This window comes from Mchenga conophoros, linkage group LG8, assembly GCF_057382185.1.
Source record: "Mchenga conophoros isolate Kocher_MC1m ecotype Shallow Benthic linkage group LG8, M_conophoros_male_GT1.1, whole genome shotgun sequence".
NCBI lineage: Eukaryota > Metazoa > Chordata > Actinopteri > Cichliformes > Cichlidae > Mchenga > Mchenga conophoros.
Window position 1 is genome coordinate 14,821,397 of NC_140533.1, and position 265,970 is coordinate 15,087,366.

A 265,970-nucleotide genomic window follows, 5' to 3' on the forward strand; every position below is an offset into this window, starting at 1 on the left:
ATTCAAAATATGTAGTATGTAACATATATGCTGTGCTTCAATGCTGATGCTGTTTTATTATGTTTTGTGTATTGGTCAAATCTTTGAGCCCTTTTAATGTATGACACTTATGTATGTGTTGTATGTGAAAGGCCATATTTGCTGGTTTTTCGTATCTTTTTGAAATATGAATGACTTTTGTATTTTGTTTTATTAAGAACCTGAGGGCCTGAAGTGGAGGTGTCTGGGTGCCTTTGGTGGGGGCATTTGCGCTGTGTTTTTTTATGCAACCCCGGTTTAACCTGCAGATTAGTGTGAAGGTGTGTAGAGAAGAGATATACGTGAATTGGCAATTTTTTGATACTCTTTTCATCTAGGAGCCCATTTGCCCACTGGTGAGCTGATATGCTGTTGATTAATTTTGTGCAAGTGGATTGATGCCTCTTTTGTTTCGTGTTTCTTTAATAATTGTCAAAAAAACAGCTTCTTGAGTATTTGTCTCTGTGTAAAGAATAATGGACCATGATGCTTTCTTGGTGAATTGTAAAGTTCTCGACAAAATATATAATATAATATATCCATCCATCCATTCGCTTCCGCTTATCCTTTTCAGGGTTGCGGGGGGCGCTGGAGCCTATCCCAGCTGTCATAGGGCGAGAGGCGGGGTACACCCTGGACAGGTCGCCAGTCTGTCACAGGGCCGACAGACAACCATTCGCACTCACATTCACACCTAGTGACAATTTGGATTATCCAATTAACCTATCCCCACAAGCTGCATGTCTTTGGACGGTGGGAGGAAGCCGGAGTACCTGGAGGGAACCCACGCAAACACGGGGAGAACATGCAAACTCCACACAGAAAGACCCCGGCCTGATGGTGGAATTGAACTCAGGACCTTCTTGCTGTGCGGCAACAGTGCTAACCACCGTGCTGCCTTATATAATATAATATAATATAATATAATATAATATAATATAATATAATATAATAACCTGGTGAAGTTGAAGTCCACTTTTAGGTCATCAACACATTTGTTGTCAGTGCCGCAGTTGATCTCAAACCCTAACTATGGAACACAGCATGATGTGAAAAGTATGTATATTACACATTATTTACATAATAAATGAAACATCGGTGAATCCAACGAATAATCTGTTTGTTCTGTCATCTAACTTTACTTTTACATTTTTGTTAATCTGAACAAATTGAATATTCTTGATACACTTTTGGAAAACAGCAAAGTCCTTTTCACACCCAAGAATTCTTCGGTAGAAGAGGTGTTAGTCAATTTTATGGCAACAAAAAGTTAATTCAGAAAAATAAGGTCAAAACTAATGCTGTGTTCTTCAGTTCATGTCCAGCTAGTACATTTTTAAAGGTATTTACAGGATAAATTATTGTTGTTTGAGCCTGCTGAGCAAGGCTTGGTCTGAGATTTGTGTTGGAAGGAAAACCGTCAAATGTGAATTTGAGCTCATTGGAAAGTTGATTGAGAGCATCGTCTGGGCAGGCCTGCAAAAAGACAGCAGTGTTAGATTTAGGTTCCGTGTTGGAAGACTCTTAAAAGCAAAATGGAAAACAAAATCTGCTGTTCACCAAATTGAACCTGATTTTTGGTTATATTAGTTTTTCTCTGATGTTGTTTTACCTCAATAAAGAAGTTTACAGTTGAACAGTTTGGTGTACTTAAGTCAACAATGACCGATCGAGGCTCCTCTCGTTGTTTCCCACTGATGTAAGCTCGGTTGTTTGGAGGTTTGCGAGTAGCATCGAGTGTAAAAGTATAATTAATTCTAGCTTGAGCTGGAATAAATCAGAGTTTAAAATGTTACAAATGTACATATACTAAAAAATGAAAATGGATGGGCAGTGCCATTTTGATTTTGAAAAAGTTAGGAGAATAAAGAACCTCGATCAACTGTAGACACTCTGCTCATGGTAAAGCAGACTGTAGCTGTGTTCTGCAGTGGTTTTGAGCAGCTTACATTCTGAGTAGGGATTTGGTTTGGGCTGAATGACACCTCGACTTCAACCATTACAATAGGTCTTGATCTGGAAAAAAGGAAAAGCACATATGAACAACATTTGGTTTTTCAATTAGTACAGCAGCTTTCTGGGTAATGTAGTCATTTCCATTTCTGCTTGGAAATTATTTTTTAGAACAACAAGGCTACTGTTATAAATTACGCATTTTATTTTGAGACTTCAGTCTCAACCAACCACATTTATTCCACCTTTAGTCACCAGAGCACCTCTCATTATGCAACCCAATATGATGGCAAAACGTGTAATAGACACCAGACCACCATTTTTATTTCACGCTTCTGCAAAACATGAAGTGGACACGCATGCAGTTGCATTTCTGCATGCAAAAGTTGTATTACCAGCACAGGGAGATAACATATGTAAAGACAAATCAATAGTGAACACAAAACGTATAAAGAACATTTCAAGGTCCTTAATTGCCAAAAACGTTTAAGCTAGGTGTCTAATATGTATAAACATGTAAATGTGTTAATAATGTCCGCTAAAACGCTTTCCTGTGATAATGTTCACGTCGGATTGAAATAAAATCGCTCCCTCTGCTGTTACGGCAGCTTACTGCAACTTCGCATGCATGTCATGTTTTGCCATTTTCCTGGGTTCCATCATGTCGCAACGAAAAATTTTTTTATCTCATGATCAGAAAGGCTTTTGACATGATAAACTTTAAGTCATATAACGTGACTTCTGGGAGAAAAAAATAGATGCCTGTTTTATCCTGCATATGTATTCCATTAAAGATTAAAAATTACTTTTCATGAATCACTTTATCATTGATGATGATTTATGATTCATTATTATATTATATAAAACCAATGCACAGGTCTTCAAATTGACCTAATCGTTTGACAGTTGGCGCATTCATTTGGCATTGACAAAGTTGGTAGACATACCACAGACAATAATAACACATGACTGGAGTATCTATCTGGACTGTGACTTACCTCAGTAAGACAACCGTGCCCTTTGAACCCACCGCTAAGTCAGGTAGTTTATCACCACTCTGATCAAAAGACGACTGACTGATTGTCACTCCAAAGAACTTCAGTCCTGACTGGACCTCAGAGCCAGTAATTCTCTGTGTACGTGAAATATTTTAATTAATCAAACTTTATTGTATAGATATGGGCCTTAAATGATAACTGTGTTAATATATCCTCGTGAGTTCTTTGATGCTGTGTACCTGTGAGTAAGTAGGACTGATTCGTCCTCCTTCACTGTGGAATATGTAGATGCTGCCTTCACCATTATTCTCCAAAGGTGCTCCAACTGCCAAATCCCTGAATCCATCTGAGTTTAGATCAGGCAGCACAGCAAGAGAAGAGCCGAACCTTCCTTTGACAGCTAAATGTCCTCTTAGTACTAACGGATCATCAAAATTACACTCTACAAACTAAAAGCAGGAGAGTGAATATTATATGGTTATTAAGAAAGTTGAAAAATAAACTGATTCATTTAATTGAAGTGGATAAAACTTTGATTTACCAAACCAGTTAGTCTGCAAACATAAACTCTTCCCTCTCTATCAGGCTCCATGTACATTGGGGCTGATATGAAGATTAGATCAGTGATATCATCATTATTTATGTCCATGGTACACACCTCTGCCCCGAAATATTCACCAGTCTGATACTGTGTAAGAAACACATTATTGATGAAAATAGTCACATAAAGCCAAATGACAACAATTTGTATTTAAGAAAGTATTTACTACCAGTTAATAATCCCATTCGGTTTGGTCTTGCTGTAAATACATACCTGTGATGCCAACGGCTCAATCTTTTGGTTTTCAAAGCTTTCTCTATTAACAGCGACCACAGCTCCTCTGTGTTTATATCTTGGAGCACCAACAATTGTCAGGGAACCACTTTGGGTTTTAGCAGTTGCCATGGAGTAACCTAGAATTTAGGTAGGCAAAAAGAGAAGATAGATATAAAATCTGATATACGTATTTGTGTGAAAGAATTACAGCAGAGCTGTGTATATACATGATTACATGTGTATGAGTTAGATTGTTAAAGCTGTAATATTCTTACCAAGATAACTGTCAGACTCCAAAGACACATCCTCATATGTTTTCAGCTTCTGGCCTCCTGTTGTGTATTGCACGTAGCCTCCCTTCCACTGGTTTGCACCAACAATAGACATCTGAATTCCCTACAGTGCAGACAGGAAATACATTTTATATACAATTTATTTTACCTTTAAAATCTGGACTCTTGTTTTTATAAAAAGTGTTTGAATCTCTCTTTCTATGACTAGACTGTCTGGTGAGTTTCAGGTAGTTTTAATTACCTCGGGCACAATAACTGCACTGAATCCCTCTTGAGACATTTCCATTTTCAGTGAGACTCCACCGGTTTGAGATCCTGTAAAAATATAAAATATAAAAAGGTTTATTGATAGACACAACACAACGCATTACACTAGTAATTTAGTGTAATGATATCTGTTTATTATAAAGGTGCCTCAATAGTTATTTTTCATTTCACCAATACTTCGTGAAATCGACCTTTAGCCTCAAGCAATGATACAATAATGCAATGTAACATTTACAGAAATTGTATCAAAGCTTGCTAAATGTTAAATATATAATTTACCTTCAATGGAAAAAATTTTGTCCTGCAAACTCTGCTGGATTATTTCAAGTGTGTTGAAGTCCTGCACTTGAAACACGTGATTGTCTGAGGGAGACGATGCAATGGTGCGTAGTTCTTTTTCTGCTTCAGGCTTAATAAATGCATTCCCCACCTAGGGTTGTTTAAAACATGTGTTTACATTTAATGCAAAATTATTTACTGATTTTATTAAAACTTTAATACAGTTTAATACAAAGATTAATACGGTCTGTTTAATACAGACATTAATACAATATCCATTATTAATTTAGCTTTTTTATTTATTGAAATTTATTGAAATTAGATACCACTCATAACTCATAACAGCCATTGCCTCAAGGCGCTTTATATAGTAAGGAAGACCCTACAATAATACATACAGAGAAAAAACCAACAATCATATGACCCCTGATGAGCAAGCACTTTGGGAAGGAAAAACTCCCTTTTAACAGGAAGAAACCTCCAGCAGAACCAGGTTCAAAGAGGGATGGTTATCTGCCATGCAGATGCAGAGAGGTCTATTAACACATAGTGAGTGAGAAAGGTGACTGAAAAAGAAATAATCAATGCATCATGGGAATCCCCAGCAGCCTACGTCTATTGCAGCATAACTAAGGGAGGATTCAGGGTCACCTGATCCAGCCCTAACTTTATGCTTTAGCAAAAAGGAAAGTTTTAAGCCTAATCTTGAAAGTAGGGATAGTGTCTGTCTCTCGAATCCAAACTGGAAGCTGGTTCCACAAAAGAAGGGCCTAAAAACTGAAGGCTCTCCCTCCCATTCCACTTCTCCCAATCTAGGAAGAACAAGTAAGCCTGCAGTGCGAGAGCAAAGTTCTCCAATGGGGTGATATGGTACTATAAGGTCATTAAGATAAGATGGAGCCTGATTATTTAAGACCTTGTTTGTGAGGAGCAGGATTTGGAATTCAACAGGAAGCCAGTGAAGAAACCCAATAGAGGAGAAATTAACATTAACAATAGTGTAAAAACAGTGTGATGATACGGCCCAGATTTCCATGGTTTCTGTGTAGGTGGCTCATTACTTTGCTCCATATACTGTAGGAACATGTGACTGTAGTCTAATAAATAACCAAAACACATTATTAGTATAAATTTTAAACATTATGCAGGTTTAAATAATGGAGGTACTTACCCCAATAGCAAATCGAACAATGTTTTGATTCCCTGCTTCCTGTGCTGCATTTCCCAGGTCATACCGGTCATTAGATTCTCCATCAGTAATTACTATCAAGACTTTCTTCACATCTGGTCTGGAACCTCTTTGTGGTGTGAAAACATTGTTTCTGTCAAATTAAAAAATAAACAAATCTAATTTCAACATAAAACATGTTTTTACAGTGCACATTTTGATCATAGAGTAAATTGCATGAATGATTATTACTTTGCATGCATCCATTTGTTTTGTATTATCGCTCATGGACATTTTAGTATTTTGCAAATCTAGTTAATGCAAGTTCTTCTTTTAAAACTCTTGCATCAGTCAATACAGAAATTATCTGCACAGGAAGTCTGTCCAGATGATTTAACTGTAGTGCTTCAGTAATATCATTGCAACCCTTACACAACATGTCTGATGCCTCCAGCTGTATGAGTAGATCCCCCCAGCTGTGTGATTCCATCGATTTCAGTCTTTAGTGATCCAGATGAGGAAAATTTCTTGAAATAAAAATGAACCCGAGGTAACGAGGAAAACTGGGAAACAGAAAACTGAAGAAAGGGAGAAACAATATTAAAAAATATAGAATAGCCTTTTTTTATGGAGATAAATGAAAAGCGGGTGAAACTATTTGTGTCTGTAATACGATATAACTGAAAGGTAGTACAGTGTCTTACCTGTGCATCAACTGACAGAAATGCCTGGATTAGATCTTCCACAAACGTCGTCATTGTTTGAAAATCAGAGACAGATACGCTGCCTGAACCATCCAACAGAAAAGCAATGTCTACTTGTGTCGGGCACACTATCAAATAAATGAATTGAAATTGATTATTTTAGGTGAATTTTAACATTTTAGCAAATCGACTATGAATACCCACATATTTAGACAATTAGTATTTTATAAGAAGAAAGAAAAGAAGAAATTAAGATTAAGATATTAAATTAGTTTAAATGAGTCTTAAAACTGCTTACAGAAGCCTAATTTAGTTATTAAGCTAATTTAGTTATTTGTAGCCTTGATTTTTGCATTCAGTTCTAATTACTTGTATTTTCTTCCTGTATTACAGTCATAGAAACAGCATTGTGTTCAAACTTACAACACTAAAAGAAAGACCCTCTGTACTGTATGTTCTTGTTACGGTTGGAATTTGTGTTACTGTGAGCGACAGTAGCCTCATGTTTACGTTGTTCTTATGTAACAGGAATACATCGTGATGTAACACACAGCAACACAAATTATTTTCTCCAGGAAAACCATAATACATTACTTATTTGCATACGGAGCTTTAAAGAAGTCGTAGGTAGCTTTAGAGGGAAGTAAACTTCTCGGTCTCCTTTTAATTTTTTCCCCCAAAGATCTTGTGTGTCTGTACTAGTCTTCTTGCATTTTGTCATGCATTGCATAACCCAAACAACCAGGCTTAGTTTCATTTTTGTAATGAATTTGAAATCAAAGGGTGTTTTTGTATTTGTTTTTCAAATAACACTTTCATTTTACATGCAGATATGGTTATTTCATTCTGAATAACCCATATGGAAAAGATATATATAAACCTTATAAAGTTTGTATCTGTCTTGTGTGAAACTTGTATGAAAAGCATATAAGAGTGAAAACAGATATAAGATCCCTTGAAAAATTATATAATGAAACTTGTATGTTTTGGATACTTACTAAAACAATGTATGAAAGTAATGAGAAAGTGGCCACTTTCATGAGTAAATCATGTAAGCCTTATATGATTTACTCATGAAAGTGGCCACTTTCATGAGTAAATCATATATAAGTTTTTACTATTTCTTTTTCATATGGGAATTGAAGAGACCATCTCAAAAAAATTCTGATCATTAGAATTAAATACATTTTTATGCTGTAGATTTAATCTTGGCTAGCTCAAATTTTACCATCATTTGTTTCAGTGTTGATGGATTCAGGTCAAATTAGTCTAGAAAAGCTCTTTGGATAAAACTATAATACAATGAATCCAAACAGACAATCTGAAATAAGGCTTAGACGGGAAAACTGTAAACAAACAAAAAAATAATCAACAAATCATACAACTTATACTTATATTCATCTATGAGTAATCACATCTCACACAAACATAATTTTCTATTTACTGTTTCTGATTAACCCTTAATTGCTGGAATATATAAGAGAAGTCTTGAGACAGTTTCAGTTGATTTGAGATTATACAAGCACAAATATAAATGATTGTAAGACTATGTTCAAGTAAAAATGCAAGAGATTTTTATTAAGGAGGCACCGGGACTATAATTATTAAGGACACATTTTCACAAACTCCATTTATTGTTACCGTCTGGAGAAGAAGGTACAGGTGGTCCAAATGTATTAGATCGGTCCATGTGAAAACACACACCGTTGTACATGGTGATACTTTTGCAGTCCCTTGGAATTGTTGGACCACACACCTGAGAGGAGACAAAGTCAAGTTCCCATAAAGTCCCATAAACATCGGTTCAATCCTTATAAAATCAACCTTAAGACAACAATTCTGATGGCTAAAGATCCAAACGGGACACAAAAAAAACAGAAAAAAAAAAAGTCCCATAAACATCGGTTCAATCCTTATAAAATCAACCAAAACTGAAAAAAAAAAACATCTTGCACGATCCAGCAGAATATGTAGATTTTAAAAAATAACTTCAGTCTATTTAAAGCCATTCAAATGTGTCCCTTAATGCTATTAAAAAAATCCATGTTAGAGGCCACCAAAGTATCTGGGGTGTGTAAAAAAAAATTTGTGCATATATGTTTTTAAATAACATTTTTCCTCAAACCTTTTTAAGTTTTCAGGCCTATAAACACATTTAGTTTTTAATGCAGCTTAAATATGTAAAACTTGAAATAAAAAGAAACACATATTCAAATTAAGGAGACAAAGTTTTGCATTGACTTCTACTTCATTGAATATGCTGAAGTTATTGTAAACCCTGATTCTGTGAAGGACAGGTGGGAGGCACACTGGTTTTTCATGGGATGACCTTCATGCAACAATAACAAGACATATAAGGATAGAGGATGTTGCTCCTCAGTGCTTTTAACAAAGTTCTCATAGTGTCTGCAGTTCAGTAACTCACCACAGTGTTTTGTGTTGCGGGATCACTTTTCATTGTCAGACCAAGAGACATGTTTACTGCAAAATCGGGTGCTGTATTGAAAGTGTATTGAAAATTTAAATACTAATAAAAGGCAATTGAAAGGAAAAAAACAAGACTTAAATCGATGACTGCAAAGAACCATGACTGAAACACTTCCCCATTTGATATGACAAGTGTTAGACATCGAAACTTCTCTCCACTGTGAACCAGGATGTATAACAGGCAGCTTTAATATCAATGCAAATAGGATTCAGTTTCACTATTGCTTCATTTTAAAGTTTTAAATAATTACAAAAGAAACATTGTAACAATAACATTATTAATAACATTGACTTCTTTGCTTATTTTACTTCATCAAGTTTCAGTGTTACTAACTAAGATATTTACTTATTGTGATTTGAGTTAAAAAAGTTTCTGTGCTAGCGTCTGTGGGGAATTTCTTTGATGTCAACATGGTTTCTGTCAGAGTTTCATCACATTTGGTTACCTACCATCAATTTGGATATTTTGGCAGTTTGGGGAAGATGTGGTGCAGCTATATACTTTTCCTCTTCCATTTTGTGAATACTGTTCAAGGGGAGCACTGACGAGCAAACTGAGGAAATAAATTCAGACAATGATGAAGTCTAGAGTGCAAACTGTGGTTAAATAAACCCCATATGTTTCCTGTTAAGAAGTATTATATCCTTGTTAGTTTATTACCCTGGGCCTTAACAGAAATGATTGTTAAACCTGCAGTTATAGATCGACATAACAATGTATGATGTGACTTACTTTGATTGTCTTTGAACCACCTGGTACCCAAAACCAGCAGCAGAGTTATTCAGGGCCTTCCATGCCACGGGATCAATAGTGAAACAAAGTGCAGCATTTAACACTGAGAATAAAGAAGAAGGAAGAACATCTGTAGTTTTATTTAAAGCCACTGTAAAGGATGATAACCTGGTTATATTATCTCTAATTCTAATCACATATGAGGAACTCCATACAGTGTATGTGTTAGTTTGATTCCACCTCTTGAATCCAGTCACAGCTTTCCACAGTTAACACTAGAGAGCATCAAAGTCAGATACTAGATTTGAACATACTGGCAGGTAATCATTCACTTGAAAAACATACTTAAGATTTTACTATGGAATTAGTTTTGTGTCTTTGATTCTTATATCTTACTCCATCTGTCAAAAGCAAAATACTGACACTTAAAACTTTCAAGAAAAGATGCTGTTGCTATGCTACAGTATGAAAAACTATTAATATACTGTACACATTTGCTTATTTTGCAGTACTAAAAATTGAATTGTGTAGAAAATTTTACTGGTGTGCATATTCCTCTTTCCTCCTGAACTGTTTGTCAGATTCATCAATACATGCCACACCCATTCTATGATCCATGCTATGATTACTGTCCAGTAAAAATCGTGTATTGTTGCGATCCTACAGCTGTCCGGTTGTTTATTTTTGCCACACAAATAAAGCCTTCCTTTTATGGACATGCTAAGAGTAGTCAAAACGTCACATAGTGCTAACACTTTTTTGTTTCCTGCTTCATGTCACAGCATTCAACAATGACAGTGTCATGATTTCAAAGTTTTGCGAAACCTATTTTGAAATACATTTCGTAACAGTGGTACGCCCTCAAGTAGGGCTGCCACGATTAGTCGACTAGTCACGATTACGTCGACTATCAAAATCGTCGACGACTGATTTAATAGTCGACGCGTCGTTTGAAGCTTTGTAAGATCCCAAAAGACGCAGGAATGAGTAGCAGGATTTAAGAGTGTAATAACGGACTGAAACAGAAGATGGCAGCACTGCATGTACAACGATGCCAGCTGCCGTTAAACCCCGAAGAAGAAGCTGTGTCCCAGAATTCATAGCGCGGCCCTGCTCAGTTTCCAACAATGGCGGCAGCTAGTTAGTTTTAATGTTACTCTTATTATTCTTTCTGGGTCACAAAATACACATTTAACATATTTTTAGGCGAGAATGTAGCTGTGGAAACCTCAAATATCTGCTCAGTTTATCAAGACACCGCATATTTTCAAAAGCGCTCCGACGTTTTCGGAGACGTCTGTTACCCACTAGCTCGATAGCTAGCCGGGGGCAAGGTCACTAGAGCTGTGAGAACACCGGACTCCCGGCAAATCGTTTTCAAACCCACCGCCGTCTTTCGCTACTCAGGTTAAACATGATATATGAGTCACTTAGATAACTTAAAAATGTTATTGTTTGGCTTTTTTAGTATTTTATTTGTTCCTGAGTAAATCGGTTTGGCTGAGATTAAAGTTATAGTTTTTACACAGCTGAATAAACGTCAAGCAGACAGCTGATTATCAGAAGTGTGAGATGCTCCAGAATTTACTCCGGTGTCCTGTTATATTTTAGATAGCAAGGAGTTTATTAAACTTCACCGAAACAATCTGCAAATTTCATTAAAATTTAATAAACTATCATCTTTTCTTTATTTTTAGTTAGCACATACCTTAAACACTTAAAGCTGTAAGCTAATGCTAGTTATATAAGAGCAGATGCTGCTGGTGCAATAAGCTGTACGTTTTACGTCCAATGGATCTGATTAGTCGACTAATCGCAAAAATAATCGGTGACTAGTCGACTATCAAAATAATCGTTTGTGGCAGCCCTACCCTCAAGTTCTGCTTTTCCTTATTGTAACATGTTTTGATATTTTCAACATCAGTTAAAGAAAAAATGTACTTCTCCACTTGTTTGCTTTTTTTCATATGTGCATTTATATATTTCAGGTGTATTTTTATCTGAATATATACTATCAGAATCAGAATCAGAATCAGAATACTTTATTGATCCCTGGGGGAAATTATTTTTTGTTACAGTGCTCCATTTTAAACCAACATTAAGACAAGACAGACAATACGCTAACTAAGAATAGTACAATATATACATATATATACATACATACATACATAAGTCACTTATAAATAAATATTTGGAAAAGAAACATGTGTAGTTGTAGCAGCAAACAGTGTGTTAAGTGGATGCATTGTACAGGGAGATGGCCACAGGCAGGAATGATTTCCTGTGTCGTTCAGTGGTGCTTTTCGGTAATCTCAGTCTCTCACTGAACGAGCTCCTGTGACTGACCAACATGTCATGGAGTGGGTGGGAGGTGTTATCCAACATTGTCTTTATCTTGGACAGCATCCGCCTCTCCGACACCACCTTGAGGGAGTCCAGCTCCATCCCCACAACATTGCTGGCCTTACGGATCAGTTTATTAAGTCTGTTGGCATCTGCGACCCTCAGCCTGCTCCCCCAGCATGCAACAGTATAGAGGATCGCACTGGCCACAACAGACTCATAGAAAATCCTCAGCATTTTCTGGCAGATGTTGAAGGACCTCAGTCGCCTCAAAAAATAGAGACAACTCTGGCCCTTCCTGTAAAGTGCTGTGGTGTTTTTAGCCCAGTCCAGTTTATTGTCAATGTGTACTCCAAGGTATTTATAGTCCTCCACAATGTCAACACTGACCCCCTGGATTGAAACAGGGGTCAAGTGTTTCCTGGTCTTCCTGAAGTCCACGATCAGTTCCTTGGTCTTTGCCACGTTGAGCTGCAGATGATTCTGCTCACACCACGTGACCAGAATCATCTGCAGCTCAACGTGGCAAAGACCAAGGAACTGATCGTGGACTTCAGGTTCAATTAAAAAATAAAATAAAATAAAATAAAACAAGCATTAAAAAATAAAAATAAAGAATTTAAAAAATAACCACCTGTAGCAAAGGTGAGTGCAGGGTCATAAATACGTTGGATGGATGAAGTATGACGTCACAGTGGTGTAAAATGTCCTGTTTTTTGTAGCCCTGCACAAGGTAGTAAGGCAGATATGATAAATTTATTATCTCTGTATCTTAAATCCAGTTTTACCATTTTCTAATGGTTTATAATCAAGCGTTTAGTTTGTTTCAGTAAAACTATTTATGAAAGACTTTTTCAATCAGTGAATTTCAACAACAAAAAAAACAATGCTATTTACAGCTAGAAGCTAACTGAGCTAATCACACATTTAATTTGTGTTAGCAGAGGCTAAAATGTAAATACAGTAATGACCATCACTAAAGTATTTCTGGATATTATTTCACTAAATGATTTATAGTCCATGTTAGTTTTGGATACTACAGTTTTTCTTATTAAGAATGTTGCTGTGTTGTATGTATTTCCTTTCTAACCTTCCTTTCATATCAAACATCCTTGAAAGAGTAGTTGTCAAACAGCTAACAGATCATCTGCAGAGGAATGGCTTATTTGAAGAGTTTCAGTCAGGTTTCAGAGCTCATCACAGCACAGAAACAGCTTTAGTGAAGGTTACAGATGATCTTCTTATAGCCTCTGACAGTGGACTCATCTCTCAAAACTAGTTCATGCATTTATTACTTCTAGGCTGGACTACTGTAATTCATTATTATCAGGAAGTCCCTAAAAAGCTTTCAGTTAATCCAAAATGCTGCAGCAAGAGTCCTGACAGGGACTAGAAAGAGAGAGCATATTTCTCCTGTTTTGGCATCCCTTCATTGGCTTCCTGTTAAATCCAAAATTGGATTCAAAATCCTGCTCCTCACATATGTAGCGCCCCTGGCTGTGTACTCCACTATAGCCGGGTACGCCCTGAGTTCTAGTTATCTTAAACTTACTTAGTTGCCCTCAGTGCAAGTTCCCCTGATTTACACACGTATAACACACAGATACACTTTTACCTTACTTTGAACTATAGATAAGAAACAGTACTAGACACAAAATCTTATGTTTAAACCAAGCAGGTTTACTGAATGAATTGGTAAACACCCAATAAATCAATAAAGTAAAAAGTCTCTTGCAATGACAAAATATAACAATAATAACAGTTACACAGTTCTTTACTGTAATGGGCCCCACACACACACACACTCTCACACCACCCAGTTTCCCAAGTCCCCTCGGTGCAGGCCTGGATCGATGCTAGGGTGCGTAGGAACCAACGGTCCTAAAAGAAAACAAAATGGTGCTCCTACCTGGAAACCTTAGTCTTTTGTCCACAATACCCTCACGGCACACCGAGAGGTCCGTCCCTTAGGTCGCCGAGCTGCACGCTTACTCCTTTTAAGCAGCAAACCTGATCAGCCCGCCTTGGCAGTCAGTAGCCTCCCACTCCGTGCAGGTCAGGTGACGTCCAGCAAAGTCCACCTTTATGGCTAACTCCGATTAGCCAAGTTAGCACGCCGCTAACTAGGGATATTTCGAGGCAACAGTGCAAACCAGTCCGGGCTGCACCACCTCACAGTCACGCTCTGTTACTCAGCTGTGGGCGTGGGATGATTTATCCTCACTGTCCATTGGAAAAAAGTCTCTGTAGACGCTAGCCGCATCTCGAGCACGCTTTTCTCTCTCCTCTCGTGGCTGCCTCCGCTCTCTCCCTCTCTCCTTCCGCTCGCTCCCTCTCAAAGTAAAAGCACCTCAACACACTTTCTTATTACTACTACAACACAGTAAAATGAACAAGAGAACTATTCAGATATATCCAACTGGAAATAAAACTTAGTCCCATAAAATATACCTGGGCTACATCCTCCCCCTTCTAATCGTCTGGATGTCCTCATCAGACATCTCCCAAGGCGACTGACAACAAATAAAACTCCACACTTCTTGAATGTATAACAGACACTCTTAGAACTTCACTTTTTTTTTTTTCATTTACGCATTCCCCAACTTTATCACAACCCCTCTGTGAACAATAGTAATAGGTTGGTCACTAGCCTTCCCTGGTTCATCGTAGGACAGTCTCAACACTGGCTTTATTCTTCTCTTCCCAGTCGTCCCTGACCTAAGGCATTTGCTGACCTCTTTCCCAATACTCCGTCTTCCCCTAGATCTCTTTGAGAGAGGTCTTTCCTTCTCCTCTTCTGACTCTGTATCGGTGTTCTTTACATCACCAATGTCATCTGCTTCCTCCTGAGACTCTTCGGCATTGCCCTCAGATAGAAACATAGCTTGAGCGTCATCCTCCGATGCCAATGGAGAATTGTCACTAAATGACTCCTCCCTCAACACTTTCTCCACACAGTCTCTGTACCACGCATGTGGCCTCTCGTATTCTACATCTGACGATCCAGTCGACTCCCCAGTGTCTTGACTCACGTCTCTGCTTTCTACCCTCTCTTTTCCTTTTCCCATCCTGCGAGTCTGTGGTCTCGCTGGCACTTCATCTCTGGCCATGCCTTCTGGCAGTCTCACTTCTGTCCCAATCGGTAACAAATGATCTCTGTGTAGGGTTCTCACACTACCTTGACCCGTTTGTGGCTTCACCCTATACACCGGTAGGTTGGGCAGTTTTCCCACAATCACATGTGTTACAGCGTTCCATTTGCTTTCCAACTTATGTTTCCCCTTCAACCCCAGATTCTTAAGGAGTACCCTGTCTCCCACTTCCAAGGCTTGGAAACTGACTCGTCGATCAAAAGCTCTTTTGTTTCTCTTGTGTACCTTATCAACAGCTTCATTGGCTAACTGATAAGCTCTCTGCAACTCCTGTTTCAAATTCGTCACATACTGTGAATGAGTCTTCTCCTCCGCTCCATCAGGAGATGCTCCAAAACAAACATCCACGGGAAGCCTAGCCTCCCTCCCAAACATCAAAAAATAGGGAGAATACCCTGTGGCATCGCTCTTTGTGCTATTATAGGCATGAACTAGCGACCCTACATGTTGACTCCAAGTTCGCTTCTTCTCATCCTCTAGTGTCGCTAACATTGACAACAAGGTTCGATTGAATCTCTCGGGTTGCGGATCCCCCTGGGGGTGATAGGGAGTTGTCCGAGACTTCCGTATACCCAATGACCGCAAGAGCTCACTGGTTAATCGGCTCTCGAAGTCTCGTCCTTGGTCAGAATGTATCCTGGCAGGCAATCCATAGTGCACAAAATATTTGTCCACCAACACTTTGGCAACCGTGGTGGCTTTTTGGTTTTTGGTGGGGAAAGCCTGTGCGTACTGGGTAAAATGGTCAGTTACCACTAAGACATTACCTATCCCCTTGGAGTCTGGCTCCATAGACAGAAAATTAATTGCAAACCAAGTCCATGGGACCCTTGCTGCTCATCTGGTGCAAAAAGGCTTCTCTCTTGTAGGGTGTTTTATGGGTGACACATACCCCACAGTTTTTGACATACTGCTCCACGTCATTTGCCATTTTTGGCCAATAAAACCGATCTCTCAGAAGGTCAGTGGCTCTTTCTATTCCTAAATGTCCCATGTCATCATGAGTAGACCGCAATACCTGTTCTCTGTATTGAGAAGGTAACACAAGCTGGTACAGCTCATCCCCGGACTGCTTTCGGGTTGTCCTGTAAAGTAACCCATCTCTCATGACAAGTTTGCTGGCCTCCCGCCTCATTAACACAAACTCTGGGTCAGAATGGATACCTTTTGGCCAAGTACCAGTGTTCAGCACATCGATCACTCTGCCTAGGGCATCGTCTGTTCTTTGAGCTTGTCGCAACTCTGGCCTTGACACCCGCCCTACTGCTGACAGACTTAACTGAGTAGCATACACAGCTGGAACACACTCGGGAGGTGCCCCCAACTGATCGATGTATCTCGCATTGGTCTCAGTTGCATCATCCAGGCATATTTTCTTACAAATAGACTTTACGCCACTTTGAGAGACCTGATCCCATTCTGTCTCCTTCAAGTCATCAACCATGTTTCTTGATAACAAATCAGCATCTATATTAGTCTTGCCAGACCGATACTGAAGATTAAAGTCATAACTAGCTAGAGCCGCGAGCCATCGGTGCCCTGTTGCATTTAGCTTTGCAGTGGTAAGGACATACGTCAGCGGATTGTTATCAGTGCGCACAGTAAACTTTGCGCCATACAAATAGTCATGGAATTTGTCCACGACGGCCCATTTCAAAGCCAGGAACTCTAACTGGTGCACTGGATACCGCTGTTCGGGGCAGCTCAATTTCCGGCTGGCAAAAGCCACGGGCCGCAGCCCCTGGGGGTGCTCTTGGTACAACACGGCCCCAAGACCTTTCAGACTGGCATCCACATGAAGGGTGTATGGCTTGTTTACATCGGCAAAGGCTAGCACAGGGGCAGTGGTCAGACACTGAATGATGTGGTGAAAAGCATCAACACACGACTGATCCCATCTACTCCCAAAGGGCTCTGATTCCTTCAAGTAGGTCTTTCCTTGTCCTGCCTGGCCTTTCTTACTGCGCTGCGTAGGGGCATAGCCTTTAGAGTTCAGTGAGTGGCCTTACAATGGAAGCATAGTTAGCTATGAAACGGCGATAGTAGCCGCAGAACCCCAGGAAAGATCGCAGGGATTTCAAATCTGTGGGCACCGGCCATTTAGTAACTGCTTCTACTTTACTCAGATCGGGGGCAACACCCTCTGCAGACACAATGTGTCCCACATACTTCACTTTCGGCTGACAGAACTGGCACTTATCCAATGAGAGTTTTAATCCCACTTCTTCCAGTCTGTCTAGCACCTTCAAAAGTCGCTCCTCATGTTCCTCCAGCGACCTGCCAAAGACTATTAAGTCATCGAGGTACACTAGTACCTGAAGGAGGTTCATGTCCCCTACTGCCTTCTCCATCAATCTCTGGAAAGTGGCGGGTGCCCCTGTGATACCTTGGGGCATTCTCTCAAACTGATAGAAACCCAACGGACAAATGAACGCGGTCTTTTCTTTGTCCTCCTCCGCCATGGGTATCTGGTAATAGCCACTGCGAAGGTCCAGGACAGAGAACCACTTACTCCCTGACAAACAATCAAGTGCATCGTCGATGCGGGGAGTGGTGTACTGATCAGGAATGGTTCGGCGGTTTAGTGTTCGATAGTCAATGCACATCCTGATGCTGCCATTTTTCTTTCTGGCAATGACAATGGGAGAGGCATAAGGACTGCGAGATTCCTTGATAATGCCAGCTTGCAATAGGTCTTGTATGTGTCTACGCACATCGTCAATGTCAGCTGGTGCAAGACGCCGTGACCGTTCGCGGAATGGTCTGGAGTCTGACATCCGAATGTGATGCTCTACCCCCTTTGCCAGACCAACATCCCACTCACTGAGGGAAAACACATTAGCCCTCTTGGACAACTTCTGTCGGAGCCGCTCTTTCCATTCATTTGGCAAAGGTGAGTCGCCAAAATTTATGAGAAGGGGATCTAGCTCTCTCTGATCTTTCCCCTTTTTTGAACAGACTTCAACTGCTGCAGTTACAGTATCAACCGTACACAACTGACCCATAACGGTCCCTTCTGGGAGAACGATATCCCGGGAAGACTGATTCTGCACTGCCACAACAAAATGGTCTACCTCCAACGCAGAGCTAGGCAACACCATGGGCTGCAGCAGCACGCCAGCTGGCAACGGAATGGTTGGGGATGCTTCCACCATTAATATGCCTTTGCTGAGTGGTTCTTCTAGCTCCACCCGGCATATAGCATGACAGCTTTGACCGGCCGGGAGTGACAGGGAGCTGGGCCCAACCCACTTCACCCAGCCTACTCCACCCTCATCCTCTACAGGGATCTCCACAGGGGCTGGTGGGGTTAAAACTCCAACTGTTTGGCTTACAGTCTGCACGCTACTCACGCCTACGGTGTCCTGGCACAAGGTGGCCAATCTCTGGAAAAGGGAGGCATTGGTGCCTATGATCATGGGGGTCTGGTCCGGACCTCTGGAGTTGGGACAGACCAAAGCTAAGACCGAAATGGTCTCGTGACCTCCTTTGACTTGCTCAGGAAATTCCACATCCACAATGACATAGCCGAGATAAGGGTAACTAGAATCACTCAAACCCCAGATGGCCAGACCTGAAACTGGGTAAATTGGGACACCTGACAAGTGCTCCTTATACCAGCTCTCAAAAATGATGGTTACTCTTGACCCACTGTCTAACAAAGCATTGCATGGTTCACCATTCACTCTGACTTGCTTTACATTAGATGGACCTATCAAACCTTTAGGGATCCCTCTGTCCTCTAGCATGACTACTTCACTCTTCTTAACTGAACACACAGTATCACCTGCATCAGGGGGTTTGGGATATGATTCCCGTCGTTTGGGCTTTTTCCGTGACTGAATGAACCTCTGGATAACCTTGGCCTGGTTTGCGGCATTTCCACACTTACTAGCAAAATGCCCATTTTCTCCGCAGCGGTAACAAAAGTTGCTTTCTTTATCACTGGTGCTACCTGTCCGTGCAGAGTTCAGATCAGACCTGGACGGCTCCACTCTCAAAACTGGAGAGGACACAACAGACCTTTGCTCTCTGGCGTCCAGCTTCTGCTGCAACCTTTTAACCCGTTTTCTCAGTGCAACCACTTCGCCATCTGCTGAACCCTCTACACCGTCAGTCTTGCTTGTTGGAAGAGGCTCTGCAACTTCTCTTGGTGCGGGGCATGACTGGTTTACCACGGATGAGACCATAGACTTCAGTTCTCGAATCTCAGTTTTCAGATTCTGAATTTCAATCTGTCTGTTATCCTGTTCTGATTGTGCTTGGACTTTGTGTGCTACCAGATGCAATTTAGCCCGGGAGGCTTCATACTCCTCCTCACTTCTGATCTCACTTAAGAGCTCTACAAAACTGGGTGGGGTTTCTTTCCTGTCTCTCAGCTTGAGTTGCACTAACATCATGTCGGAGTACACGGCACCCCTAAGGAGCTGTTCTACTCGGGCCCTATCAACACGGTGGGCTTCAATTCCACCACAACTCACTACCCTGCTCAGCGACTGCTCTAATCGCCTCAGAAAGTCGGATAGTTTTTCCTGCGGTTGCTGTTGTAGTAACCGAAAAGCAAAGTACAAATCCTCACCCGTCTCAGCACTGCCAAAAGCTTTTGTAACAGCTTCTAGACATTGTTCTGGGCTAATATCAGGATCAGCTGTCCTCACAGCTTTCACCACCGCTAGTGCTGGACCTTTAAGACTCTCAATGATTCTGCGCCTCTTTTCTTTAGCAGAACTGTCACTCTCCTCCACCATTAGGTGTGCTTGTTCAAGCCACTGTTCGAATGTCTCTTCTCCAACCGGTGTTGGTATTGTGCCTGAGAACATTCTGAGTCTACGATAACTACTGCCTTCACTGGAGGGTCTCTCCATCTTTGCCAACAAATCGCCCACAGCACGGATTATCGACTCTGCAGAGTTACCATTCTCCTGTGCCTCTGCCCCGCGTTTCGATTTACTCTGGGAAAAATCCTCACGAGGCGAAGCTTCAGCTGTCACTATGATGGGCCACGGCTCACCAGCCCCCGTAGGGTACACTTCAGGTGGGATTCTTGTGGCATCTACTTTCTCTTTGGTTTCACACAGGACAGTTAGCCTATCAAGCGCTTTGTTGTATCTCCGGCCTCTGACCCGCACTCGACCCAAAGCTTTAACACTCTCCAGAGTGTGCTCTATTTGGTCTATCTCCACTCCTTCGGGAGTAAGCACCATCAGTGTGTGAGCCTCATCTAAGGTCTCTCCACGACTCCATTCCTGAAGCTCCTCGAACAACTCAGAGTGCATAGCTTGAACATCCATGACCAAACAATATCAAAGTTACTGCTTTTATCTCAAAATACACGTGCTTGGGAACTTCAGACTTAAACAACAAAATATCCCAGCGGTGCCTCCATTTTATGTAGCGCCCCTGGCTGTGTACTCCACTATAGCCGGGTACGCCCTGAGTTCTAGTTATCTTAAACTTACTTAGTTGCCCTCAGTGCAAGTTCCCCTGATTTACACACGTATAACACACAGATACACTTTTACCTTACTTTGAACTATAGATAAGAAACAGTACTAGACACAAAATCTTATGTTTAAACCAAGCAGGTTTACTGAATGAATTGGTAAACACCCAATAAATCAATAAAGTAAAAAGTCTCTTGCAATGACAAAATATAACAATAATAACAGTTACACAGTTCTTTACTGTAATGGGCCCCACACACACACACACTCTCACACCACCCAGTTTCCCAAGTCCCCTCGGTGCAGGCCTGGATCGATGCTAGGGTGCGTAGGAACCAACGGTCCTAAAAGAAAACAAAATGGTGCTCCTACCTGGAAACCTTAGTCTTTTGTCCACAATACCCTCACGGCACACCGAGAGGTCCGTCCCTTAGGTCGCCGAGCTGCACGCTTACTCCTTTTAAGCAGCAAACCTGATCAGCCCGCCTTGGCAGTCAGTAGCCTCCCACTCCGTGCAGGTCAGGTGACGTCCAGCAAAGTCCACCTTTATGGCTAACTCCGATTAGCCAAGTTAGCACGCCGCTAACTAGGGATATTTCGAGGCAACAGTGCAAACCAGTCCGGGCTGCACCACCTCACAGTCACGCTCTGTTACTCAGCTGTGGGCGTGGGATGATTTATCCTCACTGTCCATTGGAAAAAAGTCTCTGTAGACGCTAGCCGCATCTCGAGCACGCTTTTCTCTCTCCTCTCGTGGCTGCCTCCGCTCTCTCCCTCTCTCCTTCCGCTCGCTCCCTCTCAAAGTAAAAGCACCTCAACACACTTTCTTATTACTACTACAACACAGTAAAATGAACAAGAGAACTATTCAGATATATCCAACTGGAAATAAAACTTAGCCCCATAAAATATACCTGGGCTACAAGGTCTTAAATAATCAGGCCCCATCTTATCTTAATGACCTTGTAGTACCATATCACCCTATTAGAGCACTTCGCTCTTGCTCTGCAGGCCTACTTGTTGTTCCTAGAGTATTTAAAAATAGAATGGGAGGGAGAGCCTTCAGTTTTCAGGCCCCTCTTCTGTGGAACCAGCTTCCAGTTTGGATTCAGGAGACAGATACTATCTCTACTTTTAAGATTAGGCTTAAAAGTTTCCTCTTTGCTAAAGCATATTAGGGCTGGACCAGGTGACCCTGTATCCTCCCTTAGTTATGCTGCGATAAACGTAGGCTGCTGGGGATTCCCATGATGCACTCAGTTTTTCCTTTCCAGTCACCTTTCTCACTCACTATGTGTTAATAGACCTCTCTGCATCTGCACGGCACATAGCCGTCCCATATTTGCACACATTTATTATTACTACAGATGGACCGATCCGATTTTACGTATCGGTATCGGTCCGATACTGACCTAAATTACTGGATCGGATATCAGAGAGAAATACAAAATGTAATCCGATCCGAAGTATCACAAAATCACCTCACAAAACGCGCTACTTGGCGTAACCCAGCTCGGCGCATTGGAGCGGTATAGAGTAGAGATGGACCGATCCGATATTACGTATCGGTATCGGTCCGATACTGACCTAAATTACTGGATCGGATATCGGAGAAAAATAAAAAATGTAATCCGATCCATTAAATATCACGAAAGCACCTCACAAAACTTGCAACACGCCGTAACTCACCTCAGAACGTTAGCAGTCGGAGCAGTATGCATCACGTGATAGAGCGGCTGTGGCATGCGGGACCTGTCGGTGGTCTGGATAGCATGTGGAGCTTCGCTAGCAACCCGGCATTTCATCTCCGACAAAGTTATCCCCGAGAGAAGTAAAGCAAGTGTGTAAGTCCATCTCTGAATGTTTGTAAAGCATTCCTGCCTTAAGCTTAACAAGCGATATATGGAGCGACTGCCTCTCCTGCTGCTACTTCAATCACGAAACTGCTTAACGATCAGCTGATCGGCTTTTCTGTCGCGAGTCCGTGTCTCTAGTTTGCTTTTGGCCCACTTTGCACCAGAAAGAGGAAACCAGCGGCTGAACAACAGCAGCACGTTTAAGCTTGATCAGCTGTTGTTAGAATGTATTTAATATTACTTTCTACTCCAGGATCTTTTTCTACGTAGCTTACGGCTGTAACTGTGCAGGGGCGGATCTAGCAAAGTTTAGCCAGGGGGGCCGATAGGGCATGAACAGGGAAAAGGGGGCACAAAGACATACTTTTCTTTCTTATTCTCATTTAAAATGTCGAGCTTTTAAATAATTATCTGACACCCAAAGTTTTAATTTTATGTAAAATGAATAGAAGTCAATTACTGTATATAGTGACTATTAAGTCTAATATATATACCCTAGTAAGCTATAGTACTTTTTCCTTTGGGAAGGTACCATCTGTGCAGTCTGCAATTTTGTTGAAGAAAGATGTTGAATCTATTTAATATTTCTTGAAAAATAATTGATTTCTGTGCATTTTTTTTCACACTGCATCAAATTAAGGTTGATTACGTCGATTAAGCATCATGAGGTGGAGCGTGAGGGGTGGTTCCCTATTTTTTATTTTTTTATTTTTGTTGCTGGGAGTTGGAACCCTATTAGTTAGGTTGCTTAATATTTACGCTAAGTACTCTTTAAAATACCAGAATAGGGAGGATGGTGTAGGTTTAAGTTTATTAGATTGATCAGTATTGCTGAACTATGAAATATTTTTTTTGTATACAGGTATAACAGAATAGCTTTAGTGTAGTTGTTGTTTTAAACTTGAGTATGAACTTGCAGACTTGCAAAATGCAGCAAGATATTTTAAAAAACAGTTTTTTTGATTAAAAAACGCTATATCAGATTCATATCGGTATCGGCAGATATCCAAATTTATGATATCGGTATCGGTATCGGACATAAAAAAGTGGTATCGTGCCATCTCTAGTATAGAGCAGCTGAAGTCTGCCAGACCTGTCCATTTCATCTTGGCGAAAACTATCCCAGAGAAGTAAAGCAAGTGTGTAAGTTCATCCCTGAATGTTTTCCTAGTATTTCCACGTTAAGCTTAACAACTGATATATTGAGCCACAGCTGGACTGGCCATCGGAGTTCCATATTGAGCTGAAAAGGAAGCGATTTGTCCCGTACATCAGCTAGAATTAAAAAATAGACACAAAGCTGGAGTTATTCTGTCTTTGCTGCGCAGTTGCATCTACTTCTCTCATTCACTCCCCCGCCCTCTCCTGTTATTATTTTATTATTTCAAACGTGAAACTGATTAATGATCAGCTGATCGGCTTTTCTGCCGAAAGTCCCGTCTTTCTTGTTTGTTTATCGCTCACTTTGCCCCAGAAAGAGGAAACCAGCGGCTAAACAACAGCAGCACGTTTAAGTGTGATCAGCTGTTCTTAAGAGTTTATTTAATAATACTTTCTAGTATCAGCTGGTGTTTGCTGGAGCCACAGCTGTAAAAGCTGCTGGTCATTATGTCGGTTTGGTTATCTGGTGAGAGGGAAACATGAAGATGAAACCAGGAGATGTCCTTACTGAATCATCGGTGCTGAACAGGTGATGTAGAAACAGGTTCACCTTTTAGGTGATATAAATGAGTTAAAGGGAAGTTAAGAACTGTTTCTGAGAGACAAATAACACCAGGATCCTTTTCTACATAGCTGACGGCTGGTAACTGTGCAGGGGCGGGTCTAGCAAAGTTTTGTCAGGGGCCAGGTTGGGCATTAACAGGGAGAGGGGGGCACAAAGAAATATTTTCGTTTGTGTTTTGTCATTTAAAAACTTTGAATAAATAATTGTCTGAATCTTACAACAAAAGTGGTCATCTGATTAAATGTATAGAAATCCATTACTGTATATAGTAACTAATAAGTCTAATACAGGGAGTGCAGAATTATTAGGCAAATGAGTATTTTGTCCACATCATCCTCTTCATGCATGTTGTCTTACTCCAAACTGTATAGGCTCAAAAGCCTACTACCAGTTAAGCATATTAGGTGATGTGCACCTCTGTAATGAGAAGGGGTGTGGTCTAATGACATCAACACCCTATATCAGGTGTGCATAATTACTAGGCAACTTCCTTTCCTTTGGCAAAATGGGTCAAAAGAAGGACTTGACAGGCTCAGAAAAGTCAAAAATAGTGAGATATCTTGCAGAGGGATGCAGCAGTCTCAAAATTGCAAAGCTTCTGAAGCGTGATCATCGAACAATCAAGCGTTTCATTCAAAATAGTCAACAGGGTCGCAAGAATCGTGTGGAAAAACCAAGGCGCAAAATAACTGCCCATGAACTGAGAAAAGTCAAGCGTGCAGCTGCCAAGATGCCACTTGCCACCAGTTTGGCCATATTTCAGAGCTGCAACATCACTGGAGTGCCCAAAAGCACAAGGTGTGCAATACTCAGAGACATGGCCAAGGTAAGAAAGGCTGAAAGACGACCACCACTGAACAAGACACACAAGCTGAAACGTCAAGACTGGGCCAAGAAATATCTCAAGACTGATTTTTCTAAGGTTTTATGGACTGATGAAATGAGAGTGAGTCTTGATGGGCCAGATGGATGGGCCCGTGGCTGGATTGGTAAAGGGCAGAGAGCTCCAGTCCGACTCAGACGCCAGCAAGGTGGAGGTGGAGTACTGGTTTGGGCTGGTATCATCAAAGATGAGCTTGTGGAGCCTTTTCGGGTTGAGGATGGAGTCAAGCTCAACTCCCAGTCCTACTGCCAGTTTCTGGAAGACACCTTCTTCAAGCAGTGGTACAGGAAGAAGTCTGCATCCTTCAAGAAAAACATGATTTTCATGCAGGACAATGCTCCATCACACGCATCCAAGTACTCCACAGCGTGGCTGGCAAGAAAGGGTATAAAAGAAGAAAAACTAATGACATGGCCACCTTGTTCACCTGATCTGAACCCCATTGAGAACCTGTGGTCCATCATCAAATGTGAGATTTACAAGGAGGGAAAACAGTACACCTCTCTGAACAGTGTCTGGGAGGCTGTGGTTGCTGCTGCACGCAATGTTGATGGTGAACAGATCAAAACACTGACAGAATCCATGGATGGCAGGCTTTTGAGTGTCCTTGCAAAGAAAGGTGGCTATATTGGTCGCTGATTTGTTTTTGTTTTGTTTTTGAATGTCAGAAATGTATATTTGTGAATGTGGAGATGTTATATTGGTTTCACTGGTAAAAATAAATAATTGAAATGGGTATATATTTGTTTTTTGTTAAGTTGCCTAATAATTATGCACAGTAATAGTCACCTGCACACACAGATATCCCCCTAAAATAGCTAAAACTAAAAACAAACTAAAAACTACTTCCAAAAACATTCAGCTTTGATATTTATGAGTTTTTTGGGTTCATTGAGAATATGGTTGTTGTTCAATAATAAAATTATTCCTCAGAAATACAACTTGCCTAATCATTCTGCACTCCCTGTATACACTCTAGTAAGGTGCAGTCTGCAATTCTGTTGAAGAAAGATCTTGAATCTATTTAATTATTGTAGAAAAATAATTGATTTCTGTGCATTTGTTTTACACTTGCATTAAATTAAAGTTTACATCAATTAAGAGCGGGGGGTGGTTCCCTAATATTTTTGTTGGCAACCCTATTAGTTAGGTGGGTAAGTAGTTAGGTGGGTAAGTACTCTTTAAAATACCAGAATAGGGAGGATGGTGTAGGTTTAAAGTTATTAGATTGATCAGTGTTGCTGAACTTCAAAATGTTTTGGGTGGAGTGTATTTTTTGCATACAGGTATAACAGAATAGCTTCAGTCTCTTGTTTTTTAAAACTTGAGTGTGAACTTATACAAAATGCAGCAAGATATTTATAAAAAACAGTTTTATTGATTACAAAATACGCTATATTGGATTCACATCGGTATCGGCAGATATCCAAATTTATGATATTGGAATCGGTATCGGACATTAAAAAGTGGTATCGTGCCATCTCTAATTATTACAGAGTGAAAAATCCGAAGGCACAAAATTTGTCTTACCTGATGAGAACAGTGTAGCATGAATTATCCAGTCCATTGTGTTAGTCCCATGAAAAATAATTCAAGCGTTTGTTTGTTTTTTTGGGGGGGTTTTTATGAGTTGAGTGTTCTGCTGAAAGTATCACAACAGTTGTTGAAACCAAAATGCAGAAATCATAGGGTGTGATAACAAAGGTAAGGCAACCATTTAAAGCAATTCTTTGGCAGGAGGAGTCACAATGATGACAGCACTGTCAGTAGTAAGATAAGATAAGATAGATAAGATAAGATAAGATAAGAAGAACTTTATTTATCCCGAGGGAAATTCTTTTGTCATACACATGTTCAATGCAGCAAGAGAGACAGAGGAACAGAGTAATAAGATATACAATATGCACAATAGAATACAAGTATACAATAATATATAGTAGAATAGTGCAAAATATAATACTTTGCACTATTCTACTATATAGTAGACATTTATATATAATATAAATGTCTACTATATATAATGTAGTAGACAAAGGTGGCAAAAGTACCAACGTTCCTTGCTTAAATAGAAGTACAGATACTAGTGTTAAAAATAGTCCAGACTTAAATAAAAGTGGAAAAAGTACTGGCTCTGAAGTGCACTCAAAGTAAAAAAGTAAAAGTAGCTCCTTGAAGAACATTTCTACCACCTCTTTTTATTGAAATATTGCTAACCGAAACTTCTACTGCATTAATGTGATGGAACATAAATTTTATTTAAGTCTAAACTTTAATTCTAATAAAGGAATTATATTTCACAATAATTTCAGTTGAGAGGGTCAGTAGATTTTCTCAGTGTCCCAGCTGTGATCAGGCTGTGACCTGAATTCAACAAGACGTCAGCAGATGTTTTACAAGTTGTCCTGGTTGATTTTCGTCCTCTACACTAACACCGTTTATGCTGTCTTTATATTCTACACTATCGGCCCGAGTCTTGCTTTAATCATGTGTTGTGCATCTTGTAGCATGGGGTAACGAGAAGCGATTAACACCTCACGACCAGCTCCCGATCATCAACTGTATGGTCGCAAGAAAATCAAGCCTGTTTGAAGTCCTGTTGCCCCTCATGAGGGTATCAATGCAACCTCTCAGACTGCGCACGCACAAACACAGAATGGAAGTGAAACAGATGGAGTAGCACGGCAGTGCAGCGTGTGATCTGGACACAAGTGATGGAGGCACAACTTGTAGAACATTAGCAAGCTCATCCGAGCCTTTTCGATATGGCCTCACAAAATTATCACGGCCGCACCAACCGTGAAAAGAGATGGACATTGCTGCTCAATTGCAGCTGCCTGGTCAATGTTTTTCATTAGCAATTTAGCAAAGTTGATGGTGGTGTGTGTGTCTGTGTGAGTGAAAGACAGAGAAGGAGAGCGAGAGACAGATTTTGTGTTATAAGCTTCATATTATCACTTCATGTTATAGACGCAGTGCGAGCACTCAGGTCGCATCAGAGCATTGGGCTGTATAGTGTGAGACCCTGCATCATGACCAACAAACTTCTAACCCCTGCAATTCAATCGTATAGTTTGAGCAGGAGCTGACCAACGCGACTGAAAAAATCGAACAATGTATGCCCAGCTGACTTTTCATTTTTTTCTGTTTAGGGTCAAATTGGTTTGATGTGTCAAGGTCCACAGTGACATGAAATAATAACTCTCCTCAAATGCATCAAACCTAAAGTAACGAGCCCCTTTTGACGTAAGGAGTAGAAAGCACAGATATTTGTTTAAAAATGTCGGGAGTAAAAGTCAAAAGTTGTCAAAAGTTGTCAAAAGTTCCGGTTAATACTTGTACAGCTGCTGTTATTGTGTATATATTTATTTATATTTCTTCATACATTCTTATATAGTTCTATATTGTGTATTTTGTTGTACAGTTATTTTATTTTCAACTTTAATTTATATATTTTATCTTATTCTTTCCCAGTTAAATTTACCCTTCATTCTAATTTGTGTTGTACAGTTATTTCATTTTTAACCTTAATTTATATTTTATTCCTTCCTAGTTAAATTTGCCCTTTTTAATTTTTCATATTTATTTCCTATCTTATTCATAGCCTTTTCCTGTTTTTTTGTTTTCTTTAGGTCACGAGCAGTTGTCCAAGCATTTCACTACATATCGTACTGTGTATGACTGTGTACGTGACAAATAAAATTAGAATTTTGAATTTGAGAAAAATAAATACTCAAGTAGAAATACCTGTAAATTCTACTTAAGTACAGAAATAAATTGTCTGTACTTCATTATTTCCCACCTCTAGTAGTAGATAATATGATGCATGTTTTAAAATGTGATTAATTTAATACTGCCTAAATTTCAAAATTTTCTAAATACTCAAGAATTTGGAAAATTGTAATTTCATTCTTTAGGATGATATTCCAGGCTCTGATGCTTTAAGAATAAAGATATATAATACAAGACTTGATCTGTGTTTTGTAATACAAGTTGAGAAAGAGCACAGAGGTTGAAGAGGCCACTACCCTCTTCCACATTTAAACGTTTCTTCCTTCTTTTTTCTAGTCTTGTAAGATGCATCAGTCTAACCTTGCTGCTAAGACTTGTGATGGCCAGGTCAAATATTTTTAGCATATTGTTTCTCAATGTAAGATTGCAATTGCTGAACCACACCTTTCTTTGAGTACAGCTAGTTTGATATTGTAGCAAACATGTTTTTTAATACATGTGCATAAAATGTTTTGATATTAGGTTAAAATGTTACATTTAAGCAAAAAGCAGCACAATCTCATTTTTGACATTTATTTTGTTACTGACACAGATGGTGTGGATATTTAAAGCTGTGCTCATTTTTCCTTAAACCCAGCTGCTATATAATATCTCCACCTGAAAACCCACTCCAGACTTTAGAGGGCATTTGAACAATAATAAGTTTGTTTATCAACTGAAAATATTGGCAAATTCATTGAAGATGCATCATTTTAACCTGGCTGCTAAGACTTTTGAGGGCCAGGTCAAATGTGCAGGTCAAATATTTTTAGCATATTGTTTCTCAATGTAAGATTGCAATTGCTGAACCACACCTTTCTTTGAGTACAGCTAGTTTGATATTCTAGCAAACAATTTCTTTAAAAATACATGTGCATGAAATGTTTTGATATTAGGTTAAAATGTTACATTTAAGCAAAAAGCAGCAGAATCTCATTTTTGGCATTTATTTTGTTACTGACACAGATGGTTTAGAATTTAAAGCTGTAAAGTCTTTTACTTCTATTGTCACGGTCCTGGGCCTGTGGCCCAGTGTTTTGATTCTATATTATTGTTTATTGGGTCCTGTTTTGCTTTTCTAGATTTCTTGTCCTTCTGGGTTGTGATTTCTAGCTCTTAGGTTTAGTTCTACCCTCATGTTCCTCCTGTTTCCTCTGTACTGTGTTAGTATTGTCTCTGAATCCTGCCTGCTGTTTTTCCAGCAATAAAGCTGTGCTTTTCAAGTTTATCCCACGTGTCCCCGTGAGTTTGCGTTTGGGTCCAATCCCTGCCTGCCACACAGCCGAAACATGAGGGTAGAACGCGACCATTACACGGACCCAGAAAACCGCTCCCAGCTGCGTGAGCGTCAGGATGCTGCCTTTGCCCAGCTGGAGGAGGAGCTCCGCTGGAGGCCGTGGCGCACTCCTGACTATGGGCGGATTTTCCGAGGAAATCGGCTGGCTTTCGGAGGTCCCCGAAGTTGCCAAAAGCCTCCGCCTGTTGCCCCGCTCGCACCCAAGCCTCGGCCGCTTCAGGTGGGAGTGCTCAGTTTTTCTTCTGATGCTCATGCGCCAGCCTCTGCATTGCCGTCCTGCACGTCAGAGGCTCAGCTGTACACCCCGTCAGATTCCTCACCTCAGAGGAAGCGACGCTCACGCCGCCGTCACTTTTCACCTGCTGAGCAACTCCCGGTGGTGAGTCATAATGACTGCCTTTCACACATTCCACCTGAAGCCACAACTGAGAAGAACGATAAACTCACCTCTGATCCATGGGGAACTTCCCTTATGGATGATGACAATGACTGGGAAAATTATTTTCATTCAGCTCCCTGGGAGGGGGGATTAATTAAGGACAAGTGAAACTCTTCAAACCCTTTAAACACTACTAAAACAAAGACTGTAAAGCGTGGTGGAAAAAGTGCAAAATTCATTTTTGATAAGTTTGTTTTTGCTGACCCAGTACATTTTAACCCTGAGCCTGCCCATTCTAAGACTGTTTTTTCTGGGCCCAATCCTTTGCCTACTTGTGTTCCTGCTCCCAGGGCAGCTCGGGCCCAGCATACCCCTGCACCCGTATCAGTTCCTCGGGTGTGAGAGTCTGGGGCCCAGTTGGTCCCTGCTCTGGTTTCCAGGCCGACTGAGGCTCTGTCAGTCTCTGCACCCCCTACCAGCGCCTCGGGTGAGAACGGCAGCTGCCCAGCCGTTGCCGGTGCCTGTCCTGGCTTCCAGGGTGAGGGGGGCTGTGAACCAGTCCACCCCTGCACCCATGCCGGTCCCCAGGGTGAGGTCAGCCAGGATACAGCCCGTCTCCGCACCCATACCTACTCCTGGGGTGGGAACGGCTAGTGTCCGGCAGGTGCGTGCACCCGTTCTTGTTTCTGCTGAAGGCTCAGGCAAGCCCGCCCAGCAGTCCTCCCTGTGTTCCAGAGGCTCAGGAGAGTTAAGTCCACAACCATTATCACCACCATCACTACTGCATGCATTTCAGTCTATAGCTCAGTCATTGGCTGTATCCCAATTGAGGGTCTGCAGCCTTAAAGTACGCAGCCTTAACGGTCCACAAGGGCCGCGTACTCAAAGACCGCTAAGGCCGGAAATGCGAGGCTTGTGAAATGGGACAGTCTAGCCTCCGTCGCGCTGCCCAAGTTGCCTAGCAACCATGATACTAACAGCTGGAAACGTTTCATACAGCTTTGTTTGACAGAAATGAAGGAGAAAATCTTTTGTTCATTTGTTTGTTTGTTTCTACATGAGCTTTGATCATTCTCTGTAAGATTAAGCTCAGCTATTGAACGGCGTATATTTTAAAGTAAAGGCTTTAAAACCAAGTTAGTACAAACGTCACTAATGTCACATAACTTTGCCGACATGTGGCCAACAGTAATGTTTTAATGTTCTTCGTTATTAAACATTTGCACATAAGTGACATAATATTCAGTACTTACTTAAAGTTTACTCTTCGGGCGCCCCTCATATGCCGTTTTTTTTGGCAAAATTATCCACACAAACCGCCGCGCTATGCATTCTGGGATATGTTGGGCCACGAAGTCTACACCGCCACATCCTTAAAATTCAGGGAAATGAAGGACGCATTTGAGGGCCGCATTTCGAGCAGCCTTCGAATTGGGACAGCCTTCGTCGCGTCGCTGTGACGTAATCGGCCTTAAAATGGGGCCTTTAAGGCTGCAGACCCTGAATTGGGATACAGCCATTAGCTCTGTTAGCAGCCCAGTCCATAGTTCAATTTCCTGTGTTACTGTTAGCTCACCCCTTAGCCCACTGTGCAGCTCAGCCATCTCCCCAGTGTTCAGCTTAGTCATTTGTTCCACCACCTGCCTTCTGTTCAGCCATTGGTCTCTGTCCCTACTGGTCATGCCACGTCAGCTGGGGGGCCCGAGGAGCCCGTCCAGCCACCACCTGGGGCTGCCACGCCGTGGCCTGCAGCACCTACGCCGTCGCCTGGTTCAGCTTCAGCTTCGCCGTCGCCTGGTCCAGCTTCAGCGTCGCCTGGTCCAGCTTCAGCTTCTGCACCAGCCTCAGCTTCTGTATCAGCCTCGCCTGGTCCTGCAGCTGCCACGCTGCCGACCAAGCCACATTCTGCACTTTCCGGGCCACCAGCTGGACGTTATCGCCGTCGAGGTCGGCCCCCAGAACTGTTTCCCCGTTGCCGTCTGCACGGTCGGCCCCAGAACTGTTTCCCCGTTGCCGCCCGCACGGTCGGCCCCCTGAGTTATTGGTGAACTGTACGCCAGTGATTTTTTTGTTTTTTTTGTTCCGTTGAATTTATCCCCCGTGTCCCCGTGAGTTTGCGCTTGGGTCCAATCCCTGCCTGCCACACAGCGGAAACATGACATCTATAGCATTGTTTTGTAAAATGATGGTCCTTTTGCCAATACATAAATTATGCAAGAATATGCTGATGTTATCTTCTTATTAAAAGTGAGATAATAAGTCAAATAAGAAGGAAAAAAGGAAGCATAGTTGCGTTTACATGCTGCACAGGATAGACACTGATGATTAGTTAAAAATTCACATCACAAAGCTGACAACACATATTTTATTGTTGATCAGATTAGAGAGTAAAATTCTTCACCAAAGAAAAAGTCACCCTGAAAAGACACTTCCAACCATAATCCATCACAGGACTTTCACAGACTAAATTTAATCTCATCTAATTCATTTGAGAATGCAGACTTTGTGTCTCCTTTGTCCTCGGGTGTCTAAAGTTTAAGGCATTGATTGACAGTTGTATTTTTCTGCTCGGATGATTTAATTTCAGCAGTTTTCTGCTTCTGAAGGTAGTGGAAGGACACAGCTAGGAGCCTCTATATTAGATAATAGTAAATGAGCAAGCAAAGGAGTAATTTCAAACACAGCAAGCTATCTTTTGTTGACTCAATCAAATGTGGTAGTATGGACATTGCTACACACACTGGGCCTTAAATTTTTCATATAGAGTAAATGTACAACTACAAATATGATTTTCTTATTCTGCTGTGAGTGCACTTGCATCATTCCCTGGACCATCTTCTGTACTGTCGTTCATCATCTGTTTGTATTTGCTCTTGAAAAACCCAGCCTAGAAGTGCAAGGAAAAAACATTAAAAGGCAGATATTGTGTATTGCAGTTGCAAACAAAATGAATGAAAATAACTATATGAGTGACTATAAAAACCTTTAACCTTTGTTTAACTGGTCATGATCTCTAAAAATCTTAAAGCTATGTAATGAATTGAAAAAGTGTAAGAAGAGTCTTTCACCTTATACAGGCCAGCAGTGAGTAAAGCCAGAATAGCCAACCCTCCCAAGCATCCTCCAATGATCGCTTTAGTGAAATCTGGCTTAGGGTAAACTTCTACCTCTGCTACAATCTGAGAGATGACGAGACACAATGTGGATGACATTTAAGCTCTTGTACATCTCAAACAAGAGAAAGTAATGCTAAGTCACCTTGCGAACAGGAGGATTGTTGTAAGACCCTGTTGAAAAGTAGATGTATTGTTCTTTGTCATACTCCACAGTGGCTGTACTGGTCAAGAGGAATTTAGCAGATTGAAGTCCAATCTATGGAAAAAAAAAAATAGACTAGGATGAGGCTGAATTAAAAATATTGTTCAATTTAAGGGAGAAATTGTTATCATATTCAAGTACATAAGACCACCTATAATCCAAATATGTATAAATCATTTATAAAAAAAAACTACCCTTTAATTACCTGCTCTATCCATCCTGAACTGAGGTTGGCAGAGATTTCGTATGTCCTACTCTGCAGTCTTCCCATGAAGGTGTTGCACTTGAACACTCTGCACATGGCTACAGAGCAGTCCTGCAGGTGATTTAAAAAAAATTGAATGAAACAAATCTGTGATTCAGTACAAGGTTATGTTTTGAATCTGCACCATGGTTCAGTTTTAACAGGTAGCAAAAGTGCAGAGGCATACTTACCACCACTTTATTCTTTTGTATCTTTGGAACAGAATCTGTGACATTTGGTGCTTCATCATTTCCTCTCTGACAGTCTGCAATCTGAAATACACTTACATTAATTTCAGGGTGATTGATCCTAATTTTAGCAAATTCACCCATCACACAGCTAATTGTGACCCATTTTTGTATCTTTTCTATTACCTGTAGGCTGCTCAAATTCACCCAAATCTCTTTTTCATCAAGCTTCACTGGAACCTTGATCACCACAGTGAAATTAAGCGCTCTGATATAATTTGTTACCTAAAACATGGGGAGAAAAGACAAAGGCAGTCAAGCATTATAATGGTTAGGTCTAATTCACACAATAATATTTATTATATTTTATTATATTTTACCGTGACTGATTGTCGAACCGGTTTCTGCAAATTATTTATCCCAAAAGTAAAATTGCTGTAGCTGAGGGTGCTAGAAAGATTTAAACATTTAAACATTATATAAATAATGTGTAAGACAAAAGAATGTTGGCTTGCAAATAATTTCCTTTGTTACAAATACAAACACACGTACTTTTCAAATGTCATGGAAATGCTGTATTTCACAGCAATCTCTTTCATTTCGTAGCTTTCACTCGTAGTAGTGTTCTCTTGATTTCCACTGAAAGAGAGAAGTGAAATGGTTGTACTGTATCTGTGGGGTTATTAAACAAGGAGTACCTAAATGACCAAATGAACAGTACCTGGTGGCATTTGCAGTGACAAAGATCTTTCTCGCAAGTCGACTGTTGGTGTCAATCCCATAGGAGACAATGAAGAAAGCCTTAATTGAAATAAAGGAGAGAAATCTTGATTCCCTCACATCTTTTTACTAAACTGTGCAGAAGTGAGAAGAGAAAATTGCATCAAAAAAAACAAACCTCAGTTTTGCTCTTGAAAATTGGCTTGTCAATAGTACAGTCTGTCCTTCCTCGGGATAAACCATCTTCACTGTCCAAGGATTTGCACTCAATTCTTCCCTTTATTAGTAAATAAAATGACTTCTGGATGCACTGGGAGAGCAGCAGATCAGTGATGAACTGATAAAGACTTGATCCTGATGCCTTACCTGCTGAATGGTGAACTTCCTGTAGGAGAGTCCAGCTGGGTACGTGAGAATAACGCGACTGTTGTAGGAGTTTTCTCCTCTGTTCTCCACTGTGACTGTGACATTCAAAAGCTCATCAATGCCCACTTTAACCTCTGAGGATCTGACAGAGGACGAGAATAAAGGAAGAGGAAAACAGATTGCACTGTGTTGGTGAGCTTTCCATAAGCTAAATATAGCATGTATTTGTGTTGAATTCTAACATACTATGTTAGAATTCAAAATATGTAGTATGTAACATATATGCTGTGCTTCAATGCTGATGCTGTTTTATTATGTTTTGTGTATTGGTCAAATCTTTGAGCCCTTTTAATGTATGACACTTATGTATGTGTTGTATGTGAAAGGCCATATTTGCTGGTTTTTCGTATCTTTTTGAAATATGAATGACTTTTGTATTTTGTTTTATTAAGAACCTGAGGGCCTGAAGTGGAGGTGTCTGGGTGCCTTTGGTGGGGGCATTTGCGCTGTGTTTTTTTATGCAACCCCGGTTTAACCTGCAGATTAGTGTGAAGGTGTGTAGAGAAGAGATATACGTGAATTGGCAATTTTTTGATACTCTTTTCATCTAGGAGCCCATTTGCCCACTGGTGAGCTGATATGCTGTTGATTAATTTTGTGCAAGTGGATTGATGCCTCTTTTGTTTCGTGTTTCTTTAATAATTGTCAAAAAAACAGCTTCTTGAGTATTTGTCTCTGTGTAAAGAATAATGGACCATGATGCTTTCTTGGTGAATTGTAAAGTTCTCGACAAAATATATAATATAATATATCCATCCATCCATTCGCTTCCGCTTATCCTTTTCAGGGTTGCGGGGGGCGCTGGAGCCTATCCCAGCTGTCATAGGGCGAGAGGCGGGGTACACCCTGGACAGGTCGCCAGTCTGTCACAGGGCCGACAGACAACCATTCGCACTCACATTCACACCTAGTGACAATTTGGATTATCCAATTAACCTATCCCCACAAGCTGCATGTCTTTGGACGGTGGGAGGAAGCCGGAGTACCTGGAGGGAACCCACGCAAACACGGGGAGAACATGCAAACTCCACACAGAAAGACCCCGGCCTGATGGTGGAATTGAACTCAGGACCTTCTTGCTGTGCGGCAACAGTGCTAACCACCGTGCTGCCTTATATAATATAATATAATATAATATAATATAATATAATATAATATAATATAATATAATATAATATAATATAATAACCTGGTGAAGTTGAAGTCCACTTTTAGGTCATCAACACATTTGTTGTCAGTGCCGCAGTTGATCTCAAACCCTAACTATGGAACACAGCATGATGTGAAAAGTATGTATATTACACATTATTTACATAATAAATGAAACATCGGTGAATCCAACGAATAATCTGTTTGTTCTGTCATCTAACTTTACTTTTACATTTTTGTTAATCTGAACAAATTGAATATTCTTGATACGCTTTTGGAAAACAGCAAAGTCCTTTTCACACCCAAGAATTCTTCGGTAGAAGAGGTGTTAGTCAATTTTATGGCAACAAAAAGTTAATTCAGAAAAATAAGGTCAAAACTAATGCTGTGTTCTTCAGTTCATGTCCAGCTAGTACATTTTTAAAGGTATTTACAGGATAAATTATTGTTGTTTGAGCCTGCTGAGCAAGGCTTGGTCTGAGATTTGTGTTGGAAGGAAAACCGTCAAATGTGAATTTGAGCTCATTGGAAAGTTGATTGAGAGCATCGTCTGGGCAGGCCTGCAAAAAGACAGCAGTGTTAGATTTAGGTTCCGTGTTGGAAGACTCTTAAAAGCAAAATGGAAAACAAAATCTGCTGTTCACCAAATTGAACCTGATTTTTGGTTATATTAGTTTTTCTCTGATGTTGTTTTACCTCAATAAAGAAGTTTACAGTTGAACAGTTTGGTGTACTTAAGTCAACAATGACCGATCGAGGCTCCTCTCGTTGTTTCCCACTGATGTAAGCTCGGTTGTTTGGAGGTTTGCGAGTAGCATCGAGTGTAAAAGTATAATTAATTCTAGCTTGAGCTGGAATAAATCAGAGTTTAAAATGTTACAAATGTACATACACTAAAAAATGAAAATGGATGGGCAGTGCCATTTTGATTTTGAAAAAGTTAGGAGAATAAAGAACCTCGATCAACTGTAGACACTCTGCTCATGGTAAAGCAGACTGTAGCTGTGTTCTGCAGTGGTTTTGAGCAGCTTACATTCTGAGTAGGGATTTGGTTTGGGCTGAATGACACCTCGACTTCAACCATTACAATAGGTCTTGATCTGGAAAAAAGGAAAAGCACATATGAACAACATTTGGTTTTTCAATTAGTACAGCAGCTTTCTGGGTAATGTAGTCATTTCCATTTCTGCTTGGAAATTATTTTTTAGAACAACAAGGCTACTGTTATAAATTACGCATTTTATTTTGAGACTTCAGTCTCAACCAACCACATTTATTCCACCTTTAGTCACCAGAGCACCTCTCATTATGCAACCCAATATGATGGCAAAACGTGTAATAGACACCAGACCACCATTTTTATTTCACGCTTCTGCAAAACATGAAGTGGACACGCATGCAGTTGCATTTCTGCATGCAAAAGTTGTATTACCAGCACAGGGAGATAACATATGTAAAGACAAATCAATAGTGAACACAAAACATATAAAGAACATTTCAAGGTCCTTAATTGCCAAAAACGTTTAAGCTAGGTGTCTAATATGTATAAACATGTAAATGTGTTAATAATGTCTGCTAAAACGCTTTCCTGTGATAATGTTCACGTCGGATTGAAATAAAATCGCTCCCTCTGCTGTTACGGCAGCTTACTGCAAGTTCGCATGCATGTCATGTTTTGCCATTTTCCTGGGTTCCATCATGTCGCAACGAAAAATTTTTTTATCTCATGATCAGAAAGGCTTTTGACATGATAAACTTTAAGTCATATAACGTGACTTCTGGGAGAAAAAAATAGATGCCTGTTTTATCCTGCATATGTATTCCATTAAAGATTAAAAATTACTTTTCATGAATCACTTTATCATTGATGATGATTTATGATTCATTATTATATTATATAAAACCAATGCACAGGTCTTCAAATTGACCTAATCGTTTGACAGTTGGCGCATTCATTTGACATTGACAAAGTTGGTAGACATACCACAGACAATAATAACACATGACTGGAGTATCTATCTGGACTGTGACTTACCTCAGTAAGACAACCGTGCCCTTTGAACCCACCGCTAAGTCAGGTAGTTTATCACCACTCTGATCAAAAGACGACTGACTGATTGTCACTCCAAAGAACTTCAGTCCTGACTGGACCTCAGAGCCAGTAATTCTCTGTGTACGTGAAATATTTTAATTAATCAAACTTTATTGTATAGATATGGGCCTTAAATGATAACTGTGTTAATATATCCTCGTGAGTTCTTTGATGCTGTGTACCTGTGAGTAAGTAGGACTGATTCGTCCTCCTTCACTGTGGAATATGTAGATGCTGCCTTCACCATTATTCTCCAAAGGTGCTCCAACTGCCAAATCCCTGAATCCATCTGAGTTTAGATCAGGCAGCACAGCAAGAGAAGAGCCGAACCTTCCTTTGACAGCTAAATGTCCTCTTAGTACTAACGGATCATCAAAATTACACTCTACAAACTAAAAGCAGGAGAGTGAATATTATATGGTTATTAAGAAAGTTGAAAAATAAACTGATTCATTTAATTGCAGTACATAAAATTGTGATTTACCAAACCAGTTAGTCTGCAAACATAAACTCTTCCCTCTCTATCAGGCTCCGTGTACATTGGGGCTGATATGAAGATCAGATCAGTGATGTCATCATTATTTGTGTCCATGGTACACACCTCTGCCCCGAAATATGCACCAGTCTGATACTGTGTAAGGAACAAATTCGTAATGAAAGGATTCATGTTTAGGGGAAAAAAACAACAGCTTTTATTTAAGAAAATAATTCATATATAGTTTACAATTCCATTCAGATCTGTCTTGCTGTAAATTCATACCTGTGATGAAAAGGGCTCGATCTTTTGGTTTTCAAAGCTTTGTCTGTTAACAGCGACCACAACTCCTCTGTGTTTGTATCTTGGAGCACCAACAATTGTTAGTGAGCCACTTCGGGTTTTAGCAGTTGCCATGGAGTAACCTAGAGGTTAGGTATTCAAAGAGAGGAAGATTCCTTATTCCTTCTTTTAAAATGTGTTCATTTTGCAAACACATTAGTGTGTTTGGGTGAAAGAATTACAGCAGAGCTGTGTAATACATGATTACATGTGTATGAGTTAGATTGTTAAAGCTGTAATATTCTTACCAAGATAACTGTCAGGCTCCAAAGACACGTCCTCATATGTTTTCAGCTTCTGGCCTCCTGTTGTGTATTGCACGTAGCCTCCCTTCCACTGGTTTGCACCAACAATAGACATCTGAATTCCCTACAGTGCAGACAGGAAATACATTTTATATACAATTTATTTTTCATTTCAAACCTGGAGTATGTTTAACTAGATAACTGTCTGCTTGCTTTTGGGTTATTATAAATGTGTGAATCTCTCTTTCTATGACTAGACTGTCTGGTGAGTTTCAGGTAGTTTTAATTACCTCGGGCACATAAACTGCACTGAATCCCTCTTGAGACATTTCCATTGTCAGTGACTCTCCACTGCTTTGAGATCCTGTAACAGAAAAATAAATGAGAAGGTAAAAGACACACTACAACAAATTTCACTTTAAAAGAAGTTGTTGTTTTTTTAATTATTCTAAGTTAAGTAGTAGCTCCAAATAATTTTTTTTCTCTTGATTACAAAAGCGAGATTGAAATGAGATTGATTGTTAAAAACTAAATGAAAAGTAATACCATGTATGTCATTTTAATTGTAAAAAAGCTATTACAATACATTTATCTTTGTACCTTCAATGGAGAAGATTTTGTCCTGCAGACTCTGTCTTATTAATTCAAGTGCGTTGAAGTTCTGCACTTGAAACACGTATTTGACTGAGGGAGAAGATGCAATGGTGTCCAGTTCTTGTTTTGCTGCACTGTTAGTAAATGCACTCCCCACCTGGTGTTATAAAATATATGTTTGAGTTGTTATACTATGCAGCAGGATTTGCTCAGTACAGATTATGGTCCATAACTTTACGGACTTTCACCCAGTTTATAGACAGTTATTGTGCACTCACTGAATATGACCCACATTCATGATAACAGTTACGTAATTCTGCAAAATATTTTTTCACATAAATTTGATTATGAACAGTTTATGTTCCCATCAAAAATTCTGCCTTTTCATTAATTTAAGAAATTCTATTTTAAGTTTATGTGGTCAGTGAAATGGGCTTTGATTTCACTACGTTAGTCTTAGCCTTCAGGTGTTTTTTGCATCCCATTGTCACAGATATAAATAAACAAACAACTACCAGTGTAGGCCTTCTTTACAAACATTTATGAAAGAATGGGTTGTTCTAAAGAGCTCACTGAATTTGAGTGTGGTACTGTCAATTTGTGAAATTTCTTGCCTCCTGTGTACTCCATCATCTACTGTTATAGTTGTGTATATAGTGTTATATTTTGTGAGTTTTGTCTGATAGTTGACTGAAACACATCGTGAGTAATAAAAATAATAATAATAATAATAATAATGGAAGTACTTACCCCAATAGCAAATCGAATAATGTTTTTACTCTCTGCCAGCTGTGCTGCACCTCCCAGATCATAACGATCTTGGGATTGTCCATCAGTAATTACTATCAAGACCTTCTTCACATTTGGTCTAGAACCTGGTGTGAAAACATAGTTCCTGCCAAGTGAAAAAAAAAATCTATTTTTAACACAAAACAACTTTTCAAAGTGCATCTTATGGTCATGACTAAATTGCATGTGTTATTATTGTCTCGATATGCATCATTTTCTGTATTATCTTTTAGTATTGCAGATATTTTTGCACTTTGCAAATCCAGCTAATGCAAGTATTTGAATTTAGCCTTGGTTATGCTCATCTCATCAAATCTGTGGGAAATAATTCTTCAAAACCCAAGTCTGTCTTTTTACAGGCTTTCATCAAACACACAGTACTTAGTGTGGTGAGATGCACCAGAAGAAAATAATCTGGACAGTAAGTCTAGGCAATAAGTTCACTGTAGTGCTTTAGTAATATTATTGCATCACTGACACAACATGTCTGATGGCCTTAGCTGTGTAAGTCCATGCCCTCAGCTGACTAATTCCATCTATGTCATTCCATGGTCCAGATGAGGTAAATTTCTTAAAATAAAAATGAATTTGAGGGTCCGTGGAGAACTGGGAAACAGAAAACTGCAAAAAAAGAAAAGAAAAAGAAATTGTCATGCTTTATGAAAATAAATAGAAATAAAGATAAAACAATTTTATGTGCCATGATTTAAATTACAGAGGGACTGCAGGGCCTTACCTGTGCATCATTTGAGAGAAATGACTGAATTAGCGTTTTCACAAATGTCTTCATTGTTTGAAAGTCTGTAGTAGATATGCTCCCTGAACCATCCAACAGAAAAGCAATGTCTACTTGCGGCGGGCATGCTATCAAAGAGATTAATTTCAAAATGAATTTAATTTCAAAGGGTTAAAGTTAACAGTACCACACAGTACCACATGCTGAAATAAACTTCTCGTTAATGGCCCTTTGAGTTCATTTACATAGTAAATACTAAATGTAATCTGATTTGACAGACAAAACATTAAGAATAAAAGATTAAATTAGTTTGATCTAAAACTAATTTTAGAGGTTCATGTAAAAAGAATCTACCTCTGGCCACAATCAGCACACTAAAAAAGAGACTGTGTCCTAACTAGGATAGGGGTTTGTGTCAGTGCGTGGGATTTTAGCCTAAGGTTAAAACTTACTTACCAATAGAAGTAAATTGACAACTTAAAACAATTTTATTGTTTTTTTGTTTTTTTTTTAAGGTGACAACTTCCTATTGGTTATTTTGTGGTATGGCAGTTTTGGATGCATCTATCCATCCAAGCTTAGATCTTGAGGTTTGGTCTCATCTGTAATCTTAGACCACCAAATCATACAAGTCATACACAAAACCTGGCATCAATCCCTTTTTTTATTTACTCCACTTCTGTTTTGACTAAACCTTATTTTTTGCTGACATGTATAAACAGAAGTCTCAATATAGTTTGATCTGAGATTTAGAGATTGTACAAGCACCAAAATAAGTCATTAGAACTCTACGTTCAAGTATAAAATCCAAAAGCTCTTTTTTTAATTAGTGAGGCCCCAGGACTCTAAGCATTATGGGTATATCATCACAAATTTTATTTACTGTTACCTTGAAGAGAAGAAGGTATGGGTAGTCCAAATATATTAGAACGGTCCATGTGGAAGCACACACCGTTGTACATGGTGATACTTTTGCAGTCCTTTGGGATGGTTGGACCACACACCTGAGAGGAGACAGTGTCAATTTTCCATTAATACAGTAGGCTGATTACTTCCCTGTCCTTCATACAATGATTACTTTGATATAACATCAAACATACCTGAAATTAATCTGAAATTTTCTTTTTTTTACAACTTTAACATATTTAAAGAAGCCACACTAAATTCTACCATGAAACATTTCCAAGCTAGAAGTCCTTAAAGTATTGGGGTTGGTTCAAAATTTAAGCAATTTATAATTCTTACATGTTTTTAAATAACCTTTTTCAACATTTTTCAGTCTTCCAAACTCCTTGTTTATGTATGTGATATATCTGCATTAACATTTCAGGACTGAAAAAATACATTTAGTTTTTCACAGAGCTTGAATATGTTAAACAAGTGAACTAAAATAAGCAGACCCAGTCCTATACACCTGTCCTATGTCTTAAGTGTTTCTAAGTGTTTTTCAGTAAACAAGGTAAAATTTTGAATGGCTTCATTAAATATGCTAAACGTATTGTACCCAAAACATCAGCTGATTTTATGAGGTGTTGGTGGAAGGCACACTAAGGCTATGTTCACACTGCAGGCGAAAGCGCATTGACCCTATGCGACCCATATCCGATCATGGTATGACAGTGTGAACGGCACAAATCCAATATTTTCAAATCCGATCTGGGTCACTTTCGTATGTGGTACTGAATCTGATAAATATCCAATGTTTTAGAAAGCGACTCTTGTTTGAATGGTCAAGTCGCATTAAATCCATCTTTTACATCACTGACACAAGACAGACGCCAATTATCAGCTCCGGAGAAGACATCGCAAACGCTTCCTGGCCATCCAGCAGTGAAACCTGTGTCAGTGTTGGGAAGACAACGTTGGAGAAACGTGAACATGTTATTTATAACTGTATAATCTGCAGATTCTGACAGAAATCTGCAACTATCCTTTGAAGCAAACAGCAATAAGGATAATTATTAGGTTATTTACATATTTACATTTACATTATGTAAATAACAAAATAACTTAAAGCAAAAATTGGGAAACGTAAAGTCCGAAGTCTTTATATTAACCCTCTCGAGGCAGGCGTTGCCGATTTACAACAGTTAAAAACTAACAACCTGATTACCCCACATACATATTTTATGAGTTTTTTTACTCAGAAGTACCACTGCAGGACTTGGTTGTGCATTAGCAACAAAAAACTTAATTTGAGCCTGAGAGGGTTAAGGGCCATCAGTCAAACAATATTGTTTGCTCTGGGTCTAAACAGAGCACGTTGTGTGTGACGTTTTCTTTTGCGCATGTGCGCCGCTTTGAGGGTTCACACTAGAGCGCGTTTGCTGTCGCATTTTATTTGTAGTGTGAACAAGCAGACAAAAAAATCGGAATTGAGCATTAAGACCTGCAGTGTGAACGTAGCCTAAGTTGTCATGGAATGGCCTTCATGCATTTTCTAATTATAACTGTCATGGTCCAGAGTCTGTGGACTCCATGTTTATGTTTAAGTTTATTATTATTATTCTGTGGTTTTGTTTATTTTGGGTTGTTTTTTATGATTATCCCTAGTGTTTTGTGTCCTTTGTGCTCTCCTGTTCCATGTTTCACGTTCCTATGTTCTGTCTCCCCAGTCTGTGTTAAGTTTGCATGTGTAGAGTTCAGTCAGTGTGTTTCCTGTTTTATTTTGAAGGTCTGTGTCTCTTGTCAGTGTTTCTAGTTTCGCTTCCCCTTGTCTCGTTATGTCCAATTAATCCCAGCCGTGTCTCCCATTCCCTGATTGCCCTGTGTGTATTTAAACCCTGTGTTTTCTTGTGTGCGCGTTGCTGGCTCATCTGTGTATTTCCCTGAGTCTCCCTACACCTCTGTTTCTGGTTTGTTTCAGTTAGTTTTCCCAGTTTAGGTTTTGCTTAGCTTCCATGCTCACCTTCGCCGTATCTATTTGTATCACCCTGTATCACTCTTGGGTCCTAATTCTCCACCTCCACATGTCTGCCACAGTGGACGTGACAATAACAAGAGATTTTGACAATGTACTGGTAATGTCTGCAGTTCACCAACTCACCACAGTGTTTTGTGTTGTGGGATCACTTTTCATTGTCAGACCAAGCGACATGTTGACTGCAAAATCTGGTGCTGTATTAAAAACAAGCAATATTTTTTTAAATACTCATAAAAGGCAATTGAAAGGAAGAAAATAAGACTTAAATCAATGACTCCAAAGCAGCATGACTGAAATACTTCCCATTGGAACTTCTCTCAACTGCAAACCAGGATGTAAACCAGGCCGCTTTAATATCATATAATTTAGTTTCACTTAAAGAATTATCTTAACATTAACATTCCTAATGCCATTGACTTTTTTCTTTGCTTATTTTAGCAAGATATTTCTAGTTTTAAAGGCTCAGTGTTACAAACTAAGATATTTACTTTGAAAAATCTAATTATAATTTGATTTACACATGTTTCTGTGCAGCTCACGATAAAACACATGCCGTTAGAGTTCCATCACATCTTGTCAATACATTCAATAATGAATGATTACTTACCTTCAAACGGGATATTTTGGCAGTTTCGGGGAGAGGCGGTGCAGCTATAAATTTTCCCCCTTCGATTTTGTGAATATTGTTCTACTGGGGCACTGACGAGCACACTAAAGAAATAAATCCAGTCAATGAAGTAAGTCCAGACAGAGAATTGTAGGTAAATAACAATAATCTCTATGAACAGTTCCAGTCTGGTTTTTGTCCTTGCAATAGCAGAGAAACAGCCATTATAAAAATAATCAACGATCTGCTTATGGCAGCTGACTCCTGTTTACTCTTCATTCCTGGCTCAAAAATCCATCAATAAGCTTCAACGTGTCCAGAACTCTGCTGCCCGTATTAACACTAGGATTCCCTCTATTCACCACATCACCCCTGTCCTGAAGCAGCTTCATTGGCTTCTGGTCAAACATCGCATCAATTTTAAAATACTTCTGTATACATTCAAGACTATTCATCTTCTCTCCCCTCCAAATCTCTCTGATTTGGTTCAGATCACCATTCCATCTCGGTGCCTCAGATCCTCTTCTCTCTCTCTCTCTGTTCCTTCCCAGTGTCTGCCTTACCACTACATATTTCAAATACAATGAGGGTTTCTACAGACAAAAACATGGCTGTGCCATGGGCTCCCCGGTGTCACCCACTGTAGCCAACCTTTACATGGAGGAATTGGAAAGAAAGGCTCTTGGATCTTTTAAAAAGGAGATTACCCAGCCACTGGTACAGAAATGTAGACGACACCTGGGTCAAAATCAAAACACAAGTAGTGGAATCCTTCACTGCTCACATCAACGCTGTGGATAAATAGATCAAGTTCACCAGGGAAGACACAAAGGACAACTGTTTGCATTTCCTGGACTGTGCCGTGCACATTGAAGAGAATGGAAACCTCAACATCGAAGTTTACCAGAAGCCCACACACACGGACCAGTACCTCCTCTTTGACTCCCACCACCCTCTAGAACACAACCTTGGAGTATTTAGGACCCTACACCACCGGGCAGAACATGTTCCCTCTAAGCCTGAAGGGAAAAAGAAGGAACGCACACATGTAAAGGAAGCTCTTAAAACATGCGGTTATCCTGTTTGGGCTTTCATCAAGTCAGCAAAGATGCACAGAAAAGAAGATCAGACACCAGCGAGGGAGAATAAGAAAGACAGACGCAACAACATTGTCATTCCCTATATACCCGGTGTATCAGAAAAACTCAGGAGAGTTTTCTCCAAGCACGACATCGCAATTTACTTCAGACCCAGCAACACACAGAAACTGGTTCATCCCCAAGACAAAACTCCTAAACACAAACTCAACAATGTAGTGTATTCTGTACAGTGTAATGAGGAATGCTCAGACCTCTACATTGGAGAGAACACACAGCCACTTCATAAACGCATGGCACAACATAGGAGAGCCACCTCCACGGGACAAAACTCAGCAGCCCATCTGCATTTAAAGGACAAAGGTCACTCTTTTGAGGATGCCATTTTACACATTTTGGACAGAGAACGCCCACTCACATCCTGGGCCATCTGACCTCAGGAAATCACATGATAGGGTGGGGCTAGGTTTCACAATGAGCTCACCTGAAATCTTGGCTGATTGTGACCTACACCCATTTTCACACCTTGGTTCATGTGATTAGGTAGAGGATCATTAGGTGGTCCATTGTCCCTCTCGGGGGATACTCCCACAGGGCTTAAAATTCAGGACTCTCCACCATTTGACCCAAGACCGGCAGAAGCTTCTCGGATGAGAGGTGAAACGTCTTCAAGCACCTTAAAGAAGTCTAGACGCTTTTCTTTCCAAGCTCCTTAGACTACGATGACCTGGATGACTGAGAACCTTCACTGACATATTCCCACTCTCTTGTCACTATGGAGGGCAGGCCCTTCAGTTGCTATGCTCCTTAACTTTGGAATTCCCTACTTCCTGATATGAGAAATATCATCTCATTTTCTCTTTTTAAGTCTAGACTCAAAACTCACCTGTTCAAAATAGCTTATTCCACATAACCTTTCCACCCTGCTAACTTTTAATCTGTTCGTTCTATTATGTTTCTCATTATTGTGTATATTCCCTGCTTTTACTACTTTGCTCTTCACAGTGTCCTTGAGTGTTCTGAAAGGCACTTTTGAAATAAAATGTATTATTATTATTATTAAATACACTGTATGTTTTCTGTTAAGAAGTATTGTTTAATTATTACTGTAAGGCATAACAGAGAGGCCAGTTCAAAAAATGCGAAATCTGTAAAATAATCTTAACCACGCAGGTGCAGACCCACATCCAACATAAAAATGCATGTCCTGACTTACTCTGATTGTCTTTGAATCACCTGGTAGCCAAAACCAGCAGCAGAGTTACTCAGGGTCTTCCAAGCCACGGGATCAATATTGAAACAAAGTGCAGCATTTAACACTGAGAAATGTTTTTTTTTTTTAAAAAGCAGAAGAAAAAAAGAAAAAGAAAGAATGACATCAATAATCTTACTTAAGGTCATCTAATAATGTAATTATAGCCTTTCTCAATGTAATCACATTTAGGAAATTATACGCAGTCTGTTTTATTTTCATACTATGTCTAGACTACCACTATAGCAGAGATGTCAAAGTCACTTCACACTAGGACCACATACAGCTCATAGTACAACTACACACTCCCTGAGATAGCTAAATATAAGAATAAAGAGTGCAATTTAAAGAGTATGTCTCAGTTTGTATATATGATAAAGAAATTTTGCTGGAGTTAATGAAGAACATCTTGTCAGCATGACCCTTTGGGCTTAAATTTTAGATAATCAATGTGTAAAACAATAAAGTTATATTAGATCATTGCAGACTGTCCTGTAATTATACAAGAGAACCTTTTATTAATTCACATAAATAATCCTTTCTTTGTTTTCTTTCACTGGACCCATTGTAATAAAAAAAATAGAGATTTAGAGAAGATACTGAAAAAACAGGAACTTTTCTGTCATTTCATTGTTCATCTATTACTTATTTACTTTGGTGTGGTACAATTCTCTATCTTTATCAGGAGGAAATGCTGTAAAACCTATGAAAATATATTTTAAAGTCTTATTAAATTTATGCCCTTTTTCACTTGATCCAAAGCCATCCAGTGGGTCTTATTGGAGTCTTTGCCAGGCATATTTTAGCCCTCTGGCCTTATGTTTGACACCCCTGCACTACAGTGAATCTGTCATTACCACTACAGTGCGCTAAAGCCAGATATTTTACAAAGCTAAAAAACATATTGAAGATTAAAATTTAAACCAGATTCTATCTTTTCTTCTTATATCTTCCTCCATTTAAAAAATACAGACATTTAAAGCTTTAAAGGATGAAAATCAATGCTTAACTCTACAATTAGTTTCAGGATATTCCACAGTATAAAAATAGACAACCTTTTTGTATGCATGTGCTTACTTACAGTGCTAAAAAATAACAGAATGGAGAATGCTGCTTGCGTGCACATTCTCCAGTCCTCCCTAACAGTCAGACTCATCAATACCTACCACACCCACATGCAAGTAAAGGAAATGAAGTCTCTGAGGGAAGTAAGTTTGATGTCACAAATGTACATCCCCAAAGAAGAAAATCTAAATCAGTAGCGTGCACTTTAGATAATAAAAACAGTATAGAGGCACGGAAATTGTATTGTTATATGGTTGCCATAAAGTGAAACTCTGATATTGTTGCAATACTACATAGCCCTTGTTCTATATAAGGCTAGACCTGAATTTTTGTGCCAATTATTTTTATGAAACAACTTACATTTATCACATTTCCTTTTTTGGGTCATGCTATGAACAATCAATATATTTTTCTGTTCAATAATGAAATCTTAATTTGATAGTTTTGCAAAAACCAAATGTATTTAGACATAGATATTTTATAATACTGACACCCTCTCAAGTTCCTCTTATCACCACTGTCTCTTTAGATTACTGTAATCTTTTGTAATTAAAGATTTTCAGTACATGGAGAGAATAAGTTGGAAGGAAGAATATGGTGTGTCGTGGTCGTAAAAAGTTTACAGTTTTGTGTCGCCCTGCATAAAACAAGGAGGAATATATAATGACTGCATAAACTACTAAATCATTTGGGTTCATAAATCCAGTTCTACAGGTTTTGTGGGGTTAATAATTAAGAATGTATTACTTCGTGAAATTTTCACACTGCATTTCTACGACAGACAACATCAAAACATTTTAGTTATAAATTTATTTTTAGAGTCAGAAGTTGACTGAACTCATGACACATTTCAGCAGGTAGTTTAATTCACAGAGGATAAAGTGCAAATAAGGAAAGGGCCATCACAAAAATATGTCAAGGTCATATGGTTTCACTTTATATTTTACCGTCAATTTATTTGTGGGTTTTTAATACTAAAAGAAATATTTTATAAATAGAAAAATGTGGCTGTGTATACTTACAGTCATTTTTCCACAGGTTGTACTCATTCATAATTAAAGAACTAAAGACAAAATCAGAAGGCACAAACTTGTCTTACCAGATGAAAATAGTGTAACACAAATTATCCAATCCATTGTGTTGCTTCCACGAAAAAACCCCAGTCTGTTTGTTTTTTTAATTTGACTGATACAGTAGGTGAGGAATTACTTCTGCTCTGTGTCACAGGAGTGGTTTAATCCAAAATACAACAGTCATAGGATGACTGATGAAAGGTAAGGCAGGTAACGTTTTCATGGGAGGAGCTACAGTATTGACAGCACTGTCTGTTTTATAAGACACGCTGCTGTGGTGGTGTTTAATTTTGATCCATTTGTTCAAGTATTTTTTTCTAAGCGAAAAAATGTAAATCAATATAAACTGTTAATGATTAAATAAACTGAATCGCGTTTAGAAGATAAAATGCCTGTGTTCATGAGAAGCTTAGTATCACACTGGAGGGGAAACTGTGGGACAGCAGGTTGAATGAAACACATGCTTTTTGTGAAAGGAGGGAAAATGTTAGGATTGAAAATGTTTGATTTCTTTTTGATTTCTTTTACTACAATACATGATTATAATCATTTTCATACACACATTGCAAATGTGCTCATGAGATTTGTCACTCAGTCTTCTGACGGTCATAAGCTTCGTTCGGCGTGACTGTCCGGACTGATATATTGTAGGAAATGACTTAAATTGCAGAGGGGTAACTGCAAACACGCTTACACACAGATAATAATTAGACTAATTTTCCAGGTCAGAGGGTCCCGGATATGATATTCTAAACCAATTTTGAATCACTAGAAGAACAGTGGATAATAACATTAGATTATCTAGGCTAGGCAGAGAAGTGTTTGGTTTTTCCGTCTTTTACAGAGCTAGGAGCAGACACCAGATGAGGTCACGAAGATATCCTTCGCAGCAGACACCAAGACTGCCAAGACAGCAATTGGGGTCAAGGGTCATGCCGTTTGGGCTCCTGCTAGTCACCTCGAGAGGATCCCAGAACCACAGCAATAACCACGAAGTGGTTGGCGGAAATCCAGAGGCAGACCAAGGAGGGTCTGACCAAGAAAGGGGGACACTGCTGTGACCCCAAAAGAAACATGGATCCCGGCCAAGGGGCAAAATAAATCCCCTGATCTATGCAATGAACCGAAGGGTAGTCTAACCCCTAACGTTGAAGAAAGAAGAGGAAAAGAGTGCAGAGAATCGCCCGTCCCGGAAGGTAGCTGAAAGTAATGGGAGATCTGAGAATTAGCTTTAGTAATGGTCTGTGATTTGTGATTTTTATGTTATGACAGTTGCCCAAGCACAGCAATCATCCCATATATGGTCCACCCATTAAAGGGGGACAGAGGGCCAAAGAGGGAAAAGAAGCATAGAGAACTGACACCTAGTGGGTAAAAATGGGGTGTGTGTAATGTCTGGAGAGATGTGCTGCACTTTCATTCCCAACAACACAACCCCAGATGGTTCTGTAACTAGAGCCCAGGGAAGACTCAGAACATCATTTAAGAAAATTAATAAATGCATGAATATTTGGAATTGATAATCCATTGGATGACGTCTGTCCTTGGGCAATGGAAGGGGTGTATTAGTACCATTAGGGTTTCCTTATTCGTTTTTACAGCTAGTTGGGTAATTTGTGGTGGTGTGCCTTCTATCTGAGGATTATTGGTAAGGTTGGTTAACAGAGCTGTTGGAGATCTGAAAACAACATGATGATGCTTGATGACTTTAGTAGTGTTGATCTGATCTGATCAGATCAAAGGAGGAACTGTTGGGATTAAATAATTTGCAGTGCCTCAATAATGCTATGCTTTTTTTATTAGTAAGTGTTATAAAGTTATATAGTGGAGTATTAACTGGACACAGCCCTGAAAAATAATGGCATGAGACCATGTGTCCTTGGGGAGTAGAAAGCTGCAGACTCTCGCTCATACTTGCCTGGGAAAATGTAGATAAGAGAGCACCATTTCTAGTGGAAAGTTACTGAGACACAGTTGTTTAGACTAGAATGAGAGAGCTTCTGTAATAAAACTGTCAGGGGCACATCACCATTTTGAGATCCGCAGCAACGTGTAATGCAGGACGCATCTCCCTTCTAGAAGTAATAAAGTATTAAATGGTCTACTGAGCAGTGTTTTGTCTTCCATCGGATGCCTCTGAGGAATCAAAAGAACTCAGTGAAGTGTTGATATTTACAAAGCTCTTGTAAAAAGATTGGTTATTGCATTATTTTATACAATCATATGAAATAACTGGATTCACAAATAAAATAGAAAAATAAAACTTTAATTTCTGTTCGCAGACTTGAAGCCACATATTTTGCTGAGACATTGGCTTTACTCAGTTACTGACTTTTGTTTTCAGATGGATCTACTTTAAATTAAAAAATGGGGATTGCTGTTTCACGTTATCTTCTAGTTTAAGATCTAAACCAGGGCTGCCCAATCCCAGTCCTCAAGAGCTACTATCCTGCAGCTTTTAGATGCATCCCTACTCCAACACAGCTGAATCAAATGGTTTGATTACCTCTTCAGCATGCCATCATGTTTGGCAAAGGCCTGATAACAAGCCATTCATTTGATTCGGGTGTGTGGGAACAAGGATGCATCTAAAAGCTGCAGGATGGTAGCTCTCGAGGACCGGGATTGGGCACCCCTGATCTAAACAAACTCCATCTAAAAATAATTCATTTATGCGCCTTGCCTTAGAGTATTTGTTGCTGCATTTAGTTAATTCTAGTTGGGGTTTGTTTGGTAGTCTTTGTCTCTTGTTCATTGTATTTACTTTCACTTCCCTTGTCTAATTTTGTAGTATTAGTTACAGCTGAATTCCCCAAATATTTCCTCTTTCATCACTTCTAGTATTTATCTTGGTTTCCCCTTGTCTCATTCACTTGCTTTACTCCTGGTTTGTTTGTTTTTTTTGCTTTGTCTCCATTTGGGATTCAAAAGCAATAAAACCTTGCCTTTTATTTGCTGCCATTTCCTCCAACACTTTAGCACAGAGGGTATAAGCACTGTCAGCAGATGTGGAGAGACAGCTGGATTTGGACATGAACAGGTGCTCCTTGTATTCAGTTGAGTGGGATGAGTCTGTGGACTGAGGTTTTGACGTTACTGTCACTGAAAACCACCACCAAGGGAGTTGACATTTACAATGCAGTGAAGTGGTACTCTTTGGAAAAAAAGAAAAAAATCAACTTGGGATTTATTGAACATTGCAAAGCGAACCCAGACTTTCCTAAAGTACTGAAACAGATAAACATTTAAATGCCTTCATTGACGTGAACCTCAGTGGAAACATTTCTGCATAAAGCTCTCAGGTTGAATCTATGCAGTGCCACTGACAGAAACTGTGCAACTCATTAACATTAATAAAAGATGGTGGATTTATGAGCTCAGAAATCTGCACTGTTTGTTGTTAATTTGTTTTGATAAATTGTGGATTTAGAGAAGTTCAAGTCCTCCAAATATTTTGGATCACATGCTGTTGAAATTTATTTGATTATTTGAGTTTTACACATTTTCTGAAGTGTTGCTCAGGAGTACAATACAGCATAACTATGCTGTTTATTTTTTGTGCATGTTCTCCATATGTTCATGTTCATTTCCACCATTTTGAAGTACAATGAGTACAACATTCAGATATTTGTGAATGGCAGTTCTTACACACAATATGTGCTCTTGGTTAACATGTTTTTAGATAGATAGATAGATAGATAGATAGATAGATAGATAGATAGATAGATAGATAGATAGATAGATAGATAGATAGATAGATAGATATAGAAAATGAGCATTCACTTGCTTTTAGAAATTGGCTATATAAATAAATTTAGCTAAGTATGAGTAGCTCTCTAATGCTTTTTTGTGTAAAAGTAACTCACAGAACAAAAAAGGTTGGAGACCCCTGCTCTGTTAATTAACAATATAAATCCGTAATGTTGTGTTGATGGTTCTGAAAGATAAACTTGTAATGTTTAGAGTCCTAAGCTTTTAATCACAAAAAGAGAGAGAATATATAACTAGTTATGGATTCAACAATATGTTGTTTTTCTACACTGGATGATTAGTTATGTATGAAAAATGAAATGAATTTTATTCACATACTACATATAATGAATGATAATGATGAAGCAAAAACTTTATCTTTTATAAATATTACACATTTTACAATTTATTGAACAACGGCATTCACATTGTTATTGGCACTTTGCACATCTACAGCAGTTAAGCAGAGGTGGAAAGAGTACTAAAATATTTTACTCAAGTAAAAGTACTATTACTTTGTTGAAATTTTACTCAAGTACAAGTGAAATTACCTGTCTAAAAATTTACTCAAGTAAAATTAAAAAGTAGCTCATTTAAAATGTACTCAGAGTAAAAGTTACATAGTTACTTTTTTGTCAGCAGGAGGACAGCCTCTTCTGAGTAGTGCAAAAAAGACAATGGGATAAATCTCAAAGTAGTTGTTTTTTAATTAAAAGAAAAACTTTACAAATTAAAGTGCAGTGGCAGTTAAAGTGCAAGTCTATACATCAAAATGGATAATGGTCACCAAACCAACCAAACTGTCAAAACCATATAATTCTTTTACATGAGAATGTGTCCTAAACTGTCAAATAAGAGAACAAGTACTGAATTGAGCTGTACGGCAGCTGCTATAAAAATGTGTTTTAAGTTTTTTAAACATAGCCCTGCTCTGTTAATTTTGAGGAGCATTTCAATTCAATTCAATAAAACATTATTGATCCTGAAGGTTGACCCCGAAGGAAATTGGGTTAAGGCTGCCGACCTTTGCCAGCGCCATCTTACCCTTCTGACCATACATACATTACACAAACATCACATGGGGAAGACAGGTCAGAGAGGTATAACAATGGAAAATGCACCACATGAGGAAAGATAAGGAGAAAAAAATAACTCTCCCCAGACTGAGCTCCAACAGGGAGATCAGTTTGAGAACAGAAAAAAACACCTCTGCACATAGCACATGTTATTCTTTTGCCTGCAGTGTGAACATATGTGGGTTAAGTAAGAAGTAGCCGCTTCTGTCTTCTGTCTAATTTAACTATTTTTTTTAAATAAATTATTATTATTAACAAACAGGAAAAATGTAAGTAAACACATTTTCTTTTGACAATTTACCAATCCAGTAAAAAAAAAATGTAAGTTGCGTGGACAACAACGTGCCCAATAACAGCTTATGTCTTAACTTAATGTGATTAACTTGAGCACAGCCTTTTTGCTAAAATAAATGTACAAGTTTCATTTAACGTACCTCTACATGCTTGCGCAGGTTTGATGTGGAATTTTTAAAAGCTGCTAACTCGGTCTCTCTGGGCAAACACAGCTTACACTGCATAATAAAGCTGTTGCCTTTCTTGCACTTGAAGCCGAAATGGTCCCTTAAATACGGCCAGGGGTTCACATCCGTTTCTTCGAGTTCAGGGTCAGCAGAATTCAACGGGGTTTCTTTTTTCGCTGGATCCGTACCACCGATATCAGACTCCATCTTTATCGTGACCCAACGCCAATTTGTTCTACTACCCATCATTACCTGCAGTATTTCTGAAGCGCAATGTTGGGGTTTTTTTGTTTGTTTGTTCTTTTAATTTACTCAGTAAGAGGTGTGATTGAAAATGTAGCAAAGTACAATACTTTCTAAAAAATATACTTAAGTAAAAGTAAAATTACCGACTTGAAAAATGACTTTAAAAAGTACAAATACACAAAAAATACTACTCAGTTACAGTAACGCAAGTAAATGTAATTCGTTACTTTCCACCTTTGCTTTTAAGCATATAAAATATATTAAATTTCATTCATTATACATTACAGGGTGACATGAAAAGTTTTTTGCTGTATAATAATGTCTACAAACATACAGTTTGTAAAAATATAAATACAGAGATATTTCATGGTGGGCAATTATTATTATCCTTTAAAAAAAATAGTACAGTCACTCTAAAAACTTTCATACCATAATTCTTTACAGGACTGTTTCAGAATCACTCTACATCTACTCAGGTACTTCACTATATTCAACCTCAACCATTTTATTTGAGTATCCTTTTTCCACATTGTGCATTAAATTTAACTTGAAAGCAAATGACTGTATAGCAGACACTTACTACTATAAGTGTCTGTTATACAGGATAGTATTTCACAACCCTTCATAGTGTGGCCTCTAAAAACACTGTCTTCAGGTGGTCTTCAGGTGCTTGTGTTAAATATAAGTACAGTTTAATTTGAACAATTTTATTTACTTTTTGGGTCCAGAAAAAGAGAATAAACAATTTCAGATTTACTTTTCAGATCTCTTCAGTTCATTTCATATTCCCATTGCGAAAGTCCCACATAGCAGACAGGTCTGGCCCGGATCTGGTGTCAAGCCGGCACTGCTGGCTGACCTCTGGAATGGTAAGTGGTGTCATCCAGATATGGGCCAGCCCTGGCGTAGATGGCACTGTTTATGTGATAGCATGCCACATCTGGCCCGATTGTGGTTTGGTTTATGTGGCCCAGGCTCATAGAAAACAGGTCTGGCCCAGATCCGGCATCAAGCTGGCACTTCTGACTGACTGGTGTCATGGCAGGGTATATGTCAACCAGATGTGGGCCAGGTCTGGCAATGATGGCACTATTTATGTTCCTATTTTCCTATTTTAGTTAGAAGACCCAAATGCTATGTTGCAACACTATACTGCTATGGTAGCCAACTTTATCCAAAACCTAGTGAGGGTTTACTCATGTTTACCACTGGGTGGCTGTATCTCAGGTGGTAGAGCAGGTGACTAACTGATCAGAAGGTTAGTGGTTTGATCCCTGGCTCCTCCAGTCTGCTTGTCAAGAGTTTTAATGTGTATAATGTGGTTAGGAAGCATTCAGTTTGGAGAAAGTGTGTGATTGGCTGAATGTGGCATGTCGTATAGAGCACTTTGAGTAATCTCTGATAGTAGAAAAGCACTATATAAGAATCAGTCCATTCGCTGTCCGAACAGAGTTTCGTCATGTTACTTTTGCACTATTATGTTCTGGCACATGTTGTTATTACATGGCTTGATTAAGGTACACATTAGGCTGACATCTGGGGCCAGAGCTGAAATTGTTCTGGGCCAGCACTGCCCTTGTGTTGGCCCATGTGTGGGCCACCTCTGGCAAACCAGATCTGGGCCACCAAAGGGCCGTCATTCTTTGCGGTATGTGGGCCATTTGTAAGCACACTGTGTGGGCCAGATCCGGGCCATACCGATTTTGCTATGTCAGGTCCTGCCCACCAGGTAGGAAGTTCTATTGTAAGGAAATGGGCGAGCAGGGGAGGGATTTCAGACCTTCTTTGAAGATTAGATAGAGATCTACAAATATGAACCTTTGTTTTTATCCTGGACCATCTTCCGGTTCTTCAGTATTTACCTTGCTATATTTACTCTTGAAAAATCCAGCCTAGAAGTGCAAGGAAAAACATAAAATTCAAGTAACTGTGCATAAAAATTATGTTAATGAAAAGAAAATTTAATTATTTGTCCACGTTCTCTAATAGCTTTTCTTATGAAAAAATTAATTGAAAAAGTGTGATCATCATCTCACCTTATACAGGACAACTGTGAGTAAAATCAGAAAAATCAACCCTCCCAGACATCCTCCAATGATCTCTTTGATAAAATCTGGCTCAGGGTACACTTCTACCTCTGCCTCAATCTGAAAGATGAAGTGACAGTTTGTAAATAAAATGGAAACTGTTATTATTATTATTATTATTATTATTATTATATCAAGATAACATTATATACTATATATATTACAAGTGCTCACCTTGTGAACAGGAGAATTGTAGTCAGACCCTGTTGAAAAGTAGACGTACTTGCTTTGGTCGTACTTCAGACTGACTTGGCTGGTCAAGAGGAATTTAGCAGATTGAAGTCCAATCTAAGAAAAAATCAAGAGGGATGAGCTGAATTTGAAAATGAAAATATATATATATTGGAAAATATATATATATGAGTTAGTAGTACCAAGTAAGGAAGAAGTGTGACGTGAAAAAAAAAACCCTAATGTAGCACTTAACATAAACGTCCCATCAGTTACCTGCTCTATCCACTGTGAAGTGAGGTTTCCAGAGATTTCATACGTCCTCTTCTCCTGCCTTTCCATAGATGCCAGGCACTCAAACACTCTACACATGGCCACAGAGCAGTCCTGTGGATCATTTAAAGAAGACTAAATGCAACAAAAGTTGATCCATTGTAATGTTAAATCTACAATGTTTAGACTAATACTTACCACTACTTTATTTTTTTGGATCTGAAGAACAAAGTCTTTAACATGTGGTTCTTCATAACTTCCTTTCTTACAGTCTGCAATCTATAATACATTTGATTTATGGTCCCAATGTTACCACATGCATGTATTACACTGCTAAGCATGAGCCATTTTTGTAGTCAATACCTAAAACAACATACAATACTGTGTACAAGCCTTGAGCCACCATCATTTCTCTATGTTTTGCAGGGAAAATGGAAAATAGTTGCAACAATTTACTGAAAAATGCAAACATACATCGATATATAGTAAATAAGACACAGTGTGTAGACTTTGGCTTGAAAGTCAATATTGGTATGACCTCCTCCTTTAATATTCAACACAGCAAAACCTTTAGAAAGCCTAAAGAACTATTATTCAAGACCACTTACATTTATCTTTGATAGCAAAATATAAAGAAATGAAGGGTGACTTAAGACTTTTGCACACTACTGCATATATATTACCTGTAGGTTGTTCGGATGCACCCAAATGTCTTTTCCCCCAAGCTTCACTGGAACCTTGATCCACACAGTGAAATTATGAAGTGCTCTGATATCATTTGTTAGCTAAACAAGAAAAGAAAACAAGAGCTAAGCATAATAGTTGGATCTAAATCATAGAATTACCTTTACAAAATACAGATATATACACATGTCATGTTCTACCGTGATTGATTGCTGGACTGGTTTCTGCAAATCATTCTTCCCAAATGTGAAATTGTTATAGCTGGGGGAGCTAAACAGACATATTTTAAAGATTGATTAAATACCATGTATTAGAATAGTTGTCACTTTCTATTTTTTTGTTTCCTTTTCTGTTACAAAGAGAACAACACATACCCTTTAATTGTCATAAAAATGCTGTATTTTACATCAATCAATTTCTTTTTGTAGAGTTCACTTGTAGGTGCATGCTCCTGATTTCCACTGAAAGAGAGAGGTGAACATATTTATACTGTATCTGTGGGTCTACTGCTTAAATGAAAAGTACATGTACCAGAGAAACAGTACCTGGTGGCATTTGCAGTGACAAATATCTTCCTCTCAAATTGACTATTGGTGTCAATCCCATAGCAGACAATGAAGGAAGCCTTAATGGAATGAGAGAGATGAGTGACTTCTCTTTGTCCTTAAGTTGTGCAAAAGTCAGAAAAAACAAATTGATAAAAGATTTTTTGTACAAATAAAATTAAAAAACAAACCTTAGTTTGGCTCTTGAAAATGGGCTTGTCAATAGTACAGTCTGTCCTTCCTCGTGATAAACCATCTTCACTGTCCAAGGAGTTGCACTCAATTCTTCCCTTTTATTAGGAAAAAAAGATTCTAGATGCTTTGGAAGAGCAGCAGATCAGTCATGAACTGATACAGACTTGATCCTGATGCCTTACCTGCTGACTCGTGAACTTCCTGTAGGAGAGTCCAGCTGGGTACGTGAGAATAACACGGCTGTTGTAGGAGTTTTCTCCTCTGTTCTCTACTGTGACTGTGACATTCAAAAGCTCATCAATGCCCACTTTAACCTCTGAGGATCTGTGGAGTATGAAGCCAGATGAGAATAAAAGGAGAGGAAAACAAGACGACAGCTGAGCTAAAAGCACAAAATGCTAAATTTATGGTAGTTTTCAATTGAATGTTAAAATGGTAACAACTTACAGATCCTAAGGGATGTAGTATATTAACTTATTGCATTAACATGTTAGCATCTACTGATTAGCCATCCACTCACTTTCTACTGCTATCACAGCTAACATTGGGCAAGGGCCAGCAGTATACCCTGGACAGATTGCCAGTCTGACACAGGGTAGGACAATGCTTAAAACTCGGCATTAGGAGGCAATATGGTGTTTATCAAATTGTACAATATTTCAGCTTATGACCTAGTAAAATTGGAAATAAAATATATAAAACGGGTTCAAATAGAGAAAAGTTAATTTTTATCTACATTGGGAGGTCTCTTAGCAGATAATCTCTGCCATCATGAGTAATTCTCTGATCAATTGTATTTCATTATATTGCAGTCTTTTAAATAGCTATGCTTTATTGTGCACCACAACATGATGAAATAGCATAAAAACTCAACCTGACATTTGTACAGTCATCCCACTAACAGGGGAAAGACAGACTGCACTGAGTATTGGTTATTTAATCGTCGTAGCAAGCAGAAAAATGATTTTACACATGGAGTCTCCAGGCAAATAGACATGCAAGAGTATTAGGGCCACATTACAAAAAATATATATTATTCATTATTAAAAAATTAAGTCTAAATTTCGAGAAACAGTTGAAATACTATTTGGGGAAAAAACAGTTTAAATGTGCAGATAACAGTTGTTGCTACAGATGCTATACCCTCTACAAGATGCCTTGAGTAGATGAATTAGTGAACCATCGATATCTTTACATCTGTCCATTACCTGCCTTTTCATTTTTTACTAATCCACTCTTCCTCTTGGTTCAAGGACTTTTGGACTTCTTTGTGCCTCTTTGTTTCATCGTTTGTTTCTTGTTCTTAGTTTCCTATTCATTTAGTCTGTTTCCTTTTGTGTTCTGTTTGGCATAGTGTTGCTTCTGTATGTCCTCCCCAATTAGGTGAGTGATGTCTTCATGTTGTGTATCTGCCGGTTTCTCTAGTGATGTCTATGCATGTCTGTTTGTTTGCTCTCTCGCCCTCTTTCCTCCCTCGCTTTCTCTCTCCTCCCTACAGTAGCCATGGCAGTTTGTCTTGAAACAACAATTGTAATCTCCACATTTCGAATTTTCTCAAAATAATAAATAACATTTTTTCTTCTGTGTCCCTCATACGCCATCGTAAACAGATTTATTATTTGTGTTAGTGTTTTTCTCTTCTTTTTATTTTTGTTTCTTTATTTCTCTTTCCAGCTTTGTTGTGACTTATTAATCATAAGGAAGGAGAATTTTGACAGAGTGGCTATAAATTTTATTCAAATGCTTCAGTAGAATAGTGTTTTTATGCTTCATGTACAAGCAATTAAAAGTAGCACATTTCCAGGCACACAAGTTGTCAAATTCTGGGGTTTTTTGTGAATTTGAGTTTAATCATAAATATGTCTGAGTTAGATTTTCAGCGGATGTTTTAATACTTATATTTTTCATTTTGGATTATTTTTTTGGTTTTATTTTGGTGTCCAGTCTTGGTTTTATTATTCTTGGAATGCTTTTAAGTTTTGTGACATAATTGTCTTTTGGGTTTTGGCTCTAGGTATTTTGCCTCCCCAGTGTTTCCCTGAGTGTGATTTTTTTCTTCTTTCTGTATTTCCCATTCCCTTGTGTTTTGGGATTTGGTCTTTTCTTAGGAATGTGTTATAATTTTTAACTTAGCTATTAGCATTAAATTAGGCTTTTTGTTGATCGTGTCTGCTTCCTGTGTTCTACATGCTGGGTCCTTTCAAATCCATGAGCCACACGGTCGCCTGACTGTGACACAAGTAAAGCTTAACTTTAGTAACTGGGCCTCACCTGGTGAAGTTGAAATCCACCTTCAGGTTATCATTGCAATTCTTGTCAGTGCCACAGTTGATCTCAAAATTTAACTGTGGAAGAAAGCATGGTGTATTTACATTATACATTTCACTCATTATAATTTCATTTTATTGTAATTATACCTCTGTACACCACTAAAGTCAGTGTTAAATCAAACAATGTGTGACTGAAGTGCAGATATTTAGCTTTAATTCAAAGGGTTGAACAAATGTCTGCATTAATGGTTCAGAAATAACAGATCATTTTTGTACAGTTTCAGAGGCTGAAGAGTAAATGTAATACCTATGGACCTTACTATGTATTACTATGTATTCCACAGCAACAATGAATGTATTTTCTTTTATAAGTTAGGTGAGTAGTGTTAGCTGGTTATGTCACCAAGCTAAGCAACTGCATGCTTATTGCTGTGAAATGGACTAACATTAACCAAAACTTTCTGTACTGAAGATAAAATTCTTTCTAACGATATTCTTGGTCCACTTTGTGGAGATACAGAAATTCTTTTATTGCTGCCATATAATCTGCATCATTATAATTGCATTAATAACATTCTTTACAGCATTATTTCATGTAATAATATTTCTCACAGTATTGATACTGCATTACAGCTGTTTATTGAAGATGTCCATTTGAGGATCCTTCCATTATGTTAACTTTTATTACAAGTACGGTTAGAAGTATTTTATACACATTGCATATCTGTGCTTATTTTGAGTTGATGTTCGGTTCATTAAGGGTCTTAAGCTTCACTGGCGTGACTGTCCAGGTGATACATGCTGAGGGAAACTAGAACATAGAAGGATGATTGCATGCATGCTTACAATACATATAACACATATAATCTAGGAATGTGCCAGGCCTGAGGCCTTAACTCATTTGGTGTCTTAATATATTTTATTCTACTTGGTAACAGACGATCAGAGTCAATAATTAGCCTCAGAGACCCTGAGGGCTTGAAGTTTATTACCTTGTATGGAAGGTGTTATAGAAAAGAGAAGTTCTATGTCTGCTTATAGCTATTAAAGATGTACGATAAACTGTGACTAATGTCTGGAACCTATTTTAATCTGTCATTGACGCCATGGGGGGGCGTGTACCCCACTGGTTTATAAGTATCCACAAGATGTATTTTGGTCAGAAGACATATGTTGATGTTTTCTCCGGACTGTTAATAAACTCATCGTTTGATTGCACTTTTCTGGGGCCTCCATGGTTTGTGACACTGCTCTACATTGATTGATTTCGCGACAACTTGTTCCTCTGTAGGTGCAAGGACTCTAGTTAGAAAGGCTTGAATATTTTTAATTCAGTGTTTTCAGTTAGTGTTTGTCACTACTCTTTGAAGACCTGACAAATGCACAGGTTCTTCTCAATGCCAGACTTACATAAAAAGTAAAGGCAAAAGTATTAACTGTACACTTATAGTGCACATTGCTTACGGGATAATTAGTTGCTGTTGGAGCATGCGGGGAAAGACTTGGTGTGAGATTTTCCTCAGAAGGCAAACCATAAAAACTGAATTTAATCTCATTAGAAAGAGGACTGAGAGCATCTTCTGGACAGGCCTGCAAGAAGAGAGCAATGTCAGTGTTGCAGGACTACAAGACTAAAATTAAAATATTTTCTTTACTGACTTAAACATCTGTTGGTTCATTTGATAATTGTGATGTTATTAATAGAATTTACCTCAATAAAAAATGTTACATTTAAACACGTTTTCCCCAAGGTGACATTAATTGATCCAGACTGCTCTTGTTCTTTCACACTGAAGTGAGCTCGTTTTTTTGAAGGTTTGCGAGTGGTATCCAATGTTAACATATAATCAATCCTTGCTTGAGCTGGAATAGATCAGAGTTTGACTTAAATGTTACAAATGCACATGCATACATAAAGTAAACTGATGAATGGTTTAGTGATTTAGAAACAGATAAGAATAATAAACCTGCATGTAGCTCTTTCGTAGACACTCTGCTCATGGTAAAGCAGACTGTAACTTTGTTCTCCAATGGTTTTGAGCAGTCTACATTCTGAGTAGAGATTTGGTCTGGGCTGAATGACACCTCAGACTTTACCTCTACAATGGGTCTTGATCTGGAAATGGACATAATAGGGAAAGGAGATGATGAACTAGACATGTGAATGACTATTACCTTTGTAATTACTACTAAGCTGACAGCTAATCTTCATTGTAGATGTTCTGATCAAGACTTCACAACTGTGTGCACTTTTCTTTGATTTACTCGCACTGCACATTTTATAAACCACTATGTCTACTTATTTCTATCAATATCTCTGCTACTAAAAGTTTGGGGTCAGTGAGAGATGTTAATTTTCTAAGTAAAGAACATTTTCTCTTATTATATGGCATCAACCAGATATGTTTTAAATGAAATTTAATGATTTAAGGAAGCATTCATTATAAATCTGTAATGCTTTCTAAAGAAGTATCTACAATCACCACCAAGTTTGTTACTGACACCTTGGTAGTACTTGGATGGACCCTCCTTTGCTTTAATTCTTAGTTGCATAAATTCAATAAGGTGTTGTAGACCTGTTCAACCACATCCCAAAGGTGCTATTGGACTGAGATCTGCTGACTGTGGATACCATTGTTGTTAGAGACCAGACTCATCAGAGTGTTTTTCCAATCTTCTGTTGTCCATTTTTGGTGAGTCCTATGCCCTTATGCATACCTTGGGAGTAACAAGTGGTTATGTGAGCTACTGCTGATTTTCTGTCTGTTCAATTTAGCTCGGCTAAACTCTATGTGTAGCTGCATGTGTGCATCACCCTTTTTTCTTTGCAAAAAAATGCATTTTTTCCTGTATGTTCCTGTACATTTTGAAGTAAACTGTGTTCTGCAAACAGAATTTCTAATTACATTAATGTGCCTTTTTTATAATTAGAAAATTTTACATTTACACTAAGTTTTTAGCAGTATTCTATTCATTACAATTGAACCTTCACAAAAAGTACCAGTGACAACAGTAACACATGGCTGGACTATCTTTGACTTACCTCAGCAAGACAACTTTACCCTTTGAACCCACCGCTAAGTCAAGCAGTCCATCACCACTCTGGTCAAAAGACGACTGACTGATTGTCACTCCAAAGAACTTCAGTCCTGACTGGACCTCAGAGCCAGTAATTCTCTGTGTGAATGAACATATTTTAAATAATAAAGCTGCAGGTTGTATAGATGCACTTTTACATCACAGATAAGTTTAATAATCATTGTGAGTACTTTGATGCTGTGTACCTGTGAGTAAGTAGGACTGATTCTTTCGCCTCCTTCACTGTGGAAAATGTAGATGCTGCCTTCACCATTATTCTCCAAAGGTGCTCCAACTGCCAAATCCCTGAATCCATCTGAGTTTAGATCAGGCAGCACAGCAAGAGAAGAGCCGAACCTTCCTTTGACAGCTGCATGTCCTCTTAGTACTAATGGATCATCAAAATTACACTCCACAAACTGAAAGCAGGAGAGTGAATATTATATGATCATTAGGGAAGTTGACAAATAAAATAATTAATTTAATTGAAGTGGATAAAACTTTGATTTACCAAACCAGTTAGTCTGCAAACATAAACTCTTCCCTCTCTATCAGGCTCCATGTACATTGGGGCTGATATGAAGATTAGCTCAGTGATGTCATCATTATTTATGTCCATGGTACACACCTCTGCCCCGAAATATGCACCAGTCTGATACTGTGTAAGCAAAAAAATATACATTTTTATTTGAAAAAATAATTTATATATAATTTAGATGAGATGAGATAGCCTTTATTTGTCAGTTGCAGGTCTTTTGCCCACAACCGAGATGACAGACCTTGCCGATCGTACATACAATACACAAACATCACATTGGGGAGACAGGTCAGGCTAGGTAGCGAGGAAAAAGAAACATCGAAATGTGTAACACAAAAGGATAATACAGGAATGCACAGGTATCAACACACCATAACACAATAAACACAGACAAGCAACATGGGAAAGTGTTCCAGTGTGTACATCTGATCTGGGACCGCTGCAATCTTTTGACTGCGCCTCCAGCTGACCCGATGTCCACATCAGAGGGGAGGTAAGCGTTGGAGGTGGTGTTGGATAGGGAGGGTGATGTGTCAGTGAGTGCTTATCAGTATCAGTATATGTATGTGTGTGCATGTCCATAGTTCAGCTGAGACAGTTTCCTTCGCCCTGCCAGGCTAAGTAAACAGTCTTCCAGCCAACCCAGGTGGCCTTGCATGGAATGGGAAGGAACAGACTCAACACAGTCGTTATCAGGGAGTTTTTGTTCGGCTCCAGCATTGAGCCCACAGCTGGCGCCGAAGGGGTAGCCGCATTATGATGGTAATTTTTCTTTTTACAAGGTCATTCAGATCTGTCTTGCTGTAAATTCATACCTGTGATGCCAACGGCTCAATCGTTTGGTTTTCAAAGTTGTCTCTGTTAACAGAGACCACAACTCCTCTGTGTTTATATCTTGGAGCACCAAGAACTGTCAGAGAACCACTTTGGGTTCTAGCAATTGCCATGGAGTAACCTAGAATTTGGTAATCAAAAAAGGAAAGACAACTTATTTCTCCTTTTAAATTTTTTTCATGTGCAAACTGATCCACTTGTTTGTGTAAAAGAATTACAGCAGAGCTGTGTATATACATGATCACATGCGTTTGAGTTAGACTGTTAAAGCTGTAATATTCTTACCAAGATAGCTGTCAGGCTCAAAAGACACATCCTCATATGTTTTCACCTTCTGGCCTCCTGTTGTGTATTGCACGTAGCCTCCCCTCCACTGGTTTGCACCAACAATAGACATCTGAATTCCCTACAGTGTACACAGAAAATACATTTAATATACAATAATTTTTTTTATTTAAAATCTGGACTGTGTTCAATTATCTGGTTGCCTTCAAGTTACAAAAGGTGGCACATGTGAATCTCTCTTTCTCATCAGACTAGACTGTCTGATGAGTTTCATGTAGTTTTAATTACCTCAGGTGCATAAACTGTACTAAATCCCTCTTGAGACATTTCCATTTTCAGTGACTCTCCACTGCTTTCTGTGACAGAAAAAGAAACAAGACAAAATTTTAATTATTCTTAAAGTAAAGAATTCAAATGACTTTTTGTTGTTTATTATAAATGTGCTGAGTATTTATTGCTCTTTTCATAAAGCAACAAGCTGTTTAACTTAAAATGAGACAAAATTTGTAACATGCAATAAAAAGAATACAATGTGACAGGAATTTTAACAAAGCTTTAATGTTGAATGTATATTTGTACCTTCAATGGGAAAAATTTTGTCCTGTAGATTCTGTCTTATTTCTTCAAGTGCGCTGAATTCCTTCACTTCAAACACATGTTTTTCTGAGGGAGATGATGCAATGCTGTGCAGTTCTTGTTTTGCCTCAGGTTTATCAAATGCATCCCCGACCTGGAGATTGGAAAAACTATGATTAAGTTTTCATACTATTCAAGATCATTTGCTGACTTTGGTAAAATACAGTCCTTAAATCTCACCTGATTTAAAATGAAATCTACACACAGATATTATACTCTCTAACACTGAAAAGAACTCAAATCAACAATAACAGTTATTTCTTGTTGACTGAATGGCAAAACTAATTCACAGCATGTCTGACAAGTGACAGCATCATCAATCAATACGAAACTCAATATTCTACAAGTTTAAATAACTGAAGTGCTTACCCCAATAACAAATCGAGCAATCGATTTATTTTTTGCTTGCTCTACTGCACCTTCCAGGTTCTCACGGTCATTAGATGCTCCGTCAGTAATTACAATCAAGACCTTCTTCACGTTTGGTCTGGAGCCTTGCTGTGGGCTGAAAACTTGTTCCCTATCAAATATAAAAAAAAGAATAAAATGTAATTTCAACACAAAGTATTTTTAAAAGTGCACCTTGTGGTCATACATATTTCAGTGACATTCATATTTTTCATAATTTTTCCAAAATACAGATATTTTTGTACTTTGCAGATGCAGCATTAGATCTGCAAGTATTTCAAATTGGCCTTGGTTTGTGCCATCTTGTCCACTTTGTAGAACATAATACTGAACATGCACAGTAGTTACTGTGGTCAGATTCACTGAAAAATGCAATGCTTCAGTAATATCTTTGCATCACTTACACAACTTCTTTGATGGCCTTAGCCGTGAAAGTCTTTCCCATGTGTTGCTGAATTCTATTGATTTTATCTTCCATTTCAGTTAAGTTAAATTTTTGAAAGTTAAAATGAATCTGTGGTGCACTAGAGAACTGGGAAACAGAAAACTGAAAGAAAGAAAAAATATGTGAAACATGTGTTAGATTATATTTTATGGTGTTAAATGCAAACAAAGATGTAATCTATGTCATGATTTGCTGTTATTTAAGTAGCAGAGGGACAACAGTGTCTCACCTGTGTGTCACTTGAGAGAAATGATACAATTAGATCTCTCACAAACTTCTTCATTGTTCGAAAATCAGGATCAGATACGCTGCCTGAACCATCCAACAGAAAGGCAAGGTCGGCTTGTGTTTCACAGTCTGTCAAAGAAATGGATTCAAAATTAGATTTAGTTTTATGGGGTGATTTTTATATTTTTTCACTCATATAAAAAGCAAAGCAAAAGAATTTTGCACCTCGGTAAAGGCATTATGAATAACACAAAGACAATCTATGTAGTATGCATTTGCTAGTTAATCACTAAAGTACGTATGTTTGTCTATTTAGTGGCATAGCTCAGTCGCTGTTGTCTATGTTAGTTTAACAAGAGAGACAAGAAGATTAAGGGATTAAATGAGTTTGGTCCAAAAATGCTTATCAGGGTTTTACAAAAGTTAATGTATAGGATCTCCAACCACAATTATTCTTAGTCTTATTGTTTACATTTATTTTTATTTCTTTAAGAAAATACAGAAAAGCTTAAATTATTTGAAATCCCAGAAGGTTGATTGTGCTCATGTGGATACAGTGTTTACAGTGGGTTTCATCACTCATCCAAGTGTCTTTCTCAGTCTCAGGTGACTACAGGATTTTCCAACCTTCTAAACATCCAGATGAACAGAATCGACTCTGTCACTTAGAAGCAAGACAAAACATCTCAGTTTCTTACACAAACGTCTTGTGAGTTAAAAATGTTTGTATAACATGACTCAAAACAATTAGTACAGACTACTAGACCTGTTCAATCAAGAAATAACTTACAGTAAGTAGAACCTGCATGACAAACTGAAGCATGCTAAAGATCTCAAAAAGCATCATGCCACGATCTAGAGAAACTCAAGAAGAGATGTGAAATATATCTTTGACATTTGTAAGTCATTTCTAAGTTTTCTGGACTCAAGCAAACCATGGTGAGAGCCATTATCTACAAATGGAAAAACTAAGAACAACTAAGAACAGGTGAACCTTCTCAGGAGTGGCCAGCCTACCAAAATTACTCCAAGAGCACATCGGCAATTCATCAAGAAGGTCACAGCCATACCCAGACCAGCATCTAAAGAACTGCAGGCCTCACTTGTCCCAGTTAAGGTCAGAGTTCACGATTCAACAATAGAAAAGAGACTGGGTAAAAATGGCATACAAATAGAGAGTTTGAGGAGAAAAATCACCAAAAAAGCACAAAGACTCGTCTCACATTTGCCAAAAAATATCTTGGAGATTCTGGGGAAATATTCTGTAGACTGAAACAAAACCTGAACTTTTTTAATTGTTTGAGTCCAGTTAAATCTGGAGAAAAACCAACACAGCATTTCATTAAAAAAGCATCACACCAACAATCAAACATGGTGATTGCAGTGTGTCTACGGCTGATTTTGCTGCTTCCTAATGATTTGGCGTAATTGATGGATCTATGAATTATGTTCTCGACCAGAAAATCCAAAATGATCATGTCAAAAGCTCAAGCACATTTGCGTCATGCAACAGAAGAATGATCTAAAACATGAATCATCTAAAACATGATCTAAAACAACCAGCAAGTTGAACTCAAGTTGAGAGAATAAAGGTTTTGAAGTTGCCTAGTCAAAGTCTGGACCTAACGCAGATTAACATGACATTAAAAAGGGCATTCACAGTCTAAAACCCACCGGCGGGCTGAATTAAAACACTTCTCAAAAAAAAAGTGTGCTGTGGAGGTATAGTAAAGACAAAACAGAAGCCCTAACTTTCCACTCCGATTTTATTCATCACAACACATTAACTGAACACGTCGCGCCACACAACTCGACAAAACCTGTCCTCCCTACTTGGGTGTGAGTGGAGCCCTCTAGTGGGCCGCCACAGGGCCAAAATTTCTCCACAGCCACGTGACACACTCATTGACATTTTTTCCTTAATAAATGGAATCATCATTTAAAATCTTTTTTTTCTCAAAAACATTATTCATTGTAGGTACATTTTCACAAACTCTGTTTACTATTACCGTCAAGAGAAGATGGTATCGGTGGTCCAAATGAATTAGAACTGTCAATCTGAAAGCACACACCGTTGTACATGGTGATACTTTTGCAGTGCTTTGGGATGGATGGACAACACACCTAAAAACAGACAAAGACAAGTTCTGATTAGGCTGATTATTTCCTGTCCCTGTTTCCTTTATTCCATATAAAAATCAATCAGATCTGAAAAAAATAAATTCCCACATAAATCTTCAGTATCAGCTAATGTTTTTGTTTTTTTAAAAGAATTTCTGATTCTGCTCTCTTTCAGGAACATGCGTGTGAATATGTGACGGGTTAAACCTGTGGGAACTCTGGAGGTGTGGTACTCAATCCAGGCTACAGAGCTCACTCAAAATACAAACCTCACTTCTATTCCTTTGTCATCTTTCTACATTCAGAGAGACCTGCTTTTCCTCTTTATCTACACCACACTGAACATTATCTGTACCAGTAAATCGTAGAAGGTCTGGGTCTTATGTAGCACTTTTCTTATACAACCTCACTCATTCACACCCACTCAAACAAATGATTTTTTTCTATCCTTTTCCCATGTAAGTGCTTTCTATCTGACATTTACATGCATGTATACTCTGACAGATGCATCAGAGTGCAGCTTGGGGTTAGTATCTTGCCCGAGTATGTGTGGCATGCATTCTGGTGCAGATGGGACCACAGTCACCCAGTAACATTAAGCTAATATGTAAGATGTGTTGTTGTTGTTTTTAAATTAGCTGATTCTGTGGAGAACCACTGGGAGGTTCAGTGATTTTTCACAATGCAATTTTTAACACAAGACATTTTACATACATAAGACAGTTGAGTTGGATCATCAGTGATTTTAAAAAGTACTTAACATAAGGTCTGGAGCTAGCAACTCACCACAGTGTTTTCTCCAGAGGGATCACTTGCCATTGACATACCAAGGGACACATTAGCTGTCAAATCTGGGGCTGTATTTAAAGAATGCAATATTTGTTAAAACACAAAAAACTCCTTGATAATGGAAGAAAAAGTGAAGCCGAAGACTACAAAGCACCTCAATTAATACACTTCCCTTTTTACATGATCAATTTACACGGCACATTTACAACAGAAAGGAATGCAACACAGAATTCACTTTCACTATAACTTCATTTCATAGCTGTAAAAATTTAAAAAGTAAGTTGATCTCAGTTTTGAAGGCTCAATACAAAGATATCAAACCAGGTTTCTGTGCCAGGGTCTGAGCAGAATTTTTGCAAAGGTAAAATAGTTGCTGTTGAGGTTTTAAGACATTTACAAATTAATGGTTACCTACCTTCTAGTTTTATATCTTGACATTTTGGAGGAGAAGTGGTGCAGCTATATATTCCCCCATTCTCGTGTTCAAGTGGGGCACTGACGATCAAACTGTGGAGATAAATCCAGACCACAATGTAAGTCTAGAGAGCAAACTGTGGTTAAATACACTACATATCTTTTCTGTTAAGAAATATTGCATGTTTGTTCATTTATTACTAACCTATTATGATGTTTGCTAGAAGAAAATTAGTAATAAATAGCAATATTCTTAAAAAGCAAATAGTCCAATTGCAAGGATAGATTTAACAAACATGTATGTGTGTGTACGTGTGATACACACACTTTATCAATGTGTCTTGTAAATGGCCTGTATTTATATAGCACTTTACTAGTCCCTAAGGACCCCAAAGCGCTTTACATATCCAGTCATCCACCCATTCACGCACACATTCACACACTGGTGATGGCAAGCTACATTGTAGCCACAGCCACCCTGGGGCGCACTGACAGAGGCGAGGCTGCCGGACACTAGCGCCACCGGGCCCTCTGACCACCACCAGTAGGCAACGGGTGAAGTGTCTTGCCCAAGGACACAACGACCGAGACTGTCCAAGCCGGGGCTCGAACCGGCAACCTTCCGATTACAAGGCGAACTCCCAACTCTTGAGCCACGATCGCCCTTGTGACTTACTCTGATTTTCTTTGAATCACCTTGTACCCAAAACCAGGAGCAGAGCTACTCAGGGTCTTCCAAGCCCCAGGATCAATATTGAAAGAAAGTGCAGGATTTAACACTGAGAATTAAAGAAGCAAAAAAAAAAACATTTGTTTTACTATAAACAACTTTAATCTATTACTTATATAGTAATAGAGGTACTCTAATGTGATTATAGCACCTCTGTTGAATACCACATACAGAAAATTGTATAGAGTCTGTGTTTCTCTTTATTTTTGTTGGAGTGTAGCAGTTTGAACTGAGGTCTGCCTCAGTGGGTGATCTTTTATTACAACTAGAGAGCAGATAAGCTAGATATTTTTAAATTCTAAGAACTCAGAGCAATTATTGTCTTGTAAAACACACCCAAGACTTCAATTTGGAGTCAATTTTATGTCTTAAATTCCATATATACAGTCAAAAGTTTGGACACATCTTATTTAATAGTTTTTCTTTATTTTTAGTACTTTCAACATTGTAAAGACATACTAAAGACATCAAATATATAAATGATATATTGAATTATATAGCAAAGAAAAAAATATAAATAACTCTAAATATGTATTATATTTTACATTCCTGAAAGCAGCCACCCTTTGCTTTGCTGACAGCGCTGCAAACCCTTGGCCTTCCCTTAATGAGCTTCATAATGTGGTCAGCTGAAATGGTTTTCACTTCACAGCTGTGCCTTGTCAGGTTTCATTTGGGTAAATTCTTGCCTGCTTGATGAGATTGGGACCATCAGTCAGTGTGTTGTGCAGGAGTCAGGTTGATACACAGCTGACAGTCGTATTTGACAACTGCTAGAATTTATATTATGGCAACAACCAATCAGCTAAGTAAAGAGAATTGACAGTCCATCATTACTTCAAGAACTGAAGACAGTTGGACTGCTGAGTCTTGTCCTGTGGAGGTGGTCACAAGCGCATGGCACAACATAGAAGAGCCACCTCCACAGGACAAGACTCAGCAGTCCATCTGCATCTTAAGGATAAAGGACACTCTTTCCAGGATGCCAATGTTCACATTTTGGACAGAGAGGACAGATGGTTTGAAAGAGGAGTGAAAGAAGCCACCTATGTCCACTGTGAGCGACCATCTTTGAACAGAGGCGGGGGTTTACGACACCAACTCTCTGCCATCTATAATCCAGTTTTGAGTTCCCTCCCCAGACGCCTTAACGCCCACTCACATCCTGGGCCATCTGACCTCAGGAATTCACATGATAAGGTGGGGCCAGGTTTCACAATGAGCTCACCCGAAACCCTGGCTGATTGGGACCCACACCCAGTTTCACACCTTGGCTCAGGCGATTAGAGGATCATCAGGGGGTCCTTTTGTCCCTCTGTGGGGGGTTACTCCCACTAGGTTTATATCTGGGACTCCCCACCATTTGACGTTAGAACTGAAGAAGCTTCTCGGATGAGAGGTGAAACGTCTTCAAGCAACTTAAAGAAGTCCAGACGCTTTTCTTTGCAAGCTCCTTTGACTACAATGACATGGATGACTGAGAACCTTCACAGACATGTTCAGAGGAGTGTGAGAATCAGGCCTTTATGGTCAAATATCTGCTAAGAAACCACGACTAAGGAAAAGAAACAAGGAGAAGAGATTTTTTGAGCCAAGAAAGACTAGGATTGGACATTGGACCAGTGGAAAGCTGTGCTTTGGTCTGATGAGTCCAAATTTGAGAACTTTGGTTCCACCTGCTGAGTCTTTGGTGAGTGTAAACGGATGGTCTCTACATGCATGGCTTCCACTGTGAAACAGGGGGTGTGATGGTATGGGAGAGGCTTTGCTGGTGACACTGTTGGGGATTCATTCAAAATTTAAGGCACACTAAACCAGCATGGCTACCAAAGCATTCTGTAGCGACATGCCATCCTATTCAGTTTGCATTTAGTTGGACCATCATTTGTTTGTAAACAGGACAATGACCCCAAACACACCTCCAGCTTTGTAAGGGCTATTTGACCAAGAAAGAGATTGATGGAGTGCCGTGCCAGATGGCCTGTCCTCCACAGTCACCTGACCTAAACCCAGTTGAGATGGTTTGGAATGAGATGGACCGCAGAGTGAAGGCAAAAGGGCCAACAAGTGTGCAGCATCTCTGGGAACTCCTCCAAGAATGTTGGAAAACCATTTCAGGTGACGACCTCATGAAGCTCATCAAGAGAATGCCAAGAGTGTGCAAAGCAGTAATCAAAGTAAAGGGTGGCGATTTTTGAAGAATCTAAACTATAAAACATGTTTTTGATTCCATATGTGCTCATTTATAATTTTGATGCCTTCAATGAGAATCTAATGTAAATAGTGATGAATATAAAGAAGAAACATTAAATGGTTTCATAACCCCCTGAAAAGTAAATTTATTAAAACATTTTATTACAATGCCATGTCCTCAAGTTTTTTTCTTGTCAACACAGTGTTAGTTAAATTATTCATCACAGGATCAAAAAGTACAATGTGACACTGGAAACAGGCCTCAAATATGTGATGATTGCATTAGCATAGAATTATTTGTGATTTAGCATTTACATATTTATTATGGATTAATAATCAAGAATTAAATTTTGCAAAATTATTTATGAAAGGGTTTTTTCACTCAGTGCATGCTAGAGGTGAAATGCAATAAAAATATTGTACTCATTAAGCTATTTTTACTCTCTGAAACTAACTGGGCTGATCACACGTCTCAGTAAGTTTGATTCACAGAGAAAAAAAAAAGGAAATGAGCACAACAGACATACTGCTCCATAATATTTTACTTAAAATGAAGGCATAACTAGACAATGAAAGATAAAAGGCACAAACTGCCTTACCTGACAAGAATATTGTAGCACTAATTAGCCAGTTCATTGTGTTACTCCCATGGAAAATCATTTTAACTGTGATATTTGGTTTTATTTTTAATTTTCACTGCTGAGCAAGGTGCCACTTCTGCTGAAAGCATGTAAGAAGGAGCCAAAAAGCAGAAATAATCAGGTGACTGATCAAAGCCGAGGCATCTTTAGAGGAACTCGATGAAGGAGGAGTTTCAATAGCGGCAGCGCTGTGTTATATAAGAGAGATTATGGTGGTGGGTGGCCAACTAATTTAGTTTAAGCTCTAATTTTCTTAAACAATAGTATAACAGTAAAGTTTATTGACATGTGGACAACCAGATGAAATTATTTTAAATATAATTAAAATGTTAACATTTAAATAAAACCATCTGCCTCATTAGCAGGTCTAAGATAAATTTTTTGCTGAAAATTTGAGGTCAGTCCAATCAAATTCTTTTTGTTTATCACATTAAATTGTAAATAAGAAAAGGGAATGATGAGCATCTAACATTATGACTATTACTTTCCCTGTAGTTGACTAGCAAGTTGAATTTGCTTCTTCAGATTTCTACTTAACACATCTATTCCTGTTGCATTGTTCAGCCCACAAGCCCTCCTGTCAGGAAGTTGGCCTCTTTTACGGTAAGTGTGTGCCACTAAAAAAGTGTAGCGTGCACTACAAAACCCAAAGTCTGAAACTGTGAGAACATCCGAGTTGCAAAATTTTATGTCTTTTCATGTCTGTTTTGTGCTTTCCCATGAGCTGAGTGAGAGACACAGAAACAGATGCAAAGTGCAATGTGCCCCGAAAATATGAACCTGCAACCTTTCCCTAGCTTGGCGGTTGACCTCTTCCTGCAGAGCACAGACGATCAAGAAAGGTCGAGAAAAGGTCAAGGATCAGTGTGCTGTGTTGCTGAGTCTGGTTTGGATTTCTAAGGGCAGGTTGGTAATGTTGCAACATGCTCAACCCTCTCTCACTCTCACTCTGTTTCTGTGTGTCTGTGTGCACGCAGACACACACATTTAGTGCATTCTACATATACCCCCAAATTTATCTTCCTTCACATACTATTTCAAATGACCTCCAGATATTAGATGTTCTTCTTTGGTGAGGCAGCATATTTTACAATAACTGCAGCTAAATAAAATGTTTAATATAAGACAGAATGTAAAGGATGTGCTTGGAAGATGCATAATTTCGTTTAAGGAGAGTGTAAGAAACACTTACATAGTAGGCCATTCTTCCCTGCACATTTCTGGATAATATCGTCTACTCAACCCCTTCTATGTGGACTTCACCTAAACCCTAACTGCCTGTTATTCCATCGCATTTTGTGCCGTTCACTGAAACACTCTTTGCCCTTTGAGTGGCTGCTTGCTAGCACGTTACTCCAGCCCCAGTCCTGCTGAATGTCACAAGCCATCTCTGGTTGCATCCTGTTCTTTTTATAGTTGGGCAGCTGAAATGTGAGGGGTCACAATGGGAGGATAAATACAAGGGCCAGCAGGCTTGCAGGGGTGTCGCAGACGAAGGCCGGATCTTCTCCCTTCTTCTCTCTTCTCTCAGCTCTCCTCGCAACCTCAAAGGTAAAAGATTGAATTCATGCCCATTTGAAGTGGATTTGTTGGTTAGCTATTGAATGTTATGTTATAAAGCCTTGGCATAATGAGAGGCTTATGACCTGTATACCAGAGATAAAATAAAAACAGTGTTATGCATCTTCTTGTAGCTTTCACAACTGTGTGGTTAACATGACTCGAACTATATCAGTGTAACCCGCAGGTTCATGTCTGTTGGTTAAATGCAAGTGTGCGTCTTTTTTTTTTTTTGTTACTTCAACGTCAATGAACCAGATGCTAGACAGATGAAAATATCTCATCACTTTCTATAGTATAACAACATTAAATAATGATTGTGATGAACTGTGAGAACGATTCTCCCTTGATATTAAACAAAGCTGATCATTTTTGGTAAACTTCAGTCACCTACCTTTATCTGATGCAAAGTTTCCATTGAATCGTTGGTCAGTGGTGACTCAATAGTCTGACTAATTTCTTGCTTTACTAGATAAATTCATCTAGACTGCCTTCTGCAATGTGGCATGCCTCATCAACAGCCGGGTGGAACGCTGCACATTTTCTTTTATGCAGCCCATTCATGCTACATGAGCTACAGTGCACTCACTGCCTCATGCAAGCAGTATACTGGGTACACTGGGTATATTTAGTCTAACGTATTGATAGTGGCAACAGGGTGACAGTTGGAGGAGGTATGCGATAGAGGCCAGTCAAGAGGAATGGTGAGGGAAGGGGGGCTGTGGAGGGGAATGGAAAGGTCAGGGATAAGAGGCTAGAAAATGGAATAGGTCACGGACGTGCACACGATTTTTTAAGGGTGGTCAGATGCATGGAGGGTGGGGCATGTGATGGTGGTGGAGGGGGATTTGTGGTAGTTCTCTGACACTGGATCCTCTGTGAGGCTACATATTGTGCCTGGGGAATAGTGTGAAACCAGCGCACAAGCTGCTGCAGCAGTTAAAGCTTAAACAGCTGCTGTCGCATGTAGGACACAAGCTGGTCTGGGTTGTTTTAGCAAAAGATAGTCTGACAGGAAAACATAAAACCATGAGCCAGACGTTTTTGGGTTTTTTTACCACTTCCTTCACACAATCAACCCGATGTTCTGTGCTCCTTTCATCTAGCAGTTTCCCACACATATACCCTGAAACTGTTACACTCAAAAGCAGATTTGCAGTGCAGTATAACCTTTCGCCTTGGCGCACTGTAAAAATGTATAACCCCTGTGTCATGTTCATTATTAATTTCTCAAATTTTTGTCTTCCCTCTATTTATATCAAGAGTCAGGATGCCTCACGCATACCCTTTCCTCACTCCTGAGCAAAAGAAGGAGCTCAATGATATTGCTCTGAAGATTGTGGCTCCAGGCAAAGGAATCCTTGCCGCAGATGAGTCAACTGGTAAGAAAATGAACCTATATACTAACAATCAGTTCTTTGGGACAGTCAACTCAACAGTTGCCAAAAACTATGGCTTAAAGGATTGCAGTTAGGCTACAGTTGAAACTGGTTTCACTGTGTGTGTTTTCTCAGACCTGAACTGAAACATTTCTGCAAACGTGCAGACAGACTGTGGCTTCCAACACCTAATAATATACTATGTTTTTATAGTCAATCTGATTTTATCTGTTTCTATAACCTCCAGGCAGTGTGGCCAAGCGCTTCCAGAGCATCAATGCTGAGAACACTGAGGAGAACAGGAGGCTGTACCGCCAGCTCCTCTTCACTGCTGACGACCGCATCACTCCCTGTATTGGTGGCGTTATCCTCTTCCACGAGACCATGTACCAGAAGGCCGACAATGGCAAGCCTTTCCCTCAATACCTCAAAGAAAGAGGCATGGTGGTGGGTATCAAGGTCGACAAAGGTGTTGTCCCCCTGGCAGGAACCAATGGCGAGACAACCACCCAAGGTGAGCACAGAAAAGATCCAGACATCATCCGTATTACATAATTATCTTTTAATATCTTTATCTAACGTATTGTGTATGTTTGTCCTTCCTAACAGGTCTCGATGGGCTTTATGAGCGTTGCGCCCAGTACAAGAAGGATGGTGCTGACTTCGCCAAGTGGCGTTGTGTTCTGAAGATCACCCCCACCACGCCCTCAAGACTGGCTATCATAGAGAATGCCAATGTCCTGGCTCGCTATGCCAGCATCTGCCAGATGGTAAGACACAACAGACAGATAACCCAGTTTAACTGAATTTTACAAGATCTATTATTGGGTCTATTTAAAGAAAAAAACATTAAAATATTTTTGCTGTTTTTGCTTGTGCATTTGATATGATCATGCCACACGCATACTTCCTGCATGGGTAAAAACACACAATGAGGAAACCTCATAATGTGCCAACAAGCTCAAAAAACTTTTCTCCAAATTAATGCTATGTCATAGTATTATCAAGGCAGCATAACATTAAATTTTTAAAGTCTTCACTTTTGGATTTCAGGTCTTGTCTTCTTAATATGAGCTCCTATTTTACCCTGTCTTTGTGTCCTTGCCTTTCCTAGCACGGTATTGTCCCCATTGTTGAGCCTGAGATTCTTCCTGATGGTGACCATGACCTGAAGCGTTGTCAGTACGTCACTGAGAAGGTCCTGGCTGCCGTCTACAAGGCCCTGTCCGACCACCACGTCTACCTGGAGGGTACCCTGCTCAAACCCAACATGGTTACCGCTGGACACTCTTGCTCTCACAAGTACACCAACCAGGAGATTGCCATGGCAACTGTTACTGCCCTGCGCCGCACCGTTCCCCCTGCAGTTCCTGGTAAGAAAGTACATCACACGCTTGCTGATATGCACACTTTTACACTTTTTTAGACATAATCTTTTATGACTAATCTGCATTAGATCTGCAATCTGGGTTGCTAAACTCTACCTGCTTTGCAGGTATTACCTTCCTGTCTGGTGGTCAGAGTGAGGAGGAGGCCTCTGTCAACCTGAACGCCATGAACCAGTGCCCCCTGCGCAAGCCCTGGGCACTCACCTTCTCATATGGCCGTGCACTGCAGGCCTCTGCCCTGAAAGCCTGGGGTGGGAAGAAGGAGAATGGAAAGGCATGCCAAGAAGAGTTTGTAAAGAGAGCTCTGGTATGTCTGAATATGAACTGTGTAACTAAAATATAAAGCTATATGAAAGAGTTGTATTATTATTATTAACATCAAACTCATGCTCTAGAGTCCTCTTGTGCATTAAATAATATCATATTTTCTATCTTACAGGCTAACAGCCAGGCCAGTGTGGGCAAATATGTTTCCTCTGGAACCAGCACTGCTGGTGGAGAGTCACTGTTTGTGGCTAATCATGCTTATTAAGCATAACCACCCTTTTTCCACCCCTACCCCTCCATTATTACATCATCACGGAAAAGGACACGTCCCTTAAGGCACCACCTATGAAATTCACACTCTACTATTAAACGCTACAACAGAAACAGCAGCACTTTTACATCTCAGTAGGAAGCAAAAGAGAAAGAAAGAAAAAAGCTTTGAGTGGTTGCTGCAGCTAGAAGACTAAAACACGTTCTTCCTCCATTCCCTTGGCTTTTATTTTTAAACACCTTTTTTCAGGTGAAGATTCCCACACTGTTTTTACACAACTTGTACTATTTTCCTTGGTCTGCTTCCAGTAAGTTCAGTATATGATTTATACTGTTACCATGGAATAAAGTATTTACCGTAGCGTGATGCTTTCCTTCCTTTTTCTGGTTTTACTTTGTGTTTTACTTCTCACTGCTCAACATTTAAGTTCCCATTAAACGAACACTGTCAGTTGCCATAATAATTGCACTTCAAGCAGAAGTAGCCTTACGCGGTTTACTGATCTAGCTTTATTTTTATTAGCAAATGAAGTTTGCTGATGGGACTGTAAGGTAGCAAATTACCAAACAGAAGTAAAATATGTCCTTGTTACTGTTATTCTAAAACCTCTGTTCTAACTGTTTCGGATCCCCAGAGGATTGATTCTTTGTTACAAGTTGAACTGTTTGCACATAAAAAGTAGAAACATTAAGAAAAACAGTCAACGCAGAAACCTTCCCCTTATAGTCAGGGAATTCAGTAGTACTTTGAAAAAGTACATAATAACCAACTTCAACTGCAGGAGATGGAATAAATCCTAAATAACAAATAAATAAAATAATACATTTTATACTGGGGCTTTGGAGGCCCAATTTAATCCTCAGCTGTCTTCTGACTGGCTGCCCCTCATATATAAAAGGCTTGAACAGGAGTTTGTCTTTGTAGGTTTTCACTAATCCAGGTCATGATAGTCCAAGGAGCTTTGATAGAAACCTACTGGACTCCTTTGGGTCCATGAAGAGGTTTCACCTCTCATCAAAGAATCTTTTTCAGTTCTGAAACCAAATGGTGGAGAGTCCCAGCTATTTAAACATTAATGGGGGTTGTCATAGAGCAGCTGCTCAAATAAGTTCTATCATTAATTAATGTTTGAATTTTAAACATGATCAAATTGTCTGTATTATCTGGCTATGTACTTTTGTATTAGAAATTCTTCAGTAATTTTAAAACAACTGATCATCTGCAGAGCAATGGTTTATTTGAAGATTTTCAGTCAGGTTTCAGAGCTCGTCACAGTAAAGAAGCAGCTTTAGTGCAGGTTACAAACATCTTGGAGTTGTTGATCCCAAATGTTCCAGCACGAGTACTGACGGGGACTACAAAGAGACATCATCTTTCTCCTATACTGGCTTCCCTTCATTGGCTCCCTGTTAAATCCTGAATTGAATTTAAAATCCTGCTCCTCACATCTTATCTTCATGACCTTTAAAAGTAGAATGGGAGGCAGAGCCTTCAGACCCCCTCTCTGCTTTTAAGATTAGGCTTAAAACATTCCTTTTTGATAAAAGCACATACTTATGGTTGGATAAGGTGATCCTGAATCCTCCCTTAGTTATGCTGCAACAGGCTGCTGCGGGATTCCCATGAGTGTTTCTTCTTCAGTCACCTTTTTCAATCACTATGTTTTATACACCTCTCTAAATTTAATTATAAGTTATTATTAAACTCTGGCTCTCTTCCACAGCATGTCTTTGTCCTGTCCTCCTCTCATCTCCCTACCCGTCACCCCTCACTCAGCCTGGTTCTCCTGGAGGTTTATTCCTGATAAAGGAAGTTTTTTTATTCCCACTGTCGCCAAGGCGCTGGCTCATAGGGAGTCAGTATGATTGTTGGGGTTTACTATGTTTTCTTTGTAGTATTGCAGGGTCTTTACCTTACAACATAAAGTGCCACGAGGCAATTGTTGTTGTGATTTGGCACTATGAGTATCTGATGAGTATCTAATAATGTAACAGGACATACATCAAACATAACAGGAGATAAGCCACTTTAACGATCCTTGATACATCCAGGTTTATTTAAGAAGCCTGAGTTTAAAATATTGTTTTCTTGATCTAAAATTTCCATTTTCTCTGATTAGATTGGAGCATGGCGTAACAGGAAGAGCTACATGTCAAATTTAAAGGTGTCAGCCGTTCTCTTGGACAAAGAAAATGTCATTGGGTGCATCAGTTGCAGTTTCAGATCAAGCCTTTGACCATAAAGTACGGTTTCAAAGAGCATAACTGGTGACAGCTCACAAGCCCGAGACAGAAGTCATCGCGACCACATCCATCAGTGTATCAATGCAGAACCTCTCTTAAAAATTGCTTCCCCAAATGTTCCCACCCACAATTTCCCTGTCTCCTCAAATACTCAGATCACTAAAATAAAACTCATATTTCAGAGTTCTGGGAAGGTTTAAAATGACATGAGCAGCCTCTGAATTAAAAATCTATAACAGGAAGAAAAAAAGCCAAAACCAAAAATCTAGTAGATGTTGTACGTTACGTCCAAACATACACAACTGAGCATATTTATATATTCATATATCTTCTGCATATCTCTTCCAGTCTTGTACATAATGTTCAGTAACACCAGCAAATCAGAATTAGAACCTTTAATTTTAGCTTGTTTCCATATCCAAGGTACTCTAGTTTGGCTGAAAACACAAATTGATTTATAAAGTGATTAACAAAAGAAAAAATATTGATGTAGTGAGTGTAGTGAAAGAAAAGAAAGGCTGATCCACCCAAGCTACAGTGCAGTTATGTTATAGTTGACTATAATGTTTTTTAAAATCAAAATACTTTAAAAACCAATTACCAATTTATGTAAGTATTTTTTAACATTATATAATAGAAAAACACTTTGTTGTACTAAATATACATCGATTAGTGTGCCATTACATCTAACAAATTCATGCATCGTCATAAACTTTATTCATTCAGTCAAAAATACATATGAGTGGGTGCTAGTTTATGCACTGTACCTTTAAAGACAAAAAGAGCAGAAGAGGAGATATTTTTAGTGTTAAACTAAAATGCAGTCTAGCAACATTTTTACTGAGAAGATAAAAAGTCCAAGCTCAGGTGCAAACGTGGCTGAATTTCCAGAGTTAGTGCTGCCAGTGGAGTTGTTGCTGCGACACACAAAGCTGCTGTCTGTGTCGGTGCCACTAGAAGTAAAGCTCACAAAGCCCACATTGGCCCCTGCTACTTGATTTGTGATCCAAGTCTGGAATTCAGACACTCGAGCGTAGACCTCAGGGAAACCTGCCTGAGCACAAGGTACTCCAAAACTGGTAATACCAGCCTGGATCCACTTGGAACCCTGTTTGCACTGCAAGGGTCCACCTGAGTCTCCCTGAAAAGAGTAGGATAAAACACAAACATTAAGAAGGGGACTGAAACAGCATATTCTCAAAACTAAAAAAGTTTATATTTACATTATAGGGCTGAAATTGCAAAAAATAAATAAATAAATAAACGGGTTTTTCTGTAAGGGAGAATACATATTACAACAATGTGCTTTTGTTTTAACCTGGCATGCTCCTTTGTTCTGTTGCCCCGCACAAATCATTTGCTGAGTGATGTTCGCATCTTTTGCTGGGATATAATTGCAGCTGCACTGTTTGTTTCCAATAACAGGAATCTGAACTTCTTGGAGGGGTGCATTAGCTGGCAAAGTCTCTGTGAAAGGCAAAACATGAAATGAGTCCACTCTCGTCCAGTCTTACGAATTCAAAAGTATTTTCAATGGATATGTGCAAACGATAACACGAATGATGATGTGATTATTCAATATCTAAACCCCCACAAAAAACTGACATTCCCGTCAGCAACAAACAGTTTGTGCATCTGTCTGGCAGTTCAGGCACCAAAAAGTATTATGCGAATATGTGAACTGCGCACCTTGCAGGGTGAAAAACTTTAATAGCAACAACTTTTAAAGGAAGTAACAAAGAACGCGTTGTGTGTGACGTCTTCTTTTGCGCATGCGGGCCACTTTGAGGGCCATTTCAGGGGAAGTGGAAACACATGGAGAAACAGCTGACTGTAATAGACATAATGACACCACGGGGGAAGTCGAACAAAACACATTGAACATGAAAAATCCTGGCTTTTCAAAATAAAACAGGAAACATTGAGAGACATTACAAAACAAGCTTGACAATAAGAAACACACTGGGTCACAGACCCAGCCCCTGACAGTTGACATGCAAATACGAATTTAAGTGGCAAAGCGAGACTAGAAAAAACCTGATATGATGCTTCCACCTCCACCAGCTACACAGATTAAATAAAAATCTCACCATTCTCTCTGAGTTTGCCCCAGCCAGTGGACCAGCAGGATGTGGAGTTGTAGAACTGACTGGAGCTACTTGCCAGGCAGATAGGTCTGATGTAGTCAGTGAAGTTGACAGGGCTGCTGAGCTTCATCAAGGCAATGTCGTTGTTCAAGTAAGAATTGTTGTAGTTAGGGTGGACAAAGACCTGCGACACACTCTGTTTCACCTCATGAGTGTTAGGCCCAGCCTGAGTCTCTCTCCCAAAGTAGAGCGTCCATGCACTCAGTGAGTTTCTGTATTAAATGAATAATAATGAAATCAGTCCATGGATTTAGAATATTTTCTCAAACCTGTCATGACCTATTTTGTTGGCAATTGGTTTTTATTGTATTTAACCACTAGTGCAAACATACATCCATTATCTCATCCAATTCAGAGTCACATGAGCCTAATCCAGCTGTCATGGGGTAAAAGGCAGGGAACGCTGTGGGCAGGACAACCATTCACATGTACGGCCAAATTATAATGACCAATTAATCTAACTTCATGCATGTTTTTGAGCTGAGAGTAGACCCAGGTGCCACACAGACGGAGGCAGATGAGGCAGACTCCACACAGAAAGGCTTGAACCTGATTTGAACCCTTGACCTTCTCGGTGAATGGTGACAGCGGCAACACCGCAACTCCATGCTGCCCGATAGAAACGTGTGCGAATTTACAAAAAAAAAAAAAAAACAAGGTGTGACGACAGAAGCTTGTGCCCAATCAAAGTCAATCAAACCCAAGTGATGAACTAGATAAACAGTGTGTTTATGGGTCACCCTGACTTATACTAACTTCACAAACCACAGGGTCAGAAGCTAACTGTGAAAAAAACTTTCTACCTATGTAATCAAAACTTTTAACTATGCATATAAACCATCAATATTTCCCCAACTGAACTTGTACGTGTTGTGCAAACAAATAGAACTGCCACAGACCTTCCATAACCACTACTGAGTTAAATTATCTAACAAACACATTAATACAGAGTTATGACACAGAAAAGTAGCTTATATGGGTGGTAATTTTGTGCAAAAAGTACTTTCTTTGCATGTATACACTGGTACATAGGGCCCAACGTAGTTTTTTGTGGATAGTAAGAATTGATATGAGTAAACATGTTTTCCTTGTTCCTTGTTAAATATAGTGGTTCTATTGTGTTTCTATTTATTTCTTCGGCCTCCTGTATCCTCCAGTTTCCCACATCAGGTTTATTGTTAATCTACAGATCTCAGTGTTTTTGTCTTTTGTTTTTCTGTTTAATTCTCATTTTTCTCCTTCACTAGTTTCACAGCTGTGTATAGAGCACAGGTGTTGAACTCCAGGCCTCGAGTGCCAGTGTCCAATTTTGGCCCAAATTGAAAGATCCAAACACAACACAACATGATCTTTGCATGATCCCTTTCAAATTTGGTTTTCTTGCAACTGTATAATTAAAACCAGCCCACACAGGGACAGTAACTTGTTATTTAAATTATTTACTGTCTATACTTGGCCACGTCTTGGTTTGAACATGAGACTTATATTTATAGAAGTCTTTGTATGAGATCTATGTAGAGTGCATTGAGCTAACTTTAGACTGTAGATGTATCATGCAAGTTTAAAATGAAGAAACGCTTCATTTATGAGACAGTGTGTTATCAAAGTGTGTTACAACAAAGCAAAGTTACAAAGTAAAAGGTTAAAAAGTAATGCATCCCACTTATTACAGCGTCATTACAGCTGTGCAAAACATACTGTGGTCACATTCTGTAATACATTAATGTAGCACATTACTGCACTGAACTGACTAATCGGGTTACAGTTATAATTATGTGTTTAGTTGTGTTACCCAAGTTGCTCAGTTATCTGCATAATGTAGCCTAAGGTATATATTGGTTATTATGTGAAAATGTATATCAGGTCTTGTTATGCAGCGATGCAGAAGGAATGTAACAAGTAGTGTGACAATTTTTTTTTCAAGGGAGTAGTTAAGTAGTGTAATGCATTAGCTTTTTTTAAAAAGTAATGAGTAATGTCTAATAGATTACTTTTTTGAGTAACAACCACAATACTGGCTGTAAGAAACTGTCATAGACATGGTAGTAAATCTGTAAATTTCAGTTCTCCAAATAACTAAACTAAACTAAAATCTATTGTATAATCATTTCTATCACATGGAAGCAGATACCATTCACGACTCACTTCCCCACTGTGGCATAACTTTTCAGCATATCCTTCTGCTTCCCTGCTTCTCTCCGACTTTCAAGTAAAGCCAAAAATGCTTTTACATAAGTAAGAATAAGCAATAAAACATAAAATTAAAAGCCCTTATCTTGCAGTATGCTCATGTATCACCAAGACTGGAAAGACTTGAAGCATATAAATAAGGAATTAGGAGACCTTTATTTGGGTCATTACAAACAGTGTATTGCGTGAACCTGTTTGAGTCAAAATTAATTCCTGGTGACTGATCTGACTGCTAATTAAGCAGATATGTTGCTAATTAGGCAGTAAAATGAGCCACCACCACTAAGTTTCAGTTAGGTGTTGACCTGGATATTTGCCTTCTGGCAGAAAGACTAGGAAATCCTTCGAGAGAGCAAAAAGACCAGTGTAGTGCAGGTTTTGCTGGATGAATGGGCCAGACACAAGACGTTCACCCAGAAGACAAAAGTCAAAACTGATTTCCCACTTGGGTTCATGTTAAGGGAAAGTAGGGCACTTTTATAAATGTAATGTAGAGGCTTTGTTGGATCAAATTACGCAAATTGCACAGAAATGCAAAAAAAAATAAGTTTAAAAAGTCTAAAGAAAAAATTTAACTTATTTTACACATGACACAATCTTGTGTGAGTGAGTTAAAGCCTTGCATTTGACCTACTTATGTACCAAGACTCACTTCCTTTACCACATGACTTTTGTATGTGCATTGTATCAAACACTGTGACAGAACTTACAGCGTGGAGGAACTGAAATAGATCGTGTGAGTTCCTGCCTCATAATACCCAGCAGTATTTACATAACAGCAAAGTCCACCCAGGAAAAAGAGCGTTTTTTACAGGACTCTGCGCAGTCCTGTAAAACTTAGCACATCCCACTGACTGGATAGGAATTACAAGGATCAGTAGCAATAGGTGCTTATCTGATCATCAGGAGTTCTGATGTTCTGGCAGTTTGCCGGTCTGGAGCATTCAGGTGTGCATTCACACGATGGCACAATCTATCCAGGATTGGATGTCCCAGCAAATGTTCACTTTAAAAAAGGGGTTCGATCTCAGGGTATAGAGGCCCGGGTAGCGTGCTAAATGTTAGAGCTCATCACGGTACAATTAAAAAAAGACTGAAGAAAGAAGAAAGAGCTGCCAGGAGAAAGCGTCTTCTCTCTAAGAAAGAAACAAAACAAAGCATGGAAACATTGTTCATGTTTGCAACAGTTTCCTTTGAACAAACCACAAAACCTTTGCAAAGTTTCCTTTGAATCGATAAGATAAAAATGGAGAAAATGTGTCCATAATGTACACTTCCATGTATGGTAAAAAACAAACGCAGCATGTCAGCACACACACTTCTAACCACCAGTCGATCATGTGGTGTAGGCGTGACGATTTTAACACCCACAGGACCACAGCACCTTGCAGTCGGCCATAAAGTATTCTGTACATATACATGCTTCAACAAGCTACTGAACTGGATTAATTAGGTCAATTCACCCTCACAGCATCAGGTTTAACTTAGCATGTTATTTTCACTAAAGTCAGGGTGACTAGTCTGAATGTGTGACCTTTAAATGTACTGTGTATGACACGACAGGAAGACATGCTAAGAGGATATTTCTTCATCCGTTGGCAGACGCCCGTCATGGTACAAAATTGTTATCACACAGGTTGACTATTGTGCAACAAGCAAAAGTTCAAGTTACGAGGAAAACATCTTAAGCGTGAAATTCTTGTTTATCAATCAGATGTCAAAGCAAAGCAGTGAAACATCACCAGGTTTGAGGATTAGATGTAAAGGAAAGAGCCACTTCTTGACAAAAATTTTTTACTGATAACATCTATAAAAGGTACCGCCAGCTAACACTGCTATCAGTGTTGACACCTTATCATTCTGTCTCAGGAACAAGCCTGTAGTCACACTTAGACACACACTTCCTTCTGCACATTTATGGTTTGTGGCAGCAAGTTTGTAGAAAGAAAGTAGATCCTATGTAAAGCACAAATTGGGGTTTTTTTTCGCATCAGTACATTACTATTGTTTGCTTGCCTGTTCAGCAGTTTAAGCACCAGAAGACGAGTACCACTTAGCAACATTGTATTCAAGATAACATACAGGAAATAACTCATTTCAACATTTAGAGGTACAAATAGCACTGAAGGCCAGACGTAAATATGTTAATTTGATTTTGTACAGCCGTTCTTTTAATAGTTTATTAACATAAATATTTGTTCTGATGAGCTGGAATCACCATTATTCACTGAAGAAACACCTTCTGCACAATAGTGAACTGGTTGAACTTGTATGTTAGTTATGCTAGTTATCTGTCACCAACAAGTATTGATTTGTATCAGCTAACTTTATTAAAACTGCTCTGTGAACACGTCTAGCAGGATATTTTACTCAACTTTTAATTCACATGCTTCACTTGTTTTTTGAGTCTCTCACTGATGTTTGGTTTCTTTGAGGTCTGCTGGGCAACATAAATAATCTGACGGCTTTTTTTTTGGTCTCTAAAATACTGAATTTGAACACAATGTTCCCACATAGACTTCCGGTAAAAACGTGCAATACAGAATGAAACAAAGAGTATATCTTACGTTATAATGCAGTGAGCTGCTGTGAGCACCCACTGGTCACTGATGAGGGTGCCTCCACAGATGTGAGATGATTGATAGTGTACGCTCACCTGCCAGGGCCATGACCCAGCCGGGGCATTCTGACCACCCACTATTCTTGTATTGAGAGGTGCCACCCCACAATCTGACAGAGCAAAGACAGCTGGGTGTCAGGTGATATGCAATAAAATTTCTCATGCTTGATTTTAGTCACACTGGAATATGAACATTCAGAGTATTTACACAGTTTTATGGTATATATGAAATGTGATGTGCTCACCCTGAGCCTTTGAGCCTGTAAGAATAAGAGAAGAAGTCACTAGAAATTATAACCTTTGTGAATGTTGCCATAAGTGTGTAACAACAGCCACATGGGGACACTAGAGTTACAGCTTTTTTCCCTTACTTTACCTTTTTTTCCTTAACTTTTCCGTAACTGTAAATACAGCTAAGTGGATCACATTTTACTCTCATTATTTCAAGTCAACAAATTTGACTTGATGCAGGCCGCACTGTATTTCTGTCGAATACATGAAAAACTTTCTGCATTGTGATGTTACATTGTGGTTTGTTCTGACACATTGAAGACTTGTTGTTACTAAGTTACTAAGCAAAAGGTTAACAAAAATAGTTTAAGCATCGCTGATAACCAACAGTACGTCTGTTTAGTGAAGCAGTATTGCTGTAATTCCTGTTTTCATAAAGTTCATACTGACAGCAGAGGGTTTGTTTTGCTTTACTTTCTCTTACATTTTTTACACAATACACTTCAATACAAAACCATCATTACCCGGATTCTCAAACATTGTACAAAATAGCTCTAACAAAACCAAAAAAGCTGTTAAAGATTAGGGCTCACCTTGCAGAGTGATGAGCGCACACACCAAGAGGATCCAGGCTGCCATCCTGTTCACTCACAGTAAAGTTGTATTTACAATAAGCAGAGGTGTCATTGTGATAGTTTTCTTTCACTGCCTATTCTAACCGGTTTGTCAACATTCCAGCATAACTTAAGTGTCACGATTCTGGGTTTTGTACCCTGCGTTTTATATTTGGGACTCTGTTTTCTGTTTGATAGTTTCCATTTGACTTTGTTATAGTTTTCATTTTAAACTTTACCTTTGCTTTGCTTGGGTTTTTATTCTGATTTTGCATTCATCATATTCTTTGCTATTCTTTTTCCAGCCCTCCTACGATCCCGATGCCAAGTCTGTGTTTCTGTGTTTCTTCCATGTTTTGTCTTTGTGTTTACTTTGGCCTGTCAGGTTCACGTGTGTTAGCCTCAGTCTCAGTGTTGCCTGTTATAGTTTGATAGTCTCTTCTCCTGTGTGGGTTGTTTTTCAGTTTTGCTTCTTTCTTGCTCATTAATTGGTTCTGTTCACCTGTGCCTTCTCTTCCCCAGCTGTGTCTCTTAATCATGTCTATTTAAGTCCTCAGTTTCCCTCTGTTCTTTGTCACACCATTGTCATTCCCACCTTGTATGTGTGCCCTGTCTGCTCAGTAATCAGTAAGTTCTAATCACATGACAGAATGACGTGACCATAACATGATAATATAATGCTGAAATGGCTTCCCAGCCCACATGCTTTCACTTGGTTTCAGTCGCTTTTGCCATGATTAATAATTGATACTGTTTGAAATGTTAAGGACATTTTAGAAGGCATCCTCTATTTTTAAGCTGGCTATTTGATCTGAGTGCTTCATATCAGGTTGAGTTTTGTGTTCCACAGTTGTGTCGGTTTGAATCTGTTCTCCATGTTTTTGAGTCAGCTTTCCCAGAAACTGTTTGTGCTGTCCCGCCTTCATCTATAGAAACTTTTTGTAATGTTTGACCAGTCGTCAACAAGACTGTTCATGCCTCCCAACCTGTGGCTGTGAAGACTGTTCGTCTTCCTGTGATCATCCCCGAGCATACCTGTCCACCTGTTCCTGTTCCCAGGGCGACTAAGGTCCAGCCATTTCCTGCACCCATACCAGTTCCTCAGGTGGGAACAGCTGATGTCCAGCCGTCACTTGGTTCGTCTGCCCTAACCTGGGCAGGTTTATATTATTGCTCAGGATGTCGGATGTTACCTATGTTAATAAAAACAAAATGTATACAGTTTTATATGCAAGGCAAGATGGTGAACAAACAATCCAGTTGGACTTCCACTAGGCTACTTAATAATGTAATGGTGCATGGTGTTGATGTGGGTATGGAATAAGACTGGGCTGACTATTAAAACCACATCACTTTAAAAAATGAATGTATAAAGCCTGTCATGAAAGTGAAGCAGACTGATTCCCATGTTGTGGGTGGTTACTCACCATCCTATGTACTCATATTTTATCTTCATGCTGCACAGGGTACATGTCACAAGATGGGCACAACAGACTTCAGTCTTGCTAGTAGCGGTGAACTTGATTAGGTGATGTGCAAAAAGAACTAGAGTCACATACAGTATTTTCTTGCTGAGGACTTCTCTGCACCCACACAACCACAAATATAAAATGTAATTACCTTATGAGCTTTATCCACAAAACAAATGTACAACTTTCAATCAAGAAATTGTTACATCTAAGTTCTTGTGGGTTACTTAAACACAGCAGTCATGTCTGCATAAGCCTGAGTGAGAGCAGGAAAACAAAGACTATAATTTGCAGAGCAAATAAATGGAAGACATCAACAAGGGGTCGGTGTCTGTAGTTAAGACTTTCTGTACACACCACTGAGGTTAACTGGTTATAGTTTTCATATGTCCACAAGTCCACAGTGGCCTGTTTTGGTCTAGGTAATGTAAATTTTGTCAACCTATCCACAAACCTATCTGAAACCCTACGCCTTAGCTTACGCCATAATCTGTTGTACTGTTTGCTAGAAATGTAACCACACCTCCAGTGTTAAATTAACACTAGAGAGTGTCTATATGGTTCCACACCTCTGGGTGTTAAATACAACACTGTTGAGTGTTAAATTAACACCTTTGACAGTGTTATGTTTAAAAGTAACCTAGTCAGTTTTGAAGATTAACAAAGACTAACACTGAGCAGTGCTGATTTTCTAACACTGGAAAATAACTCAAAATGTTAGAAATATTCCAGTGTTAGAAAATCAGCACTGCTCAGTGTTAGTCTTTGTTAATCTTCAAAACTGACTAGGTTACTTTTAAACATATAACACTGTCAAAAGTGTTAATTTAACACTGGAGATTTTGCTGTGACAGCATGTAATGACTATTATTGGCACGTTCAGTACCGTCATTTCCTCCTATGCATTCCTCCTTCAAATTGACAGGAAGAGAATAGATCTAATGGAAAAAAAACACTTGCTGTGTGCATTCGGAAGCAGTGCTCTAATTTTGTCCTGGGTTAAAAATGCAGCACACCTGTTTCTTTATACTGCTGCACTTTCACCCTGTGACCTCCCACAATGAAAGTTGCAACACCAGTTTCAGGCCTAAAACACTCAGTAGTCTTTCCTAAACGCCACCACCAATGCATTTCTAAACACCTTTCTGAATAACTGAATAACTTTATTAATCTAGGATATTATTAAGCTACAACAAACTGACAGGCAAATATTGCCTTTTTAAGTCCAGATCATGCCAGTTATTACCACCATTTTAAGAATAATCCTGCACAGAAGCTCAGAGATGTACAAATACACAGAGTGAGATGTTGTATATGTTTAGGAGCTTGAGTTTGTGGAAAGAAATTTGCAAAACAACAAGTCAACACTTAACAAAGTCTTGGCTCCTGGTTTTAACTTCTTATGCTCCCTATTAGCACGTTTTCTCCACTATTGACTAAATGGCGACACCTATCGTTTAGGACAATACTGCAGCGGCTTCTTACACCTTGGATGACAGCATCTGTGTGACGACAGTGAGGCTCTGAGCGAAGCGACCACTGCAGAGGGTATATTGGAAGCTTCGGGCTGTTTTCTTGAAACAGAAGAAATGGTTGCTGAGATACCCAGAAACAAACAAATCACTGAGTATGTCTTGATAATGATTCTTAATTATAGAAGTTCTGACAAGCTGGGAATGTGTGTTGTTTTAATAATCACACACAAACCATAAAGGCCTTTATAAAGCTCACATCTTTTTTTTATTTCTACCTTGTATTCAAATCATAAAATTATTTTCCTCATACTTCAGCTTCAAAGGTTTTTGCTGACGTCATGGTCACATATTGAATAAGAGCATCAATGAGACAAAAGCAAAATGTTCACAGTAGTTAAATAACTTCATTCCTTCGATCAGCTGGCCCAGATTCACATGCCCCTCCTCTTCACTCAATCTTCCAGCCTGATGAAAGCAGCGAGCGTGTCAAGAAGAGAAAACACAAAGTTCAGTCACAAAGAGCTGGATGTGAGCACAGGTTCAAGACGAACAAGGATTTGGGTCACATTAATCACACTTTCAGTTCTTGCTTTTGTTTCCTCCTCATACAAAGTACAGCAGAAAAATACTGACTGACTACTTCAGCTCAGTGACGCACATCCCCTCTGGATCAGAAATTAACCCTTGACTGATGTGCGTGTTAAGACCAATTAAAGTCAAACAATTTAAACTCCTAATCAAGTTAATGACTGTTAAGAGGGGGGATTGACTAGATAACACCTTTTGTTCTCTTCAGACATCAAGCGCTTGTTCTGGTTAAATATTATCAGAGGAGCTGACTGAAGAGACAGGGGGGCTTGTACAGAGGGGCATAAAAGAACCTCCTTTTCTCCGCAAAATGCATCGGCACCCGAACCCTCCCACAGACAGAAAAGAGTTGTAGTCTCGCCTGAGTGTTTGCCCACATAAACTCAGTGGGATTACTCACTCTGTTTGTTCGTGGCAACACTGCACCAATGTAAAGTAGCCCCGAAACCTTGGCCTGAGGCCCGTCTGAATTTTAAGTGACCAGTTTCCCCATTTGTGCGTCCCTGCACATCTCCCTCCTTTTTTCCTCTCTCCCGTTTCCACCCTGTTGCTCTCCAGGCCTTGCTTGCTTCTGGAGGAACGTACACATATCAAGGGCCTCCTTTCACTCCCGAGGTCCAGGAACGATATTTCTTATTTCACCGACTTGCAGGACAATCCCGCCCACTGTCACCTCGTAGCTCTATATAAGACAGGGAAAAGGACCTGATGATAAGAAGTCGGTCTCAAGACAAGCCCAGCCATGCAGTGTAAAGTCCTCGCCTATGCTGTCCTCCTGACTCTGATAAAGCATGGTGAGTATTATGGATGTTTACAGAGGCGGCACTGATCTTACTCTGGCTGATGACAAGGTATGAGGTGGGCTACCTCAGGTGGGCTATAAGTGAATCTTTTAGTATGGATGGTGCATATTAAAGACCTTAAGTGTTAGACATTGTGAGCATCCACCTGACCTTTATGTTGTGTTGATTCCTGGATTAAGTTACAGTGTATGTAACGGTGCGATATGACAGTATGTGAAGTGAGACGTGAGTGATTTTTAATATTCATGTAGCTTTTGTTGTTTTCTTTATAGGCCAGTGTGGCCAGTGCTGCCTAATGCGGCTGTTGGGTTTATAATGTCTGGTGAAGTTCAGCCGCTTATTAAGTGGAAGTGGCACAGTATTAACAGCCCATCAGACACAATGCATCACAGCTTAACTTCTAGAAAATATGTAATATAAACCTGGTAATGCAATATAAGTCTCTCTCCACCATGTCGAACTTAAAGTGACATCAGTGAGTATAAACGAAAAATAACCTCTTCCTCTTTGGTGCATCAGCACGAAGTTTGCTATTAACTGATTCGAGGTGCTTTTCAAAAATAGCCTGTCAAAAGCGTCAACAGTACAGTTTGACCTCCATTCTTAGGTTGCTTGTTAATCTGCTTTGATCGACCCGTCATTTAGCGAGAAACGTAAATAAGCGCTTCATGCTGATGGAAATTTTTCCACCGCTTTGTGTTACACCTGCCAAGAAGTGTTTATTGTACTAGTTACTAATTAAGCTGATTGGATGGCCGGGCCTGTCTTAAAGGCCTTGTATTTGCACTGAATCAATAAAGTGTAGTCAGATTACTGATTTACTCTCAGGGATGAAAAGAGAGAATGTATTCACTGTTCATTTAATTTAAGTCAACAAACTGGACAAGTGTTATTTGTCCAGCCTTAGACAGCTATTTGCTTTTACGGTTTTACTTTGTTCTCGGTGCTTTCTAATGACATTTATTACATAATTAAGTCAAACACATTAGAAAGACAATTTTGTATCTTCCACTAAACAATATATGTACAAGGTGCATGTTTGTGCCCTGGGTTATTTTCGTTTTTAAAAGAACTCAAATGGTTCTGTTTTGCATCAGCAAAAACAGGAAAATGCCATAAGGTCATGTAACTGGTTTGTCAGTCAGTTTCGCGGCAACCTTTCCAGTTGTAAGAGGAAGATTGTGATATTTCTTCTTTCTAAAGAAGAAGTTGTTTCACAAATGTTACAGGACAAGAGTTAAACAAAAAAACAACCCAATAACTCAAGAAGTCATGACACTTCTTACCAAGTGCACTGGAAACATTTATTGAATATGTAACAACTTTTGATCATAACATAGTATTGTCTGTAACATAGTTTTTTTTGGTGGTGGTGTGGGGGTTCCTGAAATGCAGACCCAACCACACAAAAAAGGGCACATTGCATCTTACAAGCCCTCATGTGTTGAAGTAAGGAGCCTTAATGATTCCCGTTTTGTTTTTTTCCGTCCATCTCTCTCTACTTTCAGTGTCTTCGAGTGAAATTCAGGCCAGTCCAAATACAAACGCAACCCTCCCCTGCAACGTGACGCTCTTTGCTGAGGGGGACAACATAAACCAGTCTCTGATCGCAGTCAGCTGGATAAAAAATGGCTCTGAAATCGCCTCGTTTGGAAAAGCAGCAACCCAAATAAAGGAAGGCTTCAGCTGGGACAACGCTGACTTCGTCAATGGGGACTTCTCGCTGGTCGTCCTCAAAGCCAGTCTTGACCTGCAGGGGATGTATGAATGCACCATCAGCTACAACTTTACTATTCTGCACTACAGCAACGTTACATTTAGTATCATCGGTACGTCTTGTTTCCGTTCTCGTGGTTTTGATTCCTTTTTCTCACCTATGATCACATCTGAATCTAAAAATTAAGCTCAATTTAATTTCTTCTTCTCCCCCCATCCCCTTCAGCATCTCCCACTCTCTCAGTTCCTCATCAGTGGGTGGTGCTGGACACTAAGACCCAGCTTAAATGCCATGCAGACGGTTTCTACCCTCCTCCTGTCTCTTTTTCCTGGACCAGAGCGGGAGAAGTGATTCAACCTCCCTACCAGGTTGAAGTTGAACTGACCCCAGATGGGTACTACAGGGCTGTGGGGAACCTGACCTTCTATCCTTCCCACGAGGACCAGAATGTGACCTTTGGCTGCAAAGTCTCACACAGTGGAAACTATCAAGAGCTGGATTTTCAGCTCAGTATCACCCGTGAGTCACTGAGAGTCACTGTTTCCATATTAGTGGCCTTAATGCCTCATGGCCTGTCAGTATTTCTCACAGTACTTCTAATATTACATCCTCTATCACTCCATAACGTCACTTCTGTTCTTTAAAACCTTTAATCTGATGAAGCCTGTGACAAACCACAAGCTTTTTTAAAAAATACTTTCTTTACCCTTCTTCAGGTCCTTCCACTCTTAGGCTTTCTGTCCTGCCGACAACCTCCAAAAACTCTCCTCTTACTCTTTACTGCGACGTGGAGAGTTTCTACCCAGAGGAAGTGTCTGTGTCCTGGTATCAAAATGGCACAACCCTCCCTGACCTGCCTGTCACTGAGCAGAAACCAGATGGGAGTTACAGAACCAGACGCTACTATACTTTAAGCCCCGAGCAGAGGGCACAGCGTGGCAAGGTGGAGTGTGCCGTGAACCAGCCTGGTTTAGTGAATCCCGTCAGTAGCTCAGCATACCTGGACAAGCTGGATCCTCAGAGTATGACCCAGTTTTGAATGTGCAATTCACAAGATCATAATGAAGTAACACAATGCTTTGACTAAAAATTGCTTGGATTATTTTCTTACTGCCGGTCCTTCTTTGAATCATCTGATAAATATCTCTCTCTGCTTCCTCTTAGATGAGGCCCCAGTGCTGAATAACTCGGCCAAAGCAGCCGTGGCTATGATGTGCATCTCTATAGTGCTGGTCTTCCTGCTTTGCTTTGGCTTTTCTTGGAGGAGAAGAGATGGTGAGTCAGAGCTCACCACGCAGTAACTGCAGCAGGAGATTTGTGATACTCAAGGGATTGAAGAAATAAGGCAAAGTCTATTTTTGTCCTTTGTGACTAAGGAGGAACTAAATTTGTACAAAACCTTTAGAGAGGAGGAAGTTGTAGTTTTTTTAGTCTCGGAAAATACACATACTCGAGAAAAGCCTTGAAAAAGTTCTGAATAATAAGAGCGTGACTTCACGTTTGTCATTTTCTCCCACTGTAGTTTCCAAGTAAGCTTCATCCTTACAGAAAAGCTAAAAGCATTACAACACAACAGCGCCCCCTTTTGAATTCTGATCTTTATCAAAAAAAGGTCCACCGACACCAAAGAGTTGAATCTCTTCATCTGAATGCTGTGTTTTCACCACTCATCCAAATTTCTGGGATTTCCTTACGCGAATGATTGTGCTTGCATGAAGACATTTTAATCCACTGATGTTCACTATGGCATTATTCACCTTACTCCAAGTGTGGAGCTGTAGATAAGGAATTTAAAGGCATATTTGTATGTGAATATATCACCTTATCTCTCTCTCTCTCTCTCAGTGTCTCTTATTTTATAATTGCTTGTGACCCTGCTCAGAGAAACAGAAATCTCTCAGCGTGTCAGGGATCATCCTCCCTCCCCGAGTGATAGTAGGTCAAAAGGGGAGGGTGTCACTGAGCATTGAAGGCAGGAGGGTGGACCAGGTGCAGACCGCATGGTTTCTCAATGACACCCCTATTTTTGACAACTCCCTCGCAGGTAGGATGCGTCGCATTCTCCTTTTTTTTCTGTGCTCCAGCTGTTACACTTATTGTTTGAATGAAGGAATTAATTTACACATATTTAAAGCACAGCAGAATCAATCTTTAAAGCAATTTTTGGTGATGGAAGCTGGTTGTTTAGGGAACTGGGGAAATGAAATGCAAGTGTTGGTGCTACACATGTTGGATTTTTCTCGCAAACACCCTTTAACGTCCTCTGTTTCCCCCTCTTTAACACGTTGATCTAACAATTGACCACCTAACACTCACAGGGACTTCCAAAGCTAACTTTAACTGCCTCTGTAACCCCCTAATCACCATCCATCTACCCTATGGTCTAACTCTCACCTCCCCAGTGTCAGAGAAAGGTCCTCTGCTGCCCTCCAGAGGTGAAATGGGTTACTACAAGCTGCACACTCAGGGGCCGCTGCACTCGTCCAAAAACGGCACTCAACAGCTGATCTCCTCGCTCACCTTCATCCCCAAGATTTCAATCCACAAGGGTGCTGTGTTTAAGTGCCAGGTGTCCTACATAGGCAAGGACAAGATCGTGGAGGAGAGGGTGTCAGAGAAGTTCACTGTTCTGTGTAAGAACATGTTTTTTTCTATTATTCAGTTTATTTTTGTAAGTCCTGCAGCTGAATCACTTGTATGTTTTGTTGCCCAGCTCCTCCTGAGGTGTCAGAAATACAGCTGGCAGAAACACAAAGAGACTCGGGTAATTCAAGAAGACTATCCTTTTGTATTGCGTATTTAAAGTTAACCTGTTTGCAGGAGGCTACCATTGATGACATTTCCATCTTCCAGATGTCATCAGCCTGACAGTCCGAGCATCCCATTTCCATCCAGACGTCATCACTTTCCGCTGGTTCTGCCAGGGCGGTGAGCTCAGCCCCGTGGCGTCCCAGGCATCGTCCTCCCCTCGGCCCAATTCGGAGGGATTCTTTTCAGCCTACAGCCAGTGTAAACTTCCCCGCGCTGAACTGGAGAAAGGAGCAACTAAAGTGTGGGTTAGCGTCCACCACATTGCCCTGAAGCAGCCCATCACCCGGGAGACCAGAGGTAAGGATGAGGGATGAGGAGGGAATGGGGGAAATGTTGAAAAATCAAAGATTATTTTTTTATTTTGATCCCAAACAGGATTCATCAGGAGGCCGTGCGTGTCTGAAATTGTCAGCTCCACCATTTCCCAAGATCAAACTCTAGGATGTGAAATCACAGATTTCTACCCTCCGAACATTTCAGTGACTTGGCTTAGATTCAGGGAGGGAGAGCAAGATGATGGAGAGGAGGAGGTGATAGAGGGAGGAGAGATATGGGGCCCCATACAGACTGAACCCAGACGCTACAGGGCGACAGCCACTCTGAAGAGAAGGGCAACAAATCAGGAGAAAATCGACAAAAGAGGAGGGATTATTTGTAGAGTGAGACACTGTTCCCTACAGGATCCTGTTGAGAAACACTGGAGAAATGCTGACATTGGTAGGACTGACTGACGCACTTTTACCTGCTTTTTAAACTGCACGATCAAAGTCTCAAGGATGTTCCAACGGTAACTATCTGTATCCCTTGTTCCTCAGTCGCTCCATCCATTCCTCCATCAATCTCAGTCTGCTGGAGCAGCGAAGGCATTGGTGTGTTCTCCCTCTTGTTGAAGGGAGGTCACCCAAAGGCCAAGTTACAGTGGTCAGCAGGAGGACCCACGCTCTTGCCACTGGTGTCCAATGAGACGGAGGAGATCGGAGATGATGGACAAAGAGAAATGAAAAGCGTGTGTGCCCTGGAGATGTCCACAAGCCAACCGAGTCAGACAAACGAACCGCTGAAGAGACAAACAAATGGATATGCAATAAGTACTGAGATACATAAATATCTACACGTAAAAGGAGATAGATAGATAGATAGATAGATAGATAGATAGATAGATAGATAGATAGATAGATAGATAGATAGATAGATAGATAGATAGATAGATAGATAGATAGATAGATAGATAGATAGATAGATAGATAGATAGATAGATAGATAGATAGATAGATAGATAGATAGATAGATAGATAGGACAAATTCAGTTGTAACCTTTCTTAGAGTCAAAGATGGTATAAAATACAGATGGAACCCACTGGTTTCTGATGGTTTTGAGTTTAAAACTACACCCACACTGGCTAATGATCTGGGACTGACAGCTCATTAGACAATGAGCTTTTCATATCATAGATAATCCTCCATATTGTGACCAAAATATACGAAACACTCAATTTTATTCTTTTTGCCATGCAACTGTCGCCATCTGCTGGCCGTCGGATAGAATGCAGTTTACATACACCTGGAAAGCTGAAAGTCTGAATGCTTTCTACTGTCTCTGGTCTGGTAGACTAAACGTGGAACGCTATCCCCTAGGATTATTTTTAAAGGAAAATAAACACTGAAGTAAATCTTTCTTTGGTGTGCATTAAAATGTCCACTTTCATTTTACAAGCGAGGGTGATCGTAAGAAAGCAAAAATATACAGCTCTGTATGTGTTTTTTGAACTTTCATCACTTTTCAGAAACAAAAGCGGCAGTCACAGACCCTGACATCGAAGGAATACAGTACATCGACGAAAACGTGGATGAGGAGAATAACACCATAGACAGGGATGAGGACTCGACGTCAGACGGCGAGAAGGACGGAGAGGACGACCCGAGCGCGCTGCACATCAATAAGGTCAACTTGAGCAGGGTTCTCAAAGAAAACGAGAGGGCACGTCTGAGAGTCTGCGTGGAGATCACGCACCCTGCTCTCAAGCTTCCTGTTTACCGGACATGGACAGGTGAACACTTAAGCCCTTCTCCTGTTGAAGTAACCTCAGTAAGGCCAGAGAATCACTTATCGAGTACTTGCTGTTATCTATCCGTACAGGAAGAGGCTAATTCGATCACATGGAGTAGGGGAGAGTTTTTCTCATGTTTTGCTCTTTTCCTCTTCCAGAGCCCAATGAGGAGAATTCATCCACTGCATGAAAGTCCTGCATCAGTCTATTTCTATTATAATGCATCTAATATTTATCCCCTCAGGAAATATGAACTATTACTGACACAGTTTATGATGTGATCATGCATTTATTTATATTCTTAGTCTATTCTTACTCTGACATCCTTTTGTTTTTTCCTTCCTGCTTATTTTTACAAATATTAATTTTTTTTTTTACAAATAATGTTACAACAGTAATTGATTGGCTTTAATCAGCGTTTTGAAATAAAAGCTAAATATTCTAGTCTTTCAAGGCTCTCGTGATAATGAGTTATTAGAAAAGGTTACTGCAGCAAGCCTCATGCAAAGGAGATATCTGTTGTTGGTCAACCGACGTATCGGAAATTACTTCTCGTTTTAAAAGGCACTTCTGCTTTGACGCTGGGCTTTTCTTTTCTGTTTTTTTACTCTCCACTCTTGACCACAGCAGCACCGCCTCCGCAGTGCTGCGAGGAGGTGTTGTGCGGCTGAGCCCAATAAATATATAACTTCTTAGTTCTTTAGCTTGCAGCTTCTGCCTTTCAGTTCATAGAGCAGCTACTTCTGCTGCAAATATGTTAACAGCCTCCCCGTAGATACTGCAGCGCACCGTTTCAGTTCTTTGATTGTGAAAATAACGGTTATCTTACTTCCACCTCTTCCATGTTGTAGAAATTGCATATTATTTCCTACATATAAAAACATAAACAGCTGCTTAACTACCATTAGAAATCGTTCTATATAAAAAATAACAGAGCCCTAAAATTTGCCCCAGAGTTACAAACCAAATGAAAAGTCAGAATAATTGTGACTTTGTGAGCATTTGATTCGATGGTGACAGTACGAAGGGCTAAAAACATTTTCACTAAGAGATATCTGCTTAATAATGGAACTTAGAGGTGAGTCACGTCCAATTGGTCAATGACGTCACTGGAAATAAGGTATTTTTTAAGAAGCTAAAATCAGATGAAACCAAATTTGGGACATGCTCTTTTCTAATGCCAATGTGACTCATTCGTGCTCAGTTGACCTGACTCTACAGTGTGTCATGAGCGGGGGGAGGGGGTTGGTGGTTTGGAACAGGCCACCTTCACGCCCCCAGATGTTTTTTTGTTGGGGTTTTTTTTTTTTTTTTTTTTTAAGACTTGCGGCGATCAGCTGACTCATATCGCATCAGCTGGAGCTATTTCTGAGACTTTGCACAGCTCTCTATGTACCCATAAAAGGCATTGTATTATTATCCTTCATATGCAGCACTCAGCAACAACTGGCTGGTGAAGTCACCCATTTATGATGCACAAAAAGAAGATTCATAAAATCAAGAAGCTATCTTCAGAAATATTTTATTGCTCGTGCATATGCCTTATGATTTATTTTTGCAACTTGTGAAAATAATGACTCTGTCTTGGTTTATGGGTCTCTTTGAATGGTGTCTAATTCAGTCAAAAAGTATCCTCTGTGTTCCATTTCATTAATGTATTCATGCAAACAATAAACATGTGCTTATATATGTGGCGGTCTCAGTCATTTAATCATGAATGCGTGTTCTCAGGTGGATCCTGGCAGCGCCGTTTCAGAGCAGCGCTTCGGTATCTGTCACAGAGTTTTACGAACTTTTTTTTTCCTGTGGCTATGCTCATTATTCACATCCGCAAAGTCTGCAACGCGTCTTCTTATGTTAACGTGTGAATGTGTGTGTTAATCTGTCTCTTCCTCATTATCATACCCCGGACATATGTCAGTTCTAGGGGGAGGAAGTGAACGGCCACTAACAGCTGATGTGTTTCCATCCTGGACGCGCTTGGCTGCAACTTTCTGTTGACTTTCTGCCTGGTTGCAAAGACCGCTTAGGGGGGGGGGGGAAACTAAAGTGACACAGTGCTTTGGTTTGTCCATGATTTTTTTTTTTTAATAACGAGAACGTCACGTCAGATGGTCAGAGAGTGACCAAGGAGGAATCGTAAGGATGGACCCTGAAAGTCCCGTGTCCCGCATGGAGAGAACTTTGTGGACAGTCTGGGTGAGAAGCCGTCATCGTTTCAATCCAAATCTGTAACGAAACGAAAGATTTGTGTTTTAAACTTTTAAGTCCGTCAAACGTGGATGTAAATAGTCTCTCTTCCTGTGTGTCAGTGGGTCTCTCTCTCTCCACGCATATCCGCCTACGTTATAGCAATGTCTCTGCTTACCCCCTCCCTTTCTCGGGGAGAGGGAGAGAGGGGGGGGATGTCTGTGAATCACTGGCATGTTCACGTCCAAGACAAAGAAGTCTTCTCCATGCTTATTTGAACCTGGGCAGTAATTCTTCAAAAGTAAAAACATTAAGTGCAAATCAAAGCTTAACAGTTCAAAGAAATCTTTTGTCCATCTGTTGGAACAGCTTCTCTGTTTTAGACAGAAGCCTTTATTAACTGCTGAAACCTTTTCTCCTTCAAAGTGCACATTAACCTGCTGGATGCTGATTGAGAGATTATGATTATAGATCACAGCAGACGTTTGAGATCTGATTGCTCTGTTGGTCATCAGCTGGAGACTGTCTGCAGTTCTTTCTGAGAACTGATCCTTGTAATATGTGCGCTCCTTGCAGTTGCAGCATTAGTGAGATTCCTCACAGTGCATCCCGGAGCGCAATGACTGTTTGAGACTGTTATTACACAGGAGACAGTCTTACAAACAGGAAACGCAGGTGTACCATTTACTGGGTTTAAATTTCAGAGTCCTGCTGTTATTGTTGTTCACTTCTGCTAGGGTGCACTGATTTCCTGTTTGGGGATTTTGTTTGTTTGGGTTTTGTTTTTTTTCATCTATCACAGCCATAGACTTTGGAATTATCTGTCTGTCCATGTTAGGATTTCCCGCTGGTTGCCTGTTTTTTTAAAACACACGTTGAAACTAATTTAAACTACTTGGCTTTTAACCCAGAATGATAGTGCTGTGTTCTTACTTTGTCTTCATCACTGTTTTTATTGTTTTATTGCTGTGCCATGCTTTGCTGCTTCATACAGCACTTCATGAAACTCTGTTTTTTAGGTTAGATTAAAATATAATTGGATTGGATGTTTAATTATTTCACATTTCTGGTAGTGATGAACCCACATCAACTAATAACAGTTCGCATGACATCTACAAAAAAAATTCAGCTCCTTTCATCTCTTTATTTTGGACTCACATCTGCTTTTAAACCGCTCTCGCTTCTCTCATCAACCTGCTTGTCAGACGTGGCAGGTAGTTATTGTCACAGTTTAGTCGCCTGACAGCTGGTCTCGATAGCCATTGTGACACTTGGTGATATACAATGAAAATAAACAGATTCTGATGTTTTAAAGCCTGTTTCACCAGTTTGAACAGGTGACCCATATTCTGGAGGCTTGAGTCTCCTTTCTAGGTGCTTGGGTTTGAGTCTGCTTACTCACACTCCTTCTTCCCACTTCTGAGTCTATTGTGTGCACTTCTGTGTCCAATAAAGGACATGATGCCCACAAACAAATCTTAATACAATCAAACTACTTGCTGGTGAAGTGTGTTCACCAGCAAGTAGTTGGTGAACAGTGTGCACCAGCTACAACAGACAAATATGGGGAAGTTGGAGATAAAAGAAACAGCTAAACAAAGAAAATATCATGAGATCCTCAAAAAGACATAAGTTGAAATAAATGCAGATGTTTCTCAGCGTAAACTAAATGCTTTATGTTTGCCATGTTGTATTTATAAAATGTTTGTGTTTTGGTCAATCCTGTAAAGAATGGACCATGATTTTTATTTTCTTTTTTTAACAGGAGTGTTTGTTGGACATCTTAACAAATGAAACAAAAATAATACAAATAATTCTTATTCTCATTTTTATGCAATTCTTTCGTTTGTTTGTTTGTTTGTTTGTTTGTTTGTTTGTTTGTTTGTTTGTTTGTTTGTTTGTTTGTTTGTTTGTTTGTTTGTTTGTTTTTGGGGGGGTGGGCACTGACAGGGTTAAAGTCTATTACATTGAATTTTTCTTTTTACTTTAATACATTAGCAGCTAATGTAACTTATAATCAATGAAGTCAGGATTCCATGGAGGCTGGTCAGGTTCTTCCTGTTCATGGCTGTGTTTTGTGCATGGGAGTATTGTGGTGCTGAAACAGGAAAAGACTTCCACGAAGTTTCTGCAAAGCTGGAAAGAAACTGTTGTGTAAATAGCCTTGAATGCAGTGACACTAAGAGTCTTTAAATGCTACTTGTGCATCTTTAAAAAAAACAAACCAAAAAAAACATGGGCTATACAAACTACCTGGAATGACTGAAAATAAATCAATGCGGGGAAAACAAATATATTCACACTTTTGTCTTTTGTTGGATTTTATTGATGCTGCAAATTAAAGTGTTACATAATGCAAATTTCTTTTTCCTTCCTTTTTTTCTTAGTACTACATAACTGGAGCTGTAAACAGATTCATCAGGCCACAGCCCGCTGACACTGTCAACAATGACCCAAACACAAATCAGGAATCTGCAGCTGAAATCAAGCACCCTCCCTCTGACTCAACAGAGGGTGACAGTAGCAGAGAAGGTGTCGAGGAGGAGCAGCTTGTCGCAACATCCTCTCTGCTGAGCTCGTCTCGCCCCGTTGTCAAATGGGAACTTTGCACCACAGAAATCGACTTAGGGGTTGATGAAGAAAACATGCAGTACAAAACCCAGCTGAGAAAAGTCGACGAGAGCAAAGAGGATGGTGAGGGCAAGAGAGAGGAACAGCGTGACAAGACAGGAAATGATCATTCAAATGATTCAAGAGCAAAAGAAGACGAACGACACACGATGGAGATCGAAAAAATGCCCACTTGTGCAGGACTTGCAGGGCCTGGAAATGATGAACATGAACATGCCGCTTCTGGACCACAAAATTTGTCCGAGGTTGCAACATGCCAAGAAACAACTGAGGAGGAAACTGATGCTGAGAATGCAACAGTGAGATTAGGGTTGCCCGGTGATCATCCAACAAAGGAGGAAAAAATAAAAGAAACCCAAGTAAAAGGAGAAAAGGATCAAACCCATGATAAAGAGAAGGAAGACCTTGAAGCAGAAGACACTTTGAGAAAAGAAGAAAATGATGATAACCTGCGCAGTGAAGATGAGCGAGAGTTAAAAGCAGAAAACACTGAGGTAAAAGCATGCATAGCTGCAGGTATAAGTCCAGATGATATGGATCACATGCAGAAAGGAAAGGGAGAGGTAAAGGAGCATGATGCAGTGTTATTGGATGATCATTCAGGAAGGGAGGAACTTGTTAAAGAAACCCGGCTGAAGGAAGAAAATGCTAAAGCAGATCATGAAAAGGAAGAAGATTCAGAAGCAGAAGCCACTGAAGTAAGAGAGGAATATAACAACATGCACTGTGATGATGACAATTTGGTAGCAGAAAACAACGCGTTCAAAGTATGCATGACAAAAAGTCCAAAAGAGGAGGATTACGTGCACGAAGGAGAAGGAGAAGTACAAAAGATTGATACGGTGACACCAGATCATCATCCAAGAGAGGACCAAATTATCAAAGACACCCAAATAAATGAAGAAGATGATACACTTCATCATGAAGAAGAGCGAGATTTAGAAGCAGACCCAGAGATAAACGTGTATCGAAGTATCAAAGATATAAGTCCAGAAGATCAGGCTCATACGTACGAAGGAGAGGCAGAGATACAGAAGAATGATGCAGTGACACTGGATGATCATCCAAAAGAGGATAAAATTACTGAAGAAACTCAATTAGAAGAAGAAGATGATCAAATCCAGCATGAAGATGAACAAGATTTGGAAGCAGAAGACACTGAGATAAAAGTGTGCATTAGCACAAGTTTAAGCCTAAATGATTATGATAATGATCACCTGCAGGAAATAGAGTCTGAAGTACAGAAGAATGATGCAGTGACACTGGATGAACATCCAAGAGAGGATGAAACCAAAGAAACTCAGTTAGAGGAAGAAGATGATAAACTGCAGCATGAAGATGAACAACATTTGGAAGCAGAAGACACTGAAGTACCAGAAGAAGATGAAAAAACAGACTATGAAGATGAACAGCAGTTAGGAGCAGAGGGCACTGAGGTCCAACTGTGCAAAACTACAGATATAAGTCCAGTACTGGATGATCACAAGCAGGAAACAGAGGCTGAGTTACAGAAAACTGATACAGCGACACTGGATGAACATCCAAGAGAGGATGAAAGCAAAGAAACTCAATTAGAGGAAGATCATCCAATAGAAGATGAAATGTTCAAAGAAGACAACTTAAAGGAAGAAGATGAAAAAACAGATCATGCAGATTTCGAAGCAGAAGACACTGAGATAAAAGTGTGCATTAGCACAAGTTTAAGTCCCGATGATGATGATAACCATCGCCTGCAGGAAATAGAGTCTGAAGTACAGAAGAATGATGCAGTGACACTGGATGATCATCCAAGAGAGGATAAAATTACTGAAGAAACTCAATTAGAAGAAGAAGATGATCAAATCCAGCATGAAGATGAACAAGATTTGGAAGCAGAAGACACTGAGATAAAAGTGTGCATTAGCACAAGTTTAAGCCTAAATGATTATGATAATGATCACCTGCAGGAAATAGAGTCTGAAGTACAGAAGAATGATGCAGTGACACTGGATGAACATCCAAGAGAGGATGAAATTACTAAAGAAACCCAGTTAGAGGAAGAAGATGATAAAATGCAGCATGAAGATGAACAAGATTTAGAAGTAGAAGACACTGAAGCACCAGAAGAAGATGATAAAACAGACTATGAAGATGAACAGCAGTTAGGAGCAGAGGGCACTGAGGTCCAACTGTGCAAAACTACAGATATAAGTCCAGTACTGGATGATCACAAGCAGGAAACAGAGGCTGAGTTACAGAAAACTGATACAGCGACACTGGATGAACATCCAAGAGAGGATGAAAGCAAAGAAACTCAATTAGAGGAAGATCATCCAATAGAAGATGAAATGTTCAAAGAAGACAACTTAAAGGAAGAAGATGAAAAAACAGATCATGCAGATTTCGAAGCAGAAGACACTGAGATAAAAGTGTGCATTAGCACAAGTTTAAGTCCCGATGATGATGATAACCATCGCCTGCAGGAAATAGAGTCTGAAGTACAGAAGAATGATGCAGTGACACTGGATGATCATCCAAGAGAGGATAAAATTACTGAAGAAACTCAATTAGAAGAAGAAGATGATCAAATCCAGCATGAAGATGAACAAGATTTGGAAGCAGAAGACACTGAGATAAAAGTGTGCATTAGCACAAGTTTAAGCCTAAATGATTATGATAATGATCACCTGCAGGAAATAGAGTCTGAAGTACAGAAGAATGATGCAGTGACACTGGATGAACATCCAAGAGAGGATGAAATTACTAAAGAAACCCAGTTAGAGGAAGAAGATGATAAAATGCAGCATGAAGATGAACAAGATTTAGAGCCAGAAACTGTTGAGGCAGCAGACGACAATGATAAAACCGACACTGAGGTGAAAGTGTGCATAGGTACAGATGTAAGTCCAGAAGAGGAGGCAGAGGTACAGAAAAATGATGTAATGACACTGGAAGATCATCCAATGACAGATAACATTAAAGAAACTGAGTTAAAGGAAGATGATAAAATGCAGCATGAAGATGATCAAGGTTTAGAATCAGAAGCCTGTGATATTATGCTACAACTGGACTCTCAAAATGTAATCAAGTCAGAGGAGAAAACAAGTCAAGCTGAAAATCAGCTCTCAGCTTTTGGAGACCAGCCAGATACATCAGTGGTTATGCTCACTGTTATCACAAAATCTTATGCAATGACTCATAGCAGTGAAAATGATGAAGGTGAGAAAGAGAAGTGGGTTGAGACAGAGCGGCCTGCCGTCAACGAGACAACAGAAGTGCCAGATCTGGACGAGAACATCGGAACAGAAGCAGAAGACACTGAAGGAGAAAATCTTTTAACTGAATATGATTTATCCGGTAAAGAAGCTGCACTGAAGACTGCTTCACAGCTGCACACAGCTGGATTCACAGATGAATACGAGGAGGATATGAGAGTCCCAGGAGTGCAGACCAAAACTAGGCAGGCCGGTGTGACAGTAACAGATATTTCAGAAGAGAGACTCATTGATCAAGACCAAGAAAAAGAGGAGAGCGTCTCCAGTGAATCCTACACCGAAGAATTTTACAACGAAATTATAGATTCAAGCACCTCAGTTACAGTAAAGCCCAAAGGCGAAACGACGCAGGAAACAGACGAAGAATTTAAAAACACTCTCCCGGGGATCAGTGAAGGCCAGTGTGCCGTGCTGCAGGAACTAAATACTCCAACGTGTGAGGAAATTCAAGAGGGAGTTTCCAAATATAACAATGAGCTTCGGAGGGCCGATGAAAATACAACACAAAGGTTCCTGGAAGCAGGAGATTGTGAGGAAATCCCGGCAACTCAATTACCAGAAGAGGTGGAGAGCGGAGATCAGGAGAGCCTTGAAAACAGTGACTGCAGGACTGGAGCTGACCATTTACTGCTGAAGGAGTCCATGGAAGACAAACAAGAAAGCAAAGAAGAGACTGAGACGAGCTTTGGTTTGTTTGTGGAGGAGCACGAAGGCACACCGGACCTTGAACTAGAGGCAGAGAGCAAGCTTGTTGAAGGAGTAATTCAAGAATCGGGACTTGACAAAGAAGAAGGAAAATTACTGACAAGTTCAATGAAGACAGAGGTGACTGGAACACATGTTGGTTTAGTGGACGAGACTGAAAGGAGATCAGAAGGGCTGCATGATGGTGGCAGAGGATCTACAGGAGGTGAAACAAGAGAAGCGGTTGCAGCAGCAGAAGTGGTTGGATTCGTCATTCAGGAGTCATTAGCAGCCATAAAGTTGGATCAAAGCATCAGCAGACCGTTAAGTTTACAAGAAGACACGAGTGAATATGGGTTTGTGAGACCCTTAGCTGAAACTGAGCCTATATCCGTTGATGATACCTCTGTTGAAATGCAAGATAAAGCCATTGAAAAAGAAGGAAGGGGTTGTGAAGATGAAGAGGAGGAAGCAGAAAATGGAATCCAGACCTTAAATGAAATGGATTTACAGATAACTAAAGAAACTGCAGGTGAGCTAATCACAGAAAGAGGAGACAAAGAAATTCCTCTGAATGCAGAATTGGAAATATCTCAACACTCTGAGACTCAGGAGATAAACAATCAGTCGCCACACAGAGCACTTGAGATAAGTGAGACACAAATAATAGTAGCTGAAACAGCTGACGAGCCCAGACCAGAGGATTTGCCAGTGACGTCATCAGAGGAAAAAGGCAGTTCAGTCAGTGGACATCAAGACGTAATTGATGAAGAAATCCTTGACTTGTGGATTGAGGCGGTGATGTCAGAGGACACTGATGAGATTAGACAAGAAGAGCCCAAGCCAGGGCAGCTATTGGACGCCAAAACAGACACTTTAAATGAGGGTGAAATATCAACAGAGAATGAGAAAGTGTCACTAGCAGAGGCCATTTGTAGGGAATCTGAGGCAGTAAGTGACACAGAAATGTCTTCATCAACTGTGGAGTCTGGATTTTTGGACCAGTTTCTCAGTGAATCGTGTATTCAGAGTAGTGAGACTCAGCTGCTGAAATCAACGAGCACTGACTCACTCCAGGGGATCCATGAGCTGGTGGCTAGCGTGTCCACAGACATCTTTGGAGTTATCGGACAGCCTCAAACTCAGGACTTACTGACAGAGGAATCAGCCGAGACAGAGAAAGAATCGGTCGCTGATATAGAAGCTCAATCACATCTGAACCAGGAATCTCAAGAAAAAGCAGAAGAAAGAGCTGAAACATTAGAGACTGAAAGTGGATCACGGAAAGCGTATGAGGATGTTGAAGAAGCAGATGTAACAACAATGACAACACAGAGCTCTCCTTCGCATGACAAGAAGGTAGAAGCTGAGGAGGAGCATCTTGAGGTAACCGCGTCTGATTCTTCAGATGAACTCAAACCTGCTGAGTCTGAAGAATCTGAAAGTGACTCACAAAGTGAACCTGAGAAGGACACACTGAATAGACCACAGCCTGCACATTCATCCTTATTTCCTGTGCTAAACGAGGCCCAGGTAGCAGAAGAGCCAACAATCGAATATGAGAATAAGGTATTGTTTCTATATGGCATAAAAAAAATTTTGATTAAAATCAAACAATGTTCATAACAGACTTTTGGGGCATTACAGGTGGATGGCCCTGTGCTGGACTTTGCTGTGCAAAGGTCACGAATTGCTGTTAAGAACCCTCGTGTAAGGCCACCTAAAAATCCCCGCTCCCTGCTTCATATGCCCTCGGAGGAACCCACACCCACACCTACACCATCTTCACGTTTGCCGGTCAAACTCCCTGGAGGTGTGCCTTTAGGAGGCATAGGTATTGGAATAAAACTCCCTGGTAGGTCACTCATGATACATGAATCCCAATATCTTAGTCTTGATAGTCTATTAAGACTTTCTCTGGTCTTTATATCCTGTTATTTTCACAACTTCCAAATAATTTCACACGTTTGCTTTTCTTAGGGCTCGGTGCTGGATTTCCTGTTTTAAAAAAGACACAGCGGGCAGTGAGAGACGAAAATACCCAGGAAACAGTGTCACAGGTACTGCTAAGAGTGTTTAAATACCTGGTTTTTTTTCCCACTTAAGTTAAGATATATATATGTATCATTAAAATGACGGAATTACCACAGGAACCTGAAACAAAGCCAGAGGAGAAGAACGACGCTCCCCCACAGGAGGAGGAGGAGGCACCGAAGAAGCCTAAATGGATGCCACCAAAACATCCCGGGTAAGGATGGCAAAAGGGGGGGGAAAAAAACAGTCACCAGAAAAGACACGTCCTGTTTCTGACTTTTTAAAAATTTATTTATTTATTTTTCTTCTGTGTCCACAGAGGATTTGGAAATCCCCTGATGGCAGAGCTAAAGACCAAACTGAAGAAAACACCAAAGGAGTGAGAAGCTCAATGGCTGTGTGCAAATACCTGAATGTAATAAACATATGGTTTTAATTTTGTGTACTGAGAAATTGTTCTTTATGTCCCCTACTTGTTCAATGTAATTTGTAAAATAAAGATAAACTTTCTTGCATGAAAACAGTGTTGATACAATTAATCTCAATTTAAAAAAACAAAACAAAACAAAGAAACACGAGTTCCCTTGTATGAGCAGTCACGAAAACATTTCTTCTCCAAACTGTTCAACCTGAGTTGCCACCCTAATAAACTCATTTCTAACCCCTACTCTATTTCTTTTCCTAAATGTCTATTCAAACATGGTAGAACAGTTTGAATTGACATACCTATCATGCACGGTGTAGAAAACTAAAGGGGAATCTAAAAAGAAACAGATCAGAGAGCTGCGCACAATGTTATAATGAATACTGTTTTAAACCTCCTGGAGCAGTGGTATCAATCATAATGTCTGGAAGCCAAAATCGCCACGACAAAGACTTCAATGCAGCCCACTGCATTGACAACTTTTGTACAACTTTTCCTACTGATAAAGAGCTTCACCCGCAGTACACTAAAGTAATCAGGTGACACATTTAATCGTTTAAATGACAGGGAAGTTCCTTATACTATAAAAATGTATGTGTTTTTACAGTGTGTGCATGGTTAAAAAGGAATTAAATGACAGAAGCAGTTAAATGCTATTATATAATCATTCAGACATTTCTGGGGTTTTTTTTTTTTTTGGGGGGGGGGGGGGGGGGGTTGTTTTTTGTTATTTGTCTTTTTACAGTGGTGCCAGTGAGCTTTTTCTATAATTTTACATATGTATTTCTTCTCGTTTAAGCCCAAATAGTCATACTGGCACATTTCTTTCATTTGCTATAGCTGCATTTTTTTCTATGATGTAGAAAAACTGAGACATACTGTTGAAATTGCATTCCTTTTTTACATTAAGATGGATTACATGTGTAGTCAACCTTATTTACACACTGATTGAAAGGAGCGTTTCACTGGCCCAGCCCACTTAAGCACACTTTAAAGGTCACGAAATGTTTTCAAAACAACGTTAGATGGCACTGTAACGCTATCGTCTGTGCATGAACGCTAATTCATGATTAAACACAGAAGAAGAATCCTTGCGTTATGATTGGTGTAAAGCATCCAATGAGCGTGAAGGAAACTGACATTTTGAACTAGACAGGCGCTTCGTTGGTTAACAAGATAAACGTTTCAGAGTTTATGCTGATATTTATTTTGTAGTATCCGTGTTTGTCTTATCAAACCAGAATCTCGTTGAGACTAAAACAGTTTCACATCTATAAACATCCGCTAAGAAGTTCGTGTTTACAGGTAAGCAGAGCTGGTTCCGTTCTTCTAACAAACGTTACAAGGTTTTAGCTATGCTCGTTCAAGATGATCTCGTGTTCCGAGCATTACATGAATGAAATAACTATTTATCGTAAATATGACATAGTAAACAATCGGAAAGCAACGTTTTCCAACCTAAAACCGCCGTAACTCTACGTTACAAACCAAATCTGTGTTCCTAAGCTATGATGTTGCTGTATGCGTTACCTAATCTCTAGTTTTACTGGTTTAAAATAAATTGACATGGGTTTTTTTTTTTCCCCTTTGGGGGGTGTAACATTAGAAACTCAGCACAAGTTGAGATTACATGGTCGTCCGTTACTGTCGGTGCTAAATTGCATTTTGATTTTGCTGTTTTAATATCTAGTTTGTATAAATAAAATAGCTGTAAAATAATTCAGCAGTGAGACATTTTCATTCAGTTGCCTACATAAGCCAATGAAGTCAAGCTCTGTTTTCTTATTTTAGGCACAGGGAGTCTGAGACAGCTGATAATATGTGTGGAGTCTGAGTATTGCCCTCTGTTTTAAATAAGAAGCCCTTCATTTATTCTGTGAGAGAAGAAGCATCACCATCCATGGCCAACAAACCAACTGGGCGAGGCTTATACATTCGGGAAAATCCAGATGCCGATGAGTGCTGTGAAAACATTCCACCCGGGGGCACTGTTAAAGCTGGGACTTCTAAACTCAAATGGCCCCATGAAGAAAACAAGCCTCTTCCTGACACCTGCACCTTTTCAACCCCTGCTCCAACAGGCAGCAAGCCAAAGTCACGGATTTCTTTCCAGTCTGCTCTGACACCAATTTTAAAATACTTAAATATCGGCAACAAATCTCCAGAAAGTTCAACACATGAAAATAATCGTCGTCAGACACTTTCTCTTTTCTCCTTTGGTGCAGCCACAGCAGATTGTCAAAAATCAACAAAAGGTTCTGTCCAACAGTTAAACTCAGATCCCCCTAGTAGCTATTCTGGGCAATTATTCAGTGACATGGATGGTCCTGTGTCCTTTCTAGGTGACGAATGCTTGCCAGAAGTGACCCTATTTGATTCTATGTGTGATTCTACCATACAGCTTACTAGAAATGACTCCCCTGCTCCTGACAGCGCACCTGCAACTTCTGCAAGCACAAGCCCTAAAATAAATATTCCTGAAATTCATCCTCCTGATCTTTCACAACATATGGCAACAACAGAGATTACAGACCCAGATGTCAAAATGATTGATGCCTCTCAGAACAAGCATGCTCCGGTCCCCTGGCTGATACTTGACAAATTCTTGCCAGAAATTACTCTCCTTGATGTTACACGTGATTCACCATTATCATCAGGAGAACAGACCACCTCCATGGATGTGACTCAGGCTCTTCCTCCGCTTGATTTGAAACGCGACAGGTCTTTTAATGGAATGGAAAGTGGAAAAATCGCGGCACAGCCTAGCAGTTCAGATGTCATCTCGGGCGAAAAATTGCTAAGTACAAGTGTACAATCCGACAAGTGTGTGGGGGAAAGCACAGCAAAAACCTCTTTGGATATTACTATGGGAAGTGTTTTGGAAAATAGCAAGTCTTCATCAGAGCCCAGTGAATGTAATATAGAGACGAGTCAAGCATCGGCAGGGGATACACTTGGGAAAAATCCTGCTAATGTTACTCGAGAAATAATATCTTCTAGTGACATACCTGCAGACTCTAATGTGGAGTGCAGTGCTAATCAAAAAGTTACCTCAGAGATCCGGGAAGAGCCTGTGGAGTTTTCTGATAAACCTGAAGCTATCATTAAAGACCTGATTGCCAGCCATGAAGCAAAGTCAGCCAACGAGCCCAGTGGACAAAATATGAAGATGAGCTCAACATCACCTGATGATACATTCAGCAGTCAACCAGCTAATGTTACACATGACACAACCTCGTCCAATGACACGTCAGCTCAGAGTGTAAGGTCTACATCGAATATGGAGTGTAGTAGTAGTCAAAAGGACGCCCCCTCAGACCTTGTGGAATCTTGTCACAAAGTAAACGATGAGTTGAAAAACTATGCGACACAGCCAAACCCAAAAGCATCAAACTCCGGGAATGGAACATTTAATGTCGTGCAGGCCGCTGATCTGAGCGTGTCTAATGATTTAAATACTACTGCTTCAGTTTCCCACTTTCAGAATAAGACACTTGATCTTCCTCCATTTAATGTAAGCTGCACCAAAGATGGGACTTCAGGTCAGGCAGGTTTTGGCACCACTGAAACATCCCCCATCACAAATCAAAATTGCTCATCTTTAAAGGAATGTGCTCCATTTGCTGTGCAGAACGCCACCTTTGAAAAGCATTCTCTGCATAAAAGCAGTGGCAGCACAGTATTAGGGGAAGACCTCAAGAACAACACCTTTGATTCTCAACCACCTTCCAAGAAGAGCGACACAATAACTTTGTTGGAAACGGTCCAGAGTGAAAGTAGCCAAATTTCTTCAAAGCCTAATAGCACAAAAACTCTGACAGAAATGAGCTCATGTGACGGTCACCAAAGTGCTTCCAAGCCAAATGGAACAATAACTTTATCAGAGGTGAACCCGAGTGACGATCACCACAATACCTCCAGGCCCAATGGCACCATAACTTTGTCAGAAACAAGCTCATGCAACATCCGCCCGGGGTCTTCAGACAAGCCCTCCACACCTGAAGTCAGTAATCTAACCACCAGCCCTAAAGACAACAATATTGACATTGCCCCTGATCTATCAAAGCATAATGTTACGACAGATGCTAAGGACCATAGTGGCAAGGAGGTTGAAACCCATGATGACGCTTCTGGCAGTGGTAGCTGTGAGACTAAAGATCTTTCAGGTCTGCCTGTGGTGGGCGGGCTCTCCGATTCTTTAAACCGTCAAAGCTTTGGTACAGTGAACCTCAAAGCCAAGTGTTTCAATTTGGATGACACCCTGGATTTAAAGGCAGACTGTTTGATTACTTCAACACCAATGACTAAATGTACAATGTTCAACTTGAACACTGAGCAAGTTGAGGGCTTACACCTAGCAGTACAGAAGAAGCTGTACACAGATGGTCCCAGGAAGCCAGCTGATCAGGTGCCATCAGACCCATCAAACCTTGTCTGTGACCGTAAAACAATCTTGAAACAGCCAGCTGCTAAATCCCTTTGCCCTCCCCCAAAAGCTGGAGCTCAGCTGATGAAATCAAAGTCACATTCCTCAATTCCAGCCAGGTTGAATACAGTGGCATCCAACTTACCTACGAAAAGACAAAGAACCCAAGCTGAAGCTTCAAGAAACACTGCTGCCACTGCCCCTGATGCACCCCAGGGGGTAGGACTTAAATGTTTGCAAAATGTTGATATTACCATCTGAGAAAATGAACACAGGTTGAACCTATTAGTTATTATTTGTTCCATTTTATTTTGTACTGATTAAAAGCTGTACATCCATGTACTTGACAGTCTGTCGTTAACGTCCTCTTTTCGTGTGTGTGTATTTAAGACCACAGGAGTAACATCCTGCTACAACCTGCGTGCTACAGCAACAGGTAGGAAGTGTATACCTTTGTTTTTAGATAGGTTTGCATAGGTCCCAGTTTTGTTATTCCCATAATCATGTGTTTAATAACCTCAGTGTAACTATGTACTGTATCTGTGTGTTCGCACGGTGCGTCCGGGGCATCTCTGTCTTCCCCTTTGTACCAACACCAGGATCCAAGCTGCCCGCTTGTGGCTCACAAAGATCGCAGTTTAGTGGAATCCCATCAGGGATCCAGAGAGCTACTATGTGTCTTAGGCCACCTTTAACAAGAAGCAGTACAGCAATTTCTTCAAGTACCGACAAGCTCTGTGGACCTACAGGTACTCACACATTTGTCAAACTGTATCTGTACATTAGAAAGTTTCAATTTGCCCTCACTTCAGATACACAGTAAAGTTGCCTTTCTTCTGATACTCGAGGGGGGAAAAAATTGATAAAAATGCAGCTGATGCCAAACTTCTATGTGTTTTCTGGTTTAATATTGCCTTCTTGTTCTTGAGTGTAACTAGTGGTTTTACACCTCATTGTAAACTCTCTGTATTTCCATTTATAAATGGCTTCTCTTGACTGGAGGTCTTGACAATGATCCTCTACTTCCTCCAGCGTGTTGTGGACTTTGGTAGATGTTGTGAAGTTGTTTTGTTTTTAACCATGGAAATAATTCTGTGATCATCTGCTTTAGTTGTCTTCTGTGGTCTTTCAGGCTTTTTATAGAGAAGGAAATTACTGTAGAAATGTATCTGATTTTTGTGAAAGATGTGTTCATTTATTTTTCTGTAACAGTTTCTCCTTTTTGTCTACATAGCAACTAACCCTGTGACCAAGACTTCACAAGCAAAGAAGCACCCTCTAACCAGAGCTGACAGTTTGCTAGTGTCAAAGAGGAAGAAAATGGGTAAATAAATAAGAAAATCATGCTCTAGTATTGCAGCCTTTTTAACAGCTTTGTTTGGTATTTTTGGTATTTGCATGAAGCTTGAAACCTAAGTGTAAGTGTACAGTCATGTAGATTTTTCTTTTTTCCACCCTTTGCAGATGCTTCTGATCCATGCAATAGTGTCGGAGCTCCAGTATCTGCCAGTGATGCTACAAACAAAGCGACAATCCTCAAGCAGCCCAGTAAGAGAGCTTTGCCTGCCAAAGCTCAAGGAGAAGGTATGTTGGAAATTTACTGGAATTTCTGCACTTGAAACTTGTGACATGGTTTGAACTTTATCTAAGTCACAGGTTTAGAACAGTACTTCACTGTGTTTTCTAAAGATAAACTAATCAGTGCAGATTTCCTGATATGCCAAAGGGTTTGTTGGCTTTTTCCACTAACTGTTGGGCAGTTGGCCAAAGTTTGATGTGATTTATGCTGCTGAACAGCTTCACGAGCGCAGTAACCTGTAGTGAACTCCTGTGGTGCTTTCATGCTTTAAGAGGCTGCAGTGCCAGCATGTATGAGTGAACCCTCAAAAGCATGTAATGCTCCCAACAGAGCCAGGCCCCTGAAACAGCCTGGAATCAGCAATAAAGCACCACTACCTAAAACCCAAATCCACAGTAAGTTGAGAGTGCTGAGGAGACAAGTCTCAGCTGTGTAATTTCTAGTGGACTGTTGGTACTCAGAACCAATTTGGTTGTTTTGTGTTTATTAAAATCACGTGTTCATGTTGTCTGAAGGTTACTTTTACTCTGTGTTGTTATTATTATGTGTTAATTGGATTTTAATTTCATGTCATACAATTGTGAACATTAAACGACAACAACAACTAACACAAGATTGTTAAGTCCTATGTATTCATACAATGTCCCAGTATATCAATTGCTATTTAAAGACAATGGTGAAAATAATTAGCATAGACTGTAAATTGTGGGCGTTACAATTTCCCATTTGTCCTCTTTAATTAATGATGCAAACTGTTTTTCAGGTTGCGCAAAATGTGCTGAGCTTGAAGAACAACTTAAACTGATATCAGAAGAAAACACAAGGCTGAAAGAAGGTATCAGATGGCCTGTTACTGTGGTTATATGGGTCTAAATTGTAGAAATTATTAAGAAGTCAGGAGACATTACAACTTGAAGAATTTGGACTTTACTCAATCAAATCATATCATATACTCAGTATTATCAAGTGATCCTCTTTTTTTTTTTTTTTTCCTTTTTGGTTATGTTATTTATGTTACACAAGCAATCTTTTATTGTAGGAACATAATTAAGTTTTCCTCTTTTTCTCTTCTAGAGTTGCTGAAATACACTAAACAAGATGTCCCAGTGAAATCCCGGTGTTAATACTTTAAAGCATATCTGCTGTTTTTAAATGTTAATAATTACGTAAAATAATTTACTCACTAAAGTAGAAATGTTTTTTGTTTTTTTCTATTTTGCAGTGAGGATGAGATTTTGTCTGTTTGTGTGTTTAACATTACACTGTTTATTTTCAACTCTAATAAATTTAATAATATGTGTTGGTCTTTCATTTGGTTGGTCTAACACTTTGGAGAGTGCTCTGCTGGGAGGACACATTTGAACACCTTTTTTTCAGTATTTGGAAATGTCAGTCTTTGCGATTTAGAATTACTGTACTCAAATACTGATACTCATTGTCAAGCTGCCGGGTATAAATAAAACATCAGCATATTCAACACGCATAGCTACTGGCATTCCACCACTGAAATTAAATATTGTATAATAGATTAATATTCTATTGTTAAAAATATTGAATTTCCAGTGAAACCCTGTGACTTTGGATATCTTTATCTCAGGTTATTCAACACACTGGTATATCTCCATAAATACAAGAATACAGTGTAGGCAAATATTTACCATGCACTGCGATTTAAAAGCAAGGTTTTCCAATACAATATTATATAAAGGTAGAGTTGTTAAAACTTTACCCGTATGTAATGCTTTCACTGTTACTTTTGTCCAGTTTTGCTGGTGTAATCCCTTTCCTCGGAAGCAGTGGTGAACCAGCTAAGGAAAAAGTGGAGACCAACGATTCGTTTTTTTTCTCCAAACTCCCGTGAGAACAACAGAATGGGATTTTTAAATGCACTGTTTCAGCCGCTGAGTGGCGCTGTGAGCGGAGAGCCTTCAGTGCTGCGGACTATTCACGTTGTTGATCATCAGAGTACTTCCTGTTCTGACGAAATTGCCCGGTAAGAGTGCTGCACGCATTTTCTTTTCCTTCGACAAGAAAACTGGATTTTTAAACAGCTCAAACTAAACACCGCGGAATAACTTTTACTAGGTTGTAGGTGAGTTTAATTCACTAAGTGTGCGACTTTTTTGTATTTTCGTTTATTTGCCGTGAAAGCATTCTAGGTAAGGCGTGTAAGCCCAACTGCAACTTGGTTTTCATTTCTTTTGTCGACTGTAATCCAGTCTGTTTGCTAGCATTAGGCTAATATTCTGCGGTATAGACGCATTTAAGTGTCAGCACTATAAGGCCGGTGGACGTTTTTCTGGAAAATAATTAAAACATTTAAGTTTAAAAACTGCCTATATTTAAACTGCTATAAATAACTTGTTGGTCTATAATATGTGAAACATATATCAAATGTATCACTCATGAATGATATCAAGTCATCTTGAGCGACAAACAACATTCCTCTAACAAGGTAGAAGCCGCAATCAGTTTTTGGCAATGACTTTTATAAATCCTGTATTTTCGCAGTTAAAAAAAATTCTTGTTGACTTTAAAAATGCCTCTTTTAAGAGTAATCTGGCCAAGAGGACAGCTGAGATTGCAACAAATACAACAATAGTTCTGTAAACATATTTTAAGTGGACAAAAGGGACTTGATTGATTATAATGTAAGTACAATAACACAGTTATAATGATACTTGAGAAACGGGTATTTTTTTAAATTTTATATATAACTCCTTTGTAATACCTGTTCACCAAAGTCTTTTTAGCAACATACCTAACTATATTACACATAAAAAATACACGGAAACATTGGAAATCAGTTTTTGGCAGGCAATCAGTTTTTGGCACAACACCAGTGTTTCAGATTGACTGGTGATGGTCAAACAGATGTGTGGCAAACTTGCTTTTCAGGAGCCGCTACCGATAAACCAGCAAAAGCATCAAACTCTGGGAATGGGACATTTAATGTCATGCAGGCCGCTAATCTGAGCATGTCTAATGATTTAAATACTACTGCTTCAGTTTCCTACTCTCAGAATAAGACACCTGATCTTCCTCCATTTATTGTAAGCTGCACCAAAGCTGGGACAGGAACTTCAGGTCCGGCAGCTTTTGGCACCACTGAAACATCCCACATCAAAATTGCTCATCTGTAAGGCAATGTGCTCCATTTGCATCCTCTGCATAAATGCAGTGGCAGCACTGTATTAGGGGAAGACCTCAAGAACAACACTTTTGATTCTAAACCACCTTCCAAGAAGAGTGGCACAATAACTTTGTTGGAAACGGTCCAGAGTGAAAGTAGCCAAATTGCTTCAAAGCCTAATAGCACAATAACTGACAGAAATGAGCTCATGTGACGGTCACCAAAGTGTTTCCAAGCCAAATGGAACAATAACTTTATCAGAGGTGAACCCAAATGACAGTCACCACAATACCTCCAGGCCCAATGGCACCATAACTTTGTCAGAAACAAGCTCGTGCAACATCCGCCCGAGGTCTTCAGACAAGCCCTCCACACCTGAAGTCAGTAATCTAACCACCAGCCCTAAAGACAACAATTCTGAAGTCGTCCCGATCTATCAAAGCATAATGTGACACAGATGCCAAGGACCATAGTGGCAAGGAGGTTGAAACCCATGATGACGCTTCTGGCAGTGGCAGCTGTGAGACTAAAGATCTTTCAGGTCTGCCTGTGGTGGGCGGGCTCTCCAATTCTTTAAACCGTCAAAGCTTTGGTACAGTGAACCTCAAAGCCAAGTGTTTCAATTTGGATGACACCCTGGATTTAAAGGCAGACTGTTTGATTACTTCAACACCAATGACTAAATGTACAATGTTCAACTTGAACACTAAGAAAGTTGAGGGCTTACACCTAGCAGTACAGAAGAAGCTGAGGATGCAGAACACATTGAGCGATCCACAGCTAAGGAAAAGCCTTATCTGCAGTAACTTCATTCAGCAACCTGACTTTAGATAAATTACTCTGACAACATAGTTTTTCTTTCAGATTGAATGCACCTGCTGTGGAGAGTGGTACCGCACAGTGTGTGTTGACTTTTCTTGTGCAGAGAGCGATTACAGATGTAATCTGGTTGTAGGCTATGGCAGTTGGCCACAGGTGGCAGCAGTGAGCTGTTCTCCATTTGAGACTGCTCCAGCTACTATGTGATACGTCAGTGGATCCAGCTACAAAATAGAGGTCATATGTAATTTGGGGAAATTAACTTATGAATATTCTTAACTTAGAAAGTTGACGTTTTAAAATGAACTCACCTAAAAACTCCAAAACACATGACACACCAACTGGCACACAAGAGTTACTCACTTTCACAAGGTCTACTTAATCACACTGACTCTATTGCTTACTAATTATTGTCTAACTGCTGTACATTTACTGTATGTCCTATCTCCTCACAAATGTTTGTTAAATTAACCAAACAGTTCTCGCTAGCTGTGCTAATCAGTTATCCCATCATTTCAAATGTTTTTCAGAGAAAACACTGAGACTATGATAAGAGGATGTGATGTTGCAACACCAGTCAAGGATTAATGTGTAATGTTTGCTGGAGACATATTTCTTTGTTATGGAAAAAAATATTAAAATCATTATGAACAATAGGAGTGCTAATTTAATTTTGGTACCATTTTATTTAGTTTAAAGGTTTATTTGCGAGATCCACAAGAACAAAAAACAGTGAAAGTTACAATTATATTGTGCATAAAATTATAATTCAAACATGGTAATAGAGCCAGGTGCAGATGTGTCAGAAGTTGATCTGACTGTAGGCTATGGCACTTGGCCACAGGTGATGCTAGTTGGCTCGACTCCATTTGAGTGCACACAAAGCAAACTGCATGCTTTATTTGTGGGGCGAAAATGCTGAAATTGGAATAATAAAATGTACGAGGGGAACAACAATGAAGACATGATTCCCCAGATCATTGATTCTTGTCCTGTAAACAACATCTGCGTGGTGACGTTTATTTGCCGTTTTCGCAGTCGCCTCGTGAGAATATCGCCTCGTGCATGAGAATATCACCAGGTAAACTCAAGACAGTTAATGTTTTATTGTTGAAGAGTAAGAAGACTTTGTGTTTAAGGTAACCTCACAAATGTCAAGGACGAAATATTCAGTGTGTATTTGCTGGTTTGTTGGTAGTGGCTCCTGAAAAACAAGTTTGGCACACATCTGTTTGACAGTGAATATCTTTGTCAGCTGAATATGTGCTGGTATACCACACGTAGAATCTGGAGCTGCATCTCTGTAATACCACTCATTACTTTGTATTTCTCTACAGATTGACAGCATCCTTCAGCAATGTCTCGATTCTTTGCCAGGTCTGACAGTGAGTCAGAGGAGTCCTCATCTGACGATGAGATCACTGATAAAGCACCCGGAGCCACTTTCAAGCAGTAAGTGAAACTTGGAATAAATCTCATCACAAACTCATCACATACATTGTTCTTCCTGTAAAGATCTGACTTGTGCACTTGGTTTTCACAGGTCGCTGCTTCTTAGCGACGATGAGGAGGACACAAAAAGAGTGGTGCGCAGCGCCAAAGATAAAAGGTTGGTGTGGTATTTTTAAAAGGTCACAACTTTAAAGTCTATACAAAATTTTGCCCCTTTTTTCTTTCTTTTGACTAAATTTATTCTTGAATCTTAGGTTTGAAGAGTTGACGAACCTCATAAAGACTATCCGCAACGCTATGAAGATTCGAGACATGTCCAAGTGTCTGGAGGAGTTTGAGCAGCTTTGTCGAGCCTTCCTTAAAAGCAAGAATATAGTGGATAAAGAGGGTATTCCTCCCTTCTATATCCGCCTTCTGGCTGACTTGGAGGACTACTTGAACCAGGTTAGTAGCTTGGACAAAAAATTAAACTGCAATTTAATGATTTAATTGTCATTGTGTTTGTCCTAATCAAATACTTAACATTATTTTTACAGCTTTGGGAGGATAAAGAGGGGAAGAAGAAGATGAACAAGAACAATGCAAAAGCTCTCAGCACCCTGCGTCAGAAGATCCGCAAGTACAACAGAGACTTTGAGTCAGAAATAGCAGCATACAAGGAGGTAAAGTCAAAGACTAAATCTTCATGTTTATTTTCTATGCATTGTATGAATCTCTGGGGGGGGGTGTAAACTTAGGTCTCATCAGATCTGTTCTGTGGTCAAAAGACTGTCAATGTGCTGAGCAGCTTCCTTCTGGTGTTATTTAATCTGGTGTATTAGAATTTATACGAATTTCAGCCTTAAAAAAAGCAGTTATCAGAATGTCTTGTCTCTCTCTCCCTGCTAGAATCCACAGGAGTCTGCAGATGAGGAGGAGGAGGAGAAGGAGCCAGAGGACTCTGGTGAGCTGGTTGTTTATACAGGTTATGTGTAAAGGATTCAACCCGGAAAGCATAGGATTCAATAGGGGCATAGGTGAAATGTGTCTATGTGTAGTGCACGTGTCAAGTCTCATCATGAGTGATCAATCATTCTTGTACATCAACCTGTAGGCTGCCAGTGAAAATGGGCTTATTAAAAAGGACTGTTGAAGGTCCAGCTCCATGATATATTATACATTATACATATATTATACAGAATCTGAAGTTTAACTGCAAAAACTAAGCTGATTTTAAAAGTTTGTTCGGTTGAAACTTTTGACTGTTTTTAATCTACTCAGAAGAAACTCCAGCAGCAGATTAATCAGTTATAACTAATGAAGTTTAGAATGTTTTACGTAAATTATGAAGTTTACTTTGTACATTATTACTTAAAAACTCAGTTTAAGAGTTTTTTTGCCCCCTTTCATTACTTCATTCTGTGCTTCAGTCAGTCACATTTTCACGTGCTGTACAAAGATTAGCTGCAAATGATGAGATGATCAATGTGTGTTGGTGCTGAGGGGAAAGGAGCCAGCATCGTCTGATTTGTCTCTTTGGTCCACAAGGCTCGTCCTCTGACAGTGAAGGAGAGGTGTCATCAAAGTCCTTCTTGAAGAAAAAGCCTGAGGCGCCTTCAGAAGCCACCGACCGTTCTCAGACTGCCAAGGAATCTGAGGTAAGAGGTCATTTAACTAAACTACAGCAAAAGATCTGGTGGGAAAGACAAAATACTTGCACAGTTTATTTGAGAGGATGCCTGAGCTAAGATTTTGAGTTTTTCCCTTCTCTCAAAAGGATAAGTCCTCTTCTTCTGATGAAGATGATGATGATGATGATGATGATGGAGACTGGAGCCCAAGCGACTCAGACAGCAGGAGTGAAACCTCTGATAAGGAAGAAGAAAATGCCTTAAAGAGGAAGCGTCTTGTGACCTTCCTCAAAGTTAAAAGGTCTAAATACTTTGAATATCTGTTCAGACACTTTTTTAGATTTTAAGTCAAATTTTACCGCAGAGAGAGTCATGTAGAGTGAATGTGTTGTTACCAAACACTGCGTCTGTCCTCAGGTCCCAGGACACTGAAAAGCCTGGAGTCAGGAAGGAGGAGAGGAAGAAGAAGCCCAAACAGAAAGAACAAATTGAGGAGGAGGCTGAGGAGGAAGGAGGCTGGGAGAAGGTTAACAGAGGAGTACCTCTGGTTAAGGTAAAGAACAGATGGTAACATAAAACTGTTTGGACTTGATGCCGGCCGGACAGAAGAATAGATGCACTGGTGCTGCTTCTTATTTTAGTTTAGCTTGTTTGTGTTTCAGTGCCGACGTGTTCATTTATAGTAATGACAGTGATAAAATCAACATGCAATTGTCTGGTTAATTTAACAAAATCAATGACTGTAAAAAGAAAAACTTGCCTCTAAGAGTTTATTCAACACGTTGTTTGTATTTTTAATTTTAAGTTTGTTTGTTTTTTCCCCCATTGCGACCATTCAGGAGAAACCCAAAATGTTTGCTAAAGGCACCGAGATCAACACAGCGGTGGTGGTGAAGAAGCTGAATGAGATCCTGCAAGCAAGAGGCAAAAAGGGAACAGACAGGTACGACTGCATTTATCACTAAAGCTTAAAAATATATATTTAAAAAAAGTTACGTATTCACACGACTGTTGATATCCAGTCAATGTAAAACCAGGCGTGTCATGTGGAAGTATGTCCAGTATATGAATTTCAGAGAAATTCTTCTCCTGAACAAATCCTGACTCCTTTTTTTCTTTTTTCTCCTCCCTCACTGACAGGGCGGCTCAAATTGAGCTATTTCATGCTCTGGCAGCCATCGCTGCAGAGAATAACTTGGGCCAAGGTATCCTGGTCAAGATCAAGTTCAACATTATTGCCTCCTTGTACGACTACAACCCCAACCTGGCAGCCTTCATGAAAGTGAGTGACACTGCTTTTAATTCTTACAGTATCAACAAAACCAAAAGGGTTCCTGTGATTTACTGTAGTGTTTCATGTTACATGAAATATCTTAAAATTGCAAGTCATCACAAAAATTATTTGTGCTGTTTAACATTTTGGATTGAAAAGAATGAGTTCCTGAGTTATGGTTCTTCTGGCTTGTCTCCTTTTTTAGCCTGACATGTGGAAAAAGTGTCTGGATTGTATAGATGAGCTGCTGGACATTCTCTTTGAGCACAACAACATCTTCATTGGAGAGAACATCGCAGAGGACAGCGAGAATCTGGCCGTCTCCGATCAGGTGATCCCACTCATCCACCCCAAGCAATCTGTGGACTTAAAGAAAGAAAGCAGTTTAGACTAATAAAACACTCACATAGCTGTTGAACTGTCTGCATTTGTATCAACTGTCTTGTGAACTATGGGCTGGTATTCATTTCTTTGTGTGTATTTGTTAGCCTTTCAGGGTGCGCGGATGCATCTTAACCCTGGTAGAAAGGATGGATGAAGAATTTACAAAGATCATGCAGAACACTGATCCCCACTCTCAGGGTGAGTGGTGCCAAAACCTGAGTGACGATTATTAACTGCTGTGAGGGTGAATGTGTTAGGACTGTAAATGTGGATTAACGGGTTGCAATCTAAAATGTGGGATTTACATCACCCTTGAAATTTGTATTGCTGTATTTGCTGCTCACATGGATGTATTTTGCTTATTCTTTCCTCTCTTTTTTTTAAAATCTTCCTTCAGAATACGTTGACAATCTCAAAGATGAGGGCAGGGTTTGTGGCATCGTTGACCGGCTGCTCACCTACATGGAGAACAAAGGCTCCACAGAAGAAATTTGCCGTGTCTACCTGCGCAGAATCATGCACACCTACTACAAGTTTGACTACAAAGCTCACAGACGCAGCCTGGGCCTGCAGGGAGAGACCAAGGTGAGAGACGGCACTGTGCAGAATCAGAACTTTCTTTTCTTGACAAACATCTGCATCATGATGCTATTTTTATGATGTTTAATGAAATGTTATGCATAAGGTGTAAAATGGTGTGCTGAAGTGTTTTTCTGTTGTGTAGTCCGAGCAGGACCAGGAGGAGAACAAGGAGGAGAACAAGGAGGAGAGCGAGGGAGAGGACAGCGCTGTGATCATGGACCGCCTCTGCAAGTTCATCTACGCCAAGGATCGCACCGACCGTATCCGTACCTGTGCTATCCTCTGCCACATATATCACCATGCTCTGCACTCACGCTGGTACCAGGCACGTGACCTGATGCTGATGAGTCACCTGCAGGACAACATCCAACACGCTGACCCACCTGTACAGGTAGGCACTCGTAATCATTATTTCTTCATATCATCGTCATCATCATAGTTTATTTATATAGCACTTTAAAAACACACAAGGCTGACCAAAGTGTTGAACAATAGAAATATAAGAGATACAATAAGAATAATAAATACGATAAAATAATAAACATAGCAAAAACAATAAGTATAAGTAAATACAAGTCAGTTAACCACTGAGTCAAAAGCCAGCGAATAAAAATGCATTTTTAATCTGGATTTAAAAACCAGCACTGATGTTGATTATTAATATAATAATAATAATATAATATAATAATAATCTTCGAGGAAGATTATTCCAACGCTTTGGAGCCACGATAGAGACGCTCGGTCTCCTCTCAGTTTCAGCCGTGATTTGGGGACTTGGAGTAACGGCTGCTCAGCTGACCGGAGCGAACGAGTGGGGACATAGGGCTTCAGCAAATGAGACATATGCAGGTGCCAGACCATTTAAGGATTTAAAAACCAATAAAAGAAATTTAAAATGAATCCTAAATTCAATTGGAAGCCAGTGAAGGGAACCCCAAACCAGAGTAATGTGCTCAAATTTCCTTCTACCAGATAAAACCATGCCGCAGCATTCTGTACTAGCTGCAGGCGTGTCAGAGTGCCCAGTCCAACCCCTATTATTAGGTTATAAACGCATGGATAACAGTCTCCAAGTCACGCCTTGAAAGAAAAGGTTTAACCTTCGACAGACGCCTGAGTTGATAGAATGATGATTTCACCACCCCATTCCCGTGGCCATCAAAAGTAAGTGCAGAGTCGATTTTTAACCCACGATTGGTAATCGAGCTCTTCAGGTGAGGGGTCAGAGCAGCAAGGTCAACATCAGGGATATCAGAGGAACGATTCGGGCCAAACAGAATTGCTTCCGTTTTACGTTCATTAAAATTTAAAAAAGTTTAGAGCCATCCATGACTTAAAATCGCTAAGGCAATCAAGCAGGAGTCTAATTGTGGAGCTATCAGAACGACTGAAAGAAAAATAAAGCTGGCAATCATCAGCATATAGATGAAATGAGACTTTGTGTTTACGAAAGATTGCACCCAGTGCCAGGAGATACAACGAAAATGGTAATGGCCCAAGAATAGATCCCTGTGGTACACCCCATGGCAGAGGGGCCACAGAGGACGATGATGAACCCAACTTAACACAGAAGCTCCTGTTTGAGAAATATGATTTTATCCACAGGAGTGCCAAGACAGAAATGCCCACACAATGCTGTAATCGAGAGATCAGCAGGTCGTGATCCACTGTGTCGAATGCAGCAGTCATATCTAGAAGTATAAGCACTACGTGTTTACCGCAGTCCGTCGCTACCAGAATATCGTTCATAACCTTTATGAGAGCTGTCTCTGTGTTATGAAACGGCTTAAAGCCGGACTGAAAAACTTCAAACATTTGAGAGTTATTTAGATAATATGAACGTGTTCTGACTCTAACTATTAGTTGTATATACAGATCGCCTGTTTTAACCGTTTTCCCCTCCTCCTACCAGATCCTGTACAACAGAACAATGGTCCAACTTGGCATTTGTGCATTTAGGCAGGGCATGATTAAAGATGCCCACAATGCACTGCTGGACATTCAGTCCTCTGGCCGTGCCAAGGAGCTGCTGGGTCAAGGTCTGCTCATGAGGAACATGCAGGAGAGGAATGCAGAGCAGGAGAAGATTGAAAAGCGAAGACAAGTAAGTGCTGTCTGACCAGAGCAGTTAACTCTAACTAACATGTTGGTTTCTCTGTCAGTGTTGACCTGCTTGTAACCTGGATTTACTCTGTGAGTGAGTGAATTTTTGGGCCCCTCTCTCACAGCTGCAGGACAGATTTCCAGAAGATTTCATACAATTGTTCATGTGCACTTGGTGACTAGTTACTTTTTTGTTTTTTCCCTAAATGGGCCTTGACCTCACATTAATGTGCCAACTATTCCATGGTGTCTCCAGCTGCCTGTGTCCACAATAGTGTGAAATCAAGGCTGTAATGAAACGACAAATGTTTGGGTCTTTATTTTTAAAACACTGATGTGTCAGACATCCATTAGATGATACACACATGCATCGTGACGTTTATCCTCCCTAATAGGTGCCGTTCCACATGCACATCAACCTGGAGCTGCTGGAGTGTGTGTACCTGGTGTCAGCCATGCTGCTGGAAATACCCTACATGGCCGCCCATGAGTTTGATGCCCGCCGCCGGATGATCAGCAAGCAGTTCCACCACCAGCTCAGGGTCGGGGAGAGACAGCCCCTGCTAGGTACGAAACGCATCACGAGAGCTCGTTGTAGCAGGAAGTTTCATCCACAGAGGATAACCACAGCTTTATTTGTCCTCCAGGACCCCCAGAGAGCATGAGGGAGCACGTGGTGGCAGCCAGCAAAGCCATGAAGATGGGAGACTGGCGTACCTGCCACTCTTTCATCATCAATGAGAAGATGAACAGTAAGGTTTGGGACCTGTTCCCTGAGATCCAGAAAGTACGCGAGATGCTCGTCAGGTTAGCATACACTGCCCCTGTTCATCACTTGGTTCATTCACCAGTGTGATAATCCCACTTAGACGTCCTTATGTTTTGTTTTTTTAATAGGAAAATCCAAGAAGAGTCACTGAGGACCTATCTGTTCACCTACAGCAGTGTATACGACTCCATCAGGTGAGCACAGATGTATTAGTTTCATCAGTCTTTACTAAACCACAGATTTCTGTAGACCACTGCAGCTTCCCCACAGACCAAAGATGATCGGTCACTGTTCTGCCAAACCTTAATTTTACTACGCTTGTCTGTCCTTCAGCATGGCTACGCTGTCTGAGATGTTTGAATTGGAGATGCCCACAGTCCACAGCATAATCAGCAAGATGATCATCAACGAGGAGCTGATGGTAGGACTCGACGTTTCTGTTCTGTGGACTGAAAATATAGACACAGCAGTCTCATGGGGGCTTTTATATTTGAGAGTGTTTATATTTGTGATTACTTTTTATATGCCTTTAATTTGGATCCCCCCATTTTTCTCTTCCCAACAGGCGTCACTCGACCAGCCCACACAGACGGTGATGATGCACCGCACTGAGCCAACGTCTCTGCAGAACATGGCTCTGAAGCTGGCAGAGAAACTGGGCAACTTGGTGGAGAACAACGAGCGCGTATCTGACCTGAAACAGGGCATCTATGGCGGTTACTTCAACAGGGGTAAGTTCATCATGTTCTCACAGTACTTAGGGATCGTTAAATCTGGAACTTATTTCTAACCTTTCTGAACCATTTATTTTCCAACTTTTGCTATTAGATGATAATTAGCTTTCATTTGTCATACAGATCAGAAAGGTGGCTACCAACAGAAGCAATCCTACCAGAGAGGTATGTTAAATTTCACTGAGGTCGTTTCCTGTTTTATGTCAATGAGGTAGATTTGGGTTGGGTTCTCTTTTCAGCAGTAGATGCTATTTTAAATTCATCCATCAGTATTACACCTTTGTGGTTTGTTTTTTTCTTCTTTTCTTGTAGTTTAGTGAATTTGTGTGAACACTAATGAGATGATTGTTGTCTTTGTACAACCGCAGATGGGAAATCTTACCAGCAGAAGCAGTCGGGTTACCAGAGAGGCGGTTACAGGAATCAAAATCAAGGAAATTACTGAGCTTGAAGTTTGTGGATTTCAGTTTTTACAGCAGAGCTGGTCTTCATTCCAAGACAACATCAGTACCTCATTTTGTGAGTTTGGCTCTTGGCCGTGCTCCCTCAATGAAACTGTTTTGCTGCTGTTTCTATGTCAGTTAGCATTGCTTTGTGTCAGCAACGGCAGAATGTGATATTACATTTCTGTCAATTTCTTGGAATAAATCTGGAGTTTTATTATTTTAACAGATTAATAAATAAATATTAAACAGTGTTGTGTTTTGTTTGATTTTTGTTTGGGGTTTTTTTTGCAGTGATAATATAAATTCAGTACATGTATGGAAAACTAAAAGCATATCATTAAAATCAGTCTCAGTCCACCTGCTTTAAGATGCTTATCAGTGGATTGAGGGTGAATTAAAAAGTGGTACATCTTTTGTTGCCTACATATAAGTCATTGCATTTTGTACAATGCTTTGGACAAGTACAATACTTCAATTCACAAGAAAAGACATGCAGTCTGTCTGCTAACTAAAGCTACAGAGGCTCTATAAAGAGGACTGTGTGTGTGTGTGTGTGTGTGTGAAATTATATTTATTATATAAAAACCGGAAAAAAGCATTTCGATTATGCTTTAAACAAAAATCTTGCAAAAGCAGCTTAGTCTGTAGAGAAGTTTGGATCTGTTGCTTAAGTCTAGTTTTATAAATCCTCACCTGTAGGTTACAGAAAATTCTGAGCATCATGTTTTCCTTTTTTGTGAAATTTGATAAGCATTTCACACAAAGTATATGAAAGCAATCTTTTGATTTTCTGTACATCAAATACCACCTCGATTACATTGCTGTCTCAGCGTGTCACAGCTCGTCTCACTGACTCCTCGTTGTGAGTGGCCACTATGAACCTGTACCGCTCAGGTTCCTGCAACATGACGTCCAGCATCACATCAAGGCATCCGTTATAACTGTTCAAGCAGACGTGAAATGTATCAAGAGTCGAATCAAGATCAAAAATGATTGGCGATTGTTATACTCCGGAGGTTTTCGTTCTGTCTTACCAGCCTGTCATTGGTGTCCTCCCAGCTCTGATGGATGGGGTCCTGGTGACCCTCTTTCATCGCTAGTTTTCTCTCTTTGTCCATGTAGGCTCCTCTCACCAGCTTGACACCCAAACAGAAACCCTCATTCTTGGATAGAGACAGCGCATCTAAGAGGAGAGACCTGGAGTCCTGATAACCACAGAATTTAACCACAGACACAAAGAATTATAATTAAAACCATTAACTGCCAGTGAAAGTAACAAAGTGTCTGATATTTGATGATAAAATGAGAAGAGAAATAGAGATAGTTGCCTTCAGGTAACATTGATATGTGTTCCAGATCCAGAGACCATCTTTGTTAAAAAGAATCACTTTTTATTTAAAAATAAAAAATTGCATCTACACTCATTAAATTTGCTTCATGTAGTCAAAGTTGGCTTATTGTGCTTCTCTCCGTTTTCTCCATAAATATTCAATTACAGTTGTGCCTGTTTTTAAAATAATGTAATCCCTAACTATGTTTTCTATACTTCTATACAAACTGACATCACTTTGGTATGGTCTCCCTTTTATAATCACCTCAGGCACAGTCAGAGCTACAGTTTTGACCCTGACTGAGGAGATTGAGTTTACAAACGCCAAAAAAAATATTTTTTGCATTATAAAAATAGTTGTTTTTCTTTTTCAATCACCCATCTTAGCAGTAGGATATACATGAAAAGAGAAACAAATTAAGTTTGAGTGAAAATGTAAATTTTTTGCACTCTGGTCAACTGACTCAGTGACTCAAATGACTCATTCAAACTCTATTCAGTAAGAAGAATCGAATTTACCATCACTAACCGAGACAGCGGTGACGTAAATCTGAAGGCTAGACTATCCAATTTCACAGCCTCGCACTTCCGGCCTTCTCGGTCTTCGAAGGACCCGGCCCAGGTAGACCGTGAAGGCCGGGTCCTCCTTTTGCGTGATGACGTCAGCACACTTCCTGTCCTCACGCGAGTAACAGTTGTGCCGCACGCCTTTTCTGTGCCTGCTCATACAGCAAAACTGGATTTTAAAACAGCTTAAACGAAACATCACTTTCACCCGGTCGTAGGTGAGTTTGGCTCAGTAAGATTTAAGATAAGAGTGTGTGACTAAGCGATGCTTATTTACCGGCTGCACAAACGAGGAGACCCCATGCTTTCTTGTTAGGGTGTTAGCTTAGCAACAACCCCGCGGCACGTTTGTGTTCCGTTATCTGATATGATACAGTTAACTTGTACCCTTGTTAGCTGCTGTGTATTTTTTGTATTTGGTTTTATTTGGCGTAAAGCATTTTGGGCACGGCGTGTAACCTATACTGCAATTTGGTTTTCATTTGCTTTGTTCACTCTAATCCAGTCTGTTTAGCCTGTATGCTGGCATTAGCCAAATAGTCTGCGGTATAGACGCATGTAAGCGTCAGCACTAAGGCCGGTGGACGTTTTTTTTTTTTTTTTTTCTGGAAAATAATTAAAACATCATACACACTACAGTTGCAAAAGAAAAGAGAAACATTGGAGACTGAAGAAGTCAGTTGGATGAGTGATGAAACGTTTCTCCCATCGAAAACGCTACGTCCAGATGAACAGAATCAACTTTTGGAGAAACGCCGGTTCCTTGTTTGCCGGTTGCTGCATCAATAACTATCTAATACTGGCCAACCAGATAGCAGCTGGGGTGAAATTAAAGGCTTTAGCACTGTTATAGGCCATCACGTTAGCAACTTTTAGTGGAACCTACAGTATTATTTGTCCCAGGTTTTTTTTTTTTTTTATTATTATTATTATTATTATTATTATTATTATTATTATTATTATCATCATCATCATTACCATTTTATTCTTGGCGGGTGTTTAACGCCGTCCAAGTAATAAAACACCCTCTATATCAGGGGTGTCAAGCTCAAATACACAGTGGGCCAAAATTCAAAACTGGAACAAAGTCGCGGGCTAACATTAATATTTATTGGGGGAAAAAAAATCTTCCTCCAGATATAAGAATGAATCTTTTCTTATGGACTCAGACAAGTTTTTCTGAAAAACTGAATATGGAACAAGCAAAGCTTAATACTAAACAATATATATATATTAGCTGTATAATACCAGTAAGCCAGCTCTAGTAGTAATTTGGTATGGCTTCGTGGGCCAAATGTAATTAGGCTGCGGGCCAGAGTTTGACACCTATGCTCTATATGGAGCCAGAAATTTTTATTTATGTGTTTGAGTATATTGAATGGATTTACCATTTTCAAATGTGGAGTTGCATAGTAGACCAGTGTTTCCCAACTGGTGTGCCGTGGAAGATCGTCTGGTTCCACCTGATTAGTACCTGGGTCAACACACCTGAATCAAATGATTAGTCCATTAATAGGGCTCTGGAGAATTTAAAGACATGTTGAGGAGGTAATTTAGCTATTTAAATCAGCTGTGTTGGATCAATGACACATCTAAAACCTGCAGGACATCGGCCCTATGTTTTAAAAGAAAAAGTAGTCAGTCTGACCTGGGTCTTGGAGAAAATCCCAACCCGGATGAAGGCCCTAGCATGAGTAGTGGTAGAAGAAAGCAAAAAAATGTATACTGGGGACTAGGGCTGTTTGATACAATGATATATATCGGATGACGATATAAAAACTTCTATCGTTTCATTTTACGCTATCGTTTGTTTCGTGGTGTCGCAAAATGAACTGTTTACGGCAATATTTTTTTCATCGTTTTGATGGTCACTGTAGTGGCTATATTAATTTATTAAAGTTCTATCTTTCTCATATATTTAATATAACCATACTATGGATGGACAAGCGCCTGTTTTTATGCCTTGTCGTTAGCAACAACGACGGTAAAACCATTGCGTCTGCTGGTTTAGTTCCACATAAACCTTTCACAATAAAGCTAAAGATCCATTTGAGACTTTTGAAAATAAACTGAATCACGTGAAAAGGTTTGGAGAGCATTTACGGATGAGAAGCCAAAAAGAGCAGTTCAGGTGCTAAAGAATAAACCTTAGAGTTAAACATTAGATTAGGCTTTTATCCGCAGAACGCTGTGTAATAAATACTCACAAAGAAAACAGCGGCCGTTACAACTTATGTCTAAAAATGTATAGTTTCATGCATTAGTTAAAACACTCCACTCCAGGTACACGACGCCCAGCTAGAAACACTTCACGTGAGTCGAGCTGCCCGAGATTCACAGAATTTACGGAAAATGTTAAGTTTTTGTGATTTATATAATTATCGGGACGTCTTATATTGGGATAAGAGATTTTGGTCATATCACACAGGGGACAAACACTATACCTGGCGCGTGGGGGAAAATTACCAATGTGCTTTTTGTGACACTTTTGTGTGGTACCGTGTGATTTTCTTTTTTCTAATGTGAAATATGTGCCAAGGTTGGGAAACCCTGTAGCAGATTATGTGTGGTTCAAGTTTAATGAACAAAAGATCCCTGATCACTAATAAGAATGGACACAAATCCCTTTCAGGATGCATAAGGAAGGGAATACAGTCTTTTTCTTCTTTCTTTTTTTAATCTCCCAAACTACAGTGTGGTGACCCCCTTTGTGATTAAGGGACTTAAAGCATCAGCTTCTTCTTTTTTTTTTTTTTTTTTAAATAGATGCACATAGAGCAGGGTGATATGGCCAAAAATTTATATCACGATATATATTTGAAAATTTGCGATAACGACATAACTGACTGTATAATTTCTGGGAGACAAAATACAACTCCACAACTTTACTAGCGCAAAAAAAAACCCATCCATTTATTTTCACTTAAACAAGCAGCTGTTTTTTTATGTGCATTAAAGCTATATACAAATTTAACAGTGCAAATGCAAATTCCTTGCTGAAAGTTTAACCAAAAGGCATTTCCAGTAGAAATGGGCTGACATATCCTGAGCATAACCATGTATAATAACCACTGAAGTTAAAAAGAGGTGCTTTGCAACATTATACTGCAGTGTGCCAAATAAAAAAGTAAAATATGTATTTTTCAGACTATAAGGTGCACAGGATTATAAGGCACATTAAAGCGAAACAAAGCAGTCAGATAAATCAAACTTTATTAAACTCATTCTTCTTGCTTCCTCCACTTCTGTACCATTGATTCATTAATGCTGTATTCTATCACAGCTACTCTATTCCCATGTTGCTGCAGTATATTAATGACTAACCTCGTATTGTGGATGGATTATCTCAGTTGTTCTCCTGACTGAAGTTTGGTCCGTTTACAGCATCCTGCCATTCGATAGCAGATGTCTCTAACCATCAGGAACCTTCACGTTAACTTTTATCGAGTGGAAAAGTGTTAGAGTTCATCCTCCAGCTTCACTGTTTATGTTATGCTAACATAGCATAGCATACTGCCTAGCCCAACTTCAGTAACCCTACAAACGTCACTGCTGTTTAGTTTCCTGTCTTCATTTATGTTGGAAGTGATAGCAGAGCTGTACGTTTGAATTTTTTCAGAAATCTCTCAGTCAGAACATGCAATATCATGCTTAGGTAACTAGCAAAACTAGCGAGCTAACTTCCCATAACTTACTGCTAACTTCTAACGCCGTTAAATGTAATAAATTCTGTTTTCATGGATGCCTGGAAGTTAAACTTCATAATTACACCTGGTAAAGCAGCAATGCTGATCGTTTTATTAAAGTTGAAAGAATTTAGACAGTTTTTAACTCTCAGTGATGCTGGACCTGAAGTCCACGGAGTTTAGGACCCAGATTACTCCCAGATTTACGAGCACCTTAGTCTGACAAATACGGGAATAACAACGGCCCACTTGCATGTTCTACAAAAAAAAATGTTCTTTGTGTGTATCTGTCAGACAAACACCAAACCAGTTCCACATCACTGAAGCTGCACCATTTTCACAAACCAATTCTGGTTCATCCGTTTCACCCAACAATCCACTTTCCCCCTAATCATTTTCTGTTGCCGCCGTGCTTTTTTGGCCATGTCTGTATGAAAACAAAGGCACTGCGCATGCGCGTTTTACCCATATTCTATTGTGATATTTCATTTTCTTATCGTTGCCTAACATTGTACCGGTATTATCGTGAACGGTATAATATGGCCCAGCCCTAGATGCACAGTGATTATCTTTGTCAGCTGAATGTGTGCTGATAGAACATATGTAGACTCTGGAGCTGCATCTTTGTAATACCACTCATTACTTTCTGTACAGATTGGCAGCATCCTTCAGCAATGTCTCGATTTTTTGCCACTGGGTCTGACAGTGAGTCAGAGGAGTCCTCATCTGCCGATGAGATCACCCCTAAGGCACCCGGAGCCACTTTCAAGCAGTAAGTGAAACTTGGAATAAATCTCATCACAAACTCATCACATACATTGTTCTTCCTGTAAAGATCTGACTTGTGCACTTGGTTTTCACAGGTCGCTGCTTCTTAGCGACGATGAGGAGGACACAAAAAGAGTGGTGCGCAGCGCCAAAGATAAAAGGTTGGTGTGGTATTTTTAAAAGGTCACAACTTTAAAGTCTATACAAAATTTTGCCCCTTTTTTCTTTCTTTTGACTAAATTTATTCTTGAATCTTAGGTTTGAAGAGTTGACGAACCTCATAAAGACTATCCGCAACGCTATGAAGATTCGAGACATGTCCAAATGTCTGGAGGAGTTTGAGCAGCTTTGTCGAGCCTTCCTTAAAAGCAAGAATATAGTGGATAAAGAGGGTGTTCCTCCCTTCTATATCCGCCTTCTGGCTGACTTGGAGGACTACTTGAACCAGGTTAGTAGCTTGGACAAAAAATTAAACTGCAATTTAATGATTTAATTGTCATTGTGTTTGTCCTAATCAAATACTTAACATTATTTTTACAGCTTTGGGAGGATAAAGAGGGGAAGAAGAAGATGAACAAGAACAATGCAAAAGCTCTCAGCACCCTGCGTCAGAAGATCCGCAAGTACAACAGAGACTTTGAGTCAGAAATAGCAGCATACAAGGAGGTAAAGTCAAAGACTAAATCTTCATGTTTATTTTCTATGCATTGTATGAATCTCTGGGGGGGGGTGTAAACTTAGGTCTCATCAGATCTGTTCTGTGGTCAAAAGACTGTCAATGTGCTGAGCAGCTTCCTTCTGGTGTTATTTAATCTGGTGTATTAGAATTTATACGAATTTCAGCCTTAAAAAAAGCAGTTATCAGAATGTCTTGTCTCTCTCTCCCTGCTAGAATCCACAGGAGTCTGCAGATGAGGAGGAGGAGGAGAAGGAGCCAGAGGACTCTGGTGAGCTGGTTGTTTATACAGGTTATGTGTAAAGGATTCAACCCGGAAAGCATAGGATTCAATAGGGGCATAGGTGAAATGTGTCTATGTGTAGTGCACGTGTCAAGTCTCATCATGAGTGATCAATCATTCTTGTACATCAACCTGTAGGCTGCCAGTGAAAATGGGCTTATTAAAAAGGACTGTTGAAGGTCCAGCTCCATGATATATTATACATTATACATATATTATACAGAATCTGAAGTTTAACTGCAAAAACTAAGCTGATTTTAAAAGTTTGTTCGGTTGAAACTTTTGACTGTTTTTAATCTACTCAGAAGAAACTCCAGCAGCAGATTAATCAGTTATAACTAATGAAGTTTAGAATGTTTTACGTAAATTATGAAGTTTACTTTGTACATTATTACTTAAAAACTCAGTTTAAGAGTTTTTTTGCCCCCTTTCATTACTTCATTCTGTGCTTCAGTCAGTCACATTTTCACGTGCTGTACAAAGATTAGCTGCAAATGATGAGATGATCAATGTGTGTTGGTGCTGAGGGGAAAGGAGCCAGCATCGTCTGATTTGTCTTTTTGGTCCACAAGGCTCGTCCTCTGACAGTGAAGGAGAGGTGTCATCAAAGTCCTTCTTGAAGAAAAAGCCTGAGGCGCCTTCAGAAGCCACCAAGTTTCTAAAGTCTGCCAAGGGATCTGGGGTAAGAGGTCATTTAACTAAACTACAGCAAGAAAAGCGGAAGATCTGGTGGGAAAGACACAATACTTGTACAGTTACTTGAGCTAAGATTTAGAGTTTTTCCCTCTAAGGATGAGTCTTCTTCCTCTGATGAAGATGATGACGATGATGATGATGATGAAGACTGGGGCTCAGACCAGTCAGGCAGCAGCGGTGAAACCTCTGATAAGGAAGAAGGAAAGACCTCATCCATGTCTATGCTCTTCCTCAAGAAGTGAGTTTTTCTCTATTTTGTGTTGCACAAAAAAATGTATGCAAGTTCTAAATACTTCAGAAAACTTTTGAAACACTTTTTAGATTTTAAGTCAAATTTTACCGCAGAGAGAGTCATGTAGAGTGAATGTGTTGTTACCAAACACTGTGTCTGTCCTCAGAGCCCAGGACACTGAAAAGCCTGGAGTCAGGAAGGAGGAGAGGAAGAAGAAGCTCAAACAGAAAGAACGAATTGAGGAGGAGGCTGAGGAGGAAGGAGGCGAGGAGGCCGGGGGAGGCTGGGAGAAGGTTAAGGGAGGAGTACCTCTGGTTAAGGTAAAGAACAGATGGTAATATAAAACTGTTTGGACTTGATGCCGGCCGGACAAGAATAGATGCACCGGTGCTGCTTCTTATTTTAGTTTAGCTTGTTTGTGTTTCAGTGCCGACGTGTTCATTTATAGTAATGACAGTGATAAAATCAACATGCAATTGTCTGGCTAATTTAACAAAATCAATGACTGTAAAAAGAAAAACTTGCCTCTAAGAGTTTATTCAACACGTTGTTTGTATTTTTAATTTTAAGTTTGTTTGTTTTTTCCCCCATTGCGACCATTCAGGAGAAACCCAAAATGTTTGCTAAAGGCACCGAGATCAACACAGCGGTGGTGGTGAAGAAGCTGAATGAGATCCTGCAAGCAAGAGGCAAAAAGGGAACAGACAGGTAGACCAGGGCGATATGGCCAAAAATATTTATCACGATATATATTTGAAAATTTGCGATAACGATATAACCGACGATATAATTGATGCGAGACAAAATACAACTCCACAACATTACTAGCGCAAAAAGACAACCTTCCATTTATTTTCACTTAAATAAGAAGCTGGTTTTTATGTACATTAAAGCTTTATAAAAATGTAACAGTGCAAATGCAAATTCCTTGCTGAAAGTTTAACCAAAAGGCATTTCCAGTAGAAATGGGCTGACATATCCTGAGCATAACCATATATAATATCCACTGAAGTTAAAAAGAGGTGCAGTACGTATTTTTCGGACCATAAGGTGCACGGGATTATAAGGCACATTAAGCGAAACAAAGCAGTCAGATAAATCAAACTTTATTAAACTCATTCTTCTTGCTTCCTCCACTTCTGTACCATTGATTCATTAATGTTGAATTCTCTGGCAGCTGCTCTATTCCCATGTTGTTGCAGTATATTAATAATAATAATAATAATGGATTAGATTTATATAGCGCTTTTCAAGGCACCCAAAGCGCTTTACAATACCACTATTCATTCACTCTCACATTCATACACATTAATGACTAACCTCGTATTGTGGATGGATTATCTCAGTTGTTCTCCTGACTGAAGTTTGGTCCGTTTACAGCACCCTGCCATGCGATTGCATTTGTCTCTAACTATCAGGAACTTTAACGTTAACTTTTATAGGTGGAAAAGTGTTAGTGTTCCTCCTCCAGCTTCACTGTTTATGTTATGCTAACATAGCTGTGTCGCTAGCGATTACGTAGCACATCATTATATACCAGCTAGCCCAACTTCAGTAACCCTACAAACGTCACTGCTGTTTAGTTTCCTGTCTTCATTTATGTTGGAAGTGATAGCAGAGCTGTACGTTTGAATTTTTTCAGAAATCTCTCAGTCAGAACATGCTATATCATGCTTCGGTAACTAGCGAAACTAGCGAGCTAACTTCCGCTAGCTTCCTGCTAACTTCTAACTCTGTTAAATGTAATACATTTTGTTTTCATGGATGCCTGGAAGTTAAACTTCATAGTTACACCTGGTAAAGCAGCAATGCTGATCGTTTTATTAAAGATGAAAGAATTTAGACAGTTTTTAACGCTCAGTGATGCTGCAGTGTTCGTTTGAACTGAAGTCCACGGAGTTTAGGACCCAGATTACTCCCAGATTTAAGAGCATCTTAGTCCGACAAATCCGACAAATACGACAATAACGACGGCCGCTTGCATGTTCTGCAAAAAAATGTGCTTTGTCGTGTATCTGACGGACAAACACCAAACCAGTTCCACATCACGGAAGTTGCACCATTTTTACAAACCAATTCTGGTTCATCTGTTTCACTCAACAATCGGCCATGTGCGTATGAAAACAAAGGCACTGCGCATGCGCGTTTTACTCATATTCTATCGCGATATTTCATTTTCCTATCGTTGCCTAACATTATACTGGTATTACCGTGAACGGTATAATATGGCCCAGCCCTACAGACAGGTACGACTGCATTTATCACTAAGACTACGTTCACACTGCAGGTCTTAATGCTCAGTTCCGATTTTTTGATCAAATCCAATTTTTTTGTCTGCTCGTTCACACTACAAATAAAATGCGACAGCAAACGCACTCTAGTGTGAACGCTCAAAGCGGCCCGCATGCGCAAAAGAAGACGTCACACACAACGCGCTCTGTTTAGACCCAGAGCAAACAGTATTGTTTGACTGATGGCCTTAATATAAAGACTTCGGACTTCATGTTAACCAATTTTTGCTTTAAGTTATTTTGTTATTTACATAATAATGTAGATAACGTAATAGTTATCCTTATTGCTGTTTTAGAGGAGCGGTGCTTCAAAGGATAGTTACAGATTTCTGTCAGAATCTGCAGGTTATACAGTACAAATAAAATGTTAACGTTTCTCCAACGTTGTCTTCCCAGCAGTTTCACCGGATGGCCAGGAAGCGTTCACGATGTCTTCTCCGGTGCTGATAATTGGCGTCTGTCTTGTGTCAGTGACGTAAAAGACGGATTTAATGCGACTTGACCGTTCACACAGCAGTCGCTTTCTGAAACATCGGATATGTATCGGATTCAGTACCACATACGAAAGTGACCCAGATCGGATTTGAAAATATCGGATTTGTGCCGTTCACACTGTCATACCATGATCGGATATGGGTCGCATAGGGTCAAAAAAATCGGATTTGATGCGCTTTCGCCTGCAGTGTGAACGTAGCCTAAAGCTTAAAAATATATATTTTAAAAAAAGTTACGTATTCACACGACTGTTGATATCCAGTCAATGTAAAACCAGGTGTGTCATGTGGAAGTATGTCCAGTATATGAATTTCAGAGAAATTCTTCTCCTGAACAAATCCTGACTCCTTTTTTTCTTTTTTCTCCTCCCTCACTGACAGGGCGGCTCAAATTGAGCTATTTCATGCTCTGGCAGCCATCGCTGCAGAGAATAACTTGGGCCAAGGTATCCTGGTCAAGATCAAGTTCAACATTATTGCCTCCTTGTACGACTACAACCCCAACCTGGCAGCCTTCATGAAAGTGAGTGACACTGCTTTTAATTCTTACAGTATCAACAAAACCAAAAGGGTTCCTGTGATTTACTGTAGTGTTTCATGTTACATGAAATATCTTAAAATTGCAAGTCATCACAAAAATTATTTGTGCTGTTTAACATTTTGGATTGAAAAGAATGAGTTCCTGAGTTATGGTTCTTCTGGCTTGTCTCCTTTTTTAGCCTGACATGTGGAAAAAGTGTCTGGATTGTATAGATGAGCTGCTGGACATTCTCTTTGAGCACAACAACATCTTCATTGGAGAGAACATCGCAGAGGACAGCGAGAATCTGGCCGTCTCCGATCAGGTGATCCCACTCATCCACCCCAAGCAATCTGTGGACTTAAAGAAAGAAAGCAGTTTAGACTAATAAAACACTCACATAGCTGTTGAACTGTCTGCATTTGTATCAACTGTCTTGTGAACTATGGGCTGGTATTCATTTCTTTGTGTGTATTTGTTAGCCTTTCAGGGTGCGCGGATGCATCTTAACCCTGGTAGAAAGGATGGATGAAGAATTTACAAAGATCATGCAGAACACTGATCCCCACTCTCAGGGTGAGTGGTGCCAAAACCTGAGTGACGATTATTAACTGCTGTGAGGGTGAATGTGTTAGGACTGTAAATGTGGATTAACGGGTTGCAATCTAAAATGTGGGATTTACATCACCCTTGAAATTTGTATTGCTGTATTTGCTGCTCACATGGATGTATTTTGCTTATTCTTTCCTCTCTTTTTTTTAAAATCTTCCTTCAGAATACGTTGACAATCTCAAAGATGAGGGCAGGGTTTGTGGCATCGTTGACCGGCTGCTCACCTACATGGAGAACAAAGGCTCCACAGAAGAAATTTGCCGTGTCTACCTGCGCAGAATCATGCACACCTACTACAAGTTTGACTACAAAGCTCACAGACGCAGCCTGGGCCTGCAGGGAGAGACCAAGGTGAGAGACGGCACTGTGCAGAATCAGAACTTTCTTTTCTTGACAAACATCTGCATCATGATGCTATTTTTATGATGTTTAATGAAATGTTATGCATAAGGTGTAAAATGGTGTGCTGAAGTGATTTTCTGTTGTGTAGTCCGAGCAGGACCAGGAGGAGAGCGAGGGAGAGGACAGCGCTGTGATCATGGACCGCCTCTGCAAGTTCATCTACGCCAAGGATCGCACCGACCGTATCCGTACCTGTGCTATCCTCTGCCACATATATCACCATGCTCTGCACTCACGCTGGTACCAGGCACGTGACCTGATGCTGATGAGTCACCTGCAGGACAACATCCAACACGCTGACCCACCTGTACAGGTAGGCACTCGTAATCATTATTTCTTCATATGAACGTGTTCTGACTCTAACTATTAGTTGTATATACAGATCGCCTGTTTTAACCGTTTTCCCCTCCTCCTACCAGATCCTGTACAACAGAACAATGGTCCAACTTGGCATTTGTGCATTTAGGCAGGGCATGATTAAAGATGCCCACAATGCACTGCTGGACATTCAGTCCTCTGGCCGTGCCAAGGAGCTGCTGGGTCAAGGTCTGCTCATGAGGAACATGCAGGAGAGGAATGCAGAGCAGGAGAAGATTGAAAAGCGAAGACAAGTAAGTGCTGTCTGACCAGAGCAGTTAACTCTAACTAACATGTTGGTTTCTCTGTCAGTGTTGACCTGCTTGTAACCTGGATTTACTCTGTGAGTGAGTGAATTTTTGGGCCCCTCTCTCACAGCTGCAGGACAGATTTCCAGAAGATTTCATACAATTGTTCATGTGCACTTGGTGACTAGTTACTTTTTTGTTTTTTCCCTAAATGGGCCTTGACCTCACATTAATGTGCCAACTATTCCATGGTGTCTCCAGCTGCCTGTGTCCACAATAGTGTGAAATCAAGGCTGTAATGAAACGACAAATGTTTGGGTCTTTATTTTTAAAACACTGATGTGTCAGACATCCATTAGATGATACACACATGCATCGTGACGTTTATCCTCCCTAATAGGTGCCGTTCCACATGCACATCAACCTGGAGCTGCTGGAGTGTGTGTACCTGGTGTCAGCCATGCTGCTGGAAATACCCTACATGGCCGCCCATGAGTTTGATGCCCGCCGCCGGATGATCAGCAAGCAGTTCCACCACCAGCTCAGGGTCGGGGAGAGACAGCCCCTGCTAGGTACGAAACGCATCACGAGAGCTCGTTGTAGCAGGAAGTTTCATCCACAGAGGATAACCACAGCTTTATTTGTCCTCCAGGACCCCCAGAGAGCATGAGGGAGCACGTGGTGGCAGCCAGCAAAGCCATGAAGATGGGAGACTGGCGTACCTGCCACTCTTTCATCATCAATGAGAAGATGAACAGTAAGGTTTGGGACCTGTTCCCCGAGGCACAGAGAGTACGCGAGATGCTCGTCAGGTTAGCATACACTGCCCCTGTTCATCACTTGGTTCATTCACCAGTGTGATAATCCCACTTAGACGTCCTTATGTTTTGTTTTTTGTTTTTTTAATAGAGATTGACAGACCACGTGACTTTCGCGCATTGCATGCCGGTAACTCGTGGCAAAACAATCCAAGTACCTGCATCAAATGCAAGCATTTGCAGCACCGCAAAACGTTCATTCTTCGGTTCCAATAAATTCTTGCTTTTTCTTTGCCCCACAAAAAGGTATGTACAAAACGAAGGAGAACAATGCCGGTCCGTACAAAGACAGACTTAATGAAAAGTCAAAGAAAAGAAACGAGGAAAAAAATCAAACCAGTGAAAGTGTTAGATCCTTACGAGCACACAGAGGGACAAAATACGTTAGCGTGCTGCCCAACTTCACCACGCTCATATTTATAATTATACGGTTCTTTGAGTGAGTGCATACACTCGTGAAGTTTAGTAACTTCAGGTCACTGCAACAAGCCCAGGTACAGTTTACCGACGGATGGGTACAGGACCTTGAAATGCACCGTGTAGAACGAAAGACCATCGTACGTATCATAAGTTTACCAGTCTCACAAATCGTCCTCATAGATACACATTCGTTAACCGTTTATTAATAGGACCTTTGAGCTCAATGGTAATTAATTAGTAGTAGAAATAATTTCTGGTACGCATCACAGAAATGTAGCAGTGACAATAATACTGTATGCTGTAATCGTACTGGGCAATTAGTGATACAAAACAACTGTTTTATCCTGTGAATAAAAGTATATGTTTTTGTCAATGTACCATAATAACAGAAGCGAAACGCAATATTGTGTCAGGACAATTCACTATTTATGCACAATAAATAAAGGAGCATAGCGCGACAATTTCTGTTCAGCACCAGACCTTCTTGTAACCTATATCACCAATTATGTTAAGAAAAATGACGCATTAACTACAACAGCAGACTGACCTTTGTGGAAATGCTTGGAGCAGACTAACCTGTGAGCTGGAGTGTTCTGGGACGTTATATTTTGTCTTTGAATGGCTGCAATCCAGGCCACCCGTTGCCTCTTTGTTACTTCGGAAACAGGACTCGAACAATTTCTCTTCAACGACATAATCCGATAACAACCGATCTCTTTACCCGTCGGCTTCCCGTGGCTGTCATGCGACCGGCTATTGCAGTTAATAATACAACAGCTTCTTGACATTTTTTGTGTTTCTTTTTATCGCTGTGTAACTGATTTCAATTGAAAGCCTGCGTGCGCTAGTACCTCTTGCCACGAGTTCCCAGAATTCTTTGCGGTTTTACCCCTGAGTGACATCACATTTTCAATCTCTATAGGAAAATCCAAGAAGAGTCACTGAGGACCTATCTGTTCACCTACAGCAGTGTATACGACTCCATCAGGTGAGCACAGATGTACAGTGGGGCAAAAAAGTATTTAGTCAGCCACCGATTGTGCAAGTTCCCCCACCTAAAATGATGGCAGAGGTCAGTAATTTGCACCAGAGGTACACTTCAACTGTGAGAGACAGAATGTGAAAAAAAAATCCATGAATCCACATGGTAGGATTTGTAAAGAATTTATTCGTAAATCAGGGTGGAAAATAAGTATTTGGTCAATAACAAAAATACAACTCAATACTTTGTAACATAACCTTTGTTGGCAATAACGTTTACTATAGGTCTTTACCAGGTTTGCACACACAGTAGCTGGTATTTTGGCCCATTCCTCCATGCAGATCTTCTCGAGAGCAGTGATGTTTTGGGGCTGTCGCCGAGCAACACGGACTTTCAACTCCCGCCACAGATTTTCTATGGGGTTGAGGTCTGGAGACTGGCTAGGCCACTCCAGGACTTTCAAATGCTTCTTACGGAGCCACTCCTTTGTTGCCCGGGCGGTGTGTTTTGGATCATTGTCATGTTGGAAGACCCAGCCTCGTTTCATCTTCAAAGTTCTCACTGATGGAAGGAGGTTTTGGCTCAAAATCTCACGATACATGGCCCCATTCATTCTGTCCTTAACACGGATCAGTCGTCCTGTCCCCTTGGCAGAAAAACAGCCCCATAGCATGATGTTTCCACCCCCATGCTTCACAGTAGGTATGGTGTTCTTGGGATGCAACTAGAGCTGGGCGATAGAACGATAACGATATGTATCGCGATATAACTTTTACTCGATAGAGAAATTAAGCTATCGCGATAGACCTCGCCGCTCTTGTCCTCAAAAAAAAAAAAAAAAAAAAAGGTCAGCCAATCCAAATTAAGTAGCGCAGAGCCGAACCAATCACAGCCGCAGCGTCACGTCGGGTGACTTGTTACGTACAGCACAAGTGCCAAGCCGCACGTGTGTTTGTTTGGGAAGCAGCCAGCGGGTAATGGAGGAAATGAGTGTGCCGACTAGAAAAATCAACCGAGCGTGACCGAAGAGAAAACAGATGACGGTTCCAATGCCGGAGAGATTGTCAAACGGAAGAGCCATAGAAGTTCCGTAGTGTGAAGGTATTTCGGCTATTTCAAGTCTGACAAAAAACAGAGTAGCGTGCACTGTAAATTGTGCCGAAAGCAAGTCTGGAAATACAATAAACTGGTGCATGCGTCACACTGTGCGCCGCGTTATTGTTTCGGTGAAATGAATTTCTACAATACTGTTACTGTTAATTCTACTCTCTGCAGTGTTTAAATGCTTACATATACACAAAGTTACTGTCCCTCCACACATACGACTCGGTTCTGCTTCTATGCCCCAGCTTTGTTTACTTTTTCCCACCGAGGCTTCTAGACTTCTGATTGGCCAACATTTCTGCACGGTTAGGAATCTAGCGCTACCTGCTGCTTTGGCATGTTCATAGCAGCGTTTTCCTTCATTTCTGCCTTTATGTGTGAACGGGATTATTTTTTAAAACGAAAACGGAAAATCTCCGTTTTCAAAAATACCCGTGTACGTGTGGACGTAGCCTCAGTCTCTGACTGGAAGCGCTAATTCGTCATTCGGCTTTTGTCAGACTAAAGTAACTGTTAAAACTGTTTGAAAAGCTAAGCTATACAACAAGGAGAGATTGAGAATTTCCTTTTAGTTCTCAGTTTATTTGATATTGACAAAAGTTTTGTCTGTTCTTCTGTAAAACAAACTAAGATTTATTTTTAGAATTAATATTTTGTTTCTACCGGTAAGTGGAATTGACAATTTAGTCTGTTTTGTTTGTTCTATTTTGAAACTTAAACGCTTTAGCGGCTGCCTTTTGTGTAGTTTGCAATATTTGCCTTTATTTATCTGAAAAAGTCTCATGTTCCTTAAGTACATCTACCCTGTTGAACTTATTATGGGAAATAAATATTTAAATAAAAACAAGCTGCTGATTATTTCACATTTTACATGTGAGCAACGGCACATTTAAATCTTACAAATATAGTTATTTGGCTTATATCGTGATAGATATCGTTATCGCCTGAAATGAAAAAAACATATCGTGATATGAAAAAATCTCATATCGCCCAGCTCTAGATGCAACTCAGTATTCTTCTTCCTCCAAACACGACGAGTTGAGTTTATACCAAAAAGATATACTTTGGTTTCATCTGACCACATGACATTCTCCCAATCCTCTGCTGTATCATCCATGTGCTCTCTGGCAAACTTCAGACGGGCCTGGACATGCACTGGCTTCAGCAGCGGAACACGTCTGGCACTGCGGGATTTGATTCCCTGCCGTTGTAGTGTGTTACTGATGGTGACCTTTGTGACTTTGGTCCCAGCTCTCTGCAGGTCATTCACCAGGTCCCCCCGTGTGGTTCTGGGATCTTTGCTCACCGTTCTCATGATCATTTTGAGCCCACGGGATGAGATCTTGCGTGGAGCCCCAGATCGAGGGAGATTATCAGTGGTCTTGTATGTCTTCCATTTTCTGATGATTGCTCCCACAGTTGATTTTTTCACACCAAGCTGCTTGCCTATTGTAGATTCACTCTTCCCAGTCTGGTGCAGGTCTACAATACTTTTCCTGGTGTCCTTCGAAAGCTCTTTGGTCTTGGCCATGGCGGAGTTTGGAGTCTGACTGTTTGAGGCTGTGGACAGGTGTCTTTTATACAGATGATGAGTTCAAACAGGTGCCATTCATACAGGTAACGAGTGGGGGACAGAAAAGCTTCTTACAGAAGACGTTACAGGTCTGTGAGAGCCAGAGATTTTCCTTGTTTGAGGTGACCAAATACTTATTTTCCACCCTAATTTACGAATAAATTCTTTACAAATCCTACCATGTGGATTCATGGATTTTTTTTTTCACATTCTGTCTCTCACAGTTGAAGTGTACCTCTGGTGCAAATTACTGACCTCTGTCATCATTTTAGGTGGGGGAACTTGCACAATCGGTGGCTGACTAAATACTTTTTTGCCCCACTGTATTAGTTTCATCAGTCTTTACTAAACCACAGATTTCTGTAGACCACTGCAGCTTCCCCACAGACCAAAGATGATCGGTCACTGTTCTGCCAAACCTTAATTTTACTACACTTGTCTGTCCTTCAGCATGGCTACGCTGTCTGAGATGTTTGAATTGGAGATGCCCACAGTCCACAGCATAATCAGCAAGATGATCATCAACGAGGAGCTGATGGTAGGACTCGACGTTTCTGTTCTGTGGACTGAAAATATAGACACAGCAGTCTCATGGGGGCTTTTATATTTGAGTGTTTATATTTGTGATTACTTTTTATCTGCCCTTAATGTGGGTCCCCCTCTTTTCTCTTCAAAATAGGCGTCACTCGACCAGCCCACACAGACGGTAGTGATGCACCGCACTGAGCCAACGTCTCTGCAGAACATGGCTCTGCAGTTGGCAGAGAAACTGGGCAACTTGGTGGAGAACAACGAGCGCGTCTTTGACCTCAAACAGGGCGTCTATGGAGGTTACTTCAACAGGGGTAAGTTCATCTTGTTCTCACAGTACTTTGGGAACTTATTTCTAACCTTTCTGAACCATTTCTTTGTCTACTTTTGTTATCATAGGCTAATCTTGCTATTAGATGATAATGAGCTTTTATTTGTATTACAGATCAGAAAGGTGGCTACCAACAGAAGCAATCCTACCAGAGAGGTATGTTAAATTTCACTGAGGTTGTTTCCTGTTTCATATGTTAATGAGGTTGGGTTATGTTTTCAGCAATAGATGCTATTTTAAATTCGTCCAATTGCAATTGCTAGAAAACATGCAAAGTCCTTCAGTGTAACACCTTTGTGTTTTGATTTGTTTTGAGGTTTGTTTGTTTTTTTCTTCTTTTGTTGTGATTTAATGAATTTGTGTGAACACTAATGAGATGATTGTTGTCTTTGTACAACCGCAGATCAGAAATCTTACCAGCAGAAGCAGTCGGGTTACCAGAGAGGCGGTTACAGGAATCAAAATCAAGGAAATTATTGAGCTTGAAGTTTGTGGATTTCAGTTTTTCCAGTAGAGCTGGTCTTCATTTCAAAACAAGATCAACACCCCATGTTTGTGTGCTTGGCTCTTGGCCGTGCTCCCTCAATAAAACTGTTTTGCTGCTACTCCAATGTCTGCTAGTGCTGCTTTGTCTCAGCAACTGCAGAATGTAATATTCCACTTCCAATAAATATGAAGTTTTATTATTTCTAACAGAAATTACTGACGTTACAGTGTGGCAGTACAGTTAAGGGATAAAAATGTGTTATTGACTAATATTTATCAAATAAATAATAAAGTGTGTTTTGGTGCTTGGTTTTTTGTTTTTTAATTCAGCACAAAGACACTAAAGCGTGGAACAAAATTTTTAAAAAATGTGTGGAAAACTGAGTCCTCCCCACACATTCAAAATCATTAACGTCTATGTTTATCAGGGTCGAGGGTTAATTACAAAGTGTTACATCTTTTGTGGCATACATACAAGCCTTAGTGCTTCGGTAATTTTGGGTAAATACAAACCATGGGACAGTCACTGTGTCACTACCACTGACATTTATTACTGATTAGTCGATGCTTCACAGCAACTTGAATCACATTCTGGCGAAGCAGTGGAAAGTTGTTTATTAAATTCCCCAATAATCTTGCAACAGCAGCTTACTCTGTAGAGAAGTTTGAATCCGTTTCTTCGGTCTAGTTTTATAAATCCTCATTTCTGAGCATCATGTTCTTTTGTTTAATTACATTTCATAAGCATTTCATACATTAAAGTACACAAAAGCAATCTTTTGATACCCTGTCCATCAAATACAGTGTTCTCTCATGATCCGATCTTTATTCAGTTCGCCCACACACATTAACATGATAGAATAGCCTTTATTGTCATTGTACAGAGTACAACGAAATTGGAGTGCCACTCCCTTAATCATCATTGTTAATTAAATGTTTTATGCTTAATTCAGTTTACCTTCTGTTGCTAAATAACAGGCCCAGTAGTAGTTTTCAGGAGCTTTCTGGATATTACACCTTCAAGAGATATGAAAGTGTATTAAACAACACTAAGATCTTTTCCACACCACCTCCTGGTTGCAAACGTTAATATGAAACTGCAGAGTTCAGTGTTGGTTGATTGTTAGCTGCCTCCCCTTAAACTCAGCCGGAGTCTCCGATTGAGCTCTTTCCTCAGTAGGTCTCTTTCTTTCCGGATTCCCTGCAACACCGTGCGGTTCTCCTGAGCTCTGCGCACCAGGTAGGGCAGCGTTTCATCCACTGAGCCATAGGGCACTGACTTGTACACTGAGTAACCCTCCTTAGCTGGAAGGGAGAGGAGAGATGGGATGGTGTGATTGTCAGACAAGTCAAAACCATAGCTTCCTTTCTCAACCCACTCAGGCAGTGATTGTGCATAGGTTTATCAGTTTTGGTGATGAAAGCGTGGACAGTCATTTAATAGTTATGTTAAGTGCATCAGTCAAGCTGTGATGTGACGAAAATCAGCTCACCCAGTGTAAGGGAGACGTGGTCACACATGCCCAGCAGCTGACCGAAACACACTGAGCCTCCATCTCTGTCTATCCCCAACTCCTCCATTCTGATGAGCATGTGCACAACATTTATATATATTAAATGGCAGTGATTCCCAACCTTTAGGGGTCATAAATACATTTGAGGGTTGTACCTTTCTCACCAATAAACATCTATAAACCTCTATCACATAAGACCAAAGGAACACCCCTAAGCTTCATTTTATCCTTATTGTATTTGCTCTGCAAGACAGTTGAAAGTATCATAAATTCTGCAAAAAAAGTAATTGTTTTGTGATTATTTCTTGGATGTAACAATGCTACTTGGAAAAACAATCTTATTGTTGGAAAGCATTTGGTGGTTGAGCAGCAGAGTTGAGTATCTGAGTTAAGCCCGTGAAAAACTTGCCAGATATTGCCTGTCAAAGCTAAACAACAATCCAGTAACATTAACAGTTTGTTGTATTTTTATATTTAAAGTAGTTATGAAAACATTTGCTGATTTGTCAACTTTATCATTCTAGTATGGATTTTACATTGGCTCACCTATAACTGCACTTCCATTATGCATATGTTACACACATACCACCTCGATTACGTCGTTGTGGATTCTCACCGTTTCACGGCTCGTCTCACTGACTCCTCGTTGTGAGTGGCCACTATGATCCTGTACCGCTCAGGTTCCTGGGATATGACGTCCAGCATCAAATCAAGGCATCCGTTATAACTGTTCAAGAAGACGTGAAATGTATCAAGAGTCGAATCAAGATAAACAAAAATGATAGTTGACTGTTGCACTCAGGACATTTTCCTTCTGTCTAACCAACCTGTCATTGGTGTCCTCCCAGCTCTGATGGATGGGGTCCTGGTGACCCTCTTTCATCGCTAGTTTTCTCTCTTTGTCCATGTAGGCTCCTCTCACCAGCTTGACACCCAAACAGAAACCCTCATTCTTGGATAGAGACAGCGCATCTAAGAGGAGAGACCTGGAGTCCTGATAACCACAGAATTTAACCACAGACACAAAGAATTATAATTAAAACCATTAACTGTCTCAGTGCAAGTGACATAAAGTGTCTGATATTTGATGATAATATGAGAAGAGAAATAAAGATAAAGATAGTTGCCTTCAGGTAACATTGATATGTGTTCCAGATCCAGGTACCATCTTTGTTAAATTTCTTCATCATTGCCATGGCGACAAGAGAGAGGGCGGGGTTCATGTAGGTGTACTCAGCATCAACCAGGACTCTGACTTTGTTCACACTTGCCTAAAAAAAGTTTTATTCATTTCATTCAAAATTTGCATCTACACTTATTAAATTTGCTTCATGTGTCAAAGTGGGCGTATTGTGCTTCTCTCTGTTTTCTTTAATAAATATTCAATTACAGTCGTGCATGATTTTAAAATAATATAATCCCCAACTATTTTTTGTATACTTGTGCCGAACTGACATCACTTTGAAATGGTCTCCCATTTATAATCACTTCAGGCACAGTCAGAGCTACAGTTTTGGCCCTGACTGAGGAGGTGGAGTTTACAACCAGCAAGTTCTGGTTAAGTCAGGAGAGGGGCAGCCAATCGGAACAAAGTGGGCTTCTAGGCAGAGGGCATTACAGAGACAAGCATTAATAGACCGTCTAAATGCCAATATTTGCATGAATTACATATTTAAAATTGTTTTTATTTGTTAAAACTGTGAATACTCTTGGTAAATCTCAGAATAAAAGTGTGTGAGCATAACAGGTCCCATCTATGGGAGCATTTGTTAAGTGTTCGATTGTCTCTCCCCTACCTCGGCTATCTTGTTGAGTCTCAGTAGGCCAGATCGTAAGTGGGCAGCTTCCTTTTCATCTAAACCGGGGAAGCTGATTGGCTGAAAGAGACGATTTTAGGCAAAACTTCTTTATATGGGAACTGAAAGGTGACACCTAAGAAACTGGATCACTTGTTGAATTGTGGACTCACCTCACCATCCATTGATCTGATGAGGAGATTCAGATCGTATGGCTGTTGCCTGATGATGTTTGTGAGTTTTACCTTTAATACAACACGTACATTTTCAGGAAATAAACAGTGTCAAAACTGAATAAAAACAGGTAAGGCAGATAGGTAGGGGGAGCTGGGTTTGCACATTCAAGAACAACCTGGAACAGCTGTGGATACACCAAACTCTGAAATGTGTGTCCTTATCTTTTTTCCCACACATTTGAAGCCTCTGATGTTAACACCCCAGTTCCCATACATCCAGAATACTCAGAAATGCCTCCACCTACCCACCCACTCAAAAAAAAAAAGTTTAAAGTCTCCTCGAGCATCTGTTCTAAAAAATAATAATATTAAGGACTGGGGACTCTGATTTGGAAGCCTTACACACAGCTCTGGGCTGAGCAGCGCTGTGATCTTCAGCTGCATCATCGGGTCTTTGCTCCAAGCGTTGCTGTGGGACATTCGCACACACTCCAGCATGGTGTCCATGTTGTCGTCGTATCTTTTCTCACTGCAGGCGATAAACCATAAACCGTAACATGAGAACCGCGAAGAGTGGACTTCACACTCAGGTGTAACAGCTGTGCACAGTTGTGTGTGTCGTGGGTTGGAGCTGAGTGTGAGGTCCTTTAACTTTTGTCCTCATACGCTTGAGATGCAGAGGCAGGAGGTGGGCTGGGACCTATACTGCAGACTTCAGACAGTCTACAAGCCACAATTCATAGAAACATACATAAACAAAAAAACGTATGAAATGTCTGAAATTATGTACAAATTAATGCAAACCTGTTGAGAAGAGATTTTAAGAAATTTCAAGATTTCAAGATAAAAATCCATCAATCTACGAGCAGTCTCAGCTTCCACAGAGGAAACACAGCTTCTATCAGACTCTCAGTGTGTATTGGATTCCTGTTGACCAAATTCAGAACATATATGAATATTTGACACTCTTTTCTTTGCCTAATTTTTTATCAAAATAAATAAATACCACAAACATTTTATTTTATTTCATGTCTTTAATATTTGATAGGTGCAAGACAAATATTAAAGACATTGTTTGTAGCTGCACAAGTGAGCTATTGAGTTTGTAAGGCTGGCTTTGAGGGGAGCAATCTCTCCCACTCAACTGCTCTTTAAGCAAAAAACATCTGCATCAGATTTTTCTCACATTTGTGATTTGTGATGTGTTTCTTTCATGGTTGTGTGCAGTTAAATGAGTGTTTCTGTCTCTAGCAAAATTAGAAATGTATTTATTTGTTCTTGTATTTCAAAATCACATCATTGTTCAATTAAGTTAAGTTAATAAGTGTCCCAAAAACCTAAACGTCCACATGCATTGATCTAAAGTGTAGTGAAGGCTAAAATCTGCCCAGCAGCTGCGAAACTTCCAAGTACTAGGAACATTGAGTGAAAATTAAAAAGTGTCTTTTGAAGCAGCCTTTCAGCGACTTCTTAGACTCAGTCATACCCGGTGCTTTCTCCGAGGTCCTCCTCGATCGGCACGGCCAGCATGGGTCTCATTCCCTGCAGGCTCATCTTCTGCATGGACTGTGAGATTTCAGCCTCATTTTCTCCAGCCACAAACTGGGCATACACAGTGGGCCTCAGCAGCAAGGAAAACCCCCTTTTCCCCAGGAGCGTGCGTGCCACCGACATCAACTGAAATTAGCAGAAGAGGAAAGTAGTGAATGGATTGAATGCCAGATGTCAATTTGTATATTTTGAAGCTTTTCTGACAAACCGCAGTCTCACCTTTCCACAGTTATTAACCAGCGCTGGGAAGGAGCAGAGGCGGAAAACGCCCAGAGCACGAAGCAGCTCACCCAGACTCTTCACCTTGAAGGCACGGGGGTCCTCAAAGGCCAGAGTGTCTGAGAGCAGTTCATGCTGTTTCACCGCTGCCACCCTGGAGGCCGCAGAACTCAGGAGCCTCAGCGGCAAAATGTGAGGGAGAGAGGGACGTAAATAGGAGCACAGCATGGTCCCGGGAGAAGTGTGCAGTGCGTGACTGATGCAGCTTGTAGATAAAGCTTTTTCTTTTCTTTGTTTCCTCTCAAATGCAGCAGTGTGTTAAATAAAATACAGACTCTCAGTGATCGTCTCAGGAAGAGTTATTCCCTGTTGAAAGAAGAAAGTGTCTGTACAGTTAGTCGACCTTACTCCAAGAACGGTCAGTCACAATCATGATGAATCAGAAGCAGCGTCTGTTACTATCCATTGCAGTAATAAAACTGTATAAACAAACACCTTACCGTCCATCCTAACAGTGGCACTCGGAAGAGCTAAACAATGAAAAGCCAAAGCTTTGACAGTCCAAGTGTGAGCCGGTAGAATTTATCATATTTGGTTAACTCGCTGGTTAATAAATGACAACTTGGAAATTTGAGTAAACATCAGGTTGACCCTTAGAATGAAATCAAACGAATGGACAAGAAAAGCTCACCTGTGTATAGATATCATGTATAAGATATATAATCATGTTGAATCTAGTCTTTTTGTATTGTAGACTTTTTTGTTTCCTAGAAGTTTTAAAATAGATTTGTCTGAAGAGTCCCATTAATGTGGATCAAATTCAGTCAAATAGTTGATCAAATGAGCTGTGTAGTTTGTGGCCCATGTGATGTTACAGTAATGAACAGGAGAGAAAATTGTACACTTAACAAATGCTGAAAGCTCCATTATATCTAGAGAAGGGTTGAGCTCAAACATCTGTTTCCCCAAAAGCCACGAAAAGCAGCCGAGAGAGGAAATGATTAACTGCTGCCTGCTGACGTCCTCGTCAAGTACCTTTGACTTGTTAGTCTAAAAATCCTGTTAATCCCCCACAATCTCTGCTCTCCCAGCCATAAATGTACTCATAGCTGTCCACAAAATGACTGATGCTGTCTTTGTCTGCACTGTGGCAGAGATCAGTGACAGAGCTTTAACTGCTTCTAATCTTCTAGATCAGGGGTGTCAAACTCATCATCAAAGCTAAAACTTTTGCATAACAAATTATAAGATAGAGTCATTTTCTGAGTAAAACTCAATGGAAAGAAGTAAAATTAAATTCTAAAAGCTTTAAAATATAAACCATCTATTTACAAAATAGTATTTCACATTTGATTGAATGAATGGGGTGGAGCTTATTAGACATTCAATCCTGACCCATGTCTGAATATGGAAAATCAGATGTTTCCTGTTTAGTCTTCCTTGTAATTTGCGTAACAGCAATTAGGAGGTACACTTATGTGAGAAAAATAAAGCTTTCAGTGCAGTTCTGAAGCTGGTTATCGGCAAGTGTGAGCAACTCTGTAAACGCAGAAGGTTTGATAGTTTAGTTCTGGGATATTCAAGTGTGTGTTAACACAATACAATGATACGATTGTTAGTGCCCATCAGTCTGGAAAGTTCATGACAGTACACTCAGCAAAAGACTGAAAAAGTATGGCTTGTTTGGACGGGTTTCCAGGTTCTCTAAAATGAACATGGCTTAGGTTTGCAAAGTTGCATCTGAACAAACGACAAGACTTCTTGTGGATAAGACCAAAGTGGAGATATCTGGCAATGTTTAGAGAAATCCAAGCGCAGGCATATCAGCACAAACACCTCCTACCAACTGTCAGACACAGTGGTGGAGGGGTGATGATTTGGGCTTGTTTTGCAACTACCGTATTTTCACGACCATAAGGCGCACTGTGCTAAAAGGCGCAGTCTCAGTTATGTGTGCCCTTACTGTATTTAACACACACATAAGGCGCACTGGACCATAGGGCGCATACAAGTACCGTATGCGTATTTAAAAATAAAGCGGGAGCAAACCTGAATTCGGTACCTTACTCACATTTCTATTGCCGGTAATCGTCATCATCAACAACACACAAGCATACAAGTGTGCATATTTAAAAATAAAGCAGGAGCAAAACAAAGTTTGGTACTCACATTTTTATCATCAATCAAGCCCATGGAAGTCCTCATCCTCTGTGCCTGAATTGAACAGCTGCGCTAAATCTCCATCAAACATGCCAGGTTCACTGTCTTCACTGTCAGAGTCACTTTCTGTGCCGTGCGGCTCCTCGGAAACGATGCCGGCTTTTGCGAAAGCTCGAACAACAGTGCCAGCAGACATGTTAGCCCAAGCATCTACAATCCATTGGCAAATTGTGGCGTAACTCGCCCGGCGCTGCCTTCCACTCTTAGTGAAACTGCGTGGAAAAAACCACCTGGTCTCCTTACATACACCTCCCTCAGTCACTCTTTCATCATTTCCTCATCCATCCAGCCCTTTTCATTTGCCTTAATGATGATTTCTGCTGGAAACTTCTCTTTAGGCAAAGTCTTTCGCTTAAAAATCACCATAGGCGGCAGTTTCTGTCCATTAGCATGGCAGCCAAGCACAACAGTAAAAGAAGACTTTTCATACCCCGTTGTGCGTATCGCTACCGTGCTGGTCCCCTTCTTCTCCACAGTGTGACTCACCGGGATGTCAAAAGTGAGCAGGACCTCGTCCATGTTAGTGATGTGGCTGGGCTGGATGTTTTTGTCGCCGATGTGTTTGCTGCAGTAGGAGCGGAAGATGGCCAGCTTTTCCTTATAATCTGCTGGAAGTTGCTGCGCTACCGTAGTCCTGGTCCGGATGGAAAAATGGCACCGTTTCATAAAACGAAAGCACCAAGACGGACCTCCTTGGAAATGTTCAATGTTCATCTCTTCAGCTAGTGAAACTGCTTTTAGCCAAATGGTGACCGTCGAAACGCTTCTCCCGCTCGCTCTTTGCTCGATGATCCACCGCTCGAGTCTTTCCTCCAACTCGGGCCACCTCGCCTTATGTCCGCGGAAACTCAGCTGCGTTTTCTTGACCTGCCGGAGCTTGTTTTCCAGCTTCCTCCATTTGCGAACCATCGATTCGTTAATCTTAAATTCTCTCGCCGCTGCTCGATTTCCATGTTCCTCCGCGTACCTGATGGCCTTCAGTTTAAACTGTGCTTCGTAAGCGTGTCTCTTTGCCATTTTCAGGGTTGTTAAAACAACGATGTCCTGCATAATGCACATACCTGTTCTTTTATACAGGTATGTGCGATTGTCCCGGTATATACGATCAACGCCCACACTTCACCCTTTAACGTTCTCATGGTGTTCTCTACTACGTCCTCCTTACAACACATACGGCGCACCGCGCTATAGGGCGCGCCGCACTTTTTGAAGAAAATCTAAGACTTTTAAGTGCGCCTTATGGTCGTGAAAATACGGTACAAAACCTGGCAACAGTGCTGACATCTTCGATTGCTAACTCGGGGTATGTCAGCGTGCTCCGACTTTCTGAGTTGAGGCAGGATTCCACAAAAGACATTTCTGACTAGGAAGTCGGAATTTTTGACTTTTTGAGGAACACACCATAAGTGACATCATGGTGGCAGCGTCCATCCTTTTTATACAGTCTATGTTTTCATTCAATGTTGATGAGAGTGGTAGGTTACACTGATTGTTTGGGGCTAATATGCATAGATTTTCCAACCAGTCCAACAGTCAAATTTAAGAAGATGATTTAAGGCAGAAATTCACTCAAGAGTGCTCGATTTTTTATTTTTTACATTGTATCTCTAGTTTCCAGTCTTTACTTAAACTAGTCATATCTTCTCAGTAACTCCCCAAAGTCTCAGCTGGATATCTGACAAATCCTTCAAGCTACATACAAATATTACAGTCTTTGTCAGCAAAATATTTCAGTTGAAAAGGATTGAGTCACAAAAGCTTGAAAAAACAATATTTTATTTTTCACACTGGAATGAATATAGAAAAGAAAATCTTCAACAAGTATATACAAACGAGGCCCAGTTTCATCAGTCTGTCAGCTGAACTGCTGAGAAGACACAGACACACAAACACTGGGCTTAAGCTAATTCTACACATCATTGACTCCCCTTAAAAGTTCATCCATATAAAAATACCATATTTCAAAACATTGGTCTTGTGCTCATTTCCAGGTAGGACCCCTGTGAGAGTGAGTGGCCATGTTGTTGCCTGTACAAGTGCCTGAATGGGATTGAGAGGGAGGGGTGAGGGTCCTGACATAGCCGGAGAGGGTAGGATTTAAAGGTGGGGTAGAGGGCTGGGTTAGGGGCAGAAGGGGGAAGTGATGGATCCAGCTGTGGGAGAAGAGATGGGTGGTGCCGTACCATCTCTGGACGATAAGGTGGTGCAGGATTGAAGGGAGGCACTGCACCAATTTCAACAGCAGGATATGAGGGAGTAGAAGATGATGTACAAGGATTGTGTGCTACTGGCGGCAGTGTGGCAGCAGGGGTGACGGACTGCTGGAAAGAAGAAGCAACAGCCAAGCAAGAGGAGGGTTGAAAAGGAGGATGAGGAAGGGTGGATGGTGGGTAAGGGAAAGAAGAGGGAGGAAATGCAGTAGCTGGAGCAAGTGAAGGAGCTTGAGCTTGGTGGGTCAGATTTGGGAGGTGGAGGGCAGGGTGGGCCGGGCTGGGAGATACATGGGAAAAAGGCAGATTTTGCATCTGTGGGGGAATAGATGGAGGAGCAAAAGATGTGGAAGAAGCATGCATGGGTAAGGAGCAAGACAGAACTGGAGCTGGTGGTTGGTTTTGACAGGGGAAAGGCTGAGCAGTGCTCAGAGTGGGGCTGGGATTTGTTGGCACAATATTTTGATACATAAACGCTGCAGAGCTTTGATCACTGGGTGAATCAGTGGCGAGAGGTCCGGCCTGTAGCTGCTGGCCAGGCTGGGTGAGCAGAGAATGAACAGCTACTTGGTCCTGGAGATCTGACGGACATGTGGTGGACGACGGGGCATGAAAAGAGGCATCAGTAGAAGTGTGGGGGCTGATGGTGTCTGGGACTGCATGGTAGTTGTTTGAGGAAGAGGAAGGGGAGGATGATGACGAAAGGAGTGGTTGTGGGGAGGTGGAGCTGGAAGGGGGCGGAGTGGGGAAGGTGAAGGAGGTCTGCTGCAGCGAGGGAGTGTTGGAGGTGGAAGAGAGTGCGGGGGAAGATGACAGAAGGGAGGGATATTTGATAGGAGGGATGGAGGGCTGAGGATCAGATCTGTCCGAGGGGTCAGAGGCAGGATGGGAGGGGAAGGAGGAGGATGACTGAGGGAGCGGAGCAGAGGGGAAAGAGGAGGAGCTGGCTTGAGCAGCAGGGAAGCTGGAGGTGTAGGCTGCCTCAGCCATTGTGTCTGATCTGTGGAGGAGAAAGGAAATGAGAGCTTGAATCAATTTAGTGTCGTAATTTCTGAAAATAATAATAATCAGCCATTAGAGATGTGTGTAAACCACACATCTCCTAGCAGTAAGACTGAACCAGAAATTTTGACATTGCTAGGTTAGGTTATGTAAAGAAGAATATAAACTAAAAATATAAAACATTATTCTTTGTATAGTCTATCAATGTGAATCATGCTAATATCAATTACATTCCTCTGCCTCCTACCTTTCAATCATACTATTTGCCCTCTCGCTTCCTGGCAGCTCTTGTATGCCACTGGCCAATGTGATGCTGATGTCAGACATCTGGGATGCCATAAACTCCTGGCCGAGGTCCAGTGACTGCTCCGGGACCAAAGTGTCCTGATAGGAGGTGTCCCCTGGTCTGAACCCACAGGAGGTTTCGGGCAGTGCAGGCAGAGAGGCCAGAGCGAGGGCCTGCAGGTCTGCACCGGTTACTGGGGCCTGCTGCAGGAGCTCAGTGGAGTCGCATGGATCACAGTTCACTGATGGCAGACAAGTGGAAATGTTTCAAAATGAGAAATACATTACATTCATTTTTAAATTAAGTTACTTAACGTGCCATAAATCTGGTTTTCCCCCTTACCTATATCTAAAGTTTCTGTCAAGACGGCAATTTTGCGTTTCTGTCTCGCATCTCTTTGTCTATAAAGAAAAAAGGCATTTAGATCCTGCACAACAACAGATGAATGTAGACTGTGAGTTTTTGCTGCTTGTGTTGGGAATTACTTTTTGCTGTTCATGCCGTCTTCACGGAAGCCTTTAGCAAAAGGGTTGGAGTTGATCTTAAGCTCAGTGATCTGAAAATAAACACAAAACACATTTAATATTACATTACATCTGTTGTTTGAAATCATGTTCTTAATGTTGCAAAGAATCTCTTATATATCAAATGAATGAGTGTCTCTGTGAGTCTGTTGCTTGGTAACACAAAACTCGCAGTCAGAGCAGAAAATAACGGTACCTTGCTGTTCTGGTAGGCGGTGACGGTGATAAACTGGGTCTCGGGGAAAACAAAGGAGTGCTGCCCTCCACCCCACCTCAGTACATCCCGGGCTTCTATCACATGAATTCTGGGCTGGTATCGATGCAGAGAGTGTAGGATGATCTTTGAATAGAAGAAAAAGGCTTAACTCAACATGCACCACTGAAGGTTATGTGCTGTATCTCCGCTAGGCCTGTTCATGTGCAGTACGTACATGTCCCTGTGTGTCCAGGGTGTTGTTTGTGAGCTTGGCGTAGTGAAATGACATGGTGCGGCTCTGCCAGTGGGCACCTGTGGCAGGAGAATCTGGGTGGATGAACACCCGGTCTGGTAGCCTCGCCTCTGCAGCTCCAACAGCTTGCCACCCGCCACCTTGGAAACGATAACGGGAGTTGTCAACGGGAACAATATCCAGGAGGAGGATATAACGGAGTGATGGATTCAGGCCCGACAGCTTCAACTTCAAACCAGGAAACATCCGTCTAAAAAACACAAAATGAAATAGGTTCAGGACACCAAAGGTCACAGAAAACAGTAAATGAGAAGGAATTAGGGAAGAACTAAAACTGATGAAGGCAAGATGGGATGAAAACATTAAAAACAGAGGAGTATAAAGTTAGAAGAGATGGTAGACTGCTACGACCCATTTAGGAGGCCACGACTTAATGAAAAGTAAATTTATTTCCCCAAGATGGGTCGTGATATGACTTTGGGGTTTGTCTGGGATAAATTGCTACACCCCACAAATAAGGGCTAGGGGATAAGGGGAGTAATACAGATGTAATCTCTCACCTGCCCTTCTTTGTGATGATCATCTCTGTCCCCACCGAGCTGAATTGCTTCCATAAAGACGAGTTCTCCAGCTCCATCTTCACCTCATCTTTCGGGGTTGTGGTTGCAGCCTCATTGGAGACGGGAGCAGGAGGAGGAGCCAGCAGCCTTGGAGGCAGAGCTTTGGCGGCTGCTTCGCATGCCGGAGGGAACAGCGGTATATGCACAGGTGCCTCCCGCTCTGTGGGAAAGAACAAATCCAAGGAAAAAAACTTTATTTAACTGGTGAAAGTGAAGCAAATATGGAGCCATATTTTAAATGTATACTTAAATTAAATATATTTAATTACTTGTACAAACTACTGAATCACTAAGTTTCATTCAGTCTTTTCCATCTGATCTAAAAACCACTTTCATGTATTTTCAGGTGTACAAAAAAAAGGTTTAAAGAGTAAATTGTGTCTTCAGCACTTAACTGGAACTTTCAGTGCAAACGTTTTTTAATGTAGTATTTCTGGTTTGGCTGCTGCATTAAAGGCCCCATCATGCCTTTGTCTTTGCTGTAGGGCATTAATATATTTGTTTTGTCATTTTCCTAGGACCTAAAAAGTGAGAAATTAAAAAGGTTCTGATTTATGAAAACATTTATTCCTTAATGTACAATCAACAGTATAAAATAAGACATCTGTTTATGTTTATTGCTTAAACATGAATGCATTCAGTCCCTCTCACCTCTGTAAAAGCAGTCTCCAATCCTTTGTGGTCCCAGAGTCAAACCAGGGAACATCTCCATGCTCAGCATAGTCCTTCTTGTCTGTCTTTGTCTCTTTATTCGTCCTCTTCACCGGATCCAAATTAACATTTCTTCAGCTCCTTTTGCTCTCTCCTGTTCCTCGTACAGATTTTTCTCTGCTTTCTATAACAAAAAAGTAGCTGCAACTAGAGAGTTTTTCACTCAACTTCTGACTCGCGCTCTTAACCATCGGCTGTCCTTTTTCCGTCAGAGCCCACAGGGCTGACGAGCTCTCTTAAATAGGTGAGTGGGACTTCACACCTATGGCCAAATGGGCCCATTTTCACATAGAGTTTTATTTGCCTCCCTGTCTCTCCTCCCTTTACCCTCAATTCTCATTTCTGTTCCAACAAAGAAAACAAACAACACTCATCACATTGGAGGAAATCAGGGTTTATCTCAATATCTGAAAACACTGATTGTGATTTACTTTCCTTTATTCTTTTACTTACTCAGTGCACTGAAGATCATTTATTTTACACGCAAATCTGTAAACTATCTAACTATGGATGCATGGAAGGTCAAATATGCTAAATCACAACCATCAACAAGAACATGCATTAATGCATCAAGCACAGTCCAATACAACAGTCTACCCCTTCTTTATATTTTGTTGGGAAAATGGGAAATAGATCCAGCAATTGATTAAAACATACAAACATGCATGAAAACGTAGTATATAAGAAAAAAACAGAATTTTGACAATTCTATAATCAGTTTGAAAGCTGATATTTGGTATGACCACCTTTATTCTTTAACACAGACTGAATTGTCTTGGGAAGCCTTCTTGTAATTCCTTGAAGTACTCTTCAGGAATACTTCTCAAGGTTTTTGAAGAAAATTCGGAGCGCTTCTTTGGATGATGGCTGCCTTATGTTCTGTTCTCTGTTAAGATGATCCCTCACTGCTTCAGTAATCTATGGTCAATCTATGGCTAATTATTATAACATCTTTATCTTACAGTATTACATATTTTGAGGAAACTGTTGTTGTGATTTGGCACTATATAAATAATACTGAACTGAATTGAACTGATGTTTTTTTCTGTCCAAGCATGTTTTTACTGCATCGTCAGTGTAGTTGAGATTGTTGTCATGCTGAAAAACAAAGATGCTGCCAATCAGATGCAGTCCAGATGGTTTTGCACTGTCGCTCATAATCTCACTGTACTTTTTTGCAGTGCCATTAATTTTTAAAAGATCTCCAACACCATTGATGGAAATGCAGCCCCAATCCATGACAGATCCTCCACCTTGTTTTGCAGATGTCTGTAGACGCTCACTGCTATTATTTTAAGGAAACACTGCACACCTTGCTAAGATATGCCAAGGTTTTGACTAATAGCTCTTTAGACGCCTTTTTTTTGTATGCTTAAACAATTCATTAATCAGTGTAAAGAGGCATTCATCTGAATATGGTCAGGTACAAGGACTGGACGAAAAATGACCCCAAAAAAGATAAAGTGCAAAGAAAAGCTTTGAAAGACTTTCAGAGATTCTCAACACCAATTTAAAACCTACATGGAAGTCTGGTGGTTCAAGGCATTGGCACAGTAATGCATGCAGGAGAAAATAAGTAATTTTTTATTTTATTATAATTAGTAACTATTTACTTTTGTTGTTTTTTGCATTTATTGATGTAAATGCAGAATAATTTATACATAGTTTTCATCTAGCTATTTTTTTAACTTTCTTAATTTTCTCTAATGAATAGTTCTTGGAAATGCAAAACTTCTTATACATTAAAGGAGTTTATTGCTTGGTCCCCTGGGGCTTTCTGATGACTTGATGACATGTTTCTTCCTCCCAGCAGGCTGCCTGTTAGGCTGTCTCAGCAGGGAGTCAGACCCTGAGTTTAGGTGGAGGAGGGCGACAGTTTGGCCAGTGGCTGCAGTTTGGCCACTAGACAAGTGTGACTGTCTAAGTGTTTATATGCAAGTTTGTATTTAGGGATTATGCGCCCAAAACAATGGACCCGTTCAAACTGATTCACAGTGTCCTGATTTTTTTTGTGACTGACATTTGTTAAGCAGGCATGTAAATATAGCTGTACCACAGGGTCATTACACTCATTTGCAAGAAAAAGTAAATGTGTTTGGATTAAATAATCATTAATAGGAATGGTCTGCACAGGATTTAAGGAGTAAAAAATGGAGTAACCATAATTTGTTTAATAATTTTTGTAGTTTTGCCTCTGAACACCACTGCAGACGAGTTTAAATGATTCAAATGTGACTTTCAGCTTTAATTCAAGGATTTGTACAAGTTTTGCATCAACTGTTTAGGAGTTATGGTCATTTTTATAAACAGCCCTTCATTTTCAAATGGTCAAAATCGGACAATTGATTGATAAGCAGTTTCATGACCAGGTGAGGCCCTTTTCCTTGCAATTTAAACACAAAAAATAATTATAGCTGATGTGGATTCAAAATTTTTGAATTTTTTTAGCTTTTCGCTGTAATTTTAAAGCTGAGCCCCAAAGAGATGTCGGTGGAGCCCGTCATTAGATTGGAAAAACAAAATTATTTATCAGAGCAGCAAAACATGAGGAGTGGAGGAATCATAAGAAAAGCAACTTGACAGCAAGTAAATGAACACCAAGTCAAGGATACTCTGGAGAAGAGAAGCCTTCATGAATGGAAAAATAAAGGGTTTGCAAGAAGGTGCAAACCACTTGTTACACTCAAGAACAAGAAGGCCGGACTGGACTTTGCCAGAAAGTGCCTAAAAGAGTCTGCACAGTTGGGCAAAACAAAACAAAAACCCCTCTTTGAACAGATGAAAACACTATGAACTTGTGCCAGAATAATGGGAACATTTAACAGCTGATGATCTGAAGCATACCGCATTAGCTGTCAAACATGCTGGAGGCAGTATTATGGCATTATTATTATGGTATTGGTATAATTTGGCTGCCAGTAGAACCAGGTCACCGGTGTTTCTTGATGATATGACTGCTGTTTGGAATAGCAGGATAAATTAAGAAGTGTACGGTCTGCTCAGATTCAGCCACATGCTGCAGAACTGCTGAACAGCACTTCAAAGACCCAAAGCAAACTGCTGAAGCAAACCAAGAGATCTTTGAGACAAAGAAATGGGCTATTCCTCAGCGCTCAAGTCAATCACCTGATCTCAACCCAACCCATCATGCTTTTCACTCCCACAAACAAGCAGCAACTGAAGACTGAAAAGGCCTAGCAAAACGTCTCAAGTGAGGAAACGCAGCATTTCTTGGCAACTGCAAAAGATTTTTATCCAAGCATGAATAATAATCCTTAAATTTAACATTATATCATTTTATCCAATTACTTATGAGTCTCTGAAAAATGAAGGACTGTTTTTTTTATCATAATTTCGAAACAGTTAATGCTCATTTTAAGCCCATCATCTAAAGATGTCTGCACTTAAGTCACTCCACTGTGATGGTGTGCAGAAGCAAAGTATAAAAGTGAAATATTTTACTCTAAATTTTACTTTAAAGTAAAAATACAGTATCATTTTATATCAGCATTTTTTTCTTGCATGCAGCAGTCCTCATTCTGCTTTTCCTGAATCAGTTTCAACTCCCTGACTTGGTAAAGATCACAGAAAGTTGTCACAAGAAACTTTAGTTCAACAGGCTGCTGCTGAGTTTCATTAGACTTATTAACCAACAGACTCAACAAACAGACTTTCAAATATAAATCAAATAGAGACTTTAAAGCAAATTACACTCTGCAGCTTTGCCTCACTGTGGATGATGCCCTGCAGTATATTTATCCACCTCGTAGGGCTCAGTGGGAGAAGGAAACTTTCAAGCTGACAGGCCTCAGACCTACCTGCTTGCACTATAAAAGTGACAGCTGGAGTCGGTTTACAGGAGCGAAGTATACGCGTTGTTCTAGCTGTTTTCCTTCTCCATTTGTGTGTTGTTAGGGATAAAAGCTGCTGAGGACTGAAAGGAAGCGGAGGTGTGAACACCACACTGAGAGAAAAGCCACTACCCTGACGGGGGGGGCAGCGAAGTGTGTGATGCCTCCTAATGTTTTTATGAAAGAACAGGTGTGTCATAGGTGGTGCAGGCGTAAGACTCTGTAAAAGTCAATAATGAGGACTGTTACTAGTTTTGTTTTTGTTTTTAAGCCTCAGCAGTGGGGCAGGAGTACGTGCACTGAAGCAATACCAAAGGCCTGCTCTTTGACATGTATGTGCTAAATCGTTTGATTTCCATCCATGTTTGTTCAGAGGTTAAAAGGTCAGCTTGTTGAGAAGAACCTGTCACTTTCATTTATCTTTCACAAGTTATGAGATACATTAAAAAAAAAATCCTTGAATTGCAGCTTTGAATCTTCATAGCTGGCTCAGGCTGGTGCTGATGTCTCCTGTGGAGCAGGTGGGGTCCAATATCCACGTTTATACAGCAACAGCAAACATTTTAATCCCATGAGGATTACCTTCTCTCTGTGCAGGAAGCAGAAACTATTCATTTTAGGAAAAAAAAAAAACTTGCGGATGCTGAAATTCCTCTCGGCATGGAAGCAAAGGTCACATCATCGGGATTAAAACACACAATGTGTCGTCTGCATGTAGGAGCTGCATGCATTAAGATTACAGATTACTTGTTTTATCTTCGGCTCGCACTGCATTTGTTAGCTGATGATATTTTGTCTTATTCCACACGCCAACAGCACATTTTGATCAACCACAGCCCATTTTATTAAGACCCTTCCAGAGAGACATGATAAATACAACAACATTTAACAATATTTTCAAGGCACAGCCAGTGGATAGCCTTACGTAAAGAGCCTGCATGTTAAACTCCGGGGGGGTTGCCAAAAAGTCACACATATCTGTAGTAAAAAGTCATCTTTCAGAAAAACTACTGTGACTTCCAATCAAGAGTCAGTCAAACGACCTCCAGAGGGTCTCTGTCAGCCTTCGACAGGACCACTGTTACGCTATCGGGCAGGCGCACGGCTAGTCTCTCCCTGAACACAGCCAGGTAACCCCGCTCGCTGTTGCTGTGGTCACTGAGGATCACGCTGGTTCCTTTTGCCACAGCATCCAGCACTTCATGGTGGGACATCTCCCCTGAAAAAGGGGCATAATTATGTCTGCAAGCGTTGTGATACGAAGACGTTTTAGTGATATTTAAACTAATAAAATTAAATGTTTGTTACCTGTGACATAGAGGTCTGCCTTGACTCCATTCAGTACTGAGACCCCTGACCCAGCACATACAGCCACAGTGTACACAGAGGACTCTGGGGAAGGAAAAACAGAACAGGGACATGACTTTTCTTCTTTCTGTGTGGAGTTGCATGCTCTCTCTGTTCCTCTGGGTGCTCCAGCTTGTTGTTCTGCTCATTCAGATTATCAGTGAATTTAAATTTTCTGTGCATGTGAGCGTAAACGACTGTGAAAGACTCCCAAACTGACCAGAGTGACCAGTGTTTATGAACTCATATCCTCCATGACCTTCTACTGCAGGGATGTCCAACTAATTTGACATCATGGGCCACTTGCAGCCCACTTTGATCTTAAGTGGACCGAACGAGCAAAACTGCCCTTTCTGTCAGTGTAATGATATTGAACTACACGTTTAAGCCCACTTAATATAAGAAAAAAAAGAGTGCAGAGCTAATGGGTGGAAATTCTTGAACCTCCATCTACGTTTCTACCCTTACTGCAACCGTGGTAGAAATTAAATGTGAGCGTGTTATAATTGAACTATTCTAATTTAGTGACAGATTTGTGTGTGTCCACTCGTCTCTCACCCAGCGTCTGCCCCCAGCCCAGAGCCAAACGGAGGTGACTCAAACCCAGGTGAGATTTCAGTTTTTGGACGGCTGCTCCGACAGTCACTGGCTGGTCCAAAACGCTGCATCGGCCTTGGCCGTGGCCCAGGAGAGGGGGCTAAAGAAAAGATGAAGTGTTACTAATGCGAACAGAACAAGTTAATCATAACAATAGTCAGGAACTTTTTCTTCAGATTCCTGTAACAGCCCGCACCTTTTCTAACTTTACGATGGTGAGAGACTGGCTGGGAGTGCCGTGTCCTAACAGAGCCTGGACACTCGGGGTCAGCGCTGAGTCACAACAGGTTACGCTTACATGGATACCACTGCTGTCTGGTCTAATATGAAGAGACATGAACTGTTATTTACCAGTACAAAGAAACAAAAGGCTTAATAACATCAAGTGTACGATTTACATCCATTACATAACTGTCATGTCTCGATAACTGAGACATGAATTTTGAAAACATTGGTTTCTGACTGTGCTGAGGTTCTTTCAGACTCTTTGTTCCATGTTTAATCCATGATTTACAACTACAGAAAAGCTTCTTTCCCAACTTAAAAGGCACTTTGAGTGATGTAAGTGTACTGTGATTGGTCCGGGTGTGAGTGTCAAACACATAAACCGAACGACCACTAAACAAAGGTGACATTAACATCAGTAAAGCATTAGCCACGCAAACAACAGCTGTTAAAGCAAGGCTTAAAAAGAAGAGGGAAAAAAAAACAAAGAAAAATCTGAAAATATATGCAAGGAGGAAGAAGAGAAATCCATCATTAAGTTTGGATATATTATTATTTCTAAAACAAGAAAAAAAGATTTTGATTTTGAATATGGTGTCTTATATAGGAGGGGGAAAAAAATCAGACTAAAGTTGGATCAAAATGTTGTTCATTTTTCTTTTTCCCCATATTCAAACTTTAGTATGTGTAAAATTATTCACCCGACTTAGTTTTAAAAGGATATTATGTGCTTTATGCATGAGAAACTGTAGATAAAGTATCAGTCCTCTACAGTTTCTACAGCCTTAGAAATACGCTTTCAGTGATAGAATATCCAATTATTTTAAGGCCTTCGAGCATCCATACTCGTAGTGCCATACTACCTGATGTTTACCATAATAATGACATTTTGGTTTTAGTTGGGAAAAGGGGCTAAACACAGCCTTACTTTCAACTCCTCAGACATAAAATGTATAATATATACATTTGAAGTTTCTGTAAGTGGTCCGAATGCAAACTGAAACAAATCTTTGGTAATAGTTACAGTCCAAAAGCAGCTTTGGATTACCTGTGATGGCTTCAAGTGTCTGCGGGTGATTTCCAGCTTTGATTAAAGCTAAACGCAAATTACAATAATGTGTGTTTGTAAGAAATAAATCAAAAGTAACACATATATGACAAAACTACCAAAATGGTTTTAATTTAAAGCTTGTTGCTAATCGGTGATGTCTGAACACAACCTGCTGCCTGAATGCTGTAGGGTCGTTCCACCGTCACAAGCCTTCAGCTCCTCCATGATCATGTTTAGTTCCTCTGCGCTTCTGACCGTGAATTCCAGTTTGTGACTGTGGGAGGCGGCGCCGAGAACCTGACTCAACACCGACACCTGACCGCTGCCTGATGCGACAAAGAAAAAAAGCAGTGGGGATGAAATGAAGGTCAGTGAATAAGCATCGTGTTCATATCTAATGATTTAAGTGCGAGCATCACATTTTACATTCAGAGAGACTTCTCACCAAGTCCTCCAACCAGCCAGTCGTTCACGCCTCCTTTCACGCAATCCCATGAAGTGTGAGGGGAAAAGACCGCTATGCCGACCTCCACGGCCCGCACAGCCAGCCGCTGCTTCCAGTCTTTCTGAACCAGACGCTTGATTGGCCGAAACAACGGCGGGTGATACGAAATAATGAGATCGCAGCTCACAGCCACTGCTTCCTCCATGACGGCATCTGTGAGGTCGTTGGTCAGCAGAATGGTCTTAACGGGCCGAGGTTTGCTCGGCTCCACCAGCAAGCCGACATTATCCCAAGACTCGGCAAGCGACAGCGGAGCAAGCTGCTCCAAAACCTGCAGGACTTCCTTTAATTCCATCAGACCGGACGAATGAACTGAGGAGAAATTAACAGACGGAGGAAGGCGAGCTGAGCTCTGTCTGCTAGGCAGGATGTGATGACTGTGGGTAGATGAAGGAAGAGAATGAAGGACGGATGAAAAGGCTGAAGAGCAGAGAGCAGCTCGGGACTTAAAACTCTGTCTAGTCCAAAGCCTTCTACTGGTGAGCGAGAAAAATGTCCAAGAGAGATTTCTACATCCAGTCAACATCAGGGGAGATCTGTGTGGACAAAAAGAAATAACTAAATAATCATAAATGTTAGACATTCACAGATTCATATGTGACTGCAGGTTTTTGTACAAGACTGAAACTAACAACTGCTGAGCTATCATCTTCTTCTTCGTTCCACTGTCCACTTTAGGCGTTCACCACAGTGGATCATCTGCCTCCATCTCACCCTATCTCTAAAATCCTCATCTACACGACCTCCTTCACTACATCCATGAATCTTCTCGGTGGTCTTCCTCTTCTCCTACTGCCTGGCAGCTGCATCTTCTATATTTTTCTTTTTCTCGTGTCTTCATGGTGTCATCTTTATCCCTCCATGTCCCTCTTTGTAATCTCTATACCTCCACAGGTAGGCCATGAGGATTCTACTGATTTCCTCTTCAAATGATTAGATGTCCTGTCTATTCTGAGTCTATTCTGAGTCCCAGCCTGTGCTGCTCACACTGACACCTTCAGATCTCACATGCACTGAATGTCTGACATTTTTAAAAGGAAAAATTAACTTAATTAATTGGATTAATTAACTTAATCCAGTGATCGGTTTTGTATGGTTTTATACGCATTTCCACATGGATACACATGCTGTTTTTGCCTCGCTTAAAGACTCCATCCAAAGTTAAACACTAATCAGAACAGTTAGCAACAAATGCAAACAGACGGCTACAACTCTTAAGCGTACATTTTTTTTAGTCCGGAGCAAATCATTTAGTAAAAGCCACATACCTGCACTTTATGATTATTATAAACCTTATTCATAGACTTAAAACCAGCAGCTTTGAGTTGTGACAGCTGCCAAGCGTGCAGCTAACAGCAGAGCTAGTTAGCTGCCTTTAGCTGCCACAGTAAACCGTCCTTTAACGTCAACACACCAGCATGTAAATATATGCACGAGGCAACTTACCGTCGCTTGTTTCTGACGGATGGAAACTAATAACACGATGGTTTTCAGTTTTTAGCTAAATATATTCTGGTGTAGTGGCAGAGGCTGTACTTACTGCAGAACTCGCACGATGTCCCTTTTCGGCTTCCGTCCGCAACAGTTGGTTTTTTGTTTTTTTTTTACTTAATGAATGGCTTTATTTATTTATTTATTTATTTATGGGGTCAAGTTATGTCTTTCGTCTTGACCATGAGGACATATACATATAACTTATAAACTTAGCAGTATAAATTAGTTATAGTAAGCATTATAAAGTAAGTTTTATTTAACATATATGGTTACTTTCTTCTTCTTCTTTTTTATTTATCACCCAAAAACTGGCCATTGCGCCATCGACACAGAAACTACAACTTAAATATAGAAAGGACTGAGCGCATGTGCAACAATACAAAGAGGAAAATAGAGAATAACAATGAATGATATTAACATAATTACAAGTGATATTAATTCAGCCCAAATGAAATAAATAAATAATAAAAAATAGAAACAGAGCTTTGTAAATGTCCTTTTATTTTTTTTACTTTTTAAAGTTTCACATATCCTTCATAAAATTTGAAGAAAGGTGGTTTTAATATTCAGGAATCTGCATCGATGAATAAAATAAACAGTATTATCAAGACTTTGTTGAACTCGGGAAAATTTGGTTATATATTTGGTTTGGTTTGGATTTTGTGGGAAAGAGTGACTGGTGTACGTTTTACTCCCCTTTTTATTGTCCTCTGTTTGGCATTTGTGTACATCTCTTCTATAATTGGTTTCAGTGCTGCAGAGATTGTTGGACGCTGATTGCAAAGACCTCCTGTGTCACCTTTAGTTCACCGCATGTCTTATTGGTCTACACCTGAAGGCGCTCTGGTGTGACTCTGATGCAAGATTAGAGGCCGTGTCCATTATGCTGACAAGTTTCCTCAGCACTGAGAGGACAGAAGGTGATTTCCTTAAGACGGTCTTACGGAAATCAGCTGTGGTGTCCCAGTACGCTACAGCATAAAAAATATAACGCTGGCCACCAAAGAAAAAGAAAACAACAGACGCATTGAAAGATTCACAAGTGGCTCACTGTTCAGCTACAGTATTCATTTAAAGGAACACAACTTGTGCACATTTTTCAAACAGAGGCCAAAAGGAAGTTAATTAGCTGAAGGTGAAGCAGCTTACTGATCTCTTTATTACAGGTCGCACATCAGTAAGACTGAGACGCACAGAATTCCCTCATCACTCACTTCTCCTGTCCCACTCAGTCCTTTCTTTTTCCGTTAAGGTAGTGCAAATAGCAACAGCAGAGGTGGGACCAAGTCATTGTTTTGCAAGTCTCACGTCAAGTCTCAAGTAATGTCAGGCAGGTCAGAGTCGAGTCTCAAGTCACTGGTGTAAAAGTCCGAGTCAAGTCACAAGTCTGAAACTTTGAATTTCAAGTCCTTTCGAGTCTTAAAAAAAAAACAAAACGAAAAAATAATGTTGCAGTTATGCTAAATGTAAATATTAGACCATGTAATTTTAAAATCTGTGTTTTTCTCAACACATGACAAAATAGTGAACTTAGAAAATATACACAAATTGTGAAATTGCACCTCTTTAAAATGCAGCTCAATTAAACCTAGCTCCAAGAATAGTTTTCACCGACAGTTCTGAGATAAGCTGCATGTTATTCTTGGATGCGGTTGTAGGACCGGCTTTAAAATCGCATGACAAAAATATCATACATATGAAAAAAAAACTGTATCACCAACGTAGCCTGGACAACATTTGCTAGTTAGATGAAGTCAGCTATCTCATCGTAGCATATTTATATGCATATTTATAATCATACGGTTCTTGGAGTGAGTGCATACACTCATGAAGTTTAGTAACTTCCGGTCACTGCAACAAGCCCAGGTACAGTTTACCGACGGATGGGTGCAGGACCTTGAAATGCACCGTGTAGAAAGTAAAGACCATCGTACGTATCATAAGTTTACCAGTCTCACAAATCGTCTTCATAAATACACATTCATTAACCGTTTATTAATAGGACCTTTGAGCTCAACGGTAGTTAATTAGCAATGGAAATAATTTCTGGTACCCATCACAGAAATGTAGCAGTGACAACAATACTGTATGCTGTAATCGTACTGGACAATTAGTGATACAAAAAAACCTGTTTTATCCTGTGAATAAAAGTATATGTTTTTGTCAATGTACCATAATAACAGAAGCGAAACGCAATATTGTGTCAGGACAATTCACTATTTATGCACAATAAACAAAGGAGCATAGCGCGACAATTTCTGTTCAGCGCCAGACTTGCTTGTAACCTACATCAACAATTATGTTATGATAAAATACGTAATAACTACAACAGAAGACTGACCTTCGTGTAAATGCTTGGAGCAGACTAACCTGTGAGCTGGAGTGTTCTGGGACATTATATTTGATCTTTGAATGGCTGCAATCCAGGCCATCCGTCGCGTCTTTGTTACTTCGGAAACATGGCTCAAACAATTTCTCTTCAACGACGTAATCCGATAACAACCGATCTCTTTACCCGTCGGCTTCCCGTCGGCTTCCCGTGGCTGTCGTGCTATTGCAGTTAATAATACAACGGCTTCTTGACATTTTTGTGTTTCTTTTTATCGCTGTGTAACTGATTTTAGTTGAAAGCCTGCGTGCGCTAGTACCGCTTGCCACGAGTTCCCAGAATCCTTTGCGGTTCTACCCGTGAATGACGTCACATTTTCAATCTATATAATATGCATGTTAAATTTTATATTTGGGGTAAAATATCAAGTCTTTTCAAGTAAACCGGTTCAAGTCCAATTCAAGTCCCAAGTCATTGGTGTAAAAGTCCAAGTCAAGTCACAAGTCTTAGAACATTTTTTCAAGTCAAGTTTAAAGTCATAAAATTAATGACTCGAGTCTGACTCGAGTCCAAGTCATGTGACTCGAGTCCACACCTCTGGGCAACAGTATTTGTAGAAGTATTTGTAGCAGTGAAATAATGAAATAACAACATTTCATTGTTATTTCATTGTTCAAATCCCAAATCTTTGGGATTTGAGCATCCCAAAGAATCAGTTAAGAAAAACAATATTTCTCAAGTCATTACGGTTCGGCTTAGTGTTTTTCAACAACGAGCTTCCCGATGTTTATAGCGCTGGTGTTATGCAATATTGTCTGTACTCAATGTTACAAAACAAATTCACAGATTAATGTGAGCAAGCAACAACTGGATGACTTTGATAAGCTGTATTTACTCTCACAGGGCAGGTGCTCCAGCAGCAGATACCCCGCAGTGCATCCGACTCTTCTCAGAAAGATTAAAGCTAACCAAATGAAATCTGCCTGGGGAAGGGGCTATCAGTGCAATAAGTTAAAATGGTAAGGGTTGTTTTTTTTAATGTGTCTGGCTGAGAAGAAGTCATTGGGTATAGAGGCTACATCAGAGTTGAGTCTGAGAGCAACCAAGAGAGAGATTACTGAGGATTAATGCAATAAAGGTTGATGCTGGATGTTAGAGGGATCAGGAAGGATCTGGGCAAAGGCCAGCCAGTGAGCATTACATCATCAGATTCTTCCTCTGGACTCATCAACCCTCGCTTGGCACTACACCCGTAAGGTTAAATGTGCCCCCCACCCTCCTCTTTAAACACCCTCACTTACATTAGTGTGCCATTAATAGCAGTGAAATCTTGTCACTTTTTTTGTTTCAGTGTCTGAGTCCCAATCCACATAGAAGAACAATCATTTCAAAATAAAAGTAATAATAATAATTGTAATAAAAGACCAGATATTTTGTTACTTATCCATTAAGCATACCAGCAGAGCGAACACTCTCTCTGTGGAGCACCATTCACAGATGTGTGTTTAGTAATTAGGTTCACTTTTGTTCATTGGCAGCATAAGTCCTCATGCCCCATCTGTCTGTCTGTTTGATGCTGTGCCCAGTTTGTCGTGCAGCAACATCTGCCTGGCTGGTGTGACAGTACAGCTTGTCCCGTGGCACATCCCTGAATTCAGCCCCAATATTTAATCCCAGCTGCGCACACTGTGGATCGGTATGACACAATTACTGATCACCAACTGCAAGAATGAATCAGTCCACAGGTAAAAAAAAAAAAAAAAAGTGTTCACGTGCCTCAAATTTCACTCAACCTTTCTTTTCCTTTCTTTTTTTAATGGATATGGGGTTATAATACTCTTTAATACTTTTAAGCTCCTCTCTGTGTTTTATGTCCATATTTCCGTGAAGTTCCCAACTTACAGAGAGTATTAACCTCAAATAATGGCTCAGACTGTCTCTCTAAAAGGACACGTTCTGGGACATGAACCTCTTTTTTTTGTTTTGGGGGAGGTTTTTTTTGTTGCTCTTAATACCTTTAAATCTGTTATGCATCAGTCACAAAATCCCACATTTCTGCCTCTTTTCAGTGACATAGTTTCTTAGTGTCCTTCCAAAGTTTTTACTCAATCCTAGCAGAGCAGAGTCCCTAAACTTTTTCATGTTTAAATCACTTCTTTCTGGAGTGAAATGACTGCACGTTACTGGAATGCAAGAAGTCACAAGGACAATATGGTCTACACCTAAATGAGTCTTTGGGTTCCTTTCAGGCAGACACGTAGAACTTTCTTGTTCAACAGATACTCCTGAATCCGTTTCGGATGTTCAGATCAGATGTTTTATTTTGTGCTTTGCTAAAGAAAAGGCAGATCCATGTTACTGCTTCACTTGTTGGAAGTTAGTTACAGATTACCTAATACAACCAGCTCAGGTTAATAATGTACAGTACAGTAGTGACTTAACTTTACATCCTGCTTTGTTGTAACATTGTTTAAATGGTAAGAATAATTTAATAATAATACAAATATAAAAACAATTCCATTTCAACAAACTTCCACTGTATACAGTCTATATCAGGGTTGTCAAACATGAGGCCCAGGGGCCAGAGTGGGCCTGGCAAAGACTACAATCTGGTCCACGAGATGCCTTTGGAAGATATGCATACATTTTTGGACTTTTAATGTTTTGTAACAAGTTTTGGAGTTTTTTCCTGCTGATGAAGACTTTCCTCGTGCCCATTCATTCTATACCAAAGTAATTAAGTAATAGGTAAACAATTAAACACAGAAAGGTTACAGAAGAAATAGAAGTTTCAGTTTTTTACAATAAGTCCACAAAAAAGGTGTGAAGTAACAGGAACTTTCTGATTTTTTCTGTAATCTTACACAGTTATTCCTCACAATCTAAGCCCAAAGAGATGCTGAAGGGTTTCTTTCATTTACTACAGCATTATTTCTTTATCATGTGGAAACACTGAGACATACTTGGACTTCTTTTTCTTATTTTAAGATATTTCAGTGATTAAATATATACTTAGACTTCTTTCCACTGCCCACTAGGATCAAAGTGAACTAAATGAGTTTGACATCCCTGGTATATATGATGAAACATAACAACAGAGTTTTGTTTTTTTAGCACTCTTGTGCTTGAAAAATCATTACAAATTGTAATTCTTTGCATAGCTATAAAATCTGCTCTGAGATCAGTCTGATATTGCTTGTTTTGAGCATCTAATTTTAACATTTGCAAGCCCAGAAAAGAACAACTTCAGTGTTAGTGCGTGTTTGCAGAGGTGCAAATGAATGTTCCTGACTGGCCTTGTCCTCGACTGTCATTGATGGGACATCATTCTGACAAATTCTGCAAAGGAGAAGAAGACGAGGATCAGTTGCTTCACTTCACTGCACTGTTACTCTTTACTGATGTAGGCGAAAGACAGTCTGTACCTTCAAAATCTACGGTGCCATCCCCGTTGTCATCGGCCTCTTTCACTATGGCATCGATTTCTCTCCGGCTCATGTGCTCTCCCATCAGCTTTATCATGGCTGATCGCAGCTCCTCCGTTGTGATCTCTCCATCTCCGTCCATGTCAAACTAACAAGAGGCAGCAAACAGCAGAGAGCAGCTTTTAATCACAGCCGTGATGATAATGATCGCCATCTGGCAGTCTAGAACGCAGGTGGCTGGAAAGTTTCAGAAAAAGCTCTTTACTCTCACCTCTTTGAAGGCGTCTTTCAGCTCCTTCATACCGATCATTCCAGACGTCTCTGCCAGCAGTTTCGGGGCCATCAACTCCACAAAGTCGTCAAAGTCGACTCTGCCACCGACTAGAGGGGAAAAAAGGTTCGACATGTCTGTGGGCTTTTCTGTCTCTCATCAAATCTAGATTAAAGCAATGAAAACAGCCGCTAACTATGGGATTCCTCAACGAATTCAACTTTTAAACAAACACTTTTTTAAGGACTCACGGTTCATGTTGATATTTTGACTCAGCTCGATCAGCTCCATCTCAGTGGGCATATAACCCATTGTCCTCATCAGGTTGCCCAGGTCCTTACAGCTGATCAGCCCGTCCTTGTCTTTATCAAACTCATTGAATGCATCACGCAGCTCTGCAGAGGTTTAAAGTAAAAAAAATCAAATCATAAAATGAAATGTGCAAAGTGTACAAATGTAGGTAAAAAACAATGACGTAGTCATAAAAATGAGAAAACAAAAAATATTACCATCAATCTCATCATCAGCCAGCTGTCTTGTCTGCACAAAGAAATAATAATTGCTTAACTTCAGTATAATATGAACATTAAGAAGAAACACGGTGCTTTCTAACTACTTATGAATGCAGCAGTTATCACAATCACACAATCACAATAGCAGTTTACATTTCCAGCGCAAAATCCATCAAAAACAATAATTAAATTCCTGCAGCTTATACTTACAATGTTTTTCCCTCCCCGCAAGAAAATACACGCTGCCCCCAAGCTCATTTCTGCAAGAGGAAATACAGATGTACTTTTATGAAATGTCAGGAAATCACTGACACACGATGTAGAGCTTGGTGGGTTTTGCTATGAAGACACTACTGCTGAAAAAAGGTCTGTTCACACAATAATTAGTCCAATAAACTCTTGCAATAGTATAAACATGTTATTTATATATACTGTTAAAATTTCTTAAAAACTTTACAGGTTACTGACATCTTCTAAATAAAAAAGTTTTAAAGAGTTGTTACCTTCCTCAGATGAATTCTGTTTGTCAGCCAAACGCATCATAAATAAGCTCTCTGGAGCTGAGGACCTGCAGCTGACCTGTGCAGTGCAAAAACTACCCTGCCTTCCTCCTCTTGCTTAGTCTTCTCAGTGTGAGCGCTGTCTCTGATTAACCGCAACAGCTTGTGCCTCTCAGTGTGTCGCGACCCTTTGTGCCCAGACTGCCGGGATGCTTGGAAATTGTATGAGGGTGTGTGTGGCTGCATCCAGACGTGGGGGGAGGAGTCAGCGGTGTGACCGGAGGAAAGCGGGATCAGGGATGAAAGAGATGATGCCCTGGTTTCCTGCTGAGTGGTGACATCACAAACTTTATTGGTATCTGAGCCCAGAGCCGACCGAAAATATGCGATATGATGAAGTCAGCTAAGAGGTGCTTTTCTATGCATTGAAGTAATTACAGTGTCCTTCTACTCACTCATGTTTTATGCAGGAGATGCAACACGAGCCTATCATTGTGAATAACTGTTTCAAGTGCAGCATAAAAGAACCAGGGCTATCACTCACACCTGCACTTTATAGCCGTTTATTTGTCAGATACTCATAATTAATGATTTATTATTAGTTTAAATACCTTTCATGGACCTGAAGAAACATCTACAATTTGCTTTTCTAAGTTGAAAAATGTTGGTGACAAATCTACGTTTGAAATCAGCAAAAGTTTCATTTTTAATAAAAACTGTCACAGTGGTCTCTCACCTCTGTGTGAATAACAGGCTCATAAAATCACCACACAATAATGTAGCAATCTCTTTTAATTTGTAATCATTTCAGAATCTAAAGTATTTCTTAAAATTCCTGTAACACTTTAAATGTTTTAAATTTAACAGGATTTTGCTTTTCAGTGTTCTTAGTGTAACTTTGGGGGAAATGTCATAATTGAAACAGAACTACAAACATGTCTTCGGACAAACTGATATCTGAAAGTAAAAAAAAAAAGTTATATCCTGCAAAATCTTCTCATCAGGACGCTAACAGGTAATTTATATGAAGTTTGCAGCAAAAGTCAGTGTTCATCAAAGACTACAAATAAAGTTACATGTTTATGATCATTGATTGTTTCTGGATTTTGTGGCTTTATTTATATTTTGTGCTGCAGAACACGTGACAGTAACACAATAAAAGAATAGATGGTCATTTGGCTCATCGCTCTGTTGTTCCAGCCCTGATTATTTTCAAAGACATCAGAGTGAAACAGATTTTTGAAGTATTAAAGAGTCAGAGGCTGATTACAGCTATTATCCCACTGTGTGATAATCTGCACGACTATTTGTTTCATTTGAATGAAGAAAGAGATTTACGGCTGTGTTTGAGGTTAATAGTCAACACAGAGGTTTAAAATAGCATTTTATTTTATGTTCATTTTGTGTGTGTGTGTGTGTGTGTGTGTGTGTGTGTGTGTGTGTGTGTGTGTGTGTGTGTGTGTGTCTTCATTTTTTGCCAGTTTGACAGGCAGAGTTTTTTCATCACATGCACATCCTGATACAACCCCAAACGAATTTGTGTGTCCTTCTGGGACTGAACCAGAGATCGTTTCTTTGTTAGGGAAATGTGAAAACCAGCTAACTGCAAAGGCTAGTATAGAGGCTTTTCTTTAAATTATACGTTTAGTTATGTGCAGATCTCATATATAGGTATAACAACATCATTTGTTTCTTTTTCCTTTTCTTTGTTCTTTTATTGTTGAAGAAATCAGTTTCCCCTTGTCAATTACAAGATACTCCAACAACAAAGCCTGCTTCATCCTCCTTGGGACCAACATTTACTAAATAAATATCACGTTGTGTTCATGAACACCTACCCCAAAGTAGGAAAGCTACACTGCTATTGCAGGTATAATATTCTTAAACTAACAATAATATTTGCTATGCTGCAAAAGAAAATCACAAATACTGTAAAACAGAAAAATACACTTATAAGCAAAGCTGAGTAATAAGCTGCCAGAGTTACTGCTGCTGCTCAGAGCATTTTCCTCTGTGTTGAACCTGCTTCACATGTCCCATAAATGACTTTAATTGTGATTTAACAGTGTTCACGACATCTGTTAAACCATGTAAATGTTTAGTCTGATATTTTTAGATGAGCTGAACCACTAAACGGTCTCGGTGGCGTGCATGTCCTCTTCTCCTGACCATTTTCTCTTTGCATGCCTTCCTGTTATGTAAATTTACCAGAAATCTGTTTGCATAAGAAGCATAATCTGCTGGGCAATGCAACAGGAACCAATAATGATTTATCATCCTTTTTTTTACCCTCTCCTCAGTCGTTGCAGTGGTGGGCCAGCTGAGGGGTTATGCAAGATCACATCCACAGCTGCTGAAAAAATGTCTGTGGAGGGGAGGGCAGGAGGTATATGGGTGAAGAGAGCCTGATTTAGAAAAAACTATAGGAGGGAGAGAAACTTCACATCAGCTGTAGGCTGATGAAAAATATGTTATTTGATTAATAAGTAGACCAAGATGCTATCAATGCCACGTTTGTAATAGCAATGGCAATTTTATTCGTATAGTACATTTCATTACATGAAACTCAATGTGCTCAACACAGGATAACATAAAAACCAGAGCAGGTTTACGATGCCTAAAGGCTGTAAAAACAGCAAAAATTAAATTATGAATCCTACAAGTGTGACTCCCTCAGCTGTGTTACCCTTTCATAAGAAAGTTCTTTGTGGGAGTGTTACAGCCTGACCAGCCTCTGAGAATCACAACATACATAAAGGTTTAGGGGAAAATATTTCTTTTGTGTGTGTGTGTGTGTGTGTGTGTGTGTGTGTGTGTGTGTGTGTGTGTGTGTGTGTGTGTGTGTGTGTGTGTATCATCTGAAAATGCACAACACAGATTATACTGAGTGGATTAAGACAGCAAGTGCCGTGCCAAACAAGCCATATGTGTGATTGCGATGACGTGTCGCTGCGTGCAGACATCATCTGAAATCAAATCAGGTTGAATGAAGGAAAACAACAAAATCCATTTAAGTGAAAAGGGATTTGGGGGGAAAAAATCGCATTTAATAGTCGCTGAATAAGCTCTACCCCTACACACTGGTAACAAATACCTGAAACATTGTAGCCTATGTACTGGTCTTGATTTTAAATAATGGCTTACTGATGCTGGTAGGTCACTGCTAGACATGTCTGTCCTTCTGTTAGGTTATGCAACAGCATCACTATATAGCATTTTTAATTCTCAGTAAGGATTATATAGTAGTTTTGGAAAAATCCCGCAATCTCATCACGCTATAGCATCAGAAATTTCTCCATAAAGATTGCATAATGATCTGTCATCCCAAATGCTGGCCACTATGATAAGGAAAGAATAAACAACTTTATTAATATGCACTGAGCTAAGCTTTAAATACTTACATCACTATGTATGATGTAATTATTAAGAGAGCTTAATTATTGTTTTCTGAATCAAATCCTCTCATTTATTTATTAATTTTTTCTCACCTTCACAAAGGAGCACATCGAAGAGGACACGCAATCTACTGTGTAATCTATTTATGAGGCTGGCCTGCAGATGTTTAAGGACATAATGTAGGCCAATATAAAAATACGTGCACCAAAGGTGTTTTCTCGTACTTGCTGTGTGTGTTTCAGGCAATGCTGACAATCAGTCAGCATGAGTTGATGGTTGATTTATAGCAACAGTGGACTTTTATGTAATTTTGCAATGCATTTTTTTCAGAAATAACATTTTCTGGACGCAGATGATTATTTGTGTTATTACAAATCATTAATACATGCTAATATTAAAACATTTTATCTATATTTGTAAGAGCAACTTTACAAAATTGGTCTTACATATAATATGAACTTTTATCTTTAGATTTCTACAGCGTCTGTCTGATTAATAAAGATTTCATTCATTCATTCGTTTGTTTTGTATCCCATATGGTACACGTGCTGTTTACAGGATGACTGCAGAAAGATTAGCATTAAAACAACTGAAATTACTACTGAAACTACTGAACAAGTCCAAGTAGTTTAAGAAGGGAAAACTTACCAAACTCTCACAGTTAAATTGCATAAAATGAATGTTGAGAGTCTATTATCAATGGGATAGGCCCCAGAGCCCCTGCGATCCTTATTTAAAGTAAGTCAAAGGAGATGGATGGATGGATGGAGTTCAGAATAGTTACTACAATTCAAACAGTACTTTGAAGCAATTTTACTTCCAGTCTTAAAGATATAACTTGATTTTATTTAGCCTTGTTTTTGTTTTGTTTTTTATGTGGGACATTACTAAGAGATTTTTATACCACTTGATGCTTTGTGGAATCATTTAGTCCTCTAGAATCAGTAGAGGAGGATGTTAGCCGAAGCTAATGTCCATTACGAACAAGACATCTCACCCCTGTATGAGCCTGTGGAGGCCATGAGTGGCTCCTTCAGCAGTAGACGGTTACAGCCACTGTGTAGGACCTAGTACCAACACAGGTCCTTTGTCCTGGAAGCAATCCGACTGTTCAATATGCACATAAATACCTGAGAAATCACTCACATAGTGGCATTGTAAAGTGCTTTGGGTGCCTTGAAAAGCGCTATATAAATCCAATCCATTATTATTATTATTATCACATTGCACTTTATGTACATATAATTATTGTGACAGGTCTTTTATTAGCCTATATTTTATTTTTGCTTTATTTTATTTTATTGTCTTTTTACATGTCTTTTGATTGTTTTTAGCGGTTTTAGCATTTTTGCGCCTTATTTTTTTCATTGTTTTCTAATATATCCACAATTATCTTGTTATTTCTGATCATTTTGCGGCCGTAGCAAGTGTAGATTAATAAAGTTCCTTTCTATCTGTCTAATTCTGAGATTCCTAATCTGAAATTTTGAGATACCTGTCCTAAATATTTAAATTATGGTCATAGTTTTGTTTTGTTTTATTTATTTTGACTGAAATACGCTTCCACATTAGTTAACTATACGAACCCTGATAAATAATGCGAGCTGCTCTTACCAGTTCAGTTATGTTTTTGCGAACCTCCTCGGCCACGTGAGGATACTATTTACACCTCACGTGTTCGTTTGAAAGGCGTCGAAGAAGAGCAACTTCCGTTTTCCGCTCGGCTCCCGCCCCGCTCCGCCATCATGAAGTCCTGAACAAAAACGGATGAGAGTCGAGCAAAATGGGGATAACACGAACTGTTGATGAAATCCGCCGACAACATTATCGTAATGACAGTGCACAGTGCTGAGCGGAGCGGAGCTGTCCATTTGAATGCACCAGCCTCCCACTGAAAGCGTCCCCGGCAGCTCCTGGCGTTGCGTTATTTAGTTAGCGCTGGTGCTAACAGCAGCCAGAGCTAGCCGCTGATTTTCTCTGGACGTCGACGCTGCTGCTAGGTTAGCTGGCAGGCGTCGGTCTAGCTAGCTGTCACTTAAACTGACTGCCACTTGACTCATGTCAAGTCGCACACGCCTGCTAGCTGTCCAATTGACTGGGGGCATCAGGATGGAGAGGGGTTTAAGTAAAAGCATCGACAGGCAGAATGTGGTTTATTGGTGTTGAATAGACACCAGCACCGAGGAAAGAGGAGTGAAGACCACTATTTTCCAGGCAGGCCGGTTAGCTAGCTTCAGAGCTAGCTACAGTGGATCCCAAAAGCCACGGTAAGACGTGCTATAAATCATTCAACATGCGGGGCTGTGAGCGCATCCCACCCCGTTTGCAGGGGAGACACCGGCTAGCATGATTAGCTGCCTGATTTTCAGATCTTGGGGAGTTTGACATTGACGTGGAAGCTTGTTGTTGGCCTGCACCTTGAACATTCTTGAGTTGTTGTCAAGCTGCTGTTGAATACATGTGGATTTCTATAGAAAGCAGCAGCTTGGGTAGCCTAATTGAGCAGCCGAGTGCAAAAAGCCGTCTAGCTCGCTCAGCTGATGCTGATGGCAAGCACATATATGGATAATTGCTTATGTGCCTGACCAGTCAAACACAGTAGACATGTTTTGCACAATAGGTCTGTGCTTCTCTGATGTTATAAAATGCATGTATGTTAAAGAGAGAATCATTGGTGAAACCATGTAATTGTGGCAGACGACGTGTGGCGTTAACGAGACATGGATGGTTTAGTTAAAATGATTACAAGCTTCCTTTTGCCTTAGTTACAGTCGTCAGAGAAGTTCCCATTTTTAAAGGGAACCTAATGCTTCCCGTTTGTCAGAATCAAAATGGCCAAGTGAGTCTTGGTATTTTCATGTTCAAGGGTTTGGAAAAAACTTGAGCTTGATTGGTGACTGTGAACTTACAAAATTGCAAAAGCTGCCATTGCCCATTTATCAAGGTGTTAACCCTTGATAAAATCTTAATGACTCATGATGACCTAACTTGTTCCAGGCTGCTAACTTTGACACCAGGGAGAAGTTGTTATCTGCACTGCAGCTACACAAAAACATTCACCATTGTACTGTGCATGTGAGTGTATCATCAGTTGGCTTTTCCAATATTTTTTCTTTGGTAAAGATATATCAGCTATATTTATTCAGCATTTCCAAAAAATATCTTTTCCATAACCACACTTGGGGGTTGGGGTGGGGATTGGTTCACATATAAGAATGCGTTGATTTTGACCTTCAGAAAACATCTGATGGTTCTTGCTAGAATTCAGAGACAGACATCACGTTTCATCTTTGTTATTTCAAGGTTTATAGTCTAATATCAGCTCTCTCAGTAGGACATACTTTTAGTGTGGGGTAGTAATCGCCCACATATTTAAACGTGGTCTTCCTCACCCATTTAGCCATATCATTGTTTTTGCTCATGATAGCTCTCCAACGCATAGTGGTTACATGGTGTTCTACTTAAAACTGGTAAATCTTGTCATGTTGTTCCCACACAGGAAGCAAAGCATGGGGCTGCTAAACTGGTTGGCAGTTTTTATGTGGAATTTGGCCTGATGTTGTCTGGTGGTTTTCAACATTTCGAAAGCTGTATGGAAAGTCAGACAGGGCCAAGTTAATGCTACAAAATGTAGTCCTCAATTTGCTTGTTGGTCACAGTTCATTAAGAAGAAAGAAAGAAACGGCTTAGGGGGGAAAAGAGATCCTGTCAATATATTGCAGTTGGTCTTTTGAAGTTCTTGGCTGTTGGTATCGGCCTCAGAAATCCAGTCTCACTGATGCTCTGCAATACACTACACAGTCAGTTTGATGCCTGCTTCTCCTTATAATCATATGAACTTTAATTCATGTATTTCTATAAGGCCTATCAGAATACTGTGCAAGTGTGTACAAATGCAAATCAAACCAAGTGTGAGTCACTATGTTAACATTTTGATAGGAAAAGAAAAGCAATCCAGCCCGTCTGTGTTTTGTTCTTCAGTTTTAACAGAAGCACACCTTTTATCTTGTCGCAGTTGCTGTGTGGTTTTGTGCGCGGGCTGCTGAAGGACCAATGACAACATCATTGTATGAGAGCAGTCTTTTGTTCAGCATTGAGAAAGAAAATAATATCAAATAGTCCAGTTTTTGTTTTTTGTTTTTTTTAAATCATAGTTTCATGTGTCAGGGAGATTAAAGAAGCCATTAAAGAAAGAATAACTCGAGGAAAAAGATGTTGCATCTACCATTTTAAGATCATTTTGGATCTTTAAAATTGATTATGTGCTTCAAAAATGATGTTTGTTTCCCTGTACTGAAGCTAAAGCCATATATTCTGTGTTTGGTGAAAATATAGCAATTAAAAAAAACGTGTATCTTATTTCAGCGAATAAATAGAAAGCTGCTTTCAGCTTCTCCCTTATTCACAAGGCGGCCGCCACAGTGGCTACCTCCACTTGTTTGATTTCTCTCTCTTCCTGGGATCGAACCAGAGAGCTTTTGCTTGTTAGGCAGATGTATAAAACACTTCATTATGGAGTCACAAATCTCAGTGTTAAACAAAAAAAAAAGTCGTACAGCGGTAAGTGTGGCCAGCCATGTTCACCATAAATGTAGAGACAGACAAAGATTCAGTAGCCTGTAGAGCCACCTTTGGCAGCAATAACTTGAAGTAATGGTTTTATGTATGACTTTATCAGTCTCTCACATGATTGTGGGGAAATTCTTGCCCACACGTTGCTGCTGTGCTTGGGATCACTGTCTTGTTGTATGACTTAATGTCAGCCAAGCTTTAGCGGTCAGACAGATGGTCTCACATTTGACTCTAGAATACTTTGGTATACAGAGGAGTGCATGGTTGACTCATTGACTGCAGTGTGCCCAGATCCTGTGCAAAACAAGCCCATATCATCACACCTCCTCAACCGCGCTTTATCGTCGATATGAGGTGTTAGTGCTGATATGCCGCCTGGTTTTCTCCTCACGTCGCAAAACATCTCCACTTTGGTCCCGTCTGTCTAAAGCACATTGCTCCAGAAGTCTTGTGGTTTGTTCACATGCTGCTTTGAAAACCTAAGCTATGAGCTTCTTTTTAGAGAGAGGAAGCTTTCTCCTGCCAACTCTTCCAAACAAGCCAATGTGCTGTCATGAACTTTAACATTTAAAATGCTAACTGGGGCCTGTAGAGTTCTTGTTTTTGTTCTTCTGAGCATTTAATGGTCTGATCTTGAATTTGTTGGGACATTCCCTGCTGGGAAGATTGTGGCATTGTGTTAACACACATCTGAATGCTCCAGACCAGCAAACTGTCAAAACTTCTGCTTTTTTTAGAGTGCATTTAATCGGTGGCTGCTGATTACACCATGGAGTCCTATGAGCTCTTTTCACATATATGCACATTGATGAGCCACAAGATTAAAACCATAAAAGTCACTTTTGTGCCACCAAGAAATAAAAGATCCCACCTGTCATGACATGATCAAAGGGACCTCTTTGGTGTGGCAGCACACACTGCCACACCAAAGAGGTGTGGCAGGTGGTTACAGGATGGGGCCTTCACGTGAATATGTTATAGGATCAGCATTGGTTAATCAGTATATGAGGGTTTCTATTCTACTTTATAAGTATAAACCAAAGTGGGTTGCTCCTAAGAAGCAGAACAGCAAATAATGGATGGATCTGCAGAGCAGTGTGTTGGTCACATTGGTGGGAAAGTTGGCGCATCCTCATGTGAAGTGAAAAATATCTTTCAGTTGATGTTTGTTTGTTTTTGTTTTTATTTGTGTGTCCACTACAGAGGACATTAACAAATAGGCCGGGTCTCAGGAGGCTATGATTGCATGATGATGCATTGCAATTGAATATTGCTGTTCTCGCTGGCCTGCAACTGAAAAACTAGTATTTTACAATGTATAATTTAATGCTAGTTAACTGTTGGATCTAAGATGTTACACAGCCACCCATTAGTAGCCAGGACTGCAGCTCTGGCAGACGGCTTGACTCCTCTCTGTGTGATGGGAAGTTGTGAACAAGAAGTGTGGATGGCAGCCCTGCCTAGCCGGTGCAGTTCTGCAGTATTGTGATCACGAGAAAAAGGATGTATGTAGGTTGTGTCACAGTAAACTGGTATCTAAGAGCTCTGCTGTAGCAATGCAAAAGCACATTCTGTTCACGTGTGTGGACGTTACCCCACGAGGAGAGAACGCTAACACTGCTTATGTTAGCCACACGCAGCAGTCTGTGTGTGCAGTGTTCTGCTCAGTGCAGCGTGCCACACATTTTAGAAACATTAAAAAGATGTTCCAGGTCTTCAAGAAATTGATCAGGACCATCCTTTGATATAGTGCTGCAATTCTGCAAGCTTCGTACGTACATTACAAGACAGTCTTCTGCAATACATGAAAATATCTGTGTAGGAGAAGAAGAAAAAGCATTAACAGGGTTTAAATGATTACATGATATGTAAGAGAAATTCTGTATTTCCTTAAAAAGAAAGAAAGAAAAGAAATAACATGGGTGTAAGCCCAGATTTGTGCTTTGTACTGCTTTCCCCTTTCATCTTTGGTTGAGAACAATATATTTTTTAAATGGCATGAGTGACATCAGTGTCAACAATTTCCACCACAGAGATCTAAGTGTGTCGACTTCATGTGACAGACTAGACCGTGTTTCCGAGGCAACTCGTGCTTTCAGCACAAATGTTGGTATCCTTTCCAAATAACAGATGCTCACCCAGTGTGTCTCTTCCACGCTCACCAGGCGCTGGCCATGCCGTCGAGTGTGCGGGCCGGGAGCCTGAAGGACCCGGAGGTGGCTGAGCTCTTCTCGAGGGAGGATCCCGAGAAGTTCTTCACGGACCTGAGGGAGATCGGCCACGGGAGCTTCGGAGCAGTGTACTTTGTAAGTTAGTTTTCTTAGGGTTTGGCTCTTTAATAGAAATGTGATAGAGTGCACACAAGAGCCCTTAAGTGTGCTTTACCCTGAGTGCAGGCTTAAATGTGAAGGCCTGTTACTTAATGTGATTTCAGATACTTGTGTTCATTTATCGGTTTGAATTGTGTGTTTGATCTTTGTCAGCTCTGCAACAGAGTTGTAGGTGTGTAGTTATGTTCGTTTGAATTCAGTAGTAGGAAAATGTTCAGGTATGTGTTTTTAACATGCAGCTTACCTGAAGGCATATAAACATGGGGACAGGCTACGGACAAATAACGCTGACTGAGTACGCTGAAAATCGGTTTTTGAATTCTGGAGTTTGGATGATATTTTAGTTTCCAGTCACACACTGACTCAGTCATCTGGCAAACTTTAAAAAGTGCTCTGCTTGTTATAAATTTAAGACTGCAGTCTCTGAGTAGTTAGCATGGTGTTCATAATGTTGTATACAGCTGTTCTTCACTGAATTTATATAATGTAAGCATGAGAATGCAGGTGAAATGAAAATCATTACCTTTGTATATATATTATCGTCTTATTAATGTCTAATTATTTCTCTGGCTTTGTTTTTCTTCTTATGTAAGTTGATCAGTGTTTTGGCGCCATAGACAACAGTGTAGGCTCAGTTCTTCCTGCATATAAACCATTTCAGCGCCCACCTGAGAGGTTATTACTTCCCTCATAGGAAGTTACTATAAATAAAAGATCTTACTAAGTAAGGTAACATGACTCATTACCTAAACTACATGCAGGCCAGTCGTGCTTATGTGCATAGGCGCATTTTAAACAACAAAAACCTGGACAGGCAAAATTTTCATAGCGTAATTTAAAAAAAATTTCATACTTTGATTTTTGCATTGTTTTTTGGGGAGATTTCACTTGGTTCAAATGTAATTACTGCTATAAATCTTGCTGAAGTCGGAGTGATTGATGCTAAGAAAAGCTAAGCGCAGCAAAGAAGAATAGCTGACAGATGGCGGTACTTCTATTAAGAGCACAAGCTGGAAAAACCTGTCGACTGAAGATGAAAGAAGAAGGAAAAAGTAAAAACACAGTGCAAGTCGGGGAAGGAGAACAACTTTTCAGAGCAGGATAAAAGTCCCTGTTTAATGAAGGGTGAAAAGCAGCCAGTCATGGATGAAGGGATGATAGGAGGGCAGAGGAGAAGAGGGAAGGAAGCTCTGCAGAAATGCTCGTTTTATGTAATGGCCATTTCTTTGTTGTATTTAATGTGAGGAGCATTGATGGATGTGTCTCAAGTGCTTTGTGGAATAAATGCTGCACTGATGCTCTCAGCCAGGTTTAAGTGTTTGAGTTTTGCTTGCAATTAACTTTGTGTGGAAGGAAAAGAAAACAAGGCGAGGGCGTCTGTGCTATTTAAAGAAATAGTGACAAAGATGGTTCGAGCAGCATCCAAAGCTTCAAAAAATTTACTGCATGTTGTCCTTAAATTTTCCCTACTAGGCCCACGACATCCGCACAAATGAGGTGGTGGCCATCAAGAAGATGTCCTATAGTGGCAAACAGTCCAATGAGGTAAGACCTGGCGACTCTCTAATGGCTGGTCTGCTGCAGATGTAATATCTTATGGATAGAGTGATGAAGGCTCTGCTCGTATCCTAGAAATGGCAGGATATCATCAAGGAAGTGAAGTTCCTCCAGAAACTGCGCCACCCCAACACTGTGGAGTACCGTGGCTGCTACCTGAGAGAGCACACAGCCTGGGTGAGTGTGTGCAAAAGCTGTGCTCTCATCAGTGTTGTGTTAATCAAATGAATGATTTTAAAAGTGACTTGCTTAGGAGGTCGTTAAAGATGTTAACATTCCCAGTACCACACATTTAAAAAATAAAACAAAGAATATAGTTGGGGATATTTCAGCATCCACTTTAAACACATTTCTTTTTTATGCACATATTTGGGCCACCAATGGATTGTAAAAATACACCCAAAACTTTGTCCCCTCTGCAGTATTCCTGTGTTCATTTTCACTATTTTTGAAAAATGTCAAAGATGAGTAAAAGCAGTGCTGTGATTGATAAATAAATACTCAATTTATCGTTTTATTTTTATTTCAACTTGAGATCATAACAACCATCAAATTTGGTTCTCTCACCCCTCGACTTACTCTCCCCCCTTAGCTCCGTCTTTCACATTCTCTCTCTCTCTCTCTCTCTCGATCAGGAAGAGAGCAGCCTTTTGTTTCAGTGTGAATAAAAACATGAAACGTTGACCATTTGTTCTAATATTGAAACCGGTTTCTGGTACTTCCTCCTTTTTTCTGTGCAGCTTGAGGCAAGTTGCAGTTGCCACAGAGTCTGTTTGTTTCACTGTGACTGCAGGAATTAAATATAGTCTCTGGTTTCTGCAGCCAAAAAGCAGTGTTTCGTTCCAGATATCCTCAAAAGGCTCTCAGTCCCTGGAGAAAGTTGATGTGGCAAAAAACAAAAAAGCTCTAAAAATGACGTCATTGTAATTAACTGGTGTGTTTTTTAACAAAACATATTGGTGCATTTCAGAAAATTAGAATGAAGTGAAAGTTTTGTTTGTTTTTTTTACATATTCATCCAAAAATTAAAGTATTAAAAGCCTTTTGTGTGAGTATGCCTTGTAGTGCATGGAAATGAGCAGCCCTTGTAATAAAACTACAATATTTTAGTATATTAGTGTTTGAACAGTGGCATTGAGTGCGTCTCTCTATATAGTTGAGTACATGTAACCACAGTTATAGAGACGACTGGACTGTTCTCCAGATGATCTCTGATACACTCCACAAGGAGGGGAAGCCGCAGGATGTTGTTGCTGAACGTCTGGCTGTTCGCAGAGTGCTCGATCACAGCATATTAATGGCATTTTGCACAAACAACAGTGATGGCTGCAGCCTCAATGGTATTGTCAAGAAAATCAATTCAAGAACTTGGGCGACTTTACAAAGAGTGGACTGAGGCTGGTGTCAGTACGTCTCCAGGAAAGCAGCTACAACTTTAGCATTCCTAATATCGAGTCACTCCTGAACCGGAGACGACATCAAAAAGGACTGGACAGCTGCTCAGTGCTTCTCTTTCCACATAAAAGTAAAATTTAAGGTCCTAAAGACTAGAGGAAGAGTAGAGAGGCACAAAATCTAAGATGCTTGAAGTCCAGTGTGAAGTTTCTGCAGTGCCATGTCATCTCCTCATGTTGGTGTCAGTTGATCCACTGTGTTATCAAGTCTACAGTTAACAAAGTCACCCACCTGGAGACTTGGAGCACTTTGTGCTTTAATTTGCTGACAAACTTTATGGAGAGAGATGGTGATTTCCTTTTCCAGCAGGATTTAGCCCCTGCTCGCAGTACAAAAACTACTAGCAAATGGTTTGCTGGCCACAGTATTGCTGTGCCTCATTGATCAGCCAGCTCATCTGACCTGAACCCCAGAGTGTCTGTGTTGTTATTGTCAAAATGAAGATGAGGACCCAAAAATACAGACAGGATGAAAGCAGCTATCAGAGCAGCCTGGGCTTCCTGTACACCATGCTGCATTAATGCAGTGATTCATGGTAACGGAGCTCCAACCACGTATAAAAATATTCTGTATGTCTGATTTTCACAAGGTATAAGTCACGATCATCAAAATTAAAACAAAGGCTTAAAATGTTTCACTTTGAAGGTGTGCTGTCGTCTATAGACACCTAAATAATGTTACATTATGTGGGATGGTTAGCTTTTACATCTCATGCATACTTTGGCTCTCAGAGCTCCATTGTGAGGTGGACATGAGAACACTTTCTCGGACTCCACCTTAGTTTGACAGCAGTGTTAAAACTTTGATAAATGGGTCGAAGTCTCTGGTACAAAAAAAGCTCTTCCCGCCTAGGTCAAGTGTGACAAAGTTTTTAACACCAAGTGTACTCTTGGTTTAACACTCCACCCTGTCTCTCTTCTAGCTGGTGATGGAGTACTGCTTGGGTTCAGCTTCTGACCTTTTAGAAGGTAAGTAAGACAAATGAGTAATGACAAAACCTGTTTTACCCGTTTGAGTTTACGTTCACATAAACTGCCTGATATTCCCAAATGTCTCTCTTCACTCAGTCCACAAGAAACCGCTGCAGGAAGTGGAGATAGCTGCCATAACCCATGGTGCATTGCAGGGATTGGTGTATCTTCACTCTCACAACATGATTCACAGGTAACCCCTATTCATTTCTCACTTATCTGGATCTATTCTGCTCTCCTCCCCCACACTTCTGACAAGAGACTAAACAAATAGAGGGGAGAAAGCACAAACTGTGCTGCCTGAGATAAGCTTATGCAATGGTGCTTGTGCTTACACACTGTGCATCATGCTGCTCCCCAGCCTCCAACAATGCATTTTCTCTCAAACTGTTTTGTCTCCGTCGTGTTTTTCCTGACCTGTCATTCTCTCCTGTCTGATCGTTTCTCTCTCAGGGATGTGAAGGCCGGAAACATCTTGTTGACAGAGCCAGGTCAGGTCAAACTGGGAGACTTTGGCTCGGCCTCTATTGTCGCTCCAGCCAACTCTTTCGTGGGAACACCTTACTGGTAAAACATCAAACCAGTGTCTCACTGGCCTACTCATTGTGGATTCTCAAAGAAGCCTCAAAAACTAACCAAAATCGTGCGTGTCAAATATGATACACTAGGCGTTAAGGGGTTAAAACATACCTGTGATGTTTTGCCGTATTTTATCTTTCCTTTCTGTTCTGTTACAATCATAGAAGCTCATGTTAAAGTTCAAATACTGAGGTCAGTGTATGTATAAGTAATCTCAGGCTCTGAGCTCTCCATTTCACTGTTTTTTTTTCTACTCCTAGCTTTGTGTGATGTCAAAGAAAGAGGATATCCCTAAGACGATGATGTCATGTCTGTGCAGGCGAAATGAGCTTTTCAGACTGTTAGCATGGCTGTTATGTGGCGTCTATTTTGTCCACTGAGTGTAAAGGCGAGTGAGAAGCAGCAGCACTCTTAAATGAGCTTGTTTGCACATTGTAGAGGATTCGTACATGTAAATATAGTCGAAATCTTTAAATGTTGTCATTAACTTGCGTGTGTTGATTTTGTAAAATCAGATATATTTCCTCCGATGTTGACAATTTAAATATTCATTAATATCTAGCGTACTGCTGGTGTCTAGATAAACTATAGTCTCTAATCATGCGGGTAACGTGCTTTAATTTGCATTGAACCTAAGATAGCTGACTAAACGCTGCTCACATTTGTGAAGCAAGGTGTGGCCACCCAAATGTCACATTCAAATTCATTCAAAGCAGGCAGAGTACAGTTCACACTGGGAAAAACTTTGATCTGTAGAATGAGCATGTGTTTAATTTTAAGTTGTTAATTTAAAAAAAAGGTTATTCTGCCACCGAATTTTTCCTTTCCAATCTTTTCAAGTGTATTTGAGGAGGTTAAATCACCAAGTAGTTTACTCCTACTTCTCACCGTTCAGCAGCCAGAATTATTTGTTGTTACTCTACATGAGCATAAAGCTAACGCTGCCTGTTTAGGTGGGGCAGATGCTGGAAACAACAGTGAGCCACCAGGTGCCATTGTGTGCTGGATCAAAGGAAGAGGGCTGGAAATGGCTGAATTACTGCTGATGTGTTGTTGTTGTTTCCTCCACCCAGGATGGCCCCTGAGGTGATCTTAGCCATGGATGAGGGTCAGTACGACGGGAAGGTGGATGTGTGGTCACTTGGCATCACCTGCATAGAGCTGGGTAAGAGATGGCCATACAGTGCTCCACAAGTGTCTCTCTTTGTGTTCACAAAGCTGAAAGTGTTCTTTGTCTGCCTCTCCTTCTCTGTCACGCTATGTCGTGCTTTGTGATTCTGCAGCGGAAAGGAAGCCTCCTCTGTTCAACATGAATGCTATGAGTGCCTTATACCACATCGCCCAGAATGAGAGCCCTGTGTTGCAGTCTAATCACTGGTGAGAGACGAAGCTTTGCAACAGACCTGTGTCTTTCTGTCATTTATTTCACAATTAGTTTTGTGTGTGTGTGTGTGTGTGTGTGTGTGTGTGTGTGTGTGTGTGTGTGTGTACGTACACATACACATAAATAAAAAAAATAGGTTTCATAAAAATGACTTGTTATTAAGGCTTTTTGAACATGGGGATGAACTCACACTTTGAGTTTGCTGCCATGCTTATAGATCAGTGTTTAAATTGTTACATTATTTGAATCATCTCAGGTAACTGTGGACAAACCCTTCAGTATTTCTCATGGGACACTTACTGCTGTTTTTTAACCAGTTTGTCTCCACATCAGGACATTTTTAATGCTTTCTGAGTTTTAATTGAGCTAACAAATCTCTCAAGCCGCTTTAACGGACTATAACATAATTAAGATTATTATATGTGTAATAATGCAGTATGCATTGCTTAAATTATATGTATAATCATGACGTTTTGGAAATTTTCAGGTCGGATTATTTCCGCAATTTCGTGGACTCCTGTTTGCAGAAGATCGCCCAGGACAGACCTACCTCTGATGTGCTGCTCAAGGTACAAACAGCCGTGTGATTAATCTTTAACTGAGAGAATAGAATGAAATATATTTTCTTCAATTTCTAGCAGTTTCTTTTCAGCTTGTTGTTTTTGGACAAATAATGAAATTTGTGCTTTAAATTCAAAACAGATTTTTAGGCTTGAAGGAAAACACTGAGTGAAGGTTCAGTGTGCAAGCAAAAAATCACCAAGAAGGTTTTTTTCTGTTGTTGTATTTTTTTTTTCTTTTTTGTTTTGTTTTTTAAATGAAAAACAATGATTTTATTTTACTTGGATGTATAATTTTGGTGATGGGCATGTCTATGTATTTTTAACTGTCAGACTGAGGTATTTCATCCTGTCACTGTCCATCTCACCCCTTCTTTCAACCCTCCATCCACCCAGCACCATTTCCTATGCAGAGAGCGTCCCATGACAGTTGTGATGGACCTGATTGCACGGACCAAGGATGCTGTTCGTGAGCTGGACAACCTTCAGTACCGGAAGATGAAGAAAATCCTCTTTCATGAGGCGCACAATGGTCCCGCACCTGAAGGAGGCGATGAGGAAGAGGTAAGAAAGGGTGATGACGTATCAACCCTGTAATGCTTTTATCCTATTTTATTTTATTTAAACAAGCCTCTAATATTGATAAGTGGACAGTTTTCTTTTCTTATTAGTGAAACCACAGAGAGTGTTTGGGCCCAGAAATGGCTAATGACATCAGACAGGCACATAACATGAGAACAGCTGCTTCATATGTGAAAGGGGATTAAGAAAGCTGAAACATGAAAGTACAATTAACAAATACCAAGCAGCACTCTTTGGGGTCATCTCTTCATTTAAGCTCTCTTTAAATATTTGAGTTCGTCTCCTGATTTTTTTTTTTTTGTTTTTGTAAAATTAAGAAAGAAAGCGCTTCTGTCAAGAGACATGTGACGATGTTTTGTTTTGGATTTGCTTCATATAAACTGCTGCTGTTTATATTGCATTGCAATTGTAAATAAAGCCAGAGTCCAACGGTAATTATTTAATCCACAAATGAGAAAATGGGGCAAATGGTGATGATATTTTGCAGTTTTATTTATTTATTTTAAACAGAATCTCATAGAAACAGGATTGGCCCAGCATAACGCAGTAATGTTGACAGAGCAAATAAGAGTCTTGAAACATGAACAATTGTACTCATGCACACAAAGCGCATGAATGTGTCTGCTTCTACTGAAAACCTGCTTTAAAGGCCTATTCTTGTCTGCAGTTGAGGTAAATACAGGCACTGGTTACTATAAGAATAAAGACGTAAGGTAAATAAGACCCTTTTGTCCTCATACAAAGACTTTTTTATCTATTTAATTCTTTGATGGCCGTTTAAACAAAAGTAAATGAAAGAATAGCGACTGTGGTTCAATCTATCAGACCTGCATTTGTTTGGGATGTTTAAATATGTTTGCTCAGTATCATTTTTTTCTTTAATACAGTCCCACTGAGCAAATGACCCTCAATCACAGACTCCATTTGTTATTTGTTATTTTTTATTTTTTTTAGAGCTTTGTCATTATTTTAGCAAAAACTTGCTTTATTTTTTCCCCTCCAGGATGTGGAGCAGTACATGCTGCGCACCGGCACAGTCAACAGCATGGAGAGCTCTCACTCTCTGCCATCCATGTCCATCAGCGCCAGCTCCCAGAGTAGCTCGGTCAACAGTCTGGCAGACGGCTCTGATGACAGTGGGGAGATGGCCATGATGCAGGAGGGAGAGCACACCGTCACCTCCAATAGCTCCGTCCTGCACAAGCCGCTGGTCAGTCCACGTGTTATCAATCACTCACCTGGATAAGCTGGTGACCCATATGCTGAAGGGTACTTGGGGCTTGTTTGGGGCCCCCCCAAACTCAGGCTTGCAGTGTTAAGTGTGAGTCTGGTGTGTATCTGCTGAGAGACGTGTAACTTTCAGGCTAAAAGCATCGAGTGATACTTTATAGTTGGGCTATTTTACCTTTTTATTGTAGTTTAGATGAGCCAAAGGAGAAGCTGTTTTATAAGCGCAATCTGGTGCCACCTACAGGAAAAGGAAGGCAAAAGCAGGACCAGATGCACAGCAGATTGGCAGTGTGACACCTACAAAACAAATGCCTGGTAGCAGACTTGCTAAGCGCGCAGCCTCCTGGGAGTTTTTGCATTGGCAATAATTAGTTTCATTTATTTGAAGCGGTAGGATGACATTGAGTTGAGATAAAACTTTGCGTTTGTAGCCACCTTTAATTGCTCTAATTTTCTCCACCTTGTAGAGCCATGACAACATCTATGACGATCCCTATCAGCCAGAGGTTGATTCTCAGCGAGAAGCTGCATCTGCTGGTGGTGGAGGAGGAGGGGGGGGAGGGGGCAGACGTCGACGAGGCCGAGACCATTTTGCCACCATCAGGACCGCTTCACTGGTCACCCGTCAGATCCAGGAACACGAGCAGGGCTCTGCACTGAGAGAGCAGATGTCCGGGTGAGGTCACAGTCGTGAATTGTTGATGGTGTTACGGGACAATCAAAACAAGTGTATTTGCACATGTTTTTGAACTTTATACAAATAAAAGAAAACAAAGGGCTTCAAATGCTTAGTTAAGTAATGCTTGGTGATTATTAGCCATTAGGTAACCGTGTTTCTCCTCACAGGTATAAGCGAATGCGGCGTCAGCACCAGAAGCAGCTGATGGGCCTGGAGAACAAGCTGAAGGCCGAGATGGACGAACATCAGCTGAGATTGGACAAAGAGCTGGAGAATTTGAGGAACAGCTTCTCAGTGGAAGGAGAAAAACTCACCAAGAAGCACCAGGGTATCCTGGAGAAAGAGGTGAGCGAGGATCACAGAGAAATATAATAAATTCAAATATACGTGATGAATATCAAACAACAGTGTGTGGTTCTGATACTCACTATGTTGTTAGTCTTGCTAATATTAGTCAATACTTTCACATTGCTCAGTGTACACATGCCTGCTTCATATGAAGTTGATGATCTTTCCAAAGTGTAGCAGCCACTGAGAAGTCTTCATTCTCTCACCAGCATACAGAGAGTTGTCTCAGTAAGAGCACTGATAAGACTCAATATCACTAATTGTGAATGTTTTTGGGCTTTTATCCTCCAGGGAAAGGCAGTCGTGTCGGAGGAGAAGAAGTTCCAGCAACACATTCTGACGCAGCAAAAGAAGGAGCTGACCGGCCTGCTGGATTCCCAGAAACGACAGTATCGCCAGCGCAAAGAGCAGCTCAAAGAGGTGCCTCTGAGTTTTGTCATATTATGTTTCAACAAATATATGAGTGTCTTCTTTTTCATCACTCCACTTGCAATCGGTTCATTTTGACGGGTAAGTATAATGCTGCACAAACGGCGAGCCGAGCTAAACGCTGCTGTTATTCTTCAAGGAACTGAACGAGAATCAGTCAACGCCAAAGCGGGAGAAGCAGGAGTGGTTGGTGCATCAGAAGGAGTGCCTGCAGCAGCGGCAGGCTGAGGAAGAGGCGGGTCTGCTGCGGAGGCAGAGGCAGTATTATGAGGTGCAGTGTCGCCAGTACAAGAGGAAGATGCTGCTGTCACGCCACAACCTGGAGCAGGACCTGCTCAGAGAGGTACTGTTCTTAGTCCTTTGAAGCACATTAATATCATTTTTATTTTGATATTGTTTTATAATATTTATAAATGTTAAGACTTTTGCAATTCATTTTGTCATCTATGTGTAACAGTAATGCACAAGCAAAATATTAATGGCTTGGAAAATTAGGTGCACTCAAAAGTTGTTGCAAAAGTTTTGCATGTAGTGGTCTTTTATTTGGGAACACTAAGGTTTATACCTAATATCTAGAGAAGGATTTATTTTTTATACATACAGTGGGGCAAAAAAGTATTTAGTCAGCCACCGATTGTGCAAGTTCCCCCACCTAAAATGATGACAGAGGTCAGTAATTTGCACCAGAGGTACACTTCAACTGTGAGAGACAGAATGTGAAAAAAAAATCCATGAATCCACATGGTAGGATTTGTAAAGAATTTATTCGTAAATTAGGGTGGAAAATAAGTATTTGGTCACCTCAAACAAGGAAAATCTCTGGCTCTCACAGACCTGTAACGTCTTCTGTAAGAAGCTTTTCTGTCCCCCACTCGTTACCTGTATGAATGGCACCTGTTTGAACTCATCATCTGTATAAAAGACACCTGTCCACAGCCTCAAACAGTCAGACTCCAAACTCCACCATGGCCAAGACCAAAGAGCTTTCGAAGGACACCAGGAAAAGTATTGTAGACCTGCACCAGACTGGGAAGAGTGAATCTACAATAGGCAAGCAGCTTGGTGTGAAAAACCAACTGTGGGAGCAATCATCAGAAAATGGAAGACGTACAAGACCACTGATAATCTCCCTCGATCTGGGGCTCCACGCGAGATCTCATCCCGTGGGGTCAAAATGATCATGAGAACGGTGAGCAAAGATCCCAGAACCACACGGGGGGACCTGGTGAATGACCTGCAGAGAGCTGGGACCAAAGTAACAAAGGTCACCATCAGTAACACACTACAACGGCAGGGAATCAAATCCCGCAGTGCCAGACGTGTTCCGCTGCTGAAGCCAGTGCATGTCCAGGCCCGTCTGAAGTTTGCCAGAGAGCACATGGATGATACAGCAGAGGATTGGGAGAATGTCATGTGGTCAGATGAAAACAAAGTAGAACTTTTTGGTATAAACTCAACTCGTCGTGTTTGGAGGAAGAAGAATACTGAGTTGCATCCCAAGAACACCATACCTACTGTGAAGCATGGGGGTGGAAACATCATGCTATGGGGCTGTTTTTCTGCCAAGGGGACAGGACGACTGATCCGTGTTAAGGACAGAATGAATGGGGCCATGTATCGTGAGATTTTGAGCCAAAACCTCCTTCCATCAGTGAGAACTTTGAAGATGAAACGAGGCTGGGTCTTCCAACATGACAATGATCCAAAACACACCGCCCGGGCAACAAAGGAGTGGCTCCGTAAGAAGTATTTGAAAGTCCTGGAGTGGCCTAGCCAGTCTCCAGACCTCAACCCCATAGAAAATCTGTGGCGGGAGTTGAAAGTCCGTGTTGCTCGGCGACAGCCCCAAAACATCACTGCTCTCGAGAAGATCTGCATGGAGGAATGGGCCAAAATACCAGCTACTGTGTGTGCAAACCTGGTAAAGACCTATAGGAAACGTTTGACCTCTGTTATTGCCAACAAAGGTTATGTTACAAAGTATTGAGTTGTATTTTTGTTATTGACCAAATACTTATTTTCCACCCTGATTTACAAATAAATTCTTTACAAATCCTACCATGTGGATTCATGGATTTTTTTTTTTTCACATTCTGTCTCTCACAGTTGAAGTGTACCTCTGGTGCAAATTACTGACCTCTGTCATCATTTTAGGTGGGGGAACTTGCACAATCGGTGGCTGACTAAATACTTTTTTGCCCCACTGTGTGTGTGTGTGTGTGTGTGTGTGTGTGTGTGTGTGTAGACATATACAAATACACTTTATTAACTGAGCAAGTGTGAGCACATCTAAAAAGTTTTGTCAGTTTGCTGAAGCATTCAGATGTTTAACACAATGCCACGTAGGAAACACAACAACAATCTTAACCCTTTAAAACGGGTCGGAGCGGGCACGCTCCGTTTTGCGCAACTACTTTTAAATCCCGGTAGCACTGCAACCACGTAAGCTAGCGCAATAATGTTTTTTTTGCATATGAAACCGGAGGAGTTGTACTTACATCTTATGCCATCAGCTTGTCCTCGGTCACGGTTTCCTTCCACATATAGCTTTGCAAAAACTGCATAAAAAGCATTTGCAGGAACAAAAACATAATATTCCAGAAACACGCTTTGCTGATTCGATCAGCTGTTTGTAACACTTCCTACGTCCATCAGCGCGAACTATCGCATGTCCGCCATGACCTGCCCGAAACCGGAAGTGACGTCATTTTGCGGAAATGTAGTTTTTTACCATCAGGGCCTCGTGAGCTTATACTGGTGTTTTTAAAAGTTATGTTTGACTTTATGACTTTCTGTGTCGTTTCTGGGATGCTTAGGACTCATATTGCACTGCTGGAAATAGTTTATTTTGATGCATATGCTGTTTTTTTGCAAATTTACACTATAATATTTATTTTCGTTTTTCCTGCAGTATATAAAAATTGGTGTATTTCAAAAATAAAACTATGAAGACACTCAAAATAAATTTCCGGTGGTGGGAAACTATTTTGTGCAACTTTTTTGTATTTAAAGTTTTGAGGGATAAGCCTCTTAAATTTCTCTAACTAGAAATATATGTTAAAAAAACGATTTTCAAATTATTATTTTTTTAGTTTATTGCAATTTATGTAATTACTATGCACTTAATGCAGACATATTATTAAAATTTGGGCTATAATGTTGTATTGATGTATATCAACTTGAAATGCTCCAAAAAATGGCACTACAGCATGTAAAAATATAAAGTAAGCTCTGGTGGACTTGGTTCTATGGTAGGTCTTAAAGGGTTAAAGAAGTAAATGTTGCTGCCATCAGTCTGGGAAGGGTTAGAAGGCAATCTCCAAACAACCTGCATCCATCGCTCTACAGTGAGTGGAAAAACATTGTTCCCAGGACTGGACGCCCCGATAAATTCATCCCAAAGTCAAACTGCAGTATTTAGAGGGAGTGCAAAAAACCATCTCAGACTCTTCAGGTCTCAGTTAGTATCAAGTATTAAGTTCATGACAGTACAATTAGAAAAAGACAAACATGTATGACTTTTTTGGAAGAGATTTCAGGAGAAGGCGGCTTCTTTCTAAAAAGAACATGGCAGCAAAGCTTTGGCTTGAAAAGCAGCATCAGAATAAACTACAAGACTTCTGGAAAGTGAGACTAAAGTGGACGTGTTTTGCACGGCACTACATTTGGAGAAAAGCCAACAGCACAAACACCTCATACTAGCATATGATTTGGACTCGTTTTTCAGCGACAGGATCTCAGTACCTGCAGTCACTGAGTCATGAACTCCTGTGTATCTCTAAGTATTCTAGAGTCAGATGAGTCCGTCTGTCTGACAAGCTTGGCTGAAACTGGTTCATGCAACAGGACAATGATCCCACGCGCAGCAGCAAATCTACAACAGTATGGCTGAAAAAGAAAATAATTTTTTTGTTTGTTTTTTTTAAATAAATGACCTATAAATTCATACTTTTTAATAATTGTAGCTTGATACAAGATATCCTTTGGTGGCTATTGCAGGTTTCTGTCCTCCCAGTATTACAAATCACCTTCTGCATCTTTTGTTTGTTTTTTTTCTTCTTCTCCTTCTTCAGGATCTGAACAAAAAGCAGACTCTGAAGGACTTGGAGTGTGCCATGCTGCTGCGTCACCACGAATCCACCCAGGAGCTGGAGTTCCGCCAGCTGAGTTTGGTGCAGCGTACGCGGGCCGAGCTGATCCGCACGCAACACCAGACGGAGCTCACCAACCAGATGGAGTATAACAAGAGGCGTGAGCAAGAGCTGCGTCAGAAACACGCCGTGGAGGTCCGCCAACAGCCCAAGAGCCTCAAAGTGAGTGACAGCACCCAGAGCCAGGGGTCTCCCGAGGAGGGAAAGAGCGAGCCGACAGAGGGGCCGAGCGGCAGCTGGGACAGCGAGGGAGGGGGGGAGGAGCTAGAGGAAGAAAAGGAGAGCGAGGTGGCGGCGAAGGAGGTGTATGATGTTGGGGATGAGCTTGATGGAGTAGTAGATGATGAAGATGAAGTTTTTAGCAGAGGGGTAGATGAGGTGGAGGGTGTGCGTGTCGCTGTGGCTGAGGGGAAGGACGAGGTAGACGAGGAGGGAAGTAAATCAGAAGATGTAGTTGAGTGGAAAGTCGGTGAAGAGGAGACAGAAGTCAGGGAAGTAGAAGGAGTGCAGTGGGAGTACGAAGAGGATCATGGTAACTCTGCACGCATAGAGACCGAAGAAGAAGAAGAAGAAGAGGGCAGGGGTGTAGCTGACGGTTGCCCGTCGGAGCTCATCTTGTCCTCGTCCCCAGAAAAGAGGCGGCTGCGTGAGCGAGACATCGATGAGCTGTCAGAGTTTTACTTCCCTGACGCCTCTGAGGAGCTGGAGCCCATACCCGTCTCACCCCCACCCGCACCCCCTGCCCAGACTTCTCTCCCCTCACTCTTCTCTCACGGCATCTGCCTCCTCCTCTCCCTCTCTGTCGCTGCGCAGCCTTCCAACCTCACTTTGCTGCTGCTCTCCATCTTCCTCCTCTCCCTCCGCCGCTCTCCACCCCTGCCCTCGGTGGCATCCGTTCTCCTCTCTGCTGAGCTCGCCTTCTTGGCGCTCTTCTTCTCGTACCTTTTCCTTCGTTCCTGCTGTTCTCTGTCGCTTTCCACCTACCTGACTCTCAGCCTCTGGGCCAATGGCCTCTTCAGTTTAGGGCTCTCCATCAGTTTGGGGATTTATTACATCCCCATTATTTTCATCTCAGCCTCCTTCCTCAGCTCTCCCTCCATTTTCCTTTCCCTCTATTTGATCGTGGTCCTGATTGTCAGGCCAGCCCGTGATTTCTTCCAGCTCGCGCCCCGCAAAGTCAACCGCCTCTGCATGCGCGTCCTCTTCCGCCTGCCTCGGCCACTGTTTGCCATGTGCCAGTCGGTGCTGGGCGGTATGGCTGAGCGTAACCTTTATGAGATGTTTCCTAAAGCAGGCCGCAACTGGGGCGTTCGCCAGTCCAAAATCCCAGTTCCACTAAAGAGCCTGGCCTTGGAGTATCAGGCTCAATGCAGGAGCACCTCTCTTGTAGCCAAGGGCCTGCTGTGGGTGAAGCGTTTCGGCAGACGCCCCCTCGGCATCTTGGCAGATCTAGCTAACTCGGTAGTGCTAAAACTAGCCCGGCAGGTCGTTAAAAAGCTGCCGCTCAGGGTCAGGATAAAACTCCAAACCCTTGGCATCTTGAAAAAGGAAATTCCAAGCAGGTTACCGCGCCTGCTGCCCCGGGAGGTCAGAGAGAGGAGACAGAGGGAGAGGAGGAGGAGAGAGAGGGAGAGACAGAGGAGGGAAGAGAGGGAGAGGATGTTTCGTGAGGAGACGAGGTGGGAGTGTGGATTGAGACGAACTTCATCGGGACGGTTTGTCAAGGGGAAAATTCGGCCGTGGAGATAGCAAGAGTGAGACATGTCGGGAACATTTTGGTGTGAGATTGTGTGAATGTGTGTGTGCGAGCGTGCGTGTGTGTGCACGCCATTGTGCAGCCATTCATTGCGTGTTTGGGCCACATTGTCTCCTTTGTTACTCAAACTGGTCACATTTTTAAAGATGAGCCGTATTTAACCCACACACTCGTATGCACACAGAGGTTTGTGTGCGCTGGCTCCAGAAGCGTGTGTGTGTGCGCACGCACATAACAAGCCATATTACTGAATGAGCTGGCTCGAGCAACTTGAACAAGCTGTCGAACCCACAGTTGCTGAATGAAACCCAGTGAAGTTTTAATATTTCATTATTTTTGCTTTTTGTAAAAGTTCCTTTAGAAGTTTCTTTAATTTTTATTATTTTGCTCTTAATTTGTAAGACAGATATTTTTTTTTATGGTTATTTTTGAGACCGTTTTTTGTGCAATCTTTTGTTCTTCTTCATAGTTGTCTTACTTCACAGGGTGCGCTGTTTCCTCAGTGCTTCGAACAAATATTAGAGTGTTATGTAGCTCAACGGCTGTAATATCTCTCCCCAAAGCACAAAGTACTGTGAAAATGAAAGATCATCAATGATTTCACTAACATCAGCCTGAACACTAGCTCTCAGCCGACTGAAAAGTGCAATAAACCGCTGAGTGGTGACGTCTCGGACCATCGTGAGAGCAGAGAGGAATAATTATTAATATTTTGGTCTTAAATGATTAAGTATGGGGCCATTTAGCTGGAACAAAAAACATATTCAGTTGATCTAGAATACGTTTATACATTATTATTATTATTATTATTATTATTATTATTATACATGCAGCTAGTGAATACATCATCTAGATTCTAGTTGGATATTATGACTATTATGTTTTATTGCATGTTGTGCAATAATCTTGTTATGATTTACCATGTAAACATTTCGCTCGTAGTAATGGAATAAGAAGTGCCTGCTTTCAAGAGTCTGTTGTGAAGTGATATCCTAAATCTATAGCGGAAACATGAGGAATCAGGATAATCAGGATATGTTTTTGCATAGTGAAAGTATAAGAAACTGTTTAATATTTCAATGTAACTCATTTAATATGAAGCCATATAGACAATCTTTTGAGGTAGAATTATAGTAAAAAGATTGAAACTACTGAATGTGAAAAATGAGGCTGAGCAGGTCGAATGAAGAGAAGGCAGATATCTGATTCTATCAATATTTTGTTTTGCACTGTGTTGAAAGGTATTAAAGAAATACAAATATCTATGAAAAGATCGTTTCAATTTTAGCTCGTGAAGCTTAAAAAATACACCCATCGCAACTCCACTTCACCCGGCCTACGGGTTCAGCAAACCCAAAGATAATCGGACAAGCTGAAAACCAAAATGTTTGAGCCTTTTAAAAAAAAAAAAAAAAAGACTGAAATGATAAGGAAATGAACTTTCTGATCAGTCAGTTCATCATTTCAGCTCAGCGTCAGTCAGACCAAAAGAAACCCACGGTTAATTCTGCTGTTTGTGTCTCTGCTAAACGCCAAAATCCTTTGAGTTCATGTAAATGAAGCCGGAGCAAATTCGTAAAATGCGTTAGCGCTTAAAAAGGCAGGAATAAAGAGCTTTGTTTGTGTCGCCACATGTGAGCTGTTTTTGTGGAGGGACGGTACTGAGTAGGAAAGCTCAGTCTTAACTGTATTTTCACCCAAAGAAAAGGAAAAAATGTGTTTTGGGTTTTTTTGTTGTTGTTTTTTTGCATCTTGCAATTCGAGCTTTAAAAGAAAAGTTTCAATCAATGTTTTATTTGAATGTAACTTGTTCCTTTTGTGTATGTTTACATGTCTGCATTCTGTTTTGTTGTGACACTGAGTGTTTCCACAGAGTTATATCACCTTGAGTTTTTTTTAATATATATATTTAATTAATGCAGTATTTATAAGAGCAGTGCTGCATTGTGTTGGGCAGACATTTCGTCATCCTTTTATTCTCATTTTAGCTGCATGAGTGTTGGCATACTGTACAGCCGTGTGCTCGCAAGCATAGAGAAACATTTTGTCATACACAAAAATAAATTCTTTTGTGTTCAAATCATTGTCTTGTTTGTTTTTGATTTTTTTTTTTTTGTTTCCATTATTATCATGTCTCCATTTGCTTACTTTCTTCCTTATCTCACTGCGCAAAGAATCCTTTTTACCTTTTTGTTCATTCCTCCTGTATCATCACACATTCCTGTTGTCGTCTGTCGTCCCCTTTTTGCCCCATTTATAAGCCACCAAAAACATTATTACCAAGTATAAACATAAAATTGTGATTATGACTTGCAAATATTTATGGGATTAAATGGCGATCGTCTGATTCGACCTGACCCAGATTATGCTCGAGGTCTGGGCCGTTTGTTTAACAGCAGAGTATTGATCAGGTTTTAGTGAAATGAGATCAGTCTTTCTTGGACATGCAGTACATGAAAACAACTCTTGATTTATTATCGCCTGACAAATATACAGAAAGGCTCATTCTTAAGAATAAACATCAGATTAAAGGTCCTAGAAAGTGTTTTTACATATATACATTTATATACAGTGCTTTACAAATGTATCAGGCTGCCTGTCATTAAAACAAAACAACTTTAAGTCCATCAAAACGTGTTTAAAAATTACTGAATTGATGTTGTTATACACAGAAATTTGAGTCGCCACACCGGATGTGTCTCCGAGAAGTCTGAAATTAATCAAGCATAACATTTAACCACTTAAAAGAAATTTGGCACCTTAATTAAACAATAATGTGCTTTACTATTAACTCCTGCCTTTTTCTTTTGAGTAGAATTAAAAATGGATAGCAAAATAATTATATTTTAGCATTTAAAAATATTCATTTGCATTAAAGAGCTCACACATAGGGATGATTAACAGTTACAGGACCAGATCAGGTCACCACAAAATGTTAGGTTATGACAGCAAAACCTTTTCCTACCTATTTAGAAAGTGTATTTTACATTATTTATTTAAGTTGCATGCGTTCATGCTTTGCCTTGGATCAGTGTATTACATTTTCCTTGCACACAGCCTTTAACTTTGCCCCAGTAAGTCATCGGCCAACGTGATGCTTTAATCTATTTCTCAGTACACTAAAAATAAACTAGTTCCTTGGACTTTTGAGCAGACTGTGTACTGTGTGTTTCGTCCAGCTGCTGGTTTATGTGAGCACCTGAAAAAGTTCACAGCGATTGTGTAAAATCACCAAAGCAGGGCTTAAACTTTGCTGCTCCCTCGGACCCTTCTGATTTCAAGCACTTTCTTCAGAGGGAAATAATATTGACATAAGCAACAAGAAAAGGTAAATTTATTTAAATAAAAGAAGCCAAGTCATCTCATTAAGACCATCGCAGAGCTTTGACTACACTGGAATTAAGTAGGACTTCCTTATATGTTTATTTAAATGTTATAAATCCAACCTCTTAAATATAAATGTTAATCTAAGATGCAGACATTCATCATAAGAATGTGATTTTTAGACTCAGAATTTAGATGATGTGCGTTTTAACCATCCAACAAGTCTTCATAAACGGTAAATCTCCAACATGTGTTTTCATGACAAAGGACATTTCCTTATGTGGCTGTGATGGTGTCATCCAACAGTTCAGCAGGTGTTTACACTTTAAATATGTAAAATGTTTGACACGTCTGTCACATCTGTCAGCGTGATCATTTCTACAATCAATAGGAGCACTTTAGCCGAGCTGCTTCCATCTTTCTTCTGTCTCCTTCAGTCCAAAGAGCTTCAGATCAAGCGTCAGTTCCAGGACACCTGCAAGATCCAAACCCGCCAGTACAAGGCCCTGCGCAACCACCTGCTGGAGAACACGCCCAAATCGGACCACAAGGCCGTGCTGAAGCGGCTGAAGGATGAGCAGACTCGTAAGCTGGCCATCCTGGCCGAGCAGTATGACCACTCCATCAATGACATGCTGTCCACACAAGCTGTGAGTAAGGCAAGGAGACGTCGTTCACTTCACACTCGCACCACACCACCAGCACCACTGCTGTGCCTGGCTTGGGGGATCTTCCTGCCTGCCTGTCTACCTGCCCGCCAACCAACCACCTCCTGGTCCCTCAGTGTTAATTAAATTTTGTAGCTTGTGATCTGTCCTGCTACCTGCCCCTGCAGTTAAACAGGTCCTTCCTCAAAAAAACATCCATTCAAAGTAGGAATATTGAAGAGAGGAAAAAGTGATGACAGCTTTGTGAGAGGTTCAGAAGATAAATGTTAGAGGTTCTGCTATAGCCATAAATTCAGGGCTCTTATTCAGCCACATAAGAGTGCTATAAACTCAGTTTATCTTTATCATTTTATATAAACGTATCACTTTTCCTAAACGGAGTGTAGTAATTGACTAAACTCTGAATCAATTTTAAGCCATATTGTGTAATTAGAGCAATAACTTCTAACTGGCACTTAGGTAAAAATCAGCTGTGCCAGGTCGTGTTTAATTTTTAATTGAGGCTGTTTGGTCAATGATGAATGTGTAATCAGCGGACCATAAAGTCAAGATGTTGCTGTTGTTGGACCACAGATGAACTGTTCCTTTATCATCACAGCAAATTATGAACCATGCACCAGTAAAATCATAACACAGTTAAACCACTAAACTTTCAGTCTGTGAATCAGTTCATCTAAAGTGTTTGAATAGTTTAGCCTACCCTGGGGAAATAAGAAAACCTGGGAGGCCCAACAAACAAGTGATGCCCTGGGACTCCTCAGCAGATCAGTCCGGCCATGGCCCAACAAGGTCTTTTTCCCACATGCAACACTGCAAAGATCCCACCTCTGCTGTGCTTTGTTTTCCACTTCACAGCTGCAGTGACTCCAGTTTAAGGAAAAAGAAGATAATTAAGTGAGGCTTAAATGCCCCATGAATCACAGCAGAACCTAACATAAAGTTTAAATGTAATTTAGACTGATTTAAACTGCTGAAGCCTGCGACCCGTTCTCTTGTACATATTAAGCAAGAAATGAGCTGATTGATAATAGACAGGTTCTATTTTTCACTGTGAAAGGTGCCCACATTTTCTAAGCTTGTGCCTCCTTAATCACTTTCAGACCATCCTGTAAAAGCTTCTCTCAGTCAGTCGCCGGCCTCTTAGTGTCGGAGTCATTCACATGTAAATCCTAAACTCCTAAATGAATGAAACAAAGTAAGAAGACGATGGGACGTAACAAAATGTCTCTTGGATAACATGATCCTCTGCGCTGCTTTAATTACCTCGATACGGAAGAGCGCCACGTCGGTCCGCTAAGCCAAATCCCCGCCGCCCTTGTTTGTTCTACTCATGCTGCGACTGCAGCTAAAGTCTGTTTGGGACGGTTTCCCAAACACTGATTAAACTTATAATCCAGAGGTCAGGAAAATATATATTTATCTGTCTGTCATCTGAAACATGAGCCAAACTATAAAACAGACATGACACACAGAGGTCGAAGCACTTCAACACTTTGAAGAAAATATTCTTTTATTGATTTATTTTGGAATATGTTGAATATGCACACACGCTTTTATTAACTTCCCAATCCTTTCCCCTTTTCTTTCCTTGCTCTTCTAACCTTATGAACACATGCAAAGTGATTCCACCTTCAGATCTCTCTTGGTTTGTTTTTTCCACTTAAACACTTCTTTTTCTCTTCCTCTTAGCTTCGACTGGATGAGACGCAGGAAGCGGAGTACAAGGTGTTGCGGATGCAGCTGCAGCAGGAGCTGGAGTTGCTTAACGCCTACCAGAGCAAGATCAAGATCCACACGGACACGCAGCACGAGAGAGAAGTCAAGGATCTGGAGCAGAGGGTGTCCATCCGCCGGGCCCTGCTGGAACAGAGGGTTAGAGCCTTTTGTCACTCGTGTTCAAAGTAAAGCTTCTTAGAATAAAGTGCAAGGACCTCAAACAAGCAAACAGAGAAGATCCCAGACAGGTGTAGCTCATCTTTTCACTAGCACATTGAATGATAAATAACAGTCGCTGACGACTCCAAGAGGGCAAGATGTTTTTGGTGTCCGTCATCCAAAGTTCTCCTACAGGCCACATTTGGCCTCGACTTGTGCCCCTCCCTGATGCGTAGTCTTGTTGTCTCGGTTTAGCCACCTTGCACGGGCCAAAATTCAGGCATGTCAGGACTTTTGAGTCACATCTGAGCCAAACGTAGCAAATAAGTGCCAAAAATAGTCCAGATTAGGCTCAGATCTGTCTGCTGTCTGGGCACCTTTAACACAGTGTCCCCCTGCAAGCTGTTTTTGGAGCTTTATTTAATGACATAGACCTCTGTCTGTTCTTCTATGGAAAGTGGAAAGAGGTTGTTGTTTGGTTTTTTTTAGCTGGAAATAATGGAGGATTGTGTAGCTATTAGTTAACAGTTACAATCTAACGCCTACAGTTCCTCGTCACTTTTATTGATATCTCACAATGACATCTGGGCAGCTCTGTCTACGAAGGATGATGATAAAAAGCTCTCCATGTCCTCAGACTGACTGAAGAATCATAGACTGTACATAAAAGATGGATGTAGTCATCCAAAACAGGAATCCAGTGAAGATGTGTCTTAACCCTGCAGTCTTTATAACAACCAAAGAAATCTGTGGATAAATTACTCCAATTCTAACTTGACCTCATTAACTTCATTCCTGGTTAGTTTATGGTCTGAATCGCTACTTTTAAGTACTTTGTTTTTATTAATGCAATGATTGCACATGCGTTTTTTGTTAATGTTTTGTTAGATCGAGGAGGAGATGCTGTCCCTGCAGAACGAGCGCTCAGAGCGTATCCGCACCCTCCTGGAACGGCAGGCCAGCGAGATCGAGGCGTTTGATGCAGAGAGCCTACGTCTGGGTTTTAGCAACATGGCGCTGACCGGCATTCCCAGCGAAGCCTACCCCAAGCAGGGCTACTCCAACGTGCCGCCCTCCAGCTCCCGCTCAGCTGGCCACTGGAGTCACGGCATCCACCCGCAGAATGTGCCCTCGCAGCAGCTCTCCCGCCGCAGCCACAACAGCAGCGGCGGCGGGGATCGCAGGGGCGAGTCCTCCTCTTCCTCGCACGGCCTGGGCATGGCCCTGGGGCTGGGCCGGGAGGGGAGGGAGATGCACCACTCGTCGCGCTCTTCCGCCTCTTCTTCCTCCTCCTCCTCCTCCTCGTCTTCCTCCCACCACCAGCGACACCACCTACCCCAGCACTACCACCACCAGAGCACGCCACAGCTCTACCGCGAGCGGGAGAGGGATCGAGATAGGGAGCGGGAGAAGGAGAGGGAGCGGGAGTGGGCCGGAGTGCGGGGCTCCGGCGGCGACCTGGCCCACCCACACCCCCTGCCCTTCTCCCATCACCTGCCCTCGCGCTCCTCCTCTCAGTCCCTGGCGATGCTGCCTCCCCCGCCCCCTGCCCCTCCCTCCATCTCCGGGCCGTCCTCCTCCTCTTCTTCTTCCTCCTCCTCGCAGGGGGGGATTTATGTCGGAGGTGGAGGCGGCGGTGGCAGCGGGCTGGCAGTGCGCGGCGCCCCCAGCCTGATGGCCCTGAGAAACAGCCCCCAACCTCTGAGGAGAACGGCGTCCGGCGGGGGGCCAGGAGGTGCTGGGGGTAGCGACGGCGTCCTGAGCCGAAGCACCTCAGTCACTTCGCACATCTCCAACGGCTCCCACCTCTCCTACTCTTAGACAGCAGGCGTTAAAACAGCAGAGAGCCCGATAGGAAGAAGGGTGGGAGTGATTTAGGAAGGTAGCTATCACAGGCTGCATCTCAATACTCTCAGCTTGCCACCTTTCTTTCTTTCCTTCCTGGGCTGATCTCAATTCTAAACTCTTAACACAAAGGATTTAGGGACGTCGCTATTTTCTCTAAACGCACAGAAGGTCAAAGAGATCAGAAGCAAAGAAAGGACAAACTGACATTATTGAGCTGCACCCTGCCTCTTTAGACTCAGGGTGGGTGGAGAGGTTTCCTTCCATTCCCACAAGTATCAAAGAGGAAGGGAGGGAGGAATGTAACCACCTGTAAAATCATTGGATTAGGGTGACATTAGGTAAAAAAAAAAAAAAGACACTTCTGTTTAATGTTTTTATCTTTGTATAAAAGTGAGATGAGGTGCGTGAAAGAGGGGACGATTAGCAATTTTTTCCCTGCATGTGTCCTCCTGGAACTGCACAGAGAGAGAGAGGGGGGATGGCAGCCATGTCTTCTTCTATGATATTCTTTGCTGGAATGGAGAAAGAGCGAGGACGAGGGAGGAAACGAGGGTGATGTTTTGTTGCTTGTGTGTGTACTCGTATGTAGTTCGTAGTAGTCCAGATATTATCCAGCAAGCGCCCATAAACTGGACGCGCCGAATGGGCAGAATGCAAGAAGAAAAATTAAGGGGGGGGTTACTCTAATATCCAGACTTCTGGAGTTTGGAAAAACATTTTTTTATTGCTTTAAACATTTACTTTTTTTGTTAATTTCTCTCTTTTTTTGTATTGTGTATTTAAAAGAAAAACCACACGCGTAAAAAAGTTGCTCAGAACGTCACCAATGCCTTTAAGGGGTTCTTAAAGGGATGTCGTGCCATCTGAATTTTTTCTTTTTTTAAATTTGACGGCTGTGAGGTGATTCAAAGCCGAATACAAATAACACGGAATGTTTGTAAAGTTAAGAGACTCTTCTTCAAAAAAGAGATAAAAGAAAAAGGAAAAATGGGATGAGGAAAAATCTTTATGTGGAAATGTACAAATACATATGGAGAGAGGGGGGGAAACACATAGCTTTCTGGCATCCATGACGTATTGAGTATCTAAACAACATAGGTGTCTATGGGAGTCACTCCAATTGCATGAGATAGATGTGCAAAGAAGAAAAAAGAAAAAAAAACATTTGTAAAAACATGACGAAACACATTTGAAATGTATCGTACCTGTCCCGAGTTTCACTGGCATTTAAAATCACTCGTCCCACATTTGGTTTGTTTTTGGATCTTTACTGTACATATTTATGGGAATATTAAAGAAAAAAACAATAAAAAAAACAATCATTTGGTTTTATAGAGTAACAAAGATAATGATAGTAATTTTGATATATTCAAAAACGACTATTGAATTTCAAGATTTAGAGTGACAGCTCCAATTGCATTTTCTATAGGTGTCAATATTACCATAACTAATCCTGATGTAAGTGTTGTTGTAATCATGTTCACGGTTATTTTTTTATTTTAATTTTTTTCTTGCGATAAGCAAAAAGGGCCCACTTTTGGCTGTGTAACAAAGAAACAAAAAAACACAAAAAAAGGTGATAAAAACTGTTGTCAGGTGTGGTGTGTTCAAGGTCTTAATGATTATTAATAAGGGATTATTGATAATTGTTAATGATTTATTTTGTATGTGTGTCAAGCGGTAAAGTCTAGTTATATTACCACTTCTTTCTTTTTTTTCATTTTTAGACTGAATTTCAGAGACACTCTTACAACAACACCCTGCTATTCACGTGAACACAGACCTCTTCTGGACTCTCATAGATGAAAAAAAAATTGGCCACTGGAATGTAAACGCTGGTTTTCCTTTTTTATTTGTTTTCAGGGTAACGTTGAGAATCTGACTGCTGAAGGGTGCAGCATGCAATCAGTATGTTTTTAAAAAAAAAAGAAAGTTTTAAAGTGTGCGGAGGAGGAAGTGAAAGGACGGGCCTCGACCGAGCTGCTGTGGAGGTGCGCCCTCTGGTGCCGGCACAGCAGCAGTGACAGCAGCAGCCCGTCCACACGGATCAATAAGACCCATCAGTGTTTGGTGTGACGCCCACAGAGGGTCTCGTGGGCGGACATTTACTTGAAGAAGATCAGAAATAACTTTTTTGTTTCTGTTTTTTTTTTATTATTATTATTGTTACTTTATTTAAAAAAATGGAAAAAAGGATAATCACCCTGCTGTTTGTATGACTCAGAAACACCAGCTCAAGACAATTCCCTGTATAACCTACTACTTTATGCTTGGTTGGAATCTCAGTGCATGCATAAACTCCTTATATAAACTAAGACTGGTGGATTGGAGACGGCCGTTGTGTGTGGGGACATCAGTGTGACTGTGTTTTTAGACCGGCTGTCAGGGGTTTCGGTGAGAGGCAGGGGAGTCTCGGTTCCCGTGGCGAGCCCTGGATGAAGGAGAATGAGGATTGAACACATGCTCGGCGGTGCTTTGCAGAGATTTTGGGGGGAGGGTGTTGAAATTCTTATTAAATATTCAAGTCAAGCAATTCCAAGCTTGAGGAAGGAGAGGAATAAGGGTCTTAACACATGTACTGGAAAAGAAATGGGGTGCTTTAAAAAAGTAATTTAAAAAAAGATAATAAATTGATATTAACACATTAACTTGTCTTGATTTAATTTTTGGTTTTCACGTAACTTTTAAGTATCTGAAAAACGGGCCTAAATGATCTTAGTTTCAGTTTCTAAAGTGTGAATATTTTCTGTTTTTTAAGATATGGCAAAGAACATCTGTCAGTGTTTTTAAATATTTTTTAGGCAGTAGGGGGCTGAAAATATGGAGGACCAAAATTTAACTTTTGTTTTTAAATGACTGTAACTAAATTGGTATCATCAGTTAGTCTTTCAAATGACATGTTTTTATTTGCGTTTGAATTTACCCATTTATTTATTTAATGTTATTTATCAATGTATTTTTATTTTTTAAATAAAATCCAAGTTTTCAATGTAATTCCTATGTATCATTTTTCCAATTTTAATATTTACATTCTGCAGTTAGTCTTTATATAGAAAAAGCTCAGGTTTTTGCTGATCAACAAACCTTCTAGTGTAATGATGGCACTGTTTTTAAATTGGACAGACCATACATATATGTGTGTATGTATATAATATTATTACAAATATTTATTTGTAATAATATTTTGTTACAGTTTTTTAATTTAATGCATTTTTTTCATTGGCATACTTGGTCCTCCGTATACCCAGTTAAAGTCCCCCTCTTTAAAATTCAGGGTCTCATATTGTTTTATTCATTTAGACATCACTAATTATACATAACTGAAGATGGACCCTTTATTCTTACACTTACCAGTGATCCTAGTGATTTTCTGGGCTCCTTAGTTTAAAATGAAATGATTTCCCTATGATGATGACGCAAACTTTTCTAATTATCTATAATATATTCGTTTTATAAAAAATAAGTCAAGTCAAATATTCAAATCCTTTTAATTGTTATTTTTCCTCCTAAGCAGACAAATGCTTCGCTAAACAATTACTCTCGTCCATTGTGTTCATATCCTGAGCTGCTATTTGTCCTCCACTGTATCTCTGACATCATTAGCCTGACTGGGAGGATCTGTGCGCACTGCCCTTTAAGATGCGTCTGTCATCGCTCCGTTAATGGAAAGTCACTCCGGCTGTTTTCTGCGGTGCAGATCTGTTCAGTAAGGGCCTGGCTGGAGGAAGGCGGGGAGAAAAAAAACACGCACGAGTGGATTTTGTGTCGGCCGAAAACCCAGGAAGGAAGCGGGAGAAGGGACAGGGCTCCGCCGAGAGAGACGGAAATGAGAGGGGGGTGTCCAAAGAGGAAACCCTATCCCTTTAAGAGCAAGTGGGACATAGCGGTGCGAGAAAAGGAGAGGAGGGGGAGAAGAAAGAGGAATTAAAAAAGAAAAGGAAGAAAGAGACAGGGAGGGAGGAGGGAGAGCGGGCGATAAAAAAAGAAAGATGACATCCTCGCAGCTGAACGGCCGAGGTGGAGCGATAGGCTGCGGCCCGGCGAGAGCGCCGCTCGCCGGGGTCAGGGCTTGAATCCAACAGCGAGGCTTCGACAAACACCCGATTGGCCTATTTGGGGGGAAATCGGAAAAAAAATATTTGGATTCATAAATTAAAAACAAAGCATGACCTGCTGTGCTGCCAGATACGTGTGTTATAACCCATATTTGTTCTTTTGCGTAAAAATACGCATTTATTTCACGCAGGTTGGCTTATTGTTTGTTGCTAAAGTGTGATACTGTGAGATGCGAGGTTTTTTTGCTTCTTTTTTTCTGGAAGTAGTTTGGACTGTGTGATCCTGCGCTTCAGTGAGACTGCTGTTTAAATTAATTAAAGTTAGAAACCAAAGTCAAAGAGAGAAACGGGCTGTTATTGGCCTGGCCTGCTCCACCACTGCCTGTGTACCGCAGCGTGCGTTAGTCAACAGCTGCGTGCATTTTAATCGTCAGCACTAGGCTACCTCAATGAGAGAAACATATTTTTGCAGACGGCTTTTTTCGCGTTTTTCCAGAGGACCCGGGAGCCCGGCGTTTCTGCTGCCGGACAGGCGGCTGTTTGCGCCCCGATCAGCGGCGGGCCGACCCGAAGAAAGCGATGCAAAGACCGCTCTCCTCGATCTCAATCCAGAGCTGACTTTCTAATCTCCATCGCTGTGGCGCAAAATGGATGCTGCTTGGAGCAATTTTCTCTTCCAGGTAGGCCTCTCTCTTTCCTCTTTGCTCTGCTTTCACTTTAACAGCTCGCGTGCTGTCGCGCAGGCCTCCCCCTCTCTCTCCCTCTGTCTGTCTCTCAGTGTGGGTCCACAGCTGTCCTGCAGCCCTCACTTCTTGCATTTACTACGCCGCACTCTTGGAGAAGATATAGCTGTGACTTGTGTTTACATTTGGTGATGGCCTTCTCCTTTGCTTCTCCAGAGTACTCCCACTCAAAACCAAGTGGAGGGGAGCCTCCAATCAGAGCTCTTGCCAGTTCATACGAGTTCTCCCCAGACCCCACCCACAGAGCACATAGCACAGCCTCCTTCAACTGTGGACACCACTGCTCTCAGTGAGGAACCTCTGCCTGGTAAGGGGACACTGCACTCTTAAACACCTGTGGAGCTGAGAAAAAGTGTTTGTGAAAAGACCGGACACAGCGAGGCAGATGATGGCCACAAAAATTTGAATCTCTTAAAATAGCCGAGTACTTAAACGTGCAAATGCAAATGGCAGCGAATGAACCACTTGTGTGGTCTAAAAAATGTAAAAAGTGTACAGGTCACTCATGGATTATCAGGTACAGGTGAATGACACAGTGTAGAGCATCTCAGCATCGCTATGACAACAGCATGAAGAATATCAACTCATACACTGGTGATCAGAGCAGGATTGTGTAGTTTATGAATAATGTGTATTTATTTTTGCTATCATAGAAAGCAACTAAATTTCTTTAATCCTACCAAGCCTGAGCCATGAAGCTCTTCAGCACATCGTCTTCACTTGTGTGCCAGCAGAAAAATAAGAAATATGGAGCACTGACCACCACATCCCCATCTGTCACTCAGATAATAAGTCACCCTCCCAAAATGTGAATATTTTCGATTATACGTGTCATCTGTGGTTGATAAGAGAATATCTTTGAGGTTTAGAGTGTCTGAAGAACTCATTTCTGAATGGACTTTAATCTCATCAGAATAGTTAATGCAATGGTTACTATAGTAACAGCCCTGCGCAATATATCAATCATATCAGCCAGTCATTTTAATAGCTAACCAGTTAGTTATGTAAGCTAAAAAAAAAAAGTTTAAAAATCTTTTTCTATTACATCTTCTTAAGATGGACTTTTCTGCTTTGGATTTTTTATTTTTATTTTTTTGGACTAGTTGACCTTCCAGAGGTTTATATTTAGACCGGCCACATACACTGTATGTATCTGTTTTCCTGCAGGATGTCTTAAAGGATCATATAAAGCATCAAAAGTTAACATCTTTCCTTCTTTCTTTCTTTCTTTTTTCCATCATCTGTCTTTCCTCACACCTCCCTCGGCTCCAGTGAAGCCCGTGTCTCGGCCAGCTCGCGTGCAACACATCTGTGCCATCTGCAACAAGCAGTTCAAGAACAACTACAACCTGCGGCGGCACCAGTCGGTCCACACTGGGGTACGCATGAAGGACAGGGCCAGAGAGCAGGCGGAGGGAGCAAAGGAGAGAGCTGCCAGCCAGGTGGTGGCGGCGGCGGCGGACCCGTCGGCAATGGCGGTGGGGGCCGGAGGGAGGGCGGAGAGGCCCCATGTTCCCCTCTCCCTGCTGCACCTCTCCGCGCCTCCCCCTCTCGCCCCTCCCGGTGTGCTGGCGGGCGTTCAGCAGCCTCCCCTGGGTGGTCAGGATTGTGAAGGGGTGGCCATGCCAAACGTAATGGCTAGTGTTAACCCTCATGCTCCGCCTCCTGCTGCTGTCGTCATGGCCACAGGGGCGGCAGTACAGGTGGGTCAGGGCCTTGTGGAGATGGCTGTCGTCAACCCCGAACCTTCAAGCATGTTGTTTCTTAAGCTGCCTGACCGGAGGGATGGTTAAGACGTCTTCTCCCCGCAAGCAGCTGCCCGTGTGTCACCTGCTTTGTATTTGATTCAAATTCCCCAGTTTCTCACATTTTCCATAAAGCCCAGGAACAGAAATCCGTTAAGGGACCAGTAAATTCCATCCCAGTGTTTGGCACTGGTCCCTCAGTTTGAGAAACACTGTGCTTGGAAGCCTCCCCCATGCTCCCCTGCATGTTCTCTGTAACACAAACAGTGTGAAAGTGGCTAAATGTTTTGCACAAATAGTGAAAACTTTGCACAACCCACACTTAATTGGCAAAATCTCAGCGTGCATCTTGCATGGTTTCCACATAAGAAACAGGGCAGCCAACAATGAACGCATTTCTTTTCACAGTGCAGCAGCGAAAAGCTTAACGTCTGAACTCTGTAGTGTGCTTATCTTGTCTGCTTTGCCTCAGCGGCCCACGAACCCCAACCCCAACCCCGTGAGGAAGAACCACGCCTGCGAGACGTGTGGGAAGGCCTTCAGAGACGTCTACCATCTCAACCGTCACCGCCTGTCCCACTCAGACGAGAAGCCGTTCTCCTGTCCCATCTGCCAGCAGCGCTTCAAGAGGAAGGACCGCATGAGCCACCACGTGCGCTCCCACCAGGGCGGCGTGGAGAAACCCTACATTTGCCCCCACTGTGGAAAGGCTTTCTCCAGGTAATGCAGCAGAACGAATGTTCCCGACACACTTGCGGCACGTGAAGAATTTCCTGCTCTGACGTGTTTCTCTGTTCTTTCTCTGCTCCCAAGGCCCGACCACCTCAATAGTCACGTCAGACAGGTGCACTCCTCAGAACGACCCTTCAAATGCCCCGTAAGTCACAATTATCTCGTGTTTTATCTTCACTTTACTTTACACGTTTAGTCACTTCACTGTGTGCATAGTGTTCCTCTTACACATTGCAGTGCTTTTATATTTTCAGCTTATATATTGCAGACAGACACGAGTATATGAACAATGAGAATATTACCATGGAAACCGATGTGGATAAAGTACATATGTATCTTAATCAGATATGTAGGCATAACATTTATTTAACATTATTGTGAACATTATGCCTACATGCAGCACAACTGAAGCTGGATATTTACACAGGCAAGATCAGCATGTCTCATCGCACACTTGTGTGTTTATGTATATGTGCATCTACATGCGTCATACATAAAGATGTGAACTACAGATCTTTGAACTTTCGTTAACTTAAATTTGATAAATATTGGTTTATCAACTATATGATGACGAACCGTGACAGTAGAAATGATAAAACTCTTTCACACAGATACACACAGACTTATTAGACTGTGGATCACTCACACAGTCCAATATAAATATATATATATATAAATATAAATATGCAGCCATCATGACACTGAAGTTATGAAATTCTCTTTTACTGTATCATTGTATGATCAACAGAACAAAATCTTGCATAACAATTTTTTTTTGCACTTATTGAGGGGTGAGAGTCTCTGTGCTGAGTGTAGTAGCAGTCATTACATAGTTCACGTGGCCCTTTAAACATACATAGATTTATCTGTTTATTTATTTATAAAAAATAACTTTTACCACTGCTGTTTTTTAATTTTTGTTATTATGATTAAGTAAATTAGCTTACCAACAGTACAAACAGACCAAATAATCATATGCTATGGGCATGCGCTAACTGTATAAAAAAGATGGAGTTAGCTGCTGACATCACAGTGGTTTGTGAAGCCCTCTTTGAAGTCTCAATTCTGACATCATGACTGTCACCATCCTGGGGGGGGGGGGGGTTTACAGCCTGAAGTGAACATGTTTGGATAAGAGGGCAAAGTGCTAAGTTGCTAGCTAACGCAAGATAGCAAACAGATACCTGCTAATAACTGCTAAGTAAAGAATTTTACTCACCAAAACTGGAGCTTAGGCTTCTTGAACAGGCTGTTAGGTCCATTATCCACAAAGCAAAGCATAGTATTTGTCTGATAAATGCCCTGGAAATCTTTAAAATGTCAAAAGCACCCCAAAGAAATTAGCTGTGGTACAGTGGCGCTAACAGCTACAGCTTCCTCTGTCAGCATTAGCAGTGTGAACATTGTTTTGGACATATATTGATCCTGAAAAGGTAAAATAGCTGTAGAACCTAAACACTTTAAACAAATGTATTTCTTCTGTAAAGAAAGTCTGATGCCTGAAACAGTGCGTTAGCGACGAACAGTGTGCGGAATACATTTGTGGGTTTTCAAATATGTGCAGCTGTCACTAAGATTTTGTGGCGTGCAAAACATAATATTGTAAAACCTCACTTTAAAAATTGTAGTTTGCGAAAAGTTTTGCCATCATATTGTCATATTGCTTTCTTGTTTTTTCAGACATGTGAGTCCAGTTTCGCTACTAAGGATCGTTTGCGTGCACATATGATTCGCCACGAAGAGAAGGTGCCCTGCCACATCTGTGGGAAGCTCCTGTCAGCTGCTTACATCACAGATCACATGAGAGTGCACAACCAGTCGCAGCACCACTCATGCCATCTCTGTAACCGCAGTAAGTACAGGTGTTTTATTGCACTACATTCAATATAAATTGCATTTTGAGGGAAGAAACACGGACATTAAAGCAGACATAGCTTTAGGGATGAAACAGAGACTGTGGACTCTGTAGTAAAAATGTCAAAAACAAAAAGACCACAGTGCACCTGGCTTAACCTTTTTTACTCTTTTGTTCTTGCTTTGTGTGAAAGATGAAGAAAAAACAGAGAAAAGGATCATTTATCTTGCTCTGCCTGAAGAAAACAAAATCAATCTACCATCACCGCTATAGCACGCGCTTATGTGCTGCACTATTTCCTGGCTGAGTGCTGCAAATGCCTGAAGTCACAGCTGTTTGTTCAGCAGTTTTACTGCGATAGCAAACCTCCAGAATGTTTCAGAGAAAGAGTCCAGTGACTTTGAACGTGGCATGATTTTTAGTGCCAGACCTGAGTATTTCAAAAACTGCTGATCTGCTGGGATCAAAACCATCTTTAGGGTTTACAAAGAACAGTCTATAAAATATCCGGTCATGAGCAGTTCTCTGGATGACTGCGTTGAGCTGATAGGAAGGCAACAGTAACTCAGATAACTTCTTATTACAACCAAGTTATGCAGAAATAAAGCAGAGTATTGATTTCTCCTGCAACATGGTGGGGTCAGAATTTGGAATAAGCTTCATAAAAGCATGGCTCAGTCCTATGGCCATGAGCCATAAAAGCATGGTTCATGACTCAGTCCTTATATCAGTGGTAGTGATGGTGCACTGGTGCGTCAGATATTTTCTTGGCACACTTTGAATCTCTTAGAACAAAGTCTCAGAGGAATGTTTCCAGCACCTTGTTGAATCTTTGCCAGGAGTACAACCCAGTACTAGCAAGGTGTACCTAACAATGTGGCCAGTTGACTCTTGTTGCATAACACTTAGCTGAAAAGTGTCCATATAAACTTCACACAGAAGGCCCCGGCCAGATGGTGGAGTCGAACTCGAGACATTCTTGCGGTGACAAGTGTATTTGTAAAATTTCAGACTGTTAACATGAGGTTCCAACATCAGTATTTGATATTTATTTAGTGTCCAATCACATTTACACACTCGTTCTTTCACTTATGACCGTTTACATATTTAAATATGGTATTATAATAACATGGTAGCACTGTGGTTGGCAGGCTTGGGTCAGGGGAGTCTTGCAAAAGAGAAAAAAATAAAACCTTGAGTTTTTAATTTGTCGTTTTATGAGCTTGCTGCATTGTTTTGTTTGTGCTTGGATCTCAATTGCATCATCTCTCGCTGAAGTAACGCTTCTCGGCTCTCTCCCTCTCGCCCATCAGGCTTCACCACACTGACGTACCTTCGTGTCCACGCTCAGAAGCACCACGGCCAGGAGTGGAAGGACAGCCCGGGGGGCTTTGGCGGCAGCGCCTCTGGCGGCATGCTCGTCTGTCACTTGTGTGGCGTCCACTGCAAGACGCCCACCCAGCTCCAGGGTCACATGGGCACCCACACCAACAACCAGGCCGCCCAGAACCCCGTCACCTCTAATGTGGCTGCCAGCAGCTCAATCACCCTTAGCAACATGGTGACAGCACCCACCGTCTACGTCACCGGTAACACGGTGGTGGACCTGCTCGTCACAGACTGCTCTAGCATTGCAGCACCGCAACCCCAAAGTTAGCAGTAGAGAGCTCATCAGCAATAACCCCTGTCCTTCAGCAGAGGGCAAGGTCAGAGACGGTTGGAGTTACTCGTAGATGCTGATCCGATTTTAGTTTTGTCACATCCCCACTCACGGGTAAGGTTAGGATGAAGAGTTGAGGGGAGATTAACACCAGTCAGTGCTCAAGGGCAGTTTAACCTCAGAGTTGCAGAGCTGAGGCACCAGAGAAAAGGAGAAAATGGAGGAGCCGGGGAGGGGGGCAGACAAAAGGACATTTGTAGCTGCAGGAGGTTCAGTGACACTGACGACAAACGTGGATGTGTTGTCCAGATATTTCCGAGTGCTCTTGTACGTTTAAAACTCCAATGAAGCTGTGGTATTGTGAGCATCTACTGTATCACTCTCCTCTCTCTTTCCTCTCTCTCTGTCTCTTCCCTCGACCCCGGCGTCGGCTGCTCTCTGCAAGCGCACCAAGTACTGTATGTATATCTCACACCAGCTCTGATCTTACCTCCATTTTGCAGCTCACTTACTAAGAATCCAAAAGGCTTGCATTTAAAATAAGTAAAGAAAAAAAGTAGCAGGGAGAGAGCAACTCCCAGAAAATAAAACGAAGAATCGGTTTAGAGGGGAGGTCGCGTGGATGGGTGCGCGGAAGTCTCGGCTCGACTCGCATGTTGGCTTGTATTTTGTTTTATTTCATTTGTTTTTTTTCAGAGAATTAACTTTTGATTTGAAGCGGCGATGATCGTTTCTTTAAGTCTCTTTGATTCGGATGTTTGTAGATCGGGACAGAAGACGGCATGCATTCGTGGGATGTACTTTATTCATTTGTCTCCATAAAGGTACAGAGATGACGAGAGAGTTGCGTTCAGCACCGTCAAGCACCTTAAACTTGTTATTGCTGGATTCTGTAAAGGATCGAAGTGGGTTTAAGATTTCTTGGATTTTTCTCGCTCTGAGTCTTCCTCTCTGGGTCTAGCCTTTGAAATTTAAAAAAAAAAGAAAAGAAAAAGCAAGAAACAACTGCTAACAAACACTTCAGCTTCTGACATGGCGAAATCTTGCACCTGAGAACTACCTTTTTGCATGAAAACAAGCTAGCTCAGTCATGCGTATTGTTAGGGAGCTGTGATGACAAAAGAAACTTTTCAGCAGTTCCACTAAGTAAGTTAGTTGGCTGTAAACAATAATATTTATAAAAGTGTTGATTTCATTCAGACATTTTTAACATTGTTGGCCATTCATTTGATTGTATCGCCACAGTCCTTTTGTTTTCTCTATGTACCAGTCCAATGAGTGAAACTTATGCATTAGATTTAGTCATTTAACCCTCTGTATAGCACATAATGTTTCGAACACGTCATTTTGCATTAATCATGTGAAGAATGGACTTTTTTTTTTAGTTATATTGTGGGTGATTGAGTGGTGTTGAAAGGGCTTCTAAAGTCACAAGTTGGAGTTTGATGACATAAGTCGGAATTTGCTGTAAACTAAATCCTGGTTTCGTACTGGAGCGAGTTTTCAGTTTTGTGTTGATACGTTATCTCGAGATTCATAGAGTTCTTTTCACCTTTTTTTTTTTCTTCCTTTTTCTTTTCCTTTGGAAATACGTTCTTCCTGTTGAGAAAATTAGTGAATTACTACAAGTTAATTTTTAGCTTTTCTCCATTACATTAAGAAAAAAAAAGTAATACCTCTACTCTAGGATTCTGTACAGCTCTTGTGATACATCTTAATGCCTTATCGTACTCAACTGCATTTTAATTCTTTTATGATAAAATATTTCAAATCTTAGTCATGGATTCATTAAGAATATTAATGGGATGTATTTATATTTATATTTTTATATTTCTCAACAGTATGCATGTCTAAAAGGTTGTTAGAGCAAAAAAAAAAATCAATGATGCTTACTACAGTCATAAATATTATGTTATTTTGTAGATGCAGTAGAGTTCATGTTATTATTTTGTAATTTGGACAATTTAAATTAAAAAGAGTAAATGGGCACTGGTTTGTGGGCTGATCCTTTCTCCGACCGTGTAAGACGATCGTCCATCCATCTCGGTCCCGGTGGGGCCTGGAGCCTCTTTCAGTAGATACTGAGTAAATGGCAGGGTACATGCAGGACAGGTCTCTACTCCATCACAGGGCTAACTCAGAGAGACAGGCAATCATTCACACCCCCGCCAACTAACCTAACGTGCATGTCTTTGGACTGTGAGAAGAAGCCAAAGCAGCCACAGGGAGAACAAAACCTTCTGCTGTGAGGTGGCAGTGCTAACCACAATGGCACCACTGATAAGAATATTATTAATGAGAGTCTTCAGTTTAGTATTTCACATTGAAATACACATTAAGTAGCCTATTAAGCATAAATGATGCATAATTTGGTCTGCAAAGTACAAAGGTTGAGTAAGGGAAGGCAGTTAAAAGGATTATAGTAGTGTAGTGCTGTCTGATTACATGCTAAAGTTGCACATATTGGTAAATGGCCTGTATTTATATAGCGCTTTACTAGTCCCTAAGGACCCCAAAGCGCTTTACATATCCAGTCATCCACCCATTCACACACTGGTGATGGCAAGCTACATTGTAGCCACAGCCACCCTGGGGCGCACTGACAGAGGCGAGGCTGCCGGACACTGGCGCCACCGGGCCCTCTGACCACCACCAGTAGGCAACGGGTGAAGTCTCTTGCCCAAGGACACAACGACCGAGACTGTCCGAGCCGGGGCTCGAACCGGCAACCTTCCGATTACAAGGCGAACTCCTAACTCTTGAGCCACGATCGCCCCATATTGATCATTTGAGACCATAAATCTTTACCCATTCATTTATTTCTTCATAGCTGGGCAATTTACAATGCAGGATACTAGTGCTGATTTTAATTGAAGACACGACAACTAAATTGAGTAAAAGGTTTTTGTATAACATTCCAACAGGCAGCTATACATTAGGGATTTCTTTTGTATCAGGAATGTCCTAAAATGTCAGGTTTCACTGTGGGAAAAAGGGATAATGTTAGTAAAAGTCCATACAGCAGCACCAATTTGGATACTGGATAAAGCCAGCTTTAAAATTCTTTGACATTTTTCACTTAAAATTAATCAGAAAATATTGATGACAAGAAAAAAAGTTTTAGCATGTTTTCAGAAAAGAGAGAAAATATCCAGTGAGCAGCAGTTCTCTGGGTGACAATACCTTGCTGATGTAAGAGGAGAACAGCCAGACTGCTTTGAGTTGAGTGGAAGGTAAGAGTAACTCAAACAACCACTTCTTACAAAGTACAACACAGCAAACCTTGAAGCAGATGAAAAAAAAACACACCAGGGGCCACTCCTGTCAGCTAAGAACAGGAAACTGAGGCTACAATATGCATGGGCTCACCAAAACTGGTAAATGGAAGATTTGAAAGATGTTGACTGATAAAAACATGGATCCATCCTGCCGTGGATCAACGCTTCAGGCTGCTGGTGGTGTATGATGTGAAGGATATTTTCAGTCATCAGATCTCAATCCAGTAGAGCATGTTTTTGACAATACAATACAATACAATTTTATTTATATAGCACATTTAAAAAACCACAGGTATGCCAAAGTGCTTCACAGAATGAGTTAAGAGCAATAATAAATACAAATATAAAGCACAAAATACAAATAAAATATACTAACAGGCGGGTGACATAACTAACCAATAATACACCAGGCATAGTAGGCACAACCCGAAAGGCTTAAGGTTAAAACATTATAAACATTAACAAAATGATAAAGATAAGTTCCAGTACACTAAAAATGTGGGCTCTAGGAGGCGGGGAAAGCAAGGCTAAACAAATAAGTTTTTAATCGAGATTTAAAAGATTGAATTGTATCAGACGCCCGAATAGCTAGGGGGAGGTTATTCCAGAGGTAGGGTGCGACAGCGACGAATGCGCGGTCACCTCTGGTCTTGAGCCGAGATCTAAGTCGCACCAGGAGCATTTGGCCTGCTGATCTAAGCGCTCTCCCAGGGGTATAAAAGCTGAGGAGATCCGTAAGATAGCTGGGCGCGGTGTTATTTATGATCTTAAAAGTGAGCAATAAGATTTTAAAATCAATACGAAATTTAATAGGGAGCCAGTGGAGGTCGGAAAGAACTGGATTAATAGACTCAAACCTGCCAGTTCCAGTTAAGAGACGCGCAGCTGCATTTTGAACGAGCTGCAGTTTGTGAACAAGGGCAGAATGGAGACCAGTATAAAGGGAATTACAATAATCTAACCTTGATGTAACAAAGGCATGGATAAGTTTCTCCAGGTCCTTACGTGGTATGTAGGGCTTGGCCTTAGAGATTAGACGTAGTTGATTGAAAGTCGATTTAACTACGGAGGACACATGTTTGTCCAACTTGAAGGAACTGTCCAAGACAACACCCAGGTTCCTCAGAGTGTCAGAAAGGGAGTCAGCAAAGGGCCCAAAAATACCAGTTAGTTCAGCCCGAGAGAAGGGAGTATCAAAGATTACAATTTCTGTCTTCTTATCATTTAAAATGAGAGAATTGCTCAGTAGCCAGTTTTTAACTTCATTCATACAATCAAAGAAGTGTTGCAATGACGACGTGACATCCTCAGCTAGTTCAAAATAGATTTGAATGTCATCCGCATAGAAGTGAAAAGAAAAGTTGTATTTATCAAAGATTCGGCCCAAGGGTAACAAGTATAAAGAGAACAGCATGGGACCCAGCACAGACCCCTGGGGGACACCAGAGGTGACAGGGGCAATGGAGGAGGAGTAGGTACCCATGGTGACAGAAAAGGACCTTTCTGAGAGATAGGATTTAAACCAGCTATCCGTGGAGGAACGGGATATTCATATTACTGATGTGCACCTGTGACGGCAAGCCACACATGGTAAGCTCCACACCTCACCGCCAGTTGATTCACTTTAGTTTACTTTGCAGTCACTACTTTAAATATATTCTATTTATTGTCCAATATTGTTTCTTTATTAAATGTATTTATTTTTTCATTTCACCTTCCAATGTTTGTATGGCATGCACACATATTATCACCGCAAGGTCAAAGTTCTGTTTTATGTTATATTAATACATCTGTCTTTGCTTGAGTTACCTGGGGTTTGGCTTCCCCTTCCTGGCTGGCAAAAGGTGTGGCAAAGGGCTGGGAGAGCTGAAGAATAGCTGACAGCCTAATTGGGTGAAACCAAATGATTCAAGTTTGTTTAATTGTTTTGGATTAGTTAATGTTATTGCAGCCATTTTCCCCCCCTTGTGTGTCATTTGATTTAGCTAAACCATTAATTAAGTTCCCTTGAACTTGAAATGTATGGCTGTACTTATTAGTATAGTCAGACTGTATAGATGACTGTACTATACATACAGCATTATGAAAAAGTCTTGAGCCAACCCTTAGTAGTAGTAGTATCATTATTTTCTTGACATTTCTTTAAGTAGTCTTTAGGAATAGTTCTCCGGGCTTCTTAGAGGACATTCAAAGCTCTTCTTTGGATGTTTGTTGGCTTTTGTTCTGTTCTCTGTCAAGATGATCCCACACTGATTCAGTATACCGAGGTCTGAACTCTGGGGAGACCAATCCATGACTGATACTGTTCCATTATGTGGTTTTCTAACACTGTATTGGCAGAAGAATTAAGCTGTTGCCAATCAGATGCTTTCTCAATGGTATTGCATGGTGGATAAAAATCTGATGGTACTTTTCTCTGTTCATTATTCCATCAATTTTAACAAGAACTCAGACACCAGTAGCTGAAATGGCCCCAAGCAAATTTTACTACTCAGACATGCAGCTACATGTTTGCAGTTTAACTGAGAAAAAACTATTTCATGTTTCTACAAGAGCGGATGCCGTTGAGCGTTCAGGAAGACTGTTAATGTCCTTGGGTGTGGACTAAAGTATGATCAACTAGTAACAAACAGAACTCATTTTACACTGCATGTTATTAGTAGCTGTTCTTTGATAACTTTAAAAAACAAGAATTGGGTCCATAGGTTTGACTATAGTTTGGATTTTGTCTCATAGACAAAGGGTCAAAAGTATACTTGCACCCCCATTTTACATATCCTTAAGCAAGGCCACTTCAGAAGCCTAATGTTAGCCTGCTTTATCCTTTCATAAACCAGTGTTGATGTGTTTGGCATCATTGTCCTGGTGGAACACCCAACTGTGTCCACGTTCCAACCATATAGCTGTTGATCTGAGGTAAAGTTGAAGAATTTGAAGGTAGTCCACTGCCTTCATTATTTGATCCAATACCACTAGCAGCAAAACAGCCCCAGGAGCATGATGCTACCTCCACCATGATTGACGGTGGTACCGTGTTTTCTTTTTTGAAAGCCTCAGCTTTACTTCTCCAAACATAACTCTTGTCATTGTGGCTAAATAGCTCAATCTTTGTCTCGTCTGACTATTTGGCTTGTCCATGTGGGCAGCTGCAAATTTCAGTTGAGCTTATAGGTGTCACTTTTGGAAGGGGGCTTCATCCTTGGTCAGCACCCTCTCACTCTATAGCGATGTAAAACTTACTTCATTTTGGACGGTGATGCTGGTGTTGTAGCAGTTTCCAGTTCATGGCACGATTGAGCTTTGGTGGTTCCTGGGTTGTTCCTGAACATCCTAACCAGTTTCTTCTCATCTGAGGGTGATAGTTAGTGTCATCTTCCAGACCTTGGCAAAGTGGTGACACATCTGGATATCTTATACTTAATTGTTTGAACTGATGATCTTGGAATCTGCAGTTGTTTAGAAATGGCTATAGGAGAAATCCTCAACTTGTGTAAATCTACACTTCTCTTTCTTAGATCTTCACTGAGTTCGTTAGAATTTCCCATTGTTCTCTGTGTTGATTGATCCAATAAGTTCTGTCAAACAAATTCTTTTTATGCTGGCAAAGAGAAACTGGCAGTTGTAGTCTATCATAGTCAGTAATATGAAGTTCATTGGCCTTGGCCTTGTTAAGTTAAAAGACACTGAAGATTTAGGTGAGTATATGTACTGTATATATATTAGACGCTGTATATATACTTCTCACCCAATGTGGGTAAGAGAAAGTCCCAAATACATGTAAATGTGTAAACCCAATTCTTGTTTTTAAAAGTCATTAAAGACTTTGTACAATCATTCCATCCTGGAAAAGAAACAGTTCGAAGAAATCATTAAAATCACATAGTTGCCATAACATTTATGCCCATAATGAGTATAAGTAAACATCTGACCATAACTGAATAATGACTCCTTCAAACTCTGATATATATATCTATATCTATATATATAGATATATATATATAGATATATATATAGATATAGATATTATAGATAGATAGATAGATAGATAGATAGATAGATGTGTGTGTGTGTGTGTGTGTGTGTGTGTGTGTGTGTGTGTGTGTGTGTGTGTGTGTGTGTGTGTGTGTACGTATATTTACAAATGGCTGTACTTTATTCATGATTTAACGTCTTTACAAATCTGTAATAAACCACAAAATATAAAGAGTAATTTCACGAGCCTAGTTAGGAAGGTCACTCATGTTTATAACCTTCATGGCAGATTGCTTTTGAATTTCACCTTGGCTTATGTTTGCGTTTTACACCGACAGCTGGCATGTGCATGTGTTGCACATACATATACACATTTGCTACCCAGCACCAACTGAGTAGTGTTAGACATGGATATCACTGCCAAGCCTGAACAAAGTAGCATTAATTGTCCCGTTATCTGCAAGCTTCCCTGGCAAGGTCTGCCAGGCAGGGCCGTGACCCTGTAAAGACACTAGGCATGTCTGATTATGTGCAGCTGAGGGCTGATAAGAGATACATTTATTGGCTGTTGCTGTTCACTTATAAACAATGACTCTACGGTTCAAAGATGTAGCCTGTACCACAGAGAATGGGGCTTTATTCTTTGTGCACATTTTCAGTGTTTTATATAAACAGATTAAAACGTCTGTGATTTTGAAAGAAGCAGAGTTAATATTTGCAAACTAAAAATCGAGCTGAAATAGATTGCTTCCCTACGTGGGATCCATTCAGCGTTTCAGTGCACAGAAAACAACAATTTGCAAAATGCGGTGCTGTGACTGGTGCAAATTTCTCGTCATGACATGAGATGCTGCCGCCCGGACCTGTAGGAAAGTAGCTGGCGCAGCAGTCCAACAGTGTTGAGTCAACGTTGCATCTGGGAGGCTGAGAGAGGAGAGGAGGCAGCGGCATCTCTGCTCTGCTGTGGCGAGACAGAGGAGATGACATAGCGACTGGACCAGCTACAGTCACTCTGACACCTGTACCCGACTGCGCCATTGTCTTTTGTCATCTGTTTAATTAGATACTGCTATTTCTGTCGCATGCTTCCCACCGATGCCCTCGGTGAGCTGCCCTCATACAGATTTTGATCTAAGTTGAGGCACGCTAGCGCTAGCTCGCTGCTGCTACCCTTCAACATTGAAGTGGTCACATAAACATGCGGATCATCGAGGCGGAGACCCCCGGGATACCTCTAAACGCTTTCAACAGGACACGACTTTCGACTGGCCGCTGACTGGACTCTGCAGAGTCGCCGTGTAAATGTTGCATAACAATTTCTTCCTCTATTCTAGACATGTGTAAACTCCAATCCGCTAGCCACGGTTAGCGCTTAACGGGGTCTGTTAGCTGCGCTGCTACTGCTACAAACAAATAACAAGCTAACGAAACAGTTTAACGCCACCGTGTCTTGTCCATGAATTAGCGAGAAAACACAGACGGGGACACAGTTGACGATTAGTATTTATGTGGAGGTGCTAGTATCTCTCTAACTGTTGTTGTGGATTGATGGATGGTGTCGGTTGCCAAGCCAGTGGTGACTAAAGTACCACAGCTAGCGCTAGCTAGCGTTTGTACTCATTGTTAGCGGGCGGTTGAGGGGTGCAGACAGTTGCTGTTGCCTGCCGCGGGATGGCATATAATGTTGGCTATATCGTTTTGTACACTGAGCATACATGCATACTGGCTGACCCAGTTTTTGTCTTATTAGGACTTGGGAGAAGAAAACGGCAAATCCCGCTAACTCGCCTTGCCACTCTGCCGCTAGTTAGCTTAACTAGCTGTTAAATTTGGAGAGAAAACGTAAGTTAGCGTTTGCTCAGGAACAAGTAAATTTGACACGTGGGCTCCTTGAGTCTGCATCCCGTCAGAGCTTGGGCCAATTTAAAAATTAAAGGTTAACTGACTAGACTAGGCTGGGTCGCCAATGTTGTCAGCATAGCTTATTTGTATGTGAATCAAAAGCGTAACCTGTATCTGGTTATCCAGACAGGTTAACCTCGGCTAGCAGTGCTGCCAGAAGCTTTGAGCAGCAGTAGCATTACATGCAATGTCAATATTTTCGACGTTTGGGATTTTAAAAATAGCGCAATGCGTATTTTGCTAATGGACTTCAACTTTTAATGAGTCAGCTCCTCGACTATGTGCAAACTGTAAAAACCGCATAGTAAAACCACATGCTTTTATATGTATAGGTGTATATATATATGCATATAAATGCATATAGGTAAAACGGCATGTTGCACAAAGGCGTCTGCTCACTGACATCCTATCCCCGTGTAGTCTCTCAGCATTCAGTGCAGTGCACCCTTCCCTTACCTGAATCTTAGCTCTTCTTTGGCCTTTCAGTAGAAAAATCTATTCCCACCAATGGTAGTCTAGAATAGTATTTGCGACATGCTTACACCAGGGAATTGTAGTGCGCTCAGTATGAGCCCTCATTCACTCTGTCATGTCTCGTGTTTTTCAGAGAGGTGAAAGAGCGACGGATCTCAAGGACCAGATTGCCTGCTGAACTTTTTGCCTCAACCACAGATCGCCAGGGAACATGCTGGCCATCCTAGCTGCTGGCTCTATTTTCTTTCCAGGCCTTTTCCTGCTGTCCAAACAATGCCTGAAGACCATTCCAGGACTGAGATGGAGCGAAGGGGACGCAGTGATTGTATCAGCTAGGTTAGCCCCTCTGAAGTGCTTTTGAATTGCTGTGTTGTCTTATTTGCAGTAGATGTAGAAATGCCATCTAGAAACTCGACCCTCACTCTGTTTACCTTTTATGCCAACAGCATGCCCTCTAAAATTATAGCAAAGTGGTGCTTTTACTGCAGTGCGATCAAGGTTGTTTTAGACTAAACCTCTTATTTTTTTTATTTTTTTTTTTTGCGTAACAAGTGTGTCAGATTAATGTGGAAGCTATTATGTTTTTACAGGTACTTTGAGCTGTGTTATTTTGCACATTTTTAACATGTGTTAACTAGACAGTGAATGCTTGTCATTTCAGGTTGGTGTCCTCAATTCAGGCAGTCATGGCTTCCTCAGCAGGCTACATCATTGCCTCTTCCTGTGAAGACATCATTGAGGACCAGTAAGTCTATGAATACATTTCTGGAATATATTCTGTCACATTTGATCAGGCTTTGATATCATGATTGGTCATTTCCAGGTCTGTGTCTGGACTATGTATAGGCTCTCTGGTTTTCATGTTCTACATACAGATGAGGGACAGAGTTATTAATCCCTCTATTGAAATGCCCTTTAAAAAAAATTTTTTTTAAGTGTTTTCCAAGTGTTCTCAAACAGGACAAGGAATTTTTAACACAGCTTTTCCAAACATCCTAGTTTTACTTTGGATGCTTAAATGATTTCACTTTTCACTTTGTTGCTAAAAGCCAATACTGTATCCTTTTTGCTGGATAACAGCGTGCCGTTGTTTCTTCTTGCACATGTCTCGTGTAAATCCCAGGCAGTTGTTCTTTGGCGAAACTCTCAAGCCCCTCCAGATGCAAGGTCTTATAGCATGGACCTTGGTGTTCAGTTTGCCCTACAGATCTTTAGTGGGATTAAAGTAATGGCTCTGTGCAAGCCAGTCAGCAGCGTTCACTTAGTTCTTTACCGGGGCGATATATGTTTTTGGTTGTTGTCATGTTGGACGACAAAGGGACGACCCAGACCTAGTTTTACTGTTGAATGCTTGAAGTTTTATTTCAAAATCTTCCCATATCATTCATCAGATATCAAATATCGCCTTTATGATTCCTTCCACCTCAAGGACATCCTCAGTTCCAGATGCACTGAAGGAGCCCCACAACATAATACTCCCTCCACCACTTTTCAATGTATGAATTGTGTTCTTTGGGGTGAATGCCCCTCCCTTCTTTCTCTAAACAAAAGCAGCATTTCTCTGGCCAAAGAGCTCTAGTTTTGTCTCATCTGAGCCAAAGATGTGCCAGGTCATCATTAACATACTTCAATCTGGCTTGAACGATTCTCTTCTGCAGAAATGTAGTTTTTCTTGATATGAACCTCACAGTGCAGGGTTCCAGTGGTTGTCTTCTTTGACACTACAATCCATCTCATGCTTTGTGAGAATCAGCATTTGTTTTTCTTTTGTTTTTGACATAATACTTTTTTCAAGTGACAGCTCAAATCCTTGCCGAAAATTTTGACAAAAACTTTAAATGTCACAGGGGGGAGGGCCTAATAATTTTGTTCTCATCTGTATGTTTTAGGTGGGTTTTTCCAGTTAGTTTTTTCATTGCAGAGGGGGCAAGCTTTGTTTTATTAAGGGTTGTCATAGTTTATATAGCTAATTGTACTTAGCTCCAACTTGGCAGGCAAGTGCAGTATTAATGAAGTTGTGTTCTGACTGTTAGTGAAGCTGTGTCCCTCCTGTTATGCTTCCAGGCACTGGCTCACGAGCAGTTACATCATGTTCGCCGTTCCCTACTTTGTGTACGACATCTACGCCATGTTCATGTGCTACTGGTACAAGCTCCGGGTCAAAGGGCACGAGGAGGCCTCAGCGGCACCCCAGCACATGAGCTCGGCGCTGACCAGCTACTTGCGTCGCGAGTTCCTCATGGTGCTGCACCATGTTGTCATGGTCACCGTCTGCTTCCCCGTCTCTGTGGTAACTGTCATACATTGCTCTTTCTGTTGAGCACGGATCTGAGCAAAGCAAGAAAAGTATAGCAGTGAATTATCTACCCACACTCAGGTATTTTAGTCTTGTGAAAAGGTGCAGTGTACTTGTGGCAGAAGTGTTTCACGTTTTATTCCCAAAGCAAAACTTACTGTGTAGCACAAAAAGGATATAAGTCCAATTTAATAATCATTGTCTCATAAAGCAATTTATATGGTGTACATTGTATTTAATGTACTGTTAAGTCAAGGAAAAATAGCCCGGTGCCAAATAAGAACCTGATAATTCTCTGATTCTTCTTCTCTCATTTATAAACAAACTAAACTAAGCAGTACGTTTTTTCCAGGTTTTAAAACTATGCCCTTGTTTTAATAGATTTAAAGTTATTCACTGTTCTGCAGCGTGTTCACTGTTCAGCTTCTAGAGGCATTAAAAAGCCGTCCACATTTGTCTGACAGAGTAGCAATTAAGTCTTCAAACTATTTCAGTTGACTAGCTAAACGTTCACTTCCAGAGAAGGGGTATTTTTATTGCAGATGTACTAACAAGTCCACAAAGGAACAAAGCGGTCTAGACAAATAATCAGCCTTCTTTTCCCTCTCTCCCTAGTTTTGGCGACAAGGAAAGGGCGATTATTTCCAGGGCATAATGTTCATGGCTGAGCTCAGCACTCCGTCTGTCTGCTTAGGAAAAATACTCATCCAGGTAAGCATCTGAGTTCAGCCTGTAGGAAGACTGAAGTGCATTTTTATTTTAATTTTTTTTGCATGTGCATGTGTCACACTAAAGTTCTCCTGCACTCTCTACTGTTTTTTTTTTTTTTTTTTTTTCCTTCTCCCTTTTTTAATTCATCGGAGAGTATATTTCCAGCCATTCCCAGCATGCAGCTTGTTCATGCCCAGCGGCTCCTGTCAGCTGCGTCTTACATGAACAGCTCTGTCAGAAACATCAGTCTTTAATTGGTAACACAGTCCGCTGCTGGAGTTGCACGTCCCCCCTGTATTTGTTTTTAGGTCTGTGTGTTTCAGTGTCTGCTTGTACTCCAAAGTGAGGCTCCCACAGCTGTTTGTCTCTGAACATAGCCCCTAGATTTACACTGGATGTTCAGCAGATACACTATCTGCATGTCCTTCTACCCTTTATCACTTAGCACCCTGGCTCTCCCATTCACAGTGCACATGGCAGTTTGATAAACAGCAAAAGCTGTGTCCTTAGACCTCCCTACTTAAAGAAATAACTAAAAAAAAAAACCCTATGTAATACAAAAGGGTTCTTATTGATGGGATGCCATGTAATTCTAGCATGTGAGATTAGTGAATGGGCACGAGGAAAAACCTCTTAGGCAGATGTGTGTTTGTGCTCTGTGTTATCTCACGAAAACAGGTTCAAGATAAAGCTTTAAGCTAATGAGGGTGTAAAAAGGGGCTGCTGCAGCATCTCCCTGCCCTCCCACCTTTCCAGCCAGGAGCATTACACTGTGCTTTCCACCTCGTCTTGTTTAGATAGCATTAACAAATATAACAATATTAGAATTAACAGTATTACAGTCAAAGATTAACATCGGTGGCTTTCACCAAACTGTACCGCTTGCTTTTCTTTCTCCCTCTCTCTTTTTATTCCCGCTCTCAGTACAAACAGCAGCACACTCTCCTGCACAAAGTGAATGGGGCTCTTATGCTGATCACTTTTTTCATCTGTCGAGTCCTACTCTTCCCTTACCTCTACTACGTCTACGGAAGGTATGTCTTTCTTTCCATCTCTGTTCTGCTGTCTGGCTGAACTCGGGTCAGTGACTTGCACAGCCACTAGAAAGGTTTGTGAGCGCACGTTTTACAACCCTGCAATTTTTTTTGTCTCCTCCCCGTTTTGGGTCCAGGTACGCATCCATTCCCTTCCACATGGTTCCGCTGACGGTGCCCTGGCACTGTAACCTCGGCGCTGCTCTGCTTATGGCGCCCCAGCTCTACTGGTTCTCCCTCATTTGCAGAGGCGCCCTGCGACTGTTCACGGGCACCTCCCGCTCGCAGAGGCCGCACCCGACCGCCGCCGCCGCTAAGGAGCTCCAGAGGGATGGCAACGCTCTGCCCCAGCCCGCCAACGGCTACAGCACGCTCCCCACAGAGCCCGAGCTGGCCACGCACTGAGAGGAGCGGTGTGGAGGGGAGGCTGGGGGCGGGGGAGGGAAAGAAGGCGAATGTACCAATGAGTATGTAAAGGAAGGAACGCTGCAAGGAGGAAAGCGAGACTTGAAACGAGCTGAGACGGTGGCCTCAGATTGTGCTGAAGTGCTTGTAGCCAGCAAAACAGTTAAACGCTTCAGCGGCTAGCCTTCAAGTACTTCAGCCTCTTAGTTTGTAGGAAACATAAAGGAAGTGTTGGCGCGCTCAGTATTTAAGATGTCTTCGGGCACTGTGACAGACAGGAACATGCACTGACTAGAGAGGAAGTTGCCTGGATGTACAGCAAGCATAGGTGGCCGTTTCCCCTCACGTAGATCAAATTCAGTCCTCTCTGCCTCCTGGAAGAGCAGGAAAATAGGAATGTATTATATTGTATGTTAGTATGTTCGCTGTAGATGGAAGGCCTAATTCAGTTTAGTAATGAAGAAGACCTTCAAAAAAGAAAAAAAAATCCCAGCTAAACAGTATTTTGACTTGTTAGTGTTTATTATCTGTATCCTCTATGTAGTCACTGTCACTCTAACAAAAATGTAACCGACCTGCAGACTGACTCATCTTTAGAACGGAGATAATCTCATACGACTGTATTCTGCTGCCTTATCCCTCCCTCCTGCTCCCCTCCCCCTGATTCTTTATGTTTTAGTTTTTTAAAATATTATTATTTTTTACTCTCAAGAAAGAAGGAAGAGGCTTTCCCTCGGACAGAAAAATGTGATGGTTGTACATAGCAGATGTTTTAAAAAAGAAGAAAAAGTCATTCCATGTCAGTATTAGGTCAGTGTTTATTTATTTTCTTAGGCTTTGTCCGACTTCTGCATCCGACATTTTTGACAGTTCGACGTTAAGACGGAAACATTTCACAGTCTTACAGCTTAGTGAACGCAAACTACCCTCAGATATTTCCACAGTGGTCCTCGTTTCAGTGTAGATAAAGATTGTGTAGATTCCTTTTCATCACTATTATTATTATTATTATTTTTACATATAAGATGGTTACTTTTAATTGTTTGGTGTTGTACAACAGCACCAATTACTTTGCAGGAATATTTCACAAAGGGATCTGTGATGTTTGAGTGTTTCTAGCTCCGTTAGGGGGTCTCGTAATGTCAAAGTTTGAAGGGGAACAACAAAGACAAGGAAGCACATTTGTTACTTTTTTTTTGCTGTTAAGTCTGTGAGTTAAGCCTTTCAGCCCTGTATGAAATGTTCCAATCATTTGAGCCACTGGTTCTATGAACCTTCTTCGAACAAACAAGCTTGTTTTGTATGATTTCATGTTTGTTTTAAGTAGCTACACTTTTCTGGAAATGGGTCAAGGAAACAAAACAGGAAAAACAAAAAACTCAGACAGCTTAAAAACCATCAAAGACAGGGAAGTGTGTGCCAAAGCATCTGGAGAGCCATGGGCATGTTGAACACAGAATATCCATTCCCCTGTTCCATGACTTCATAAGGTACTGCTTCTTGACAATACTCAAAACATTTCAACTGATGTACTGTATATTCCACGAAATGCTTGTTATTTATTTGTAAGTATTTATTATTTATTTATTTATTTGGTTTGTGGTTTTGAATGCATATTTATGCATACATATTATACTCTATGCTTCTGAGCCTCATGTGAAGGCTGTATTGTTACTCAATCTTAGCTAAAATATACTTCTCTGTCCTGAACCTGTCTCGACTCTTTTTTTTTTTTTTTTTTTTTTTAAAGCTTTTAGTACTTAAAATCAGACTGATTGTGTAGCTCCATCACTAGGTAGGAATGAGCCAGTAGAGGGTGCCACAATCAGTGAAGTTGTGTGATTTTGAAAAGTTTATTCATTGTCACCACTGCAGCTCTGTACTTACAGCTTTCTTTACCCCCTGAAGGCCTACTCGGAGTAACCCTTGAAGCTGTTTTCTGAACTGAGATGTTTCTTTCATATTTGGGGCCTGTTTATAAAACAAAATGACTGGGTTTGCATCAGAGGTTAGTGAGGGTCAGTGAGGGTAGTCTGCCTGTGCAGCTACCCTTGGAAAAAAAACAAAACTGTTGTAATCAAATGTCTTATTTTCTCAAATATACAGAGGTATCAAATTATTAATGAGACCACATGAAGCAGATTTATGCATTTTTTAAATTCTACGCCCTAATAACATCTATAATATTAGTCGTATAGTAGTTTAAATCAAACAGTCCAGATGTAATTGAAGTGCAGACTTGCAGCTTTAATGCAAATATTTCGCATTAAAGGTTTTGGAATTGCAACCATTTTTCTACAAACGTCCTCATTTTCAGAGTCTCAGACATAGTTTTGATGTCCAGATGAGGCGTGTTCTCATGTTATTTCATGACAAATGTTTCAAGCAAGAGATGTGGAGCTGATACCAAGTGCTGAAATTGAAATTGGAGACTGTTCAGTGGAACTGGCAATGTGAGCTCCAAAAATGAATGTGTACTAAAATATGGGAAGAGAAAAGTATGAAGAAGATAAGGAACAGCTTAGCATGTCTGCTAATTGAACCTGGTCTCTGGTGTTGATGATGTGACTGCTGACAGGAGTAGAAGGATGATTTGTGAAGTGTGCAGCACTGTGCTCTGCTCAGATTCAGCTAAATACTCCATAATTGATAGGTGCTAATGAATAATGACCCAAAGCAAACTGCAAAAGCAACCCAAGAGTTTGATTTCAATGCAAAAGAGCATGCTTTGGAGTTTGGTAAGACAAAACTGATGACAAAGAGACAAGCAAGCAAGCAACTGAAGGTGGCTGCAGCAGAGGACTTAGAGGGAGGACACGCAGCATTCGGTGATGTCCATGAGTTGTAGACTTCAGGACTTCATTGACTGCAAACAATTTTCATCAAGTACTAAAAATAGTCCTTATGTTTAAAGTTATATTAGTTTGTTCAATTACTTTTGTCAAAGCAAAATATTTGTAGAGCCTCAAAATTAAAGCTAATTTTGGCACTTCAGTCATATTTTAATTGAAATGAAATGCTTTAAATTTCTTTGTACTTACAACATTAGCCTGCCAAGTTAGCACCTCATATTTATTGTTAGCGCCAAATCACAACAACAATCACCTTAAGGTGCTTTACATTGTAGGGTAAAGACCCTACAATAATAGGACCCCCCTTTTAAGCACTTGGGGACAGTGGGAAGGAAAAACTCCCATCAAACAGGAAGAAACCTCAGGCACAACAAGGCTCGGGAGGGGCAGCCATCCACCACAACTGGTTGAGGGTGAGGGGAGGGAAACGGGACAAAGACACAGTGTGGAAGAGAGCCAGATTAATATTAAATGCAGAGAGGTGTATCCACAGAGAGGGTGAAGAAGAACACTCAGTGGGCCCCATGACCCACCCAATCCTCCAGTGTAACTACAGGATTATTCAATGTCACCTTATATTTATCAAAAAGGAAAGGTTAAAGTCTGATCTTAAAAGTAGAGTGGGTGTCTATCTCCTGAATCCAAACTGGGAGCCGGTTTCCACAGAAGAGGGACCTGAAAGCTGAAGACTCTGCCTCCCATTCTACTTTTTACTGGAAACCACAGTAAGCCCGCAGTCTGAAACTAAAGGACTCTATTAGGGTGACACAGTACTATAAGGTCTTTAAAGGGCCTGATTATTTAAGAGCTTGTATGTGAGGAGAATTATTTAAAATTTGATTCTGGATTTAAAAAGGAAGCCAGTGAAGAGAAACCAATATGGGAGAAATACCTTTGTCACCAGTTGTTTCATTTAGTATATGAATTCTTGCGTTACGGCCAAAAACACAAGTTTCATAAGATCAAAGTGACTCCATCAGTTAAATTACTTTGTAACGCAATCCTCATTAAATAGTGTTTTCAGGTACATTATATTATACCCTGCATAAAACTCAAATCAAAGCAGAGCTACCCACTGTGGCCACCACCTGTGACAAGGGAGCAGACAAAAGTAGCTTTATTATATAATTTAGAATCATAACGATATCATCATATTCATTTAGCCACAGATTGAAATAAACTGTCAGTACGCTCAGAGTATAACAGGTGAGGGATGTCCTCCAGGGTTAAAATTTTTATTGCCATCATACAAAACACATAAAACATACAAAACTTGTTACATTAAAAAAAATTCAAGTTTTTTTAGAAAGCCTCAGGGAAATGCTTGGCTTTAGATGCCTTTGGGCAAGTCCTTGTCTCAAAAGAAACCATCAGTATCTCCTCTGTCGTGGTGAGAAGATGGTGTTGGGGTTGCTGTCCCGTTCCCTCTCCTTCTCCCGCTCCCTCTGGCTGTTTGGAGAAAGGGCTTCCTCCAGCTTCTTGTCACTCTTGAAGAGATCTCTTCCTGTGCGCATGATATGCTCCTCAATCTTGCGGTGGCGCTTCATGTCTGACAATACTTTGTCCAGCCGAGCTTCCCTTTTAACAGAGGAGCGGGCAGAAGATCCTGGGAGACAACAGGCAAAAATCATTATTAAATAAAAGACAAAAAAGTCCAGATTATAAAGAGACAACACAAATAATTGATTGTGACATACCAGGAGTCCTGCGCCGGCTTAGGAAAGCATTTTTTGGAGTGGTTTGCATTTTCTCCTCATCAAAGTCAAACTCAGTTGGAGTTGGAGGCCTGAAAAAACAAAACGAAACATGACCAACCAAAAGCACTCGAACCAAACTCCTTAATCCTGAAATGACCAAAAAGAAAAGCAACACTGACTTGCGTTCCCTCTCCTGCCTCTCCCGTTCCTTGGCTGCCTCCTCCTCTTCGTCTCTTTCGGGCGAAGAGGTCTGTTCAGGCGTGGGGGGCCTTCTAGGAAGGGGCACAAAGTTCAATTCCAGCATATCTCCTTTAGCGAGGAGCTCATAGAGTCTTTTGATCTCTGCGGGAGGAGGCATCCAGTTTTTGGGGTCCTCCATTTCCTCGTCGCTGTACGGAAGCTCCCAGTCACCGTCCGCCTCTTCGGCTTTCTGTTTTCCATCTTCAGCCTCCACCCCTGCGTCTGCCTGAGATTCATCCTGCTGCGCCTCTCCTCCCACTGCATCTGTGTTCCCATCTGAGAAAAAAAACGTACACAGTCAGTTTAAAATCTCTTTTAAAAACAATAATAAAGCGACATTTTATTGTGGATTAACCCTATACTGGGCTTTGATGTAGCTCCCCGCCTTCAATTTAGAGCTACATGCTTTTGTTCTGATTGGCTGCCCCTCAGAGGGTCTGAACTGCAGGTCCGTGTTGACGATGTGTGAGGCAACCACATAAGGAATACTGGCTTCCACTGACAGATCCATGTGTAGATTGTAGGCTGGACTTTTGAAGGGGATTACTTGTACATACACTGACCTCAATATGTGAAGGTTTAGCCATGTTTAATAGGAGCAATCAGCACTGCAAAAAGTACTGTATGTATGACAGAAAGCAATACACATAATAGGTCCAATTTAAACATCTTTCAGACACACTGCTTTGACTTCTCTGTGACAAGCTCTACGTAGGGACGGACTGATATGTCAACAGAACATCAACATCACACCCACTGATGGGCATCGGGGTGCAAATAGCAAAACTATTTGAAAATCAGTGGTGACATTTATTGATAGCAGGAGCTAACATTTCTCTCGTGTGTAATATATTCTCTGCAGCAAGTGATACAAAAGCCAAAAGACTTGAAGTGATCAAGTACATCAGGGCACAGAACAACACAGACTTTTCTAATGAAGGCTGGATCAGTTACTGAGCAATAGTGGCTTTACTGAATAGTTTCATAGAAACCATTTTTTAACTTATATATATATATTTTTTTTAAATTAAAAGACCTCCAACTTTCTTAAAGTTCACAATTGGATTGATTCTAATATTAATATTTTGTATTGATTTTTTGTTTTCTTTAATAGATGGTTTTTGCATTTTATTGCTGTCTTTTAACCCTGAAAAACAGTTTGGATGACTAGGTTTTTTTGTTAAGTGCTCTAGATTGGATAATCTAGGTATAATGACGCAGGGTCATAAAGATACTTGATTTCTGTATTTTAAATATACATTTAAATATACATCCCCCATCATAAATCCAGTTGACTGCAGTCTATATAGCAATATAAGCAAATATTACAGTTAAAAACAGAAACATCAGCTTATATCTAGTCCCAGCAGTCTGTTTGCTTTTTCTTTTTAACTTACATACAAAGAACTGGCGCAGGGTGTACCACACTAATGCCAACTCCAGCACCACACCCACACCAGACCCTGGGTGAATAAGCATTTAAGAAAATGGGCGGATATTTGTCCTTGCTGATACTTCAGACTCACACTAGTTACCTGTACAGGACATGCTTGTCCACACCGAAGACTTTTACCCTGATAATGAAACTTCCTGTCTACTGTGCGTCCTTTCACTACACCTGCCCATGCATGTATCTTTACGCGTGTACTGTACCTGTATCCTCCTTGGCTGTTGCGTCGTCCTCCTCTGCCATCTCCGTATCCGGTTGCTTCGTGCTGTCCTCGTCCTCTTTGCCCTCTGCAGCTTCCTCTGAGTCCTTCATGTTCAGAACCTCTATGCCCTCTTTCAGTGAGGTGTCTGTGGCCTCAGCTTGCATGCTTCCTGCTGGTGAAGTTTCTCGCAACAGATCTGCTGAACAGAAGCCTGCCATTTAGATCTAGAAAACATTTTAGTGCAGCTGAAACTAACTTCGGGTATACACAACTGTGTAGATTAAGAGGATTTTTTAGAGGCTATAACTTTTAGCCGTAGCTGTTTACTTTTGTTAAAGGATAAGTGAACGTACAGTCAACTAAAACAAGCGGCTAGCTAACGTCAGGCCTAACCGCCAGCTATTTCTTAAACAGTAGTTAATCTGCTAATAACATACGTGCCTTAAATCGTCATTAACGGCTTCTTCCGGATCGGTGCTGCTGTGAAAGCGATTAAAACGTTGAGTCAAATACTTTTCCAGTAAAAACTCCCCATGAGAGTCACTAAGTATAACAAACGCTTATGCACAGACGTAAACATTGCGCCATTTTGGCTGTAGGGATCTGCCTGAGCCTCTGCACTGCCGGGGCGGGGGAGCTTCACCTCATCGCTGATACAACGTCATGTGGATAATCCACACTCACTGCGAGCGGACACTCCAGCAGTAGAGGGGAATGGTTTGGAGATCTACGCTCGACGCGACTTCCTGCACACTGCGCAAGCGCGAGCAGGTCTCCGGGCAGACAGAGCGAAATTTGTATTAGCTTCCTTTGCTTTTCTGTTCATGTTGTTCTTGTTGTTTTTAAAACGTACGTATATGTACGTTTGTGTAGCGTAAACCTGACAAATGTAATCAGAAAAGCCACAAATCACATTAATATGGACGCATGACGTAAAACAGGCGCCAGTATTTGTGCGAGTTCTGATTGGTTCAAAAAAAAAATTCTGATTGGTTTACGGCCGCTTCCGGTTTCTGCGCTCTGCATTTGAAAAAGTGTTCGGTTAGTCGCTCAAGTTTTTAAGGGACGCGGTCGCCATTGTTAAAACCAAGCGTCCGAAATGTTGCTGGAAGGAAAATTTAGGGCATAACAAAGGTGTGGCTTGTCTCAGACATTCTCAAATAATATCGGTAAGCATATAGCAGGCTTTGGCTTTGTGACTATTATTAGCCAGTCGAGAAGCATCCGTTCTTTGGAGAAGTTATGACTGAGCTATCCAGCTTTAGCTTGTTATTAGCCGAGAGAGGCTTTCGTCAGTAAGGAAACACAGCTTATCAGGAGAGGTTTCATTTGAATGCCATGCGTTTTAATGCAGTGCTGTTATACACAAACTGTCATTTTCAAGCACGTTCGTGGCTAACTAGTTAGCTTATTATTAAACTTTATTCGGGCCTTTCTTTTTGGAAGCGCAATAATGGCGACGCGTGTGGCGGTATCAGATGGAGGAAACAAGAAGACATCCAGGGTCCGCGTAGCTGTTCGTCTGCGACCGTATATGAACAAAGAAGATGAGAAAAGCGAGGGACCGTGTGTAAAAGGCCTGGACTCTCAAAACCTGGAGATAATCAACTGGAGGAACGCCACAGAAACTGTTAAATACCAGTCAGTGCCTTCCTAATAATCTGTTATGTATATATGCATATCGGTAAAGATTTCAGTGATTGTCTAGCTTTAAATATTAAGAGAGCTGTGGTTGTTGTTATTGTTTTTAGCTTCGACGTTTTTCATGGTGAACAAACGACGCAGCAAGAAGTTTTCCTCTCATCAGTGAAGCCCATTCTGCCGCACATCTTTAACGGACAGAATGCCAGTGTGTTTGCTTATGGGCCAACAGGAGCTGGTATGTTGAAGCACAGTCTACAGGGTTTCAAGAAACGTGTATATTAGCTGTGCACATGCATTTATAAATTAAGCTGTTAAGACTTGTGAGAGGTCACAATGATTTTGTTTATAGATATTTTGGCTCCTCAAAGACACCCTTTTCTAACTCTAGGCTTTTGCATCCTCTTTCACAGGTAAGACCCACACCATGCTGGGGAGTTCAGAGCAGCCAGGTGTGATTCCCCGAGCTGTTCGTGAGGTCTTCAAGCTGGTGAAAGCCAAGGATGCGAGTGATGGATGGGACTATAGCATTGGCATGTCGTATTTGGAAATTTACAATGAGAAGGTATGAATGGTTTAAGTAGAAAGAGCGTACGGTTATTTCTGGCTTTCTGTTCATGATTAAGCAAAGTAATGCAGCTGGTGGTCATTCAAGTTGAGGTGTTAGAAAACATTGTCTTTGCTCTTAAGAAGTGTGTTTCTGCATTTTATAGCATTATAGAGAGCTGGGGGGGGGATTTGTGGTGGTTGTGTTCCTTTTTTTTTTTCTTCTAGATTTAAATGGATCAAATGAACCTTTGGTATTTACTTGTTCCAAAGGTTGTAAAATAGTTTCAAATGTCTCTAAACAGCTCAGGTATTGAATCTTGGTTACCTTAATTGACAGAACTCTATGAAATTCCCTGTTATATCACCTTAGGAAGCGAAACTCTGTTGTATAAAACAGAAAATCATTATAGTGTGGTCAATCTTTTTTTTCAGCCCTGATTAAAACCCTGTATTGAAAATAAAATTGCCTTTATGTTCATTTTAAAAGTGGAAATATTTCCGTTTCCAATGGACACTTCTCTAGAAATGTTATTAATACCCTTAGAAGATTTTATGTTGACCAAAAGCTGACTCCCTTAATTCGGCAAATTTAAGCCAACAGTATTATTATGCAGATGGTGTATTCCAAACTAAGATGTTTTGGCACGTGCAGGGTAGCCTTGGCCCCACCCAGCAGAGCTGTATGTGAGAATGCAGATATCTGATGCAGTCGGATAGGATGTTAGCCAGCCTTTAACCTGCCAGCTCTCTAATAAAAACTCAGTGCATTGTCAGATTGGACAGCTCTTACCTGCTGTATTCATGCAGTTCCCGTTTGTAGACACCATCATACATCATACACATGTCGTAGTATGAAGCCTTTTGAAGCAGATTTATTTCCTGTTGCGCTACCTGTCAAAATGAACAAATGTGGAAAATATTTGAATCGGTTGACTTAAAATTTCATGTGTGAAAACATTTTCAGCCTACCCTTTCAGTTTCAGGTCATTGGCCCTCAGCATGATTTAATAAAACAAGGGGGCGCGCACAGCTTTTTAGCCTCCAGTCTTCTTGAATTTACTGAAAAACCTTCTAACTACATTTTCCACTGCATGGCCTCTGAACCTTTTAAATGTACCTTTTTTCTTTTAGTGTGCATCATTCATCAATTACCGTTTTCTTATTCTTGTTGTTCTGGTCCTTTCTCAGGTGCTTGATCTTCTGTCGCCAAACTCCCAGGATTTACCCATCAGAGAGGACAAAGACAAGAACATCCTTATCCCTGGCCTGACACACATGAACATTAGCAAATTCGCAGATTTTGACAAACACTTTGTCCCTGCGACGCTCAACCGTACTACAGCTTCTACTAAGCTAAACCAGCGTTCCAGCCGCAGCCATGCTATCCTTCTCATTAAGGTTTGATGATCTTGGTGTAGTTTATTGAACTGTTTTATTTGTTAGTGTCAAGTGGACAGCCAGACAGCATCTTAAGCAGGTCGTGGTCTCTGAACAGTAGGCCAGGATTTGGTAGCTGGTGCTGAAATCAATTCTCTCTTGCAACAGTCCCACTAGCAACTTCTGTGCTTCCTGGGATTACTATGGGAGAGAAACACAAACCATTATCTGCTGTCCTTTTTCTTCATTTATTCTTTGTTTTTTCCCTTTGTTGTCATGTTTTCATAAAATGTAATCCTCGTATTTTTTTTTTTTTTTCTCCTTTCACCCCATGACTCTTCACCACCTCCTCGTTTTTCCTGCCTGACTTCTGTGTCGCTGCTGCTTTTCCATTCTTAATCTCTGCAATGATACAGGTTGTACGGACTCAGCAGCAACTTCCCCACAGACAACAGACAGGCAAACTGTACTTGGTCGATTTGGCTGGCTCAGAGGACAACCGCCGCACCGGCAACCAGGGCATCCGCCTGAAGGAGAGTGGTGCCATCAACCTGTCTCTCTTCACACTCAGCAAAGTTGTTGACTCTCTAAACTCGGGCACTTCGGTGCGCGTGCCGTACAGGGACAGTAAACTAACACGGCTTCTGCAGGACTCTCTGGGGGGCTCGGCACACTCCGTCATGATCACCAATATTGCACCAGAGTACAAATATTATTTTGACACCTTCAGTGCACTCAACTTTGCGGCCAAATCCAAGCTCATTGTGAACAAGCCCTTCACCCGCGAAACTGTGGCTGTGGTGCCAGGTGAGAAAAGCACTCACTTTTTTCAGTTAGGGGCCACTAGAGTATAAAAAGGCATTTTATTGGGAAACAGGAAGAGCCAAAGGCCAACAGGGGGCACCCATGTCACATCCGAGAGGATGGTGACTAACAGTAAACGGCTGTCTCTGGGTCAGATGGATGTTTGTCTTTTTTGTTTTTTGTAAAACTGGTGCTCCACTTGCATTTTTGCTGTTCTGATGTTGTCTTTCCTACTGCACTCTCTCAAAGATGTTCCTCATGTTTACCTGCTGCGGCTGGCTTTAATTCAAGCACTGCAATGCAGCTTTGACTGATGCTGTGCCATTTTTGTCTGAGTTGCTTTACACTCTAGAGAGCCCCCACAGACACCGTTGTTACACTGCACTGAATACTAAACTGTTAATTTTCCATCTGCCGTCGTCTCCAGTGAAGCGGTCCAGAGAGGAGCGAGAGACAGGGGGGTCTGGCACTGAGCCACAGAAGAAGAAGCATAAAGAGGAGAAGAAATCCGAACACGATGCCTCACCCTCTACACGTAACCACAGGTTATAGACCACACAGACTGATTATTTGTTTGGTTTGTATTATGATGTCTGACTGACGTGAAAGGCTTTGTGACGGAGAAAGATGCTGTTGTGTGTAGGTCTGTCTGGAATCCTGTAAACATGACTTTTTGATACCTGACTTGTTTCAAATCGTACTGTCTGCCCTGTTTTTCAGCCTCTTTGTCTAATATGATTTGTTTGTCTGCCCCTTTAGTTCATCAGACCAGTCACTGATGGATAGACTAATAGCTTTGGAGAAGAGAACGATGAGCTCCCAGGACAAAGAGAGACTGGCCATGCTTAAAGAGATCAAGGTGAAAATGCACATCTAGTTTGTCCACATGGCTGACTTGAAGAATGCTCTGTTTAGTTTAGAGTTGCTCTAAGCAGTGGTATCGAGAGGACAGTGAGACAGCATCTTAAGCAGGTCGTGGTCTCTGAACAGTAGGCCAGGATTTGGTAGCTGGTGCTGAAACTAATTCTCTCTTGCAACAGTCCCACTAGCAACACCTGGGCTTTGTGGGATTACTATGGGAGAGAAACACAAACCATTATCTGCTGTCCCTTTTTATAAATTGACATCTTCATGCATGCATACATGGAAATATCAAGTTGGAAAGGCTGTAACGTTGGCCGCCCTTTTCTGCCCAGTCAATATTTAATTGCTGTACTTGGTCTCTTTTGTTATGCTTCTTTGTTTTTGTTGTTGTTGTTGTTTTGTGCAGGAGCTCAAAGAGAAGCAGAGGGAGCTTGAGAGCAAGGCCATGCTATTCAGTCAGTTGGCTGGAGAAAAGTCGATTACAGGACAAGAGCCCGACTTCGAGAACAAGACAACTGCCCTGCGGAGAAAACAGTCAGATGCCACAAAACCCAATAAACAGCAGGCTGTGGTCCAACCGCTGCAAGGTCTGTTAGAAATCCTAGAGCAGATGATCGTACTGTAACTAAGTGAATTTCCATAGATTGTTTGCCTCATGAAGAAATTACTACAGTGTTAAAGACTATAGAGGTATCACACACTGCTGACCTTGACTGAGGACTCACTAAATTCTTTATTTGAGTGCTTCACTAAAGATTAGTGACTCGCTAATTCTGTCATGTTGATTCACTGCGGCTATTGATGGGCTGCAATGTGATGCAAAAGCTCAATCTACAATACTGGAGCCAGAGAAGGTATCAAATGATGATGAGAGAATTATTTTTACAACCCTCAGCAACACTGAGAGTGAGCCAGAGAACCTTTCTTAGTGCCTCCTGCATGCATTTTTCTTTAAAATGGTTCAAGTGATAAAAATTTGACTTTAATTTTAAAATGCAGTTGTTGGTTTGTTTGTTTTTTATATGCAGTAAGAATATTTGTCTTAGATCCTGTCCTAATGCAATGTCTTCCTGTTTCCTGCCCCTCAGTGTCCCAGCGCCAGCCCCTTCAGCAGCTTCTTGTGGTCAAAAAGCAGTCTGTATGCATCAAGAAGAAAGAGGAGACGTATTCAGACCTGATTGAGGTCAGCAACTGAGCCTTGACTGTGCTGTGCTTAACTTGACACATCTGCAGAGTTGCAAGCATCAGATACAAGCTGACAACGTGCATTAGCTTCAATGTGTTTATCTGACTCGACAGATGCAGAAAGGGTCTCAAATTTGTTTGGTTAAAATTGCCTTCCTCTCCCAACCAGTGGAGAGACGTTCAGATTTAAAGTAGATTGCTTGTGTTGTCTGATAGCAAAAATGTTTTAACGGCTTGGTTGTATATCTGTGCATTTATATTTCTTTTCTTGTCCTATCAGTCACCAGGTGGTAAAGAGAACAACACAAAGAGTGCTTGGGAGTCCCAGCTTGACCAGTCGATGGTGGATCAGTCCAAGCAGAAAATCCTGCAAATTCTGAACACAGGCTGCCTCAAAGAGCTGAAAAGTCTGCAGCAGATCGGTGACAAGAAGGCGAAGCTCATTCTGGGCTGGAGGGAGATCCACGGTCACTTCGCAAAGGTTGGAAAACAAACCTTATTTACTGTAGCTTCTATAATATAAATGCATGCACAGACTATATGATTGCTATTCTGCAGGTGGAAGACCTGATACAAGTTGAGGGGATGACGGAAAAGAGATTTTCCTCCTTCATGAAGGTAAGCTAGGTTCTTGCTGTCATTGTAAGTGGTTATCTTCTGCCACTCTGCTTTTTGGTGGGTTGCTTCAGGTTCTTAGAAGCACCTCTAAAACCCTCCAAAATAAAAGCATTCCCATCAGCTGATTTTGAGGTAGCAGGGGTTGACAAACCTGCTAAAACTTGAGTATGATCACTTTTAGCTTAGCAGCAGACGCTTTGATTGTAGTAATAAAGTATTACTGACAGTAAGGCTGTGCAACTAATGGAGTTTTACTGTGATTTACAATTCTGTCCTCATCAATTATTAAAATGGGATAATTTAGATGGAGATTATTGTACTGCATTCTGTTTCAGTGATTTTGCTTTAATTTTGCACGCTCCCTGTGGCGAGCTAGGTTAAATGGCAACTTCATTAGACTTTATTAATGTGTTAAACATTAAATAAAAATCAGGTTTGGTTACAAAAACACGTTTTCTGCTCCTAATATTAACCAAAATAAATATAATCCTTCCATAACTAAGCATCTGATTGATATTCTGCTTCTCTTGGTTTGTATTCATTGTTCTTTTCTTCTATTTGCAGGCAAACATCGTGAGTGCCATGGGGAAATGATTTTTTTCTTCTTTTTTAATACAAGTCATGTACATACTTTACTTTTTATCTGAAGCCACCCCATTTTTCTTTTTTCTTTTTTTTTTTTAAATGCTTGTTGTCATCGTGTTTATGTAATGTCTGCTGTGTCCAGCTGGTGGCGTGTCCTTTTTTAATAAACCTCCCATATCACGTTATTGGATGCTTGTGTATTTATTTGACGTCGGTAAATAAATGTTATGGTCACCTTCGCCTGAGCTCCAGTGTCTCCTACCCTGATCTATGCGAGCTGACGCTCCACCGCCGTATCACGGTTTCTTTGTGTGAACACATAATTAGGCTAATTAGCATCGCACAGACAGCAGGTCACAGTTTAACACCGGCGGTAGGTGGATGCTACAAACCACCGCCCCCTACAGCACATCTCTCACACACACACCTTTTCTCTTCCTCCACAGCACGTACTCTGGTTGATTTCACTTTTCGTTACACGCACACACACCCCTCCTCTCTGAACCACCCTGATATCCAGGAGACTCCATCCATCCCAGCTCACTGCGCTGGCGCAAGGCTACACCAGCCCCACCGCTTTCTGTTTTTTCCCTCCCTCAGCTTTCACTGGACATAAATCATATGATCGAGCTTTTAAACGGAGCACGTCTAGAAACCCTCTGCGCTCTGGAGATGTTTGGTCACGTCTGACAGTTTTGTGTTTTTTCCCCACCTGGGAGTGAGGTTACCACGATGCACAATCCAGCGACGTGATGACGACGAGGCAAGCGCTGGATTAAAAAAGAAAGGGACGGAAACAAAGGTCAGTTTGATTAGTTTTCCCTTTGATGGATTGATGGGTGCGAGATACACAAATGGCTGTTTATGTATTCCAGTCATTTCCTGTGAATCCAGTGCATGTGTTTTTCCTGCTTATCGGTGCAGTTTAGCAGCGCACATCCACTGAATCCAACCCATCAGCGGCAGGCTAATTAACGAGCAGCCTCCCTCCCTCCCTGTTGGCCTCTATCCGAGTTTTCTCCCCCCTTTGTCCTCAGCCTTTTTACCGCTGTGTCCTCTAGCTATTGTTCTGCGTCCGGCAAAACCGGCCACCATATGTCGGTGAGCGGTTGTGTATACACGGTGAAATAAAGCTATGTACACACCTGCACGGAGACCGAGGCAGGAAAGCCGTCTCCATCTGCCATACCTGTTTTTTTCCGCTCCTCCTTTTTGTTGACCTGCTTTTTGTTACCTGAGAAAGCGAGTCTTGGAGGCCTTATTTACAGTTGTGTTTTGCTCATCCATCCCTCAGCAGCTGTGAGCAGTGATCAAACGTGAGATGTCATCTGACGTTCAAAAGGGGATTATAAAGAGGCTTATGGGTGATATTGAGCCCACATCCACTCTGAAATCTGCTGAAACAGGATGTGTTTATGAAAACTGCTAGTTAGAAATCCCCTGCCAGCCATATAAATATTTCATTTCAGGGAGGCAGCGCTGCTCCCCAGCATCTGCAAACTGATTCAAACAAGTAGAGTTTTACTAAATAAACTGTAGGCAAACAACCCAACCATGAAGGCACCGTTTAATCTCTTTTAGGTCATTTGTGGCTCATTTGATACTATGCCCTACTTTCCTATAGCTGCTTTCTGTTGGGTTGAGACTGTGACCAAGAACTCAACATCTATAGACTTGCTATTATTTTGCTGTCCTCCAATAGCAAAAATTGGTCTAAATATTTGATTAAAAAATAGTTTAAATAGAAGAAAAGATTTATCTCTTGCTCCATCTGTCTGCCCTCTTCTCCACTGCAGTGATTTTTGCACAATCCCTAAGCAGATGGGAAGGAACAGTTTTTGTTTATGAATGTGTTTAAAACCACTTTCTGGCCCCAGGTGTAACTACAGACGTGCAGGACCGGACCACGAACACGGGCTTCTCTTTCTGTCAGCATGGCTGTGAACATGATGCCCGCCCCCGGCCTTTGGCCTGTGGAAGAACAACCATCGCTTCTGGACCAAGACGGCTCCCTGTCGAGCCAGGCCCCCGTCTCTGAGCTGTGCCTGCCAGTCAGAGGCGAAGAGCTCATCCACAGCTGCAGCAGCAGCCCGGCTGGCACCAGGCCTGCCCGCAGCAAATCCAAAGGAGAGCTCGTCATAGTCATCAACGAGAAGCTGAAGAACGGTGAGTGACTTGAGTTTGACCTCATAGCCAGGCAGCGGGTGGGGAGGGAGGCAGGGTCGGGCAGCTGCTTAGTCAGCTCGCTGGGGGAAAGTCAAATTCCTGCGCGTGGATGAACTCCCGGGAGAGCACGGGAGGCGTGCGAGCACTGGCGTTTTACCTCTTTGTCCTCTTCATCCTTCACACGCAGGTAACGGGATCCACTCAGTGTCCGAGGAGAAGAGCACCTCTCCAGTCGTCTCCTCTCCTCCGAGAAGGCAGCACTCCATCTCTTACCCTCATCACGGCAAGACCAGGAAGGGGAGCAGGGCGAGCTCCATCGGCTACACCGCCTTCTCGCCCAGGCCGTCGCTTTCTCGCCACTCCAGCATCGCCACCAACCCACCATTGGACCGCTCCAAAGTCAAAGACTACCTCCTCCTCTCCGTGCTGGCCTGCTTCTGCCCAGTCTGGCCCATCAACATTGTTGGATTTGTCTACTCCATCATGGTGAGAGCAGGATTTGTGTGTGTGTGTTTGGTTTTTGGAGTTTATTCTTTTTAATCACGCTGATGCTAACAGACGCTTTGATCTTCTCCCTCAGTCCAAGAACAGTCTGGAGCAGGGAAATCTGGACGGCGCCGTGCGTCTGGGACGCGTGGCCAAGATGCTCTCCATGGTCTCACTAGTAGGAGGGACGATCATTATCATCGCCTGCATTGTCAACCTGGCCAGTGAGTGTCCCAAATCTGACCTTTAAACCCCCCCTAACCTCTCCTTTTTAACCTCCTGTGTTGCTGAGCCGCTTCTTTCCTGCGAACTCTCCTCTCGTCTCGTGAATTACTGAAGGATGTGTCGCAGCTTCCACAACCTGCTGTTGTCACCGTTTATCCCATCATACTAGCATAATATATTCAGCTCTGTTGGCACAGTCTGACCTTAATCACTGATATTATTACTATCTGTGTTTGCACAGTAGAGCGCTAGCCCCAACGCCTGCACGTGGCTTTATACACTGCAGCACTTTAGCCTTTAGAAACCATGTCGCCGCTGCACAGAGATCAGAACATATTAAGCCCTCCCGAAGCAGACGCAGATCTACATTTTCTGACGTGTTCCTCCATGTTTGCACGGGTGGCCTACAGCTGTAACCGACCGCATGCCTCGGTTTTGCCGTGTGTGTATCTGTAGAGTGACGTGTGTAGTCCACTGTCTTGTTTTCACGCCTTGCCCTCTCTGCTTGTACAAAATGTGAAGCCTTGTTGATTCTGTACCACATGTATAACCACTGTATGCCCAGCTCGTGAGCTGCTGACCGGCTCGGGAGCTGGACAAATGTGCTTTTTATTGTACGTTTGCAAATAAAAAGGATTCTGATAACAGATCAGTGATTATTTCAGTGACTCGCAAAGAAAGGGACCAGCCTCTGTCTTATTTTTTGTTTTGCTGTTCTTCTACATTTAGACACGTGCAGTTTAGTCATTCTCAATCATGCCTTTTCACTTCAGATTACACTTATTTCTGCTTTATTTCTGAGCGTGCCCATTTGCAGCCTTGTGGGTCTTATTAAGCCAAGAGATGTGCTAATTAGCTCAATGACTGGAAGAACAACTGTAGACTCAACTTCAACTTGAGTTGAAGAGCGCTGGGATTTGGCAATCCTTGTTTTTTCTTCTTCTCTCATTATGTAACTGTCCTCTGTGGTCTGTGAAAGTTTATACATCCATATGAAGTTGCAGAATATAAAGCTCTGACTAATACGCTTCCTTTTCTTTTTTTAGTAAATGTGAAACCCTGAGTTTCATCCCAGGATGAAACCGGATAAGGCAACAGACCGTCTGGCCCCGCACCTGCACCACCATCTTTACCTGCCTAGTCATTACCTGGATGTGTGACAAATGTGCCCCACACCCCCTTGCCCCCCACCTCCCCGCGATATACAGCGCTTACTTATATTTCTGTAATCGATATAAATCCCCCTCCTGCCCCCCTGTTTTCTTTTCTTTTCTTCTTTGCTAATGGAAGAGAATAAAATATGCAAATGATGCTACTCTAAATCTGGGGAGGGTGTGAGGGGAGGGGTCCATGGGACGTTAGATTGGAGAGAAGGGAACAGACAGACTTTAATCAGTCCCTTCGTATTCCGGCCAACACGTTTGGAATGATTTCCAACACAGAGACACTCGAACTCTTGAAGAGATCTCATCACAAGCCTCCAAACTGGTGGACTAGAGCGCAGCGGAGGGATCGCCTCTCAACTTCCCAACAAAAAATGACCTCTCTGGTTAAATCCCCCTCAAACGCACAGAGAGGCTCCGGGATTTTGTGTTGCGCACATGAACTCACACGCGCAGCAGAGAGGAAACCCTTTGAATCCCAGTTATGTCCTCTTGTTTCAGACTGTCTCTTGCTCCGTGGCTCAAAATGACTCCATGATATCTTGTGTTTGAGCGTACGGGCCGACTAAAAGGAGGATGAAAGCGGGGCTTACCAAGCCGTGGGTGCTAAAACGGAAAAGGGGATTACGGAGGCACAGTCGACACAGCGAGGAGGAAATATGTGCCAAATAAAAGAATTTAGAGCAAGGGGATAAAAAAAAAAAGTTTCTTGCTTTGCAAAGACCTCACTTCTCACCAGTTGATGTGGAGGGAAGCATCGAGATGTGCTTTCGCTCTGTGCAACTATACTGTGTATCTGCTCGACACCTGCAACCACTGTGAGCTGGAGAAAGGAGGGAAAAAGTCACGCTGTAGTGATTAAAGCTTAAACAAAACAAAACACACAGACTTTACAGGGAAGTCAGTGATGCCGCACCATCTGTCTTTTGATAATCTTTGTAAGGGATTGATTTTGAAACTCTGGAAGTGCTGCGCCGCAGCGGAGCGGCAGCTGTAAGGCAGTGCGGGCATCACTATTTGGTTAACAAATTAAATAGCTTGTGATTGTTTAGTCAAAGATGCGGCTGTAGCCTCAGGTAGCCCGAGCTTTGAAAGCAGACAGATTGTTCTTATATTATACTTAAAAAAAAAGAAAAAGAAATAAAATACCCTCCGTAGTTGATTCCCACCTGGATGAGTCAGCACCTTTTCGTTGTAGGTGTTTGTGAAACACTAGATCAGACATGGGTGGGGGCTCTGAAGTAGCAGTGTCGTAGCATTTTAGTGTGAAGAACATCATTTTAAAAGCCGGGTTTGTTATCGTTGTTCTAATATCTCCTGTGTATCCTTCGCTAACCTCTAATCTTTATCTACTTGTGGTTTTCACTGTGATTTAATCGATAAAGTGACTAAAAACTTTATTTTGCTGTGTCCCAGATTTTCCAATGCCGCGATTTCAAGGGTCTCATCATGAGTTCTGGCCCTGCAGATAGTTTTCTGTCGAGACAACTGCGGCATATATATACAAACCATCCCCGCCCCCCTTTGTTAATAATGTAAATTTACTGATTGTAATCTACAGTTGATGTACTCTGCAGATATTGTGCTAATCCTCCAGTGGATATGAGTTACCTTTACGTAATTAAGATCTGATGTAGGCGCTGAAGCTGTTGGATACCCTCCAGACAGCCACTGTATTCCCACCAGGCTTCTATGATCTTTGTGGTTATTGGCATGTTCTGTTTTCTTTTTGTTTATTTATTGATTTTTTGTAATGTATGATGATGGAAGTTTCAAATTGCAAAGATAAGCTGACACTTGGAATATTATACTTCTGCAGCACATTTATAATAAAGACACAATGCATGTGACCTGTTTTCAGTGTTGCTTTGGAGGGATAAACAGCATCAGCGGCTGTGCAGAATAAAGGCGGCGTCAAAAGTGAGTGAAAGGAGAGCTAAGCCGTTAAGGAGAGACTGTGTTTTTGCATCAGTGGAGTTAAAAAAAAGGGGAAAGGAGTGTAGTTGGGGTGGAGGGTGGGGGAAGCGTTGGTGTAGTCCTCAGTGCCGTGATGGCGTGTAAGCTGCTGGGATGGAGAGCGCCTGCTGTTGTCAGGCAGCAGAGTGCAAAGACAGCAGGAAGAGCAAAATGCTGAAGGCAGAGGCCTCGAGCCAGAAGGAAACACTGCACTGCATGACCGCCAGTAGAGCGAACATAAGCCTCAGATGACTTCAATGAAATCAAAGCAAAAAATTTCCTTCATTATTTCCTCCTGAGGTTTGTTTTTTTAACACTCTTTAAGAAGTGGTTACTAGCTTTCTTCTTCAAAAATCATTCATGAACAAGAACAGCAACTGGGCCAGTGTCTTGAAATATTAAGACAGTATGCTGCTCTTTTTTAGCTCCAGATTTTTGGTTCTCACTCTGCTGGATTAGCTTTGCATGACTCAGAGTTCAGGCACTGCTCTGCTTTCAGCTGCTCTCACTTTAAGGGCCACCCTTCCTTCATGTCAAGTTTCTTCTGATGGACTGCCCCATGCAAACAGAGGCAGCTGGATGGTGCTGCTGTGCTCAGAGACAGAGTTGTGTGCCTGAGATGAATGTATTGAGGATATCTGCTCTCTGTGTAGCAGGGTGGTAATGACTTGTCGGACTAAATCGAGTCTAGAGGAGCCTGAAGTCTGAGCTTTTGGCTCGCGGGGATTGCTTACGCATTCGCTGATCTCATTATGTGAAACTTTGGCCATATTTAATATGAGCATCCAAAAGTAGGAATTGCTTTATAGCTCCTCTTCTGTAACACAGTCCAATTTTAGGGTGAAGTGCAGTTCAAAAGTCTTGAGACATCCTTAATTTATTTATATGTTGCTAGAAAAATGGGAACTAGGCGTAGCAATTCATAGAAACATGCACACATGAATGAAAATACAGTATATAAATATAAATACAGTACAAAACAAATAGTCTATGATTCTAACAAGCTTGAAAGTGAATATTTGGTAATGACAGCCTTTATTCTTCAACACAGTCTGAACTCTCTTAGCTTTGTTATCATTTCTTTAAGTCATCTTCAGGAATAGTTCTCCAGGCTTCTTGAAGGACATTCAAAGCTCTTCTTTGGATGTTGGCTGTCTTTTGCTCTGTTGAAGTCCAGGCTCATCTATCCAGGTATGCTTTTACTGCATTGGAAGTGTGTTTATGATCATTGTTATGCTTAAAAACGAAGCTTTTGCCAATCTTATTATACAAAATACAAGGCAAGCTCACCAACAACACTGGCTGAAATGTAGCTCCAAACCAAGGCAGAACCTCCACCATGTTTTACGGAGGACTGTAGACACGTCATGTTGTACCTCTTTCCTGACCTCTCTAAGCAATACTGACTTGTCCGTGATTTCCGGTGCAATTCTTGTACACTCGGGTATACTTCAGCCTTTTCTCCCCGTTTCCCTTCCATAAGAAAGGCTTATTGACAGCCACTCTTCCACTGAGATCTGATGAAGCTTCATTAAACAGTATATGGATCAACTAAAGGGCAAGATGCATCTCTCAGGTCCCGTATCAAGTATTTGCTCTTGGTACGGGACCTACATACAACATACAAGAGAATTAGGATTAGGATTTTTCCCTTAAGAACATGACTTTCAGATACTGTTCATCTGCTGTTGACAGTTTTGTAGACAGGCCAGGGCTGTCTGTAGACAGCTGCTGCTCCTTCTTTTGTCCTCCACTTGTCCAGTTTCCTCAAGTTTTTTCCTTGGAATCACCTTGTTGGGGCAAAAAGTATAATTTTATTTTTGTGAAACCGTGTTAACCTTGGAATTTTTCATAGATTCAGCCAATGAAGTTGGAACAAACAATGTGTTTTTGTGACAAGCTTTTTAAAACAGGTTCTTCTAATTTGTCTGTTATGTGTAGACACAACACTGGTTCATCCCTTGAGTAAGCCTCCTTTATTATTCCTGACTGATTAATAGGTCAGCATTAAGCGTTTAACTGACATTTCTAATTGCATTAAGTCATTTGGTAAGGAGTGAGACTTTAAAGTCAGAAAAACACCCCCAAAGCTCTCAGTGCTGCTGAGTACATTTATACTGGTTAGAAATGTAGCAGGTGCTAGCATGGTAACAACTGGTAAATAAATTAGCACTAAACATTTACTTGAAACCAGTGGTGATGTCATCAGTTTAAACCAAAATTCCCTGCATTTATTTTCCCATCTTACTTCTAATCTGGAACATGAGCTGCTTTAGAGAAAAAGTTCTGACAGCCACAGTGTCCTGCTGTGTGCTGCAGGTCACTGAACAAATTGTGCTTCAGTTCTGGTGAGTGAAATTATTTGATCTTAGTCTGTTACTTACTGTAGCACCAATTAAATTAGCACCGGTTAGCCGATCTGCGTGGCTATGCGTTGCATTTGAAACTCTTTAAAGAGTCCAAAGAAAAATGCTGATGTGTTTCATTGATATACTGCAGCAGAATTCCTTCATAATTTTGTAAAAAAAAATCATCAGGATCAACCAATAAATCCAGGTGTAGTACAGAATGTAGTACCCTAACAGTTTGATTGGTGTAACATCTCCGAAGATTTGTGTCCCACCCACTAATTTGAAAGTAATCCACGCACAAAACACTAAAACCTACATTTGTTGTGTAAATTATATATAAAAATATAAACCCAGATGTTGCAAAAGTGGTTTCAAAATATTATTTTAAAATACAAAATCGCTCTTCTGGCATTTTTCTACTTTTTGAATTTGAACTTTTATGCCAATTTAAAAAAAATGTAAATGTACTTTTTAAGTTTTGAGTTTTTTTTAATTTAATAACAACTGAAACGAGGTAGATTCTAAAAGTTAAGTCTTATCTGAACTTGAGGATTCAGTATCTTTGACTTAAATGTCAAAAATGTATTTAAAAAACTGTTGTAAAATCTACTTTTTCAGGTTGCTCACTAATTTGTGTAATTATTTTAAAACATTGTTTACATTTGCTTTCATTCTGGTCTCGAAACAAGTTTCTTCTTTTATCTCTGTAAATTATAAGCCCACTCTGTTGCTATCTCTCCCATGCAAGCGATATTCCAGCTATTGACCTTGACAGGAAAATGTATTTTTTGACTTGCAAAAGTGTGCAGGATAATAAAGGTGCCAGCATGTCCTGCATTGATAACATGTTTTCCTGTTCTGTCCTTGGTGTGAATGCAGGACACAACAGTATCTACATACAAATGTAAGCTTCCAGTGAAGAAAATGCTCTGTTGTAATAATAAACTTAAAAAAAATATGTTATGCACATAAAGTAAACATGGCAAAGTTTCTGCAATACTTTCAAAAATAGTCTTACTGTGCCCCAAAAGGGGAAAAAACCCCCAACGTTAACAAAAACAGCTTTCACAACATTTGACAACAGCAAATTCAAACCCACCAGCGTGATTTCTCTGACAGTTAAAGGTACTTTCCTGTGTACTCAGCTAATTTTAGTATGTCTACAGTACAGTAACAGTTCAAAAGGGGATCAGTGTACCAGACATAGTCGCATCCAGATGCAGTAAGTGGGTCATGGATTATGCAGCTGGGTCAAACAAACACTGCGGCCGTGAGTCAGTTTGGCAGCGGCTGGATGCATCGTGATCGTCCTGTCAGTCTGCATCGCAGAAGCAGCATAATGAGATCTACTGACCTGCGGCGACGCTGTTCTCTTAGTGCCCGCTTAATGTGCAGAGAGAACTGGGGCCGCAAAATAGCCACTGTGAGTGGGAATTAACGCTCGGAGACGGATTGCTGTGGATCTTTTTTTAGAGAAACTGTTGACGGCTCTGCCGCAGGAATGTTGTCTTGTCACGGCTGGGGTGGAAAAAAGCCGAGGTGTTACAGCAAGAACCTGTGACACTCAGTCAGAATCTAATTTTATTATTTACACTTGGAGAGAGATCGAGAGAGTTACAGCGTGTTTCCTTTGCTTAGATATTTGTTATTTCCCTGAAGGCTGAACTAATTATTAATTCAGCTCATTAACAGTGAATAATTTGTCAGGAAGTGCTGCGCGGCGCCGACCTTCACAATAAGACGCATGAATTATTGATTGTATATTTTCGTCAACATGTGTCACATATGTTCAGATAACACGTCCTCAGTGCAACAGAGGGCAGCACAACCTGCTTTCAGTCTGCATCACCTGTGATCATGTGGAGGAGAGTATCTTTGAACCTGACTGTGTCACCATAGCAACTAATGCTGCCTGGTCCAGAGCAGGTAATGTTTGCAGTTTAGAATCAGCTGGAAGCGACACACTTTTACTGTGTTACAAAAGGCCCAAGGAGGTTTTTCCCGCTTAAGGAATACAACATGCAACCTGCTGAGCATGTGTTACTAATGCTGCAGTGTAAAATATGACTCGTGGTCACAGGAAATCACAGCACACGTTCGGAAAACAAAAATATTTTTATGCTTGAAGTCTCGTTTTCACTGCTGGACACAGATTAGTAAATGAATCAGTCCATTTGTAGGATGTCTATCAGTAAGATCATTGAATCAGTACAAATAATCTGACTTTTTCCACACTTCCATCACTGGACAGTCAGATCTGAGCAGACTGATGTTTAAATACGTCACTTATAAAGTTTCAGAGCACTAATGTGCAGCTCCGTGTCACATTACTGTTTCCCGAGTGGGAAACATCAACAGTTTTCTTACTTTGTTTCCTTTTGCCATTTTACTTGTATAGCTGTTTCTCTGACTGAAGCAGGCGACGCTCAGTTTGGTCCACTTTCCTGCCGTTTGTGCAGCAAGAGATTCAAAGTGCCCTTTTATGTGAGCGTGCACTGAGCCTGAAGCTGGAAGCCCTGAATTAACGACAAAGGTTGATAACCACTGTCATGTTGACGGTTATTTCTGACAGAGCGTTTAGGTTTTGCTGAGCCAGCTAATGTAAAGAAAGCCTGGATATGCTGAGCGTAGTGCTTGCCTGCCTGATAGATATCACCAAGAAACTCCCCAAATCATCAAGATGTTATGTTTTGTTTAGTGTTTGTGCAGTAAAATAAACACATTTAACTGTTATTTTAGGCTTTTTTGTGCATTCTGAACAAAATAAAACATTTTATGGAAGCAAAATAGTCAAAAATCTCAAAATTAGCCGATGCATGAAAAACTGTATTTAACTTCTTGCTCTGAGCCTGGTGAAAAGGCAGTTTTTTTGAAACGTCATTTGTACTGATTCCCATTTGAAGCCCTTTGTTTATATTTTGCATGGACAGTTTTATCATCTTTAAAGCAAAAACCATCTCCAAAGTTTTCCATGAGCAAGCATGAGAAGATGAGAGAAGCTGGAATTGATTAAATCCGTGCAGTTCCACTCTTGAACTGGGTTATCATTGAGTACTTTTATAATATTCACACAAATGCTTCTTAATAGAAACTGGGAGCTTCAGGCCCTTGTGTGGCCCATTATTACCGTACGGCACTGCTGCCACACATCCAGCATCCCCCTGCTGTAACTGCACCCTCTGAATTTTCATCACAATCCCAGCTAGATGGCAGTAATGCACCCATAATGGCTCTGTAATGGAAACTGCTCTTCATTGTGAAAAGTGCATGAGGAGTGTTGTCCTCCTTTGCAGGAAAATCACCAAAAATATATATTCTTGAACAAATCTTAGTTTGCTTGCACCGTCGGAGATAATTTTCATCCTTACCCACTTTTATTTTCAGCAGCTTTTTTGCAGTTTCCTAATAAAAAGCATTAGTGTTATGATACAAGCACACAGCCCTTTCAGAGGACCACACAGCAGCTCTCATATTGCATTATGTGTGCTCTGCTGGCACTAATCCCCACAGACAGGACACAATCTGGGTTTGGCTAATACACTCAATTTTAAAGGAGTTTCCTTATGCAAACATAATTTACATTTGTTATTTTCACATTTTTGTACAGTTTTTTTATTGAGTTTAATTCCTCTTTCTATTGACTCGCTAAATGCCACTGTGGTGTTTTACACCTGGTGGCTGCTTCATTTAGATGTTATTTGTGGAGCCTCTGTTAACTGCTGATCATTTGCTTTTAATTAAACCTCTTTATCACCAGGAGAGGCTTCGTTTCGCCTCACAGATGTTTAAAACTTTAATGTCCTCAAATGCTCCTCCACTTTTGTTTTTTGTTTTGTCCTTACAGTAATCTCAGTTTTGATCTCAAAACCAGCAGTCCAATTTTCTTTCTTGCAGCTTCGGCAAAAATAGGAGATTTGATTTTTTTTTCTTTTCTTTTCTATGAGCTGCAAAAACTTGCTCATGTTTTTCTTACAGCTGGAAAATTCCTGTTTATAGAAACTATTTTAAATAACTTGATGCCACCAGAACAGAGTGATGATAGCTTTAAAAGTACTTTGCTACATTTGTAGAGAATAGATGGTAAAATTAGATTATTTTAAGGCTTATATGGGGTTACATTAGCTTGTGAATATGGCAATGTGGAGAAAATCGTGAGCCACACTCTATTTAAATGTATATTTTGCTAGAAAAATGGACCCCAGGCTTCCTGAAGGACATTGAATGCTCTTCTTTGGATGTTGGCTGACTTTTGTCCTGTTCTCACTGCACCTCACTGCCTCTGGGGAGGCCAATCCGTCACTGATAGTGCTCCACTGTTTTTTCTATTCAGGTATTCTTTCACTGCCTCGGCAGTGTGTTTGGGATCATTGTGATGCTGAAAAATTAAGCTGCTGCCAAGCCTATGTTTTCCAGATGTTACCACATGTTGGATCAAAAGCTGATGGTACTTTTCTGAATTCATAATTCCACAAATTTTGACAGTCACTGTTGTACATCTTTTCTTACCACCTCTACAAACTGATGAAGATTTGAACCAAGGATTTCATCATCTCCATCAGACCCGTTGCCACTGACTTTCAGCCTTAGACCTGCCGTTTGTCGTCCACTTGTCAGTTTTCCTCACATTTTTAAGGACACGCTGCACACCATGCTGAGACATGCTAGGGTTTTGTCTAATAGCTCCTGGAGAACACAAAAAGTATTATTTTATACCTGTTATCTGTGTTACCAGTATTATGTTTGAGATTTTTCATAGACTCAACTAAAGAGACAAGAATGCACAATGCCCGCTAGTAACAGATCATTTTAAATTGGTTGTCTGTTATGAGTAGGCACAGCACTGGTTCATCTCTTGAGCTGGGTGC

General features: G+C 40.6%; 20 protein-coding genes, 1 long non-coding RNA gene and 2 pseudogenes across 36 annotated transcripts in view; 13 read left to right on the forward strand and 10 right to left on the reverse strand.

Moving 5' to 3' along the window:
• LOC146568409 (integrin alpha-M-like) overlaps positions 1 to 9,798 on the reverse strand; it is a 12,622-nt gene extending 2,824 nt beyond the window's left edge. Inside the window, exons 1-18 of the mRNA XM_085284451.1 lie at positions 9,718 to 9,798; positions 9,435 to 9,538; positions 8,923 to 8,993; positions 8,139 to 8,253; positions 6,498 to 6,625; positions 6,226 to 6,371; positions 5,797 to 5,947; positions 4,626 to 4,776; positions 4,321 to 4,394; positions 4,062 to 4,182; positions 3,784 to 3,923; positions 3,511 to 3,657; positions 3,209 to 3,418; positions 2,970 to 3,103; positions 1,892 to 2,034; positions 1,631 to 1,785; positions 1,369 to 1,494; positions 975 to 1,048 (exon numbers count right to left, since the gene is read on the reverse strand). Coding sequence (XP_085140577.1) covers positions 975 to 1,048; positions 1,369 to 1,494; positions 1,631 to 1,785; positions 1,892 to 2,034; positions 2,970 to 3,103; positions 3,209 to 3,418; positions 3,511 to 3,657; positions 3,784 to 3,923; positions 4,062 to 4,182; positions 4,321 to 4,394; positions 4,626 to 4,776; positions 5,797 to 5,947; positions 6,226 to 6,371; positions 6,498 to 6,625; positions 8,139 to 8,253; positions 8,923 to 8,973 — 2,066 coding nt within the window. The 5' untranslated portion in view covers positions 8,974 to 8,993; positions 9,435 to 9,538; positions 9,718 to 9,798. The remainder of the gene's footprint in view (positions 1 to 974; positions 1,049 to 1,368; positions 1,495 to 1,630; positions 1,786 to 1,891; positions 2,035 to 2,969; positions 3,104 to 3,208; positions 3,419 to 3,510; positions 3,658 to 3,783; positions 3,924 to 4,061; positions 4,183 to 4,320; positions 4,395 to 4,625; positions 4,777 to 5,796; positions 5,948 to 6,225; positions 6,372 to 6,497; positions 6,626 to 8,138; positions 8,254 to 8,922; positions 8,994 to 9,434; positions 9,539 to 9,717) is intronic.
• A 23,035-nt stretch (positions 9,799 to 32,833) lies between these two features.
• On the reverse strand, positions 32,834 to 50,044 carry LOC146568410 (integrin alpha-M-like). The gene is made up of 30 exons (XM_085284443.1): positions 49,927 to 50,044; positions 47,727 to 47,829; positions 45,414 to 45,517; positions 44,930 to 45,000; positions 42,773 to 42,887; positions 41,884 to 42,011; positions 41,626 to 41,768; positions 41,109 to 41,253; positions 40,365 to 40,515; positions 40,055 to 40,128; positions 39,768 to 39,888; positions 39,463 to 39,602; positions 39,187 to 39,333; positions 38,885 to 39,094; positions 38,646 to 38,779; positions 37,568 to 37,710; positions 37,307 to 37,461; positions 37,045 to 37,170; positions 36,651 to 36,724; positions 35,402 to 35,543; positions 35,214 to 35,312; positions 35,037 to 35,116; positions 34,868 to 34,954; positions 34,696 to 34,765; positions 34,502 to 34,600; positions 34,319 to 34,399; positions 34,089 to 34,199; positions 33,824 to 33,937; positions 33,634 to 33,744; positions 32,834 to 33,452 (listed from the first exon to the last, which is right to left on the reverse strand). The coding sequence occupies exons 1-30, from the start codon at positions 49,961 to 49,963 to the stop codon at positions 33,360 to 33,362; spliced, it is 3,408 nt and encodes a 1,135-aa protein (XP_085140569.1). The 5' UTR covers positions 49,964 to 50,044; the 3' UTR covers positions 32,834 to 33,359.
• Positions 46,032 to 47,053, forward strand: LOC146568411 (uncharacterized; annotated as a pseudogene).
• A 4,295-nt stretch (positions 50,045 to 54,339) lies between the features above and the next one.
• LOC146568412 (integrin alpha-M-like) lies at positions 54,340 to 76,563 on the reverse strand. Of its 4 annotated transcripts, XM_085284444.1 has the most exons (30): positions 74,957 to 76,563; positions 72,111 to 72,213; positions 71,436 to 71,527; positions 71,018 to 71,088; positions 70,120 to 70,234; positions 68,112 to 68,239; positions 67,842 to 67,984; positions 67,399 to 67,549; positions 66,973 to 67,123; positions 66,682 to 66,749; positions 66,394 to 66,514; positions 66,090 to 66,229; positions 65,248 to 65,394; positions 64,943 to 65,155; positions 64,702 to 64,835; positions 63,626 to 63,774; positions 63,370 to 63,521; positions 63,123 to 63,248; positions 61,660 to 61,733; positions 59,571 to 59,712; positions 59,385 to 59,483; positions 59,194 to 59,273; positions 59,023 to 59,109; positions 58,849 to 58,918; positions 58,648 to 58,749; positions 58,163 to 58,243; positions 57,968 to 58,078; positions 57,695 to 57,808; positions 57,470 to 57,580; positions 54,340 to 57,325 (listed from the first exon to the last, which is right to left on the reverse strand). In XM_085284444.1, exons 1-30 carry the CDS (start codon positions 75,015 to 75,017, stop codon positions 57,260 to 57,262), a joined length of 3,402 nt encoding a protein of 1,133 aa, XP_085140570.1. In that variant the 5' UTR covers positions 75,018 to 76,563; the 3' UTR covers positions 54,340 to 57,259. The 4 variants fall into 4 exon arrangements, with proteins under 4 accessions (XP_085140570.1, XP_085140571.1, XP_085140573.1 ...); XM_085284445.1 differs by lacking the exon at positions 72,111 to 72,213 and having other exon boundaries at positions 76,191 to 76,563; XM_085284447.1 differs by lacking the exon at positions 72,111 to 72,213.
• On the forward strand, positions 76,399 to 80,224 carry aldoab (aldolase a, fructose-bisphosphate, b). The gene is made up of 7 exons (XM_085284452.1): positions 76,399 to 76,549; positions 77,822 to 77,940; positions 78,185 to 78,451; positions 78,547 to 78,707; positions 79,052 to 79,310; positions 79,433 to 79,632; positions 79,765 to 80,224. Exons 2-7 carry the CDS (start codon positions 77,829 to 77,831, stop codon positions 79,855 to 79,857), a joined length of 1,092 nt encoding a protein of 363 aa, XP_085140578.1. The 5' UTR covers positions 76,399 to 76,549; positions 77,822 to 77,828; the 3' UTR covers positions 79,858 to 80,224.
• A 2,653-nt stretch (positions 80,225 to 82,877) lies between these two features.
• On the reverse strand, positions 82,878 to 89,941 carry LOC146568414 (chymotrypsin-like protease CTRL-1). Its single transcript, XM_085283385.1, has 6 exons — positions 89,888 to 89,941; positions 89,309 to 89,323; positions 89,011 to 89,173; positions 84,197 to 84,465; positions 83,425 to 83,573; positions 82,878 to 83,247 (listed from the first exon to the last, which is right to left on the reverse strand). The coding sequence occupies exons 1-6, from the start codon at positions 89,931 to 89,933 to the stop codon at positions 82,915 to 82,917; spliced, it is 975 nt and encodes a 324-aa protein (XP_085139511.1). The 5' UTR covers positions 89,934 to 89,941; the 3' UTR covers positions 82,878 to 82,914.
• Positions 89,942 to 94,004: 4,063 nt separating this feature from the next.
• LOC146568415 (hemicentin-1) lies at positions 94,005 to 102,508 on the forward strand. Of its 2 annotated transcripts, none has more exons than XM_085284455.1 (13): positions 94,005 to 94,234; positions 95,752 to 96,072; positions 96,186 to 96,479; positions 96,677 to 96,982; positions 97,125 to 97,235; positions 97,843 to 98,004; positions 98,279 to 98,593; positions 98,674 to 98,724; positions 98,814 to 99,068; positions 99,147 to 99,488; positions 99,587 to 99,859; positions 100,556 to 100,819; positions 100,978 to 102,508. In XM_085284455.1, the coding sequence occupies exons 1-13, from the start codon at positions 94,183 to 94,185 to the stop codon at positions 101,007 to 101,009; spliced, it is 2,778 nt and encodes a 925-aa protein (XP_085140581.1). In that variant the 5' UTR covers positions 94,005 to 94,182; the 3' UTR covers positions 101,010 to 102,508. The 2 variants fall into 2 exon arrangements, with proteins under 2 accessions (XP_085140581.1, XP_085140582.1); XM_085284456.1 differs by having other exon boundaries at positions 98,363 to 98,593.
• A 250-nt stretch (positions 102,509 to 102,758) lies between these two features.
• On the forward strand, positions 102,759 to 112,272 carry LOC146568416 (uncharacterized). Its single transcript, XM_085284454.1, has 6 exons — positions 102,759 to 103,018; positions 105,397 to 111,147; positions 111,226 to 111,433; positions 111,559 to 111,638; positions 111,729 to 111,826; positions 111,932 to 112,272. Exons 1-6 carry the CDS (start codon positions 102,965 to 102,967, stop codon positions 111,993 to 111,995), a joined length of 6,255 nt encoding a protein of 2,084 aa, XP_085140580.1. The 5' UTR covers positions 102,759 to 102,964; the 3' UTR covers positions 111,996 to 112,272.
• Positions 112,273 to 113,141: 869 nt separating this feature from the next.
• LOC146568417 (uncharacterized) lies at positions 113,142 to 119,352 on the forward strand. 2 transcript variants are annotated; one of them, XM_085284457.1, is made up of 8 exons: positions 113,142 to 113,341; positions 113,828 to 116,681; positions 116,853 to 116,898; positions 117,062 to 117,211; positions 117,697 to 117,786; positions 117,927 to 118,046; positions 118,805 to 118,876; positions 119,116 to 119,352. In XM_085284457.1, the coding sequence occupies exons 2-8, from the start codon at positions 113,937 to 113,939 to the stop codon at positions 119,163 to 119,165; spliced, it is 3,273 nt and encodes a 1,090-aa protein (XP_085140583.1). In that variant the 5' UTR covers positions 113,142 to 113,341; positions 113,828 to 113,936; the 3' UTR covers positions 119,166 to 119,352. The 2 variants fall into 2 exon arrangements, with proteins under 2 accessions (XP_085140583.1, XP_085140584.1); XM_085284458.1 differs by lacking the exon at positions 113,142 to 113,341 and adding an exon at positions 118,314 to 118,436 and having other exon boundaries at positions 113,900 to 116,681.
• A 645-nt stretch (positions 119,353 to 119,997) lies between these two features.
• Positions 119,998 to 131,596, forward strand: LOC146568418 (eukaryotic translation initiation factor 3 subunit C-like). Of its 2 annotated transcripts, none has more exons than XM_085284459.1 (23): positions 119,998 to 120,133; positions 123,331 to 123,445; positions 123,537 to 123,602; positions 123,700 to 123,889; positions 123,982 to 124,107; positions 124,334 to 124,388; positions 124,973 to 125,082; positions 125,202 to 125,356; positions 125,473 to 125,608; positions 125,895 to 125,998; positions 126,196 to 126,337; positions 126,534 to 126,659; positions 126,817 to 126,910; positions 127,110 to 127,297; positions 127,437 to 127,685; positions 129,207 to 129,398; positions 129,793 to 129,964; positions 130,045 to 130,204; positions 130,295 to 130,360; positions 130,500 to 130,587; positions 130,732 to 130,897; positions 131,024 to 131,065; positions 131,269 to 131,596. In XM_085284459.1, exons 2-23 carry the CDS (start codon positions 123,351 to 123,353, stop codon positions 131,343 to 131,345), a joined length of 2,799 nt encoding a protein of 932 aa, XP_085140585.1. In that variant the 5' UTR covers positions 119,998 to 120,133; positions 123,331 to 123,350; the 3' UTR covers positions 131,346 to 131,596. The 2 variants fall into 2 exon arrangements, with proteins under 2 accessions (XP_085140585.1, XP_085140586.1); XM_085284460.1 differs by having other exon boundaries at positions 120,013 to 120,034.
• On the forward strand, positions 121,375 to 122,032 carry LOC146568419 (uncharacterized; annotated as a pseudogene).
• Positions 131,597 to 131,909: 313 nt separating the features above from the next.
• Positions 131,910 to 132,725, reverse strand: LOC146568420 (uncharacterized). The gene is made up of 3 exons (XR_014893622.1): positions 132,675 to 132,725; positions 132,381 to 132,551; positions 131,910 to 132,287 (listed from the first exon to the last, which is right to left on the reverse strand). It is a non-coding gene; the product is annotated as an uncharacterized LOC146568420 (long non-coding RNA).
• Positions 132,726 to 133,303: 578 nt separating this feature from the next.
• Positions 133,304 to 151,050, forward strand: LOC146568421 (eukaryotic translation initiation factor 3 subunit C-like). Its single transcript, XM_085284461.1, has 23 exons — positions 133,304 to 133,461; positions 137,584 to 137,701; positions 137,793 to 137,858; positions 137,956 to 138,145; positions 138,238 to 138,363; positions 138,590 to 138,644; positions 139,229 to 139,338; positions 139,448 to 139,590; positions 139,751 to 139,904; positions 140,189 to 140,292; positions 142,751 to 142,892; positions 143,089 to 143,214; positions 143,372 to 143,465; positions 143,665 to 143,852; positions 143,992 to 144,216; positions 144,323 to 144,514; positions 144,909 to 145,080; positions 145,161 to 145,320; positions 146,669 to 146,734; positions 149,856 to 149,943; positions 150,085 to 150,250; positions 150,382 to 150,423; positions 150,671 to 151,050. The coding sequence occupies exons 2-23, from the start codon at positions 137,604 to 137,606 to the stop codon at positions 150,745 to 150,747; spliced, it is 2,784 nt and encodes a 927-aa protein (XP_085140587.1). The 5' UTR covers positions 133,304 to 133,461; positions 137,584 to 137,603; the 3' UTR covers positions 150,748 to 151,050.
• prodh2 (proline dehydrogenase 2) lies at positions 151,051 to 156,616 on the reverse strand. The gene is made up of 11 exons (XM_085284463.1): positions 156,510 to 156,616; positions 156,010 to 156,375; positions 155,726 to 155,916; positions 154,642 to 154,768; positions 154,237 to 154,308; positions 154,064 to 154,144; positions 153,395 to 153,538; positions 153,095 to 153,261; positions 152,884 to 152,994; positions 152,247 to 152,335; positions 151,051 to 152,058 (listed from the first exon to the last, which is right to left on the reverse strand). Exons 2-11 carry the CDS (start codon positions 156,235 to 156,237, stop codon positions 151,877 to 151,879), a joined length of 1,392 nt encoding a protein of 463 aa, XP_085140589.1. The 5' UTR covers positions 156,238 to 156,375; positions 156,510 to 156,616; the 3' UTR covers positions 151,051 to 151,876.
• A 3,574-nt stretch (positions 156,617 to 160,190) lies between these two features.
• Positions 160,191 to 164,041, reverse strand: tbx6 (T-box transcription factor 6). Its single transcript, XM_085283386.1, has 8 exons — positions 163,972 to 164,041; positions 163,261 to 163,480; positions 162,683 to 162,950; positions 162,448 to 162,591; positions 162,213 to 162,283; positions 162,070 to 162,128; positions 161,689 to 161,968; positions 160,191 to 161,439 (listed from the first exon to the last, which is right to left on the reverse strand). The coding sequence occupies exons 1-8, from the start codon at positions 164,039 to 164,041 to the stop codon at positions 160,191 to 160,193; spliced, it is 2,361 nt and encodes a 786-aa protein (XP_085139512.1).
• A 4,661-nt stretch (positions 164,042 to 168,702) lies between these two features.
• On the reverse strand, positions 168,703 to 173,296 carry nif3l1 (NIF3 NGG1 interacting factor 3-like 1 (S. cerevisiae)). Of its 3 annotated transcripts, none has more exons than XM_085284465.1 (7): positions 173,148 to 173,296; positions 171,548 to 172,143; positions 171,272 to 171,428; positions 170,023 to 170,146; positions 169,788 to 169,926; positions 169,191 to 169,274; positions 168,703 to 169,101 (listed from the first exon to the last, which is right to left on the reverse strand). In XM_085284465.1, exons 2-7 carry the CDS (start codon positions 172,131 to 172,133, stop codon positions 168,917 to 168,919), a joined length of 1,275 nt encoding a protein of 424 aa, XP_085140591.1. In that variant the 5' UTR covers positions 172,134 to 172,143; positions 173,148 to 173,296; the 3' UTR covers positions 168,703 to 168,916. The 3 variants fall into 3 exon arrangements, with proteins under 3 accessions (XP_085140591.1, XP_085140590.1, XP_085140592.1); XM_085284464.1 differs by having other exon boundaries at positions 173,054 to 173,170; XM_085284466.1 differs by lacking the exon at positions 173,148 to 173,296 and adding an exon at positions 172,876 to 173,030.
• A 4,439-nt stretch (positions 173,297 to 177,735) lies between these two features.
• Positions 177,736 to 180,351, reverse strand: cabp5a (calcium binding protein 5a). The gene is made up of 7 exons (XM_085284467.1): positions 180,142 to 180,351; positions 179,849 to 179,898; positions 179,636 to 179,666; positions 179,378 to 179,521; positions 179,127 to 179,236; positions 178,856 to 179,003; positions 177,736 to 178,769 (listed from the first exon to the last, which is right to left on the reverse strand). The coding sequence occupies exons 1-7, from the start codon at positions 180,179 to 180,181 to the stop codon at positions 178,741 to 178,743; spliced, it is 552 nt and encodes a 183-aa protein (XP_085140593.1). The 5' UTR covers positions 180,182 to 180,351; the 3' UTR covers positions 177,736 to 178,740.
• Positions 180,352 to 185,234: 4,883 nt separating this feature from the next.
• taok2b (TAO kinase 2b) lies at positions 185,235 to 216,476 on the forward strand. 2 transcript variants are annotated; one of them, XM_085284469.1, is made up of 20 exons: positions 185,235 to 185,801; positions 190,272 to 190,412; positions 191,910 to 191,981; positions 192,069 to 192,170; positions 194,371 to 194,416; positions 194,516 to 194,612; positions 194,873 to 194,986; positions 196,072 to 196,163; positions 196,282 to 196,375; positions 196,870 to 196,951; positions 197,339 to 197,506; positions 198,528 to 198,734; positions 199,222 to 199,430; positions 199,601 to 199,778; positions 200,073 to 200,201; positions 200,350 to 200,553; positions 204,284 to 204,523; positions 209,879 to 210,091; positions 211,799 to 211,981; positions 212,873 to 216,476. In XM_085284469.1, the coding sequence occupies exons 2-20, from the start codon at positions 190,281 to 190,283 to the stop codon at positions 213,803 to 213,805; spliced, it is 3,495 nt and encodes a 1,164-aa protein (XP_085140595.1). In that variant the 5' UTR covers positions 185,235 to 185,801; positions 190,272 to 190,280; the 3' UTR covers positions 213,806 to 216,476. The 2 variants fall into 2 exon arrangements, with proteins under 2 accessions (XP_085140595.1, XP_085140594.1); XM_085284468.1 differs by lacking the exons at positions 209,879 to 210,091; positions 211,799 to 211,981; positions 212,873 to 216,476 and having other exon boundaries at positions 185,237 to 185,801; positions 204,284 to 208,197.
• A 971-nt stretch (positions 216,477 to 217,447) lies between these two features.
• On the forward strand, positions 217,448 to 226,611 carry mazb (MYC-associated zinc finger protein b (purine-binding transcription factor)). 2 transcript variants are annotated; one of them, XM_085284471.1, is made up of 7 exons: positions 217,448 to 218,567; positions 218,787 to 218,937; positions 219,903 to 220,333; positions 220,848 to 221,095; positions 221,189 to 221,252; positions 222,788 to 222,959; positions 224,276 to 226,611. In XM_085284471.1, exons 1-7 carry the CDS (start codon positions 218,535 to 218,537, stop codon positions 224,617 to 224,619), a joined length of 1,443 nt encoding a protein of 480 aa, XP_085140597.1. In that variant the 5' UTR covers positions 217,448 to 218,534; the 3' UTR covers positions 224,620 to 226,611. The 2 variants fall into 2 exon arrangements, with proteins under 2 accessions (XP_085140597.1, XP_085140598.1); XM_085284472.1 differs by having other exon boundaries at positions 217,451 to 218,567; positions 219,903 to 220,009.
• A 5,893-nt stretch (positions 226,612 to 232,504) lies between these two features.
• tlcd3bb (TLC domain containing 3Bb) lies at positions 232,505 to 240,404 on the forward strand. Of its 4 annotated transcripts, none has more exons than XM_085284475.1 (7): positions 232,505 to 232,976; positions 234,382 to 234,584; positions 234,910 to 234,993; positions 236,313 to 236,538; positions 237,160 to 237,255; positions 238,180 to 238,289; positions 238,427 to 240,404. In XM_085284475.1, the coding sequence occupies exons 2-7, from the start codon at positions 234,460 to 234,462 to the stop codon at positions 238,692 to 238,694; spliced, it is 909 nt and encodes a 302-aa protein (XP_085140601.1). In that variant the 5' UTR covers positions 232,505 to 232,976; positions 234,382 to 234,459; the 3' UTR covers positions 238,695 to 240,404. The 4 variants fall into 4 exon arrangements, with proteins under 4 accessions (XP_085140601.1, XP_085140599.1, XP_085140602.1 ...); XM_085284473.1 differs by having other exon boundaries at positions 232,506 to 233,170; XM_085284476.1 differs by lacking the exon at positions 232,505 to 232,976 and adding an exon at positions 233,189 to 233,386.
• A 2,243-nt stretch (positions 240,405 to 242,647) lies between these two features.
• Positions 242,648 to 245,864, reverse strand: pagr1 (PAXIP1 associated glutamate-rich protein 1). Its single transcript, XM_085284479.1, has 5 exons — positions 245,577 to 245,864; positions 245,137 to 245,331; positions 243,423 to 243,759; positions 243,244 to 243,332; positions 242,648 to 243,152 (listed from the first exon to the last, which is right to left on the reverse strand). The coding sequence occupies exons 2-5, from the start codon at positions 245,297 to 245,299 to the stop codon at positions 242,917 to 242,919; spliced, it is 825 nt and encodes a 274-aa protein (XP_085140605.1). The 5' UTR covers positions 245,300 to 245,331; positions 245,577 to 245,864; the 3' UTR covers positions 242,648 to 242,916.
• A 264-nt stretch (positions 245,865 to 246,128) lies between these two features.
• kif22 (kinesin family member 22) lies at positions 246,129 to 252,943 on the forward strand. 2 transcript variants are annotated; one of them, XM_085284477.1, is made up of 13 exons: positions 246,129 to 246,304; positions 246,582 to 246,776; positions 246,887 to 247,014; positions 247,190 to 247,341; positions 248,514 to 248,723; positions 249,119 to 249,509; positions 249,934 to 250,051; positions 250,266 to 250,365; positions 250,777 to 250,957; positions 251,459 to 251,553; positions 251,836 to 252,036; positions 252,114 to 252,173; positions 252,738 to 252,943. In XM_085284477.1, exons 2-13 carry the CDS (start codon positions 246,589 to 246,591, stop codon positions 252,765 to 252,767), a joined length of 1,854 nt encoding a protein of 617 aa, XP_085140603.1. In that variant the 5' UTR covers positions 246,129 to 246,304; positions 246,582 to 246,588; the 3' UTR covers positions 252,768 to 252,943. The 2 variants fall into 2 exon arrangements, with proteins under 2 accessions (XP_085140603.1, XP_085140604.1); XM_085284478.1 differs by having other exon boundaries at positions 246,148 to 246,269.
• A 168-nt stretch (positions 252,944 to 253,111) lies between these two features.
• Positions 253,112 to 258,648, forward strand: prrt2 (proline-rich transmembrane protein 2). Of its 2 annotated transcripts, XM_085284481.1 has the most exons (5): positions 253,112 to 253,560; positions 254,636 to 254,924; positions 255,112 to 255,410; positions 255,505 to 255,634; positions 256,682 to 258,648. In XM_085284481.1, the coding sequence occupies exons 2-5, from the start codon at positions 254,693 to 254,695 to the stop codon at positions 256,696 to 256,698; spliced, it is 678 nt and encodes a 225-aa protein (XP_085140607.1). In that variant the 5' UTR covers positions 253,112 to 253,560; positions 254,636 to 254,692; the 3' UTR covers positions 256,699 to 258,648. The 2 variants fall into 2 exon arrangements, with proteins under 2 accessions (XP_085140607.1, XP_085140606.1); XM_085284480.1 differs by lacking the exon at positions 256,682 to 258,648 and having other exon boundaries at positions 255,505 to 256,282.
• Positions 258,649 to 265,970: the final 7,322 nt, after the last annotated feature.

What these genes read in the sequence shown, in the direction of transcription:
- LOC146568410 (XM_085284443.1), bottom strand. Translation starts at nt 49,963, where the DNA reads ATGGATTGGATAATTTGTGTTACACTATTTTCATCTG. An exon ending in CCAAAATATCCCGTTTGAAG is followed by an intron (nt 45,001 to 45,413) that starts GTAAGTAATCAT and finishes TTTTTAATACAG; the next exon opens with CACCAGATTTTGCAGTCAAC. An exon ending in TGAATTTGAGCAGCCTACAG is followed by an intron (nt 34,400 to 34,501) that starts GTAATAGAAAAG and finishes AGTGTATTTCAG; the next exon opens with ATTGCAGACTGTCAGAGAGG.
- nif3l1 (XM_085284465.1), bottom strand. Translation starts at nt 172,133, where the DNA reads ATGTTGACTGGATGTAGAAATCTCTCTTGGACATTTTTCTCGCTCACC. An exon ending in CTACAGCATTCAGGCAGCAG is followed by an intron (nt 170,147 to 171,271) that starts GTTGTGTTCAGA and finishes TCTTCATATTAG; the next exon opens with ACCAGACAGCAGTGGTATCC. An exon ending in CCATCGTAAAGTTAGAAAAG is followed by an intron (nt 169,927 to 170,022) that starts GTGCGGGCTGTT and finishes TCTTTTCTTTAG; the next exon opens with CCCCCTCTCCTGGGCCACGG.
- tlcd3bb (XM_085284475.1), top strand. Translation starts at nt 234,460, where the DNA reads ATGCTGGCCATCCTAGCTGCTGGCTCTATTTTCTTTCCAGGCCTTTTC. An exon ending in GCAGTGATTGTATCAGCTAG is followed by an intron (nt 234,585 to 234,909) that starts GTTAGCCCCTCT and finishes TTGTCATTTCAG; the next exon opens with GTTGGTGTCCTCAATTCAGG. An exon ending in GAAGACATCATTGAGGACCA is followed by an intron (nt 234,994 to 236,312) that starts GTAAGTCTATGA and finishes TTATGCTTCCAG; the next exon opens with GCACTGGCTCACGAGCAGTT.
- prrt2 (XM_085284480.1), top strand. Translation starts at nt 254,693, where the DNA reads ATGGCTGTGAACATGATGCCCGCCCCCGGCCTTTGGCCTGTGGAAGAA. An exon ending in CAACGAGAAGCTGAAGAACG is followed by an intron (nt 254,925 to 255,111) that starts GTGAGTGACTTG and finishes CTTCACACGCAG; the next exon opens with GTAACGGGATCCACTCAGTG. An exon ending in GATTTGTCTACTCCATCATG is followed by an intron (nt 255,411 to 255,504) that starts GTGAGAGCAGGA and finishes CTTCTCCCTCAG; the next exon opens with TCCAAGAACAGTCTGGAGCA.
- LOC146568412 (XM_085284444.1), bottom strand. Translation starts at nt 75,017, where the DNA reads ATGATTTTCCATGGGAGTAACACAATGAACTGGCTAATTAGTGCTACA. An exon ending in GATACCATCTTCTCTTGACG is followed by an intron (nt 68,240 to 70,119) that starts GTAATAGTAAAC and finishes TTTCTTTGACAG; the next exon opens with ACTGTGAAACACAAGCCGAC. An exon ending in TTTTCAAGAGCCAAACTAAG is followed by an intron (nt 59,274 to 59,384) that starts GTTTGTTTTTTA and finishes CATTCCATTAAG; the next exon opens with GCTTCCTTCATTGTCTGCTA.
- LOC146568418 (XM_085284459.1), top strand. Translation starts at nt 123,351, where the DNA reads ATGTCTCGATTCTTTGCCAGGTCTGACAGTGAGTCAGAGGAGTCCTCA. An exon ending in GGAGAGACAGCCCCTGCTAG is followed by an intron (nt 129,965 to 130,044) that starts GTACGAAACGCA and finishes TTTGTCCTCCAG; the next exon opens with GACCCCCAGAGAGCATGAGG. An exon ending in TGGCGGTTACTTCAACAGGG is followed by an intron (nt 130,898 to 131,023) that starts GTAAGTTCATCA and finishes TTTGTCATACAG; the next exon opens with ATCAGAAAGGTGGCTACCAA.
- LOC146568415 (XM_085284455.1), top strand. Translation starts at nt 94,183, where the DNA reads ATGCAGTGTAAAGTCCTCGCCTATGCTGTCCTCCTGACTCTGATAAAG. An exon ending in TTTTCAGCTCAGTATCACCC is followed by an intron (nt 96,480 to 96,676) that starts GTGAGTCACTGA and finishes ACCCTTCTTCAG; the next exon opens with GTCCTTCCACTCTTAGGCTT. An exon ending in CTGGAGAAATGCTGACATTG is followed by an intron (nt 99,489 to 99,586) that starts GTAGGACTGACT and finishes CTTGTTCCTCAG; the next exon opens with TCGCTCCATCCATTCCTCCA.
- taok2b (XM_085284468.1), top strand. Translation starts at nt 190,281, where the DNA reads ATGCCGTCGAGTGTGCGGGCCGGGAGCCTGAAGGACCCGGAGGTGGCT. An exon ending in GTGTTGCAGTCTAATCACTG is followed by an intron (nt 196,376 to 196,869) that starts GTGAGAGACGAA and finishes GGAAATTTTCAG; the next exon opens with GTCGGATTATTTCCGCAATT. An exon ending in AGGGTATCCTGGAGAAAGAG is followed by an intron (nt 199,779 to 200,072) that starts GTGAGCGAGGAT and finishes TTTATCCTCCAG; the next exon opens with GGAAAGGCAGTCGTGTCGGA.
- LOC146568414 (XM_085283385.1), bottom strand. Translation starts at nt 89,933, where the DNA reads ATGGCAGCCTGGATCCTCTTGGTGTGTGCGCTCATCACTCTGCAAG. An exon ending in GCAGCTCACTGCATTATAAC is followed by an intron (nt 84,466 to 89,010) that starts GTAAGATATACT and finishes CATTTAATACAG; the next exon opens with AAACTCACTGAGTGCATGGA. An exon ending in GGGCAAACTCAGAGAGAATG is followed by an intron (nt 83,574 to 84,196) that starts GTGAGATTTTTA and finishes TGCCTTTCACAG; the next exon opens with AGACTTTGCCAGCTAATGCA.
- cabp5a (XM_085284467.1), bottom strand. Translation starts at nt 180,181, where the DNA reads ATGATGCGTTTGGCTGACAAACAGAATTCATCTGAGGAAG. An exon ending in GGCTGATGATGAGATTGATG is followed by an intron (nt 179,522 to 179,635) that starts GTAATATTTTTT and finishes AAACCTCTGCAG; the next exon opens with AGCTGCGTGATGCATTCAAT. An exon ending in TGGCACCGTAGATTTTGAAG is followed by an intron (nt 178,770 to 178,855) that starts GTACAGACTGTC and finishes TCTCCTTTGCAG; the next exon opens with AATTTGTCAGAATGATGTCC.
- aldoab (XM_085284452.1), top strand. Translation starts at nt 77,829, where the DNA reads ATGCCTCACGCATACCCTTTCCTCACTCCTGAGCAAAAGAAGGAGCTC. An exon ending in ATGCCAGCATCTGCCAGATG is followed by an intron (nt 78,708 to 79,051) that starts GTAAGACACAAC and finishes TGCCTTTCCTAG; the next exon opens with CACGGTATTGTCCCCATTGT. An exon ending in CGTTCCCCCTGCAGTTCCTG is followed by an intron (nt 79,311 to 79,432) that starts GTAAGAAAGTAC and finishes CCTGCTTTGCAG; the next exon opens with GTATTACCTTCCTGTCTGGT.
- LOC146568421 (XM_085284461.1), top strand. Translation starts at nt 137,604, where the DNA reads ATGTCTCGATTTTTTGCCACTGGGTCTGACAGTGAGTCAGAGGAGTCC. An exon ending in GAAGGAGCCAGAGGACTCTG is followed by an intron (nt 138,645 to 139,228) that starts GTGAGCTGGTTG and finishes TTGGTCCACAAG; the next exon opens with GCTCGTCCTCTGACAGTGAA. An exon ending in AGTGTATACGACTCCATCAG is followed by an intron (nt 146,735 to 149,855) that starts GTGAGCACAGAT and finishes TCTGTCCTTCAG; the next exon opens with CATGGCTACGCTGTCTGAGA.
- LOC146568417 (XM_085284458.1), top strand. Translation starts at nt 113,937, where the DNA reads ATGGCCAACAAACCAACTGGGCGAGGCTTATACATTCGGGAAAATCCA. An exon ending in CCTGCGTGCTACAGCAACAG is followed by an intron (nt 116,899 to 117,061) that starts GTAGGAAGTGTA and finishes TACCAACACCAG; the next exon opens with GATCCAAGCTGCCCGCTTGT. An exon ending in ACCTAAAACCCAAATCCACA is followed by an intron (nt 118,437 to 118,804) that starts GTAAGTTGAGAG and finishes ACTGTTTTTCAG; the next exon opens with GTTGCGCAAAATGTGCTGAG.
- mazb (XM_085284471.1), top strand. Translation starts at nt 218,535, where the DNA reads ATGGATGCTGCTTGGAGCAATTTTCTCTTCCAG. An exon ending in CAGTGAGGAACCTCTGCCTG is followed by an intron (nt 218,938 to 219,902) that starts GTAAGGGGACAC and finishes CCTCGGCTCCAG; the next exon opens with TGAAGCCCGTGTCTCGGCCA. An exon ending in TGTGGAAAGGCTTTCTCCAG is followed by an intron (nt 221,096 to 221,188) that starts GTAATGCAGCAG and finishes TCTGCTCCCAAG; the next exon opens with GCCCGACCACCTCAATAGTC.
- LOC146568416 (XM_085284454.1), top strand. Translation starts at nt 102,965, where the DNA reads ATGGACCCTGAAAGTCCCGTGTCCCGCATGGAGAGAACTTTGTGGACA. An exon ending in CAATCGAATATGAGAATAAG is followed by an intron (nt 111,148 to 111,225) that starts GTATTGTTTCTA and finishes GGGGCATTACAG; the next exon opens with GTGGATGGCCCTGTGCTGGA. An exon ending in ATGCCACCAAAACATCCCGG is followed by an intron (nt 111,827 to 111,931) that starts GTAAGGATGGCA and finishes CTGTGTCCACAG; the next exon opens with AGGATTTGGAAATCCCCTGA.
- kif22 (XM_085284477.1), top strand. Translation starts at nt 246,589, where the DNA reads ATGGCGACGCGTGTGGCGGTATCAGATGGAGGAAACAAGAAGACATCC. An exon ending in TTATGGGCCAACAGGAGCTG is followed by an intron (nt 247,015 to 247,189) that starts GTATGTTGAAGC and finishes CCTCTTTCACAG; the next exon opens with GTAAGACCCACACCATGCTG. An exon ending in TGTGGTCCAACCGCTGCAAG is followed by an intron (nt 250,958 to 251,458) that starts GTCTGTTAGAAA and finishes CCTGCCCCTCAG; the next exon opens with TGTCCCAGCGCCAGCCCCTT.
- prodh2 (XM_085284463.1), bottom strand. Translation starts at nt 156,237, where the DNA reads ATGCTGTGCTCCTATTTACGTCCCTCTCTCCCTCACATTTTGCCGCTG. An exon ending in TGGGAGGACACCAATGACAG is followed by an intron (nt 152,995 to 153,094) that starts GTTGGTTAGACA and finishes CTTCTTGAACAG; the next exon opens with TTATAACGGATGCCTTGATT. An exon ending in CCACGTCTCCCTTACACTGG is followed by an intron (nt 152,059 to 152,246) that starts GTGAGCTGATTT and finishes TCTCCCTTCCAG; the next exon opens with CTAAGGAGGGTTACTCAGTG.
- tbx6 (XM_085283386.1), bottom strand. Translation starts at nt 164,041, where the DNA reads ATGCTGAGCATGGAGATGTTCCCTGGTTTGACTCTGGGACCACAAAGG. An exon ending in CCGCCTACCAGAACAGCAAG is followed by an intron (nt 162,284 to 162,447) that starts GTACCGTTATTT and finishes GTTTATTTTCAG; the next exon opens with ATCACTGAGCTTAAGATCAA. An exon ending in GACGGCATGAACAGCAAAAA is followed by an intron (nt 162,129 to 162,212) that starts GTAATTCCCAAC and finishes TTTTCTTTATAG; the next exon opens with ACAAAGAGATGCGAGACAGA.
- pagr1 (XM_085284479.1), bottom strand. Translation starts at nt 245,299, where the DNA reads ATGCAAGCTGAGGCCACAGACACCTCACTGAAAGAGGGCATAGAGGTT. An exon ending in AGGCAGGAGAGGGAACGCAA is followed by an intron (nt 243,333 to 243,422) that starts GTCAGTGTTGCT and finishes TTGTTTTTTCAG; the next exon opens with GCCTCCAACTCCAACTGAGT. An exon ending in AAGCCGGCGCAGGACTCCTG is followed by an intron (nt 243,153 to 243,243) that starts GTATGTCACAAT and finishes GTTGTCTCCCAG; the next exon opens with GATCTTCTGCCCGCTCCTCT.